This window comes from Hemiscyllium ocellatum, chromosome 10, assembly GCF_020745735.1.
Source record: "Hemiscyllium ocellatum isolate sHemOce1 chromosome 10, sHemOce1.pat.X.cur, whole genome shotgun sequence".
In the NCBI taxonomy this organism is placed as follows: domain Eukaryota; kingdom Metazoa; phylum Chordata; class Chondrichthyes; order Orectolobiformes; family Hemiscylliidae; genus Hemiscyllium; species Hemiscyllium ocellatum.
Window position 1 is genome coordinate 63,579,836 of NC_083410.1, and position 288,358 is coordinate 63,868,193.

A 288,358-nucleotide genomic window follows, 5' to 3' on the forward strand; every position below is an offset into this window, starting at 1 on the left:
ATTTAGATCCAGAGCTGTTCAAGACATCTTGCAAGGCCATCTGCAATCTCCTCCAATTAAAGTCAGCAGCCTTTCCACCAACCAATGCTGCAGCCACTGGGATCACACAGTGTAGGGGCACTCAGACACCAATGCCAGACAGAACACAAGCACTACGAGAATGGACAATGGCGTTGATTATCATTTGAATGCAGTATGGAAGAATTTTGATTTATTTTGTGTTATTGGTCTTTGCTTTTGTATCGCAGTTATGCAGACACTAACCTCACAATGAAAAGATAAATATGATATGAGACCATTAGCAAATGGAGAATCAGGGTTGCTGAGTTACTGATAACTCAGTCAGGAGAGTTGTTCATGAACAGGAAGTCTAAATTGTTATTGATGTTCCTGTTCCTGAGATGCTGACTGCATAGCTGGTAGTAACGGTGGTACCCTGAGGATGGTGACATTGTGGAATATTCAACAACCTACCGTGAATTTAGAACTTTATTTGCTGAGCACAGCTGGCTCTTTGAGAACTATCCATGCAGCAAGATCATTGTTTTAGGGTATCAGTTGTGTGCATAATCATATTTTGTGTGACAACAAGGCTTTCATTAAATTCATGCTGCCCTGATGTGCTTAGGTTCCCCAACAAAATTAACTACCATGTAGTTGGCAGACAGTCCTTGTCACCAAGTGGTTTGCTGTGGTGGCTCAAATGCACCTGGCACAGCCAGCTGCTAAAGAATGACGGCATCATGCCTGCTGCCTGGAGACTGGGTACTGACCTGCATGAGACACAGTCCATATATACCACAACACAATGTGCACACAGGCAATGTCACCCTGTACCATGAGAAAGCCTGCAATTCCTGAAAAACTGTTCACTATGCGTGCTTCTCTCTGGCCAAACAGAGTGAAACGTAGTTAACCTTCAGTGATTAGAAGGCCTCAGCAACCTCTTTAAACAATGGTGTCTGTAAAACTACAAGGTGTTGCTGTATCTGCAGCTTGAATGGAAACTGCCATATCAAAGTTTATTGGTTGGTCACCTTCATAGCTAGTGATAATGCTGACCAGCTTCATAGTGAGGCTGCACTCGTGTGTGGTAGTTTGCAGATTTCGGTGAAGCACAGACTCTTCACATAACCAACCCTTGGGAAGAAAGGATAAGAGAACTGCTCTTGAACATCTTGAGCATAAATGGCCTTCTGTTGAATGTCCTTCTCTCCCTCCTTTTTCTAGCAATTCTCCCTGTTTTAATTGCCCTTTTCTAATTCACTTATAAATGCAATATGCAAAAGAGAATGAATGTGCAATTAACGAAGACCTGAAGTCAGGACCAAGCTCTTCATTAAATGCAACTCTCTGTACAATTAACTTTGAAAATGTCTTAAAAAGCACCACAGACATATACAATCAGAGCCAGTAGAAATAATTCAAACCAATAACTAACTTGATAATAGTTGACTACATATCACATATTACAGCAAAGTGATGGAGGCATTGTGCTATCAATGTGACTCTAACCTACTAACTGATGCTCAGTTTGAGTACTGTCAGGATTGCTCAACCCCTGACCTTATTGCAGCCTCGGTCCCAGCATGGACAAATGAAATGTACTCAGGTGAAAAGGTGAGGGTGAGTGCCCCTTACATCACAACGGTATTTCACTCAGTGGGGCATCACGCAGACCCTGTAAAATTAGAGTCAATGAAAATGAAGGGGGATATCTTGCTGCTGTTTGAAGTCATACCAGGCACAGAGGAATATAGTTGTGGTTGTTGGAATTCAATTATCTTTGCAGGAGTTCCTCAGGGGAGGGTCCTAAGCCCAACCATCTTCATCTCCATCTAGTTTCACTCCATCAGAAGATCAGGCTTGATAATGTTTGCTGATGATTGCTCAATGTTCATCACCATTTATGACTCTTCAGATATTGAAACAGTCTGTGTCCAAATACAGACAGACCTGGACAACATTCAGACTTAGGCTGATAAGTAGCAAGTAACATTCACACCACAGATGTGCCAAACAATGACGACCTTCAATAAAAAGAATCTAACCATCACCCATGACAGTCAATGGCATTACTATCATTGAAACCCTATTATCGACATCCTGGAAGTAACAATTGATCAGAAACTGAACTAGATCAGCCATACAAATACTGGAGCAGGTCTGAAGCAAGGAAATCTGCAGCAAGTAACAACTTCAGATGTTCAAAAATGTGCAGATTCAGTGGATTGGCCCTGGTAAATTGTCCATAGACTCCAGAGATATGCAGGCTAGGTGAATTAGCCATGATATTTGCAGAGTTAAGGGTATAGGGTAGGAGGCTGTGTTTGGGTGGGATACTCTTCAGATAGCTGGTTCAGACTCGATTGGTCAAATGGCCTCTTTCTATGCAGGAGGGGTTCTATGATTCAGACTCCCCAAAGCCTGCCATCCATAATGTACAATTCAGGAATATGACAGAATATTCCCCACATGCCTGAATGAATGTAGCTCCAACAACACACAAGAAACTGGCCACCATCCAGAACAAAGCAGTTAATTGACAGGTACTCCATCCAACACTTTTCTTCTACAATGACTCATAATTTGAGTCTACAAGATACACTGCAACAAATTACCAAGGTTCTTTCATCTGCCCCTTCCCATCTAGAAGAACAAGGGTAGCAACCCACACACCATCCTGACTTGGAACTACATCACCATTCCTTTACTGCCACTGAATCAAAGCCCTAGAATTTCCTCTATAATAGCATTGTGGGTGTACCTACAGCAAATGAACTGCAATCATTCAAGAAGGCAGCTCACCATCACCTTCTCAAGAGCAATTAGAGATGGGCAATAAATGTTTTTCTATGCTGTGACATCCACATGCCATGAAGGAATTAATAAATGTTTTATTTAAATAAAGTTGATGGGTTGACAGGGGCTGTTCCTGCTGCTAAACAAGTGTTCAATAGATTGTGGTTAAAAGGTGGCTGGGGTGTTGAGCTCATAAAATGGTAGGACTGGCTTTGAATCAGTATTAAAGATTCATTGATATCATTATCTGGCTTCTGTATACATCCATGGGCCCTGACTTTGCACGTCTTAATGTGTTTATCAATGTGGCAAATGGCGCAACTCACACCAGAGGTTCGTGCACATACCACAGACAACATTTCAGATTGCTCAGGCCACTCATAGCTCAAAAGGTCGATTTTTTTTATCAGTCATTTCAACATTTGGAGAATTGAAAATGCTAAATATAAGTGCAGAATCAAATTACTGAGTTTCAAAGGAGCACATTGTAGTTCTGAATCTCTTGACAATATATTTACTTGATATGGTTAAATATATTTGCAATTTTCAACACCTTCATTACATATTTTAAAAGTTGCACTTGGTCACAGGCTTTCTTCTCACATCAGAAAGCTGCATGTGATTGTGCACAGCCCTAGACACTTTACATACATTACATAAAGACTTCACAATTCAGACGTCAGGCTTCCAGACTACAAAATCCAGACAGCAATACTACACAGAAATGTTTGACAAAGGTGTCATGTGATGTTAAGCATGAAACCTAACACATGAACACTAACCTTTAACCCTCTTTCAGTATTTGAAATTTAGATTTGGTTTAGTTACAGAATCCCTTCTGCAGGACTGAACTGAAAAGCTATGCACTAATACTTGTGCTGACAGTACTGTAAAAGGTCCCCATCCAACACAAGAGATTTAGGCCACTAGACATAACACAGATTTGAATTTCCAAATGCCACCACAGGCGCTGGGCTCTGATGAATCACAAATGCCTGCAATCACTACACACCTAATCTGGTTGTTTTAACTGAAGCAAAAACTCTCAAATCTAGCAAGCAGATTTGCCATACACATTATCTCATGAATATCAAAGTATTTCTGCAAGAATCAAGGCATAGCATTTAGTGTTATATTTGCTGCTGGCTTATATTTCTATCCCTATCTTAACTAATTTCTCAGGTATTTAATCCAAACGTTAATCAAGTCATTGAATGCCCATGTAACTGCTTGGCAATTTGAGGCTAGTTTTACTGCCACAAATTGGAAACACCCCCATCTCGGATCAGCAAGACGGCACCATTATTCCAATCTAGAAAATAATAAAAACTGAGCAGGTTTGGAAATCTGCTGTCCATTTGGCATTTTGAAATTACAAGCTCAATTGCTTGTTAATTAGTAAAGATCTAATCTTCCAAAATTTCTTGTTACCTGCTACATTTTTAGGCATCAAATATGAAATTGTGTGGGAGTACTTTACAGCAGCTATGATGAAGTGACAAGAGGTCAGAAGCAGGAGAGCATGCCACAAGAACCATGACTGAATGCAACAGTAGATTCTGCTGTTGAAGATGGCATCATCTGTATTCCTTTAACTTTTATTTCAGGCTTCTTTGAGTCGGCAAAAGGTAAAGACACATTATGAATTCAGAGAACAAGGGGCCTTTATATTTGTTGTGTCATGAACAACCTCTTGTTTGGTGCATCACCCCTTTACTGCATGAGGTCCTGGTCTAGACTCCTAACTGGACTTTAATTGGCTGCCTTCATACAAGATGGCCACTAAATGGCCATCTAACATTTGGTTCAGTGAGCTGAGATGGAGGGGCAAGAGCATGTGGGTCATTTCACCTTCTGTTTTGCCTCTCTCAACCTGTCTATGTCAGTTCAGTCAATGGTTTTATTGCTTGCTTAAGTAAGACAAACCTTGTCATCTTAACATGATATGCATAAATATCTCTTGTTCAAAAAGGAGTACCTAAAATTGGATATTGTGTGGACTTTATGTTTTGTAACTCTGAAAGACTGAAAGGGCCTGATATGCATCTCTTAACCTCTGGAAGGGGTATTCCTTTGCCTGATGGAATTACACAAAAAAAAACAAAATAGCACGACCTACACAAATTTCAATTAGCATCTTAGTTAGGACTGCTGTCACAGAACATAAGTTAGGGTATGCCCTGCTGCGCTCAGTCTCTGTTAAACATCCTAGCTCTTGCTGAATAAACCTTAATGCGGTTAATGGTGAAATGATTCTTCAGTGTAATAAAAATAAGAAATGTAGCAACAGACAAATTCCTATGAAAATTTTCTTCTCTGTCAATACAGGAATCGAAAAGCAAGTCTGTCAATGTTTAGTAAAAAAGTGATTAAATTGGTTCACTACTTGCAGAAGATAGGCATTAGTTTTTGTAGCTATGGCACAGATTGGCAGTACAGAACAGTTCAAGGTCTATGTACATGTCATTGGCATGCAGTTGGATGGTCTTACGGGACTATGAGTTTTAGCTTAAACAAAATGTACCATGCGGCAAAAAGAGACGGTTTTCCTTCACACCCCTTCAATAAGGGAGATCGATTCAAGTTAGGTAGGATAGGGTGATATGGAATGCGCATTGACCAATAGAAATGAGAGTTTTTCTGCTCTCCCAGTGGTTGGCAGTGAACAATACTGAACATAGTGTACTTTGCAAGATCTTTAGTTGGGGAAATCATATAAGACAGAGCTGGAGATGCAACAATGGAACCCAATTACTAAACAAGAGAGAAAATAACCCCATAACACAGTATAGCAATAAAAAATACATGAGTATTGCAACAAAAATTAAGGTGCAATTTGAGTACAATTGGAACTATGTCTGTGCGGGCACACAGGGAGACTGTGCTTGGCCAGGCTAATTTATCTCTCAAGTATGGTTTTTAAACATTTGATACTTCTGCATGCATGATATTCCCAATGTTATTGTAACCTTGTCAGAACATTCTGGTATTTTGTACAATCTACAAATCTCCTATGCACAGAAGTACACATTCATAACACTCTGCAGCACTTAAACCTAATTTTTACAATAGTTTGGGCAGTGTTAATGTAATTATGTTCCTATCACATATGTTATTTTGACTGTAAACAACTTCGTGCATGCTTTTGCGGATTGCTTTTCAGCATTTGTTAACTAAAGTTTATTTGGTGTTCGATTAGACTTGATTCCCAAGGAGACTTAAAAATTTAATTGACCAACGTTAAATATTGTTCTCTTGGTAGTCCGTAAATGCATAACTAAACAATGTCTCTAATTCAATCATTTTAAGCTTTGCCTACAGTCTGTAAAGTTTAAACGAGCTATGTTCAGGCTTCCATGGTAAGATAGTTTGCTGGTTCTCACTGTTTTAGCTTACAGGAAAATAATAGTTATTTGATTAGAGGTGACCTTATTGAGGAGTTCAAAATTATGAACAATTTTTACAGGGTAAAGAAGATATTCTATTTCCACTAGTTGGAAAGTCAGTAACCAGGAGTCACAATTTCAAGGCTGTTGGCAAGAGAGCGAGGAGTGAGATGAGGAGAAACCTCTTCATTCAGAAAGTTGTTAGGATTTGGAATGCACTGTCTGGGAGACATGTAGAGGCAGATTCCATTTGAAGTTTCAAAAGAGAGCTAGATATACATTTGAAAGTGATAAATCTAAAGGGCGATGGAGATAGGGCTGGAGAATAGGTAGCTCTATCATGAATCGCTAAAGATATGATATCAGTCGAATATTCTGTTTTTATATTGTAAATTCTATGATTCTATGATTGAGATCTTGGGGTAAGAGTAAGAATGGAGCTTAAGATAATATAGGTTTCTTGGCACCAACGATACTTTAATTCAGCCTGAAAGAACACCATAAGGACAGAAGAGTGAAAAAGAACAGAAACTTGGAAGAAAAGAAGTTGAGGTTGGTGTAACATATATTCTGAAGACATTTTATTTTACTATTCCAGTTAGGTAGCATATAGAGCCAGTTGAAAGTTCCTCCATTCAGAAAAAAATCTTTAAAATCCATGTAAGGTTAATATCACAAGTTGCAGGGCATGCTATAGCTATTATTCATAATCGAGTAACAGCTTATCGGCATGGCTAGGGTTAAGTCACATAACACTAAACTCACTCTAGTTTACTCGATTTCCTTGTACTGTCTGTGCCAGCTAACCTTCAGTCTGCAGTCCAGAAAAGTCAGATGAACTTCACCTTCTTTCCCTCCCCTTCTAAAATAAAACTGACAAAACCAAAACACGCAATAAAATATTATGAGATAGACATAGTTCTTAGGAAAAGCAGTCTCCTAATCTTTAAATTATTTGCAAAGCCTTGAGGGCACTTGACAACTGAATACTGTATTTATGAAGACCAGACTACAGACTACTTCCCCTCCCCATGAGTCCTTTTCAGACTAACAATTGACCTTTCATCTTTTAAAATGGACAAAAAGCAGACAAAACACATCAGCGTTCAGGCACTTGTTTACCTCAGCTGTCCACACCTTGGATTCCAGGACTAGCTATCTATAGACTTTAACCTTGTATGTTTTACAAACACTTAGGTCTTGAGCAATGGCACCAACATATAGTTTCATGTCATCCATATTTATGTGAAAAACCTGCTGAAAAGAAAGGGTGCCCAGTAAAAGACAGTTCATTTAGACTTTACTTTGACCCTGCAATCCTGTGGCAAGAGCAGTTTTAGTTGCAAATGAGTTTTATGTTTCAGTGAACTGACATCAAAGTGTGTGATAACATTAAAATGTACTTAAAATCTGGTCAAATAAGCACTATAAATGATCAATTGAAAATTAATTTCACTATAATAAACTTTATGTTATCTGTCATTCTAAAACCAGAACTGTCTGGTAACCAGAATTTTTGCCAGTTCATTTTTTTAAAAAGCTGATCACTTCAGATAATGTTCAGAAAATGCATTTTTCAATAAAGTTAATAATAGACTGGAAATCTGCAGATTGCAATCAGTTCTCAGCTGTATATTAAAATTATGAAAGTGTTATATCTGTTTAGTTATTGCAGACATACTGATCAGAGAATATTACTAGTTAGGGTTTTTTTTTCCTTTTGGGTGGGCATATATTTAATCTGAAAATCAAGTCAATAATGTTAGCAACAAATATGAAAACATTCTGAACATTTTCAACGTTTAATCTGTTTTTCTGTGAGCAAAAAGTTGAATTCCAGAATTTTCCTCTAGTATTTTAGATGTCAGTTTACAAAATATTAAGTTCTTGAAGCAAACTTGAATGTGGGTCAGCTGGGAAGGTAAGAGTATTAGTGTATCATTATTGTTTTCTTGATTTTGAAAGAGAAACTGAGAGCTTCATTTTTTTTTCAAAAGCCAGTCTGAAGGTCATAGAGTTAGTTCTGCTGTGAGTCTGTTCTTCAGCTGTGGGGATTTTACTGTGATGCTTTTTTTCTGTCAGGACTCTTGACTCCCCAGCTGCTACCCCTCTCCTCTCAACCGGTCAGAGACAACCCAGTCCCTTGTCTTGTGTCCAAGTAATGCAATCCCTATGACCAGAGTGTTTGATTAACCAGTGCTACCCATTCCCTAAGTAAGCAGAATAACAAAGATTTTACTGTACCTTAGAAGTTCACTGAGTTTAAAGACCCAAATTCTATTTTAATTTTATTGGTTCTATAGTGATTACTGTAAATCTATAAAATCATAATGCTGTACTAATGTTCTTAACCCTTCTTTAGTATCCCACATTCAAGATCCTGCTACTTCAATTTAAAATACTGGAGGAGATTTTTGGTAGTCATATTTCAACTTGATGAGATCATTGAAATTGTTCAAGATTATTTAATGTTTCTTCTTAAAATGATCAAAATCTGCATTTGTTTGAATGTAGGGCACCAGATAACACAAAAAACTGGCCCTAACTGGCATATTTTTTGAATAATATCATCCCTTTAAGTAAATTGCATTCTTTCAAGTTAAATCATTTTCATAACTAACAACAAATCACACCACAGCTTCCACTACCCATGTTTGTACTATTTCAGATACACCAATCTGTATTCCATATGTTGTGACTCACAGAAAAATAACAAGCCAAACTTTGCTCCCATGGCAGGTAGCTGAAGTCAAAAATAATTCCTGGTTCAGCCTCAGAATAGAGGTAAGCCCACTGCCCCAGACATTGGAGATTGGAGATGGCTACAGGTGCTGCCAAGTGTCAATATATGCTATTTAAGATGGCTGGTATTGGTTCTCTGGGACTTGTCTCAGGTATATTTTTCAAATTAAGCCCTCTGCCCTTTCACCCTTGCATTCCCTCCATCCCTCCAAATGCCTATCAATGCCAACCCATACTCCTTCATCCATCCCCATGTTGCCCCGTTACAAATTTATGCCAACTCATGACACCCCTCTCATTCTCATTTTTCCTCACAGACCATATACCAACTTGTCAACACATGCCAACTAATGACCCCACCCATCTCCATGGCCCGATATAGCCCCTTTACCAACTTAGTGCCAACATTTGCCAACGCATTCCCATTCATTATCATCTTTTGCTCTTACATCTTCCCTGTTAACTCAACCACTATCTACCATAGATAGATATCTGATACACTCTGTGATGAAAGAAAATAAAACTTTAAATATCTGTTACAGAATTCAGTGTATAAAAACAGTCCCTCTCATGAAAGCATAATAGATTTTGATCTTTCAAGTACTTAATCCCTTATATAAACAAATTGTTGAAAACATAATTCCACACAAAGACAGGCAATTCTTTAATACTCATTATGAACTGTGATATTGCATGAGGTGAATTGAATTGGTGGAAGACTGGCATTAGTGATACTGGGAATGTCAGAAGGAGATTAAAATGGATCATTCATTTGGCACTTCTGGCTGAAGTTAATTACCTTGGTTTTTTGCACTGATATGATGAGCGTCCCCATAATTGATAATGGGGATATTTATGGAGTCTCTCTTTCTCCTGTTGGTTGTTTAAGCATACTGGTTATGACAGAACTGTGTTCAACATGGAAGTGATACCCCATTGTAGCTTCACCAGGTTGCCAATTTACTTAAAGTTTAAAAAAAACCATAAGAACCAATAATTGGAGAGGAAAGGATTGGAAGGATATGGGCCAGGTGCAGAGAAATGGGAATAAGCGTGTATGGACATTTTGACCAGTTTGGGCCAAAGGGCCTGTCTCCATGCGATAGAACTCTATGGCTCTATGACTCTGACTGTGGATGCTGTAAATCAGAAATAAAAACAGAAATTGCTGGAAAAGCTCAGCAGGTCTCAGGAAGGATCACTGGACCTGAAATTTAATTGATTTCTCTACACAGATGCTGCAAGATTTGCTGAGAAATCAATTAACGTTTCAGGTTCGGTGACAAAAACAGAAATTGCTGGAAAAGCTCAGCAGGTCTGACGAAGGGTCACCGAACCTGAAACGTTAATTGATTTCTCAGCAGATCTTGCAGCATCTGTGTAGAGAAATCAATTAAATTTCAGGTCCAGTGATCCTTCCTGAGACCTGCTGAGCTTTTCCAGCAATTTCTGTTTTTGTCACTTATAGTTATGTCTGGTGCTGCTCCTGGCATGCAGTCCTCATTGAAGTAGGGCTAATTCTTGGCTCAGCTATAATACTAAAGTGAGGTATATGACAGTTACTTGAGCGTATAATTTGTGATTGAACAAAATGTTGCTTTTGCTAGTGTACAGCTATTTACTGTAGCTGCCACTTTCAGGCAAAAGTTGCTGAATATAATTCAAGAGTAAGAACATTGCTTTTTTGATTTCCCTTTTTTTAGGCTAAAGGTATAATCCTGCTGCTTGTTGTGTGAGGGTGTAAAGTTTTGAAAAGATTAATGCTGAGGAGTGCCTTGAGTACTGCCAATATGATGTCATTTGAACTTGGTGGGAGAACAGCTTAAGGAATATGACTTACCATCTGAATTTTCCTCAATCTCTGCTAGAATGTCCATCATAGTAATGGAATCTGTTCATAGCTGCTATCGTGCAATTAACTACATCTTTTTGAAAGCAAGAGCATCTTCTTATTAGACTACTAAAGGGTTTTTCTTAATCACATCCAGACTATGAAAACCTACTCTACTCTGAAAATGATGGTGACATACATCTATCTTATAGTGAGCAATAATACTGAGAGCTCATACAATATGACAGCTTGGTGGTACAAATTATTCATGCAACTCTGCTGTGTAGACCTAGAATAGCTCAATCAGTAAAAAGTTCAAACTGAGATTTCTTATTTTACATGTCACAATCTTGGTGCTCCATTTATTCACTGAATTGGAGAAACTGTAGAGAAAAGTGTGGATTGGATTCAGATACTTTTGGTAATGCTGAAAATTGCAAATGATTACATGAGATATGCCATGTATTCTCAGATCAGCTCTTGATGCAAACTAGAAGTTCAAAATCATTCCAGTATATGTTGTTCATGTGTATTAAATTACAGTGGTCAATTAGTATATCATATTGATTCTATGAAGTAAGATATTACACTAAAACAGGTGAGTTTCATTCATACCTGGTTTACCCAGCAATGAACATGTACAATCGATCACTTTAACAGTGCATCATATTTGTGCATTATTCTCAATGTACGTACTGTATATCAATACTAGTCCATTTTTGCCACTGCAACTGAAGTGAAGACACCATCAAAATAAACTATAATGCTATGATTCTAATGTGTGTTTGACCATTGTAAATACCACTGCAGTTCCAGCCAGGAAGGTTCACAGACAACTTATAAAAATGTTACCTTGATGTACAAGAACTTGAATTAAAAAGTATAAAGTAATCACAAATATTAATGCTGAAGTGGTAAGTATTACATATTTCAACACTTACAAAAATATTGTAGACTAAGTAAGTATCCCAATTCAAAATACTAGTACAAATATAAATATGTATCCGAGGAGCAATCTTTCCAACATTCACAGAGAATAATAATAAATATAAAATATTGTAATAAATTGTAAATGTCTCCCTAAAATCTTCCTAGTTTCAGAATTATTCTGATCAACAATAACTGGATGACTGAATATGACTATGTTAGTTCTTTAATATATAATTTCTTAGTATGACTTAATTCAACAGCTTTACAAAGTCTTTTGTTGGTTAGCAAGCATTGAAGGAATTCTCCATAACAAAATCAGGGACAACTTTAACCACAATGAAATTGTATGATGTTTCTAGAATCCCGACAGAATGACTTTCAGGGAACTTGAGAGCCCTGAATAGCAATATTGTAGAGGAATATGGAGGAGAATTGGTACTTTTGTGTGAATATGAAAAGTATAAGCTTTTTCAATCAAAATCTTTGCACAGCCTCATTGCAGACAATTAAGCAATAATGAGTATGCATTTGGGTTTTACCAAATATTCATTAGTATGGGCATCATTCTGAAATAGTAATGGCTGTTTTAAAGGACTGTGATCTATTTTGTGTGGTTGCTGTGCCTCAGCTCTATGACTGCATTCGCTTGTACACTGAGCCCAGAAAAGGGCCTGCTGAGGAAATAGTGATGGCAAGAGTGTTCTTGCATTTTTGGTTCATGGTCATATTTCTTTGATTGCTCATGTTAATTTCCTTTTGTCTTAGATTCTGGCAATCGTTGTCAACTTTTGGTATACTCATTGGAAATGGATAAAGGCTCAGTAATAGACTTAAAGAAATCAGGTTGAAGAAAGCCCTTCTGCAAATACCTAAAGTGTATTTCTGCTATTAACTTCAGACTAAATTTCAACTGAGATTTCAGGAAGGTTCTCATGAATATTACAAAGTCATAATATAGGCACATAGCACTAAATTCAAATTATTTAATCTTTATAAGTTCATATATTAACAGGCTGAGAGGACTAGACATTATGAAGAGTGATTTCAAAGTACTTGTACTTTAGAGGCAGATTGTTATTAAAGAGTGTATTATATCATACTTACCAGACTATTTAGACTCTAAAGATGCACGTTATCTCTCATGAAGCAGATGATGACATTCAACGATCATAAACCAAGGTTCTTTTGTTTTGTTTTTGATAGTTCCTTTTAATATGGTATTCTATTTTCTTCTTTGCCATAATTTGGCAAACTATGCAATTTTTCACTGTTTTACTAATTTTATGAGAAATCATGGTCTATTTCTTTCTTTGACCTTCTGTGGTTGTTGATATTGATTTGTTTCCAAAGAAAATACATTTGCTTTTTGGAAATTGCATTATAAAACAAAACCATTAACCCCTGTACGAAGTGATCCTTTTGCAGTTCAGATTTTGTTTTCACCGTTTATTCAACTTTTATCATAATTTTGTTTTCTCAGTCCATTGTCCAATATTCATGGAATTGAAATTGCTGTGGTCAAGTATCTTCAAATAAAATAATTGAGAAACTCACACAGCTAGACCTTCAGTTTGCCTAGCACGAAACGCACATGACTCCCTGAGGGACACATTCATAAAAACACACAAAAACATATCCCATTGACCTGAATCCAACTGGTGGCTGAGCCTTCAGCATTCCAGGCACTAAATTCTGGAATTCCACCCTTCCAAACCTCTTCAAATCTCCACTTCTCTCTTCTGTTTTACTATGAAAAACTACCTCTTTGACCAAGGTGCCAAAGTTTGTTACATAGTGCTTCTGTGAAGTATCTTGGGATGTTTTACCAAGCTAAAGGACCAAGGAGGGCGTTATATAAATTCATGTTGCTGCTAACCTGTTTATAACTTTACAACTATCATGGCTCAGAACCTCCTAAATATGTGCAGGGATTTGCTGCTAGAGTTTCACCAGCAAGGTGCACACTAACCAAAGAAGATAAATGTGAGGTGCTGCATTTTGGGAAAGCAAATCAGAGCAGGACTTAGACACTTAATGGTAAGTTCCTGGGGAGTGTTGCTGAAGAAAAAGACCTTGGAGTGCAGGTTCACAATTCCTTGAATTTAGAGTTGCAGGTAGATAGGATAATGAAGAAGGCGTTTGGTGTGGTTTCCTTTATTGGTCAGAGCATTCAGTATAGGAGATGGGAGGTCATGTTGCGGCTGTACAGGACATTGGTTAGGCAACTTTTGGAATATTGCATGCATTTCTGGTCTCCTTCCTAGCAGAAGGATGTTGTGAAACTTGAAAGGGTACAGAAAAGATTTACAAGGATGTTGCCAGGGTTGGAGGATTTGAGCTATAGGGAGAGGCTGAACAGGCTGAGGTTGTTTTCCCTGGAGCATCAGAGGCTAAGGGGTGACCTTATTGTGGTTTATAAAATCATGAGGGGCATGGACAGGATAAATAAACGAGGACTTTTCCCTGGAGTCGGGGAGTCCAGAACTAGAAGGCATAGGTTTAGGGTGAGAGGGCAAAGATATAAAAGGGACCTAAGGGGCAACTTTTTCACACAGAGGGTGGTACGTGTATGGAATGAGCTGCCAGAGCAAGTGGTGGAGGCTGGTATAATTACAGCATTTTAAAAAGGCAGCTGGATGGTTATATGCATAGGAAGTGTTGAGAGGGATACGGGCCAAGTACTGGCAAATGGGGGCAGATTAGGTTAGGATATCTGATGTGCATGGATGAGTTTCTGTGCTGTACATCTCTATGACTCAGTGACAGATTTGGCTGGAACTGAATGGAAGGAGGCCAGGCCCTAGACTTGCCAATATACAATTTTAGGTTCATATTAACTAGCAATGAACTAGAGTAGTCCCATCGGAGCCTGAGGCTACATCTTGCTAACAGAGAGCTGCCGGGGTGAAACACCCCCCAAAGTCCCAAGGAGGAAGCTTGAGGAGTTCTGGTTTTGATCCAAGAAATCTGTCTGCTTTGGTATTTCTGAGACTTTATTTCAAATCTGGCCTCACAATTTACTCTCTGTCTCAACAGCATACAACTCTTCTGATGGGGCTGTTTGGACTCTAGAGCTGCCAGCACAACCAGAGGGCACAGGCTATATTTAATTAGTTAGTAAGCTTGCAAATGATCAAGTAAGCTCCAAGGTTATACCAGCCTCACTAGTCTCCAATGTGGGCTCAGTTATCCCATTTGACTCTGACAATAGCATCCCAAAGCACATGAATGTCTGTCCCGCTGAATTTTGGATGTCGCCCCCATTAGCTTTCCACCCTCCCCTGTCCTTCTCTCCTGCCCCCCAAACTAAATGAAAATCCATGCAATCTTTTTCCCCATAACTTGCCTTATACATCCTGATACAATGCAGGAGAACCAAGATTTGGGAACAACAAAATTGAGACTGAATTAAACTAAATGTAGTGAATTCCAGCAAAAAAAAGAGTTAAGGAATATGGACTTATATTTTGATTTTATTGTACAACAAAACTTAAATTATTCTATACTCAAATCAATATAGTCCCCACACAGGATGAAAATTGAGTGGCAAAGGATTTCTTTTGACTCATGTGTTATAATAACCAATGTATCTTATTTAAAAGATCCAAATTGCTGTCAGTGGTGGCCTTCACCACAGACCACTTCAGAATAATCACTGCTTGTTGAATGTGTACTAAGAACAAATTTCATTAAATTTCTCAGCACAATAATCCAAGTTTACAACAGTACTTCAGAACACCCAGAGAAAATTCAAAATACAAAACCTCCAGATTTGTGATCTGCAAAGTGCTGTCCTGTTCCATAAATTCAAGATCTTTGAGAATTACTAACCACTAGCTAAAGCCAGCAGACCGTTCCTAAACAAAAATAGGTCAGAGTTTAATTTAGTACATTGGAAAAATAGGATAGTTGAGGAAAATCACCACTAAAAGGGATCATTCTGCAAACCAGTTGTCTTCAGTTTGGGGAAAAAACAACTAGTAAACTGCCCCAACACTATCATCAGTCGAAAGTGTGGTGCTGGAAAAGCACAGCAGGTCAGGCAGCATCCGAGGAGCAGGTGAATCAATATTTCAGGAAGCCCTCATTCCTGATGAAGGGCTTATGCCTGAAATGGTGACTCTCCTATTTCTCAGATGCTGCCTGGCCTGCTGTGCTTTTCCTGCACCACACTCTTGTCTCTGATCTCCAGCATCTGCAGTCCTCATTTCTTCACATCACCATCAGCATCAGCATAGATTCCACCATTTCCCAATGCCTTTAGTTCTGACCTCAAGTCACTGCACTTGAAACATTAATTCTGTTTTTTTTTTCTCTCCACAGATACTGCCAGATCTGCTGAGTTACTCCAATACTTTCTGTTTCTGTTTTAGATCTCCAACATCCACCATGCTTTGTTTTATGAGGATAAAGGGGTTGACTTATCAGGAATGGCTCAATAGGTTAGCTATTTATTCATTAATAAAAAAAGGGAGCTTGGCAGGATAGGTGTTGATAAGATGTTTCCACAAGTAGGGGAGTCTCAAATAGGGGACACCATTTACAGAATAAAGGGAGACTCATTTAAACATAGATGTGAAGACATTTGTTCTCTCAGAGAGTAATGAATTTCCAAAATTCTCAACAGCAGAGAGTTTTGTTCTCCAGCACAGAGAGTTGTGGAGTCTAGATTATGGTAGGAGTTTAAAAAGATAGATTTTTTAAATTTCAAGGAGTTAAGAGCTTGTAGCACAGCAGGACAGGGTTACAGGGCTGAATGGCCTGTTCCTGATACAATTTCATATGTTTTTATGCAGTTTTAACTACCGTACTGTATACTTTACAGAGTTTAATAGGTGAAGTTGTGAACAACTTGCCCCTGCTTTTGCCCAGTCAAATTCCTATACTCAATCACTGTAAATAAAAATCCACTCCTAGGGTTTTACAAATGTACAAACTAATGGTAAGGTTTAACTGGCTTGATTTTAACCACAGCCAGATTTCTTCAAGGACTGAGTTCTTTTCTCACCAGACATCCCTGTTGCAATAGCTTTGGTAAGACGAGGAGGAAAATAACATTAAAAATTGCTTTATTTGAATAAATTATTCAGGTTTTGTATTTGAATATTTACAAAATAAAATTATAATTAACCTCTTACCATGACTGGTATTTGCTGAGAACAGCAGGTTAAAATCAAACACAGTGCACCTAAGCAGATAAATAGTCAGGACACTTTGCCAATTATCTGCCTGATTTCTGCTGAGTGGCTTCAGTTACCATTATCCAAAAAGTCCTATTGGTCTGTCAATTAAGGAAAATAATCCCATTCCTATTCCTTTTTTGAGGGGGCAAGTCCTAATTATAATTGGATTTTGTAAATATTCAAATACAAAACCTGAATAATTTATTTGAATAAAGCAATTTTTATGTTATTTTCCTTCTTGTCTTACCAAAGCTATTGCAACAGAAACAGGACATAAATCAACTTATAAGTTTTTAAACACATTGGAGGCCTACTTGTGTCAATTTCACCTGTAAATTGATCCCCTGAATCATAATGAATTGTAAAAAGGTTCAGGAATCTGTCCACATAAATCTCTTTTCATTATCTGCGCTGCTAAAGTTTCCAATGTTGCTTGGAGCAGTGGATGTGGGAGTAGGGTGAAATGCCATTGAAAAAAGTAGAAAGACTCATATGATTATTTAAGCTGTGCATAGACAACGTCGCATTGCTTCCCATACTATTATCTAACCTTTGCACAGTAAGCGCCAGAAAACAGGCAATATATTGTACAACTCAAACGCGTCAGTATGAAGATCTATTCAATAAACGCAAAGCCATTCTGTACCACTTTGCTCCATTCTCAAATTATTTTTGGCTCACAAAATTTTAGAATCTCTTGCAGCTTTCTTTTGCCTTTCAGCTTCTGTAATGGTCCCACATTCGGAATCCCCTCATATCATTTTTTTTTAAGAATGAAGAAAACCAAACAGATGCCTTTGTAGTCACTTTTGTGTCCACACACCAGTACTCACACATCTATATCTATGGCAGAGGAGGATATACATTCCTTTGTACTCCATCCTAATTGCCAAGAGCAACCGAGAAAATAAGACACTGGTGCAACTTGTGAATGTCTGACTAATTGCAATTTTGGATTTTTTGAGAGCACCCTAATCACAGAATGTGTTCAGCATGAGCACAGTACATGCAAGACCTGGACAAGCAACACTTCCTGGACAACATTCAGGTTTAGCCTGATAAGTAGCAAGTAACAAGGACACCTGGGCGGCACGGTGGCATTGGGTGGCACAGTGGCACAGTGGTTAGCACTGCTGCCTCACAGCGCCAGAGACCCGGGTTCAACTGCCTCAGGCGACTGACTGTGTGGAGTTTGCACGTTCTCCCCATGTCTGCGTGGGTTTCCTCCAGGTGCTCCGGTTTCCTCCCACAGTCCAAAGATGTACAGGTCAGGTGAATTGGCCATGCTAAATTGCCCGTAGTGTTAGGTAAGGGGTAAATGTAGGGGTATGGGTGGGTTGCGCTTCGGCGGGTCGATGTGGACTTGTTGGGCCGAAGGGCCTGTTTCCACACTGTAAGTAATCTAATCTAATCTAATCTAATCTAATCAAATCATACAAGTGCCGGATAATAATCACCTCTCACAAAAAAAATCTACCCTTTCCCCTCGACATTCAATGACAATCACCATTGCTCTATTCCCCCACTATCAACATCTTGGGGGCTTACCATTGACTTGAAACCGAACTGGAGTAGACATATAAATATTGTGGCTACAAGAGCGGAACAGAGCTTGGGATGTCAGCATCTCCCTGACTCCCCAAATCCTTGCATCATCTGAAAAGCACGAATCAGGGAATACTCTCCACTTGTCTGGATAAGTGCAGTTCCTTCAAGCATGACACCATCCAGGACTAAGCAGCCTGCTTGTCAGACATCCCAATCATTACCATGAACCATTCACTCCTTCCACCACTGAAGCACAGTGGCAACATTACACTATTTACAAAATACACTGCAGAACACATCAAAACTGCCTTGACAGCATCTTCCAAACTCAAAAACCCTGTGCTGCAAAGGCAAGGGCAGCAAATGCAGAGGAACAACACCACCTACAATTTCCCCTCCAAGTCACACACTGTTGGAGCTATATTGCTGTTCCTTCACTGTTGCTGGGACAAAATCTTGGAGCTCTTTCCCTTACAGTACTGTAGGTGTTAATACAGATCTTTTGGCTGTTCCTCAGAGCAAGGAGCATGCTTGAATCCTCAAATAAGAGAGAAAACACAGGAAGAGAAAAAGAGGCTGTAAGAGACAGGAGGAGAGCCAATCAGAGATAAAGGAGGTAAGAATGGGAAATAAAAGTTTAAAAGAAAAACAGCATTTTAAAAAGTCCAAAATCCACAATCAGTATTAGCAGTCAGTCATCTGCGTGTGGATGACAACGGTTTGTTGTTGTCAAGTCTTTGGCCTGTTTAGTACTTCTTGTGTCAAAGATAGTCAGATCTTCCTGAAGCAGAGCCCACCTTTGTGGACAGTGCAATGTACTCTCATCTCAGCTGTTGACGTCAAGCCTAATCTTCTCCAAGTTAGCTTTCAGCATATCTTGAGAATGGTTTTGCAGGTTACCCTGTGGTCTTTGATCAATCATGAGCTGGGAATAGATATTCCAGAAGACAAATCTTTGGCATTCTGAAACTTTAGCCTGTCCACTGTAGTTGTTACTCAAGAATGGTCAGTTTATGCTCACGGCATCTGCTTCTTTGAGGATGCTTGTGTTTGCGAGGCAATCAATCCAGGCAGTGCATTGCATCTTCAATAGGTAACGCAGAGGGTTTGTCTCAAACTTTCTCAGGCATTTGCAATGCATCCCTCATGTTGAGGAATGTCAGCAGGATATCTGGTTTGCAGACTGCTACCTTTCAGTTCATAGGTGATAGGTTAATGAAGACTTGCCTGAAGTTTCCCAAAAGAGAAACTTATGCACTGGATCCTTTGTAGAATTCCTAAGTCTATGGTCACTAACTAGGAACTGGACATGTGGCTGCCAAGATAACAGAAGTGATCAACTGGTTCCAGGGGCATGACCAACCAACATGATGCTAGGGGGATTTGGTGCAACTTGGAATTGGAGGGTTATTGGTCAGAGCACTGAGTATAGGAGTTGGGAGGTCATGTTGCAGCTGAACAGGACATTGGTGAGGCCATTTCTGGAATATTGCATGCAATTCTTATCTCCTCCTTATTGGAAGGATGTTGTGAAACTTGAAAGGGTTCAGAAAAGATTTACAAGGATGTTGCCAGGTTTGGAGGATTTGAGCTAAAGGGAGAGGCTGAATAGGCTGGGTGCTTTCCCTGGAGCATCGAAGAGAGGTTTATAAAATAGAGAGGGTAAATAGACAAAGTCTTTTCCCTGGGTTAGGCAAGTCCAGAACTAGAGGACATTGGTTTAGGGTGAGAGGGCAAGGATATAAAAGACCTAAGGGGCAACTTTTTCATGCAGAGGGTGATACATGTATGGAATGAGCTATCAGAGGAAGTGGTGGAGGCTGGTACAATTGCAGCATTTAAAAGGCATATTGATGGGTATTTGAATTGGAAGGGTTTAGAGGGATATGGGCCAAATGCTGGCAAATGGGACTAGATTAGATTGGGATATCTGCTCGGCATGGATGAGTTGAACTGAAGGGTCTGTTTCATGCTGTACATCTCTATGACTCTATGACTTCTGTCTCATCAACATTTACATATAGCCTAGGGCTGAATGCATTTCTTCAAAGAAGTCAAGGGTACCTACACTATATGGACTACAGCAGATTAAAGAGGCAGGCCCCCCTACCTGCCAATTAGGGATTGGCAACAGATGGTGGCCTAGCCAGTGATGCCCACAACCTGTGAAAAGAATAAAATAAAAAAAGCATGCCAAGATGATCACAATTCAATATATCCTGATTGATCAGCAATCATGTATGCATGTAATGTCGCACTTACCTGGTAATAATATTGGTAATTGACTGACTTGACAGGGTCTGGTTTTCAGAGTTGTGCCATGTATTGTATGAATGCCTATATCAAACACATCAGATTGACACAAACAGTGACAGTACCGTTCAGCTCCAACATCATGCACAGACATGATACATTAATCACCTGCAGGTGAGATCATAGGGTGGTGAATAGGGACTACATTTCTTGCAATTACTTCCATTTAATAGCCACAGAAACAGTGTCTGGGAGCTGAGCTACTCCATCACTATGGACTAAATTTCCATTTCCTTCAATTTTGACAGTTATTTCTTCATCCCCTCTTCCTCTTGGGCTGGGAAAGGATTGGCAATTGGTGCAGATGCTTTTTGAACATTGCCAAGGCTGCAAGAATTTCCATCTTCCTTTTCTGCTGTCACCATTCCTGTGCTTTCTAAATGCATCCAAATCTGAACATGTAGTTGTCAATAAATATTGCAAGCATTTCTCCCACAAAGAATTGGTTGCTATCACCACATTTCCATCCTGGTGAGATTTAAAAGAAGATTTGCACTTATTTGGACTGCATCATTACCTCAGAATATTCCAAAGTGCTTTAATATCAACAAAGTACCTTGAATTTTAATCATTGTTGTAATGGAGGAAACAAAACAGCTAGCTTGTACAGTATGTTCCTATAAGCAGCAAGTCACAATTATAATGATCACAATCTGTTGCTATTATGTTGACTAAAGGATAAAAAATAGTCAGGATGTCATGGACAACTCCTCCATCCTTTTTCAAAATAATATCTTTTGCACCCTGACTGGACAGTCAGGGCCTCAGTTTAATCTTGCAGTGAAAAGACAGCATCAACAACAATGTAGCATCCTTTATTACTGCACTTGAGTCTCAGCATTTTTGTCCTCAATCTGTGGACTAGAAGTTGAACCTAAAACCTTCTAACTGAGAGGCACGAATGCGACCATCTAAGACTAATATTCACATATTAGTTTTTAAACAATTAGAACTGACTTCCACTTGTACGTAAGAAACAGATATCTTTTTCGTAAAATAATAACAATCGAAATAAACACTGGATGCGTTCTGGATGTCTTGAACACATCATTCATACTTCCAATGCAAGTACATATAGAACATAGAACATACAGCACAGAACAGGCCCTTCGGCCCACGATGTTGTGCCGAACATTTGTCCTAGCTTAAGCACCTATCCATGTACCTATCCAATTGCCGCTTAAAGGTCACCAATGATTCTGACTCTGCCACTCCCACAGGCAGCGCATTCCATGCCCCCACCACTCTCTGGGTAAAGAACCTACTCCTGACATCCCCCCCCATACCTTCCACCCTTCACCTTAAATTTATGTCCCCTTGTAACACTCTGTTGTACCCGGGGAAAAAGTCTCTGACTGTCTACTCTATCTATTCCCCTGATCATCTTATAAACCTCTACCAAGTCACCCTCATCCTTCGCCATTCCAATGAGAAAAGGCTTAGCACTCTCAACCTATCCTCGTACGACCTATTCTCCATTCCAGGCAACATCCTGGTAAATCTTCTCTGCACCCTCTCCAAAGCTTCCACATCTTTCCTAAAGTGAGGCGACCAGAACTGCACACAGTACTCCAAATGTGGCCTAACCAAGATCCTGTACAGCTGCAACATCACCTCATGACTCTTGAATTCAATCCCTCTGCTAATGAACGCTAATACACCATAGGCCTTCTTACAAGCTCTATCCACCTGAGTGGCAACTTTCAAAGAGCTATGAACATAGACCCCAAGATCCCTCTGCTCCTCCACCTTACTAAGAACCCTACCGTTAACCCTGTATTCCGCATTCTTATTTGTTCTTCCAAAATGGACAACCTCACACTTGAACTCCATCTGCCATTCCTCAACCCAGCTCTGCATCATATCCAAGTCCCTTTGCAGCCGACAACAGCCCTCCTCACTGTCCACAACTCCACCAATCTTCGTATCGTCTGCAAATTTACTGACCCACCCTTCGGCTCCCTTTCCAAGTCATTAATAAAAATTACAAACAGCAGAGGACCGAGAACTGATCCCTGTGGAACTCCACTTTAACTGGGCTCCAGGCTAAATATTTACCATCTACCACCACTCTCTGACTTCGACCGGCTAGCCAGTTCTCTATCCAACTGGCCAAATTTCCCACTATACCATGCCTCCTGACTTTCCGCATAAGCCTACCATGGGGAACCTTATCAAATGCCTTACTAAAATCCATCGAGTAAAAAATGAGGTCTGCAGATGCTGGAGATCACAGCTGAAAATGTGTTGCTGGTCAAAGCACAGCAGGCCAGGCAGCATCTCAGGAATAGAGAATTCGACGTTTCGAGCATAAGCCCTTCATCAGGAATGAGAGAGAGTAGCCAAGCAGGCTAAGATAAAAGGTAGGGAGGAGGGACTTGGGGGAGGGGCGATGGAGGTGGGATAGGTGGAAGGAGGTCAAGGTGAGGGTGATAGGCCGGAGCCGCCCCCACCCCACTCCGGCCTATCACCCTCACCTTGACCTCCTTCCACCTATCCCACCTCCATCGCCCCTCCCCCAAGTCCCTCCTCCCTACCTTTTATCTTAGCCTGCTTGGCTAATCTCTCTCATTCCTGATGAAGGGCTTATGCTCGAAATGTCGAATTCTCTATTCCTGAGATGCTGCCTGGCCTGCTGTGCTTTGACCAGCAACACATTTTCAGCTTACTAAAATCCATGTACACTACATCCACTGCTCTACCCTCATCCACATGCTTGGTCACCTCCTCAAAGAATTCAATAAGATTTGTAAAGCAAGACGTACCTCTCACAAATCCATGCTGGCTGTCCCTAATCAAGCAGTGTCTTTCCAGATACTCATAAATCCTATTCCTCAGTACCCTTTCCATTACTTTGCCTACCACCGAAGTAAGACTAACTGTCCTGTAATTCCTGGGGTTATCCCTATTCTCTTTTTTGAACAGGGGCACAACATTTGCCACTCTCCAGTCCTCTGCCACCACCCCCGTTGACAGTGAAGACGAAAAGGTCATTGCCAACGGCTCTGCAATTTCCTCTCTTGCTTCCCACATAATCCTAGGATATATCCCGTCAGGCCTGGGGGACTTGTCTATCCTCAAGTTTTTCAAAATGCCCAACACATCTTTCTTCCTAACAAGTATCTCCTCTAGGTTACCAGTCCGTTTCATACTCTCCTCTTCAACAATTCCCCTCTCATTTGTAAATACTGAAAAAAAGTACTCATTCAAGACCTCTCCTATCTCTTCCAACTCAATACAGTCTCCCACTACCCTCGATCTCGTCATTCTCATGTTTCTCACATACGCATAAAAGGCCTTGGGATTATCCTTGATCTTACCCACCAAAGATTTTTCATGCCCTCTCTTAGCTCTCCTAATCCCTTTCTTCAGCTCTCTCCTGGCTATCCTGTATCCCTCCAATGCTCTGTCTGAACCTTGTTTCCTCAACCTTATGTAAGCTTCCTTCTTCCTCTTTACTAGACATTCAACCTCCCTCGTCAAGTAGCAGAATAGATTAATGCAAAATTGAGTAAGTTGATGCATTGACAGAAATGCAGAGAGAGATTGTTTAAAAGGGTGCACAGGAAGAAAGAAAGAGGCATGTTTGTAAATATATGCAGGGTAAAGGAGTTTCCTGCCCATGTCCATGGCAAGATGAGCAGTGGTAATAATTATTCACTACAATTAAAATAATGTTGAAATTTTAAATATGGCAACTTTAAAGTTATTCTCTGAAATAATTGTGATGAACTGTTTCATTACATCTAAACTTGGGACAGGTCTTTTGACATTCAACCAACCCTCATTTCACCAAATTAAGTTCTGATGGGTAGGAGGATTGAAAGGATTAGATCCTAATTATCATGCTTCTAAAACTATACTGGTAGTAATGATGGAAGCAGTCCTAAAACGTGTTACCCAGATTTTATGTTTGTGCTGGAAAATATAGATTTAATTTCAGACCAATGATGGTTGAGTATTGTTCAGCCACTGAATTAGTAGTGTAGATAGGAAATCATTTTCCATCTTTTTTTTCAGATGCAGAGTGATTGCAAGGAAGGTTAATGTTCCTACAGTTCCTTTAACAAATATATCTAAAGGTAAGTCCTAGATATATGGAATTTGAAATTCTGAAATAAGTGCAGCTGTTAGCCAAAAGAAACAGGGTGAAGTCAAAGATCACCTTCAGTTCTGAAATCCTTAAGGTTAAGACTTGATACTAAGTTACCTTGGGTCCAACAGGATGAAAGCAAGGCCAGCCAACAAACTCCCTAATGATGTACCCACATGATCTATTAATGACTCTTACAAATGTCCTGTTTGGAAAGTAAACCCTTTCAATTAAGACAAACAGTCAAAGGTCACCCACAATCAGAGAAGGAAGGAAGGTATGGCACAGAATATGGCCAAACCAGAATATGATCCCCAGGGAGTCCATTTGCAACAATATACTTTTTAATGATTAATGAATCCAGTGAAAATTACAAATGCTTGGGACAGACCTTAAGATCATTACAGCCCCCGCAATGGAAACATACTTGTCTAATAGGTTATTTATTTCACATGTTTGGCTGTGTATTTTTCATCAAATCCATTCTGAACAATAAGGGTTGAATTGGAACATCTCTAAAGAAAGAGAAACATGTCATTACATTTAAGCATAAACCAGCTGGACTTCATTCTGGCCTGATACTCAGATAATAAAGGGGCATATTAAAATCCTCACTATACAGAATCTCAATTGCTGATATCCCAGATAGAAAAAACACTGGAAGCAGGAGTCAACAATTTAACAGGAAGAGCTTTCAAAATATCACACTGATATTGAAAATCGCCCAACTGATAATGTCTAATGTTTATTCGAGTAGAAGACTTACCCATCTTGTCCTTGATATTAATGCAAAGATCAATGGACTCTTCCTGTAAGTCACTTCTCAACATTATTTTGTCAAAGTCTTCAGTTACCTCTATACTGAGAAACCTGGAAACTTGATCAAGAAGTGGAAGATAAGAAGTAAACAATTTGATGACCTCTTCTTGATTGTACAGAGGCTTCATACGCTTATCACACAGTAAATCGATGGCATTTTCACATGAAAAATCTCCAGCATTCAGGGCAACCTCTTTACAAGTTGTATTCCTTTAACAAGTCAGTGAATTTTCAGCTGCTTCAGCAGGAAGCTACACATTTTGACCTGTAAGAAATAGAACTCTGCAGCAAGCTGGAACCAGAATCTCAGTGATTGTACAATGACAAGGTCAAAAGTCTACTTGGATGTTGGTCAACTGACTTGTTTTAACATACATTAATTTGTACTGACCTATGTATATTATGAAGACAAATTCATGAATTTTAGAATCATCTAAGATAAAAGTAGTTGCAAATGTCCATTCATCTTTAGGGTAGCAATTCACCTACTTAACCTGGTATTTTGCATATTAAATGCACAAAACTGTATCAAAATACATGAAGAAATGTATGAGCATAAAATGGTAAAATGTGCACACCAAATTAAAAGTTGGAAATTAAATTTATATTTTCTTCTCTGACACTTGAAGCGTTGTGCTGCCAGCCCTTAAAAACATTTTACATAGCACAGTGTGTACAAAGTCAAAAGTTTGATGCTGGAAAAGCACAGCAGGTCAGGCAACATCCAAGGAGTAGGAGAATCAACGTTTCAGGCATAAGCCCTTCACCAGCCCTGATGCTGGGCTTATGCCCGAAACATCGATTCATCTGCTCCTGGGATGCTGCCTGACCTGCAGTGCTTTTCCAGCACCACACTCTCAACTCTGACCTCCAGCATCTGCATCCTCACTTTCTCACAGTATGTACAAAGCCATTTATCTGAGAGATAAGATCTGATTATTTCTGAAAATTAATTTCAAGTCAGTTTATAGTACTCTTTGTTTCTTATTTCGATGAAAGCGTATTCTAGAAAAATGGGTTATCGGAAATGATTGAAGCAATAAAATGCTGAAGGACTGACTAAGCATGGCAATAAAAATTAATTACAATGCATACTTTTTCTATCTAGAATAGGTATTGTACATCATACAGATATCTGAAGGTTATACTGTATCTCGATTAAAATGCTAGAATAGTATGAACCATGGTTATTAATAAAGTTGAGTAGCAAATGTATCATAATTTCTGAAACTCTAGTACTCTTTATTTTTATATTTTTAAATAAATGTTTTATCAAGAATAAAGTGAGTGAATCTTTAATTCAAATCAATGGGTTAGATTTTCAGATCCAGAGGCCAATTTCTGTCATTGCTCCCACCATCTACACATCTCTAAAAGGCAGTGAAAGGCCAATTCCAGAAACCAAGGAAATTAGTTAATCAGATTGTTGAATGTCCACCAAAGCCTCACCTACACTCAGACCCACCACCAGAGGTATATTTCCCTCCCCATCCCTACCAGTATTCTGCAGAGACCGCTCCCTCTGTGACTCCCTCATTAAGTCCACCCCCAGCCCTCAACCCATCCAACGCCCCAAAAGGATCCTTCCACATCCAGAGAGATTTTTCTGCACATCGAAACACCTCATCTACTTGTCCATGGCTCTCAATGTGGTCTCCTCTACTGTGGGGAGACAGGATGCCAACTGGCAGAATGTTTCAGAGAACATCTCTGGGACACATGCACCAAACAACCCCACCACCCTGTGGCTGACTACTTCAACTCCCCCTCCCACTCTGCCAAGGACATGGAAGTCCTGTGCCTCCTCCGTCACCAAATCCTAGCCACCTGACATCTGGGAGAAGAACACCTCCTCCTCTGCCTTGGGACCCTCCAACCACACAGCATCAATGTCAATTTCACACATTTCCTCATCTCTCTTTCCCCCACCTCATCCCAGATCCAACCCTCCAACTCGGCACCACCCTCTTGAACTGTCCTACCTGTCCATCTTCCTTCCCACCTATCTGCTCCACCCTCCCCTTGAACCTAACACCAATCTCCCCACACTTCCATCTACCTATTGCTTTTCCAGCTACCTACCCACCCCCCCCCCCAGCCCCAACCCCACCCTCCTATTTATCTCTCAGCCCTCTTCCCTCCCACTCCCCACATTTCTGATGAAGGGATTATGCCTGAAATGTCGATTCACTTGCTCTTAAGATATTGCCTGACCTGCTGTGCTTTTCCAGTGCCACACTTTTTGACACAAGGTTGTTGAGAGTAGCGACTTGAGATTCTGATGGGGAAACACATTGTACAATGGGTTAGGGGCAGACTGGATGCAAAAAATGAGCCAGAATAGCAGGAAATCAGTCATCTCAAGGATTTGATCAGCTCCTAAAAGGAATGCCAGAAAGAGGGGCATTCCGCCATTAACACACAAGTGCCATCAAGTACACACAAGTTTAAGGGAGAGTTTCAGATTTGTACTTGGGCAGTATAGGGAGCCTTCAGTTTCTGGGAGTGTAACAGAGGGCAAGGGTTCCAGGCACAATTGGGACCCCAGCTAAACACAAGATAAGTTGGTAACGCAGCTCAGATTTCAGTTTAATGGCAATGAGCAATAACACTATGCATTGGTAAGGGCAAAGCCTCAGATATAAGGAGGACATAAATCAGGGATGAGATGTAGGAAGGTGATAGTGCAGGATAGGATCTACTACTAGAGATAAAGCTTCCTTGAGACTACAGAGACCCAGTTCCAGAGGAGATTGTAGCTTTCAAACAGATGGTCACAGAGATTTATACTCTCTTTATGGAAGACCTCATACCTTGCAGCCATGCTGTGCCATCGGCCGTCAGAATATCTTTGCGTTTGGCAACTCCGAACGATCAGCTGTGGACTTTGGCAGTGTCTCAGAAATGATTGCAGGCCAGTGCCCCCCCATCTCACAAATCATCCATATGGTTTCTTAAAGCATGGATATTCAGTTCCAGAAAGATGTGGCCTCACAAGCACAGACGGCAGTAGCACCTCCATTGCCATCATCTTCCTGGTGAACTGCATCATCATTTATATCGTGAGGCTATCAAGACATCCAGTGACCAGCCAGTGAGATTCATCACAGGAAAGTTTTGTACTCCCTAAAAGTTTAGCTGTTCTCTGAACACAATAAGCGTTTGCTCCAAGTATGTGTTCACTTTCCTGGTAGCTTCTATGACACTTTCATCCTTCATCAGTCCCAGCTTCATTTCACTCCCCAAATGATGCAGTGGGCTTCCAGAGGGCAAAAAGTTGTCCTGTGATGAGGTGCCTGCTCACCACTTGATGAGATCCTGAGACAGAGTCACAGGGGTGCTGCCAAGTGAAGCCAACTGCGCTGAAGGACCACCATCAAGCTGTCCATCGGGCTTTTGAATTTGTGGTTGTGCTTTCTGAACCAGGCAGGTGGTGCTCTGCACACACCCTGCACAAAGTGGTGGCTTGCTGCACTTGGCATAGAGAGAGACCCTCTAGAGATGTGTGGGCCTTAGAGAGGGTGGAGTGGTGGATGTACACACCTCATCAGAGGAAGAGGAGCAATAAGACATGGAAAAAGGAGAGAAGGAAGAAGATGCAGAACACAGAGCTGCTGCTGCAGAAGGGAGTGGCCTCAGGACTCAAAGGTCTCAACAAGATGCCATTAATGTCAGAAATTAGCTTACCCAGGCACTATTCCACTCTGGGAAAATAATGTGGCCAAAAACTCAATTTGCGCTATGTATGAGCGCACTTCCATTGAATTTGCAACCTGAAATAGGCTCATTCCTGCTTTCAATGAAGGATACACTTCTGTCCAGAGGTTTCACTGTCCCAAAAATAGACTCTTGTTCCTCTTCAACACTTCATTATTCTTCTTGATGCATCATTAAAAATAGAAGTTTATACAACTGCCATTGTGATCAATAATTACATGGTGTTCAAAATGAGAACATGAGTCCAGGTATAGGTGAAACACATGTTAGTGATGCAGTCAGTGCTCAGACAGATGCAGTTCCACTCTCAGCCATTTCTATGTGGCACTCCTCTTACAGCTTACTCATTTGTCTCTGCCTGTGGCTGAGATGCATGTGGTTCCCTCAACATTTCCAGTGACTATCTTTGCCCTAAGATCTTGTTCTGGACGGTGGGAAGGGGCCACCAACTGCAGTGCAACTGACATCACTTCCAAACATCTGCACAACCAACTACAGTGATCGGTCCATGCTAAAAAGTATAGCATGCATCCCATAAACATTAAGAGCACAGTTTCTGCATCCAGAGCCAGTGCTGTGATATAAATCTCTCCAGAAACATATCACTCCCTCATGGAAGAACTCATGTGCTCAAAGCTTTAGTCTAATGGGCTACATGAGCAGAACAGACTGCTCAATTTACAGCATGAGCCTGCATACTTTTGACATCAAGGAAATCATCTGTCACTGCCAGAACCTCTTTTCATGTGCCTAGTTAAGCACGCTGTGTGTACCCTCCATCCTCCAAGGAGAACAGTTCACAGGAGCTTCTGATTCTGTCACTCTTCTTATTCACTCATGATATGCATTGAGTGCCATCCTATTAATCTGTTGATGGGAATCCATTATAGTGACTAAATTTGAGCTGAGGGGATGCCTTTGTAAGATGTGGTGGTGCTTACTCTGATACCAGGATCTGCTCTGGTACAGTCACAGGAATCTCTCTTTCCTCTGTAACATCAGGGTGACACACAAGAAGTAATCATGACAACTAGCCTTGGAGAGCAGTAACCTCTGCAATGCTGAAACTTTCCAATGCAGCTGTCAGATGTACAGTACAATCCTTTTCCAGTTATGCCTTGCAGTTTCTATTCACCCTGTCTAACAAGGATGCTCATTGTATTCTATTACTTGCTCCTGATCAGCCAGACTGGCATCTCCATTGTTGCCTTTCATTGTCCAATATAAGGACCTTTGTTCCCCTTCAAGACTTCATTACTTTCTTGGCACATCATTAATAAATGGAAGCTTACGCATTCCCTGGGGATTCAGACACTGAGGGTTGACCTTATAGAGGTTTATAATATCATGAGGGGCATTGATAGAGTGAATAGACAAGGTTTCTTTCCCAGGGCAAGGGAGTCCAAACCTAGAGGACATAGGTTTAACGTGAGAGGAGAAAGATTTAAAAAGGACCTGAGGGGCAACGTCTTCATGCAAAAGGTAGTGTATGTCTGGAATGAGCTGCCAGAGGAAGTGGTGAAGGTGAGTACAATTCCAACATTTAAAAGGTCATAAATAGGAAGGGGTTAGAGGGATATGGACTACTTGCTGGCAAATGGGGACTAGGTCAGATTGGAATGTCTGGTCATTATGGATGTGTTGGACCGAAGGGAGTGTTTCCGTGCTTTATGACTCTATGACTCTATAATTATATTGCTTCCAAAAAGAGAACATGAGCCCAAGAACATGTGAAACACATCTGATTCACTCAGTGCTCAATCATCAGATGGCCGTGACTATGTAAAAGAACTTGACCTTCCTCTATGACATTCCTGACGAAGGGCTCTGGCCCGAAATGTCGAATTTCCTGTTCCTTGGATGCTGCCTAACCTGCTGTGCTTTAACCAGCAACACATTTTCAGCTCTACATCCTTACACTGCTCACCTGGATGCCTGCTGGAGGTTGACTATCCAGACACCTGAGTCAACTTGCCAAAACAAATCAGGTAATTGAACCTTTGCCTGCATTGCACACATTTGACCTGACCACAGCATCTGCTTAGGTGGTCAGCCACCTCTACGCAGGTATATCTAATTGGGAGGGTGGCCTTCTTTTACTCTACTCTGGAAAAAGGACCACCCTCTTTTTCCTCACTGTCTCAAAGAGACCCCTGCAGGTCTATGGCTGTGAAGTGAGAGGAAGCCCTAGCCCTTAGTTCCAGCCTCTGTCTTCCCTGCCCCACATTTTCCACCCACTGAAAATAACAAAGTAAAACAACAGCCACAATAATAGTCGCTGTAGACCATTTAAATCAGGTTGGTACTTGCTCTGTGTTGTCAAATTGGCTGCTGAACCACTGTCCAGCCAATTATCAGGCTATCCCTGTGAAAATCAGGATCTGTGAATACTATCCTGCCCCACTCTCCATGTAGATCTTTGGAATCAAGAATCAGCCCCAAACCTTGTTCCCAACCCTGATACAAACAACAGGCCCAATGTCTGAATTTTGAAATTGGACTCCATAGAGTGACAAGGGAAGCTAGGATTTAATCTGTAGCTCTGATACAAGCCAGCTTACAGAAATAGATTCCTAACATTTGAAGAAATGCTTCAGCTATCCTGGGTAACATCATGGCTTAAAACCTGATCTAATCTGATTTGTGAATTGGCGCACACATTATTTCCTACCTATGATATGAAGATTTTGAGTTCTGACATTTAAAAAAAAGTGAAGCAGACATAGAATTGAAATATTTATCTCTATAAAATCCTCATAAATAATTCACTTTCTTCCTCTGCTATAATAAATACAACACCTCTATATATAGAACAATAAAAACATTTTCTATCAACCACAGTCCTTCCATAGAGCATGTACAATTTGCACTTCCTTCTCCCAATTTACTTGAATAATCAACGTACATCATAAATAGATCACACTCACTATGTTCTGACCCTACAATATTTCTTTATAACATTATTTTCTATGTGATACTGCATACTTATTTCATCATTATAAATCGAATGCAGCTACTAAGTCTATTAGAAAAGGTTACCAGACTGCCTCAACAGAACCCTGAACCCAGCAAACAGTTCTGGGAATGAATACAGAATGTGGTGTCATACAAAGGCACAGATGGCTTGGAAGAGCACAGATTCAATCAGTTTTTTGTACTGAATCAGTTGGTCTCAACTGGGATAGAAATGGGATGCAATGATTGGTCTTCATTCACCAGGAGGTGAATAGATGAGAAATTCACACAGGATTTCCTCACTGGGTAACTATCCAGTGACCCTGCCTATAAAGTGGTGTAAGTGGTGGCTGGATGAGGCCAAGAACTAGCTGAGTTGTGATGCTCCCACAGCACTCAATGTCTAGGCTCACATATGAGGGACGGCCACATAGACGATGCACTGTCAGACTGTGAGCACCCGTAGATCAGTATCCCAATGAGTCATTACCTTCAGGAAATGAAGGGGAAGGAGAGAAAAACTGAAAAGAAAGAAGTTAAAAAGAGCTTTATACTACTTTCAGGTAAATATGAATAACATTTTTTTCAAAAGAATCAACAGCTAGTAACAACAGCAAAGAAAGAAGCGACAGAGCTGTAAAAAAAAACAAAAATATCAATTGCATTGGACAAAGATTTTGGACTAAAATGGTAGTTACAAAAATCAGTAACAGAAATAGCAATCAGAAACATTTTTTTAAACTATCAACCTTCTACCCATCCCTACCTTTAACAGTTTTACACTTTTAACGTATAAAGTACCCAGGATAGGCCAGCAGCATTTATTACCAAACCCAATCTGCTTCAGAATGAATTAGACTGTATTGGGCCATTAAGCCATAGCCTTATATGTCATTTAAGCATGCTATAAAATGCAACATTGTTGAGTCACACACCATAACAGAAAAACACCACTATATTCAAGCTTAAATCAACATTAAATAAAGATGCAAATTACAAATTGTATACAAGTATCATGCCACAATTTCTTTATGGTTAAAAATCCACTCTAAGACCAAATGCATAGTGAAAGTTGTATTATGATTCACATCCATGCTCCTCCAGTGCAGTATTAATGTATTTATGTAAAAAAAAGTACTGTATTGCATATCAAACAACATTCTAAACAGCTACTTGGAAAATTTTGAGTAAAAATTTGTTGTCCAAAATTCTCCAATATTTTCAAATTCTAATGAGCAGAAAATCAGAGGCTTTATAAGGCTGAAAATGTTTTGCCCATATCTTGATAATAATAAATTTTAGAAAATTTTGTTCAATTTGTTTAACAAAATGCTCGCAATGCAGGGAGAGTTTCTCAGTGCACTGTTTATTGAACTTAACCCAGTTATAAAGAGGTACAATTTTACAACATAGTACAAACAGAATCTTACTCAATTTTTGTACTGGTCACAAATCAAGAAAGTAAACGAGTTTAAAAATACTAGAAAAAGGTGGTGTGATTTTATGTGGATTTAAAATTAAATGTTTTTAAAATATGTTGATTTCAAATTACCAATGTTTTGTTAATAGATGAATTCCACATCATTTTACCTGGTTACAACACCTTCATAAAGATTACTCCTTTTCTTGCGCTTAATAGATTATTCAATATATTGGTGAGGTAGGTTGAAGTGATCCAATTGATAGGTGCTCAATTATCTAATAATACAGGAGATAGAACATGGATTCCCAATCTTGACCCTATAATTAGCAGTGACACCAGAGGAGTCTTGGTAATTGTCCAATTGGAGAAAAAGTGTAGACAACAACTCATGACAGGCCACCAGCTCAAGCTCTCATAAGTCAGTTAAAGAATGGCTCTAGCATATGCCTTAGAGGCAGCTAACTGTCTACTTTGAAATGAATGATGCATGGCCTTAAAATACTTAAAAGGGAACCAATTCAAAGAAAAATTCACTGAAACAAATTAGTGAACTAAAATACTAAAATGGACGATTTAATCTGCTCTGATATATAGGCGACATTTATCTTGATTTGGCTCCTTTAACAGGGCAGAATTTACTCAGCCCCTAAAAGAATAAAGATTCATAATCAGCGCATATACTAATGAATATGTTTACTGCAGCAATGTTACATGTTTGGTGGCAAAATATGTTTATGTGCCACATTCTTTGCAGCACTAAGTTTACTGTTTGTTGTCAAGATGCAGTGAAATACAATTAAGTGAAGGTCAAATAATTAAAACAATATATATTTCTAGTTGAAGTTAAAAACAGATCATTTTCATTTGATTATTTATGACATTTCCAAATAAAGGCTTCATTAATCACTAATGAAAAGTGGATTCGAATAAAAATGTTAATAAAGCAAAAGGTTTCAAACAGCATTTAGTTATCTCACAGATCACCCTCCAGTACCTCCTTCCCAGCAGTCTGTTCATTTTCATCATCTTATTTACATCGAAGTAGGATCCTCAATTTATTGCACAGCAGTCATTAACTGCTTGGTAGAGATTAACAAATGTGGTCACCAGGGAGTTGAAATATTTGGCTTTATTAATTTTAGCAAGGGAGGAGACAGGTGAGGTGTTAATATGTTTTTTTCTGATAAAACTAGGGAACATAGTAAGTTCTAGTCCTCGGTATTGAGGCTAGAATGTTCATAATAGCTATCAGAGAAATAGGATTCAATGACACTGATTTTTCCAATCAAAGACAAGAACAGGAGCAGTCCATCATCTCCTCAAGCCTCTTCTGTCTTTTAGTTAAATCATAGCTGACTTGTGTGTTAACATCCATATATCTTGGGTCTATATCCTTTAATATTTTAGACTGACAGAAATGATTAAATCTTAATTTTGATGTTTTTCATTGACGTATAGCATATTTTTTGTGAGTTAGTGAGGAATGTTTCACGGACTGAAATCCATATATTAAATGAAGCAGCAAAAGACATTCAGAAGTTTACAAGGGCTTTGTTGTAAATCCATGATTTAGCACAAACATCAGTTTCTAATTTTCCCTCCTCGATCATCTCTCTCTGTCCAGAAGCCAACAACAATCCTCAAAGACGATATAAGTATCTTCTATACATAAATATCAACCCGTTCAGATATGTTATGACAGATCTGCAGAGCAAGTAAGATTGAAATGAGGTTTTCTGGCCCAGAGGTAGAGATACTACCAATACACCAAAGTAGCACTCAAGAAACAGCCTCTCAAACACAAGGTTCAATATGCTCTCTCTGTTCACAATCAAAGCTGGAATTGTCCTGGTTTACCCTTGAAGGGACCTGCACTTCCAGAACTTGCAGGGAATAAATATTCTAGGTTTTCAATACTCCTTGTGTGAAGAAATGCTTTCTGACACCTTCTCTGAATGGTCTAGTTTTAATTTTAAGATTGCGCAACATTATTTCCCATCAAAGGAAATAGTTTCTTTCTATCTACCCTATCAATTTTAATCACCTTAAACACCTCAAGTGGATCATCCTTTAATCCTTCTTGTTCAAAGAACTACAAACCTAGCTTATGCAACCTGTCCTCAAAATGAACTCTTTTAGCACAGTATCATTCTAATGAACATGTACTGCAGAACAGTAGCCTAACAAATGTCAGCACAAAATATCCTGAGAGACCCATGGCAGCACCAATAGTGATGGTGAAATTAATTATAAAATATAACTATTTTAAAAATTATTCTAAAAATAACCTGAGCTGTTACATTTAGGATACTTTTAAAACTGTGAAATAAAGATTTGCTTCATCACATCCCTCCAAAATACTCCACTACTTGTAAAAGTGTCCAGGAGACTATGCAGTTGTTGTAAAATCCCAAGTGGCTGCTAATGTGCTTTAGCAACAACTTGCACTCATTTAAGTGTCTTTAACAGGGCGATAATTGACAAAAAAAAAGCAGAAGTCAAATTCATTATTTGAAAAGCAAATCCTCTCTAAAGAATCAGTATTGTGTCTACAGATCTTCATTCTCTCTCAGAAATACTTTTTACCCTTCTTCCTTCTCTATCTCTGGCTCACACATTGGCTATACGCCCCCTCTATCAAACTGATAAGATTCTTAACTGCATATGGAAACTTTAAAAACATATGGTACTTTTTTAAAAATTCAATATAATAAAATGCCAAAAATATTTACTCAAAGTAACTCCCCTAACATAGACCATACAATTTGTCCCAAATGTGTCCACAAAACTGGTCAAAGATGCTAAATACAAAATGATAAAACAATCTAGCACCAATATTTTACATATGTTTTCAGAGGCATATAGTTACACAAAGGTGGAATTGGATTTATTAAACTGCTTCAACTGAAAAGTTCCTCAATAGCAGCATAGATAGAGTAAGTTTAGCCTTACCCTTTAAAGTAAGGAACTGCAACATACAGCTTCTAGATCTTGGAGTATGGGTTGTTATGTCCCTTGTTTGTCAATAATGTAGAACATTGCAGGTATAGCTCCCTGACTTCCTCCTGTCTCCAGTTATAAAACAAAAAAATGTCTGTTGCTTTATAAATGTATGGATGAAATTAAATGTGACATTGTAGTTTTAATCATTCAAATAACATGTAACTAAGAAAATATATATGTGTACCAAATTTATGAGAAAATGGGGTCACACTTGTATATAGTTTTACAACAGCGCCTTACATGTTTTGCTTGTCACATAAATCTGCTCATGAAATTCTCATAAATGTACAAAGGCCTCACAGGTTCACGATTTTATAATGCAATTAATGCGTAGCAGTTTGAGAAAGCCACTGTTTCCTTGTGCCACTTCACTTGCAGTTTTAGACTCGAAGATGCATGCACCAATGATTTGTTTGAAATATGGTTGTAGTGTATGAAGAGATGCCAACAGAAACACACCTGCAGGCACCGGACTTTTAGAGGTGTAATGTTCTCCATTTGGCAGAACTAAATCTGCAGCAATTGCAATAACAATGTTACGTTAAAAACTTAAATTTATTTAACAAATTCAATCTTTTAATATTTTTAAAGAAAAAGACCATTCTAGACATTTCACTTAGAAAACTATGGAAATGCACAGCAGATCAGTCAGTGTTTGAAAAATAAACAGTACAAGCATAATATCTGGATGCTGCAATCTGCTTTCCAAATTTTCTCTTTGCATTACATGTTATTTCTTAATAAAACTTTAAATTTGTCAGTAGTTATATTGCAAAGTTTTGGCTGCTGATCAAGTGCTGCACCCGTGAGAAATTTCCACCTTTCTATAAGAGCAGGGAGTGACTATCTATCCATGCCCCTTCTCAAAGTGTCAAATTGGTGCAATAAAGTGCAAAGAGCCCATTCATCCCTCTGTTTTGCGCCCATTTGAAAAGGACAAAAATGGATGGTACCCTAGTTACTGTAGGACATGAAAAACATATTATATTACCCACTTTGTATCCAAGTTTTGCACCAGACGCTCAAAAATTTAGTTAATATGGGAAAAACATTATCAACTCTAAAGAAAATTATATGATAAGCTAAGAGCTACTGCTACCGTATTGTAAGGTAAGTTTGCATTTATTATTTTAATGCAGCTGACATAATAATGGAAAGAGGAAAATCATATAAACATCTTAGAGGTTTGCTAACATTCCCAGAAGTAATTTCTATTATGGATTTGTTTGGTCCATGGACCAAATCTGGAGGGACAAATTCTTTCATTTTGAGTTTCAATTCAACGTAATATTATCACAAATATAAAAATAGTGAAATTTGCACACTCCTATTGTGAGTCAGTGGGAAAGACATTGGTAATAAAACTGGTCTTTTTCAGTAACAAAACTCAGGCTTGTAGAAAACTAGCAGTCTGCTGTACACTGAGTCTGATCTTCTGTTTCATCAAAGTCAATGGACAAACCGGTTTTGTGCATTAATAGTCAATTTTACACTACCGGTGAAATCTAATTTCACTGCCATTACAAAGCTGAGCCCTATAAACTTAAAAAATTCCACATTTGATGTCCAGCCCATGCCTGATTAGCAGATCTCAAACCAAGTAACGGCAGGATGTTACAACTGACCTCAGTGCTCACAGGATAGAAAGGGGAAAACAAACCAGGATCCCAATTCCTGATTCTCATCCAATGTTGGAAATGTTATTCAGTGGGCACTGAATGAGGACAGGATCTGGTTTGTTGTAATGCCTTCACTGATCAAATAACTCATGGACAGAAATATAAAGAATGGCTAATTAAGCAATGTGCATAGGGGAATCCTGCGAAACTATACTCTAGCAGTAGTCAATGTTTTCAGAAGAAGGGAAACAAAAATCAAAACATACTAAACTAAATAACTTAATTTATAAAGCTTACTAGAAAAAGCAAAAGTGGACACTCCTTTCTTATTACACCCATCCATGAGAACTCTGTACCTATAATTCTTAGTTTTAGTTTCTTATGGTGATAGCAACTAATCCTAGTCATTGATGGCATTCTTGGTACTTTTCCAATTTGTGGATTTGGCCATAATTCTCTATGTTGGATTTGCTATTAATTACAGATTTAAGTTAAGCATTAAGTTTTGAAATCTAACTCAATGAAAAGCCACCAGTTCAACATCAGCATCAAACATAGTTAAGATTTTCCCATTTGACCTGAAAAATATGACATACAGATTACAGAATGAGGCTATTTCTCACAGTAATACAGTCATCCCCCTCCTGTCTCCAATCTCAAAGCCCTTCCCTCCCTATTCTGATCCACACGGTACTGCAGCTTCTCTTCCTTCTACCTTTCTAACTTCTGATATTGATAGCCATGGCATCATTGATAGCCATGTAAGAACAATTCAAATCAAATTCAGTCATTAAATTCCCAAGCCACATAAACAGAGTACAATCCACATTCTATTCTAAGTCAGTTGCTGCGGGCCATGGAGACAACAAATGAATCAAACTCGGTTTGAAAAAAGTCTAAGGCTTTTAACTGTTTGTTATCCTGTAATCCTTGCTGGGAAGACATCTCTGGAGTTGAAGCTTAACATGAAGTTCAAGGAATAATTTGAAGGCGGAACACGCACTTGTAATATAAACAGAACCTATTAATGATTATTAAGGAGTTAAAAAATATTATTTGAAGACGAGGCAACACCATTGCATCTCATCTTAAGTTATTACATTTCCCCACACCTGCATAAAAAAAGCAAATACCACCAAACCTTTGAGTACTTATTTATCTATATCATACCATCTGAGCTCATCAAGGTCTCAAATGTTCAAAACAAGAGCTTGGATTTTGCGGTCAGCAGCGAAGTAATAGTCCTCGCAGCTGACCTTGAAGAAAGCTGCCCACATAAGACCTAGTGATCTCCATGGTGTGGACTTGTGCATCAAATCAAGGGAATCTCCAGGTGTCCAACAATGGAGATGCCAGCATGACATTCTTACAGAAAACAAACTAGGAAGTAAAGTGCATTAACATGCATTTTCTTCAATTTTACAGCGTGAAACCAATGATTGGATTAGAATGTGAAATATCAAACAAAATTTAAGGATAATTAACTACATTAATGACTACAACATTTTATCACAGTGGAAAAGTTTTGCATTGTAATGTGAGTTTTCCAGGCTCAGAGGCTTTCTTCAGCAGAACACATAACCTACTACAGTGTTTAAAAACTCAGTTAAAAATCTACTACAAGCCAACTCATTTACTGAAATATTTAATAGTAATATTACATTATAAAAAAGGAAGCTTTTGTCAGTTGAGTGATTTTGAGACATGTCGTCTGTGGGGATTCAGTGTAACCTGCGAAGATGAAGGGAATCACTGACAGTAACGTGTGGATTTCTGTGTTTAACTGTGCATGTGCAGGCACCAGAACTTGCTGTTAATTTCACAGCTGTAATGACAGCAAACACTGACAGTTTCGCTGTCATTATAACTGCAAAATCCGGGCCCATGTCTTATAAGCAGAAGGTGCAACATTGGCTGAGCAAGTAGAGCAGCTATACTCAATAGTTTATTGTTTTACATAAAAGGTCCAAATAGATGGTGTTTAGTAATCAATTGACGTGGTGAAATGCAATTAAACTGGTAGTGCCTGCATATCCAACTGCTACCTGACAATTAACTCTAAATGTATACACAGAGTGCACAGATATGAAGATTGGTCATGTTCTCTTTGGGGGTGGAGGTAAGGGAAATAGACATCAATTAAATGTTCTGAATGCTCTGTTAGTAACAAAGAATTTATTGTCTGCTTCATTCTACAATCAAAACATCATATTAAAAAATTTGGATAGCCAATGGTCTAAACAATCTAGCCAAATGGCCAGTAATCCCCAACCATGCAGGACACAACTCTGCACATGACACTCTGTGAATTTGCGAATTTGATGGTTATCCGAAATGTTAAACCTTTACAGAAGACAGGCAATTTTCTCCAGCATGCTGACAAAACTTACAGGTCAGAGAAAGGGGACACGGCAGAGATAAACCTTAGCTGGAGCAGAAGCTACTTATTTGGAGTATGCCATATAAAAACAAATAACTAAATAAACTTAAAAATTAAAAAAATGAGAAAAGCAATAAATAAGCACACACAAGGTTCACCAATTAGCTTTAAAATTTTTATTAATTTTTTTCATAAAGGGACAAAATGGGCATGTGAACAGGATAATGCAGACAACTGCCAAAACACAGACAGTGGTTTCCAATAGACTCCTGAACTTAACATAGACCAGAAACAAATACAATAAAAGCCAGGTTGTAATGACCTTTGGTCATCTAAACAAAGAAAAAAAATTAAAAAATAAAATGGAAAAAAGATCAATTTAGTGCATCCGTTTTGAACAGCGCACATAAGCAATAATAAATAGTGAATCCCATAGTAAAAGATAATTTTCAAGTTACAACAACAGCTTTTATTACAGGAATAGAAAAGGCCGATAACAAAATATTCTGCATTGCCATTTACAAAAATGTATTGACTCAAGCGGCTTTAATATGCTTTGCATATGAAATTTTCCCAATCTAAATATAAAGCACCATTTAGTTTTTGGCAATGAAAAAACTGCAAACATTTAATTTACTGCATATGAAGTTAGATGCTGGAATGTAGTAGGTGAGAGGTTAGGAGACAGAAGCACACTACAGAACAAACATTAGCTTGCAGTACTGTATACAGTATGGCAGCAGGAAGGGAAAGATATGTACAACCATCCGCTTTGACCATTGGTGTGACTTTCTAAAGTTACCCCCAAGTGGCCGTTATACGACCTCTTAACTATACAATGTCACGGGTGTGTACTTTTTTTTGTTTGTTTGTTTTTTTTTGTTGAAACGTACAAATAATTCGCACTATATTATCCTGCCAAATTAAAAAAATATACTGTGGCAGCCTGTGTTTTTTTTCCACTACCAAAAAAAGGTACGTTGATACCTTTAAAGAACAAGCAACAGTTAAAAATACAAGCTTCAATATAAATACTATTGTGCCTACACTAGGTGAACATTTATTTCAAATAACCATTCTAGAAATACAGAAAAGTAGAGACCATAAATGTGTTTAGCATAGGAATCAACATGTGTGCATTTTCCTATAGTTAAGTACTATATATATATATACACTATATATATATATATATAATCTTAAACCTTTCCCCAATGTGAGTTTTGTACAACCTGAAGAGCTGTATATCCAAGGCAGAGTATCCACTAACTGTATAACATGTAGGAGTCTTGACAACCACCAAGACACTGGAACTCTAAAATATAGTTTTCCCGAACAAAATGAAGTGTCTCTTTTAAAAAAAAATCTTACCATTTATACTTAAAAAATCTGTACAAAACGTCTTGCACTGTAGGAGCGAGATTATTTATTCTAAATCAACTGCAGTCCCGTTATCGTCCACTGAGGAGACGTGTCAAATGTGTTGCTTTATACTTAATATTCTTTTTAAGTTTAGCCAGGTGCACTATTCTAGTCAATGACTGGCAAATTGACATTAAACAATCAGTTCATTTTCCTTTCCTTAGTATTTTAGTAAGTTTTTTTTCCCTTAATTATATGTTTGTAAACTGGGAAAATTGTACAGTGCACTTAATTGTCCTATCTGAGCTGTCTTTTATCCTTTTGTCTTTTTGCTCAGCCTCTGTACCCCTGATTAAAGAAAGGGCATAGAAGTCACAAGCAGAGTCAAGTGCGATTTAAGTAAAAGCTGGGGGTGGGTGGGTAGCTGGATGAGCACTAATGTATCATCTTTATGTTTATACAACTGCTGTGTGGTGTACAAATCAAGCATGACTTTCAGGATCACAGATAGATGCTGTGACATTAATGGATTTGTCAAGACTTTTTTTCTTCGTGTTTTGTTATTTTCATTTTGTTTCAATATTGAGAATTGGTTAACTCACTGGTAGCCAAAACAATCAGGTGCATGATGTGGAACTATCACTTGGGTCAACGTAAACCCAAGGCTACTCCTCCAGTACTAAACTGAAGAATAGAAAGAAAACCAATACAGTTTAAATAGATGCAAGGCACTCAGATTATTCAATAGTATTCACCCAATCACCTTCATCAAATTTATTTTCTTCTCCAAAAGTCAAGGCCAGCAATTGTTATGTTCTAATTTAATATATTAACCCTTTGAGGACAGATTTTTCTTTTGGAAAAAAAATGGTTTTAACAGTGCGAATTCCAGTCTGTCCATAGAGGGTTAAACAAAGGAATAAATGGGGAGTGTTGTTTTCCCTCATTTTGTTTTCCCTCTCTATGTTACAACCTAAACTTTACATGATATGTGTTACAGGACACTATGCAGCATGGTAGTCTTCTTTCAAAAACCAAAATAAAACAGAGAAGGGTAGTTACTCAACACCAACTGAAGACAGAATTAAACTGCCAAACATACCATACATGCGGTCTAATAAGAGAAAAAAACAATAACATACACAACACGTAAATTATTGCACAAGAGAAAGGCTCGAGTTTGCGTAAATGCAATAGTATTGCCCCGATACAAATCATGCATTCATCAGTGACGTTAAACCAGCCGTGCTGGCATTAAGCACATGTTCCTTACGTCCTCAGCTTCCACTTCGTTTGATCACAAGAGAATAGAAAAGCTATAGGGAACTTGAGCATCAATACACCTAATCAGTTTTTATATCATTATTTAACAAGCGCTCACTGTGCCATTTTTTCATGTGTTTTTCGAGGGTACTATACACGCTAAAAGGCATCTGACAAATTTCACATTTGTAAACGTCTTTCCCCACCTGACCGTGCGTTTTCATATGTCGCGTGAGCTTGCTACTCTGGGCACAGGCGTAGTTGCACAGGTCACATTTGTATGGTCTCTCGCCCGTGTGGCTTCTCCGGTGGACTGTGAGATTGCTGCAGTTCTTGAAGATTTTGCCGCAAAATTCACATGTGTCACTTCGCTTGCCCTCTTTGGAGCTGGGCCGTCCAGGACCAGGTCCAGTGATATGGGGCGTGCTTCCACCACTTCCTGTGCCACTCCGACCTGAGATCCCACCATCCATTTCTCCTGGAGGAGTGGAAAAGCGTAAACTTCCATTTTCTGAAGAGTGCTCAGATGAAGTTGCAAAAGGCGATTGTCTGGAGTCTCCAAAGCTGAGGAATGGGTCTTTCATCTGTCGTGAGGCAGCATAACCAGCGAGCCACTGGGAGTAAACATTGTCCGTAGGAGCCAAAGGTGCTGATGGCAAGTCAAAGTCTTTCTCAAGTTTTATGCGTTTGGAAAAAGGACTAAGGGAAGTTGGGCTTCCTAAAATAGGCTTCTTGGATAAACCTCCAGAGGCTGATTCACCTGGAGAGGAACCTCTACCATTGACTGTACCATCATCTGTGCGATCAGATTCACCAGCAACCGAATCTTCATCATAAGTATCTCTTTGAACTTCAGTTTCAGATGAGTGATGAGTCCGCTTGTGTTTTTCAACAAGAACTTGGTGAAAGCCCTCACCGTAATGTTGTATTGTATTCATGGTAATGCTGTGCATCACTTCAGGCAAAGATCTCTTCTCCTCTATAGGTCTAGAACTATTCTCATGGTGACGCCCACTCTCTAGATTGACACCAAACGCAAAATCAGACCTATTTTCAGTTTCAGGTTCCTCCTCCTCTTCTTCCTCTTCCTCCTCCTCTTCTTCCTCTTCCTCTTCTTCCTCCTCTTCATCCCCATTTTCTGGAATCATATTGGCGTCTGTTTCACTCTTGTATTTGGCTACTGCAGATTTGAGGGCACTGCTGGCACTGCCAACAAGGTCACTAGTACCCGGTTCAGGAGAGCTTGCGGTGGAAAGGCCATCATCTGACTTGACTGTCATAGGTGAGGACTTGTGCAAGTGTGTTTTCATGTGTCTCTTTAATTTGCTGGCCTGAGTGCAGGCATGATCACAAAGGTGGCACTTGTATGGTTTCTCACCGGTGTGGCTTCGACGATGCACTATCAAATTGCTCTGAAACTTAAATGTTTTCCCACAGAATTCACAAGACTTAGATTTGAGCACAGTTTGGGCAGGAGGTGCTGTGGGCTGGAGGGGTGGGAGGGGTGGCGTGCTAAGAAATGGGGATTTGTTGCTCGACTGGAATGGTTGCAATAGCCTTTGCATAGGACTCGGACGGTTTGGTGACAATGGCGGAGTGGAAGTGTTGCCAGCCAACTCTCTAAGTCTCCTAGAGAAATCCATGGATGGTGGCTCGATAGGCATGGAGTTAAGACGAAGTACCCTGTCAAAGGCACTGGTGTGATGTACAGCCACCATAGCCATCTCCTCAGCACTCAGCCGATCCATTCGATGTGGGTCCAGGTGATGCCGGGGTGGTGGGCTAAACAACGGAGGTGTAGGGGGAAAGCGGCCTTCTCCAAGCCCTGGGGTTTCCCGTGAGACAGGCCCAGACATTCTCAGTAGGTTGAAAGGACTACTGTCAGCTATGTGAAGTCCGTGAAGAGGAGGCTGAGGAGCACAGTCTGCCCCAAGTCCTGAAGGAATGCCAACCCGGGGGGTTAATGGACTTCCGTGCTCAGTCTCTAAATAAATTCTGAATCCGTGGGTGTTCTGGGCATGTTGGAGGAGAAACCATGCACTACTGAATGGCTGTTTGCAAGTTGTGCAAGTGTAACTGCTGGGCTCATCCTTTCCTGCAAGAGAAAACAAACAATGTCAGTGAGAGGGCAACTGGACGCCAATCTCAACTGCTACGTTCATGCACCTATTTAAAGGAAGAAAACTCACTATTCAGAAAAATAAAGAGCACTGTGGGACAACTTGATCGAAAAATCAATTATTTTCACACCATTTAAACGGCTGTGAACATTTCATTTTTTTTATCTGATCAAAACTGCTTAGGTTACTCCTCCCCTACTTGAATAATCCAGGTGGCAATGGTAATTTTGTTCCCCGCAACAACTGACCAACCTATAAATTTGCTATTCCAATTCTCTTAGAGGGAACCTTTCTAAAATGTAAATCAGACACTAAAATAGAAAGCCATTTTTCTACTCAGATTCCAGATATCTAGATAACAGTTATTAAAATATTTACCAGTTTAAACACCTCAATGTAAACAATGATCTAATCTCCTGACTCTGCCTATACAAAATTGTACTGCTTCGGTGAGTAGAAAAAATGAGAATCTGAGCTATTTTAGTTGGTCTTCTTTCTCTCCTGAAGACAGTGGCCCATGTTGAGGTATGGCAGAACAGATCCTGGTCATCCTCTAGAACCTCCACATATAAAAGAGTCAAGTGCTGAGCAAAACTCTGATCAACGCTCACCTCCACTAAACCGGGGCTGCTGAAACCTAAGGCAAAAACCTCACCTGAGATCAAAGAACTCAGTTCAGAACAGGTAATGAACCTGGAAATCTGCATCTATATGAGTCAGCTGCAGAGTACCATCACCAACAGGATCTTAGAGAGCAATGTATCTAATTCTGACTGAAACAATTGATTGGAACTATTACACAAAATAAGCAATGGTTTAGTCACAACTCTGAAGTGGAAAAAACAACATGACCTAACTTATAGGCAGAGTGCTCTAATCAAATGAACAATAAATAGCTGAATAGTATTTCATTTAAAATAAAAATAGAAGAGTGGGTAACAGAAAATGACTTCTATGATAAATATTAATTCCAAAATTTAATATGTGGCACCAGTTTTTTTTAAGATTAGATTAGATTCCTTTCAGTGTGGAAGCAAGCCCTTCGGCCCAACAAGTCGACACCGACCCTCCGAAGAGCAACCCACCCCCGCCCCTCTGACTAATGCACCTAACACTATGGGCAATTTAGCATGGCCAATTCACCTGGCATGCACATCTTTGGACTGTGGGAGGAAACCGGAGCACCCGGAGGAAACCCATGCAGACACGGGGAGAATGTGCAAACTCCACACAGACAGTCGCCCAAGGTTGGAATTGAACCCAGGACCCCGGAGCAGTGAGCCACCATGTTGATGAAAGCTTATTTTTTAATTAATCCATGGGACTGTGAAATTGTTGTTTAGGTCAACATTTATTGCCTTTCCCAGTTGCCCTTGAGAAGGTTCGGGTGAGCTGCTTTCTTGAAGTATTGCAGTCCATATGGTGGTGTTAGTAAGAGAGTCCTTGGAATTTGAGCCAACAACAATAAAGCAAACTAATGTAGTCCTTTGGAAATAAAGAATTTGTTCTGAAATAGATGCATTTTGTCGCAAATTTTCAACTTGCCGTCATCACAACATTTGGCAAGAATATTCCTTCAAGGAAAAAACTTCCACTTATTCTGCAGGAGAGGAGAGTGCTGATTAGTTAGCAATTGGACTGTGGTTGTTACAGACATTGCTATGGAGAATGTACCTAACAATACAGTTTACTGCCAAGTTTTGTTGAAATTTTAAACCAGCCAAGTTGACTCTGATTAGTCAGAGCATGGCCATGAAAAATATACTTTCAAATGCCTTTCACCTATTTTGTTCAGTTGAAACAGGTGCAATCCGGGTACATTTCTTTCAGTCTGTAAAGAATGGAGCCCTGTATATTAATATATGGAACTTCCAGCCCACATAAGTGTGCCACACTGAGATGTCAATTGGCAACATTAAATTGATGGCAGCAAAGTTTCTTGCATCTTCAGGACGAACCAGTAACTGTTATCCAATTACAGAATCACAACTAATATTAGAAACTAACTTGCAACTTTTGCAAGCCTGAGCTGATTGGGCACGGTTGGTATCCTGCTTGTCGAGCTCAACAGAAGGGACATGCTGACCGATATGATTCGCTGTTCTCTGGGAAGTATGGTTACATATCTGGTATCACATCGACACTGAAATTCACATACCACATTATTCATTTGTGCGGCAGAACAATTTTTTTTGTCTTGATGGCAGTATCCTGTGAGTGGTAAACAATACATGTGTTGCCTCGCATTGTAGTGGTGTGAAACAGCCAGCTTCATCTGTTGCTCAAACAGTAAGTAAGTACTTGATCCCACAGATAGGTAAATCATATCAAACAAAATGTTCCTTCAAACAGAAACAAAATACCACAGCTGCTGGAAATCTGAATTCAAAACAAAAAATGCAAGAGAAACTTGGCAGGTCTAGCAACATCTCTGGAAAGGGAAACAGAGCTAAGGCTTGATTCAAATGGTTCCAACGAAGAGTCTTTGAACTTGAAACACTAACTCGGATCCTCTATCCACAAATGCTGCCAAACCTATTGAGTTTCTCCAGCATTTTCTGCTTTTACTTCAGCATATCCCTGTAGCTGGTTGAAACAAGGAAGGTTCTGGCAGTCCCTAAATGGCCTACACTTGCAAAATTCATAACACATATCTAGCAATAGATGTGAATCCTCAATCAGACAACATTTGCTGGATAATTCTGAATGTGTGAGGAATTATACAGGTCACCAATTTAGGATTGTTAGTTGGGCTTGCAGTGTGATACACTTATATGTACTGGAAGCTACATATATTAATGTACAGAGCTCTGTTCTTTGCAAACAGAAAGAACACGTACATGCATTGTACTTGGTTCAATTCAAAAAATGGGTGTCAGCCATTCACTGGTTCATTTCCCACTGCAATCCCCTGACCAATCAACTGGCACTCTCTTCTCACATGGTATAAATGTTGATTTTCCCCTTGAATTGGTATTCTTGTCAAATGTCCTGATGAGTACAAGCTAAAAGACTTTAGATAAAATGTATCTGTTTTCAGCAATACCAAAGCTTAGTGTATTTGAAATTTGTGTCTCTTACATTAACGGAGGCACTAATTCATTTACTGGAGCTTTGTTTGAGGTCTTCAAAATAAGGAAAGGATTAAACTCAGCCTCTCTAGATTAGTTATTCAAGCTACAAAAATTGTGAAGGACCAGGGACAAGTAGAAGTTACATTACCCAGGTGAAAATTCAGAAGGTCTTTTCTTTAATAATCCTTTAAATAAGTTGAGCACAGAGTGGACAGCAAGTATTAAAAGTTTCTTGTGTACCTAACATAACCTTACAAAGAAAACAGGTGGCATATAGGAAGCTGTCTCTGAGTTATGATGTTCTCCTGGGACTTTGTTACAATTTTGAGGTTTATAAATGGATTGTATTTTGGGATTGTACTTTAAATTTAGAGTATAGGAAGGGTGAGTTATGTAACCTATTCTGCAGTCTGTCTGACAGCATAGCTAGCAGTTTGATTCTGGAGTTTAGATTAGATTAGGTTCCCTCGTATGGAAACAGGCCCTCCAGCCCAACAAGTCCACACCGACTCTCCGAAGAGTAACCCACTCAGACCCATCACTGTACATTTACCCCTAACACTATGGGGGCAATTTAGCAAGGCCAATTCACCTAGCCTGCACATCTTTGGATTATGGGAGAAAACCGGAGCACCCAGAGGAAGCCCACACAGACATGGGGAGAACGTGCAAACTCCACACAGTCACCTGAGGCAGGAATCAAACCCAGGTCCTTTGCACTGTGAGGCAACTGTGCTAATTATTGAGCCACCACGCTGCCCCACTGAGCCACCGTGTCACCATGCAGTTGAAACTGCAGCGATCCTAGATTTAAAACAATATTTAAATGAATAGTAATTGAATTCACATCTGAACACATGGATTCCAGCAAAATTAGAATTGAAAACTAAAAATACTACTGACAACAGTTTTATTGAAGTAAAGTCAAGTTCTCATGATTTCTCAGATAAATGTTTATCTGAGTAAATATTGCAGGTTAAAGAGGAGTCTATGATCTCATTTTTCTCAGATGTAGCCCTGGGTGTTTCAGTGGAAGAAGTGAGCAGGGTAAAAGACATCTTCTTCCCACCAAGTAACCAAAGACAAAGCTACTTAGGAGTCAGTCGAATGCATGGTAGAGTGGGGCATGAGCAAAGACTGCCAACCCATTGCTCAGACAATAATTCAGGCAATATTTTCATGGTCAAGGTGGTTAACAGAAGGCTTTTTTATTCCTCACTCTCTGCATAACCCTGCCCAACTGAAGACCAGAATTCACAACCATTTCCCTCACTGCTCACCAGGACCTTCTTCCAAAAACTGTAGCATACCTCACTCCATCACTTCAGCTCCTAATTTACACTGTGCTCCCTCTTACTCTGCCAGTTACTGCTTAAGCTCCTTCCAATTCTGTTACCTTCCACATACTAGCATTACTATTCCATCTTGGTGTGCACATTCTCAAAGTATCTCATTGAGCCACCACTAACACTTCCCTCCCTTTTTACGTAAAGTCAAACTTAAAGCAATAGTGGGAAGGTGGTGAGGTCAGGAGGCGAGTAGAAGAGCAATGGCTGTTCAAGATCTCAGTTGAAAGTAGTCTCAGAGATTGTGAGGACAGACTGGGTCAGGGTATGGCCAGTGGGGAAGCTAATGGATGAATCCTGTAGGGTTTCTGAAAATCTTACACACTGTCCCTTCCCATGGAAATCTCACCCTTGCATACTATGCCTGACAGAATGCAGCTGTTCCAGCAGTCAGTCATCTGTCAGTTTTATCCTTGACACTAAAAGTTAATTCTTGTCACTCTCTTTCCTTTTAGGTGAAGATCATGTAGACTGCCAAGAATGTGAATAGTTGAAAGAGGGCATCACTCATATTGACAGAATATCATTCAACCATATCTCAGAGAGCACTAGCTTAGAAACTGGTACTACATAAACCTTGCAGGTTAAGCAAATTAGGTCAGCACCAAGAACGTCACCAAGCATTAGTCCATAGGCAGGGTTTCTATCTTGGCTCTGCTGTAGAGCACAGATGAGAAAAATTAATATTAATGGTTAATTATAACAGATTTTTAAGTGCATTGTGCAGCATACCAGTGTACAAGTACACAGAGAGAGCACAAGGAGTCCAATTTTAACTTCTGAGAGTTTGAAACTCCATACAGTCTACCGTGGACACTTGTAAAATCCACAACAATTGGGCTTCTGGTAACAACTCTGAAAGTTTTACTGAAGTAAAACAGCAACAACATTCTGACCTCCTGTCTGTCCCACATTTTCCATTCACCTTCTGCAGTTGTTATTTAACTCTGTGGACAAGCACCCACTTGAGTTTTCAATCTACAAATGACTGTATGAATAGAAATGTGGGACATATGAATATGGGCATTCACAGCAAAACTATACTTCTTTATGTGGAATAAAGACTGTATAGAGGCAAAGCCCCAAAACTATGGCATTGGCTCCACGGGAAAGATATTCTGTCCTCACAAGTTGAGAGCATATCTGCACACCTACAGACTCTGACATGATTTCCATGTTGAGTCCATGCTGTCAGTTGAAACAAACATTCCCAACTGAGGTTAGCCAGATCCTCAAAACCCAGAGCTACTTGAAGTCACCCACAAAAACATTTCCAGTGTTCTTAGTGGACAATCAGCCATGTTCCTCTTCCCAGACTCCATCAGGGGCCAAACCAACTTGGAACAACAATAATACAAATAAATAATATAGAAAGATATTTAACTTCTGCGTGAGTGTGATTTCTGTCATAATTAGGGAAGTAAAATCTAGCAAAACCATAATGTAGAGTTTCTTAAGTTAAAATAAATAGTTTTATGTATTGATATTGTTATTTATATCTAAAGTTATGTGAAGATGATCCAGGGATAGTGTTGGAAAGTCTTCAGAAGGTGGATAAAAGAAATGGGTCATATAGAAGGTTGGCGTATTAAAGGAGAGAGTTTGCTTCAGAGAATTTCTCTTCTCTGGCAACTGCCTGATTGACCTCAGTCTCTGCATCATCCTTTTCTTCCTTACCCTCTTTTTCATCATTCCTCATCACTACCACCCCTTGTTAGATCTGCAAGTTTTATCCCCTCAGAATAGAAAAGTACAGTTGTGTAATACTCTTAGGTTTATACATAAGAAATAGGAGCAGAAGTAGACAGTCATCCCTACAAATCTGTCCTACTATTCTATAATGATCAGATAATGACTGATTTGTCCAGACTTCAAATCCACTTTTGTGCCAGCTCCTCATTGCCCTCAACTCCTCAGTACATCAAAAATATATCTATCCCTCTTTAAATGCTTTCAGTAACTCCCATTCCTAGACGTGATAGTACAGAGAACACCGAACGGAGAATTCACCACAAGGGTACACAGGAAAACAGACCAAGTCCTAAACTATGAAAGTAACCACCCCAACACACACAAACGAAGCTGCATCAGGACACTATTCAAAAGAGCCACAACACACTGCAGTACTCACTCAGACAACAAGCAACATGAATTTGACTGGGAAAACACTACTATCATAGGGCAAGCCAGACAGAGAACAGCCAGGGAATTCCTAGAGGCATGGCATTCATCCACAAACTCCATCAACAAACACATCGACCTGGACCCAATATACCAACCACTACAGCAGACAGCTGAAACTGACACCCGGAAGCGGCAAGGACAGACCACTATAAATACCGGAAGAAACATCAAAGAAGCGCTTCGCAGGAGGCTCCAGAGCACTGATGATGTTCCCTAGCCAGGGGACGAAACGTTTGCAACAAAAACTTCCAGCTCGGCAAACAGAACCACAACAACGAGCACCCGAGCTACAAATCTTCGCACAAACCTTTCAGTAATCTAGCCAATGCAGGGATAAAGACCTCCTAACATTCACAGCCTGCAAAGAATAAATTCCTTTACATCTCAGTTTTAAATGATTGCCTCATTAGTCTGTAATTGTCTTTAGTTTGAGATTCCCCCATTAGTGGATACATCTTCTCAACCATATCAAGCCTCCTTTAAAATCTGGTATGTTACAATAAGATTATTGTTCTAAACTGAAATAAAGAAAGGCCTAACCTGTTTACCCATTCTTGATGACTCAACAATCAAGCTAGCCTTTTGAACATTCTCAAATGGCAAAATGTCCTTTCTTAAATGCACGGACCAAAACTGTCGATATTGTGCAAGGTGGAACCTCAGCCACACCCTGTAGAGTTGTAAAAGGACTCCTCTATATTTTAAACCCGCTAGCAACAAAAGGTAAAAATTCTATCTGCCTACTTATTTGCTGCACCAGCATGCTAATGTTTCATGTTTCATGCACAGATGAACACTCAGATCCCTCCGTGCTGCATTTTTTTGTAGTTTCTTTCCATTTAATTTATAGCCTGCCTTCAGATTCTTCCTAGCAAAGACCATGAGCTCACATTTTTCTACATCAAACTCCACCTGTCAAGTTTTTACCCATTCACTCAATCTACCTATTTCCCCTTGCAGATTCTTTAAGCCTTCATCACCATCTGCCCTCCCACCTATTTCTGCATCATCAGCAAATTTGGACACATTACACTTGCCCCCTCCTCCAAATCAGTTATGTAGCTGTTAAGCAATTGAGACCGTAGGAACGATCATTACGGCACTTCACTAGTTGTGCATTTCCAAATTTAAAAAGGCTCATTAATACCCAAGTGACTCTCCATCAGGATTCTGCTAGATCAGACTAGAGCTTTGCTAAAGATGCTGAAGGCCTAGCAACTGCCAGAGAACTGACAGGATATGGCTTCAGCCAAAGTCAACCCTCATTTTTGACAACATCTAGGGTGCCTAGTATTACATTGCCAGTAGGGTAGCCATTGCATTTCATGCACTCTTACAGCATGTGACCTTTCTCAACAATATTCAAAACCAGAAATGGCCAATTTCACGTCAGAAATCTATACAGATTCTAACCATAGTCTGTATGATTTTATTGTCATTTGTTTCTTAAACATTTTGAAAATTGCCAGATAAATCTTGTTCAATAAATGTTCTCATATGGCAGCTCTGGTACCTGTAGGAAGTATTTGTAATCAGATAAGTAGAGGCCAAATACTGCTCTTGTCAGATGACACAAGGTATTTTAATGGTCATTTTCTAGATTTGAAACTGTGTACTTTAGTATTCAATCATTCATAACACTTCTCAGCATACTGCAACATCTTAAACCAATGCCTTTCTCACAATACTTAATCACACAACTCTTCTCTTAAAAACACAGCTTGATGTGCAGTAAATAATAGCAGCATTTCAAAAATCAAAAGAATTGTCCTAAGAAAAAAAATCATCTTTAAATAGCACTTCATTGTATTTAAAACTACGATCCAATGAAGACAATCTTTTTATATTTATCCAGCTTCTTTAAAGACTCTCTATTACAGGATTACAGACTATGTATAACTAGGAATTTATCTTTTAAACGAGTGAAACAAATGGTAAACAAAGACCTATATCTACAAAAAGGTCCAATCTATTTACATTTGCTTTATTGTAATATCTTCAAGAAGTCTTTGTCGAATTTTCTGTAAGTTTAGCCAATCTGTTGAGTCTGAAACTGCAGATAAGGCCAGTTCTCAATAGTCTATCAAAACGCATCTCGCTTTCATTAAACATTCCTTGTACAAAGTAAATGGAAAATGTCCAGAGGAAACATCAATAAAGGGATGGATCAGTAATCCTGCCACAGAAAAGAAGTACGCCTCCTTCTTTTGCTCAATGGCAACATGCCTCCTATTTTTGTTGTTTCCAGAGGCTGATGAGGGCCAATAAATAACTGTGTATAAATATTTAATTCCATGGACATATTGTGCAGACTCACTCCAAATTTTGTCATGTTCAAGGCTTTCCACTAGATACTGCTAATGAGCTCTATAAATACTCTGGTGACCTCCAGTGGCTAAAATGAATACATTGCAACTATGTTGGGTTGATACCTTTTGATCTGAAAGCTCACCTGACCATCCAGCAGATTAGAAAGAGGGGGGAAAGATGTGCTGGCATTGCAACCTCTGATATTACATCTTTCCAGGCTGTTTCAACTTCCCAAAAGTGAAAGCAATCGCATTGTGGTCTTGATTTTGATCTGATTGGTACTCTGCATTTTGCTGGCAAGAAGTGCTCGAGAATTCATCTCCCAATAGCTCTGTGGTCTCAGATTGAAACCGCACAAAAGAAAGGAATGACTACTACTCTTCTCAGATGGATAACTACAGTCCTACAGGAATATAGGGCAGACCTTGGGTACTATGTAGTCCCAATCCAGATCCCCAAGGACATCACAAATCTGGCCTTCTAATGCATACTTAAAAATAAAAAGAGAAGCAAACAATTTTATGCTTGGTGATGGCTGGTTATCCCACAGCACAATGTGTGTATGCATTATAGAGTACTGAGACAGTTTCCAATCCTCTCCTCTTGGCCATTCTCCATATGATAATGTCTTTAATCAGAGGTGATGAGCCTCCCCCAAAAGGAAAGACATTGTGAAAAATAAAATATTTCAGTGGGAAAGGTTCCTCCTATGCTTTGCTTAGAACCTATTGTAAGTCTAGCAACAGAACCAAGGCTCATGAATACCCTCTCAGCTTCAAGATATGGTAAGGGAAGGCAGAACATATCAGCCAAAAAAGAAAAAAATGTATCTGTACATTTTTATAAAATGGTCTTGTAGGTAGAGGTAGTCTTGGGCAGTTTATTATTACCTTTACCCATGATGTTCAATTACTTTGGCTCTTTTGTTCAGGAACATGACGGAAATTATTTTTGCTGCATCTTTATCAAGTGTGGATTTCAGGATTCCAGCTAGACTTCAAGGCCCTTTTAACAGGCAGTGATGCAAACACCATTACAGGCAATATCACTGCAAACCAGGATATACATCCCTTGGATAAACAAACAAGTCAATTTCCAAACTATGATCTGCTTAATAGCTGCTCACTGGCTAGGTATTCAAAAAGAAATGAGCCTTAAAACCAAACTACTGCATATTCAAAAACTACCACAGGTTTCCCTCTGAATGTCTTCATTTATTCCATGCTGCTACCATGAGATTATTTGCTACAGCTTGAGTGTTTTCTATTTAGATACGATATTGATGCCATTTGGCATCTTTATTGGATCAGAGTCTATCGTAAGAAGCAGCTGAATGGTGTCTTTAGCAGTGAGAAAGCTGAAATCGTTCAGATTTGGATATTTTCTGTCTTATTACTAGAAAAACATTGGAAAATAAATGGTATTGAGCTGGCTGCATGCGCAAATATAAATATGCACTAAAGAGAATATGTTGCAATTAAGTGGCATATTTTACAAGTCAAAGGAAAGGTTCAGAGTAACATGAGCAGCTTCAGATAAATATTAATGATACGTATTGATGAACAATCTGATTAAATATGACTGTATTTAAATGGCAAAAAAGGTTTAATATGTAATCATCCAATTGACAAATTCACGTGGGCAGTATGAATTCCATCTGCATGAATTTGACTGAATTGAGAAGCTAGTGGGCTAACACTAAATGTGACCTCCTTTCTCTTACTTTTCTCATGGGTTAAATCAAGAAAATGAAAAGGCTTTTTATACCTTGCTTTTACATGTAAATAATGTGCAATCAGTGCAATCATAATTTTTATAAAAAACCAGCAGTGATTGAATGCTATACCCAGTGAAGAACTGCTAAGCAACTAATAGCCTGTATTAACAAGCTAGAAGCCTTTGCTTTCTAATCACTGAAGTTCATTATTTTCATGTCAAATATATTTACAGCATTGCCCTTGAAATCCAGTGCTTCGGTGGTTCCAAGTCCCATGTTTGCATTTTTGCTCAGTGGAAACTTTTAATCATACACTCATTGGGATTTACCATTTTAAAAAGGTATAAACATCACTCCGCAGCCAATTGAAGGAGCTAAAAGTCTAAACACTGAAATTTCTTTCAGTGTTAATACTATTACCGAACAACCTTGATTATCCAAACTAAACAAGCAGGGAGTACTTTGTTCAGATAATTGATTGTTCAGATAATGGATAATGTTTTTATGGGACCTTAAGATCTTGTTCAGATAATCCAAAATTTGGATAATTGATGTTTGGATAAACGAGATTGTTCTGTATTTGTATTGGCTATATCTCCCTTCTATCAGGAGGGTGGAACAACCTTGGTGTAGGCCCCTCTATTACTACAGTCAATATTATTGCTGTGCTTGACTCATAGAAAGGACAGATGTATTACTTCAAATGATTTTGATGCTCTTTCCCGAACTCTGAATTAAACTTATTTAGAACTGTCATAAAGTAACGACAGATGTATATTTTGAGCTTTGGCTCATATACAGAATGACAATACTCTAGACACTCAGTTAAATTCAAAACCATTTAATGAAGCAATCATTTCAACTTTCAGTATCACTGGGAATTTGTGGGATTGAATGGTCCCAGAAATTGGCTAAGGTGTCATTATCCATCATGCCATGGAGGATTTCTCTTGGTTTCTCCGAACTTTCTTGCACAATCATGCCCAAACTTATCTTATCAACTAGACACCATGCCCTATTGCACTCCTCCCATCTGATGCTGGTTGAATTCAGCCAACAATGGGATATCCCAGGATCTTTAGCACGATCACCATATTCAAAAGGACACAGTGCACCTGATCAAATGCTCTACATAGTGGGAGGGAAAGAAAGAAGACAATCTCCTGAGGCCATAAAGGTGACGTGTCCAATGTAAATAATTTTTCACATTCCTCCATATATACGCTGTATTCATTTTTCACCATCAGCTGTATTTGGCAGTCTCTGTCTACCACAGCCACTGCATCGAAGGAACAGAACCTGCCCATCCTTAGCAACGCATGATGTTCCAGGGTTCAAAGTGTGAAGTGAGCAAATCCTGCATCATGTACAGGCAATGGGTAAATCACAGGTTGCTGCCACTTTGACATCTGGGCTCAATCGTTCCAGGTACCTAGACATTGCGAGGAGAAAGTAAGGACTACAGACGCTGGAGATCAGAGTCTAAAAGTGTGGTGCTGAAAAAGCACAGACGGTCAGACAGCAGGAGAATCAATGTTTCGGGCATAAGCTGATTCCTGATTAATGGCTTCTGACCAGAAAATCGGCTCTCCTGCTTCTCTGATTCTGCCTGGCTGGCTGTGCTTTTCCAGCGCCACACGTTTCAACTCTAAACATTGCTGTTGTATCACAAATGTTAATGGGATTCATTCATTATTTTGCATGATTTGGTCAGGTCAGGCATGCATGGGGCAAGGTTTTGTCTAAGGTTCACAAAGAATGTATTACTTAGTGTGTTTCAGCTCCAGTGTTTGGGGGATAGTGTAGGGATGTTGCTCTCTCTCCCAGGATGAACCACACCTACTCCTGGTGTGATTGTAGCATTTTCACCTCCATTGTGCACTTGATATTTATGATGAAGGCAACAGCAGCTAATTCCTTGAAGAATGTATCTCTGGTTCAGCTCTCCATCTCGATGAACCTCCAAAAGTAAACATTCCCTTCACAGTAGCACCCCTTCTCACCCCCAAAAGAATCACCCCATAGAGTCCTGATGGCTGCAGGACCCCCAAGTAGGAAATGAGATGCTGTTAATCCAACTTGTGCTGAGCCTCGTTGGAGCACTGAAGCAGGTCCAAAAGGGAAATGCTGGCCAGGGAACATGGTAGTGTGAGGAAGTAGCAGATATTGGCTGTGTTTCTTCAGCAATTTCTGTTCAGATTTCCAGCACTCACAGTTCTTTATTTTGTTTACTTGCTTGCAATGATGTCACAGGCAGGATTGTGTGTGGATCTGACACTCTTCCCGTTGGACACCATAAAAACCAAACTAGAGAGTCAACAGGGATTCCACAATGCTGGAGGGTTCTGTGGAATTTATGGTGGTGTTCCTTCTGCTGCCTTATGTCTTTACCTAATGGCTGGAGCAGTGAGAATCGGAACTCCTGGTGGCAGCAATGCCGGATTCTCCGGAGGTATTACTGTCATCATTTCTTTCCCAGAGTGGGACTCTTTCAGGAATGAAACAGATCACCATCCACACATCTTGAAGAAGCCCTGAAGCCATGTTTCGACCCCAATTTGAACAAACTCTTATTTAAGTAATTTCTTTTCATCCTTATTTTAACTCAAATGGCACTGAATTGTGGCGACAAAACACTTTCCACTGTATCGTTAAGATATTCTTGACAATAAATCATTCACTCACTCATTCAATAAACATTCATTCATTCACTAGCATTTGTAGTCCCCCAACAGGCCATCTACACCATCTTTCTAAGTTTTCATCCGCTCATTTCACTTGCCCAGCCACAGACATTTCGAGTAACAGGTCAGGCATAGTACTTCATTATCTCCCCTATCATAGCCAGGGTGATTCTTATATTGGATTCTTATATCTCATCCAATATATCACCCATATCATCCATATTCTATCACCTTCCCACATATATATTGAGATTCCTCCTTCCATAACTATTGTAATCCCTTTTGCATCTCTGCATTCTGACTCCAATTCCCCCAGCCTCCTCCCAGCAGCAATGGCCCCTGATAATCCATCATTTCGCCCACTTTGAATTTTAGTGGATGGACTAACTGTGGATTACCCCTGGATTGACTCATACTGACAGCTCCAAACAATGAGTGACCCGAACCCAACTGACATCTCGACAACATCCCCACTCTGTTCCTTCAACTTCTCGGATAGGCGTAATGGAACTGAAGGGTGCTGATGCAGTGCAGAACTCCGATGTTGACCATCCTGACAGCTGACTGACCATGATCAAGCCCCTGGACTGATATCTGATACTGTTCTTGACATACTATGCCAAGACACCCTACCTAACAGGTGACATCCTGCACGTGACTGAGGTCTACTCCCCTTGTCTTTGAATCATTACTGTTTACTGATAGTACATGCAGTATGCTTGTCACAGACTTGACTAGCACATGATGCATATGTCAGATTTAACATAGCATGATGCCGTACAGTAACATCCCTCTAATATGCTGACAGCCATAACAAGCTGCCTGGCATTTTTGTCTGTGATAAAGAGCAAGACATAAATTCTATGATCCTTTTAAGATGTAACCAAGTGGCCAACACACAAAAGGCCATGAACATACAGGTAGATACAAAATATGTGAATACTAAGACAGCAAATAAGCAGCTTGGACCAAAATGTTCTTCACACAAAGTTCTCTTGTAGCAGCTTTCCAAAGACAGGTGCCGGTGTGCTCCAAAGTGCAGCATCAAAGAGCAGGAATGTACTGTAAGTGGTTTGAAGTTATGCCATGATGATGCAGTGGGGCTGGTGGATGTCAGATGTCACTGTCTGTGTATATGGGGAGTGTGGGGAGTATGGGGAGCACACAGAGTTTGCCTTGAGATGCTTGTATTGGGTGTCCAAGATGGAGATCCAGGGGGGCAAGCAGCGAGCCGGAATCAACAATTACCTGCTCAGACTTCCATTTCGGAAATTCTCAGTTTCTGTTTCTTTCTGCCAATTGGGAGAATGGGAGACTGCATATTAATAAAGTGAGATTAGGTAGTACTGAAGGTGAGAGTGAGTAATAATCCCTGTTCATCAGGAAGATGCTACTCACTAGCAAGAAATGCATCCTGACATCGGAGACTTGGTTGGAAAATACAACATTTTGGGTTTGACATTAAGAACCGCTTTGTTTAATATCTCACCTAAGTTTTCATTATTTCTTGCCATAGTCCACATCATTTAGGGTCTGGAAAGATTCTGCCAATAGTTATCACCCAACAAGTTAAATCTCTAATGGCCATGTAGTTAATAGCTACTCAGGACCTACTTCACAACCAAAATTAAACAAGGCTTAACACCAAATTTTAGATATTTATTTCTTAACATAAGACTTTCCATCATGCTGTGGTAGTGATGCAACATGTATCTATGCCTGACACTGAAATAAGTCCAATGCAGCTTTTTGCCTTTTTAATGCCTTTGTGTGTTTTCTGATCCTGTGGAAGAGTCAAAAGGAAGCAGCACTTCTTTTCGAAATCTGCTTTCTGTCCAATGAATGTTGGCCTCTGGCACAACTGAGGCATCAAATCAGATTGCTTCATAATACATCTTGCCAAGGACTACCACATTATGGCTACTACCAGCATCAATATACCAAAAAATAATTATCCTGCATAGGTCACCCTCAGTGCACTAGGTAACTTACAAAATTATATTAATATTATGTATGCCTTCTTTTCTGGTCAATATGTTATTATGGCTTCATTACTTCTAACTTCAATCAAACTATAACTGTGGTTATGAAAGGATGCCATTGTGTTTCATCTGCCCATTCTAGTTAACCTCAGGTTGGCATTCCTTCCGTAATCTCCTCTGGGTATCCCAAGGAAGTTATTAGGAATAATCTTCCTAATGGGGGCACAACCCAGTCAATAGGCCAGCTTGAGAAAAGTGCATGGCGTTAAGGGTTCTCAACTTTAAATTTTTACTCTCCCATTAAACATCTCTCTGACATTTTGTTTCGTCATATCCGTTCACTATTAACCTGTATCAATCTTTTATATTTTATTCATTTAAAGTTACTGTGATCAGCTTCTGGAACAAGAACTTTGAAAATTCACTTGTTGGGCTGGCCTCTGTTCCTAAAACAGAGAAAAAAATACATAGTGCCCATGAAGCAAATGAATCTGATCATAATTCTTCATGGAGAATTACGTAGATCACAGAAACATTTGGCTAACTATTTTGCACTCTGGAGGTGATCTATAATTGCTCCACAAGGTGAGTGTGGATGAATTCCAGTTAAATTACAATAACTTGTTGTTGTTAATTTGCATATAATAGGTATTTGAGAAAAGCACCTTCTCTCATAATTCTCTTAGATCTATTCGAGTACTACAGCACAGAGCCGGGCCCTTTGGCCCAATCTGGTCCATGCCAACTAAAATATCCATCCAGGTAACTCAATTTCTCTGCACTTGGCCCATGTCCTTCTAAACCTTTCCTATCCATGTATTTGCCCAAATGTGTTTTAAATGTTGTTAATGTACCCACTTTAACCACTTCCACTGGCAGCTCATTTCATATGTGTACTACCCTCTGTGTAAAAATGTTGCCTATCAGGTTCCCTTTAAGTCTTTCCCCTCTAACCTTAAACTGATGTCCTCTAGTCCTCGATTCTCCAACCCTGAGAAAAAGACTGAGTGCATTCGCCCTATCTATGCCTCTTATGATCTTATACACCTCTATATGATATCCCCTTAGTTTCCTACACTCTAAAGAAAAACATCCTAACTTGCCCAAACTCTCCCTACAACTCCGACCCTTGAGTCCTGGCAACATCCTCGTAAATTTCTTCTGAACTCTTTTCAGTTTAATAATATCGCTCCTATAGCAAGGTGACCAAAACTGAACACAATATTCCAAGTGCGGCCTCACCAATATCCTGTACAATTGCAACAGAACTTCTCAACTTCTATACTCATTGTCCTGACTGATGAAGGCCGTTGTGCCAAAACCCTTCTTCACTGCCCTGTCTACCTGTGATTTCACTTCCAGAGAACCCTGCACCTGAACTCCAAGATTCTTCTGTCCCACTACACTCCTTAAGGCCTTACCATTCACCATGAACCCCCTATCTTGATTTGACTTTCCAAAATGCAAGACCCCACACTTTAAGCTTCATTTGTCATTTCTCAGCTCACTTCCCCAGCTGATCAAGATCCTGCCGCAATTTCTGAGAACCTTCCTCACTCTCCACGATACCCTCCATTTTAAGTCATCTGCAAACTTACTAATCATTCCTTGTACATTCCCATCTAAATCATTGATATAGATAACAAACAGGAATGGGCCTAGCACCGACCCCTGAGAGACACACCACTAATCATAGGCTTCCAGTCCGACAAGCATCCTTCCACTATTACCCTCTGCTTTCTACCATCAAGCCAATTGTGTGTCCAATTTGCCAGCTCCCCCTGGATTCCATGCGAGCGTTCCAGATCAGCCTACCATGTGGAACCTTATCGAAGGCCTGAGTGAAATCCACATAAACTACCGCCCTGCCCTCATCAAGCTTTCTGGTCACTTCATCAAAGAACTTTTACAAAATTGTGAGGCATGATCTCCCACAGATAAAGTCATGCTGACCACTTCTACTCCTGTCGTTCCAAATGCATTATATCTTATCTCAAAATCTTCTCAAGTAAATTTCACTGTTGTAAAAGTATTGGAATCAATTATTGAGGAAGTAATAGCAGAACATTTGGAAAATTATCATCTAATCAAGCAGAGTCAGCATGGCTTCATGAAAGGGAAGTTGTGTTGGAGTAATTTATTAGAGTTTTTTTCAGTAAGTCTCAACCAAAGACGATAATGGGGAACCAGCAAATGTATTGTATTTGGACTTTCAGAATGCATTTGACAAGGTACCTCACAAAAGGTTAAGTCATAAGATAAGCGCCCATGGAGTTGGAGGTAGTATATTGCATAGATGGAGAATTGACTTATGTGTAGGAAACAGTGAGTGAGGAAAAGGGATTCTTTTTGGTTTGGCAATCTGTGAGTAGTGGAGTTTTAGAGGGATCAGTGCTGGGACCATAACTATTTACAAAGTGTATTCATGACTTAGAGGAAGGAAGTGAATGTACTGTAGCCAAATTTGCAGACAACACGAACATGGGTGAAAAGGCAAGTTGCAAGAGGGACACCAAACATTTTACAGACAGATACTGGTAGGTGAAATAAGTGGGCAAAAAATTGACAAGTGGATCATTGTTATGAAGATGTGGGTGTACTGTACCTTTAAGAGAGTTAAAAGCTAGCAGAACTACCTGACAGTATCAAGTGTTCTGAATAAGATGCAATGTAACATGTGGTCTAGCAGCTAGAGTAACTGGTTTCCTGGAGACAAAAGAAAACTCCAATCAAGTTAGTAAAAGCCAATGACACAATCTGATGCTTTGGGGGTATTAGACAGGGGAAAATTGAACAGTTGGGAGAGAACTGCCAAAAGACCAACAGATGTAGACTGCTAGTCAGAGCTGTCTGAGAGGTACCCGTCTAGAGAAGGAGTTTGCACAGAGAAAAACCATCAACACTGACCTGGAGAGCAACTCGGCAGCGGAAGTTAAAGAGAAGATTTGACCGCTGGCTGGTTTTGAAACTTGAATTTTTCAGTAAATCTTAATTGAGGGTTATATCAGATTATTATTATAGAAAGGAAAATAAAAGACAAGTTAGAGGAAAGAGTTGTAAATACTTGTCAGTTAATTATTCGCTGCCATACTTTATCTCTTAAAGTAGTTAATTTTTACTTTAAATAGTTCTTCACCTCTCAAATTTTCAGATTACTGCACGGGATAAAGCTTTTCTGTGTTGCTGGTTAAAATTAAGCAGGAGGGTTTACCTCGTGTCATAACAATCAATGTGTTAAAATGTGAAGTTGTTCATTTTGGATGGAAGAACCAAAGAACAACATTACTTAAGTAGAGAAAAACAGCAGAAATCTGTGATGCAAAGGGAAATGGGGATACTTGTTCATGAAACACAAAGCTGGCACACATGTGCAGTCGGTAATCAGGAATATTGGCCCTTATTTCAAGGATATTGCAGTACAGGGTAGGTGCTGGTGAGGACCATGTCTGGAGTACTGGAATACAGTTTTAGCGTCCTTATTTAAAGAAAAACATTAATTCATTGAAAGCAGTTGAGAGAAAGTTCACAAGGACAATCCCTTGAATGGAGGGGCTGTCCTGTAAGTAAAGAATGAAAAGGTTGGGATTCTATTCACTGGTGTTTAGAAGAATAAGAGGTGATCTTATTGAGACATATAGGATTCTTAAGGGATTTGACAGGGTCAATGCTGAGAGGATATTTCCCATCATGGGACAGTCTAGGACCAGAGGGCATAGTCTCAGAATAAAGGGGCACCAATTTAAGACTGAGGTGAGATGGAATTTCGTCTCTCAGAGTGCTGAAAATCTTTGGAGCTCCTTACCACAGAGAGCCTGTGGGGGCATATGTATATATTTGTGTAGACTTAAAGCTGAGATAGATTCTTGATCAGTATGGGAAAGGGCAGGAAAGTGAATGTGAAGAATATTAGATCAGCCATGATCAGAGAAATATCAGATCAGCCAGTGAACTATTCCTGTTCTTATTTCTTATGGCTTTATGTCTATTGTTTTATTCTCTCTATTTTACTTCAGATAGATTTTTTTCCTTTCCTCCCTTTTCCATTATTTTGTAATATATATTACTAAATTGATTCCAAGGTTGCCATCAGCCCTTTCTTCCTCATGGCCAAGAGACTCCTCTGTATGTCACCATCAAGAGTAACTGTTGGCAAGGCATTCAACTGTGGGATGCATCACTATGGACAGAGGTGATTCTCATCTAAAATCTACATAGAAACATTTTCAGCAGAAGCACTGGGAGTGGGGGTTTGCAGACAGCATGACCATTTTTACTTTAATATCATTTTCACTTACTTAAAACCAGATGATCAGTGATGAACTAGACAATCGCACTCTATTTATCTTTTGTGATAAATCCATCACATTACATTTATCAAATTAAATTAGGTATCACCCTTAATTACATAATGGATTGCAGTTAAATACAAGGGAAATATAAAACAATTATGCAGTAAAACACTACCCAATGGATAGGATAGGATATTGAAGGTGGTGTTTGGTATGCATTCCTTTATTGGTCAGAGCATTGAATATGGAAGTGGGGAAGTCATGTTGCAGCTGTACAGTTAGGCCACTTTTGGAATATTGTATGCAATGCTGGTCTCCCTCCTATAGGGAGGATGTTGTGAAACTTGAAAGGATTCAGAAAAGATTTATAAGGATGTTACCAGGGTTGGAGGGTTTGAACTATAGGGAGAGGCTGGATAGGCTATGGCTGTTCTCCCTGGAGCATCAGAGGCTGAGGGATGTAATGGTTTACAAAATCATAAGGGGCATGGATAGAGTAAATGCACAGGCTCTTTTCCCTTATTTGGAGGAGTCCAGAACTAGAAAGCATAGGTTTAAGGTGAGGGGGAAAGATATAAAAGGTACCTAAAGGCCAGTTTTTTTCACGAGAGGATGGTGTGTTTATGGAATGAGCTGCCAGAGGCTGGTACAACAGCTTTTAGATTACAACATTTAAAAGGCATCTGGGGGGGTATATGAATAGGGATGGTATAGCACGCCATGGGCCAAATGGGACCAGATTAAACTAGGATATCTGGTCGGCATGGACGAGTTGGACTTGAGGGTCTGTTCCATGCTGTACATCTCCATGACTCTACGACTCTACTTGTGCTTGTTCATTGAAGATTTCATATTTGTGATTATGCAAATGCGTTTGAATGGAAACTTAAACAATAACTTCAGTTTGGAAATTTGTGCCCAGATTTCTGGAACAGATGTCTAATTTCCTTTCTTGGAGCTGGAAATGAAAGTTCAGCAGCAAAGGGCAGCCCGAGTCAGAGCTCACCTCACCATGTGTCAATGCTGCACCCAGACTACAAATTTTATTGCCCAAGTCAGGCAATGTCAGGATGGTCATTTGACTGAGAATTAAAAGGCCTAATGCCTTTGAGTTCCCAATCCTGCATACTTTGAAAACAGCATATCTATCTTGGAAGGCACTTCTAATGCTCTGTCCCTGCAATGTCATCAAGGTACAATAATATTGCCAAATGCACACATAGATGGCTCAGGCATTGACTTTATGAGGTTTACTTACCTCCATATCATATTAATACCATTTGCATGAAAGTCTTGTCTAATTTTATGCCAGCCATTTAAGACCATTCAGTAAAATAGTGCCTAAACATGTAAGGTATTTTTTAAAATCACAATACAAATGTAAAAATAGTTGGAGAACTATTAAAAGGTGCAACAAGTCAGATTATGATTTTTTTTAATACAGTGATTACTCTTCCATTTATTCTAGTTCAAACAGTTCAATGAATTGCATTATCCACAAAACAGACAGGGAGACTCCAAATGTTGCCATTTTTTAAGACAGTTGCTGCAGAAAATTTGGGCTTATCAGAAAAAGTCAGCATCTCTGGTAATGTATAATGTATAAAAGACTTTAAAGAGCTATCAGATATTGACTATTTTATTTATCGAGCTCAAAATGGATTTTAGAACATGCAGAATTTCATATTTACAAATTAAGTTTGAAATCTTTAAGAGTTCCACCTACTGCTCAGGTTAATTTACATGTTATTTTTAAGATGCTGCATACTATAGAGTCATAGAGATGTACAGCATGGAAACAGACCCTTCAGTCTAACCTGTCCATGCCAACCAGATATCCCAACCCAATCTAGACCCACCTGCCATCACCTGGCCCATATCCCTCCAAACCCTTCCTATTCATATACATATCCAGATGCCTTTTAAATGTTGCAATTGGACTAGCCTTCACCACTTCCTCTGGCAGCTCATTCCATACACGTACCACCCTCTTTGTGAAAAAGTTGCCTCTTAGGTCTCTTTTATATCTTTCCCCTCTCACCCTAAACATATCCCCTCTAGTTCTGGAGTCCCTACCCCAGGGAAGAGACTTTGTCTATTTATCCTATTCATGCCCCTCAGGATTTTATAAACTCTATAAGGTCACCCCTCAGCCTCTGATGCTCCAGAGAAAACAGCCCCAACCTATTCAACCTCTCCCTATAGCTCAAATCCTCCAACCCTGCCAACATGCTTGTAAATCTTTTCTGAGCCCTTTCTAGTTTCACAACATCTTTCTGATAGGAAGGAGACCAGAATTGCACGCATTATTCCAAAAGTGGCCTAACCAATGTCCTGTACAGCCGCAACATGACCTCCCAACTCCTGTACTCAATACTCTGACCAATTAAGGAAAGCATGCCACACGCCTTCTTTGCTATCCTATCTACCTGCAATTCCACTTTCAAGGAGCTATGAGCCTGCACTCCAAGCTGTCTTTGTTCAGCAACACTCCCTAGGACCTGACCATTACGTGTATAAGTCCTACTAAGATTTGCTTTCCCAAAATGCAATACCTCGTATTTATCTGAATTGAACTCCATCTGCCACTTCTCAGCCCATTGACCCATCTGATCAACATTCCGTTGTAATCTGAGTTAACCTTCTTTGCTGTCCACTACACCTTCAATTTTGATGTCTTCTGCAAACTTACTAATTATAACTCTTATGCTCACATCCAAATCATTTATATAAATGACAAAAGGTAGTGCACCCAGCATCGATTCTTATGGCACTCCACCAGTCACAAGGCTCCAGACTGAAAAACAACCCTCCACCACCACCTTCTGTTTTCTACCTTTGAGCCAGTTCTGTATCCAAATGGCTAGTTCTCCCAGTATTCCATGAGATCTAACCTTGCTAACCGGCCTCCTATGGGGAGTTTTGTCGAACACCTTACTGAAGTCCACAAGATCACATCTACCACTCTGCCCTCATGAATCCTCTTTGTTACTTCTTCAAAAAACTCAGTCAAGTTTGAGAGACATGATTTCCCACACACAAAGCTATATTGACTACCCTGAATCAGTCCTTGCCTTTCCAAATACATGTACATCCTGTCCCTCATGATTTCCTCCAACAACTTGACCACCACCGATGTCAGGCTCACTGGTCTAGAGTTCCTTGGCTTGTTCTTACCACCCTTCTTAAACAATGGCACCTCGTTAGCCAACCTCCAGTCTTCTGGCACTTCACGTGTGACTATTGTTGATACAAATATCTCAGCAATCGCTTCCTTAGCTTTCTAGAGTTCTAGGGTACACCTCATTAGGTCCTGAAGATTTATCCATTTTTATGGATATTCAGCACTTCTTCCTCTGAAGTATGAACATTTTTCATGATGTCACCATCTATTTCCCTACATTCTTCAATATCCTTTTCCACAGTAAACACTGATGCAAAATACTTATTTAGTATCTCCCCCATCTCCTGTGGCTCCACACAAAGGCCCCCTTGCTGATCTTTGAGGGACCCTATTCTCTCTATAGTTACCCTTTTGTCCTTAAATGTATTTGTAAAAACCCTTTAGATTCTCCTTAATTCTATTTGCCAAAGCTATGTCGTCCCCTTTTTGCCCTCCTCATTTCCATCTTAAGTATACTCCTACTGCCTTTATACTCTTCTAAGGATTCATTCAATCTATCTTGTAAATACCGGATACACACTTCCTTCTTTTTCTTAACCAACCCTCAATTTCTTTAGTCATTCAGCATTCCCTATATCTACCAGCCTTTCCTTTCTCCCTAACAGGAATATACTGTTTATGGACTCTTGTTATCTTATTTCTGAAGGCTTCCCATTTTTCACCAATCCCTTTACCTGCAAACATCTGCCCCAATCAGCTTTTGAAACTTCTTGCCTAATACCGTCAAAATTAGCCTTCCTCCAATTTTAAACTTCAACTTTTAGATCTGGTCTATCCTTTTCCATCCCCTTCCAATTCAGGTGCAATAGGTCCTTCTTGTACAGGTCACTTCTACTCCAGAAGAGTTTTCAACAATCCAAAAATGTGAGTTCTTCTCCCATACACCAGCTCCTCAGCCATGCATTCATCTGCTCTAACCTCCTATTCCTACCCTCACTAGCTCGTAGTTTGGGTTTGTAGTACATTTCCCTGAGAATCCATCACCCCTAATTTTCCAAAACAGCATACCTGATTGAAGTGGGAATCACCACAGAACACCCCTGCACTACCTCTCTTACCTTTCCTGGAGTTAACCCATCCAAGTGACTGTATCTGCAACTTTTCTCCCTTCCCATAACTGCCATCCATCACATCCCTTTGCTTTTGTAAATCCCTCATTGCCTCTGTCTCTCCAACAGATCCATTTGATCTGATAGGATTCGCAACCAACGGCATTTATTGCTCAGTAACAAAATCTCCCTAAAGTCCCACATCTGATAAGAAGAGCATATCGCTCTATTAAAGGCCATTTTTTGCATCCTTCAATTTACAAACAGAAAATAGCACTGTCTTATTCATCTATAAAATACTGGTCCAGGCTAACTTAATATTTATGGCTTATATTTTTAATCAAGAGACATATCTCAATAAAACATATAATCACGAAAGAACCCGCTCTACTCACTACTGCAAACTTACTGTAAAGCTACACTTAAAAATATTCACTTATCTGTTTCTGTGCTATGACCTCTCCCAAACAGGTTCCTCCAAGATTAGTTGTGAATTTCACTGTTTGTTAGTTATCCCAGATGCACTCCGATATCCAGTGAGACGTGAATTCAAACAGCAAAAGCAGTAACTGCGCAGGTTCACAGCTGTGTCAGTTAGCAGTGTGGGTTTCTTTCTCTCTCTCTCTCTCCTGCACTGACCTCACTATGAGCTGCCTTTGTCTGCACCTCTCCCTTTTAAAAGTGCTGTTGTTTTGACTTTTGTTTCCTCCAAAGTTCCAAAACAATGCAACAGCATATAAATCAGTATTTGTTGCTCCTAGAATTTGAGGAAATCACTTCCAACACCTAAATTATCTCAAAAAAAGGAGCAGCCTATTACAGCCAGAAATTTTTCCTGTCCTCCATCTTAGATTGCCAAATTAATCTTACAAAAGAAAATTATGTTTTGGTTTGCTCCAAAGCTAGTTAATGTGGGTGTAAATCACTCCTGAGAAGTATGAAACCAAAATAAAAAATAAAATAAGGATACGGGAAATCTGAAATAAAAACTGAGAAGTGTTGAAGAACTCAGCAGGTGTGGCAGCTTCTGTGGAGAGAGAGACAGATTTCAGGTTTCAAGTCTGATATGACTTTTATTCAAAACTGAAAGTGGTTGGCAAATTGTGTTTTTTTTTAAATGCTCTACATAGAGGAGGGGTGAATGAATTAGATTAAATTAGATTACTTATAGTGTGGAAACAGGCCCTTGGGCCCAACCAGTCCACACCGACCCTCCAAAGAGCAACCCATCCAGACCCATTCCCCTACATTTACCCCTTCACCAAACACTACAGGCAATTTAGCATGGCCAATTCACCTAACCTGCACATTTTTGGAGCACCCGGAGGAAACCCACGCAGAGGTGGGGAGAATGTGCAAACTCCACACAGACAGTTGCCTGAGGCGGGATTTGAACCTGGGTCTCTGGCACTGTGAGGCAGTAGTGCTAACCACTGTGCCACCGTGTGTTTTATTTTAGGCACGCACACAAAGGGAGCATTAAAAGGTGATATGGGGAGATGTAAAATAAGTGCAAAATAATAGGTGTCACGAGGAGAAAATGGATCTGCTCTGGTCAAAGCAAGGTTCACAAAACATAGCTGAGGTGTGTAGGATGATGTGATCACAGATTGTATGACAATTTCCCATTCACATCCTCCTTCCTCACTATCCAAGGCCAAATACACCTTCCAGGTGAAGCAGCATTTTACTTGTACTTCTTTCAATCCAGGAGAAAGTGAGGACTGCAGATCCTGGAGATCAGAGCTGAAAATGTGTTGCTGGAAAAGCGCAGCAGGTCAGGCAGCATCCAATATGACCTGGGGTGTGCAGTGAGAGAGGGACTCACTGGAATCTTTGTAGAGGGAGGAAGAGAGCTTCTTCAGCTCATGCCTGAAACGTCGATTCCCCTGCTCCTTGGATGCTGCCTGACCTGATGCACTTTTCCAGCAACACATTTTCAGCTTCTTTCAATCTAGTCAATTGTATTCACTGCTTTTAATGAGATGTCCTTTATGTTGGTTAGACCAAATGCAGACTGGATATCATCTCTGTTTGTACATAGCAGCAACCCTGACCTTCCAGCTGTTTTCCATTTCAATAAGTTACTTGCTCAGGTCTGTTCAAGTGATCCAATAAAGGTTAACACAAAATTGGAAAAATAACACCTCATTTTCCACTTAAGTACAGCCTGTAGGACTCACTATTGAGTTCCCCAACTTCAGAGCATGACCTCTGTTTACCATTTTTCTTGCATCCCCCATCACATTGCTCAGCTCCAGCCATGTCTTGTTAGTATCGTGGTCACTATGTTCTCAGCAGAACAGACCCATTTTCTCCTTTTCATAAAAATCAAAAGAACTGCAGATGTTAGAAATCAAAAACAAAATCATAGATTGCTGTAAAAAAACTCAGCAGTCAGGTAGTATTCTGTGGAGAAAGCAGAGTTTACATTTTGGGTCCAGTGTTCGGGTCAGAATTTCTCCCTTTCACACCTTCATTCACACATACTTTACATCTCTATCCCTCCTTTATCAATATTAGCAATCTCGTTGTCTTTGCATCGTCCCAATCTGTTTCCATTCACGCCTCCCCTTCTGTCCAAATAAAAACATTTTCAAACTGCTTCAGTTCCAAAGGAGAGTCAAATCAGACTCGAAACATTAACTCTGTTTTAGAGGTTGCTAAATCTGCTGAGTTTCTCCGATACTTTCTTGTTATTTAAGAAGGACTCCATTTAACTGCTCTTAACATGTACTGACATAATGCTTAGGCTTTGAATTTGTGATACTACCTGTTTTGATGTATAATTTTTAAAGTATCAATTCTACTGAGGTTTTGCTTGAAACTTAATGAGGCTACTTTAGCTCCAAAACATCCAATTGCAGCAAGATGAAAAGACTTTAAGCTAGATTTACAATTAAACCTAAAAGCTACCATCCAAAATGTTGAAATCAGAATGCAATATGGCCTAACTGGTTGATAAAATTATTTTCAGGAATAGCATATCCGAACTATTTTCCTCATTAATATTTCACAAAAAGCACAAGTTCTAGTTGGAAGGCAATGATAAGCAGTGAAGAACCATTGAAATGCATGATTAAATGATTTTGAAATGTTTTCACAGTTTATATTCCCTTTTGCATATTTTTCAACTATTTTAACATTAAAGCATTAATAAAAAGTCTACAAAGAAATTACATCTTTTCCTTTTGAAACGAAAATTTAGAACAGTGAAGATTGCGGCTAGTGATCATTAAAATACTTAATTTTGCCACCAAAACTGAAACCATATAATTTTTTGTTAATCAGGGATAACAATGGAATTGGCAAAAGTAAAATATCACATATAAAATATATTGTCCACGTTCATAGTTTTCCAGTCCAAAATGACAAATATGTCAAGAAAGTGGGATCAGAGGACACAAACAAAAATGAATGAAATCGATGAAACAATCTATCAATGAATATGAGATGGAAAACCATTAGAACCCACTTTAAGTAAAATTAATGTGGAAACTCAAGAGCCTGTCTTTTGTTTTTGTCCTTGACTTTTCTGGCTTTTTTTCCCCAAAAAAATGATCAATGGCTAACAACAAGATACATAGCAAAGATTCAATCAAACTGTTCTGAAGTTCAGTCCAACCAAGTGTCAACCACGTATCAATCACTTATTTATATTTAAAATTCTAACTCACGTTGATGTATGTCAGTCTCGTAAACAAACAATTCCATACATCTAAATGGGCTTTCAAGTCATGTCTCTCTTCCTGTTCATAAATGCCACTCCTAACATTCACTCAGTGTTGACAGCTCAAACAGATTTCTGAGCATCAGCAGAATTGAGACTGAATTATTACCTTATATTTTACTGTCAAATATTTGTCATTCTCTCAAGTTTACTTAACACATAGGTGGAAGGCAATAAAGAGGAGGATGAAAGAATAGCTTCAGTTTCCACTGCACATTATAGTTACATGGGGAACAATACCAGTTGGATGACAATTAGTTTGCATGATGCCCCTTATTCCTGATGAAGGGCTTATGCTCGAAACGTCGAATTCTCTATTCCTGAGATGCTGCCTGGCCTGCTGTGCTTTGACCAGCAACACATTTGCAGCTGTGATCTCCAGCATCTGCAGACCTCATTTTTTACCCATGGATGAATTGCCTCTTCTCACCGTGCCATTATGGAGAATCAGAGAAAACAAAGACCAGATGCTTAATAATGTCATGGGATGAATTGCCTAGAATTGGACTCAATGTGACCAGATGAATGTGGAAGAAAGGTATATATAAAAAGATCATTTATTAAAACGTTAATACAAAATCCATTCTAAAAACTAATAGAAAAACTAACAGTGGGTTATCAGTCTGTCTCTCACACTATGCAGCTTATGTTGCAATTCTGTGATTGATCACATATTTGATTTTATTACAATCAGCCGCACAAAATAAATTTGACTTTCTCTCAAATATTAGGGAAAGATCAAGCAAATAGAGCAACTTTCGACATTCTGGAGCACTGTCATGGATCACCTGTTTGATTGAGATGGACAGCCCATCAACCAATAGAATAATCAGTTCCCCCTCAGTAGATGTAGTCCTTCCTATATACATAAAACTCATTGAGATTAGTCAGTTTTCTTAAGATTTCCCAAGTTCCTCATTCCAGACTCATCTGGGCAACTTGACTCTGACAATGAGAGCCCTTGTCTTTCTCTAGTACATAAACATCCCTTCTTGATGGCATTTAAAATGTTCATCTGGGAATAATATTCATCTAGCAATAATTAATTGGCTTGTCAATCCAGAAAAATAAGGTTATTGATCAATATTGTTCCTAGTTTAGGCATGTAAGTACTAAACAGTTTATTTTATTTAGAAAGAATTGAACTTTGGCAGGCTGATTCTAACAGCTTACTAACAGAAGTATTTTAACAAAATTGTGGGCCAAATTGGAAAACAACTTCACTGGAACTACCAAATTAAATGGTATGCTTTGAATATTGTTGAGCAACGGTATGGATAGCTAAGGAACTATAATTTATTCACTTTGGAGATAAATAAAATGCACAAATGAGAATGGTAGTCTTGGCTCCTTAGCACCTTTTTGAACTATCTTTTCCTCTCATTTTTGTCTCCTACTGTAATCCATTCACAGCCTCAATAGAAAGTGCAGGCAAGTTCCAGCCAAGTCTTATTCTGTCCTCAACTTGAGTCAGCTCATAGATATGTTCAGTAAGGATCATTGTGATCTAGAGTAGGAACCTTATCTAATATGCCTTCATCTAGCCTATTGGTGCTACAGCCTTTTCTCATGCCATCGCATTGAAAGTGGTGCAGCAAAGATCCACTTGACTGGTTCCTATGATGAGGAACTGAGTAACCTGGACCAATAGTCTCTCATGTTCAGGAAAATGAGAGGTAATCTCATTAATGCATAAAAGACTCTAAAGGGGCTTGGCTGAATAGACACAGAAGAATTTCCCTGGCTGGGAAATCTAATAAATGGAGTAGAGTCTCGCGTTAATGGGACAATCATTTAAGTTAAAGATGAGGAAAAATATCTTCATGTAAAGTATTATGAACCTTTGGCACTCTTTACCCCAGAGGATTGTGATTATCCCATTGTTAAATATGTTTTAAGTCTGGAAGAGATTTTTGGTCTCTCAGAACATCAAAGATTCAGGGAGCAGGCAGTAAAGTGGGGTGAGGCAGATCAGCGATGAGAATGTGATCACTCATGTTGCTGTCCAAAATCAGTCAACTTGGCAATTACTGGAGATAAGTGCTGGAGCCATCCTAATCATTTAGTTCTAAGACTGTAATATTATCTCTTCATTCAAACCAAGCAACAATTTTAAAATATAGAATCAACTATTTTATCACAACTGGTCTCCATGCATTGCAAAGAAACCTGGGGTAAGCTTAGGTTGTAGCAATTGTAATGAGATCAGCCAGGTGGACCTTATAGAATTTGAGTTTCCTGATTGGCCTAGGTTAATAGTCCCAGACAGCCCTTGCTGACAGCTTTAGTGCTGACATGTGATGCTTCCCCATATAGTAGCGGAGTAGCGTTAGCTCACAGATGGCCCAATGGAGAGGAACGCTCAATACTGTATGCTTCCCTGACTTTAGTTGATGTAGAGTGCAAATATGCCTAGGTAGAGATGGAAGGTTTGGCAGTCATCTTTGGTATGAGGAAGTTCCACCAATACCTTTATGCACATAAATTTGTAATAGTAATGGACCACAAACCCCTCTTAGGGCTACTCAAAGAGGAAACGTCATGCCACTTATACCTTTGGATCGAATTCAGCGTGTCTTGTGATCGAGGTGGGCTCTCATTTGAAGCACATGCAATTACAAGTTGGAACACCATCCGGGAGGCCAAGTAACAAATATAGATGCCTTGTGGCACCTCCCACTGGCAGATACATCAGCGGTGATGCTGCCATTGGAAGAATTCATTCTGTTTTTAAACTTTCTGGACACCCTTCCAGTCACCACTGACAATATCAGACTGTGGATGCAAAAAGATCTGTTCCTGGCAAAACTAAAACAGCCAGTGGTGATGGGGGCAACAAAAGGGACATCACAATCAGAACTGAAACCTTTCTGGACCTGGCTAGACCAGATCACCGTACAGGACAGCATTTTATTAGGGAGAGCAAGAGTGATTCCACCAGTGTCATCTAGGGGTGTCCAAACTGAAGATGCTGGCGAAAAGGTTATGTATGGTTGCCAGGATTGGATGTAGACATAGCCAATTTGGTGGAGCAGTGCCCAGAGTGCCAACAAAGACAAATTGCCACCAGCAATTCCCCCATATTTGTAGAAATGGCTGGGTAAACACTGGACTGAGATACACGTCAACTCTTTCATGGGCTGAATATTTTTAGTCATTTGATGCCCAATCAAAGGTGCTTGGACATGCACAGAGTTCATTTGTCAAACAGTGGGATGATGACAGAAAAGCTCTGAGCAACAGACAACTGGCCATCATTTACCAGCAAGGAATTTGAGTGCTTCTTAAAGTCAAACAGCATTTGGCATATAAGGACACCTCCATATCATCCATCGTCCAATGGTCTGGTGGAAAGAGCAGTCCAAACTTTAGAAACAAGCTTAAAGGAACAGCCTACAACTTCACTTGATATCAAACTGACCTGGTTCCTGTTTGACACAAGATTCCTCAAGCAAGAAAAGCAGTTTCCTTCAAGGGATGAAGTTTGGTGCTTAAACCATGAAAATGACCTTACATGGGTCAAAAGCATGGTCAACGTGAGGTCAGGTCCCATGATGTACAAAGTTTAGGTAAAAATCTTACATCAGGTTACAGTTCAACAGGTTTATTTGGAAGTACTAACTGTCAGAGTGCTGCTCCTTCATCAGATAGCTGTGGATCACAAGACACAGAATTTTCAGCAAAAGATTACAAAGTCATGCAACTGAAACGATATATTGAACAAACCTAAATTGCTTTTAAGTCTGGCCCACAGCTACCTGATGAAGGAGCAGCACTCCGAAGACTAATATGGGAATACAATCCTTTAAGCGAAACACTCAGGACCAGCTGGTTTTCAGAATTTTTCGAATTTCAGAATAAGTGACAGTTCAACGGTGAAATTTTAAAACTATCTTACTGAGCAGCAGACTCGCTGTGAGTAATGGGCCCTGAAACAGAATTGAGGCCTGCCACTGCTAGGCCATGGCCATACCCTCACCTCTCCATGTCGCATCTGAGTGACATGCATTGAGTGGGTGCAGACTTGGGTTAACTGTTTGCACGCCAAACAACCTTGTTAATGAGATAAAAAGTTCACAAAAAAACCTTCAGATTTTGCAGCTTTTCAGATTTCGGGATTTCGGATAAAGGATTGTACTAGTACTTCCAAATAAGCCTTTTTTTTTAGATTACTTACAGTGTGGAAACAGGCCCTTCGGCCCAACAAGTCCACACCGACCCGCCGAAGCGCAACCCACCCATACCCCTACATATACCCCTTACCTAACACTACGGGCAATTTAGCATGGCCAATTCACCTGACCCGCACATCTTTGGACTGTGGGAGGAAACCGGAGCACCCGGAGGAAACCCACGCAGACACGAGGAGAACATGCAAACTCCACACAGTCAGTCGCCTGAGCCGGGAATTGAACCCAGGTCCCTGGTGCTGTGAGGCAGCAGTGCTAACCACTGTGCCACCATGCCGCCCTTGTTGTGTGATTTTTAACTTTGTCCACCCCAGTCCAAAACTGGCACTTCCACATCAAAGTTCAGGTAGGTGAGGCAATCCCGAACATGCAAATAAATCACAAAAGTTGCAATCTCAAGCAAGGCAGGAGCAAACCATAATTCAGCCCCTTAGAACATCTGACAAGACTGTCGAAATCCATGGAATCCATAATCTTTCCATCTAGCATTGAAGAAACCTCAGATTCTGAGATGGACACAGCAGATGTTGCAGCCTTGATGCCTTTACTGCCAAAGAGGAGCTTGAATTTCGTCCAAGACACTCCAAGATGGGCTATGGTCCGGAACACACTGCCTGAGTCAGTGAAACCAGACCCAGTGCAAAAACACCCCAGGACAGGCTACAGGAAAATGAACAGGCTTATGACCCCCAGACTTAGAGGCAGAGAAATGTAGTGATTGGAATGAGGTCAGCATTTCCCTGATTGCAACTGTTAATCTAGTCTAATAAATAGGAGTGTCAGAGGTTCTGTTTACTCTAAGAGTTGTCTCTGAGGAAGCCAGACTAGTATCAAATACTATGCACATGTATGGGATACCAATTTCTGTGGAGATTTTTCATAGATGACCATTTGGAAGTAGATCACCCTAACAGAAGAACAGCATTAAATGCAATTAAGGACAGGTCTGAAGACTGGACTATCTCACCCAAAGAGTCAGGGTGCCAAAATATAAACAGAATTTCTGTCTCATGTTAGATCAACTCTAAAGAAATAGAAATCTAAAACCAATTTATTCTATATCAAGCAGTCATAAATTCAACAATTTCTTCCATGTCTAGAAAAAATTTTGATTTTATGTCAGAAAGTAGTTTCAAAAGATTTTGTTTCAAATTTGAATCAGCAGTTACAGCAAAATAATGAAAATGAATGCAACTCCAAAGCAAATTGGATCTCTAATGTATAGGGGCATTAGTTAGTACAATCTGGATTAATCCTGATTAATACTACACTGCACCTTTGCTATTGTGATCCTACCATCCTGTTTCATCTTAAATAAAGATTATAGCTTTTAAACAGGGGCACACTAGACCGTAGATTAACAGGCTCACATTTCTTACAAGTAATGAGAATGCCTAGTGATTAAACCTGGTCTAATATGCTTAAACTGCTGGGTAGTAGCATCTGTTTCACCCACAGGACTACATTTTTATTGTTGGATTATACAGCGTCACATGAGCCAGCTCATGAGATCCAATTAGTTGCTAAGGAAAGCGTTCAATATCATTCGTTTCACATTTTGCTCCCTTAAAGTGGATCTGGTCTCTAAGAGGCTGCTAAAGTCGGAGTTTGTTAGATGTAATGATTAGCTGCAGCTCGACACTTGAAGCATTGGAGGCGAATGGCAGTAGAGCTTTGCTCTAATTTGCAGATCCTCAGTTAATTAGAAAGTCCTCAGATTCACACAGATGTGGGTCACTATTGACAGTTCTATCTTTGATGCTTCCTGTGTGACAGTTGTTGAGCTGACCTTCCCTAAAATGGCAGAACTACCCAGAATTTTACAGTGTGGGGAATTCAATCATTTCTACCTACTCTAACAGGAAGCTACTGGCAAGGTTACTACACTGAGCAATGCTCAACTTCCTTATATTAAACAAACACTAATGACATCTGTGCTGCCCTTAAAACTAAAACTGGTCACAGAAAAGTTCCCGGAAATTTTGAAAAAAAACTTTGTTTTTGCATGTGTGGTAAAATAATTTCCTTCAAGGACGTAACTTTTTTTTGTCTCCAATCTTGTAGTTTGCTTATTGTTGTTGTGAAGTTTTCAATACAGGACAAGAAATTTAAAATACCCCATTGGTACTGTATACCAGATACTATAGTATACTATATCAGATCACCTCTACAATCTTATTCAGGGTCATCGATTTATGATGACTGAATAAGTTAGATTTCAAAACTTTAACTGATGTTTTATGGATTACATTTTGCGCTTCCACATGCTAATAATTACAGCTAGTAGCTCAAGGTGTCTGAATTAAGTCCAATTCTATTTTTCTTTCATGTGATTGTAGAATCTTTATTGATGCTTTGGAAATTACATTCTGACAGTCTGTTCTTTATTTCTACTTGTAATATATAAAAACCATTATAATCAAGAAAGAACACACATCTGAAAGTTAAATATTTTGCATAAAAGTTGTTAAGTGAAAGAATGTCACATAACCCAATGTCCATTCAGATCACACATTCTTAATCACTATCAAAAATTGTGCCACATGATTTTCACATTAAGTAAAAAAAGACAGATCAATTTTCTGGCAAGAATTTACTTATTTTTTAAAACATGTTTCACCATCTGGTGCACAGTACAAACAGCAGCACCCCACAGAAATCTGAAAATGAATCTTAAATCAATAATATAATTAAGGAGGGCCCTGGTGACAAGTATACATTAACTGATCATTGGAGGGAAAAGAGTATCTCTGATGACAAATATAAACTGCCACAGCTTCTGGGCATAATGAGTTATGGTGGCAGCCATATACCACTGGAACCTTTAAGGGTTCAAATATCAAAATAGGCTGACTGACCAATTGTCAGTGTTAGAAATGCAGGTCCCTTAAGGGTAAAACAGAACAGCTCCCATGTTGACTGAGAGCAGGTGACGAGAGTGGTGCTGGAGAAGCACAGCAGATCAGGCAGCATCGGAGGAGCAGGAAAAATCGACGTTTCAGGCAAAAGCCCTTCATCAGGAATGATTCCTGACGAACAGCTTTTCCCAAAACATTGATTTTTCCTGCTCCTCGGATGCTGTCTGACCTGCTGTGCTTCTCCAGCACCACTCTAAACTTGACCCTGATCTCCAGCATCTGCAATACCTACTTCCATCTGAGAGCAGGTGATGCTCACTGGACTCCCTGAACAGGTTGATTAAAACAAAGAGTGAGTTCTTAAAAGGGCTTGTTTTAGAGGTAGTGCTTGTTACAGTGGTAATGTCCCTGCTTCTAGGTCAGTAGGTCTGGATTCAAGTCCCCCCTCTCCAGAGGGGTGTACAACACATCTGAACAAGCTGCTTTTCTGTTTAAATAATCTTCTTAATTGGATTAATTGTAAATTTGGTTATGGATTTATTTATTTAAAAAAAAAGAGAAGTTCTTTTTGCCAAACTGTGTATTTATAATAGCACTATTGCAAATTCCAAAGTATTTTGTTGCCCTAATTCAACATTTGGCTACCAGTCAATTAAACACCATGAAAGGACAGGTGGCAAATGCGCAAGGTTTGAAGGTTTTAGTGACACATGAATTAACAGATCTTTAAGGGAGCTGGGAAAAGAACAAGATCAACTAACAGAACTGTACAAACTCACCAGGGCAGTTTTTTTAAAAAACAGTATCAGAATCTCTTGGATTGGACTAGCCCTTCAAGCTATTCCTGTTTCCCTGTGACCTCCCTACCCTGGTGAAAGGGCTAGAGACTGATGTTTGATTGGCTGGGTCAAACAGTTCTTTATCGCCCCTGGGATCTATGATCAGTGCAAATTGAAGGGATGCAAGTCTCCTCACTCTACTGGCTACAAGACTTGGTATAAGCAGAGTTTCTTATGGGTGTTGTACTAACACATGATGTTTACTTCAATGCAAAATCGTCAATAATGTGGCTGCATCCTAAGTGCTGGATGCTGACCAACATCTCACATTTAGTGAGAATTTAAAAACAGTGTCTACAAACTGATGGACTCATTGTGTTTTAAAAGAAACATGCACATACAAAAATGGACTTATTCCATTTCCAACAAAATATAGTTACTTAGAGCTCATTAACTACTAAACTGTTAAGATATACAATTGCATCTTGATTAAACAGTATTGGCCCATTTTTACAGATCAAGCTTTTTTTATTTGCAGATGTATTTTTGAAAATATTTTCTGTGTGATTAATCAAAAACAGAAAACAATGTCAAAGTAAAAGAAGTACTGAAAGTCAGTCAAAGCTCCATGAGCACAGTTTTTTTTTGTTAAAGCAACTCATTCCTCGAACTTTGTAAAGTGGCAGAATCATCACAATCTAATTCTCCAAATTAGATTTTAAAGCCTTCATTATTAGAATCCATTTATTTTGAATTGGACAGCACCAATATTGTAGTGGGGCGCAGTGGGCAATGTCTCTGCCTCTGAACAGGAATGTCCACCACTCTTGGACTTGGTGAACATGAAAGGTTGATTATAAACTTATAAGTCCTTCAGATATTCCTATGGCAGACAATAAGAGTGGGAGCATCTCCTCTGTGTGATGTGGAATGGGGTCTCTTGAGCTACTGTCTCCGGCAACAAATGAACAACTTATTTCAGGAAAATCTAGCCTTGGAAACAAACATGAGCATGTCTTTAAGTCTACCTTATAAGCCACTAGGTATGAAAAGATGACCACCACTAATATTAAAATAAGACCAATAATAAATATAAGCTTCAACACTAAACACTTCTGGACTGTGGAGAGCTTCACTAGCTTGGAGAATTACTGGTGTGCAAAACATTTCAGTTCACAATTTATCAATTGTTTGGAATTAGATTTCCAATTCAATGAGATACACTGTTCTCATGTTTAAAATGATTTTAATTCTAAATGAGTTTGGTTAAAAAACACAATTCCCACAAATAATGAAGATGCACCTAACCAAATAATGAAAATAAAAAAAATTCTAGAGTGGGGATATTAAACTTCACTAGCTGTTAAATTCAAGCCTTCAGCACTTACATCTACCTTCAGTAAATTCTCGATTGATCACTGTTGTAAACTGTGCCTTCTTCACTGCAATAAAAGTGATCGAAGGTTGGGTCTATTTGCAGGTTAAGTAATGACAAGCCCATGCCATAATGCACTTTCAGTCTAACTCTTTGTCTTCACAGATCATAAAATCTTTATATCTAGGGCAGTTGTTTGAGTTTTAAGCTTTTTGGAGGTCCTAGTCAATCATTTTGAAAGCATTGGTGAGCTTTTATGATGTTTCCTGGTGTGTAATTCTCATTTCAACAAGAGGGAAGGTTCTGTAAGCTGTAGAGTAGTTTCTTTACAACATATATCACAGTCAAATTATGTGAAATGCAGTAGAATGGGTCAACTATTCAAAAGCACACAATTTCAAGATGTAAGAATAAGAATCCAAAACTAGAATCTTCCAGGACCACCAGGGCTCTTGGGAGGTATTTTAAATTAATTGGCAGGGAATTTAATTGGTTGTGAGGAAAAATTCAGTTTCCCAATAGTGAGTTACAATTTTGGTATTAAGTTCTGAAAACCTTTCAGGCAGGTCAAGAACATCCTTTGTATTCATCAGCATGTTATAAATGCTCATTAATCTCAAGCTAACTGGAATTACATTCGTGAGCACAGTGTCATTGAGCAAAAACATAAAATATGTGTGTTCACACATCTAACTATACGTTTAAAAATGAGAAGAGTACCTGAATGGGGAGACTTCTTCCAAGTTCCATAGTTCAAGCCACATCCATTACTTGGTTATTTCATAATCAAGCCATTTATGGTGTAAATGGTGGAATCTCACAGAATCCACCAGCTCATGAAGAGTCTTGGTTATACGTGATTTTGCTTATTATAGTTAAACATTTACAATGCAAGGGATAAAGGCTGACCAGATCCACCAGTCTGATCCAAGAGAGACAACTGCATTGGCCAACGCCAGCAAATCTGACTGGGCAGACAAATGGGCCTCAACTGAAAAGATATCTGAAATGAGGAGGGGGCTGAACAGAAAAGGTTCAGAGAAAGGTAGACTAGGTATCAAGAACCTGTAGGGAATGGAACGTAAGGGTGTGGGTATGAGGAACACTGACATGATCCAAGGGGCTGGAGCAGAAAACTGAAATGCAAAAAGGACAAGAACTACACATAAAGGGTGGAGAACATGAGGGGGTAATTAAATATGGTGAACATGAACAAATCAATGAACTGAATAAGGATCAGTGTAAAGATGAGGCTGGCAATGGAGATCTGAATGGAAGTGTAATCGGGAAGGGCAGCTAGATCAAGGGAAAAGGTGAAAGGACTGATTGTGATTGGGGAGCAGTGAATAGAGGGGACTCCAGAGAACTCCTTCTCCAAAGTGAAAGGTCATCTAGAATAATAGGGGAAATGTGTATTCTAAAGGAAAAAGGATAAAGGGTGACCGTCAAAGGGAAAGTGTAGAACCACCATCTTTCTCAAAACCATTTTTCAGAAGAAGGCTTCTCAGAAAATGAGCAGTACAAATTGAAAGAGCTCCAGATCTGTTTGCACTTGTTCCTGCACAGCGCTGAGACAGTTGAAAATAATATTGCATGAGTACTCAGCCAAGCACCTCACACCAAAGGGAGGCACTCACTGTAGAATAAAGACAATTCGACCCTTCCAATTCAAATAGAAAAATTACAACCATGTCCTATCACTTATTAATTTTTGACAAAAAAGGCGTGGTGGGGGGGGGGGGGAGGAGGAGGAGGAGGAGGAGGAGGAGGAGGTATTTGACATTCAGTCACGCAGTAGCATTCTAAGCTGTGAAAACCAAGGACACAGAGAAACCATTATGCACACTCAGGTCATTATGTCATGATTGTAGGGCTGTATCACAGGAGATACTGGCAGTCAATAAGAGTCGGATTGAACTAATTGCCACATACGTGAAAAACAAAGTAAAAATCTTGAATACTGGAAAGGGGAAAACCCATTACTGGCCATGGAGGATGGACCCCACCATGCAGAGAGGTTGTAGGGCTGGCTTTCACCCACGACATGAGCAGTCTAACCAAGCTTCAAAGGTTAGACTGGCTATGTTATGATCTCAAATGGAAAACATTAATCTCATTCCTGATATTTCTTCACAGATCAGTACTTCCATATTAGATGTTTGACCAAGTTGACCCAGAGGTTATGTTAGCTTTACAAAGGTTATGCCACATAAGCAGTGAACAGACATGAGGCTCTGTTGACTATAGCTGTGGACAAAGAAGCAGTGCATAAAGAGCAGGTCCAAGATTTTCAGCACTATCAAACAACATACCAACATAGGATGGACAGAGGTAATGCAGCTACTTGCAAACATGTTAAAGGCAGTGCTGGAAATGTCTATGACTAACTGAGGAAGCCATTACCCACAGCTGGCAGCTCCTGCAGTGGATCTGCATCCATGGGGCTTGTGAGGCAATGGTAGTTTGTGGCACTGGAAATCAGTGATACTGAACTCTCCAGCCAATTCTCAACTGGGGACATATGCAACATTTCCCATTGGCAGCCAATAATTGCATTTGTGAGTATACCATTACCCTGTACAAGATAACAATAGTTTATCTGGTTCATCATGGACCCAGACAGCCAAACCGCTCAAGCTGCGGGATTTCAGCCATCCCTCAAGTAGAACAGGGCCACAGAGTGTACATGTGACAGTTTGAACTCCACATCAATATCCAGCTAGATTCTTGAATAAGAAGAGATTTCACTTCCACAATGTCAAGCTCACTTGTGACCACAGGCAATATTTCCCACAGATGTACACCTACAATCCAGGGATATTATACAACACTTAGATTCCTCAAATGTTCACTGCTGTGAATTGTCTGCAATCTGGCTTGTGAGAAACATGGAGCATCCCAGAAGGCATGGTTAATGACACCAGTAAGAACGTCTCAGGCAGATGCTGCACATGTATCCACCAGGGTCATTACTGAACAGATAATTGGTCTCTGCAGGTGCACTTCTATCGCCTGGGCCACTTAGAGGGAGTACTCCAGAAATTGCCAAACTCCAGATTAGTGACTATTTCCTGCACCTTTCACAACCTAACTGTATGGTAGAACTTTAGAAAATGGAGGAAGATGGACTCTTCCTGAGACCAGGAAGAAGGGAGTCTGATAGAGATTCTGAGGGAGCCAGTGATGATACTGAGGAAGTCAGGACATTAATGAGACTAGGCAGATGCACATTTGAAATATGTCCCACCTCCAACATTTTGACTCCTAAAACAAGTTTCCACCATTGTCACATTTGCTTTGGTCAACTACTTACTTGTGGACAATCAGAATGATGAGCCAAATCTGGTGCAGAGGAATTCCTTGGATTATAACTTTAAAACAATAAGCTATTTTGTTTAACTTTGTAAGTGGATCGTAAGTGACTTTGTTATCTTTGGACCATTAGCCTCCAGTTTTCATTTTCAAGCCAAGGTCAGTTTGGAGAAATGCAGACTTACGGGCTACGCTTATCTGACACAAACCTTTGTTCACAAGGGTTATTCATCTATCATTGCATCATAAAGGGACTGCAGTATGCTGACTGAATCCCTAACCCAATCATTTGCTAAATTTCTGCTTTCTAGAGATTATGTTCTTTCCTGAGGGCAGCAGAGAATGTTAGCCTCAGTACTCTTTACACCGCTGCATATGATGTGCATGTAAACATCTGGGGTGATCACTGTCCTTCAATACAGTAAATAGTCAGAAGTCATAACAGATTGAAAGAGACCACAAGGCTGCTCTGCAACATAATTAAATTTGTTTCAAGTGCATTGTACAGAATTTGACACCCGCGCATCAAAGTTACTTAGATGTTCTTCAACCCTTCTTTTTCTGCTACGTGTTTTAGTTTCAATACAGTCGTTGCAGCTGGCTTCTTGCAGCAGGCTGCTGATTTCTTTGCCATCTTGTCACCAGTGACTTAAGTGAGTATTCTCTATTGAGCCTGGGCCTAAAGAAGTGCAGAAGCAACCCCCCCTTGGTCTGACTCAGTAAAGGCATTTAGGGCCCTGGCAGAGAGAAGTTGGTGGAACAAGGCACCTCAGGACCTTCCAGAGATGCCAATTCCTGGGCATCTGCCTCTCATTCCATTGCCCTGTTGCCGCATAAAGCGCCTCCCTCACACCTTGAGGGGATGGAAAACCTGGAGGGTGAGTAAGGGCCCTCAACCCACTCTTACCTAGCTAGTGAGTGATGCATTCTTGGCTTTAACGATACAGTGAAGGTCAATGTACATTTCCAAGAGATATGCACAACTGATTGTTGTGCTGGACCTGGCTCTCCTTTTCAGCTGACACCTTGTCCATGGGGACAGCCATGCACTTTCATGCCAGTGCCTCAATGTCAGATTCCATTGCCCTTTGCCGCTGGTTGCATATGATCTCTAGCACTTCTGCCATAGATTTTCCAGTTTGCCTTTGTATCCCCAAGTATGCATTAATGGCCCAGACCAGAGGTTCACAAATACTGGACTCAGCTAAGTGGCGTTACCTACTTGTTCATTAAAATTTGGAGCTTATCCACACATGAGTATGCAATAAGTTGAGAAGAAATTAATCTTTTCAGAAAACTGGTCTACTACCAATGGTCATACCTTCCACCTTCAGGTCCACTTCTACACCATCTCAGGAACCCATGATTCCAACGATGGGTCTCATTTTATTTGGTCTTCTACTCTCCATTAATCCTCCAAGTGTCAGCCATCTCTTCCTCATGTAGTTGCAGGCCTGTGTTACCAGAATGTGACTCCAAGCTTATTCTAGATAGATTACCCACAGAGCTGAATGTCTCTGCACAGAGAGAGAATGAGGGAGAAGGTTTTGAATATGCTTCCTCTGAGGTTCATGACAGTTCCTCCTCAGAGATGTGCTATAAGGTGCTGGCAGAGTCGTATTCGTGGGATGGGACTTTCCTTATTTTGGTCCTGGCTTTGGACTGGGATCCATTGGATGCATAGAAAAACAATTTTTTTTTAAATGTCCCAAGCTGCCATCCTGACCAAAGTTTTTATTAAGATGTAGGTGCTTGACATACAACTGTGGGCAACAATTCAGAAGCTCTCTCACTAGCAGGCTTGCAGCAAAAGCATGTTCTCTTTGCCCTCCCCAGCTCCACTGCCTGCTCAAAGGGGTTGACATTGTGTGCATTCTTCTCCTACAGGAGGAGGAAAGAATGATGTGGCATTAGATCCATGAGCATTACAGATATTTTGTGTCCATTGATTGATACAGATAGAGATGTCACTCTCCAGTGTTGATTGTCCATCTGCATTGCTATTAAGAAGATCATATGGATGCATTTAAATATTAAAGGGTTCTGACAGAAAGGTGGTTCACTAGCACCAAAGAGCTGAAGTTGATAGAAATCAATGAAATGATGTAGGATGTGTCTGCCTGTGAAGGCATTTTTTGTGGTGATGCCCTTGTCCAATGCAAGTCTTTAGTGAAAAGCTGCCAGATGTATATATTCTCCTAATTATACTGAAAGGTCAGTGAGCTGCTGGGTCTTGTAGCTCCTGTCACGTTTTAGGTGTGAACAGTGTGAGATTTGCAAGAGTCAGCAGCACAATAGTGCAACCGATGCTAGATTAATAACTGCAACGAAGACATTAATTGCACGAGGATTCTGATCAAGAATCCCGACACCCAATCTGGTGTGGCAATCTTATAATTCTAATTAGATTAGAGCGGTGCTGGAAAAGCACAGCAGGTCAGGCAGCATCCAAGGAGCAGGAAAATCGATCAGGCAAAAGCCCTTCATCAGGCCAATCTACTAAACCTATACGTCCCTGGACACAATGAGCAATTTGCCTTGGACAAGCCACCTGACCTGCACATCTTTGGATTGTGGTAGGAAACCAGAGCACCCCGATAAAACTCACAAAGACACGGTAAGAATGTACAAACACCATGCAGACAACTGCCCGAGGCTGGAATTGAACCCAAGTCCCTGGTACTGTGGAGCAGTAGTGCTAATCACTGAACCACAGTGCCGCTTTGCAAGGTTTGAGTTGATAATGAAATGAAAACGTGGATTATGGATTATCCAGTGAAAGTGCCTATTGTCATCTCCATAAAAGAAGCTATAATCTCGCAATTCTGGTAAAACTCCAATTTTGATAGAAATATTTCTGAGTTTCCCAGAATCAAAGAATTAAAATAGGAGCTAAGCGAAGATGTGTTATTTAACTTTTTCAAAGGTCTTCTGTTTATTAATGGAGACAAGTATTCAGTTTGGGAACAGACATAGATAGCGCTGAGAGAGAACAGGAGGTGATAGTAATTCAGACCTGCATTTCAAGCAGAGAAAGTACTAACTTCATGATTCACTTCATGAAATGCAGCTGTGTCATTTCCTCAGTTTAGGTTTTGTGAGGAAAAGGCAGCTGGAAGAATTCCTTTAGTTTGTAGATAATGGAACAGTGATTCTCATAGACCATTGAGGTGCAAAGCAGTGAGCAGAGTTAGCTTGAAAAGCTGTGGGAAACCAGTTGAATATTTGCTGGTAACCCATGCAAGAAGTGGAGACATCGCCATGCATAAGGTCTATAAAGAAAAAGAACAGTCACATTGCTAAAATAGTAATGGGAGGATCCCCATCTAATTTCCACCTCAAGGGATAGCTGGAATACTCAGAAGTAAGTAAATTCCACAAGGCTATGACACAATTTTGGGTTGATCACAAAAAATGTGAATGAAACTTCTAAGATTTCATAAAGGAAACTTTATAGTTGGGCATGTGGGTAAAAAAAATAAAGTCAACTGCACAGCATAAGTAATTATAAACTATGTCGTTAGTTGTGTTTATCGAATTATTTTATACAACATAGTTTGTTTTCTGTTTCAAAATGTGAAATCATAGCCTTGTTAGTGATCACTGGATGTTGAACCATTGAAGTCCATAATAGGATCATAAACCTTATTTACTCAATGTGGGAAGGAAACCTTGAAAAAGTGCCTATCTCTCAGTATTCACTGACAGATTTTGCTGGATTATGTTTGCAGCTTTAGGACTGGAGCACAATGTTTCGACTTGTGGAGGCATGGCAGGCAACTCATGAGAGGCTCATTTGGATTGGCCCCAAGCTTCTGAGTTTGGCTGCACTTTCTGCACTGCATCAATTCTGAGCCTGAAAAGTCCAGTCTAGAAAAAATTCTACCCTTCAGAATCAAGGCAAACCTAATTAAATACATTTCTTCGTATAAAGCTAGATATCTTTCTTACCTAAATAAAACAGAACTCTTTCAATGCAAGCTCTAGATTGTTGTCATTCTAAGATCTGAATAGATTCATGATGGTTCTCTGTGAGGAATCTATTTATCTCTCTTTTGTTTCCAATATATTGGCCATAATTTCATTGAAGTTGGGGCATTTGTTTGAGATCCTATCATATCACTGATATGTTGCTAACTGGGAAAGATTTTTTGGGAAAGATTTTCAAAGACAAGTATGATTATTGTGATTGAGAAGGTAATCTCAACTACATATTAACATTAACTTGTTGTTTGGTAACTCAACATGACAGCTGAAAATGTGTTGCTGGAAAAGCGCAGGAGGTCAGGCAGCATCCAAGGAGCAGGAGAATCGACGTTTCCGGCATGAGCCCTTCTTCAGGAATGAGGAGAGTGTGCCAAGCAGGCTAAGATAAAAGGTAGGGAGGAGGGACTTGGGGAAGAGGTGTTGGAAATGCAATAGGTGGAAAGAAGTTAAGGTGAGGGTGATAGGCCCGAGTGGGGGTGGGGGCGGAGAGGTCAGGAAGAAGATTGCAGTTTAGGAAGGTGGTGCTGAGTTCAAGGGTTGGGACTGAGACAAGGTGGGGGGAGGGGAAATGAGGAAACTGGAGAAATCGGAGTTCATCCCTTGTGGTTGGAGGGTTCCTAGATGGAAGATGAGGCGCTCTTCCTCCAGTGATAGGCATGATAGGCAGAGTAACTCACGGGAACACAATAATCCAGGAGCTAAAATCAAAAACGGCTTTTATGTTGCAGTCTGGCTCAATTTCTGCACTAACTGATGATCTAGATCACTGTGCTCTGCGAAGCCATCTGCACACAACTTAGACTGACATTTCACACAGTACTGAGAGTGATGACCCGTTTTCCAAATAATTTTAAATCAAAGTCCACCTGCCAATTCATAAAAACCTGAACATCCACGAGGAGACAGGGTTGATATGGGAATACATGTTTCCAGATTAAAATTACAGAAAATTGTGGAATGCGACTGTCCTAGTAAATTTAGTTGCAGGACTTAGAAATTTGTTTTTTTTTAAGAAACGATTGTCTCTTAGCAGCCAGCCAGATTGGGAGGCTGGCAGGTTGCCAATAGGGATATTCAGCAATGGAAAGCCTCTGCTAGAGTATCAATACAAAGGGAAAGATCTAGGAGAGAACAGCAGATCAAAGTAAAAGATTTTACAAGAGACTGGAAGAAGCGATGCTGGTCCTCTTGGCCCATAGCCATTTAAGCTCTTTAGCTGATGCATTAAACTTAAACTTACCAAAATTAGAGAAATGAAGCCTCATCTCAATATTAGAAACAAAGAGGAGTTTCACCAAAGCAGCTCATTCAGGAACCCAAATCCTGCCACAGTCAAACTGGAAGCAGAATTGAGGTCACAAATTTACTGATTTGAGATGCCTCGCACATACTTCCTCCTGTCAGTCAGGGGAGATTGAATTTGTTCCCTAAGAGACCCTAAGGTATTGTGGAGGAGCAGTGAGCTATGGCAGTGTCCTGAGCTTATTTATCTCCCAAACACATCGAAAGCAAAGTTAATGATCATTCATCTCAATTTGCTATGGGACCTTGCCATTTCCAGGTTGGCTACTGTAGTAAACTGCAATTACAGTCACTCTCACGTTTTAAAATATGTTTTATAGGTATTGTGAAATAAACACATGCCTGGCTTCCTTTACTGTATTTTTGACTGAACCCAAAACAATCTCTCTATGTCACAATCTTCTTTCCATCTTTGAAGTCTGCTGCTAATTTTTGCAGGCCAATCAAGACAGGTAGTTATAGTGGGTCATTTACAGATCTAAGAACAAATGGGTGTTCGCTGCCAGTTGAGCATGATTAGTCACTCTACAATGGTAGAGACACAAACTAAGTTTGACCCAGCCATTGGAAGTCCCAACATCAACGCTGCATAAAAATGAATTATGTGCACATGACTCATGAAGCAGCTTTAATAGAAGCAAGATGACAAACCCAATTGAATCATGAGGAATCAGAACAATTGAAATATGCCAACAGTTTAACAAAAACAGCTTTGGAGCAATGAGATCTCTGGATATTCTAATTCATCACATACTCCATACATTCCAAATTGTGGTGAGACCAGCTAGCCCTTCTGCCTTTTGAAACATGTGGGTGGAAAAGCAGTTCTTTTTTTTGGGGGGGGGGCGTGGTGGTTCTGGGAGACAGGGATATGGAAAAGGTGATATTACATGAAATTTATTGCATTAAAGTAATGACCATGAATTGAATGATGTTACTCACAAAAAAAAGAGTTGGTTTAAATCCAATAATTATATATCTTTTTGAAAAGAGAAGCCAACAATTATACAGCAGTCTCAAATTAACATCCCTCACTGGGTGACATAGCAATGGCCACAAACATCTCCCGTCAATCCACATAACTACTCCTCAATGCATTCACCTGTTCTGACGAGCCTTCAATTTTTCTGTGACAGATGACTGTGATTGAGATCTTGAGCACAGCATCCACGTTGGTACCAGCACTGATGGAAAGCTTAGATAGGCATCAAACTGATGTCTCATTTGCCTACTCAGATGGATTTAAAGGTTTCCATGTTCTATTTGAAGAAAATCAAGGGAACTGTCCAATATTCTGACCAACATCTTCAGTCAACAACCATAGAACCCTTAAACATTACTGTGCGCAGAGACTGGCTGAAAATTAGAACAATGGCCATACTTTGAAAGTAAATCATGGTGAAAACACTTTGGGATGCACTGAAGTAAATACTGCAAATTCTTTGTTTATTTTTCAGCAATAATAGCTTTTTCAAACCATTATATGGACCTAGATTTAAATCATAATACATTTTGAAAAATATCCCCATAGTAGTCCTAGCCCACCCTCCAATTGGCCAGGTATCCACTGTTTAATGTGAAAGGAGGGATAAAACATTGTGGCAATTCAAAATCTGTGGAGGCTGAGATTAACCTGTCGAAATACTCTGAACAGGGTCAAAGCTGCATTACCACCTTTACAATTTAACTAAAATCCTCACTCAATCTTTGATTCAGTCTTGGGAAGCTCCTTTGGCATCATAAAGCTATACACTACTTCATTTAACACCTCATAGCAAAATTATAAACAGCACTCCATCATAGAAATAACAAATTGAGGAGCTTAGACCACATAATCAAATGAAATATTTAGGCTGGAATATAAACATATAGTAATGCAAAACAACTAATAAAAGTTACAGTTTGGGTAGAGAGTCATTAAGTTAAAATTCAACAAGCTTTTATTTCTTCACAAAATGCAGTATTTTGATATTGCAGTGAAAATGGTCACAAGGTCAAACTGTAAATAAACAGCAAATGTCTTAACAGTCCTTTATCCAATTAACTCAAACTTTCCTCAAGATTTTAAGCAATCCTAAAGGTTCTTAAACAAGAGCAGAAAGTGCAGAAATATACAGCATGCCCTCTGGCAAATGTAAAAATAACTTAAAATTTCTGGTGCAAGCCCTGAACTCTTCTAGAAAGCACTGATACCCTCCAATTGTGTTGTAGTTTATTGGCAATCACAATGAACTGATATTTCAACTAGATCCTCTCTTTGGAGTAGGTCTCCTGGCCTCATGTTTTCTTCAAAGGGAAAAACACAGAACGCGTCAGCCATTTGGAACCAAGACAAGAAACTTACAAAACGTATCATCACCTTCACCTTACAAGCAAGCAGATTTTGACCTTAAATAGAAAATACAATTGAATCTAATAACTAAGTGATTTGGTTTATTTAAAATGTAACTTTATTCTCTGCTTAGCACAAGAGTACCAACAATAGTGATAATAAAAAGTAGTGGTTACCAATACTTTTTGCAAAAGTAAGTTCTTCCCATTCACTTTGAGGAAGACAGCTCCTTTATAACAGGTATTTTTATATTACATCAAAATACTTTCAAAACAAGCAGTGAATTCTATTATGATTCAACCCTGGGCAAGGTTCTCCAGATTGATTTGATTCCAGCTCCTAGGTGTGGAGGCATGAATTGGCTCCCCTTCTTTATTCAACCACCTCATCATCGAAATAAAACAAGGTTAATTTGAAAGGGATTACTTCCCTCACTCCAATACCACATTATCTTATGTTTGAAAGGAGCCACATTTATCCAAGTTTTCTTGAGTTAACCAAGAATGAGTTTATTAATATTAAAAATATGAAAAAAATCAGTAATGCCACACACATATGCACCAATTAAAAATAAAGAGACAAGTCCCAAAATGATGAGAATTTAGAAAAAAAACACACATCAATTTCTGAATTGTTCACAAACAGCATTTAGTTTTACATGACAGATATTGCAATGAAGGTTACCGTTAGCGTTGACACTAGAAGTTGAATAGTTGTTTTCATGATCCTTAGTTTTGTAGATTGGTTGAGATTCTGTAGTTCTGATTCCTTGAGTGTGACTGAATTCTTGCATTCAGTGTGAAATTTTTGTCCTGTTTTTCTTTGAGCTGGCTTCTAGCTAGCTGACTTCTACCACTCAGTGAGAACAGGTAACACAGGGGGAGCTAGGTAATAGTTTTTCAACTGTGACCAAAACAGCATGTTAATGCTCAAACCCAGACTGGTTCACGCAAGAATGTTCAATCCCACTGGCACACTCCAGTACAGTTGAAATAGGTCTGTTTTCTTCAAAGAGAAAAACACAGAACATGTCAGCCATTTGGAACATAATTTGTAGTGGACTGTCAGCCATGGTTAACTTTGTTGTGACAAGTGATTGCAGTCCAGTCTTGCCAGTTATGACTTTCCTCTTCATTCCTTTGGAGGACTGTTCTTTGAAGGTCCCTTCTCATCCATAGTTAAAAACTTTCTGTAGATCTCTCCCTCCAGACAGCCTGTTAATTCAAATCTGCTGTAAATTTTAGCAATATTGGCCCTCTTTTCAAGTACACATTTTGGAATGACAAGTTAAAAATGCCAGTGTACTTTGGATTCTGACCATTGTTACATGGTCAGAATTCTGAATGGGTTTTGATTTCAGTAAATCGTTTGAATATCCAATGATTTGTTGAAATTTATGAATTTAAAAGATCCATTTGTTACAAGAATTTATGTTACTTCTCTAAAAAAAATGTACAATTCTATAATGAGAAGGGTCACAGTTTAAATTCATACAGAAACCATTTCAAAAGGAAAATCGCTGTTTTTAAAGAGAAAGCACTGCTCTCTTGGCAACAAATACCGGCAGGAAAGTTTGTTCATTTATCTAAAACAAATCATGGCAGGTTCCTGACACCCAATCACAACTCTTAACAAATCCTACTGACAATGGAATTTAATTAGAGAAATGTCAAAGCAACAAATGCATGCAGCGATAGGCACCAAAATGGAGACAGCGTGTAGAACATGCACGGAGCCAAAAGCAGTGCAAATTTATTGTACATTAATTGAATATTTAATTAAATGCAAATGGTGGGCATTAATTGGAAGGCTCATACTCATATATAGAACAAGTTGAAGATTTGTAATATTCACCTCTGTAAATAAAAGTTTCAAGACAGTGTGTAAAGTTTAGATTCAAACCAGATCTTTCACCAGCTAGCTTCCTGGAATAAAATAATGTGGCATAGCACAGATTGAGCCATCACAGGGGCATGCAGCATGAGAAGCAACTAGCTTAGATAAAACTTAGATTGCATGCTGAAAATATACAGTGAACAAACCTGGAAATCACAAAGGAAATGTTAGTCATAGACAAACTTCGAGACAACATGGGCAAAATACAGTGTGAAGAAAGAATTGGAATCATTCAATTCTCATTAATTAATGTGCTGGCAAAGACAAAGGTGATGTGTCCTATATTACAATTATACTGCAATGAGATCTGTGTTAATGCTGATAGCATTTGACTCATGGAGCTAACACGGTAGTTTGAAACCAGCAAATAATGCTATGGAGATTAGTAAGTGAGCAAATCCAGGACAATCCACCAGCCTTAGCCAAACTTTCTAAATTTACCTTGGAATGCAGCACACTGCGTCAGACCTGCTCACTGGAGATATACCATTTGCATGGGGCTGACATAAAATGAATGAAACATCTATGGGAAACCAAACATTTCAGAATGAGAGGAGGATCTACAGGGCAATATAAAAGGTAGCATCTACAGAATTGAGAAGCCATATTAGGCTTAGCATTGAGTGGTGAACAACAGTAGATTTTTATCAATATCCTCTGAAAATAATTTAGTAATTTGAGGCACTCATGAAGAACAAAAAAATGTTAAATGCATGTATAGTGGCATGTTAGGTACATGTTAAGGAAATACCATCTACCAAACTTTGGACTCTTTTGGCTCATGTAAGAAATAGGGACAGGACTAAGCCATTCAGCCCCTCAAGCCTGTCTTACAGTCTACAAGACTTTTATATTTGCAAAGCTCTAGGAGTGCACTTTTCTTTTCAGTAATTGGGCACAAGAATTTGACTGGGCCAAACTCAGGGGCCAGTTGTACATAATTTTATCTGTTGAACTGTGTAAAGTATTCAGTGTAGTAGTTAATGTTACATAAGAAAACAAGAAATAGGAGTAGGCCATTCAGCCCTTCTATAACACAATAGCTAATTTGTCCCAGGCCTCACTCCTCTTTCATACCAGTTCCTCAGAGACCTTAATTTCTTGATATTTCAAAATCTATCCATCTTCTCTTTAAATACTTTGCAATCTAGCCTCCATATCTCTTGGGGTAGAGCAATCCAGACATACACTGCCCTCAGAGAATAAATTCCTTTGCACTCAGTTTTAAATGAATCGCCCCTTATTACACATTACTAGATCCAAAATACCTTATTCCTGGATACATTCTGCAAGCATATTTCTCAAGAAACAATCCCTGATGCATTCTACAAATCGGTCTTTCACATTAGCTTTGCCTATTTGATTTGTCCAGTCAATATTGAAGATCAAGGTCACCTGTGACAACTGTAAAGACCTTCTTTCACATCTCCTGATCTACACTTTGCCCTATAGTCATGCAACTTTTCAACAGCCTGGAAATGACTCCCCCTTGCGAGGGTTTTCTTTTCTATTTCTTATTTCCATCCAAACAGATTCCACATCACAATTTCCTAACTAAACTCTTCTCACACTCTGCTGCCTTTTTAAAAAAAATCATCCACTGCCACTACCCTTCTCATGCACGCCCAGTCTCCCAGTCTGTTTCCCAGAGATGCTGATGTGCTGCATGTTCTCCCAGTCTCTAATAATAACAATCTTCGGAGAGAAAGAACTCCATAAATGGAATCTGATATCAAAACCTCTACGCAATCACTCTCTATATCCCACTTTCCACCTATTCTTGTTGTGAACATTCGCAAGGCAGCCATGGAATATACAATGTTCTCAAGCAACAGAGATTATTTACTGTTGTTGTTCAGCATTATTTATTCAGTTTCACTTATGAATAAATTCACCAAATTTGTTCCAATTCTATTCTAGAGATCCATATCTCTGTGGGGAGCAAGTTCTGCAAATCCCTGCTCATGATCAAGCCTTACTCATTGTGAGCCTATCTTCTTTCGATTCTTTGTCCAGGATATACATTAACTTCATGCAAAAGTCAAAGATACTTCCACTGGTGTTGCTTAATGAAACAATAATGTTTTAGGCTGTCAGGTCCTCTAAATATTAACCCTCTTCTTAAAAATTCTTCTACCATTTATCACACTATATGCTTCAGGCCAGCAAAAGACTTGAAGAGAATACAGTTGATCTATCCACGTGAATATGATTATCAGTCTTCCTTCATTGCTACAATGCATTACTGTTTCCTTAATCTGCAAAGTTTCCATTTCCAAAAAAAAATTTTTTTACTTAAAAGTATTTTCAGGCTCTGATCAAAAATTGCCAAAGCCCAAGCAACCCCTTAATAGACTCAAATGTACAGCATGGAAACAGTCCCTTCGCTCCAACCCGTCCATGTCGACCAGATATCCCAACCCAATCTAGTCCTACCGGTCAGCACCTGGCCCATATCCCTCCAAACCCTTCCTATTCAAATACCCATCCAAATGCCTCTTAAATGTTGCAGTTGTACCAGCCTCCAGCACGTCCTCTGGCAGTTCATTCCATACACATACCTCCCTCTGTGGGAGAAAGTTGCTCCCTTAAATCTCTTTTATATCTTTCCCCTCTCACCCTAAACCTATTCCCTGTAGTCCTGGACTCCCCGACCCCACGGAAAAGAGTTTGTCTATTTACACTATTCATGCCCCTCATAATTTTGTAAACCTCTATAAGGTCGCCGCTCAGCCTCTGATGCTCCAGAGAAAACCCCAGCCCTTTCAGCCTCTCCCTATAGCTCAAATCCACCAATCCTGGCAACATCCTTGTAAATCTTTTCTGAACCCTTTCAACTTTCACAACATCTTTCCGATAGGAAGGAGACTAGAATTACACACAATATTCCAACAGTGGCCTAACCAATGTCCTGTACAGTTGTAACATGACCTCCCAACTCCTGTACTCAATACTCTGATCAATAAAGGAAAGCATACCAAGTGCCTTCTTCACTATTCTATCTATCTGCGACACCACTTTCAAGGTGCTATGAACCTGCACTCCAAGGTCTCTTTGTTCAGCAACACTCCCTAGGACCTTACCATTAAGTGTATAAGTCCTGCTAAGATTTGCTTTCCCAAAATGCAGCACCTCGCATTTATCTAAATTAAACTCCATCTGCCACTTCTCAGCCCATTGGCCCATCTGGTCCAGATCCCATTGTAATCGGAGGTAACCTTCTTTGCTGTCCACTACACCTACAATTTTGGTGGCTTCTGCAAACTAACTAACTGTACCTCTTCTGCTTGCATCCAAATCATTTATGTAGATGACAAAAAGTAGAAGACCCAGCACTGATCCTTGTAGCACGCCACTGGTCACAGGCCTCCAGTCTGAAAAACAACCCTCCACCACCACCCTCTGTCTTCTACCTTTGAGCCAATTCTGAATCCAAACGGTTAGTTCTCCCTGTATTCCATGAGATCTAACCTTGCTAATCAGTCTCCCAGGGGAACCTTGTCAAACACCTTACTACAGTCCATATAGATCATACCTACCACTCTGCCCTCATCAATCCTCTTTGTTACTTCTTTAAAAAATTCAATGAAGTTTGTGAGACATGATTTCCCACGCACAAAGCCATGTTGACTATCCCGAATCAGTCCTTGCCTTTCCAAATACATGTACATCCTCTCCCTCAGGATTCCCTCCAACAACTTGCTCATCACCGACGTCAGGCTCACCGGTCTATAGTTCCCTGGCCGGTCCTTACTATCCTTCTTAAACAGTGGCACTACGTTAGCCAACCTCCAGTCTTCAGGCACCGCATCTTTGACTATCGATGATACAAATATCTCAGCAAGAGGCCCAGCAATCACTTCTCTAGCTTCCCACAGAGTTCTCGGGTACACCTGATCAGGTTGTGGGGATTTATCCACCTCTATGCATTCCAAGACATCCAGCACTTTCTCCTCTGTAATATAGACATTTTGCAAGATGTCACCATCTATTTCCCTACAGTCTATATCTTCCATATCCTTTTCCACAGTAAATACTGATGCAAAATACTCGTTTAGTGTCTCCCCCATTTTCTGTGGCTCTATACAAAGGCTGCCTTGCTGATCTTTGATGGACCCTTTCTCTCCCTAGTTACCCTTTTGTCCTTAATGTATTTGTAAAAACCCTTTGAATTCACCTTAACTCTATTTGCCAAAGCTATCTCATGTCCCTTTTTGCCATTCTGATTTCTCTCTTAAGTATACTCCTACTTCCTTTCTACTCTTCTAAGGATTCACTCGATCTATCCTGTCTATACCTGACATATGCTTCCTTCTTTTTCTTAGACAAACCCCCTTTTAGTCACCAAGCATTCCCTATATCTACCAGCCTTTCCTTTCACCCTGACAGGAATATACTTTCTCTGGATTCTTGTTATCTCATTTCTGAAGGCTTTCTATTTTCTAGCCGTCCCTTTACCTGTGAACATCTGCCTCCAATCAGCTTTCAAAATTTCTTGCCTAATACCATCAAAATTAGCCTTTCTCCAATTTAGAACTTCAACTTTTAGATCTGGTCTATCCTTTTCCATCACTATTTTAGATCTAATAGAATTATGGTCGCTGGCCCCAAAGTGATCCCCACTGATACCTCAGTCACCTGCCCTGCCTTATTTCCCAAGAGTAGGTCAAGTTTTGCACCTTCTCTAGTAGGTACATCCAGATACTGAAGCAGAAAATTGTCTTTTGTACACACATAACAAATTCCTCTCCATCCAAACCCTTAACACCTCGGCAGTCCGAGTCTATGTTTGGAAAGTTAAAATCCCCGACCATAACCACCCTATTATTCTTACAGATAGCTGAGATCTCCTTACAAGTTTGTTTCTCAATTTCCCTTTGACTATTAGGAGGTCTTTAGTACAATCCCAATAAGGTGATCATCCCTGTCTTATTTCTCAGTTCCACCTATATAACTTCCCTCGATGTATTTCCAGGAATATCCTCCCTCAGTATAGCTGTAATGTTATCCCTTATCAAGACCACCACTTCCCCTCCTCTCTTGCCTCCCTTTCTGTCCTTCCTGTAGCATTTGTATCCTGGAACATTAAGCTAACAGTCCTGTCCATCCCTGAGCCATGTTTCTGTAATTGCTATGATATCCCAGTCCCACGTTCCTAACCATGCCCTGAGTTCATCTGCCTTCCCAGTTAGGCCCCTTACATTGAAATAAATGCAGTTTAATTTGTTAGTCCTACCTCGTACCTGCCTGCCCTGACTGTTTGACTTGCTTCTTTTCTGAACTGTACCAGTCTCAGATTGATGTCTTTCCTCACTATCTCCCTAGGCCCCACCCACCACTTTACTAGTTTAAATTCTCCCGAGCAGCTCCAGCAAATTTCCCTTCCAGTATATTAGTCCCCTTCCAATTTAGGTGCAATCTGTCCTTCTTGTACAGGTCACTGATAATTAAGCATATTTCAAAAGAAAGATGCTTTGAAAGAAAGGTACTATTTGGATGGCATTTTCCCCACTCTCTTTCACTCTTGTAGTCATTGTAACCTCAATCCCGAAGCTTGCGAAGTGACCAGCTAATGCCCACTTAGTCATTGTAATATCACAGCTGCCCCAGTATCCCAGCAGAACAGCTTTCTCATTGTCCAATGCTTGATGCTTTGTTTGTGGTCAGTTACTCAGCACAAAACAAAAGCTTGTTTGACCAACAGTGGTTCCAAAACAAAACTGTGTTAGAGGAAGTGTTGTTGTGGGCCATGAATTGATGTTCAGACAACTTCACATCCTAACAACGTTCTCCTCAAACATATATATTAACAAGTGCACAATAGCATTTGTTATCCCTGTTAAATGAAAGTGGGCAACTTAAAGGGCTACAACAACAACAAATGCTTGAGGACATTCCCTTGGCTTCTGCTGTGTTTTAAAGCTCAGAATTCCAAACACTTAAGTCAAAGGAGTTGTATCCACAGGTATAAGCCATCAATAACTGCCAGAAAACAATACTGTTCCACACATGGCCTTAAACCATCCTATCAGTTCATCTCAATTTAATTATCTTTCCGTCCCTCCTGATGGTAGGGATGTTATTGGTATAGTTCCACTAACATTGGCAGTCCTTCAATAAGTCAACCCGGGTGCTCCGGTTTCCTCCCACAGTCCAAAGATGTGCGGGTCAGGTGAATTGGCCATGCTAAATTGCCCGTAGTGTTAGGTAAGGGGTAAATGTAGGGGTATGGGTGGGTTGCGCTTCGGCGGGTCAGTGTGGACTTGTTGGGCTGAAGGGCTTGTTTCCACACTGTAAGTAATCTAATCTAATCAAAGTCCCTAGTAAGTGAGTACAGACAGTGATGCTAGCAGACTAACAATAGTTGAACTCAATTTACCCTCACCCAGAATCTGCACTTACAAACCTTTGGACAACAGAACCATAGCTGCTCCAGTCTCCTGCACTCCACATCCAAAACATCGCACCACAGCTGAAATTAGTAATTAACAATCAGTCTATGTGGTTCATTCAATAGAATTACTCCCTTTGACAGGGAAGCAGTTCTATAAAATAATCATTTTGGTTTTGCTGATGGAATCGTTCCAGTCAGTAACAGTTGCTACCAGAAACTACTAAATTACTGTAATAGCTTCTAATTAGATGATGATTTGGAGTATGGTGAACATTCAGTTACAGAATATAGGATCATTCTGCACAGGAGGTCATTCAGTCCATCTTGCCTCTGCCACATCTTTGGAACAGCATTCCAATTAAGCCCATCTCCCTGCTCTTTCCCCACAGTCTTACAATCTTTTTTGATTTTCAATTACATATCCAACTCCCTTTTGAAAATTACTGTTGAATCTACTTTCCCTGCTATTTTAAGCAATAGATTCCAGATCATAACACACAAAGTAACTTCCGTCTTCCCTCTAGCTTTTACCAATTATATTACATTGTATCAAGATAACATTCCAGATGTTAACATGCTTCTATTGAAACCCACTTGATTTGTCAGCAGACATTTCACTGTTCCCATTACAGAGGGGAGCTTTCATGCCTGTTCCAAGCTTGTTTCACATGAATACTACGGCACGAGTGCGAGGTGTATAGATTCCAGACTCAGTTTACCTTGCACTGCAACAAAGCTGTCTGCTCAATTCCAACATTAAAACACTGCCTTTAAAGCTTCACTTCGTTTACTGACAAGCTTAGAAAGGCTGCATTAGCTGGGAGCAGAAACAACGTCCAGGGCAGTTGGAAGTTCATACTACACACTCAAAGCTTCACTTAAATCCTGGTTAAAGGTCCTCTAGAAAAGATGATTGTGTCAGGTTTATTAATTTAAACACATGCTCTTATATTTGAAAATGAATGCAATTTCCAGGTGGAAAGACTGACATACACAATAAATTAAATCTAACTAATCAACTGGACACCTGTCTGCACAGTGAGATACAAACTTTGAGGCCTAGACTTGAATTTTTCCCAGTCCTAACAGGTAGGTCTCTGATGGCTGTTAGTCAACAACCAACTGCAAGGATGGCTGGTATGAAAATTAAGATGACATTTTAGAAATTTTATTTAGTTTGGACAACTTGTGAAAAGTCTTTATTCCACAAGTGGCCCACATTAGGGATTGAGATACTTGAGTAACAAAAAGCCAGTTATGGTACTGAATTAGCAAAATAAAAGTTAAGGTCAAATCCAACCATGGTATCAGACAAATCTTCACATAAAAGCTGCCAATACATTGGGGTAAAAAGGAAACAACTTGAAGTGATGACTTTAACATGCAATTGGGTGGCAAGCATGCATTGGGAATGCTGAAAGCAGCAGTGGGAAAAAGTCATTGACATGTTCACCTGAAATTGAGAATCAATAGCCCAGCCAACAGCAAAAGCAGGTAAACCCAGTGTCAAAACTACGTCATGACTTTTCCTTGAGTCTTGTCACATGCACTGTGCCAATCCTTCAGGCATACTTTATAGTGACGTCTCAATAGAAGGTAACTAATGGGATTTTACCTTGACAGGCAGAAAGGATCTGTGCCAGCTCCTTTCCAGATTCATCCCACTGGTTGTCTTCTAAGACATCTACTTGAAACTCCTTCCTTACTTTCTACTTTTGGAACTCAGGTTTTATATGAATCATTTCTCCCAATCACATTCCAGTTGAATAAATCTGACCAATAACTCTTTGTTATCCACCACACTATAACCCTGCAACAAATATCCTGAGTCATAATACACATAACAGAAATCACATCATTGGAAAAAGTACCTCAATTGCTCAGTAACTGTCGTCAATCCAGATGGCCTCCTGTACATTTTCAAACCCTTCATTTAGTATCTTATGTTCCAAACTGATCAACAGAGACCCAATAATCTGAACTAAGCAAGACCACAAGCCTCTATTACAAAGTAACCATGAAAACTACAGAACTTTTCATGACCCAGATACAAGATCTTTCCATCTTTTGTCACCACCTCCTGATCTTAATCATTACATGGTTGCCTGCTACTTCCCAAGTCTAGTTTCCTGATTTATAGGCTCAACTTAAGTCACTCACATTCACTGTATAAGCTTAGCTCCTGCCACTCAAGTTAAGCCCACCCCTCCAGATTTCTTCTGACTTCAGCTCCAGGCCTTAATCTAGACCCAAACTTCACTGGTTTGTTTCTTCATTCCCTCCAGGTGCAACATGGAAAACAAAACTGATGAGTGACCAAAGGTTAACCTAATAAACTGATTTGAATATTCTGATTACGATCTTAAAATTGTGTATAATATTTTTCTGGGAACAATGTTACATGAGATTGAGTACAAATAATGAACTGCAGGTGTAGGTATTACTCATTTATTTCAACAGCCACCAAGACAAACAGAATGCCGACAGCAGTAATTTAGGCCAAATCAGTAAATTTTATGATTAATTATAAAAAAAACTCTATACATTTTTAAACTGTTTCAATCACAAAGATGTCAAGCCAGATACTTAGCCACCATCAACTAACCATAACAAACCTATACCAACCAGAAGGAACAACAGCCTTTTTGCTTTTAAATTACTGTAGTTCACAGGACATTAGTGTTACAGGCTGGACCAACACGTATTGTCAATCCCAAATGTCCTTGGAAATGTGGTGTTAAATTGTATTCTTGAACTGCTTCAGTCGTTAGGGTGTAGGAACACCCACAGTGCTGTCAGGAAGGCTATTCTCATTCTTTGACCCACTGAACAGAAGGAAGAGCAATAGTTTCAAGTCAGGATGGGTGCAGGTCTCAGAGGGAAACTTGCAGGTGCTTGTAGTCTCATGTGTCTGTGATCCTGTCCTTCTAGGTTGTAAAGGTCATGAGTTTGGAAGCTGCCACCTAACCAGCCTGGGTGAGTTGCTCCAGACCATCTTAAGAAACAGTACACACTGCTGCCACTGTATACCAGTGTTGGAGGGAGTGAATGACGGGGCCAAACAAAGGGCTACTTTATCCTGGATGATGCTGAGCTTCTTCTGTGCTGTTGGAGCTGCACTATCCAGGCAAGTGAAGAATACTTCAGTGAAAAATTCCAAAACATCCTGACTTGTGCCTTGTAGATGGAGAAAGGACTTTGAAGAAGTCAGGATGCAGTTACTTGCCTCAGAGTAGCTAGTGTCTACCTTGCTCTTGCAGAATTAAGGTTATTGATATTTACATGGCAGATCCTGTTTAGTTTCTAGTCAATTGTGAACCCCAAGATGTTGATAGCAGATATTTAGTGACAGTAATGACACTGAATGTCAATAGGAGATGATCAGATTCTGTCCTGTTGCAGATAATAAAAACCTATTACCTGTGTGGCGCAAATTTTACTTGCCTCTTATCTACCTAAGCCAAATTGTTGTCCAGGCCTTGCTGTGAATGGACATGGATTACTTCCACAGTTGGGTTGAGAATGGTCCCAACCTTTGTGCAATCATCAGTGAACATCTCCACATCAGACATTAAGATAGGAAGATCACTGACGGTGCAGGTGAAGACAACTTGACCATGGAAGTCAGAAAAAGTCCCTGAAATTACATCCTGAGACTGATATGGTTTACCTCAAACAACTGCAACCACCTCCCTTGGTGGCTTAGGTCTAGAATTCAGTGCCAGAAGCGTGGTGGAATCAGAGTCAATTGAGGAGGCCAAGGAGGCATCAAATGATTACTTTGAGTCATAAAGATGTACAGCAAGGAACCAAACCCTAAGTCCACCTGATCCATGCCAACCAGATATCCAATCCTAATCTAGTCCCATTTAGCAGCTCTTGGCCCATATCCCTCTAAACCCTTCCTATTCATATAACTATCCAGATATCTTTTAAAATGTTGTAACTGTACCAGCCTCCACCATTTCATCTGGCAGCTCATTCCATATACGCACCACCCTCTGCATGAAAACGTTGCCCCTTTGTCAATTTAAAATTTTTCCTCTCTCACCCTAAACCTATGCCCTCTAGTTCTGGACTCACCACACCCTAGGGAGAAAGACCTTGTTCATTTACCCTATCCATGCCCCTCATGATTTTATAAACCTCTACAAGGTCCCCACTCAGCCTCCGACACTCCAGGGAAAACAGCGCCAGCCTAATCAGCCTCAAATCCTCCAACCCTGGCAACATCCTTGTAAAGCTTTTCTGAACCCTTTCAAGTTTCATAACATCATTCCAATAGAAGGGAGACTAGAATTGCACACAATATTCCAAAAAAATGGCCTAACCAAGGTCCTGTACAGCCGCAACATGACATCCCAACTCCTATATCGATGCTCTTACCGATACAGGAAAGCATACCAAACACTGCCTTCATTGACCTACCTATCTGCGACTCCACTTTCAAGGAACTATGAACCTGCACTCCAAGGTATTTTTGTTCAGCAACACTCCCCAGGACCTTACCATCAAGTTTATAAGTCCTGCCCTGATTTGCCTTTCCAAAATGCAGCACCTCACATTTATCTAAATTAAAGCCCATCTGCCACTCCTTGGCCCATTGGCCCAAGTGATCAAAATCGCGTTCTATTCTGAGGTAATCTTCTTCACTGTCCAGTATACCTCTAATTTTGATATGTCATCTGCAAACTTACTAACTATACCTCAAATATTCCATCCAAATCATTTATATAATTAATGAAAAGCAGTGGACCCAGCACCGATCCTTGTGGCATACCACAGTACTCAGGCTTCCTGCCTGAAAGGCAACTCTCCACCACCACCCTCTGCCTTTTACCTTTGATTCAGTTCTGTATCCAAAAAGCTAGTTCTTTGTACAAAGGCTGAATAAATGCATTGAAACATAATGCTTGTGAAAGCGCCAGTGCAGACACCGTGGGCTGAATGGCTTCCTTCTGTGCCAGGACAATTCAGTGAATCTGTGATTGTGCTATATATGATTCCAACCAGTGAAGAATCTTCTTCCTATTCTATTGACATTATTTTCACCTAGGCTCCTTGATACTATACTGCTTTCATCATTGTTACCTTCCCCCTGGAGTTCAAATCTTTTCTCAACATTTCTGAAGAAGGGCTTATGCCCGAAACGTCGATTCTCCTGCTCTTTGGATGCTGCCTGACCTGCTGCGCTTTACCAGCAACATATTTTCAGCTCTGATCTCCAGCATCTGCAGACCTCACTTTCTCCTCAACATTAGGACCACAGTTGTAATGAGATCAGGAGCTGAGTGGCTGTTGGAGAAGCCAAAATGAGTATCAATCAGCCTGTTACTAATAAGTAAATCATACAGTTATAAACAGTGTTTCATGAAGCATTGCTGACAACCCCTTCCACCGATCCTCAAGAGTAGACTGATGACCCATTTAATGTCTGTATTGGATATGTCCTGCTTTTTGTGGACAGGACATACCTGGGCAATACTTGGCAGGTTAGATACCACTGTTGCAGGTGTATTAGAATAGCTGAGCTACAGCATGGCTAGCTCTGGAGCTCAGGTATTCAATACTACTGCTGGACTATTGTCACACCCCATTGTCTTTACAATATTGTATACAGTCAGTCATTTCTAATATCATGGAGAGTGAACTGTATTGGCAACAGTGATGCTGGAGAATTCTGGAGGAGGAAAAACTGACTCATCGACTTGGGCACTTGTAGCTGTAGGTAGCTCTAAATACTTCAGCAGATTCTTCTACATAGATGTACTGGGCTTCACCATCATTGAGAATGTGAATATTGGTGGAGCTTCCTCTTCGAGTCAAGTGTTTTATTGTTCACCAGTCCCACTTAGATATAGGCTAATCCCTTGGTTGTGGAATCTCTTAGCTCTCTCCATTGCAAGCTTCCATGTCTATCATGCAAATAGAATGGTGTTGTAAGTTCACAATTATTTTGTAAATATGCCTAGTGACTTTCCGACATGCCCTCTTGCACTCTTCATTGAACCAAAGTTGAGAGACAGCTTGATGATAATGGTTGAGTGCAGGATCGACCAGGCCATGAAGTTAGAGATTGTAGTCGAATACAACATTCAGCTAACTTCCTACAGCACTCTTGGATGCTCACTTTTGAATTGTCACATCTGTTTTTAGTCTGTCCTATTTAGCATCACAATAATGCCATGCAACATGATGGACAGAATCCTCAATGTAAAAACATCTGTCTCCACAACTATGCAGAGGTCACCTACCAATCTTGGCATGGATAGGTGCATTTGAGGGAGTCAGACTGGTGAAGACAAGGTCAAAGAGGCTTTTCCCTCTTGTTGATTCTCTCATCAGCTGATGCAGACCTCATTGATTAGCTCTCTCCTTTCAGACATGGTCAGCTCTATAGATGTATCAGTGAGCCATTCTTGGTAATTGACAATGAAGCCCAGAGAACAGAGTACAATCTGTGAACTGCCATTGACAAACGGAGAATAATGAGATGAGGTGTTGACTACAGGTGGTGATCAGCAGGAATTATCATCACGTGATAATACAAAGCTTCATAGGGTCCACAGTCAATGCTGAGAACTGCCACGGAAACCTCCACCTGACTGTACACCACTGTATTGCCAATTCTTGTGGGCCTGTCCTGCCAGTGGGACAGGGCATACTCAGGGATATGATGGTGATATCTGGCACTTTGTAAGGTGTGACTTGGTAGGTAAGAATGTATCAGGCTATTAACTGTTAACTTCGTGGGGCAGCTCACAATTTGGTCTGGTGCCTCAGATAGAGTCATAGAGATGTACAGCATGGAAACAGACCCTTCGGTCCAACTCATCCATGCCGACCAGATATCCCAACCCAATCTACTCCCACCTGCCAGCAGTTGGCCCATAACCCTCCAAACCTTCCCTACTCATATAGCCATCCAGATGCCTTTTAAATGCTGCAATTGTACTAGCCTCCACCACATCCTATTGCAGCTTGTTGCATACACGTACTACCCTCTGCGTGAAACAGTTGCCCCTTAGGTCTCTTTTATATCTTTCCCCTCTCACCCTAAACCTTTGCCATCTAGTTCTGGACTCTCCCACCCCAGGGAAAAGACTTTGTCTATTTATCCATTTCATGCCACTCATGATTTTATAAAGGTCACCCCTCAGCCTCCAACACTCCAGGGAAAACTACCTATTCAACCTCTCCCAATAGCTCAAATCCTCCAACCCTGGCAACATCCTTGTAAATCTTTTTTGAACCTTTCCAAGTTTCACAACATCCTTCCGATAGAAAGGAGACCGGAACTGCACGCGAGATTCCAACAGTGGTCTAACCAATGTCTTGTACAGCTGCAACATGACCTCCCAACTCTTGTACACAATGCTCTGACCAATCAAGGAAAGCATACCAAACGCCTTCTCCACTATCTTATCTACCTGCGACTCCACTTTCAAGGAGCTATGAATGTGCATTCCAAGGTCTCTTTGTTCAGCAACACTTCTTAGGACATCACCATTAAGTGTATAAATCCTGCTAGGATTTGCTTTCCCAAACTGCAGCACCCGCATTTATCTAAATTAAACTCTCAGGCCATTGGCCTATCTGATCAAGATCACATTGTAATCAGAGGTAACCTCCTTTGCTGCCCACTACACCTCCAATTTTGGCAGCTTCTGCAAACTTACTAACTATACCTCTTATGGTCACATCCAAATCATTTATATAAATGATGAAAAGTAGATGACCCAGCACCGGTCCTTGTGGCACACTGTTGGTCATGGGCCTCCAGTCTGAAAAACAACCCTCCACCACCAGATTCTATCTTCTACCTTTGAGCCAGTTCTGTATCCAAATGGCTAGCTCTCCCCGTATTCCATGAAATCTAACCTTGCTAACCAGTCTCCCATGGGGAACCTTGTTGAATACCTTACTGAAGTCAATATACATCATGTCCAACGCTCTGCCCTCATCAATCCTCTTTGTTACTTCTTCAAAAAAAACTCAGTCAAGTTTGTGAGACATGAGTTCCCACACACAAAGCCATGTTCACTATCCTTCATCAGTCCTTGCCTTGCCAAATACATGTACATCCTGTCTCTCATGATTCCCTCCAACAACTCGCCCACCACCTACGTCAGGCTCACTGGTCTACAGTTCCCTGGCTTGTCCTTACTACCTTTCTTAAACATTGGCACCATGTTAGCCAACTTCCAGTCTTCTGGCACCTCACCTGTGACTATTGATGATATAAATATCTCAGTAAGAGGTCCAGCATTCACTTCCCTAGCTACCCACAGAGCTCCAGGGTACACCTGATCAGGTCCTGGGGATTTGTCCACTTTTATGCATTTCAAGACATCCAGCACTTCCTCCTCTATAACATGGACATTTTTCAAGATGTCACCATCAATTTCCTGACTTTCTATATCTTCCATGTCCTTTTCCACAGTAAATACTGATGCAAAATATTCATTTACTATCTCCCCATTCCTGCAGCTCCACACAAAGGTTGCCTTGTCGGTCTTTGAGGGGCCCTATTCTCTCCCGAGTTACCCTTTGTCCTTAATGTATTTGTAAAAACCCTTTGGATTCTCCTTAATTCTATTTGCCAAAGCTATTTCATGTCCCCTTTTTTGACGTCCTGATTTCTGTCTTAAGTATACTTCTAGTGCCTTTATACTCTTCTAAGAATTCATTCGATCTATCCTGTCTATACCTGACATATGCTTCCTTGTTTTTCTTAATCAAACCCTCAATTTCTTCAGTCATCCTTCATTCCCTATACCTACCCAGCCTTTCCTTTCACCCTAACAGGAATATACTGTCTTCGGACTCTCGTTATCTCATTTCTGAAGGCTTCCCATTTTCCAGCCATCCCCTTACCTGTGAACATCTGCCCCCAAGCAGCTTTTGAAAGTTCTTGCCTAATACTGTCAAAATTAGCCTTCCTCTAATTTAGAACTTCAACTTTTAGATCTGGTCTATCATTTTCCATCACTATTTTAAAACTAATAGAATTATGGTCGCTGACCCCAAAGTGCTCCCCACTGACACCTCAATCACCTTATTTCCCAAGAGCAGGTCAAGTTTTGCACCTGCTCTAGTAGGTACATTCACACACTGAATCAGAAAACTTTCTTGTACACACTTAACAAATTCCTTTCCATCTAAACCCTTAACACTATGACAGTCCGAGTCTATGTTTGGAAAGTTAAAATCCCCGACCATAACCACCCTATTATTCTTACAGACAATAGAGATCTCCTTACAAATTTGTTTCTCAATTTCCCACTGACTATTAGGGGGTCTATAATAAATCCCAATAAGGTTATCATCCCTTTCTTATTTCTCAGTTCCACCCAAATAACTTCCCTGGATGTATTTTCAGGAATATCCTCCCTCAGTTCTGCTGTAATGCTATCCCTTATCAAAAACACCACTCCCCCTCCTCTCTTGCCTCCCTTTCTGTCCTTCCTGTAGCATTTGTATCCTGGAACATTAAGCTGTCAGTCCTGTCCATCCCAGAGCCACTTCTCTGTAATTGCTATGATATCCCAGTCCCACGTTCCTAACCATGCCCTGAGTTCATCTGCCTTCCCAGTTAGGCCCCTTACATTGAAATAAATGCAGTTTAATTTGTTTGACCTAACTTGTCCCTGCCTGGCCTGACTGTTTGACTTGCTTCTTTTCTGAACTGTACCAGTCTCAGATTGATCTCTTTCCTCACTATCTCCCTAGGCCTCACCCACCACCTTACTAGGTTAAATTCTTCCAAGCAGCTCCGGCAAATCTCCCTGCCAGTATTTTGTCCCCTTCCAATTTTAGTTTTGGGGAAGGAATATTTTGCAGGCTTGACAGGTATGAGTTGACCATTATTATTTCAGGTACCAACGTGAATGCCAGGCCTGAGACTTTGTAGCTGTCTGATACAACTTTGTGGCTTGCTCAGCCATTTTAGAAGACATGTAAGAATCAACTACATTACGATAGAGGCACTGTTTGCCAGACCACCTAAGAGATTTCCTTTTCTAATGGGACAATCAAAATGGTCACCGTTACGGAGATTAGATCTTAATTCCATATCTATTACACTTTTTTAAATTCCACCAGCTCCAATGGTGGGACATGAACCGCTGTCCTCAGAGCAGTTGCTAGGGTTCCTGGATTACTTGTCCAGTTAAATTACTATTGCACCTATTGCAGTCTAAATTAAACTAGTTCAGAAAGGTTCTGCACAAAACATTAGACATACAGAAATAATTGCTACACTAACTGCTTACCAGCTGCAGACTTTACTTAACGATACATTCTCCAGTGGAATTGTGGAAAGATTCTTTCATCTTAAGAAAATAAAAGCTGTAGGCCTTACACATCTGTACCAATGGATAGAAGCAGAGTGGAGCAGTGGAAGGAAAGGAGCCTTTCAAAGCTTAATTATTTTTTATTTCACAGACAAAATAAGTGAATTAATTACTTTGGCAAACAAGATGGAGGTGGGAGAGAAGGAGAAAGTGAGGATTGCAGATGCTGTAGATCAGAGTCGAAGAGTGTGGTGCTGGAAAAGGACAGCCTCTCAGGCAGGATCCAAGGAGCAGGATAATTGGCCTTTCAGGCATAAGACCTTCATCAGGAATGAGATTTGTGTGGGGCTGGGTGGGGGGGTGACACCTCCTCCAGGCGTCAGGTGGTTAGGGTTTGGCGATGGAGGAGGCCATGGAGGAGTGGGTGGGGAATTGAAGTGTTCAGCCACAGGATGGGTGCAGTCAGTATGGGTGTCCCAGAGATGTTCTCTAAAACGATCCACAAATTGGTGTCCTGTCTCCCCAATGTAGAGAAGGCTACATCAGGTGCAACTGATGCAGTAGATGATGCATGTGGAAATACAGGTACATCTCTGTCGGATGTGGAAGGATCCTTTGGGGCCTTGGATGGAGGTATGGGTGCAGGTTTTCCCTGCGGTGGGAGGAAGTTTTCCTCCTCTCTCTGCAAGAATCTCGGAGTCCCTCTCCCACTGCAACTCCCAGGTCATTTCCTCTGCCCTGAAGCTCTTCAACCATGTCCTGAACCTACCTGCCTATCTTCTTTTCTACCTATCCACTTCACCCTTCTTTCTGGCCTATCACCTTCACCCCCTCCCCCACTCACCTATTGTACTCTATGTTACTTTCTCCCCACCCCCACCCTGCTCTAATTTATCTCTCCACTCTTCAGGCACTCTGCCTGTATTCCTGATGAAGGGTTTTTACCTGAAACGTCGATTTTACTGCTCCTCGGATGCTGCCTGATCTGTGTGCTTTTCCAGCACCAACCTACTCCAGATCCTGCAGTGTGAGGGAAAAGTGCCAGGAAGGGAGTGGGGGATCCTGTCGCGGGAATCATGGAGGGAATGGTCTCTCTGAAATGCAGTTAGGGATGGGGAGGGAAATATATGTCTGGTGGTGGGGTCTGTTTGTAGGTGGAGGAAATGGCAGAGGATGTTGTGATATATCCAGAGGTTGGTGGGGTGGAAGGTGAGGACCTGAGGTTCTGTCCTTGTTGCGATTGGAGGTGTGGGAAATGCAGGAAGTGGAGGAGATGGGCTGGAGGGCATCATCAACCAGGTGGGAGGGGAAATTGCAATCTTTGAAGGAGGAGGCCCCCTGGGATGTTCTATGGTGGAACTGGTCCTCCAGGGAGCAGATGTAGTGCAGGTGGAGGAATTGGAAATAAGGCATAATGTTTTTACAGGAGGCAGGATGGGAAGAGGTGTAATAGGACATTTTTTTCTTAATAATCATATTAATTCTGGAAATCAGTGATATGTTGCTGTTGCTAGTGTGCTCCTTGCTAAAGGAATAATGGAGGAAAAGGTATTATATGGTTCTAACAGGGGGTGAACATTTTCAGGACCTGCTAACATTCCAGGTGAAAGTCCTTCAAATAGTTATGATCAAGGAACAGTTGATTAAAAACTCACAAACCAACATCCCAACCAAAGATATCTGAAATCAGGCAAAAGAGAAAGATCCATACTGTTGAGCACCAAAGCCACAATGAGTGATAAAGAAGCAAATCTCCAGCTGCACCCAGCAGAAATACATCTACATACTGAGAGCTTTAATATTTTCTTTTGCCTGCAGGAAGGGAATGTGGTAGGAAACACAAGGCCTACTACAGAATTTTTGTTAAATAACATTTGCAATTATGAAGGGACAAATCACATGTACAGAGGAAGAAAAAGCACATTCATGGAGATCAATACAAGATGGAAAAAGAGAATCTCTTCAGCAACTATAAATGTTCTGTAGCAAATTACACCAAGCAATAGCACTCTCAAAGCACACAAGAGCTCAGCTATAAAATTAACGAACATAAATGTCCTACATGGAGCTGTTTGTATTTCTGCTCTTTGAGTGTCTGAGCATTTTTAATCAATTACCTGTTATGATACATTAATCATCCACTTGCTTTTACTCTACTTAGACCAATTTAGTGATTAATATGCATTAGCCACAGTAGCAAATATAAGTGGAATTTAATTAACTAAACAGATTGTGAACACTGATCAACAACTTAAAAATGTATAAAACACATAGAATGGAATTGGTTACAATTACTGCTTCAGTTCAGAACATTGTCTGTCAGCCACCGATTTACCAAAGAAAGTCTATGCAACAGGGTGAGTCCAGAAAAGAGCATTCTAATTGAGTGAGATTTGGACTTAAAGTTAGAATGGACCCAGCTGCATCCAGCCATTTAACCATTTTAGTATTTTACCAAATGATATTCACTTTCATGGTCTAATGGATAAAATATATCTACCAGTTTTTACAGGCAGAAGAAGGCCATTCAGTCCAACCACGCCTTCGTCAGTTTCTAAGTCACGAATGTTTTTATTTTTAAAAAATGTTTGCTGAAAAGGCCATCAGTTATAATTATCATGAGTTACACAAATGTGAATAGAAATGAAAAACAAATGTGGAGTAGGTTTTGGCTCACCCAGGGTAGTGGCAGTGGCAGTGGCAGAAGCAGCTGGAGGGGATGAAAGTTAGCCACACAAGCTAGTGTCAGATCCCAGCTCCATTCCATCTCTGGGCCAGTTTTCACCAGAGGTGGGATTGTGGGCCAGCAGGGCTATCACCTGCAAGTGGTGGGTAGATATTTCTAATCATCCTGGTCAGATATGTTGAAGCAGCTGGCACTTGACCCTGAGCCCGCGTTCCTAGAGGGAGTGACACTATCAGTGCACCACAACAGCCCCCATATGTGGAGCAATAAAGCTCTCAATGAGTCTGATTAAGTCCAGTTAAAGGCAGTGAACTCAGTTACCAGTGTGGACCTAGAGACCTTAGGTGGGAGGTAGGGTGAGGAATGCTCTAGGAGGCCTTCCTTTTTGGCCTTGATGCACAAGTCACCCACGAGAGGGATACTCTCCACCCACTATACCTCTTCACTTTTATTGAAAGATGGAAAAATGCTGGAAGGAAGATGCCTCCACTGAAAATTCTCTGTTACGAAATTTAAATTCCAGTCTGCTGCTACAGCTCCTAACATGGAAGGCCTCTGATTGGCCAGGATAGAAGGGTCTCTCTCTTCACAAGATGTCAGAGCCCTGATTCGAGACGATCTGCCCCTGAACCCAACACTCCCATCTTTGTCAGGGGTAGGGTTGGGGGAAGAACCAGGTGAGTTGCTGTTTACATGGTTCACAGAGGCAGCTGACTGCGAACAGATGTGATTTTCATGCGTAAGGTGTGCTTTAGACATCTGAATAAAACATATAAAGCTCTGGAGTCATTTGGAGATGTGGAGTATACTTTTAAGGAGGTTCTAAAGTTTCATTTGGATTGGTACAGGGAGCCCATGGAGACAGTCATAGAGATGTACAGCTTACAAACAGACCCTTCAGTCCAACTTGTCTGTGCCAACCAGATATCCAACCCAATCAAATCCCACCTGCCAACACCCGGCCCATATCCCTCTAAACCCTTCCTATTCATATGCTCATCCAGATGTCTTTTAAATGTTGCAATCCAACTAGAATCCTCTACTTCCTCTGGCAGCTCATTCCACACAAGCATCACCCTGTGGGTGAAAAAGTTGTCCCATAGGTCTCTTTTATATCTTTCCCCTATCACCCTAAACTTATGCCCTCTAGTTCTGGACTCCCCTACCCCAGAGGAAAGACCTTATCTATTTACCTTATCCGTGCCCCTCATGATTTTATAAACCTCTATAAGGTCACCCCTCAGTCTCCGATGCTCCAGGGAAAACAGCCCCAGCCAATTCAACCTCTCCCTATAGCTCAAATCCTCCAACCCTGGCAACATCCTTGTAAATCTTTTCTGAACCCTTTCAAGTTTCACAATCTCCTTCTGATAGGAAAGAGATTAGAATTGCATGCAATATTCCAAAAGTGGCCTAACCAATGCCCTATACAACTGCAACATGACCTCCCAACTCCTGTACTCAATACTCTGACCAATAAAGGAAAGCATACCAAGTGCCTTCTTCACTATCCTATCTACCTGCGACTCCACTTTCAAGGAGCTATGAACCTGCACTCCAAGGTCTCTTTGTTCAGCAACACGAGGACCTTACCATTAAGTGGATAAGACCTGCTAAGATTTGCTTTCCCAAAATGCAGCACCTCGCATTTACCTAAATTAAACTCCATCTGCCGCTTCTCAGCCCACTGGCCCATCTGGACAAGATCCAGTTGTAATCTGAGGTATCCCTCTTCGCTGTCCACTACACCTCCAATTTTGGTGTCTTCTACAAACTTACTAACTGTACCTCTTATACCCATTGGCTCATCTGATCATGATCTGACCTCACCCTTTCCTCATAAGATCTTCCCTCCCCAACAGGTAACATCCTAGTAAATTTCCTTTGAACCCTTTCCAAAGTTTCCACACCCTTCCTATAATGTGAGGACTAGAACTGTACACAATATTCTAAGTGCATCCGCACTAGAGTTTGTACACCTGCAGCATAACCTCATGGTTCCGAAACTCAACCCCTCTACCAATAAAAGCTAACACAAGCCTTCTTAACAAACTTATCAACCTGGGTGGCAACTTTCAGAGATCTACATACATGGACACATATCTCTCTGCTCATTTGCGCTACCAAGAATCTTGACATTATTCCTGTTACTCCTTCCAAAGTGAATTACCTTACAGATTAAACTCCATTTGCCACATCCCAGCCCAGCTCTGCAGCTTATCCATGACCTTCTGTTAACTGCAACATCCTCCAGCACTATCCACAACTCCACTCATCTTAGTGTCATCTGCAAATTTATTAACCCATCCTTCTACGCCCTCATCCAGGTCATTTATAAAAGGTCAAGTTTTCTTTGGAAAATGTCACATGCTCTTAAAAGGAATTAGTAAATGTGGACATGGGAGTGTGTAAAAGGTGGGTAAACTCATTCTAACTAACTGTCAAACTGTAAAGCATTTACATCCACAAATACTTTAAAAATGTTTGCTGTGACTACTTGCAGTTTCAATTATTGACATAACCCTGAGGCTATCATCTGAGGATTAGTGCTGCACTACAGATTCTAATTTATCCTTTACAGTTTGATTGGCAGTTTCATGGTACAAGGCCAGATGGAGTGGGTATGGCATAAATAAAGAAACAAAAGATATTTCTAAAGGAAGTGTCAATAGAAGCTGTGGGAATCTGCTGCTTGGTTATAAACCTGTCCCCAGAATCCTCAGAGACAGAGAAGGAAACAGTCAGCTATGGACCAAATGAGGGCAAGCAGAAGCCTGAAAATCGGAAAGAAAGTTCATGAAATTTTGCTGTTCAATGAAAGAGCAGGGATTGGCACTAATGTAGACATTAATATACCAGAAAAAAGGTAATCAGGACCCTGAACAGGACTGGAACAAATAATGTTTCACATGTCACATAAAAATGTAGACAAAGCTAGATCCTTGCAACAACTTTTATGCTTTTTTTTCAAAAATAATGTCTATTTTTGATATGCGATAATTAAGTGGTATTAACGTGGTCTCATTTGGTACAGAACACAAGCAAAATTACTCAACATAAAGCATTTAAAAAAGTATCACTCCATATTAACTCTTCAACATTGAGTCATCAGAGAGGCTTTTGAAAGAGAGATAATTCAAAAACTGTAAACATAAGCTCCTTTAAATTTTAAAAGCACAATTTTAACAGGTGAATTCAAGAGACTGATTGTTTTGCTTCAATAATTGAATTCCTAACTAAAAATGAAACTTTGCCACTTCTTAAAAAAGATACTAAAGTGGGGAATGCCCTGGCACTCAATGAGTTAACTATTAAATACCAATGATGGTTTCCACAAACACATCAAATTAATTAAAAAGATATGCACTGATGCGCAAAGTCCCAGGGGTTCACTCCCTGAACAATTTTCTTCTACAAAAATAGATCCTGCAAAGTACGAGGTAACAGCAGTCTTTTAAGAGAACGTACAAGTCATTTTAAAGCTGCATTTGAAGCCTCTTACTGGTAGCAGGAAGAACCCTGTGGCAACGTCGATGTTCCCTTTGCAGTTAAACAGTGTTGGGAATGAATAAATAAATAAGTGACAATCATCTTCAAACACACATTCTCATTTATTGATCATGTTTTTTTTCTCTCTCCCAGTTTATCTCAGATTATTTAGAAAGCCAATATTAACTTTAAACTTTTACTTTCTGAATGGCTCAGCAAATAAATACATTGCAATCTGTGGAGTTTAATCACACAGACTTCACATTCCTAGTTTAGTCACTGATTTTTGATAGGTTTACTGGAAGCTCTCAACTTTTAATCCTCTGTATTAGGAGAGAAGGGATGAGGAAAGTCTAGATTTCCATAGTTAATTGCAAACCATTGATTCATGTTGTAATGGATGTTTCAAGGCCAGGATCAAGGTTGCTTGCCCTCCATAGTCAAATAGCTTGCTGGTTCTCACTATTTAGGATGTGATATGAGGAACAGTAACATGGCCAGGATGCCAGCAAGCTGTCACAGCCTGTGGAAACAAACAGGTACCACCGACAGAGCAGAAAATTGGAGGGAAAAAAAAATTAAACCCTCTTCATACATCATCTTTCTAACAAATCAGTTTTATTTTTAAAATTAAACCTCAAAGTTTCCAACTGATTGGTCAGCATTCAGAGACTTGGATAAAAGTTATGCTTATAAAAAAAATCAACTGCTTAAAGCAGTGTCAGAGACCTGTTCCTGATGAAGGGCTTATGCCCGAAACGTCGAATTTCCTATTCCTTGGATGCTGCCTAACCTGCTGTGCTTTAACCAGCAACACATTTTCATCCTTGGAGAAATGCCCAGTTACACCGTGCCTTAACATAACTGCTTACCACAATAAATAAAACATATCAGCTTTGTTAAGTCGGCAGTACTAGAGAAATGTAAAATGTATTCGACATAATGCAACAGGATTTTGTCTTGAATCCTGGATTTGTAATGTGCAACATTCTCATAAAATCTATTTGGTAGTGCTAACCAAAATTACAACTTGCTTGGCATTCCTGAAAGTTCTAGGGTGAGAAATACATTTGGCTATTGATATTAAACCTTAAATCATTGTTACTGTGACAAAAAAAGGAAAGGGGATTTAAAAACAGATCTTTTTAGTTCAATGCTTGCAAATGCCCACAAAACACGTAATAATCCACAATCACACAATACACATAGTCAGCATACCTTGTGAAAACACACAGCTTTACTGCGTGGTGCCTGAATGTCAGATTATTGCTATTTATTTTCAGTATACAGGTGGTTCTTCTAGAACGCGGGTTGTGTTCTTGTGTAACCCCACATTATAGAAAAATCACACCTTAGAAACAGCACTTAAAGTGCTGATGATGTAATCGTGCTACAGCCAACACACGTTTGAAAAGTTTGCACTTTAGAAACTGTTTCCCCAATTCATCAATTGCATTACAGCGAATTCGCATTAATGAAACGCATGTTATAGCAGAATGACCTGTACCACAAAATAAGTATGGAATTGCAAATTGCAATGGGATGGTGAAAAAAGGAAAAGTAATGTAATTTCAATCATCCAAACTACTTAAACTATTTACTTCAAAAAGCAACAGCACAGGAGTACACTACCATTACTGTAATAACAGAGACAAAATAAAAGTCCAAGTATACTCAGTGATAAGCTAGGAGCTAGTTTGACGTGGATATGTCACAATCTCCAATATGCCATTTATAACTCTCTCAAATACAGAAACCATAGGAAAAGATGCTTTTTGTAAGATGACTCTTCAAAAATGACATTTTTAACAAATCCTTCAAAGTCAGTGTTAAGCTTTCCTATGGTTGGAAAATCCAAATTCAGGGGGATTGATTAATAAATATGTACAACAGTACTTAATTTATTTTAATACCAGCAGTGAAAATTGTTTGTGTAAATACACTCCCCCCATAATTACTTAAATGTAGTTTCTATCTATTAAGCAATCGAGGCTTCTCAAAAAAAAGAGTTTATGTTAATCAGCATACAAAGGATACAAAACTGCTATTATTTTCAGTTATTTTCTATCTTTCTCCTCTCAGGGGCCAAAGTTAACCAGCTTAAAGAAAATACAACGGCAGCCCCCAATATAAACAACCAGTTGTACTTTGACTAAAAAATGAGGTCTGCAGATGCTGGAGATCACAGTTGAACAGGTGTTGCTGGTTAAAGCACAGCAGGTCAGGCAGCATCCAAGGGATAGGAAATTCGACGTTTCGGGCATAAGCCCTTCATCATTATGCCCGAAACGTCGAATTTCCTATCCCTTGGATGCTGCCTGACCTGCTGTGCTTTAACCAGCAACACATGTTCAGTTGTACTTTGACGCAGAGCAGCATTTTGTTACAACTATACAGGAATTCGGCCCAAAATAACTCAACAATCATTTTGAACTTTATTTTGCATATTTGGGGGGGGGGGAGGGGGTGGCGATAAATATTTATAAGTCTCAGATTTATATCAATTTCATTAATGAAGTGATAGGAGATGGCTACTGTCACTCTATGGGAAGAGGGCAAATAGTTGCACATTGTTATGTGCAATTAAAAGTTTTTGTTTGCCATTGCAAAGTGAATTACATCATCCTGTCACACATTTACCAACCACAAACTTGTTTGACAACTGCTTTTCAGCAATTTCCTTTCAAATCTCAGTTTTGAGAAATTCAAGGACACTCAAATGAAGCTGGCTGCTATTATCATTAGTGCAGGAGCATTGTCTAAAGTCAGGCTATCCAGAAGCTACAGATGTCTGAAAATGAAATATTTATATAAGCTGCAGGAATATTAAATTGTATTAAATGGTTAAATAGCTTTATGGCTTATTCAACTAAGTGTTTGTTACTTTAACATCCCATTAATACTAAAGAATACAATGGAGGAATTAACTTGCATCACCTGTGACATTTAATTTATAGAGATTTTCTAATCAACCTATTCAGAGATGACCATTCAAGAAACAGGCTACAGCATTAATTGAACCATCTCCAAAACAGGAAACACCTTAGTATTTCAACTAGATTAAGCAGAAAATTATCAATTCTGCCCTTGAGGCAACTTCGTTTCAGAAGATATCTCAAGAATTTCTCAGTATTTCAAAAGAAGTAGACAGACTATTTGATTAAATACCCTAAATGCGTTATTATATGTCACAAAGTACACACACCCTTCCATCTTAGGAAGTTTGCCAAAACCACATTTCAGTGATAGAGATTCATGGCAACCAGTGTCCAATTACATTTAACCACCATATTGAGCTTCCTGGCTCAATATAAAAGGTATAAGAGTTTTTTTTAAATCACAAGATATTTAGAGTAACTGAGTTTTTAAACTTATTTCTACTATTTACGAATATATCAAATGTCAACGTGCAACTGTAATAAGTTTAAACTAAAGCAGGTGTCGCACAAGTTACATGACTATATTTTGTAATTAAACATGCTGACTGAATTATTCTATTCTTACATCATGTTACAAGGTAAACAGTGAAACACATACACTTGAAAAGTGTATACTTCTGGAAGAGACTATCTATACCCTAAAAATTAGACTTAATTCAGACTGAAATTAAATGATCATGAGGTGTGTAACAAGACAGACAGCTCATTAAAAAAAATGTAAAGCACCTAATTATTAGCCCATTCCAAGGGGGAGGGGAAATTCACATGGGTCATGCATATTACCAGAAAAAGATTCACGTCCAATTAAAAAGAAACAGTTTGAAAATGCTTAGCTCATCCAGCACACTATCACCATTACCCGAAGGGGAGGTATACAATAGAAGGACAGCAAATTAGGCTAGGACCCAGATATGCTGGGTCACAACTTGTGTCTTTTTAAATCCAGAATGGGTGGGAGACAAGTCTATTCTACAAAGGACCCTCATGGAGCTATATTAAACATCCAGGGAGTGTGAATGGATTCACCATCCTCTATATTTCAAATAGGCACTTTGATGCACCCATATTGATAAGAATATTAGGTAACCTCATATTGAATTCCACAATCAGCAATGGAGTGAAGATTAATGGCAGGGCTGCTTCAATGTATTGGAACTTGAGAATTGGAATTCTGTTCAGGCAAATAAGGAACTAGGTTCTTCAGCTTACCTCATACAGCCCAAGCATCTGCTGCTTACACCCCAAAATGCAGTAGGTCTCATTTACCCATCTCTCCTATTTTTAATGACTAACATTGGCTTCAAATCATCTAAACCTTGATGTTAACAATCTCATCCTGATTTTTAAATCCCTCTGTGGTCTACTCCTCCCTATCTCTGCTCCTCCACCAGACTTACCATCATCCAAGATAACTGAACCCCTCAAATTCTGCCCTCTTAGACAGTTCCAATATCAATTGTTTCACCATGGCATTGTACTGACATGACTTATAGCTTTCAACTCTTATTCAGAGCTAATTTATATTAGGAGTATTCCTCTGATAACTTTTTTCCACAGAATTCAAGACAGTCAGTCGCACAAACACTTAGTCTTAGATCTGTAGGATTTACACAACCATCCAACAGGGAAATAAGCTGCCTGAGAATATTGCCTTCCTCCAGATAACCTGCTTAATTTCAATAAGCCTGAGCTTATCGATAAATTCCCAGATATTTTAAGGGTGCAGGATTTCTCTCCCCATAATATATACTTGCCCATTCAAGGAGTATATCGTTTTTTATACTTGCAACAGAAAATCTTAAGTGAAACAATTTATTAATTTTACAATATCAAATAACAGTAACTTACAAGTGATGCACTTCATGTGGTCAAGTTGACAACTATGTGAAAAACTTTCAAAAGGTGTAATCAAAATCTTTAAAAACTATTTTGCCATTATGTAAAACTATTCTAGAATATCTAATAGTACCTCAGAATATCCAGGAACATCAAGGTCCAGCAAAACCAAGGAACAGAATAGCTCCCATAATCTAAGTGTAGAATATCCATTAATGTTTAATATTTTGTCTTAAAGCACAGAGCAAAAAGAAACCACAATAAAGACAAGGTCAGGGTTCAAGCTCAGTGTAAACACTGTAGATAACCACTTTATGGTTTCTTCAATGTGTAAGAGCGAACTGATCACCCAATTAACTATTTTGTTTTGTCTGTGGTTTATGTTTTGGGGATCACTTTTGAAGGGTTTATAGCACATCATAGAAATCAATCGAGAATAACTTGCATGTTTTGAACTTACAGGCAGATTTTTTTTTCCTCTCCCTGGCGCAGTGCAAATAATATCAAGAAAAGTGGGAAAATATTAAGAGAATGAAAACTGATTCTCAACTTCGTGAAAATTCTACCTAATTTTGCCCTTCAGCCATGGATGGTGACTTCAAAATTTCATCACTGTGTGGCAATCTCATTAAACCCCAATTTGCCTTATTTATATGCCACTTTCAATTCTCCTCTCTGTCACAAAGAAACTAAACAATAGAAATTATGAAATAACTTAGAGCCAGGATCACCAAATGCTTACCCCAGCCATCACAGAACTGCTTCTGCAGAACAACTTCCCTGTTTGCTGCATGGTACTATCCTCCTCATCCCATTATTTATGCAAGTTGGCATCAACAAACCACCAGCTTCACCATATCATCGTGCTTGTTCTCAGGCTAACTCACACCCCAATTCAGCCCTTCAACACTCTGGAGTTCAAGGATACCAATAACTTGCATTCTTCTGCCAGGTCACCTTTTGTGTGTGAGGACACACATGTTCTTCCTGCACCTGCACAGGCTACACCGCAGGACTCTTAGCTTGCTTTCTTAGTGCTTGCTCATCTTATCGCTTTCTTGCAGATGGCCAACCTCAATGTCAGTCACATTTGTTTCTCAGCACACCAGATTATCCCTGCTCACTTGGAGGTTGCCACCCTCTGCAGCTCAATGTTTTGTGGTGCAGGTGGAGAAGTGGGCAGCTTATGATAGCGAGGAGCAGCATTCCCCTTAAGTAACCACTGGGCAGCCCCAGGTACATAAATTGTCATTCCACTGTATGACTTCCACTTCTGGGCACAAACTATGAAGGGATTTGCAGAGGCAGGAGAAATTAGTGGAAATGTTTGTAAGGATCACTGAACGGTCAATCGAGCAATCAACTATGTGGCATACATGTCGCTGTGTGGCACTATACAATGTCAATGTCAAAGCTACAGCATTTGCCAGGAGCTTTACACTGCAAACATGTTACAGGTGCTTCAAGTAAATAGCCATATATAAAAGTCAAAGGAGATACTTTATCTCCCTTTCCAATATTATTTTGATTTAATCCCCTTCCAGTCTCCATACCCTTCCCTTGCCTTTGATGTCATTGCACTGTTGAGCTTAGCAGGTGAATTAGTTATCAATTGAAAACATAGGTAATCATAGTGGTGGATAACAAGTGAAAAGTAGCAGGTGACTTAGTAGAGGGAAATGTTAAGTTGTACATGAAAGCACTTCTGGATATAAAAGAAAGACAAAGGGGGGCAAAAAAACAGTCAAGGTGTGTCAGCACAGTTAGTCAAAGGGCTTGTCTGATGACACTACAGTGAATTGGCCACAGTCAATCAAGTACTTCATACGTTGGGAGCCTGGGATCCATGTCTTTGCAGTCCAGGGATTGGTCAGTCCTGTAAGTCAAGTGCCAAGCAGTTCAGGAAATATAGGTTGGTTACTTGGGGTGCTGCTAAGAGATCAAGCCTCCTGTGGCGGTCTGCTGAAAAAAGCATGGCCGTCCTCTCCACCACCCATCCATTAACATCCCTAGGTCATTGTTTGTGAAGAAAGAAGCAAACTGTCCTTTCCTTTCAGCATGTCATCAGTAATTATGATTGAGCATGTATGTGCAAGTGCCAGCTCCGGGATTGCAACCTCTGAAGCAGTATGCAGCTGAGCTTTAAGCATGGTGCCAGTAGTAAGCACTTGCACATTTACAGCTATGTGAGTTACCAAGACACATGTCCAGGAGCCCCAACTGCCTTGTGAATAACAGAAGATTGCTTGAGAAAAATCACTGTGAGCCAAGACAGACTAGGCAAAAATGAATTTCACTCACCAAAACACTTTAACTGCAAATGGGAAAATTCCACTCAATTTGTTTTTTTTTTATTTACGAAGCGCATTCCTGGAATTAATTCAAAAAAAAACTTATTTTTAAAAATTTAAAGAAAGAAATGCTTGAATGAAAGATGGCTCTCAAAACACTTTGCTGTGCCCTTCTACACCACAGGGATAGAGGGAGAGCATTTGTGTGAAGCAGGACTTAAAATGTTTATGCAGTATTAGGAGTACAATTATTAAGAGCAAGTTTCTTTGTTCAGTTTTGCACATTCAGCTTTGGATCGAGTCTGGACATTTTGATCATTCATTGTCAAGCATAAGACGAAGATCAGTTTCACCAGTTAGATGTTCAACATAAGGTAGAGAGAATTAGTAAGAAGCACTTAGCATGGAACCAGACTGGGAGAGATAAACAGCCTGACAAACTCTCCTTGCCAACTTTTGAGTGATAAGCCAAGAGGTCCATGGTAAACCTTTCAATCTCAACAGACCTACTGCACTTGGATTTCCAAAGGTAGTTGATAAAGATCCACATGAAAAGCTAGTTATTAAACTTAAAGTGGTAGGAAAGGTTATGCAAATTTTAGAAACAGGTATAAGTTGACCGTTGGGTAGAAAATAACAGGTACAGGTGACAGGAGTTTTGTTTTCAGGGTTGAGAGAAAGGTGATGAGCCTCAGAGCTTGAATGATGAGACCACAACTGTTCTAATTGACATAACGGACTACAAATCTCAATGGCTAATAAAATATTCAAATGACGCCATATTAGGTCAGCGATATAGTTCAAAGGTTAGTCTTTTAGACAAACTATGTACATGAACAGAAATAGCAAAGGAATTTGCAGGCAAATGCAAAATACTTTATAAGAAAAAGTAACATGCATACTTTCAAAGCAGCTTGGGTTGAGGGGTCTTGATGGATTCAATATTGTGTACAGCAGTTATTAATAAAGCTAACAGAAGGTTGAACAAAAAGCCAAAACAGTGAAATACGTATCAGAAGAAGGACTGGTCCAACTTTATTCTGGTTAGACTGCACTTAAATTCTGTTCCAGTTGCCAAGCAGCAAACTCTTAAACACTGGGGACAGACTGAAGAAGAGCCACAAGATTGATCATTCGTGTCAAAACATCTACACTACATTTTGCAAAAAAAAAGCCAGTGCAGATTAAACTTTCCAGCTTGGCAAGGAGGATTGAGGAGTTATATAACTTGATATCAGCACCTCTGCAATAAACCAAAAAAACCAAATTTTGTTTAACTATGGCCTATATCATTTGAAGGTCTTCTTAATTTCTCAGCAACTAAAATTCATCACTGCCGTACAGCTTGAACACCATTTCTTCTGCTTTCTTTACCACCGTTTTGGCTATGTAGCTGAAGATTCTACAACAGCTAAATACTATGGAAGCTAAATCAGGAGTTTTATGGAATATTCTCTGCTTGCCTGTATAGGTGCAGCTCCAACAACATTCAAGAAGTTTGACACGATCCAAGGTGAAACAGCCCACATTCACAAACATCAACTCGCAGACACTCAGTAGCATCTACTATCTACAAGATACACTGCAGAAATTTGCCAAAGATTCTTTTGTCAGCACCTTCCAAATCCAGAATCATTTTCATCTAGAAAGGACAAGGGCAGCAGATACATGGGAATACCACCACCTGCAAGTTCCCCTCCAAACCACTCAACATCCAGACTTGGAAATATCCCACCTTTCCTTCAGTGTCACTGGATTAAAATCCTGGAATTATTATGGGTAATATGGGTCTAACCTACAGCACATGGACAGCTGTGGTCCAAGAAGGCAGCTCACCTCCACCTTCTCACAGGTAACTAGGGACTAGCAATAAATGCTGGCCCAGCCAGTGACACCCATGTCGATTGAAAATAAGGATCCAGGAAATCTTAGTGAACCAGAAAATGCTGGAAATGCTGAACAGTGCTGGCAGAATCTACAAGCAGAGATACAAAATTTACATTTCACATCAGTGACAAAAAGATGGAAGAAGTAACAGTGGGGGAAGCAGCACAGACTTGATAGAAGTCACCAATAGTGTTGCTAGAAGGCAAAGAAGGTGAGAGAGCAGTAAAACATAGCAGTGCTGCTAGGAGGGAGCAAGCAGCAGGGGGATAAAGCAGTGTACTTCAGAAAAAAAATAAGGAATAACGATGCACGTATGTAATTGGTTAGTGACTGTTAAGGTTTTGTTTCTAAGCTAAAGCAGTGATTTAAACTAAGTAGAGGAAACTACAAACTAGATACCTTAATTAATTTAACTACAAATAATCATCAACTAATTTTCTTTTCATTCACAGGATGAGGGCATCACTGGCATTTATTGCCCATCCCTAATTGCCCAGAGAACAGCTAAGAGTCAACCACATTGTTGTGGGTCTGGAGTCACATGTAGGCCAGACCAGGTAAGCGTGACAGTTTCCTTCCCTAAAGGACATTAATGATCCAGGTGGGTTTTTCCAACAACCAACAATGGTCACCATTTAACTTTTAATTATGGATTTGAAATGAATCCAAATTCTACTATCTGCTGTGGCAGGATTTGAATCCTAATCTCCAGGACATTGTCTGGGTCGCTGGATTAACAGTTCAGCAATAATATCATTAGGCCATTGCCCCCTCCTAATTGGAGGAAAAGGTGGTTGAGGCACAGCAGCACGGACAGACTGAACCAAGCAGGAGGAAAAGCACAATAATATAATAAAATGACATTATAAATCATGGAGTCACGCATGTGAGATACTGGCAAGTATTGATTTTTAATTTAAATGAATTGACTATTAGTTAGGAATAGATAAAAGAAATAGTAGAAATGTTAAAGCTAAATTGTCCATTTACATTATTGTGTTCAATTAATTAATCAAGTCCAGGAGAAAAAGAACTTAAATTAAATAACAAGAAACACAAACACTAAAAATGTTCTAAACTTTATCAGTCAATTAAAATTTGAGATATTTGTAGATAATAGAAAGGAGGTGAAATATCAAAATTAATTCCACATAAAGTAAGAGAAATCTGAACAAGGGAAGCAACAAATTAACCAGTGATTCTTTTGTTAATTGTTATGACTATTTCTGTTAAATCAACTAATAATCCAAGAGAGAGAGGTATGGCAGGATATCTCAGTCCCATAGAAGGCATACAACCTGGTTTACATGGGAGCTCCAGATCACTTCACATAACTCCAAAGTCCACATGAGCAGGTATTGTCATCAGCTCCAGCTTTGGGAGCTTCAGCAAGAGCTGGCATCGCTACTGTGCATCTGTGACGTTGAGAGTATTATAGCTAACACATGGTCACTCTGCAGCTCCGAGGAGTGCAGGCAGCAAGGAAATGGGTGACCATCTGATAAAACAAAAGGAGTTGGTATGGAGTACAGAATTTCTGGAATGCATCTCACTCTCCAGCCTACTCTGAACACTGGGGAATAATAACTTCTCTGAGTAGTGCCAGAAATAAGTCCGTAGCACCACAATTGTCTAAGGGTGCAGAAGGAAGATTGGGAAATAAGTAGCTGAAGGGAATCCTACTGATGGGGCAATCAGCTGGTATTTCTGCTCCCATAGCTATGAACCCAGGGAAATATGTTATCTCTCTGGTGACAGGTCAAGTATATCACTGAATGGCTGCAGTGGTGATGGTGGGTGGGAGGTGGCAGGTTGTGGGGGTGGGATATTTGGCGAAAGATTGGGTTTGAGTTAGGGGGTGGGGGTGGGGGAGAGGAATGAACAGCTAATGGTCAGGTCAAAAAATAGTACTAGCAACACAGATAGACAAAGGGAAAAGATCAATCCAAACAGATTTTAGGGAGCTGCAGTTGTAATCAGGGCCTCAAAGGTAGCAATTCAATACCATCTGCTAGTGAATACAGAAACAGAAGGCCAGAGAAGGTGTAAGTGTGGCTGCAGAATTAGTGCAGGAGGAATGGCTTCATATTCTTGAGACATTGGTACTCATTCAAAGAGATGGAACCTGAACAGCAGAAGGAATAATGTCCTGGTAGGGTATTTGCTTGTGCTGTTGGAATATGTTTAACCTAAGTTGGCTGGGAATGGAAATCAAGAAGTAACATTAGTGATGGAAAACAAGGTGCACAAAGAATTTGGAATGACAGATAGCACTATAGAAATAGTGAGGTCATTGCAAGAGGAAATACAAATAGATCTAAATTACATTGACCGGGCATGTTTGTGAATCACAAAGTGGGTAAATAACATGGGTGACCTAGAGATGCAGTTAGCCATGTGGGAGGATGGTGTTCTGATGATGAAGATTAGATTAGATTACTTACAGTGTGGAAACAGGTCCTTCGGCCCAACAAGTCCACACCAACCTGCCGAAGCGCAACCCACCCATACCCCTACATTTACCCCTTACGTAACACTACGGGCAATTTAGCATGGCCAATTCACCTGGCCTGCACATCTTTGGACTGTGGGAGAAAACCGGAGCACCCGGAGGAAACCTACGCAGACACAGGGAGAACGTGCAAACTCCACACAGTCAGTCGCCTGAGGTGGGAATTGAACCCTGAAGAAGGGCTTATGCCCGAAACGTTAATTCTCCTGCTCCTTGGATGCTGCCTGACCTGCTGCACTTTTCCAGCAACACATTTTTCAGCTTTGTAACTAAGAATCCATTTGCCATGTTCAAGCTAAAAATTGATCAAGAGGACCTGGATGTAGGTTTGTTCACTGAGCTGGAAGGTTTTTTTTCAGATGTTTCATCACCATACTAGGTAACATCATCAGTGAGTCTCCAGTGAAGCACTGATAGTATGACCCGCTTTTTATTTACATGCCTGGGGTTCCTTGGGTTGGTGATACCATTTCCTGTGGTGATGACACTTCCTGTTCTTTTTCCTCAGGGGGTGGTAAATGGGATCCAAGTCAATGTGTTTGTTGATAGAGTTCCGGTTAGAGTGCCATACTTCTAGGAATTCTCACGTGTGTCTCTGTTTGGCTTGTCCTAGGGTGGATGCGTTGTCCCAGTCAAAGTGGTGTCCTTCCTCTTCCATATGTAAAGATACTAGTGAGAGTGGGTCATGTCTTTTTGTGGATAGTTGATGTTCATGTACCCTGGTGGCAAGTTTTCTGCCTGATTGTCCAATGTAGTGTCTGTTACAGTTCTTGTATGGCATTTTGTAAATGACATTAGTTTTGTTGTTTGTAAAGGGTCTTTCAAGTTCATTAGCTGCTGTTTTAGTGTGTTGGTGGGTTTGTGGGCAACTATAATGCCAAGAAGTCAGAGGAGGAGTCTGGCCGTCATTTCTGAGATGCCTTTGATGTAGGGGAGAGTGGCTCGGGTTTCTGGACGTGTTTTGTCTGCTTATTTGAGTTTGTTGCTGAGAAATTGGCGGACTGTATTCATTGGGTACCCATTCTTTTTGAGGGCATTTGATAAAGAGGGAATTTTGGAAATGCTGACCGTACTTAAAGTTGGTCTCTCACCAGTATGAAATCAAATTCAACCAGAGATACTGAGGAAAATAATAATAGAGATCACCGAAGCCATCCAATCTCCCTCGCATACAACAGTAGGGCCAGAGGACTGGTGAGCTGCAAATGTTATACACTTGCTCGTAAATGTGTATAAGGAAAAATAAGGCAATAGCAGGTCTCTCAGTTGAACCTTGATGGTTGTAAAACCTTTGGAAAGATAGTATGTGGTTAACAGTCACTTGGATATCTATGAATTAATTTAGAAAAGCCAGCACAGATTTGTTAAGAGCAAATAATGTTCAACTAACATGAACAATATTTGTTTTCACTGGAGCATCGGAGGCTGACGGGTGACCTTATGGTGGTTTACAAAATCATGAAGGGCATGGATAGGATAAATAGACAAAGTCTTTTCCCTGGGGTCGGGGAGGCTGGAATCAGAGGACATACGTTTATGGTGAGAGGGGAAAGATATAAAAGAGATCTAAGGGGCAATTTTTTTCACACAGAGGGTGGTAAGCATATGGAATGAACTGCCAGAGGAAGTGGTGGAGGCTAGTACAATTGCAACATTTAAAAGGCATTTGGATGGGTATATGAATAGAAAGGGTTTGGAGGGATATGGGCCGGGTTCTGGCAGGTAGGACTGATTGGATTGGGATATTGGTCAGCATAGGTGAGTTGGACCGAAGTGTTTGTTTCCATGCTGTACATCTCTATGACTCTACAAAAGAGAAGGTTGGTTAGAGTAATGCAGTTAGATATGGTGTACATGGACTTTCAAAAGATGTCAAATGCACCACATAACAAACTTATCCACAAAGTTGAAGCCCACAGAATAAAAGGGACAGAGGCAGCATGCATACAAAGTTGGCTGAGTGACAAGAAAATATGGTGAATGGTTTTCATGGACTGTAAGAAGGCAAATAGTGATTCTACAGGGTCAGTGTAGAACTACCATTTCTTTTGAGCTATATGAATGACCTAGACTTGGGTACACAGGACACAATTTAAAATATTAACATGACACAAAAGTTGGAAGTATCATTGCCCGTAAAGACTGGAGATAAATTTCAAGAGGGCATGCATAGGTGAGTGGGATGTTGGAAGGTGACAGGTTGAAGTTAATGCTGGGAAATTTGAATCAATATACTTCAAAATGATGTGTAGGAGCAGAAAGGTTTGGGAGAATATTCTGGGAGCATTATTCATTGAAAATGGTAGGGCAAATTAGGAAACTGGTTGATCAGGCACACAGAATTAATAACCCACTTGCTGCAGAACCATAATAACGGCTATAATTAATATAAAAAATACAACAGGATTTCATAACTACTACTTGGGATAATTTGGATCAAGGATGTTCCATAAATTGCACATGGATGTTTCAAAGGCATCAGCCACATATTGACTTAAACACCAAGCACAGAGATTAAAGACTTTAACCAACTTGAAAGTGGACCAACTTTACAGCAGCACAAAATCTAATCTATATTTATTTAATTTATATTCACATTGACTTCAAAAGTAGTGCAGCAAAAAGGTGATTTTCTCTTACCCACAGCAAATAGATAGCACTAAAAGGAATAAGACAACAGTACAAAGGGTACTGTTGATGAAGGGCTTATGTCTGAAACATCGCCTCTCTTGCTCCTCGAATGCTGCCTGACCGGCTATGCTTTTTCAGCACCACACTCTTCAAATAGTACAAAAGGTAGTAAATGTATGGAACAAGCCGCCACAGGAATTGGTGGAAGCAGGTACGATTGCAACATTTAAAAGGCATCTGGATGGATACATGAAAAGGAAATGTTTGGAGGGATATGGACCAAATGCTGGCAAATGGGACTAGATCAGTTTAGGATGTCTGGTCAGCGCGGATGAGTTGGACCAAAGGGTCTGTTTCTACTCTGTATAACTCTATGTCTCAATAGCACTACAGAAACAGATTAAAGCAACCATAGGTTTCAGAGGACAACAAGCCTGATTTTTGCGACACTGACAGTGATGTACCATGGCATGGTATGCTCGCCATGTTGGTTCTGACCTCAATAGTTCTTGTTTCATGATGTAACCCAATTGCAGTGACGGATACGAATTGAGCTGACTGTGGTAAAACTGTACCCACCAACCAGTTTTAATGTTTAACACAGTCTGCTACTCAAAGAGATATATTTTGACTACTGAAGTAAAAGAACTCACCACACTTTGATGGTAGCCACATTGCCATCCCAAAGGGAACAGTCATTAAAGAAAGAATATACAATCAGTTGGGAGCAGCTAGCTGACTGCAACACTGGCCGTTTATCCCTATTTCACGCTACTACAAACTGCTAATATTAATAAAATAGACAAAGATGTTGTCCTATCAATCAGCCAACAGAACAAGGCATTATGTCTTCTTATCCCCATCAGACAAATTATCACATTTAGGGTGTAGGTTTGCTCGCTGAGCTGTAGGTTTGATATCCAGACGTTTCATTACCTGGTTAGGTAACATCATCAGTGGCGACCTCCAAGTGAAGCAAAGCTGTTGTCTCCTGCTTTCTATCTTTCTCCTGGATGGGGTTCCTGAGGTTTGTGGTGATGTCATTTCCTGTTCGTTTTCTGAGGGGTTGATAGATGGCATCTAGATCTATGTGCTTGTTTATGGCGTTGTGGTTGGAGTGCCAGGCCTCTAGGAATTCTCTGGCATGTCTTTGCTTAGCCTGTCCCAGGATAGGTGTGTTGTCCCAGTCGAAATGGTGTTTTTTTCATCCATGTGTAGGGATGAACCTTGTGAAAATTATCACATTTTAAAACTACAAATTGTCAAATGTGTATTTGCAAGACACGATGATAAGGAAAATCAACATACTGAGATATGCTGGGCATCTTTCAGCAATTGTAAAGAGAAAGGCTGGCCACTGCTTTAAGCACTGACCTATAGAATTTCTACTGTTGGTACACATTGCTGCTATGCTGCACTATCTACAAGATGGACTGTATGAACTATCAAGTCTCCTTCATTAGGACCTTTCAAACTCAGGACCTCATATCACAGTGAAGATCAAGGACAGTAGACATAAGAAAATACCACCATCTACAAAGTTCCCACCAAATCACAAACAATTCCATCTTGGAAATAAATTGCCACTTCGTCTGTGTTAAATCCTAGAACTCCCTCCCTCTACACATGGATTCCAATGGTTCATATAAGCAATGCCTTACTACTCTCTCAAGGAGAGATAGCAATTGACCATAAATACTGGTCTTGCTGACTCACATGTCATGATAAAAATGACTGGACCAAAACATTAATCAGTACATTCTCTTTATTCCAAAAGAACGCAACTTAGCAATGTGGTACATTTTGCTGTTAAATTATAAATAGTAACACAAGTTTAAATTATTACAAAATAACTGAATTACATCTTCGTATCCAAAACTGAATTGCTGTGCATTTGGGTTAAATTTTACTTTTTCTTTGAATCTTATGTTGCCTGAAAACTATTCTTCATCTTGTCTCCCATCACAACTCCATAGGAGGTCATCTCATATGATTATTGTGCATGCATCTTTTTGATCCCTTCTTGTAAGAACGTGCCCAGAAGAAAGTTAAAATTGCTAAAATAAACCATGAATTCAAATAACATTTATCAACTGCTTAAGCTTTCCTCTTGGATTTATTAATGTCATTGGAACCTTTTATCAAATTAGTGTGCTCCAACTGCCTCACTGGTCGATATTATTGTGCGCGAGATTGGCATTCGCAAGTGGATGGGATGTGAAGTGTTTGCTTTTAAACATACTGCAGAATCAAACAAAATTTTAAAAATAAGTCACTGTGTCAATGTCATCACAATTATCATTGCATAGTTTATTTAACCAGCTTTTCATTTTTGCATTCTGAAGCAGCCAATGAAAACATTAAGAACAAGGGCTTTTAATCAGGATACCAATGGACCATTCATTAAAGCACTGATTAAACAAATATTGCTTTTAGGTCAATGATATGCAACCTAGTCTTGCTAAGCTGTAGAGTAGGTATTACTTTCAAATCTCATTGTTCAGGTAGTTTAGGAATAGAAGTTGTGCACCTTTTCTAAACCTAAATACCAGCCCCACACATGTTAAGTGCAGGGTAAGCCTCACAGCCATCATCCCCTTTCCCCTTTAAGGCTGTTCAAATGCTGAAATATTCAAAGGACAAAAAGTGAGAAACAATATGGATCTTTAACAGTAAAGGAGGGGAACATTCATTTCTTTGGATACAGATTTAATTAGGAAATATAATTTTTTAAAACCAAAAAAAAGTGTTCTAAACTTTCAAAAGGAATAGTTTCATAACTTGCACTCTTGACACTTCCGCGTTTGTACATGGCAAGTTTTAAGTAACTGTTTGCATATTATTTATAAAGTGTACTGTACAGCTTAACAAGGAATAAGACTTATGAAATCCAAAAGGAACAGATTACATGAACAAGCTTTTACCATTGAACAAGAAAAATATTCAAATAGGTAGGTTTATTTCAACTTCCTTCTTGTGGTTAGTTTTGTCTGCTCCTTCCAAGCAGAGCAAAGCGAGGACGATGGTTGTATTGATATTAGCACATCTGGATGATAATGCTAATACAACCATTTAAATGAAGCAGTAGGTATGCTTGCTGATTTTGAACAGTGACTATACAACCATCCAGCAGAGATTATAAGCATGTGGACCCTTGAGTAAACTCTGGTGAAGAAAAAAAACACTAACCACCACAAGTTACACAATCTTCAGAAAGGCCAGACCTGGAGTTGTGTGGCTCGGCAGCATTTCTAACCTCAGCAACAATACCACAACTGTGCGCTGCAATTCCTCAGTCAGTCTCAACAAACCACCAGTATGCTACAGTTGTGGTTGTTTTGACATCACACAGACCTTTCTAAAAAATGTCATATTATGGGGTTAAATGTCATAAACAGTAGCTCAGTTAGCACATAATACTATTCTGAAACATTGGCTTTGTAAAACAAATTCTTAAAGAATGTTTCATTTCAAAAGTAATTTTGGTTTTGATTTTCCACTTCAAAAAAAGTGAAATCAAACCATCCATGGACTAAATCCAAGAGTTGCACAGGGGCCCTCTCTCCTACATAAGCACATGGGTAAAATAATGGTTCATTTGAAAATAACTGAATGAAATGCGTTTTGTACAAGAAGAAAAATCTCAGGTATGAATTATAGGTAAAGGCACATTAGAATAGGAGCACACCATTCAACTCATGTCTATTCTACCTTTCAATTAGATGATGGCTGGTCTATACCTCAAATTCACCTCCTTTGGTTCCATATTGGTTTATTATCCTTACTTAACAAAGACCTTTTGATCTCAGCTCTCCCTCCCTCACAGACTGCTGGAGATGCCAGGCTGAGGTAAATAAAGTTGATGTGAGTGATAAAAATACTATTCTTATTCAAATGAGGTGGGTTCCCCGTTTACTTTTGCAGCTACTCTGAACCTGACAATTACCCACAATAACGATGGTTGTCTACCATTAACCAGCTGGAATGTCCATGATATCTTCTAAATACTGACACAGCCTTCTTACTGTAAGTTTCAACCACATCAGTAAATTTCTAAAGCTCAGTACAAACAAAGAACATAGAACAAAGAAAATTTCAGCAAAGCAACAGGCCCTTCGGCCCTCCAAGCCTGCACCAATCCAGATCCTCTACCTAAACCTGTTACCTATTTTCCAAGGATCTGTATCCCACTGCTCCCTGCCCATTCTTGTATTGGTGTAGATATATCTTAAAAGACACTATTGTGCCAGCATCTACCACCTCCACTGGCAACATTCTAGGCACACAACACCCTCTGCATAAAGAAAATTCCACTTATATCTCCCTTAAACTTCTCCCCTTGAACTCATGACCCCTAGTAATTGAGTTCCGCACTCTTGCTATCCACCCTGTCTATACCTCTCATTATTAGATTAGATTACTTACAGTGTGGAAACAGGCCCTTTGGCCCAACAAGTCCACACCGTCCCTCCGAAGAGCAACCCACCCAGACCCAATCCCCTACATCTAACACTAGGGGCAATTTAGCACGGCCAATTCACCTAACCTGCACATTTTTTAGACTGTGGGAGGAAACTGGAGTACCCAGAGGAAACCCACGCAGACATGGGGAGAATGTGCAAACTCCACACAGACAGTTGCCTGAATTGAACCCGGGTCTCTGGCGCTGTGAGGCAGCAGTGCAAACCACTGTGCCACCGTGCCACCCATTTGTAGACCTCAGTCAGATCCTCCCCCCCAACCCCCCCGCCTCAACCTCCATCTTTCTAATGAAAATAATCCTAATCTACTCAACCTCTCTTCATAGCTAGTGCCCTCCATACCAGGCAACATGCTGGTAAATCGCCTATGCAACTTCTCCAAAACATTCACATCCTTTTGGTAATGTGGCGACCAGAACTGTATGCAGTATTCCAAATGTGGCCAAACCATACAACTGTAACATGACCTGCCAACTCTTGTACTCAATACACCGTCTGATGAAGCAAAGCATGCCAGATGCCTTCTTGAGCACTCTATCAACCTGCATTATCACCTTCAGGGTACAATGGACCTGAACACCCAGATCTCCCTGTACCTCAATTTTCCCCAGCACTTTTCCATTTACCATATAGTTCGCTCTTGAATTGGACCTTCCAAAATGGAACACCTCACATTTTCCCAGATTGAATTTCATCTGCCATTTCTCAGCCGAAATCTCCAACCCATCTATATTCTGCTGTATTATCTGACATCCCCTTCACTATCTGCTACTCCACCAATCTTGGTGTCATCTGCAAACTTCCTAATCAGACCACCTATACCTTCCTTCAGATCATTTATGTATATCACAAAATGACAGTGGTTGTGACACGGATCCCTTTGTAACATCACTGGTCACAGTTCTCCATTTTGAGAAACTCGCTTCCTGTACTATACTCAATCTTCTGCTGCCCAGCCAGTTCTCGATCCATGTAGCTAGTCCACCCTCGACTCCATGTGACTTCACCTTCTCTATCAGCCTACCATGGGGAACCTTATCAAACACTTTACTGAAGTCTATGCACCTACAGCCCTTCTGTCAATCAACTTTGTCACTTCCTCAAAAACTTCTATTAAGTTGGTCAGACGTGACCTTCCCTGCACCAAACCTTGCTACCTATCACTGATAAGCCCATTTTCTTCCAAATGGGAATAGATTTTATCCCTCAGTATCTTCTCCAGCAGCTTCCCTACCACTGACATCAGGTTCACCGGTCTATAATTACCTGGATAATCCCTGCTACTCTTCTTAAACAAGGGGACGACATTAGCAATTCTCCAGTCCTCTAGCACCTCACCCATGTTCAAGGATGCTGCAAAGATCTCTGTTAAGGCGTCAGCTATTTCCTCTCTCACTTCCCTCAGCAACCTGGGATAGATCTCATCCTGACCTGGGGACTTGTCCACTTTAATGCCTTTTCAAATACCCAACACTTCCTCCCTCCTGATTCGGACTTGACCTAGAGTAATCAAACATCTATCCCTAACCTCAACATCCGCAATGTCCCTCTCCTCAGTGAATACCAATGTAAAGTACTTGTTCAGAATCTCACCCATATTTTCTGACTGCATATAACTTTCCTCCTTTGTCCCTGAGTGGGCCTTTCTCTCGTTACTCTCTTGCTCCTTATACATGAAAAGGCTTTAGATTTTCCTTCACTCTGTTTGCTAAACATATTTCATGACCTCTTTTAGCCCTCTTAATTCCTCATTTCAGATTGGTCCTACTTTCCTGATACACCTTCAAAGCTTCATCTGTTTACAGTCGTCTAGACCTTATGTATACTTCCTTTTTCCTCTTAGCTAGTCTCACAATGTCACCTGCCATCCATGGTTCCTTAATCTTGCCATTTCTATCCCTCTTTTTCACAGGGTCATGTCTGCATGTTAATCAATCTCTCTTTAAAAGCCTCCCACATAATATGAATTTACCCTTAAACAGCTGCTTCCAATCCACATTTCCAGCTCCTGCCAAATTTTCATATAGTTGACCTTCCCCAGTTTAGCACTCTTCCTTTTGGACCACTGTCATCTTTGTCCATAAGTATTCTAAAACTTACGGAATTGTTATCGCTATTCCCAAAGTAATCCCCTGCTGTAACTTCAGCCACCTGGTCGTGCTCATTCCCCAACGCCAGGTCCAGTATAGCCCCTTTCCTATTTGAATTATTTATATACTGATCTAGAAACCCCTCCTGGATGTCCCTTACAAATTCTGCTCCATCTTGAACTCTAACACGAAGTGAATCTCAGTCAATATTGGGAAAATTAAAATCTCCTACCACCACCACCCTGTTGCTCCTACACCTTTCCCCAATCTGTTTACATATTTGTACCTTTATCTCACACTCACCTGTAGTACTGCCCCAACATTGTTACCACACCCTTTCTATTTCTGAGCTCGGCCCATATTGCCTCACTGCTCGAGTCCTCCATAGGGTCCTCCTTCAGCACAGCTGTGCTATCCTCTCTGGCCAGTGATAGAACTCATCCACCTCTTTTACCTCCCTCTCTATCCCACCTGAAGCATCGATATCTTGGGATATTTAGTTGCCAACCTTGCCTTTCCCTCAACCAAGTCTCAGTAATAGCAATAACATCATACTCCCATCATACTAATCCAAGCCTGAAGTTCACCTGCCTTACCTCCTACACTTCTTGCATTAAAACAAATGAACCTCAGACCACCAGTCCCTCTGCGTTCATTATTTGCTCCCACCTACTCTTCCCCTTGGTTACGCTGGCTTCATGACCTAGTTCCTTATAGGCTTTAGTTACTACTTCCTTACTGTCCACTAACCTCTTCATTTGGTTCCCATCCCATTGCCGCATTAGTTTAAACTCTTCCCAACAGTGATAGCAAAAGCATCCCCAAGGACAGGTTATTGAAGTAACTGTAGTGAAGATTTTAGTGCAGCTTTTCATTCAGTATAATCCCCAAAGTCATCCCAACATACCTGACATTGAAGTGACAAAACATATCCATTTGCAGGAGATCTGTTAACATGCCCCCAAGTATGAAGATCACTCTGGTGTTTAATGAGTTAAAACATATTTATTTTTCAATGATTTTTAGGAAGAGAAAATAATCACATACAATAATGGAATCAAAAGCATATGGGAACAAAAAAAATCATTTCAGTAAACATTATTGTGCATCCAGTATATTCCTTTCACAAGTCCAACAGAAAGCGACAAGCAATTAGTTTTAATGAGAGAGGTGTGGAAGACAGTAGCATGAATTGAATATTCCCATTTGTCGCATTAAGCACACGTTAGCAATTCTACCAACAAGACGAGAGGCCAGCCATAGCCAAAGCTTTGTTGGATCTTGCAGGTACTGTTGAGGCAGCCTAAAAGCAGCTGTCTGACCAACAATCACTCAACAACTACAGCAACAGGGTGAGCTGAGCTCAGCTCAGGCTGGACAAATATTTCACCTAAATTAATTCATGCAGTACTTCCTACCCTTCTAATACTGTAGGCTCCACCTTTCTCTTTAATCTTTCAATCAGCACTGCATACAGGTGCTTTTTATTCTGCACTGCAGCGATGAGCATTCATAATGCAAACACACATGATAGAGGTAGTGGGTATAGATGGCCTTAGCACAACCAGAGAGACAGGATGTTTTCAGCAATAAAACTTTCTTTCCTAGAACATTCCACTCTCACATATGAGCTTTATTTTGTAAGCTTTTCTAATCTTCACAGGTTACCTTCCATTTCCTTGTTTAAACAGAACTTGCATTACAAATTTAGCTGCTGCATTTCAATACAAACTTTGACTGCATATTAGAGGCTGAAATATAGATTAATTTATTCAGGAAGCAATTTTAGACCTATATATAGACTATTCAGCTGCACTACTTTAAGCCTTCAGAAATCAAGACCACACATTTTCAGCAGGTCTCTTAAATAACAGGGCAAATAGTAACAAAAATTAAAGTACCTGAAATGATCTCTTTCACTATCTTATTTACCAGAGGGTGTAATCATTCAAAAATAAATGCTAAATTTCCACTGCAGTTGGAGAAGGAAGAATTTTTGTGCAAAGCATCAAGCACAGCATTAATCTCATTTTTTTCATCATGAAGGTGCAATTTGGCATGTATGGAATGGCACTGCAAAACTCTGAAGAGGAATTCAGTATTTTTTGATAACCTACAATCATTCTTGGAGAAAAACCTCCACAACATGCTTAGCAGGTAGTTAGAACACTTTTTTCAAAAATGTTATATCCATATAACTGCTCCATGCATGAAAATAAAGAGAATGGAGTATGAAAGGCAGACACATGGGGGCATTATGAATTAATGCAAGCCAGAGTTACGAGAATAATATTCCATTTTATGAAAAGAATTGTATTCTCAATAAAAAAATAATTGTGTCCAGGGACTGAACATTTGTGACTGAGAGTTGTCATGGAATCCAGATACATTCTGACTTAGAATATATGTTCTACCAAAATCTTAATCTGTGGAAAGCATCATTTAACATAATCATGACTTCTGATTGATCAGATATTGCAGTTGCAAAGCAATTTGTGTATGATTGGATGATTCTGACTTTGAATATCTGCAAGTCAGTGTAGGAAACGGAATGGAGAAGATATTGACTAAGTTTGATTTCAACATTAGTAACTTCAACAGAACAAAATAATTATACTAATAACCATGAGTAGCCAAATACTTATCTTCTATCTTTAAAAGGATTTGGTTCAAATAGTTGGGTGTTGAACAAAAGCCAAAAAAGCATTGAATTGCAGCCTGAATGACTTTTGGGCTTCAGTTCTTGCCTGAGCTGTCGAATCAAGAAGACTGCATTGTCAACGAGGGAAGATGTTGCTGCACGAACGGAGAAGGTGGGTGGGGAGAACAGAAGAAATAAGAGCAAAGTAGCATGGTTTGTCTGATATTACAGGACCATACTAAACATACAGCATGAGAAAGCCGTTACATCACTCATTGTTGCAATGGGAAAAGCAACAAAAAAAATCACCATAGGAAAGCAGGGAACAGTGCTGTAACCATATTATAAAGAATATAACAGGACATTTCTTTCCTTATTGTGATTATAGCGAAATTGATGAGGGTTTCACTGTATTCATAAATTCTGAGTGCTATGGTCATTTATAAGTTTGAATGTTTCATGAGTGAACTTGTGGAAAATGATGATGTAGAGTGGAGTCAGAAAGAGAAGGAACATAAAGGGAGAAATAGGAGGGCACAGCAGGAGTAGAGAGGGAGGTACAGGGATGGGGGAAAATGGTGAGTGACAAAAGGTGGAACAGAGTTAGGGGTCAGAGATGGGGAAACAAGGTGAACAGAGGGGATGGCAGACACAATAGGGATAGAGACATGGAGTAGTGGTGGTTTGGGGATAGATGAGTAAGGCACAGGGGTTGATGAGAAGGCAGACAGAGGTGAGTAGAAGAAGATCAGAGAGAAAATGTCAGAGAGAAGGGCAATGGGATTTTGAGATCGAGAAAAAGAGAGACACTTCCAACTTGTCTTTCAAATGGACAATGATCATTTAGCTGGGTAATGTTGTAGCCTTTGACTCAGATAGATCTTCCCTGCTGAAGTCTGGAAGACTGGAAATGGTTCATCTGTCTCAGGCGGAAAATTGGTTTGAACATAACCTTGATAAAGTCAGATAAACCTGACATATTAGTGGCCTTATACTAGATAAGGCAAGAACAGAGTGGAGGGAGGAAACTGATTTGATCATGTGCCCAAATCATTCAAAACAGCATTGTTCTGTTAAACTGATTGCCCTTTTTCTGCATAAATACCACTTCAAACAGTTCTGCTTCCACATTTCAAACACCTGCATAAATCCCTGTAGACAAAGCTCCACAAGCTAGATTGCTCACACACACACACAAATATATTGAAAGCAGAGTCACGTGTGTTTTGTCCCACAAAACAAAGAAAATTTCAAACAAGCAAAAGAAATGCTTTAAAACTGGAATTCTATTTATTTCTAAAAATGAATTCAAAGATTTCCTGTTAATTTCAACTTTTCCAACTTATTTACAATCACTATTCCTCCCCAAAGAATCATTCTTGTGACCCATGCTTTAAATCTAGTCTTAAAGAAATAAAAAAACTGCTTCCTCACCCTTTAAACCATCAAAAAGAAGTCTCAATTTGGAATGAGTTTGGCAGAAATTCTTAGTAAGTACTTCATTAACTCTTGAAAGCCCTTCCCCTATAGAAATATAGCTTTATGACCAAGCTGCTAAACTTCCCATTGAAACAGGAAGTGGAACCACATAGGTTTCAGCCTGTTGGCAGGCCGTGATGTCATTTGCACATTTAAGTTACCATACAGGTTGTCAATCACCACCTCCAATTAAGTAAACAAACAATACCTACAAATCTGAAACTAGAGCACAAACAAGTCCACACTGGTATCTGAGGCAGGAAGACTTTGTTTTAAAACATCAAATGAATTGAAACAGCAGGGGATGGGAATAATTTGTACTCACTTTTCCAGCTTGTGTATAGGCTTTCTAAAGCACCCTCCCGTCTGAAAGGATTTGACACTCTATGTATAGCAAAAAACGTCAACATAAGAAACACAAAAATCTTGGTCAGAAGAACAAAAAGCACTATAACAACAGAAAACATAAAAAAAAGACTGTAGCACATATTACGTAGGTTAATGTTTTACCTTGAAAAGGTCAAGCAATTTAAATTATCAAATTAGTGAGCATAAACATGTTTTGACCTACTCTCCTTGCAATGTGATCCCATAACACATATTATTTAAAGAGAAAACAAAGAATCTCACAATGACTTGTTTGGAATTTTGGTAGAACAGTTATAACATAAATGTACTAAAAAATCCTGTCAGTCCTTATGTAACAAATACCATCAGCTAAGGTTTTATCGAAACTGTGAATGGAAATTTTCACATTAGTCAGCTTGAATCAACTAATTTGTTGCAGTCAATGAGAATGAAAGGAGGTCACTAATTTGCCTCAGCTGTTATGGTGGAAAGCTCCATTACTCATTCATCACATTCACAAACTATTCTATTGCTGTATTATATACAAGATTGGTATTGGTGAAATCCCACACTAACCCAACTAAACCCACACCATTAATGCTCAAAGCAGGTGATTTGTTATCACTCAAATCAGCTTATCAATAATGGGCAGCATGGTTTTGTGCGGACAAGGTCATGTCTTACAAACCAAATAGAATTCTTTGAGGAGGTGACAAAGTTGATGGGTGGGGGAAGGGCTGTAGAATGCATATACATGGACTTTAGCAAGGTGCTTGGTAAGGTTTCTCATGGTAGGCTGATGAAGAAGGTGAAGTCGCAAGGCATCCAGGGTGTTCTAGCTAGATGGATCGAGAACTGGCTGGGCAACAGGAAACAGAGAGTAATGGTAGAAGGGAGTTTCTCAAAATGGAGAACTGTGACCAGTGGTGTTCCACAAGGATCCGTGCTGGAACCATTGTTGTTTGTGATATATATAAACCATTTGGAGGAAGGTATCGGCTGGCTGATTAGCAAGTTTGCAGATGACACCAAGATTGGTGGAGTAGCAGATAGTGAAGGGGACTGTCAGAGAATATAGCAGAACATAGATAGATTGGAGAGATAGGCAGAGAAATGGCAGATGGAGTTCAATCCAGGCAAATGCAATTGATGCATTTTTGGAAGACCTAATTCAAGAGCAAACTATACAGTAAATGGAAAAGACCTGGGGAAAATTGACATATAGAGATCTGGGTGTTCAGGTCCATTGTACCCTGAAGGTGGCAATGCAGATCAATAGGCAGGTCAAGGCGGCAAATGGCATACTTTCCTTCATCGGACAGAGTTGGCAGGTCATGTTACAGTTGTGTAAGACTTTGGTTCGGCCACGTTTGGAATACTGTGTACAGTTCTGGTTGCCACATTACCAAAAGGATATGGATGCTTTGGAGAGGGTGCAGAGGCGGTTCACCAGCATGTTGCCTGGTATGGAGGGCGCTAGCTACAAAAACAGATTGAATAAATCAGGATTATTTTCATTAGAAAGACAGAGGTTGAGGGGAGACCTGATCGAGGTCTACAAAATCATGAGAGATATAGACAGGGTGGATAGCAAGAAGTTTTTTCCCAGAGCGCGGAACTCAATTACTAGGGCTCACGAGTTCAAAGTGAGGGGGAAAGGTTTAGGGGAGATGTGGGTGGAACGTTCTTTATGCAGAGGGTGGTAGGGGCCTGGAACACATTGCCAGCAGTGGTGGTAGAGGCGGGAGCGATAGTGTCATTTAAGATGTATCTAGACAGATACATGAATAGGCAGGGAGCAAAGGGATACAGATCTTTAGAAAATAGGCAGCAGGTTTAGATAGAGGATCTGCCTTGGAGGGCCAAAGGACCTTTTCCTGTGCTGTAACTTTTTGTTCCTTGTTCTAGAAGGCACCATTTTTATTGTCTGTGATTTTTTAATGCAAATCAGAATACAATGGTAACAATCCATAGCAAATATAAAAATTTGCAGGATTTGTCAGATTACATTACAAACACTAGATTCAAATATGAAACATACTTTTCACTGCAGGGAACAGAAAATACAAATCTAATAGGCATAATCAGTGGAGATCAGACACATTAATTTGATACACTGATCCATATGCATTTTTCAAAGCCCTGGTGAGGATCATGAGACTTAGTTTCAGCCTCCTCTTCTGAAACTTACATTTCAGTCCACAACATTCAAGGAGTCGTAATTTTGAATCCTAGCTACATAAGTCTAAACCTGTGTCACTACCTCCATTTTCCCTCACTTTTAACTCTTCCAGCCCTTGTTGCACCATGATGATCATCTCATTCAGGAATTGCTGGCAACAGAATGTACAACTGCACTGAAAAGACTTTTCAGTAATTTGGAATAATAGGTCACTTTGCCACAGCTTCAAATGGAAAGTCAGGCAAAGTCCATTACAGGCAAGTTATTTTCTATGCATACTTTTCCCTTCAGCCAGGTCATCCTTTACTACTCAACCATTACCCCTAAAAGAGAGGAATCTGCCCTTGTGAACTCTTGCCAAGAAAAGGTCAGAGCAATTTGGCGCATCGAGTAAAGAGACTGAAATAGCATACGGTGCCACTAGGAAAGTTCCTAATATGTCTTGAGTTGAGTTATCTCCTCCATCAGAGAGGGAGCTAATGGAATAGCCACATTACCCAGTGATCTACAGAGAGGAGCATAATGAGGCAAAATTCCCAAACCTGGTCGCTAAACAGTGACCTCTGCTCAAAAACGAATGTTTGCATGGGCAACAGAATTGGGTTTCGCTGTGGTATTCCATGAAGATCATATAGCCAGCAAACACTCACCATCTAGGCTTCTACAGGAGGAACGGCCACTTGGGCAAGGCACCTAAGGGCTTCATGAATCACTCCCAGTATGAGTGTCTGCCGCCAGGGGAGAAAACTGGGAAAAAGAAAAGAAGTTTTGAATCAAGCCTAAATAGCCATAAGTCCTCACCTTCCCCTTCAGATTGGATTGGTCACATTTATGCACTGAACAAAACAACAAAGTTAGAATAATGTTTAGACCTGAACTTTACTCAGCTTGAGTAAAGTAGGTGCCTCTGGCAATATTGTTCTTCGTAACAGAGACAGACATTTCAAGAGGTTTGGATTAAAGCTATCCCATGGTGCTGAGCACACTGATGACATTGTAGCAATAGCCAGACAAACGGGTTTTCGGCTTTATCTGCTGCCAGAAAATATTTTTCAGGAGCAGCTGTCTGCTCTATACCATGTCATAACAGAACATGCACCATTTGTGGCTCTTCACGAATACGAATACAAAAACCGGAAAATATTCTCAGCCACTACACAACAGTCACTATAGTACAGGTGAGGTAGAATTTCCATCACAGCCTTATCTAGCCACTTTGTACCATACACATAAACTTTGTACAACAATATAATAATAAAATGGAGGTCAACAGTACAACAGTCCATTCAGATGTCGTCAGTAGAATACAACAGGTCAAACGAGCATAGCTCTATCTTGTGACCAAGTTCAGCCCCCTTAACCCCTGTTCAATTAATAGTTTTAATTCAGTATCTTAGGACATAAATCATCATGCATGAAGTTTCCCATATTTATGGCTTCTGGTTTTAAATTTGTTTACTGGTTCTTTCTTCCAATTTATGAAAACATGTTTCTTTTCATATCTATACCTCAGCTACTTTCTTCATTTAAAAGAACGATATATTTTCCCAAAATCATCATCTAGCCAACATGAACCAAAAGTTTTCAACTGTCAGTCCGCACAAATTTTCAACTAAAGACTCCACAGCCATTTTACAAATCCTTCCCAATGTTACCACGTCACACATAATAATGAATAACTTGACTTGCAGATTTAATTCCGGTGTTAGCATGTTGAATATCCTATCTGCTGCAAGTGATAATAAGAAATTTTTACTGCACAATGCAAGGTGCTAGCCAACTATGACAGTAAAGGCTTCAATAAATTACAAATCAGAGAGATAGGAGTGAATACTTGGAGTATTTCCTGCCTGTAATTTAACAAAAGAAAACAGGACAAAAAATTTTCACACAATAGTGTTACAATCTCTTGCTATATAGATAACCAAACCACATTCATGGAAGTGACAATTTCACATTTACCACTAAAACACAGCCAAAATTGCTTTCCAATCATCAATTAACATTTATAGAAAATAGGATGCAGAAATATGAAAATACTATTAAAATACAAAGAGATTGAAGATTAAGATTATAATGTGAGCAACATGAAACTACACACATTTGTCCACTACAGTGGCAAGACATCCAATACAGTGGATTAGTCCAACATTGCAACCAGTACGCATTTTGAATGTGAAATTTAACACAAATTCTTGTTGCTGGGAAAAAAATGTGAAACGCAGTAAAATTGCATTCACTCTCAGACAGAAAAGTAATGTACAATTATTTCAAGCAAAAGCAAAGTTTTCTAATATCTATTAGATTAGATTGCTTACAGTGTGGAAACAGGCCCTTCGGCACAACAAGTCCACACCAACCCGCCGAAGCGCACCCACCCAGACCCATTCCCCTATATTGACCCCTGCACCTAACACTACGGGCAATTTAGCATGGCCAATTCGCCTAATTCCTCCCATTTTTGGACTGTGGGAGGAAACCGGAGCACCCAGAGGAAACCCACGCAGACACGGGGAGAATGTGCAAACTCCACAAAGTCTGTCACCTGAGTCGAGAATTGAACCCGGGTCTCTGGTGCTGTGAGGCAGCAGTCCTAACCACTGTGCCACCATGCCACCCGCAATTAGATTAGATTAGATTACTTACAGTGTGGAAACAGGCCCTTCGGCCCACCAGTCCACATCGACCTTCCGAAGAGCAACCCATCCAGACCCATTCCCCTACATTTACCCCTTCACCTAACACTACAGGCAATTTAGCATGGCCAATTCACCTAACCTGCATATTTTTGGACTGCGAGAGGAAACCAGGGCACCTGGAGGAAACCCACGCAGACGTGGGGAGAATGTGCATACTCCACACAGACAGTTGCCTGATGCGGGAATTGAACCCGGGTCTCTGACACTGTGAGGCAGTAGTGCTAACCACTGTGCCACCGTGTGTTTTATTTTAATGAGATGTGCAAAAATGGAACATTACTGAAATATCATATATTAACTTCTATATATTCATCAACTGATTAATAAAATCATGAAGGTTTACACCACTGCTTAAATTGAGATTTGAAAACTAGGATTAAGTGTATTTGGTTCAGAGTTAGCATCAGGTTAGCAGCATTTCAAAACATTATAAACTGAGATTTTTCTCTCCTATGTTCACAGGAATATCACCAGATACACAGTCAAAAAAGTGCTTCAATACCACCATCTATCCCCACAACAGGTTTACCGATCGTGGGCAAAGAAATGGGGAAAGTGGTCTACTCCAAGCTGTGGTGATTATTAACAATGATCATTCATGCCAATTTCATATGTACAAATTTCACAAGTGATTTTGTTTAATTGCTGCCACCAAAAAATTTCCAAATTATAAAATAAATAAAATCAACATTGAAACCCACTCCTCTTGCTTATTGGGCTGACAGGAGCTATGTCTCTCAATTTTATGAATTTTAGATCCACATTGTCACCTTGACCATCCCTGTACCAATATTAAGAGTGCTGATTGTTTAGTGTCTCAGATTGACTGGAAAGTGTGCCTATGTGTATCAAATAGTAGGTCCCAGACAATAGAAACTATGCCCCAGATTTTCCAATAGCCAGACAGTCACTATTCCAATGTAGATAGAATGTGTGCAAAAGGACCCTGCAGAATCCCCATCCCAGCAGACTCCGAAGGGAATGGCCAGGAAATCATAGATTCTGTTGGCAAATTCCTCTTCTGTGAGGTACTGAAGGAGGATTGCACTTGTCATAGGTGCCAAATTTCCAATGACTTGTCTGGGCAAAGTCCAATCTGGCCTCCCAGATGATGCTAATACTCTGATGCCATTATTTAAAGACAAGTATTTTTGTGAGCACAATTTCTTCTTTTACAGAGCGGTGAGAAGAGAAGGCAGAGAGAAGAGAGGGCTGTCGGGAGGGGTAAGTTTTTTTAAGTAGGTGAGCACCAATGACATAGCCAGGAAAAGGATTGAGGATCTAAAAAGTGACTACAAAGAGCTAAGTTGGAGGCTGAAAAGCAGGATGAATAGAGTACTGTTTTCAGGTTTGTTACCAATGCCACAAAAGTGAGGTGATGAGTGCAGCTTAACATGTGGCTGCGCAGCTAGTGCAGGAAGGGAGAGCTTCAGATACTTAGACCATTGGGATGCCTTCTGAGGAAGGTGGGACCTGTACATGAAGGACAGATTGCACCTGAACTGGGGGGACATAAATGTCCTGGGTAGGAGATTTGCTTGTGTGGCTCGGGAGGGTTTAAACTAGTTTGGCAGGGGGTTGAAAATCAGATCCACATGTTTGAGAGGGGAGGCAGTTGTAGATTCACTACATCCTGCTACTGTCCCATCTATCAGGGAGGTTTTCATGTGATGAAAAAAAAGGGATTGGTTAAAGCATGTCTGCTTTAATGGAAGGAGTGTCAGAAATAAGAGAGTGATGAACCTAGAGGATGGATCAGTACTTGGGACTATGACATTGTGGCCATAACGGAGACATGGGTCTCACAGGGGCAGCAATGGTTGCTAGATGTTCCAGGGTTTAGAACATTTGAAAAGAACAGGGAGTGGAGAAAAAAAAAGAGGAAGGGTGGAGCATTGCTAATCAGAGAGTGCATCACAGCTACAGAAATGAAGGTTATCGAGGAAGGTTTGCCTACTGAGTCAGTATGGATGGAAGTTAGGAACAGCAAGGGAGCAGCCACTTCATTGGGGGTTTTCTACAGACTCCCTAATAGCTGTAGGGAGATCGAATAACTCATAGGCCAGCAGATTTTGGAAAAATACAGATGTAGCAGGGTTGTTGTTATGGATGACTTCAACTTTCCCAATATTGACTGGAACCTCCATAGTGCAGATGGTTTGGATGGTGCCGTTTTTGTTAGGTGTGTCCAGGAGGGTTTCCTTACTCAGTATGTGGACAGGCCGACGAGGGGAGAGGCCATTTTGGATTTGGTTCTCAGCATTGAGCCAGTACAGGTGTCAGATCTCATGGTGGGAGAACACTTTGGTAAGAGTGACCACAACTGCCTCACATTTACCATAGCCATGGAGAGGGAAAGGACCAGTTACCGTGGCAACATTTTTAATTGGAGAAAAGGAAATTATGATGCTATTAGACGGGAGTTGTGAAATACAGAATGGGAGCAATTGTTCCACAGAAAGGGCACAATTTGGAAACTGTTTAAGGAGCAGTTGTTGAGAGTGATTCATAAGTTTGTTCCTCTGAGATAGGTAAGAAGGGGTAAGACTAAGGAGCCTTGGATAACGAGAATAGAGGAGCTTCTCATCAAAGGGAAGAAGGCAGCTTACATAAGGTGGAGGAAGCAAGGGTCTAGCACAGCTTTAGAGGATTATAGACTTACTAGAAAGGAGCTCAAAAATGGACTGAGGAGAGCCAGGAGGGAGCACAAGAAAGGCTTGGTGGGAAGGATTACGGAGAAACTGAAGGCATTTTACTCATACATGAGGAATAAGAGAATGATCGGGGAGAAGGTAGGGCTTGTCAGAGATAGCAGAGGGAACTTGTGCGTGAAGTCTGAGCAGAGAAGGGAAGCTGTAAATTAGTGTTTTTTTGCTTTGGTTTTCACTAAGGATCCTTGTTGTGAATGAGAACTTTGAGGAACTGGGAAACAGGCATGAACAGATCGAGGAAGTTGATGTGCTGGAAAGTTTGGCAAACCTTAAGATTGACAAGGTCCCATGGCCAGACCAGATTTATCCTAGGTTGCTCCGGAAAGTGAGAAAGGAGGTTGCTAAGCTGCTGGCAAAGATCTTTACTTTCTCACTCTCCACTGGAGTCATACCGGAGGATTGGGAGGTGGTGAATGTTGTTCCTCTTTTCAAGAATGGTAATAGGGAAATCCCTGGCAATTACAGACCAGTCATTCTTACAGCTGTGATCAGCAAGATTTTGGAAAGAATTCTGGGGGATAGCAATTATATTTGGAAAAGTATAGCATGATTAAAAGCAGTCAGCATGGCTTTGAGAGGGGCAGGTCATGCCTCACCCATCTTATTGAGTTCTTTGAGGAGGTGATGAGCCAGGTCGATGAAGGTAGAACAGTGGATGTGGTGTATATGGACTTCAGCAAGGCATTTGATAAGGTTCACCATTGTAGGCTCATTCATAAAGTCAAGAGGTATGAGATATAGGGAGATATGGCTCTCTGGATTCAGAATTGGTTGGCTGACAGAAGGCAGAGAGTGGTATAGATGGAGGTGTACAAGGTAATGAGAGGTATGGATACAGTCAATAGCCAGAGGCTTTTCCCCAGGGCAGAACTGAACTGCCACAAGGGATCATAGTCTTAAGGTGTTATGAGGAAGGTATAGAGGAGACGTCAGAGGTAGGTTCTTTATTCAGAGAGTTGAGAGTGCATGGAATGTGTTGCCACAGGTGGTGGTGGAAGCAGAGTCATTAGGGTATTTCAGCAACTGCTGGACATGCATATGGACAGCAGTGAATTGAGGGGTGCGTAGGTTAGGTTATTTTATTTTAGATTAGGATTAATGCTCAGCACAACATCATGGGCCGAAGGGCCTGTTCAGTGCTGTACTTTTCTTTGTTCTAATTTGGAGGGTTCTAACGAAATTAAGTAAACTTACCATACAAATGCCCAAGTACACTTCTATCTCTACGAAACCCTTACATCAACTTGACCCCAATGAGACAAACCCTAGGGCCCAACACCCCTACTCTGGATCCAACATTACTTACCAAGATCCAAATCCAACCACTCCTCAACAATTTGTGAGGAGAGATCCTTTCACCAGCTTCTGACCTGGTACCCATTTGCCTGCTCTGGACCCAACAGTAATCTCCTTATCTCATAAGGGACGATCAAAAATTGAAATTGTCATGATTCTTCACTGTTTCAGTATATTTTGTTATTAAAATAACCTGAAAAAAAAATCAAGTATACAGAGTACTATCAAAAATCTTCGAAACATTAACCTAGTGTTTCTTCAAAAATCTTCAAAACCAAAACAACTCCCTTCCCCACCCTCCGGGAGGCAGCCCCATCCCAGGATTCAGCTTCAGACATAGCATCTCTTCCCCTTTCGTGGCCCAACGCCCCCACTACTCCTTCCCAGGATCTTATATTCCTTCCTCTGTGCTGGATACTCAGCACCACAGCCTCTCTCTGAGATTAAAACACCCCTCCCCCTCCCACTGTGCTCTACCACTGACACACACCTTTCCCCCAACCCAACACCCACCCTCCCCTGCCCTTATTGCATCCGATTACTAGACATTCCAACCACTGTAAACAGTGACATCACTTACCTGATCAACCTCTCCTTGCCACCTTACATCCAACCCACTACACATCCTACCCATCTGGTACCCTAACCCCATATTACCTTATATACTTATAGTTTGACAGCAGTTCTCAAAGTGACTGTCAGTGATTCAGGACCTTCAAAGATCACAATAGGACACCTGCAAAAAGGGGTATGGTTTACATTCTGCATTAAATACATCTGCACGAGATTGCTATTCCCTAGAAATCTAACCAAACATCTGCTTTTCTAAACAGTGATTCGAGATCAAGGCTTAGCATTTTCTCGATGTTGACTTTGAGATCACAAAGGAAATCACAAGTCTGAGATGAAAATGAGGCTCGTTTCAATTCCTCACAAACAAGTGGACAATTTACAACTACCTACAAGTTCCAGGGCAAAGTACACAATAAATAGGCAGATCAAGACTTTGTATTATTGGTATTTGACACTGTCCACATTATTCTCAACCTATGTAACTCAAGTGGGAAAAAAAAGTTTAGGGTATGTAATGGTTTACAAAATATCGCTTTACATTTTCTACTCGTGTGCCCAATAAATTCAACACATTGTGAATCCTACAACTTAAATAGTCATTGAAGCTACTCCCAAAACATATGTATGCATGATACATTTGGTGCCTCAGTGGATGCATGCATCATTCAATTTTGCACTCAACCATTAGGAAAGTTTAAGCACTAATTCTTAGTCTACAGTACTTTAACCAAAGACTTTTGAGTCAATAGTGTAAACCATTATAATAGTCTTCAATTTATTTTTGATTTGCAATTCTCCCTACTGTGGAACAGGCTGCTGACATGAAATGTTTCAGCTAACATCTTGACAACTACCACTTGGACAAAGGAAGGACTGACAGCTCCTTAGCATTAGCCAGTATTTCAAGTGAGGGGATCACAGTGGGATCATGAATGCCACAAACTCTAGTAAAAATTGTTGTTATCTCTGCCACGATCACCACCTCCATTCTTTCACTCACTTCACCCCACTGATCTGTCATGCCATATGTCAAAGTTCCTACACACTGCAGTATTTTGAGTAAATCTGCACTACTTAATAAAGACTATAGCTGATTTAAAACTGTCTGGATTTAAAAGGAAATTCTAAAATCAATTTGTTAAATAGTTTAATCAATGACAAATTAAATAAAGGATCTGTCATGATGCCAGCAGGTATTGGCACAGCACAAAGCTGTGCACACACTGGACCTAGTCATTCAGATCCTGTTCTACAGGAAACAGCTGATGTTAAGCTAACAAAATGATCACTGAAGTTGATTTCAGATCTTCAACTGGGCAATTAATATAAATGCTGGCCAAAATGTACCATCCATGCAACCTGGGATATCTTCCCAGCTATCGTTTGGAATCTACAACTAACAAAGTAAGAACATTTTTAATGTTTTGATGTAGATTAAATGTTTTATTTATTTCATGGTGTATGGTTTCATCCATTGAAATTCTATCACTATAGTCTGGAATGACCAATTTCATTTCAGATTTCATCCTCCTACTCCATACATCATTCCCTAGTTCAAAAGATGCTCATTGGCACAAATAAACTGCAGCATAATCTCATTCTCAATAGCAGCATTGCCAGCAAATTCAGTAACAGCTGAGCACTTGATACCCAAAGTATTCAATTATAGAAGATAACAATATTAAATCCTGAGTCACAGATTTCCTGCGCAGGATGAGCATTATGATAGTAAGTGGTTGAAAGCAGCAAAACTTCACAACTAGTTCATTCTACTATTTACCCCATCTTCCCCTCCACCCACTCCCACTGCCCCACCACTGAGTTTACACTGTGTATCCCAGAACAAAGTTGTACCTCACAACTCAGCAAAACATCAAGACAGCCGGCCAAATTCACTAACCAATGGCCTGAATAGACAGGAATGCCAACTGTAGTGTTACATAAAAAGAACTTTTGGTGTATTCAGGCCCCTTCTTCCCTCCCTGCAATCTCGGTGTTTATGATTTTAAACATATTGTGATAATGTCCACAAAACTGACATATTTATAACTTATATAATAAAACTTCCAGAAAGCAACATTTTTAACCATGAAAGGCATGAAGAAACACATCCTCAGTGAAAACTAATCTCGCTATCAATGCCAAGAGATGGTTACCACAAGATTGCAAAAGCCATAGATCTCTGTCAATCAATCCGACACAAATAAAAAGAAAAAATAAAAGCATCAGACTGAACACTTCTTTAAAGAGACATATCTTATACTTTTTCAAATCTTATAACCCTCCATTATCCCTGGCCTTTGAGTATCCTAGTTTAATCGTTCCATTACTGTGTCTCCACCAATATAATTCATTTATATTTCATTTAATTTCAACTGACTCAGATGAAACATAAATTTAACAAAATATAGTCACAGTTAACACTATAAATAACAAATGAAAGTAGAATTTACTTTGCTGAAATGTGTCTGTTTCACTTTTGTATTTTGGTACACATTGTCCACCAGCATAAACTTTTCAAGGACAGGGTTTTACAATTTTGGTTTCTCATCACTTCACTGTTTTTCCATGCTGTTTGATGTATGATTATATGACCAGAGAATGAAACAAATAACCTAAAGACAATAAACATTACAAATTTTTGTCCATCTGGCAACTTAATACAGGGAGTGCAGAATACAGGCTTTTGTTGCTTTTAATTTGAAAAAAGTATATAGGCGGGAGACTGAAAGAACACAGCAACCCAGGTCGCATCAGGTAGAGAAGTCGACGTTTCAGATGTAACCCCTCTTCAGGACTGGGGGTAGTGTAGAGGGAGCTGCAGATAAAGAGGGTGGCGGGGCAGGGTAAAGTAGAGATCCCCACTTCACCATCCTGTCCTCGCCACCCCCTTCAAACATCTGCAGTTCTTTTGTCTCTAACTAAAATTTGAAAGAAAGCTTAGTATTTTGTTAAGTATCCAGAAATAGAGAAAAAAAATCTGAACCTAGTAGCTGTAAAATTAACAATCAGTTAAAAACACAGAAATTGATAGATAAACTCAGCAGGTCTCCAGCAACTGTGGAAAGAAATAGAGTTAATGTTTCAAATCTGGTATGAGTCATATGAGACTTGAAATGTTAACTCCGTTTCTCTCCAAAGATGCTGCCAGACCTGCTGAGTTTCTGAAGCATTCTCTGTGTTTGTTTCAAATTTCCAGTATCCACTGTATTTTGCTTTTATTCAAAATTTGTTTCTTGTCACTCTGAGAAATAAAATCTTCAATTATCAAGCTGTACACCAAGAATAAAATTCAAAGCTTCACTCTTCTTTAATTCAATGTTTTCGTTCAAAAATCTAAATAGGTTGAGCAAACACTAACTTGTTTGGGTGGCACGGTGGCACAGTGGTTAGCACTGCTGCCTCACAGCGCCAGAAACCGGGTTCAATTCCCACCTCAGGCAACAGTCTGTGTGGAGTTAGCATATTCTCCCAGTGTCTGCGTGGATTTCCTCCGGTTTCCTCCCACAGTCCAAAAATGTGCAGGTTAAGTGAATTGGCCATACTAAACTGCGTGGAGTGTTAGATGAAGGGGTAATGTAGGGGAATGGGTCTGGTGGGTTGCTCTCTAGAGGGTCGGTGTTGGCTTGTTGGGCAGAAGGGCCTGTTTCACACTGTAAGTAATCTAATCTAATCTTGTACAATTATATAAAATAAATTACTTCACTACTCTAACTTTCTCCTTGAAAGTTTCAAATCAGCTTATTTTGTTGCACCTTAAATAATTTGTCTCTCCATTCATTTTACAGATTTAGTATTATCATGTCATTGTGCATGGTAATCTTGAAATCTTCTCAACAGAAGACAATTTTCTCATTTTCTTGTTGGGAGAATTTTCTATACTCAGTCTTACAAATACTGCAAGTATATCAAAGAACCAGAATTAGTTCCCCCTTCAAAGGGCTGAAATTTCCACTAATAAATCGGTCCCATTTTCTCACTCCCCATTTGACTTTGACATTTTTAGAAAAGGATATACTTGCCAATTCAATGAGTGTTTAACTGTTGATATGCTATGATCATTTGAAGAAAGGTAGATTTTCTTAAGTTTTCAAAAAGAACAAAGAGTCATTTTTATTGTACTTAATCCAGACTAAATAAAATACTTTTAAGACATCCAACTTTCTCACATGTAGAAACCATTTAAGTTCACATTCAGACAAACAAGTTGGAGTGCAGGGTAAATTAGTCAATTTAATGGCCAGTAAAATTAAAATAATCATGAAGGTTGGATTTGGTTGCTCCAACTGACCAATGACCTAACATTTGGTCATGATTAGTACATTCCACTTGTTTGACTTACTTTTGCAATTATGTCTGAACACACTTGTTTCAGAGTCAGTGTTCCATTCCCTAAGTTATTATGTCCAGTAATTTGTCATCACCCAGTTGAGTATCCAAAATTCTACCTAATAGTTAGTTAGCAGTTTAGGAAATGATGCCAGTTCATACTCCTCCAAGACAATGATTCTTGATGAAACTTTGGAGACAGGTTGGCTCCATTTCAAGCGGGTTTTAGAACGTAGAAGGTACAGTTGTGCAAATGTGCGGCTGTCTTTGACTGTGATTCCAAAATAATAGAATGTGGTTTTAGTCTTTTTAAACATCAGTTAGGGTGTCTAGTCAACATATTCAAAATCATTTATTATAAATCATGACTTCATAACACCACCAAAATTTCTGCAATAGTGACTAATGATAGCCAACAGAAATAAAAATAAAAATTGGTTCTGAAGAAAATGTGATTCGGCTTAAAATATTAAGTCTTTTATAAAAATGAGAAACAACTTAACTTGCTGTTGGGTGGTTAAATCACTCCAATGTCTGAGAGGTGAAAGCTTTCAATAATTCATGTAAGCTTTTTTATTGTGAAGAACTGTGTGATATCATCACCACAGTAATGTGATGCACAAATGACATACTGGAACAAATTATGACAATGCATTCATAAACAAAACTAGAAAATGGTTTGCACTTTTTGGTTGATAATGCTCCTTCAAATAATTTACAGGAACAAAAGAAAAATGCCTCCTAAAACATGGAATAAGAAAAGATGAATGTCGGAAAATTGTCAGACAAAGACAAGTCATAAGTACTGGTGTCAAGCAAATAAAATCATAAGTGTACAAGTGAATGTAAACTAGATGTGGGAAGGAGGGGTTAACAATAAGAAAGGAGGAGGAACAAAATAAAGATGCCTAGCAATGAGACAGAGAAAAGCAACTACACAGAGACACAGAGTTAAACTGTCCTGGTTGGGTCAGAATGTTAGTGTGAGTTCCAATTAAGATGCTGAATACAGAAACCCAATCTGATTAGGGATAGCAGGCTGACTAGGGAACCAGGAGATGCAAAAAAATGGTCTGGAGGAATAGCCAGCTGGTAGGCCCAGCAGGAGAGGACAGTGGGCGGCACGGTGGCTCAGTGGTTAGCAGTGCTGCCTCACAGCACCAGGGTCTCAGGTTCAATTCCAGCCTCGGGCGACTGTATGTGTGGAGTTTGCATGTTCCCCCCGTGTCTGTGTGGGTTTCCTCCGGGTGCTCCAGTTTCCTCCCACAGTCCAAAAAATGTGCAAGTCAGGTGAATTGGCCTTGCTAAATTCCCCATAGTGTTAGGTGCATTAGTCAGAGGGAATGGATCTGGGTGGGTTACTCTTTGGAGGATCAGTGTGGACTTGTTGGGCTGAAGGGCCTGTTTCCACACTGTAGGAAATATAATCTAATGCAAAAAAAATATAATAGCTGCTGATAAAAACAAGAGACCACAAGTGGACATACACATGTTGGCACTGGCAGGTTTAGATTAGATTAGATTCCCTACAGTGTGGAAGCAGGCCCTTTGGCCCAACCAGTCCACACCGACCCTCCGAAGAGTAACCCACCCACGCTCATTTCCCACTGACTAATGCACCTAACACAATTGGCAATTTAGCATGGCCAATTCACCTAACCAGCACATCTTTGGATTGTGGGAGGAAACCCACGCAGACACGGGGAGAACATGCAAACTTCACACAGACAGTCGCCCAAGGCTGGAATCGAACCTGGGACCCTGGTGCTGTGGGGCAACAGTGCGAACCACTGGGCCACCATGCTGCCCAAAATGTAACAACTGCATTGCAGCAGCTCAGTGATGGGTGATCGACCCAAACCTGATGGTGCTCCTGACCCAGCTACTTCCAGTGGGAAGAGTGAACTAATGCCAGGAAAATCCCAGTAGTGTGTTCACACTTTCCTCAAATGGAGTCTTAATTAGGCTAACTACCTCTCCGTCACCTCCAGTGGGTGGCCAGCGCTAGACAGGGCCAGCTACAACAAATCACTCTGCGGCGAACCCAACATGATATTTTGAGGACTTGTTTTCAGTCCCATTTCCAAACACACCTCCATGGGCATAAAACTATTCAGTTTAGACAAACATGCAAAGAGAGATACAAATCTATCAAGTTTATATGCTCATACTGCTTTTCCATGCACAATATTTTTATGCAGACATTCCTCAACAAAACAAATTAACACCAATGTAAAAATACCACAAGCAGGAATATGATGTTTTGTGTAAACTATGCTGGTTGGAGTTATTGCTACAGTCAGAAAATAAATCCTATTTTGGTCTCACTACCAATTCAACAAACATATGTGCTGAGCATTTTAGTAAGTGCATATAGACTGCTTGTTTTCCCTAAGAGTTTGTTTGTATCTTTGATGTTTCTAAATTTTCTCAAATTCAATGGTTTATTTTGTTAAGTGTTAAAACACTTCTGCTACCTTAATTATTAAAAAAACTCCTATATACTGAATATAAAATCCTGTGCTATTCATACATTAAATATAAAAGGTGTATTTCTTTCTGATTACTTGCTTCAAATTTCCTTACACTTCTTTTAACTCAGTTCCCAAGGAGACGTCTGATAATCTTTGGTAAAATAATAGAAATTGGAAGTAACATAATCCCATCACATTTCATTAACATAATGCTACCATGATCATAACTATGTACTCAAGCGTTGTTGAAATTCTTTACTTAGTTTTTGATATGTATTATTTACAGATCAACAAACAGTTGGAAAAACATTACCTTCACCACCTTCAGCTGCGAATAAATCAATGAATTGGCAGCTAGTTATTAGTCAAAAGTCCCATCTGATTTTTAAGCTTCAGTCTTCCATCAACATGCTCAAGCATTACAAGCAAACTATATTAAATTTCTTACTGCACACAGTGAGCCATATTCATCAGAGAATGGTTCATTCAAAATATTTTCTTTCTTCTTCATTGTAAGACTGTTATTAGACTGTCAGGAGCCATTCTGTCCATCTAGCTCATTGTTCTATAGTGACTTTCACATTACCCAAGTAATTCTCCAATAATTCCAGAATTTTAATATCTACCATCCTCTTCAGAATAACATTCCAAGGTGCTATTTGTCCTTTTGTCAGGAAGTACATCTTCAGACATTAGCCCTGAACTTGCCTGTCCCAGTTTGTACCCATGTTCCCAATTTGTGGTTTAATTTGAAGGATTACCTCATTGGTCGACTGATCATTCTACTTATCTCTTTACACAGCTTTCCCCTCAGTCATCTTTTTCCTCCGTTACAAGCTGCGAAGTCCCATAGTTTTCTAATCTTGCTAACTCTGATCCTCTGACACAAGTCAGTCTTTGGACCTTCTCTGCACCACCTGAAGCACCTGAATACTTTACTTCTATCTCAGTGATCAAGACAGAACATTGGATATTATCAAGGTGTAGCCCGACAACTAAACAGTGGTCACAGATATCCACCCTACTGACTTGACAGTATATGTATGTATTCTGCTTGCTTTGTTAATTGTTACTCTGTGATGATTGGATACAGTCAATGATCAACCCAATTCTGTTCTTGAGTTCATTCAGAAGTTGATTGTATGCAAGTCAGAACACAATACAGGACAGTAAAAAATAGTCAGTCATAAGTGCAGGAAAAATTCATATATCAGATTTTTAAAAATTACACCCCTGTATGGGATTGCATTCGCAAGTACAAACATTCATATGTTAAATGTTTTTAACTAACTCTGTACTATTCTCAGTTGTGATAAAAGGTTTTTAGGTTGCATATTTTAATACCATTTTGGGAACTTAGATTTCAAAATAGGGTGGCTAGGTGCTCGTTTTTTATAAAAAAAACTTCATAGAAGTAGCTAATTCCAGAGAATCTTTCCAGGATAGTGATCTAAATGAAGCATTTGTCAGAAAGCAGGTGACCACAGATGTTTATACTGTGTGTTTAAGACAGATGGGTTAAATTTCTAAGGAAATTAGTTTTGTTTTCAATTCAGAAGAATCTAAGGTTGAGTAAGTTTTGTTTTAAATTCAGTGCAGAAAACACCAAAGTTGAGTTCAAAATCAAGGTTAGTTACTTTCTTCGGAGGAGATCAGGGAGCCAGTCACTTCAGTAGCAGGATTTAGCCCGTGTGAAACTGCCAAACTAGAAGAGTTTGGCTAGAAATCTGCAAGTTAGTAGAATTGTGAAAGTTTAGGCCCTCAGGTTTGATAGTGGCAGACTTGTAAAGGTCTCATTAAATTGTCTCCACAGTCTATAAAAAGTCCATTAAGTCAAAACTTAAGGACTTAAGATAGATATGTAATTTTTTTTCGGCTCCTAAATCTCTGTAAATGGATGGCATCAGGAATCAGGTTAAAACTTTTATTTTGTTGTGTAGTTTATGCTTAGATATGTCTAAATTATGAATTTATATTGTTTGAGTATTTCATGCAATTAACCACTGATTCTGTTGATAATGAAAATCTGAAGCAATATATGAATATGTCTCAGTGACAAACCACCACTTTAATGTGTGAAACAAAACAAACATATGATCTATCAAGTCAGGTTTCATTCTAGGGCTGACTTCTTCAATCATATCATGAGATCACAGCGCAGGTCTCTTTCAGCTTCATTCCCACCCGTTCAACATGATTCGTTTCTTCTTCTCAAGGTCTCTGCCCTGAAGGCTATGTAGTCATGATGGACTGCCCCTTCCAGGGACTTGCTATAGCAATATCCATTTTCATATGATCGTTGTAGCCTGGAACTATGGATAGCGGGGGTATAGGATTCATTTTACTTTCCTTTACATATGACCAAGGGAATCTCTTGCTCTTACTGTCAATCACTAACATATTGGAAGGATTTGCAGGGTGGTGCTCAGCCTGTTTGGCTACGTCATGAATGCATCTTCCTTTGTCATCAAGTACTGGAGCGGAATTTGAACGAAGAGCAACTGGGTCAGGGGTAGGGACATAAATTACTGCAACACAAGATCTCCAATTTACTTAGTATGTGCAAATGATTTGTTCCAATGTGAAATATTTTGCATTGATTTGCATTCAACTCCATTGACCACTTCTCACTTACAAATAATGTCTAGGACTTTTCTGTAACTTCTTGATTGCTTTAAAATAACGAGCAACCATGCCCGTCCCAACCAAATTTAGCATGATGTGGAAATCTAACTAATTTATAATGCATATCATTAACATAAAGTCAAAAATGGGGGAACCCAACTCTCCTTGAAACATTCCATTAATAGACCGATTCTCCCCACCCCCTTCATTCTTTAGGATATCAGTCTAAATCTCTGTCCAACACTGAGCCACAGTTTGTTATGAATTCTAAGCCTAGTCAAGGGTTAAGACCTTCATATATCCACTGCCTGAGTTATCAGTTATAAATTTTATGACTCCACATTACAAGTGGGGCAATTCAAAAATTGTAGGAAGACTCTACCCATGGTTTTCTAACAATCAGACAGGATAGTTGGACAATTCTAGGCCACATGGTTTCAAGTTTTAAACTGTGGTGCACTTAGAGGCAGTATTAATTTCTAAAATATAGACCTACTGGCGTTTTAGTGGAATTTAAAATATTAAAGTAACTTCTTTTAATGGGATAAAAGAATCATAATTCACCTGCTCAAATAGGAAGCTTTAGTTATTTTTCAGAGATGTAGATCAGTTACGGTCTCATTGAATGACAGAACAAGTTGTAAAGGGGTTGAATGGTCTACTTTCTTAATACAATAAGCACTCATTCAAAGCTGTCTGACAGCACTGTTGCAAACATTGCCTCATTTTGATTGGAAATAAAAATGGAAAGTGTATTCTATGTAATGGATTGCACTAATTAAAAAATAATTAGCAAGAAGGACTTTGAAGGGTGTAGTGGAGTTGAGTTAGAAGGTTTAATAAATGGTGGAACAGGCTGGGAGGGCTGAATGGCCTTTGCTGGGTCCTCTTGTATTCTTTTCCTCTGGATATCATTTATTTCAAGCAGCAAGCTGAAAGGTGTGTATCCCAGAGGGCCCTAGCTGTTTACAGTTCAATATCCTGCCCACATTTTATGTATTTAAAATAAGTACAGTGATGCAGCTCTGTAACATACAACAGTTGTGTCTGTACAGACCTACAGTGCAGGAATCATTACTATTAACTGTCCTTTCATTAGGCTTTTAAAAATACTCATTATATTTTTTTTGCAGCAAGTGCCTTGTTAGTCAATTCGTGGGCCAAAACAGTAGCAAGATGAATCTGGATACAAGTTCTCCCTGTTCTCTCCAAACTTGAACAATTGGGAAAAAAAATCAAATTACCTGTCCCCAACAACAAAAAGGTTTCAACTGACAAATTTCTAAAAGATTCATATTAAGTGTCTAATTTTCTTTTCTTTTAAATTAAAGCGTCAGTCATGTCACCCTATATTTGCTGGTGCTAGATTACATTTCCATGGCAGCTGTTCTTTTGTCTACCTTCAGCGAAGCCAAACCAGCCTAAAATTTCATTTAATCTGCTATAAACCAAGTGTCAGACACTTAAATGGCAGCTAAAAATGCCACTTTCGGATTAACTGACTGACACTTGCTAATAATAGCTATATGTGCCGAGAGCAGGAGCAGACATTTTGTGAAACCGAAGAGGAACCTGAATATGGGAATGCATCAAACCGGTCAGTTTGAACTTCTTATCAAGCAAAAAAATCAGAATCCCCAAATCACACCCTAAGAACTGCTATTATCAACAGTGACCTTTCTCACTTTTTGTCAGTGCTTTTGATTTTGTGGTTGGGGGAAGGAGTAATAGAATAAGTGAAGTAACAGTCTAATTTACAATTTCGCAAATTAAACTTTTCAACCATTGTTACAATAAAAAAGCAAATTATGCGGGATGAGAGTACTAAATGTGCCCTCAAACTAAATATATATTTGAATGGAATCTGCATAAATTTTTTACTTTACAGCATTGTACCAAACTAAAGTCACATTTTACAGTATACAAATAAAATTCATCAATTAATAATGCAAAATGCACACTGTGGAAAATCCGTAATAAATCTTATCCACATCCTTCAACAGACATCTTCCTGGAGAAGTGGTAACAGCGTTGTATGGAGATATCATAGAGAAAGGCTCTGTAGCAGACTGCAGCTTAAAATGAAGCAGTGGACCCACCAACAGTGACTTTGATCACCAAACAGGTTATTTACCTGAAAGTTGATAATGCTGCTGTATTTGTTAAAAACTGGCAAACATTTAATTAGGACGTTTGCTTATAAACTTCTAGTCAGTACTTCTGAGAAGGATGAAATCAATCTAATGCCATTCACTCCTGGTTCCATGATTCAGAAATCTAGGCATTAGGAGTAATATTCCTTTGACTAGTGTATTTGATAAAGTTAAAACTTCTTTAATTTTTCAAAAATTAAACAAATTTTTACTTTATCAAATATACAATTAGAGGAGTCTTGTGTTTGTGGAAGTAGAATCACTCACAAATACAAAAGTTATGCAAACAAATCTGATTATTAGGACAGTTACTATCCTGTAGGATAGACGAACATTTATACACCTTAATACATTCCATGCTGTACCAAACAACTGCAGAAACAATGAATAAATTTTGCTTGCATAATGCCTTTGAATTGCAAATGTGTTAATCAATCCACACAAAGTATATGCTACAGACAACAATGAGATAAATGACAAGCTAACTTTTAGTGTCACTGGGCAAATGTTAATCTAATACCTGAAGAGCTCCACCTTTTTCATTGTGCCATTCAATCTTTAATAGCCAACTCGAACAGGCAAACAGAGTCTTGGTTTAATGTCTAATCTAAAAGACAATAAATCTGATAGTAAGGGTCAACTTAGATTATCATGGTCATGTTCTGAAATGAAGTTTGAACCACAAACTTCTCACTCAGAGACTACAGTACAAACCATAAACCCAGGTTGACATGGATTACCATGAATCTATATGGAGGGAGGCAAAAAAAACTCTAGTAATACCTCCCACGTCAGAGTTATATACAGAATTCCATTTGTTCAACAAAAGTTAGCTCACAGAACTCAACATGCTTAAAAGCAAATCCTCACTTGCCATCTGTGCTGCAGATTGTACATTTTCTTCAAGGATCTGGAATGGATATTATACTCGAGGTTTATAAAATGGTAACAAGATGGATTTCTAGCATTTCAAAAACCACCAGAGTAGAGAGCATGCATTCTGTTTCTCAAATTCCCCCTCTCCAAGTGCTAGCAATCTCTAACATACACTGATGGAGGTGGTAGAGTGGGGGTGAGGGCGGTCTCTTAGTGTTGTGATCAATTTGCACAGCATTCTGTACGGGTGGTTCACCACAGTCCCCAGACATCAAGCACCTGAGAAATTGTAAACAGGCTTGATCATAGCCCTGGATAAAAAAAGCAAAACAAAGTGGAATCTTGTTCTGTGCAATAGATCAAGATCAAACAAAAGGCTTGTGTCTAACTACACTCACAGTTACAAGAAATGGTTACATATGCTTGGCACTTGGTAACAATTTTCACTTTCTCCAAATTACTTTGTACTGGGGTGGCACAACCCTCCAAAAAACGGATTTCACATAGAGCAGAGTTCAAAACTCTGAGGCTGGACTGACTTTCGGGAAAGCCTTCGACTGGTCAGGCACAATGAAACTCTGGTTAAACAGATTAAACTGGGACCCTTGGGCAAGGATAGAAGATACGAATGCCTTCCTTACTGCTCAAGAACACCTCCTGGTGGATGAACCAAAGTGCAGAGCTGCCTGAATTCACAGTCACAACCAATTAGCCAAACGTCACTCTAGATGCGGGTTGATTGTACAAAAGAAAGTGTAATTTTAAGAATAGTATGCTTAACACAGCTCTCTGCATCTTTAGTGAAATGTGCTCAGACATAAAGTTAACATAATAAACTGAACAGTAATACTGACAATGAGACAAAAACAGAAAAAGTGAAACAGAAAGTATAAATTCATTAAAATATTGGCAGATTTCCCATGGCAAACTCATACTATGTAGGATGATATGTTGTTTTTTTAAACACAAGTGTTGCATAATCTAGCACAGAACAACCAGGAAATTCCTAGAAATAAAATGTAATAACTCTGCAGCTAAGCTCCCCATCAACTCTAAAAAAGTTGTATAAACCTGCTTTATGTCAGTTTTATGCTAACCATCATTCAGTTTCTCAAACATTTACAAATTTCCAAATTAGACCCATTGGAATTCAACCCAGACTACAGGTATTAGCATAACACCATTGTGCAAAAAGACTAGAGATTGCACATTACTTGTACTAACAGCAGTTCTGAAAGTGTGTAAATTTATGCCCATAATTTACAGCATAAAGTCCAAGTCAATATATCTAGTGTTTCGTAGCAATTTATTTCAACAATTTTGTTTTTATTTCTTGTCACACTATTTTCTATGGCATCATGATCTGTTGCATCAAAAAGAGGAACACCTTCTCAAATGTATTTGCATAAAAATTGTTGAGCCCTGTCTGAATAAATGATGGTTTAATATTTTCAAACTTCAAGGGTTAAACTTTCCTCTCCATTAAGATACTAACGGAAGGTGCTTTAGTAGGGGGTGGGGGTGGCAGAGCAGCAGGGAGGAGCAATGTTATAATTGAGCAAAACGTTGGCCTGGAAAGGTATTCAATTACGTTTAGATGAGAAGGTCCATGGGTTACATTATTGACCTGTCCTTCTATTAGGGACCTTAGGTGGTCAATTAATGACTATTTAAGAGCATAAACTTGCCAGCCTCCTGTTTTAAAACCACCGTCAGGTGAGAAAGAGGCTTTTCTCCCCAAATGGAAAATCAAGGCAACGGGCTTGCTGTGTAGGGGAACTGCCAATTACTCCCATCTGAAAGCAACCATGGGCATCAAGGAAGTGCCACTGAAAGCTACTCCCTACCTTACCTCCCATTCCCTAATAGAGTCATAGAGTCATAGAGATGCACAGCATGGAAACAGACCCTTCGGTCCAACCCGTCCATGCCGACCAGATATACCAACCCAATCTAGTTCCACCTGCCAGCACCCAGCCAATATCCCTCCAAACCTTTCCTATTCACATACCCATCCAAATGCCTCTTAAATGTTGCAATTGTACCAGCCTCCACCACATCGCTGGCAGCTCATTCCATACACGTACCACCCTCTGCGTGAAAAAGTTGCCCCTTAGGTCTCTTTTATATCTTACCTTCCTCTTCCCACAAACTTCACTCCCTGACAAGAAAATTTTAAAAAAGACAACTTCTCACACTGAGTGGGCCTCTAGCAGCAGTCTTCAGACTCCAAAGTCATCAGCCCTTGAGTTCCTAGTGAACTGACCAGCATGCAATCCGATGACTTCCCTTGGCAGCAGGGAGGGTGTTGACTCCCTGCCTAATCCAATATCACCCACACGTAGTCCCTAAAAGGGTCAATTCCAGTCTAAGTTTTGTTCCATCATCAAAATAAGAGGAACTTAAAAGAACGTCATATATTTCATTCCTTTCTCAGAGATCAATTATTAACCCAAATTTTCACTTTCTGTGATTTGCCAAGTCAGCTGCACAGAAAATTCCTATCAGCAGGATTGGCTGCATACCTAAGCTTAATAGTTGCTAAAGCTGAATTGAGGAAACTCTAGGCCATTTTATCACTTTGCTTGCAAGGTGCAAATGTCCTTTAAAAGCCATAAATTCAAAATTATTCACAAAACAGACTCTCAAGGCAATGATAGTTCAATTGTTGTTTGTTCAGGAAATTCTGTAAATTGGAAAATGGCGATGTAGAATGAGATTTGAGAATAAGAACAGTGCCTGATCACACATGCATGCAACCAGTGTCTATCTTTGGCTCAAAAAAAATTCTTCCAGAACATATTAAAGAACTAAGCAATGATGAAAAGTGAAAAATAACCATAATCAAACTGCCAAACAGAAAATAAGGGTATTCACCCTTGCATAATCATACAGTTAACAGCTATACAGTACATGAAAGCAAAAATCATGAATAGATGCAGTGTACAAAATGGAAAACAATTAAAATACTGCAAAATGCTGTTTCAAAATATAATAAAAATGGCCCCACAGTAAAAATACAAAGCAATTATATTTATGCAGACAGATGACAGCACTTATACCATAAATAACATCAAAGAACAAATCAGTGGGCTAAAAATCTGAGGGCAAAGGTATGTAACAGGCATATGACCACAAATATAAAATTCCATTTTCAGCTGCAAAAAAGATTCCAAACATGAATGTGTATGAAGACATACAATTGTTGCCTTGATATTTGTATAAGTTTAAAGATATGCTCATGAAATATATAATTATTAAAATTAATTTTGCTGTGCTGGGAATTTATTTCTAAGCATGTTTTCTCAATCATGGATGTATGCAAAGATGGTAGTAACAACTATTTGACTGATTTTGAATCGTTCTTGCATTTACTGACAGTTTCCTTTATTGATAATGAGTCAGCCCGGTTTCTCTGCATTTCAGTTTTTATGTTCCTTTCCTCTTTCATAATAGTTTATGTTCATTTATGAATGCAAAATATAAGCCAATTAACTTAGAATTTTGATTAAGCATTTCTGATATCCAAAATATAGTTAGGACCACTTAAACATGATGGACAAAATTCTACATGAAATATTTTAATGTAAAAACTTGCCAAGTGTGGTTCTTTGCTAGAGTAAATAAACACCAAAGGGCATAGAGAGACCAGCATTCTTTTAATCAGTAAAGTGTCCATCACAGTAAAGCATATTGATCATGCAGAGTTGGTGCACAGAATTTTGATTTAAATGGTAGCACTTAAGAGTGTATGAATTTGTGTTTTGAGAATTATGACTCTGAACTTAAAAAATTAGCTCATTTGATTTTGTTTTGCTGGAAAATCAGCTACCCAAAACAATAATTCACAACCCGGATGAAAGACTTTCCACTTATTCAAAAAATAAAAACACAAATTCTCTGAAGAACTGAGAATTAAAATGTAAAGGTTATGTCTCCAAAAGCAACAAATTCTGTTAGATTCAAATGAGAATGTTCCTCCCGAGTTTGTAAAAATTGATGCTAGTGAACTATCTAAACAATCAAATGCCTCAAAGTACTTAAGGCAACACACAATTTAAACTCTAGGGTCTGCTAAGAAAGCAACGATACAATGTTAGTTGTGCAGAGAGGGAACTGAAGAAAGAATAAATAAATCAGTAAAACTTGTTCATGCTGTATTCCTACTGAGTAGTTCAGGGAGCATCAATGGGTCAATCTTGAGGTGGGTTTCTCTCTCCACAGCTGGCTTTCTGTAAAATGTACGGAAACATGATGCAGTGGAACCTGACAGACTAGTGATTGTCAGGGACAATACACAAGAATCAAGTTGAGAATTAAAAATAACCCAGAAGCATAAATCAGAAAACAGTGAAGTAAAACGTCATGCTCTTCATGTCCAATCTCGGATCACAATAGCAAAGATTTAACTTCTATGATGAAAGATCCCCCACCACCTTCCCCAACCCATATTTATTTTGGACATCATGGTGTGTAAGTAAATTGAGTTTCTTTTTTTAAAAATGGCCTCAATTTTTGCCAATTGCAATGTCATCCTCAGAGTTTGCCATGTTCTAATCCCTTATTCCCACTCTTTTCTTTGCTGGTTCCATGCCATTTTCGACTTTGAAAATTCTAACAAGTCTATATTTAATTCTGTTCAGTAAACTGTAAACTTTTCTCTTTCTTGTTCCCAAACCATCTAGACATCTAAAGCATGAATGAACTCTGCACCATCAGCATAACTCATGCAGTGACAGCCATTTAAATAATAGTGGGACTGTCAGGGGTGCTTGTGTGAACTCTGGCTCTCCACCAAGGAGGCTAGACAGACAGAATGGCTAAGAAACAGGACCAGCAATGTTTTGATTCAAACATTGATATTGAAGATAGAGTCAGTACAGAAGCTGATAGGAGAACTGAAGATATCCAAGCACCATTGGTTTCGGTAGATTCAGTTAGAGATAGAAGTCTAGAACTTAGTAAAACATATTGTTTGGAAGTCCAGGGCAATGTTGTCTTTTTAACTTAAATGTATTAATGAAATGCTATAATTGTTAAGATTTGTGATGGTGGTTTTATCAAGTGTTGATAGATGAAGTGGAGGCAACAAATTTGGCTTGGGGTTCCTCAACTCTCTTTTAGGCAGTCAATAGGATTCAGGACATACACTCTATACTTTCAGTTGAAAATGTATATTCTTTAAGCTTCACCAAAGCTCTTGAATTTAATTTTGAATTGCCACTAAGCTTGGTGGTCAGAGATGCATTAATTACCCTCCACTCTGTCTCATATCAGTAGATTCTTCAGTATTCATGATAGGAGTTCCACAATTCTAAGCAAGTAATATAGACTTAAACATCCTCCCTGGCTTTTAATGAGTTTTACTAGTTTAGAGATTGGCAGCCGCAGAAACTACTATGGATCAGGAGGCCACCTTCATTTATCATCACCACGAATCACACTGTCCAGTTGCAAACAAAATATGCCATAGTAAACATAATCCATACATCACTTTCTGACATCAGTGACCCCATTAGAGAGCAATGGCTGGAATAGTGGAAGCATCCTACTGTACATTAACAATAAAACACCTGAAACATTTTGAAATCTTTATAATGTTTTTCAAAAGACAGCATGCTTTGCTTCAAATAATTTCATTCAGAGCTTTCAGACCCTATAGGTGTGTTGTTTTTAGTTGAAAGCTTTTCAGACTGGCTGCACTGGAGGAATGTGCCTGTTTACTGTGAAATAGAAACCAAGCCAACATAAAGCCTGCAGCATGGGCGGCAATTTAATGAAAGCTCATGAGTCCTGTCCAGGTGCTCTTCACATCAAAGTCGTTTTTTTTTCTTTCAATGGTTGGAAATAAGGAGTTCATCTTTTTCAACTGGGATTTTCTGGAAAGTTGTTAGCAATCATTCTAATACTTTCACAATGCAAGGGATATTAATGAGCAAATAAATAGCTCAGTGAGCGCAGTTACAGCAATTAAGACCACTGTGGTAAAAAAAAGTACAGATTTCTACATAGGTGTAAAAGACAACCCAACACCAATAAATTGACAGAAGAATTTTGATGATCAAGAAAACATTTAAATAATGTAATTTGTAATATTAACATCACTATAGCGCCACCATTATGTCTGTTTCTGATGTGATAGCATTGATTGTTCAGCAAATAAGCTGCTGGGCAGAATAAGATTTGACTGCACGTGTTTTCCAAGCCACAGTAGAAACAAATTTTATGCCTACACTTAGCCTCTTCAACAACTACTTAATGCACTTAAATTTCAAATTGATCTTTTAAAAAATAAATGAACAATTTAATCTTGTGAAAAGTTTCTCTCTTGGATTAAGGAATTTTTAGCTATGCATTCCTAGCTGGGTTTAAGAAAGGATTGAGGAATTTTATTGGTGATCACATTTCAACCTCCAAAAGGCTATTTGGGGACCTGCAAATTCCCTTCACACTCAATAGTAATGTATGTTCAAACTTCTCAAAAGAAACAAAACTACATAAATATATTTATGCTTTTAAAATTACTTAACGCCTACAAATCAAAAATAGGTATATCCTCAATTGGGCCCCAGGCCATGTATTACAAAACTGTGCCAGTCTGACATAAAATATAGTATGCATGCATTCATACCGCCTTGAAGATGTTTAAAAAAAAGCTGACACCTTCTGTCATCTGGAAATAGAGCACAAAATGACAAGTGGCAAGTTGGTAATACAGGAGCCCTTTAAATAGCAGCAAGACCTTCAGTTTAAAGTTTGAGCAGTGAGGCATCAAGTTAGCGTTCCTTCTTTCTTCCCTCCAACAAAGAGCAAAAAAGTTAAGTACTTTGATATCTTGTAAAGTTTTTCTTTAAACTCACCATTTGGCAGATTTTTTTCTCCCCCCAGAAACAAATGTATTTCATTAAGGGGAAAGTTTAATTGAACATAACATCAAAAATCCACCTTTACTTACAAACCCTAAAGGGTCAATCACAAGCAGATGCTCACAATTCAAGGTCTGAACATCATGTGTGGTAATTTGAGATAATGCAAGTCTGAATTTGGTCCAATGCTTTATTGTTTTCAATATAAGCTTTGTGTCATCACTCAATGAAACATTTTGTAATGTTTCATTGCAGTTGCGTCACAAAAAAAAATTAAAGGTGTAGACACAAACATTTCCAGCGAGTTCCTTCTTTCAATTGGCAGGGGAGAGAAGAGTTAGTGGCAAGGCTAAAATGTTACTTTATTGCAGTTCTCCATATCCACCTGAACAATCTCCTGAAGTGAGACTTTTGATAAGTCTTGTTCATCTTGATGCCACTGAAAATTTGAGATATATGGTTATACTTAGAGTTTCTGACAGGAGATTCAACTCCAGAACAAATATGGCCTCACTACAAACAACATCGGAGGTATTCCAACAATGGGCCACGTCCTTATGATGAGTTACCCCAATGACTTTTAAAACTGTTTTTTAAATTAAAAACCAATAAGACAGAAGAAACCAGTTCCTACCTCCCATTAAACACTGATCCAAGTCAAATTCATTTATTATTTTTGGGAGAGTCAATGTGAATAGTTTAAATTAAGGGTTATAAATGGGAATACATGCTGTCCATGTGGGGCAGTGTACCCTCGACACTATTAACCACTCTCAAATGATATTATAAAGTATTATTCATAAAAGAAGCCTCATACTAATTCAAATGCTTTTTTAAAGGAAAGTAACAAGTGAGTAATAGGTATAAATAAACCCCAAGATCAATTCAGAAATACAGAATTATCCACATCGCAAAAGCTGTGGCTCAATAATGATGACATCGATCATGTGGAATACTGCATCATGGTTTTTGGGGCAAAAGAAAGAAGCGGTCTTTAGTATAAATATTTTAAAACCACAGCTTCAGAAGAACTGACAGTTGCATGTTGGTGTATTGATTAGACTTTTGGTTGTGATCCTGAGGCATTTCCTTCAATTCTTAGCAGCATGTTCAGGTTGATCAGAGAACTCAAATGTATAAAACCAAAAACAAAATTTCCATGAAGCAAGGATTGATATCATGGAAATGTGGCTCCCACCTACACACTAAAAGTAAACTGCAATAAAAACCCTCAATGTCTGAAGGTACTCATAAATTATAGAAGAACAGTGTTAAGATTTTGTGAGTTTTTTTTAAAGGGATGACCTACAGCAGGCATGATGCATAGTGACAGAAATAAAATGCTGAAGAGCTGCTCTTTGTGCTGGGAGCTCACCATCGAGTACCAGAGTAGTTAGCACTCAAAGTACTGTAAATTATCACTAGTCATGGCCATTGATTTTCTGTGCATTATTTCCTTGGGATTAAAGGAACAGTGCAGCAGTGCTAACACCTTATCAGCAGATCCATATCCTGCTCATGAAACTGTGCTCTAGAAGTCAGCGCTGGCTGCTTTAAGTTATTTTTTCACCCCATTCCTTTCAGTCTTGTGTCCACATTTACAAAGCATCGTTTTGTCCTGATAATCCCTCTCCCTTTGCTATCACATTATGTTTCTATACGTGTGGTTTAGGTTTGTAGATTATTTCTATAGAGGCAAGTTCAACCTCACCCATTTGCAAAGACTCTCAATTTAATTTGCTTCCACAAATACCTTTCTCTCTCTCTCTCTCTCTCTCTCTCTCATTCCACCCACCCCCACCCTTCTCCTACCCCCATTCAGAGCCCTCGGGTTACTGGCATTATCACAAGTTTTTACAATGTAAGCCAGGAAAGGCGATAAGAGCACGCCCGCCCGCAAGGCCAGGCAGACCAGTCTCAACTGGTTCTAAGATAAAAATTGAGCTGTGTCGTTTTTCGCTCCCCCCTCAGCCAAAAGACCCAGAAGCATTAATGTACTGTCAGCAGGTAAAGAAAAAAAACTGTTCAGAGTATGACACTTGCATCAAAAGTCTGGATCTAAGCCAAGTTCATCTGTTAATGGACAGCCATCAACAGCTCCCCCTCACCCACCCCATTCCTCTCTACTCTCCTACCCCATCCCCCTACCTCAACCCCCCACACCCACCCTGCCAGTCTACTATACTCTTCTACCTCTCAGCTCCTAAAAGCTAGACATAGATTATGTCTGCCTTTCCCTTTCTATTCGGGATAAACAAAGTGCTTCAAGTTCAGGGCACACCCTGGGACCTATGACAAAGCAATCTATCATTCTGTCTGCTAAACCAGTCTGGCTGCACCAAGGCTAAAGAGACTAATGGTTCAAATGTACAATTTCCCTTTGTGCTACTGCCCCTGTGCTGCTAACCCCTTTTCTTTACTGTCTTCAGACGAGCAGATGTGCTTGACCGCTCTGCATAAGCCCCTCCCGGCCAAGTTAGGTTTAATAAAAAGCTGAAGGAGGAGGAAAAACACAAAGCTATATTAAATGAAAAGAAATTGAACAGTTCCTCTTTCCTTCTTTGAAATGTAAAATAAAAGCCCATCGCTAATGAAGAAAAGTAAATTGTATGTAACAAATTTGGAAAGCTGCTACTAGCAATCCGAAGAAGAACATGATAGAGGAAAATCTAAATTGTTGAATTTAGGATGAGTTCACCTACTTCTTGTTTTAATTTATGAAAAACAGCGCAAGTTTGGAAAGCATTTCACCCACTGATGCTTACCTTGCCAGACTAAACTTTTGGCATTCTATCTCTTCTGTGTCCTTAAAACCCTTCACTCCTTTTCTAGTATCACACGCCCCTAATTCTGCTTGTCTCTGTCTACATTAGAGAGTTTAAACTATTTCATTCTCCTCTTGATCACTTATATCTGTGCACGTTTAGGACCGCATCAGGTTCAGATTGATCTTTAATAAATCTACTCTGGGGTGGTTATTTTAGATAAACCATATTCTGTGCTCATGTGCACAGATTGGTTCATTAACAGCTCATGCAGTGAGCTGAATCTATTCACGTCTGCACAGGGAAACCAATTCATATTGATCTGAACTAGGGAAATTACCATAGGGAGCATATAGCCGAACAGGTCGGACTCAAGCTGTCAATAAGCTGATTTATTAAAGACCGATTCAAACCGATGTCGTTATACAAGCAGTCCTTGAGCAGCGACACCCATCGACTCTCCCAGCCTTATGCTGTTTGTACTACCAGCATGTAAAGTGGACTCATCAAGACTAAAAATTAACCAGCAGATATCAAATCCAATCCTTAAGGAGTAGCCTGCAACTCACAACTACTATATTGTTTATAAACATACAAGTTCATTTGCTGGATCTTATTCAGTTCAAATTTCTTGTAAGAGAAGTCACATTACAGCAATACACAGGAATGAACAACACTCAGTTTACTCAGCACAAGCCCAGTTTCCCTTAAAATAAGAAATAGCAACCACAAGAGTAGAAATAACAATTAAAAACAGTTTAATAACAACCAGAACAATATATTAGCTTTAACAAAAGCAGATAACCAATTCTGACAAGAGATAGTATTTCCAAATTAATGCATTATGCTGCACGGAAAGCTGGTCAGAAAGAACTTATGTTCAATGCTTGCACTCTGAACAATTACTGTTCAACCCAGACAAGAGCCACAGATTTGACACTGGTATTAATTTGAACAGAATTTCCACTATTTGGAATGAAGCCTTTTGACATCCGGAATCCTTAGTACAGAACTACATTATCCTTTACAGAACCTACAGTCCCTTAACTACAACTCCTTTACTTCCTTTGATGCAAAGCTTATTTATAAACATACATTCTTTAAATCTCAAACTGCAGTAACAGAACAACCCCAAAAGATAATTTTTTTGAACTACATCTGATGAAATCTTACAACTTTTCAGAGCTGGATTGTCTCCAACAAACTCAGGCAATATGATACACTTAGCTCCTTTTTTACTGCTATGCAGTGCAGCAATATTCAATAGCTTAAACAATTATATATGAATCCCCTACACATTAAAACATGTCACTACATTATTCGTGATCACTGAGGGGATGGGGAGCTTGTGATTTTCCTCCCTTCAAACTGCTTTTTCTTCAAGTTGTAAGAATGATGAAATTTAATTTTGTGGCATTTTAACTATTTTGAAGCACAAAGAGGGAAAAATGTCAAAGCCACACTATTCTATTTGCTTTGCAGACACACAAAGGTGGAACAAGTAATATGACATGGAGCACCATGTTAATATTTTAACATCACTGGACCTTTCATATCATCCACATATCCCCTCCAGTTTTCATTCTTTTTGTTAAAAAAAGGAAAATGTAAATCATCTAATATATTTCATCATATCTTACTAAAGCAATTACATCAAGAAAATGATAGCACGTTTGGAATCAATTATGCATGCACTTGGATTGGGACCATAGGCTATGAAGTCAGATAGGGCTGCACACACAGAAAAAAAACCTGGAACTCACAGATGGACTCCATCAGTTCATCTTACTGTCTAAAAAGTTCATGCACTTAATAATTTATTTGTGTTCTGGATACTGTTTCTCCACTGAATATTAACAACTTTGAAGCGTGCTTTCAGTATAGCTGAAGTGGAAGAAAGCGGGCGGCTTGCAGCTTTTTGACTACAGCATCTTTGGGAAAAGAGCCACAGAGGCAGCTTCTGTGCTAATGCAGAAAACATGATCAAAAGTGATTAACAACAGCTTCATATGCAAATTACATTAATAAAGGAGTGCAAAGTCATCATGTAAATTAAATATGTCGAATCTCTTGGTGAACTTTCAATCTTAAGGAAAGAGGGAAAAAAAACAGCACTGCTATAGTACATCAATTTTCCTAAATAGTCAAATCTTGGCGATACAAACAATTTTCACCTTTTTTTCTGCAGCATCCTGACAAGCTAGCCTGATGCGTGCCGAATGCACATGTTAATAGGCCAATCAAAAATGCAAAACAATTGGCAATTACAGCGAGGACCTAATGGTCATTAGAATTTACAACTAGGTAATGAACTAAAGTCTGCCCACACCATGCATATTCATAAAGCAATTTAGCCTTTGAAGATTAAAGAAGTGCTTAAAATTCAAATGAGCTTTGCTAAATTATCAGCAAGATTCATCCAGAAAGCACAGGTTATTCTAAGCCATTTCTTTTAGTTTTTTTCATGTAAAAATATTAGGACTGGTAGTCTGAGCTTTCTGCAAACAAGGATCATCAAACCAAAGCACAGGAACAATAAAAAAAACCCAAAACAATTACACTGACTTCCACAGATTCTAACTTTCATTCAGAATCCTGACAAAATGTCTACAATGTGTCCGACACATACAGTATGTGTGGCAATTAGCTTATTGGAAAGCTGCAGTAACAACCACATCAGATTGCAGTACAGATAGGAGAACAATCAGACTCCAACCATTGGGCATTAGATCAGGGTAGCTCTCCAACAAAATGAACGAATCACAAATACATTATTCTAAATTTTCCATTTGCATTAGGTGTGTGAAGCATGATGTCAATCTTCACCTCACTCTTCAGTGCCTGGCACTTCTCAATACACATCCTTTAATTTTCTAAGAATAGTAAGAAAGATCACATGCTGTGCTAAAGAGGAGGCATGCAATAAGGTGAAGAGGTACTACAATTTCAAAGGAAATAAAACTGCAAACTTTTCACAATTGTTCAACACGCAATTTGTGAACATACAAATATCTACACCCGATGACTGTGTTGCCCACTGGTGCTTTTTTCTCTCACAGGGAATCCATGTTGGAACTCCACAATCACCACACCCATAAACACAGTTAAAAATCACACAACACCAGGTTATAGTCCAACAGGTTTAATTGGAAGCACACTAGCTTTCGGAGCGACGTCCATAAACACGGGGCTATGGAAATGATAAGGAATGATAATCACTACTCTGGCAAAATAACAACAATCGTTTGAGCATTTCAAAACAAAACCAAGGAGTTACAACAACAGGACATTTGTGAGCATGCATTGTTCCAAACTATCTACCATTCTTATACATTAATAGTAAAAACAAGGCAATTTCATAAGGATAAGGCCTTCTCATAGAATAACCTTTCATTGAAGAGAGTTGATTTCTTTATCTTTCCCACTGCTAATTCTAAACAATTAAGTTCTCAGGTTACCCAATAATTATGGCTTTCCATGCTGGACCACATAATGATCAAATATACACAAAAAGAATCAGCTATTTCAATTAGCTTTTAGCATCAGGATTTAAGTAATTTTGAGAGCTGTTTTATAATACAGAATGAGAAAATCAGCTTCTCTCGTATTGTCTCCCCTCCTCCACATACAGAGTAAGCCTGCAGGAGCTGTTTACTTGGATGATCAAATAATATTCTCCTCATTATTGAAACGATTCATCGACTTATTTGGATACTACATTAAACTGTCATAAAAATGGCACAACTTCCCAGTTAAATGTGCGTTAAGAGTCTTACAGAATGTGTTAACGTCACGCTGAATGAGCCCCAGCTAATTGGCATCATGTTTTCCAGCCAGTACACATGACAGTTGCTTAGCTTAAGAAAATATATATACAAGATATATAGAATAATGATCAGAATGATTATTTTCAAATGTACTTTCAATTCAGGTATCTTCTGCCGAAAAAGATCTTACTGCTCAAATACACATGGACAGCATGATAAACACTGCTACCAACTTGCAATTTGGAAGGACAAAAAACTGTCAATATGCTAAAAATGATAATTTATTTACTGTTAGTCAATATTCATCATGTGATTATGAAACATTTCAAAAGAATTTTTTTTCCTTTTTTTTTAAAAAAAAGAGGGCTGTGCCCATTTCCCAAAAGATACCGTACACGGAGCTGCCAGTTCCAGCACAGAACAATATTACAGTGCACTCATGAATAACATTAATATTACAGCATCACATCTCACAGGACATTTACATGATCCCATCTGAGCTCACACCTGAGGGCCACACTCATGCTTGATAATTGAGCTCTGATTGTAAAGGCAAATGAAGAACACTAAAACCCTGCTGGGATCTGGGTTGACCTCATCCACCCTGCACCTTGCTCTTTCCAGTGCCAAGGTGTCTCTGAGACACTGAATAAGAAACATGTCAAAACACCCGTGCCAAATCAATAACAGGAGAGAAAAAAAATGATGAAATGAAAGGAAGCCATTGGGCCTGGTCAGCACTGCTGAACCAGTGTTCAATATGAAACCAATAAAGAGCATAAAGCAGAATACTTAAGATGCCCAGTGCTTTGAGCTTTTGGGAAGGAGATGGCGTGGTGCCAGGAAATGGCCGACTAGGCACTAAATGCCTTTATTTCACAAAGCCCTGCCAGTTGGAATTCAAAAATTCAGAATGTAAATCATTCTCTGCTACATAATGCAATTTTGATAACTTTTTAAAACTGAATAATACATAAAATAAACTGACATTTTTATATTGCATCATTTAGCTAATTACAACAAAGGAATGGAGTGCGTACGCCCCTGGCTAGGATGGTATTCTAAAACAGAGGCTGATTACCCTGGTTAACAAATAATGTACCACATTAGAAAATCAGCTTACTTCTAATATTTAGAAAGCTGAAAATACACTAAAACTCTCATCTAACTTGATTTATCAAAGTAAACCACAATCTATCGTCAAGTAGGTTCAATAAATGAAGCACAATGTTTATTTGTTATGTCATTGCAGAATATTGATGTGTACACATTTAAAAGCACAACACTATCAAAATGGGCAGTAAATAAAATGTGTAATGGTCAATCTGTTTAATGTCATGAAAAGCTCATGTTTGTACTGCAATGTACACCTTTCTTTTACAGTTTCACAACAGGACAAACTTGAAACTGACATCTAGGCCAGAATCCTAACAATCTTTCTACATTTTACAAATGAAAACCTTGCAAGTGTGGATTTTGAAATTATAATAAATTAATCAAGAGAAACAATTCGGACTTTTCAATAAATGTAGCTGAAGGAATATCAGGAAAAGGAACTCTAGCATATACATGTTAACACATTGTCACATTTTTAAATATAGCTTATTAAAAGGGCACTTTTTAAATGGAATTTTCTAGTATTTACATTTCGAGAACATAAATGATTTATACCAATTGAATGAAAATCTCCCACCATTTAACTCCTGAAAATGCATATCTCAGGGCAACACTGTTTGTCTTCTGCTTTTCATACAGATAAAGTATCTTATGTGTATCAAAACACCCCATTACTAAGTTTGAATGCCTGTTGTACGAGCACATCTGTGCCTGTTCAGTACATGTAAATCTACTATGCACTCTCTAGACTTTCGGAGTCCATGCTAAGCAATCTAAATCACATTTGTTTTAGGGTGGTTGTGTAGTATGTCTTTTGAGCTGCTCTCCTCGATATGTAAATAGGAGGTTGTATCACTCAAGCAATATTCCATATTTGGCGATTTAACATGGCTTTTTTAGTCTCTAAAGGCTAGAAGCTCCTTCCGCCAGGCTCCTGATTCATTAATCATGCCTTTTATATGTATTCATTTTCCTTCATGTCTTAGACAACACATAAATGGTCACTGTGTTATTTGTCCCCTAAATGGATCTTCTAACCTGCTTCTCAGTGTTACAGCAGCTTCGCATTTATTGGAATGATAATGCAACCCACTAAACTTTCATGGTAAAAAGGTAGAAACATAACTTATCTAAACAATTAAAGAAAAATGTCAACTGAAAGAGTTGAAAGTATGAATAAATTTTCAATCTAAATATAACATTTTTTTCATTTAGGTATATGAACCCTTCCTGCATAATTCGATGTAATTAACTAAATATTGAAATTTTATCTTGAAACTTTATTTGGTAATATTGCATCTTTGATAAGCCATTTAAACTATCATAATAAAACTGGGCTGTATGCAGCTTAGTTAACCAAGAAACTAATGCGCATACAGACTTACGTTTTTTAAAAGCCAGGGGTTTTCCAAGAAATCAAGATGCACATTTTGTATAAATTGATAATAAAATAAAATAATTTCATTGAAAGAATGGAATAGTTCATTTTTTTTTATTTTCAATCCCATCACAAGCAGAATTCAGGGAATTGAACATTATAACTAAAATTATCAACATATGTACTCCGTACAAACTAACAAACAAAAAAAGTTTTATTCTCCTCACTGGCATTTTTGCCACCGATATTCTATCATAAAAGGAGCTAAGCAAAATTAATAGAAACAAAATGTTATTACACAAAAGAAACAAAAATCTTTAATGACTCAAATAAAGTTTGGAATTTGACATCAGGAGAATGAGCAAGAAAGATGGAGAAGGGGAGGAGAGAGAGATGCACAAACAGTATTACAGACAGAAATAAAAAAGAAAAGGAGGAATAGAAGGGTGACAGTCATGCAGTGACAAAAAGACACAGAGAGAACCCACAAGCAATAGTCCAAGAGGGTGAAATGTAGCAAGGGAACCAATCCGGAAAGAAAAAAAGATACATCTGTCAGAACCACATCACAAAACAGAGAGAATACGAGAGGCATTTATCATTCCACTGAGGAGACTCTGTGCATCGAGTGGCCTTTCCTGTCAAACCAACCTTTGAAATTTCCAACATGCCCTTAAACTTTCGAATAAGCATGTCTGTGCGCTTCAGCAACTGCCCTCTTAACTCTGGCCTGGCTAGTATAAATGGCAACTTAAAGTCAAGGTCACTCATGTCACTTTGCCATGGGGCTGTGTTTAATTACACTGTAAACTCTGACAGCTGATAGAGACTCTGGAATAGCAGCCGCACTCTGATTAAAGCAAAAACATGGAAGAGAAAAAAAGGTACAACAAAACATGTTCTTTTTTCCTCATCTTATTTCTGTTTGTATAAGGGTGACTATTTTATTTTGATATTTGGTTTGTGTTTCTTTACCTGCTGCTGTGCTTTCCTGTTTAGGGCAAATTCCTTTGGAAGATGTAGATAGGCAATCATCGTCATCTGGTGTGACTTGTATGCCAACTTCGACAGGTGTGGATGCCTTTTTCAGCTCACTGGGAGAAGGTGACGGTGGCTTATCCATAGCTTTGTCCAAGCAGAGGCCGCCATTGCATTGCTTCCTTTTGTGCTCAATAAAGATTAGAATGTCCCCCAGTGGGAAATTCATCTGACACTGGCCGCAGGTAAGGAGATCGTGGTCACCCTCAGGAGCTCCCAAGGTGCCATGCTCCTCTTCTTCATCTGTGAGAATGGCTTCCAGGGAATCAGCTACAGCACAGAAACACAAAAAAACAGGCAAAAGAAAACGTACATCAGGTGATTCTACTCATCAAATATCTTCAACCTTTCTTTTCCCAACTTTCCCCATAGACCTGAAGCACTAAGAGAGCTGAGAAGTTGTATTTATGGAAGGGTCTGTATTCACCCATTGAACCGTACAGATCTTCAAAGAAATTTATCAAGGCATAGCAATTAATGTGCAAAAGCACAGTTTAAGAACAGCGTTATTTGATTTAAAATTCATGCTCTTTACTCACGAAGAGAAAACCAACGGGGTGAAAATGAAAGTGTTCCTAGAAGGCCAAATAAATGTTGCACCACACTCCCTTATCAATGACCTGATTGCTTTGGGAAATGTAAAGTGCAGTGGAATTACAGCAAGGACAGTATTCAGCCTTTTTTCTCCCCCTCAATTATTTTTGATGTTTTTCTTAAAATATTGTCGAAATAATGGGGTTTGTTTGGCACTGACAAACTGGCTTGATTATTTTCAGTTTTAGTTCCAAACAGCTGGCGGCTTTACATTCCATTGCCTTACACATCAAGGAAGGGCTTTGTGATGGAAGCTATTGCATTTCTCGTTGCTTTTGTTAAATGCTCTTATTGAGTACCCAAATACCTATTTTATCTGCACTAAACTGGACTGAACAAAAAAAGTATTAATTCATTAATATTTTGCCATAAACATTAATATGATTAGAAAAGCTGCCATGCCTTTACACCATACATAACCTTTTCCACAGAAAGCAAACAAATAACTTTTAATTACCTGAATTACCAGAGAATGATAAATAGATTTTAATTCAACAATAACAGGCTATCAAAGTTTTCAATTTCAGTAACTGAAATTTCGATCAGTTTCAGTCAAATTTGTTCCTTGTATTGAGAATGCTAACCACCTTACAGTATCCCTTCCATGATTGCTAATTAGACCATGTGTGAATACAACAAAGATTCACCCCCACCCCCCCAACCCCCTCCCCTCCTCTCCCAAACCAATCCTCTTACACCTGGCAACCAATTTTGACACAGTAATCTAGTATTCAAAGGAAAACTAAAAAGGGTTACAAATTATTCAGACACAAACTTTACAATTTAAGACATTAAGTACATGCCATCAAAATATTATCAAGGAAAATGTGTAAATTTACATTTGCTTGCAATGGAACATACTTAAAGAATTCAGACAACTGAATGGATTTTCACTGGCACTTTTAAAAAAGTATTAGATGTAGCTGTGAATGAATGATCTTGGCAACTTAATTTTTAAATTTAGTGAATAAAGGGACATGTGAGAAAGGTGAGGAAAAGGGGATGAGTTTATTTTCTTTTTAAAAACTTGTGGTATTTTGAGATTCCAAGATTAATTAGCCATTGTCTTCTGCTGTATTTTCCAATGATTTGAATTTACATTAAATAGATACATCCCCAAAGCAGCACACAGATAACAAGGCTCAAATACAGCAAATGTTTTAATTTTAAAATCACAAATCAGTAAAGTAAGCCATATAATCCAAGTGATTAGTTAAGTATATACTTTTGTAATGAATGTGAAATACCGACATATGGAACTTTAAGAAGACATGGACATATTTAAAAACAGAATTACATTGAATGTGTGGGCTATCCTTTCAATAAGTTAACAGTTTTATTGCCGCAAAGTATAATGCTTCAACAGTTATGAATACTGCTTTAAGCATTTGAAGACGTAATTTTATTGCTACTTCTACTGAGCTGATATGGTACAGTACCACTCCGATCTGATACTTTAACCTAAGTTTCAGAAACGGTTAAGAAATCGTTTGTTGTTGTTTACAATCTAAAATTGGAAACTATGCCGTTTCAGCTCGTGAACAAATGTATTCTTTATGATAACAAAGTTTAGAACCGCTTTCGGTTATTTGAAATCGATATTATTCAAAAGGAATGAGGGAGAAATTCCCAGATACAGTAGAGGCAAGCGGCTGTATCGTGGCTCCGTTCAGTTCTAAGTCCGCGAAGGAAAAGTGTGTACGATAATACAGTAAAATCTCGAATTTCAGCTGTCAAATTCTATCCAAAGGCGACGTATTTCCCTATCTGAATACTATTGCCGTAACTACCTATGGACGAGCTTGCAGCAAATTGTTGGAAGCCTTATTTGAATTCCATACAACTGTCACTTCGCAAAACTATCAGGAAATGTCGGTTCGAGAAGAGTTTAGCAAATGGCAATAAAGTTACGAACGATACAAAGCGCGGAGTGAGATATTGGAAAGTGTTGGGGATCGGGAGCAGTGAATTTGGACAAACCAACACACTCGATCACCGAAGCTCCCACTCACCCACATTGCTTCGGCTGGTTATATTTCGAAGTATTTCCCAATATTAAAAAAAATGCTATCACCACAGACACGTGGGTCCAAGCAAACAACGAGCTGCTGTTATTGTACAAACTTTGCTTTTGTATCAGTAGTTGAATTGATTTAAGAAAATTAATTCCTTTTTCTATACACGTTTTTAACCGGGAAGGGGAAAGCTGATACTATTGTTTTTAAAGTGATTGTTTTTATTTAGAATATTGCCTGAACTCAACAAACTTCAACAATACATCTCGATGCGTCGAGCCCTCGTGCAGGTGAAACTTAGCATCAAAAAGAGTCCTTTTTACCTGGAAGAATATCGGAAGCAAAAGGGCCAGTGAAGCAGAGAATATTTGGGGCGGGGGTCAATCTTCGTTTAGTTTTTTTTGGTCGGCGTGGGGGACAAGGGGGAAGACCTGAGAGGAGTCGCTGGGAAATGGTGTTCAAGTCTGTGCAGGTTGCAGCTTGTTTTTTGATGCTACTCTGCCTCCTAGCGACACAAGCCCGCAGCATCGACCCCACTCCCCTCAGCTCCTCACGCATACATTAAACAACCTTGACACATCTTCCCTATAAAACACCGAGCTAACGCTCTACAATTACATGATTCAACTGGGACTTTGCAAAATAGGTACATTCAGAAAACCAAAAGTCCGCGCTATCTATTGACAGGTGAAATCGCCTTATTTTCCACCCGCTGCTTGTCTTACGGCAAAAAAAATGCATTTTCCACAACCATTGAAAGAAAAAAAAATCGGTTTAAAACGCGAAAGAAACTCCCACAATTTTAACTATACTTTATTCGCCAGGTTTTTTTTCTCTCGCCAGTTTGCTCGCTCTGTTGGATTTCAATGTGAAGCCCCATGAAGTGGCCGGTCGCAATTTCAGAGATGACGGCAACACTGGAGAATCTGACAAGAAACCTGCGGCTTTCCCCCCAACACGAACAAAGTCTCATTTTCACACACAAACCAAAGCAGAAAACTCCCTCTCCCCGGGCAATATGCTTAATGTGGGGGGGGGCGGGGGAGGGGAATAAATGCAATGAACTTCCTTTTGAACGTGTGTGGATACCCAGTCCGGGGGATCCAGACTCCCCTCTTGCCCCCCCCCCCCCCCCCCCCGAGGATCTCAGTGCCCGGGTCCAGGATCTCGGGAACTGGACTCTTTCCCCCAGTTCCGTCCCTGAGCTCGCTCTCTCTCTCCCTCTGGGCTATCGCTCCCGCCCGCTCCCCTGCAGATCTCCCGCTCTCCCCCTTCTCCTCTTGTGCTCCCGGATCTGTCTCTCCATCTGTTTCTCTCCCCCCGCCCCTCCCACCAAGGCTCCAGGATCTCTGTCTATCCCGATCTCTTGGATCTTTCCCCCACCCGCCCTTCCCCGGGCTCCTGGATCTCTCCATCCGGCTCCGGGATCTCTTATTCCCTCCTCAAGCAGCACACCACCCCCGGCCTCCCACCACCACCATACCGGACTCCAGGATCTCTCAAGCACACCCCCCCCCCCCCCCCAAGCTCCGGGGTCTCCCTCCCCGGATTCCCTCTTGCCCTGTCCACTCCCGCCCTCCCTCTCCCCGGGCTCCCTCTCCCCAGGATCTCCCCGGGCTCCGAGACTCTCTGCCCGCTCTGGCGGATTGCACGTGTGCGCGCCCGGAATGACTGACTGACTGACACCCGCAGCTCCTCCAGACCCGAGAGTGCCCCATCCCTGCCCGCTCACACACAGGGTTTAGAGCGGATCCCCCCCCAAGTATTAATGAGACTCAGTAGTTCTGAGGGAGGACTCGCTGTGAAATGTTGAGAGCGGCGGCGCTGGGATTTTTTTTGCCATGAGTTTTTCCGCACACGCGGAGCCGCTTGTTGTAAACATTCGAGCACGAGATTTTTCCCAATCACAATCTACTTCCAGATTTTTTTTTTGAAAATCTTCCAAAAAAATAGTAAGAGGAGGGAAAGCGGGAGAAGTTAAGCGGTGAATAAAAGTTGCGAGCGAGGATAAAGTGAGGCGATTTCCCGGATTCCGAGAGAGAGAGAGAGGGGGGAAGGAGAGGGGGGGGGGGTAGAAGTTTAATTTTAGGGGGTGGGGAGAGAGAGAGAGAGAGATGGGGCTCGGGGACTGATGCCCTTTGAGAGGCGGCATGATCAAAGCTGCAAATCCAGCGCTGAGTGTCCGGGGCTGAGGATGAAGTGTCCAGGGGGCGGGAGGGAATCGGCACTTTTTTTTTGGACTCTTGTTGAGTTTCTTGTCACGGTTTAGTTGCCCCTCTGCTCCTGAGGAGTTTATTCCGATTTCTTATTTTTTTTTGAGATTCCCCCCTCTCCCCTCTCCTTCCCCTCCCCGTGCGTCTGAGGTGACGGCGGGGCGATGGGGAAACGGCAAGGTGGACACACACACACACACACACACAGAGAGTTGGGCGATCTGATCCCAGCAGCTGCTGCTGCTGCTGTCCCGCTCTGTCCCTCTCAGTCCGGCCACTTGCTGTCAGGAGTCCGGCCAAAGCGCTGACCGATCGAGTCCCAGCGCCGCTGCTGCTGCTGCTGGCACCTCACCGGAGAGGGAGAAGGGGCGCTGGGGAAGATCTTGCTGCTTCTTCCCTGCACTTTCACCCGGGGCTTTTTAAAATATATGTGTTTTCTTTTTAAACCAAAAAAAAAGTGGCACAAAAAAATTTCCAAAGCTACTCACGTGAAAATTCCCGTTTACTCAAGTGCTGAGGGTTGCCTTGCTTGCGGCGAGACATGCTCGGTCACATCGGGAGCGGGAAGAAGGAGACTCCAGAGAAAATATCTTCATCAATGGCTTGACATAAAATAAATTAGAAATAATACAAAGATGGCGGATGGAGATGGATTGTGGGATAGCCGTCATGGCTTTAAAACGACCAAGTTCAAGTGCGTACGTGACGTGCCCGCGAACTTGAACGTCAGGAGGTGGCTGGGCAGGGCGAGAGGAGAGAGCAAGCCAATGATACATACCCAGGGACACGGGGCTGGACAAACCCCACTGCTCACAGAGACTCTCACTCACTCACACACACACACTCACACTCACTCACAGCCCCAGCCATCCAATAGGCGCAGCTTCCAGCAGCCTCCAATCAATCCATCATCTGCTTACCAACCTCCCCCCACCCCATCTCACCACCACCACCCCCTCCCCTTCACACACCACCACCTCCCCTCTCTTTCTCAAAGCTACTCCAACTCTCCCGCCCCCCCCCCCCACCCCAACACACACATACCACTCCCAACTCTCTCTCTCTCTCTCTTTCTGTGCCAGCCCAAACTGCTTGTAACTCATGGGCACAGGGTTTACTGGCCAGATCCAGGCAAATGAACTGACATTTGTTCTGTACAAGTCGTGCAGGACATCAGGAAGGGCAGCGCACATGCACTCCACGTTTGTTTGTGTGTGTCCGTTATGATTGTCAACCACGTCCAAAAACGAAAGGTTGACATTATTCATAGAGTTAATTATTTGTGGTCGTGGTGGTACGGGGAATAAACGAGGTTTGCGAAGTATATTTTACGGTGTAAATAGCCCAATAAGTATTAGAATTTGCAGCCTACTAAAATTTCGATGGTGTACACGTGAGTCCAGACTGTTAGATAGAAAGTAGATATTTACATTTGTATATTATTTTAAATTAAAATCATAAATCAAGTCAACCGCCTTCTTTCACTTTCTATCACAAAAGCAACTGCTCCTGAAGGTTGCTGACTCTTTCTGTGCGTATGTGCTTAAAAATATATATATAACGTTATATTACGTTTATTTTGTAAAATAAAAAGGTGTCCTCGACTATCTATTTCCTTGGCGTTACCTGTTAGACACATCTTTGATGCGTTCGGTTACTTATTGGTGGATAATTCACAAGACTGTGAAACTGCTTGAAGTAACGTGAATATATAATATGAAGTGAAAATGTTAATCCTATTATTTTTCTACCCTTTGTGTCGCTCTTCTATACAGTATGTTAAAGCGAGAACGGCTTGATAATTGATCTTCACACAGTTCATTCTCGTTTTTCAATGGATTTGAAGGTATTTTAGTTGCAGGTATTGGAGTTGAATGCAAATTATGTTTAAAATAGCAATGCTGCTTCTCATTTCAAGACACATACACGGTCCTGTTCATTTATACGAGGTGAGAAAAATGAGTTTTCGAGTAACCTTTGAAGATTTTGCACCTGCATCGACCGTTTTATTTTAAAATATAATAAAATTTCAAAGCACATGATTTTTTAAAGAAAAATGATTTTATGTTAATTCTGTTGCTCTTGGTGATACTTGGATGGTTTGATTAAATGTGATGGCTGAAAGTCTAGTCAATCAATATAAAATAAAGTATTTTTTCTAAATCTGCCCTTCCATGTTGATTTAAAAACAAAATCTGCACAATAAACTAGAAAAAAATGTGTAGCATAATGCTTTGCAATTAGACAATCGTAAATAAGGAAGAATTTCTATTCACTAGTGCATGACTGAAGACTTCAGCGAGATAACTATCGGAACAGATAGTTTAAAGTACCTTGTTTTTAAAACTTGTGCTATACTATAAATCTGTACTGATGCAACAGGAATTGTAGAATATGAAAGATTTCACAGGCGTTTTAAGTCATTGTTTCCATGAAGTATGAGTGTTATGCTCCCCAGACGTAACCTTGTGTATATGATGGTGTTTTTTTATGGAGAATAAATGCTTTTAGCTGGAGGGCCCTAGCCGTGAATATGGCCAGCAAAATAGTTCAGGCAGCAGAAGTGAAATTGAACTCATTGTGATCAATGGTACGATATGTTAACACAAACTGCGCCATTTTTTTCTTTTCACCAGCTGTAGCAAGTGGTTGAAGGGTTAACTATTTTTACTCTAACACTCAACGATCAGATAAGATCTGCGGTTGCAGCTGTACCGTCCCTCTCACACGAGGAAGTTAGGTTACTTAAAGTCATGGAAGTAAAACAAAATGGTTTTATAACTCTTAACCCGAGGTGGATGGTACTTCTGTTAAAACGGTGAAAGTACATTTCCCATCTGCAAGGATCCCAAATGACTGTAGGTTGTTTTGTTTTCGAACGTGCGGTTTTCTACAGGAAAAGGGTTCTGTTAATTTATAGGGAGCCAGGGCAAAGCGCTGCCGAGCTGCCAGAGCCAAGTTCCTTCCAGCAGACCTCCCCCACTTCTAATGCAAAATTATTTCTGATCTAATCTGCATCTGGGAGCTGGCTGCTAACCTGGTCCCCCTTTATCTACCATCTTGTCCAGTAGTTAGTGAACTGAGATCGCTGATCCAATTATTGCCAAGTCTCAGGCAAATGAAAATGTACAGACACCACCACTCCCACCCCCCCCCTCCACGCCGTCTCACCACACCGCGCGCCTCTTCTTCACTCTTTCCTGATTAAAACTACCGGCGCGGATATATATGAGTAACTTTTGTGTGTAATGTCCGCCCTGTGAAACTCGGACCCAGCACAGAGATCCCGATCGAGTGGCTCGAAGAGACGGGAGAGGGGGTTGGGGGGAGGTGGTGGGGGGAGTTTCGACGCATTCGGTTGCGAATTTCACGATCACTTTGTGGACACATCCGTAATGAAGGAATTAATTCCATCTTTTGATTAGCTTAGTGACAGTAACTTTATGTCATATACCCAATGCCTCGAGTTGGGTGTTCGAAGTCAGACTGATGTGCTTATTAAAATGTTTCAGCACCTATCTGTGCGTGTTTTCTCATGGAAGAATTTGGCTACTCGTTTTTAATGCATCCGAATAATTATTTTAGCATTCAGAGCAGCGTCGAACCGTTTCACTTGTGACTCCTTTTATTCTCAGAAACCCCTATGGGTGCCTCCGAGCAAAGCGAGTCAACGATCTATCACGCAGCCGATTCAATAGCAGGCTGAGCTAACCTTGACCTTTACCTAGACCTCGCTCCATCTGGTGCCAGGGTGTTTTTCATAATGTTGATGCCTTGCAGTCAAAATTGATCAACGCGGAATCGACCGCCTGACCTCCTCAAGGGGCGTTGCGAGGTAACCTGGCTGCTTGAAAATCGAGAGAGCCATGTGCAAAACATGGGCAGGAAAATTGAGTGTCCGCTTGGTCGCATTTCAATATGTAAATGATCAGACATTAGCAGTCTCGACCCATTCGCAAAATAAATCAAATCCTTCTGCTGCTTTGTCATTCCACACCCCCCTCCCAACCCCCACACACCCCCGTCTCTTACATCATTCAGCAAATGTACTCTTTTTTTATATTAAACCTTTGTTTTGTGACCGGGTCTTGCAGCAGTACCCCTAGCGTCACCGTCAACCTTTACTCGGTGATTGCTGATTGTAATCAAATGTTTCGCATAATCTACATAGCTTCTGCGGTCAGTGGTCAACAGCTTGCATAATTCGGAAGTTTAATTCAGTTGTCAGGAAGATAAAGTCAGAGTTTTTGGTTTGCAATCTAACATCTAACGCTTGAATAACTAATTGATCACTCTGTGACGTTTAACTTCGAAGCGCGTTTTGATACAAGAGAGGGGACAATACATTTGAATAAACTGTAGCATTTGGAGGTAGTGGACAGTTGTGGCATGTGACCTCCAGTATATTAAAGTGGCTGCACTGTTTAATGTGTGTCCGCTGACAAGATGGATCTATTTGCAAGACTAAACCACTTTCCTTCACATACTTTCTCATTACCACAGTTCCAGTGACCTTTATTGCACAGGTTCGTCGCAGTATCTATTGATAAAGGCGAACTTAGCGATGTTTTCAGTATTGTCTGCACAGTCTTGAAGACGTGCCAGCGCTTGCCAGTAAAAATGAGTGTCAATTACAAGCTTCCATATTCCATCCCACATATTAGGAGGCACTTGAGCAGAAAGCGTTCAGATGACGTTTGCACTATATTCAGAAGTGCAAATCGTGTAGGCTTTGTACCAAAACTAATCGCGAACAAAAGATCTGTGTCTTGGCATACAAAATTGAGTGAGAAAGTGTAGCGTTTGAAATGCCCCTGCTGTACAATCCAAACGTAATTGGTGGCATGCATGCTGTGTGTTATGTTATACATATGGATCTGGTGCTATAATATTCATTGCCTTTGTTCAAGATGAGACAGGCAACCGAGAGGTAGTAGCACAACAAAGATTGTTTTGTCTGTGGCTGGATCTATGTTGCGTTCCCCCTCCCCTCCCCCGCCTTGCCGTCCAGGTGTGAAAAAAAACTAGTAAAACTGGATTTTGGCTTCCACCAAATGACATGAAAAAGTGCCTTTTATGAGCTTAGGTATTCTTGTCCCCACTCCCAAAACCTAGAAATCATCTATTGCAAACTGCAGTTACCTTAAAGAAACCTTTCAACCAGTTGTACCATGCAGATGTATTCTAATTTATTTTGTTTCCCTTAACTTTAAAGGGTTAGAGCCATACGCCAATTCTGCCCTACATGTGCCATTTAGATATTTCTCGCTGCTATTTATTTTGTAGAGATGCAGAGACTTGTACATAACCTCTTTCTATTGCTCATCAGCTGATCTTGTACAGTCTCCAGCACGAATGTCTTTACAAACAACCTAAAGTCTTTCTACTTAATTGCTCCCTTTTTAAAAAAGTTAATGCTTATACTTTCCTCCTTGGAGTAATTTATTTTGCCTCAAATTGAAGTTGTGCAACTTTACTCATTTTTTTTGAAAAAAAAGTCAAATCTAACTGACCTTAATCCTCTTCATTTGGGAGAATTTGAAAACAATTTTACTTTTAATAAGTAGGAACATCCTATCTTTTCATTTGGTGTTTCCTCCGTGACAATTTATTTTACAGATGTTTTGTTGGCCCACAACTTTTTCTAGGTGTGTGTTGAATTCTTCTTTTAAGAAGAAATTCTCAACTATTTTGTTTTTAGGTAATTTTGAAATCCCCATACATCACGCGAGAATCCTCTCTTGCACATCATTTGAGTTTTTTAATCCAACGGTCACTACTATGGTAAACACTTGAACGTTGAGTTAGTCTTAATGCAGACCATTTCACCTTTTTGCGGCCAGACAGAAGCATACAAGGACCTATTGAATCTGTCTGGACTCAAGTACAGACAGATGGACGGCGCATAGAGCCAAGAGGTTACGTTTGCCAAGCCCTGCATCGACCCTTTCAGGGGGGCTGTACTCAGCTAGTCTGTTGTTGGAGTTGAATTATAGTCGTGCACTGCCACACACACAAAAAAAACATTGTTAATAACACTGACTGCATATTCTTGAACGGCCAGCTACCACTTTACACAGGAGGTTAACTTCGAATTGCCTTATTGTTTGAAAACATATTCCTCCTATTTGGAATGCTGGGTCAAAACGTGGAACAAAGTGTTTCCAGCCTTTTGTATCTACGCAGTAAGTGAATTATAGACCCTGCCATTCTACGACAAAATAAAATGACATTTGTTAGAGCATCTTTCCATTGTTATATCAAGATGTAATGCCTGAAACACTATCTAGCAAACAATATTTTGGGGGATAGGGTGAGAAGAGTAAGGGCGCTGTTTCATTTACAGTTAGAATCTAAATTAATTATATATACCCGCTAACCGCTACAGGAAGCATTGGAATCGTTCCAAATCACCAAAGCTCTCGAAGTCATTTAATTTAAACAAAAACTTGAATTCGTCAGGAGTGTTGGATGTTGCCCACCTGTCCGCACCTGGTAGTCAATCACCTTTCGCAAGCTGCGTCCTGATGGTATATAATGCGCTGTTGTTTTTCTAATATATATGTAACCAGATCATTGGTGATGCTCACACAAAGCTAAATTATAAAACAATAACTGCATAAAAGGCATTAACTGTGTTAATTGCTTTTTAAAGAAATTCCATGGCTTAAAAATCAAAGAAATACTAACTTAAAATCCCATCTACGGCAGGATATATCTTTTTAAACATAATCGTCAAATCTGGCAATTCAATCATCAGCACAGGTTTAAATCGGCGGCTGACAATGAATATTAATGTGAGGATTTCGCACTGGGTATTATCATACTGTGGAACGGGTGGGTCTATGATCCGCGTGTTGGCAAGCATTAGCAGTAATCAAAACGGATTACTTGACCAAAAAAAAGTCTTTGAATAAATCTTATATGTTTTGTCCATTTCCTTTAATTCGTTTTTAAAGTGCTTGTTGACAGGATTTGTTAGGAAGACGGAGGAAAACATTACACGTTCTCTCCCACCCTCCCTAACGATAAACCATGTTACATTTTAAACATTTTAAGTGGAAAATGCTTTGGTGTAATTAGTGAAAAATAAATTTCAGACATTTCTTCCACATTACTTAAATGTATTACATTGCAACAGATTATTAATATGTAGATTGCTATTATCTGCAAAAGCTAAAAGTGAGTAAATAGTAAGTTGTGTTATAAATAGCTGTAAGTAAAGAGTTAAATATATGTATATACATATACATATGAGTTATACATAACTACACAACTCTCTAGCATTGTGCAAAATGCAGAAACCAGTTTTGTGAATGTTGCTCAAGTTTAAAACAATGAATTTAAGATTAACATATAAAATATATTTAGAAATTAACAGACGTACATATTGTTTAGTGCTCAGGCATTTACATGTCTCATATTTAGCTGATATTTCAGAACCGGGCATGTGAAAAGTCAATTAAACTGGATATATTTTACTTTTGTTTTTTGTTTAAATCGTTTGTTTCACACCATACTTGGCTGATTATTGCTGCCCACTGTCCATCAATCTATCGTAATGCATGATCTTGTTTATAACTGGTGTAGTTAAGTTGTTGTTAATTTTACACTAAACGGTTGTTATGATGACAAATGAGGAGGCTGTGATCACACACATGGGACCACAAATTTATCTCACGCGTGAAAAGTGGGATTTTGGTTCGGCAGCTTGGCGGTTCTTCCACATGTCTCGGATGGGAATTGGCTGAAGATCCCGCAACTGAAACCCAAATCCTTCACCTTTGGAATGTCGAGAAACGGACAAATAAAAGTCAATCGAAGCAACTTCTCGAAAAGGGAATTATTTGAAGCGTGGTTGTGCAGCGCTGCGATTCCACTGGAAGCTCGTAAATTGATATTTGAATCGGCTACATTGTATTTTAAATGATTTACACGATTATGTATATTAGCAGAGATACAATGATAACATTTCTGTTACAACTAAGATTTATGTACAAATCCTTTCGCATATGTTCGATCAATACGATTTAAACTTAGTTCTATTCCCCAGTAGTATCTGAACGTATTTAATATTGAACGTACTTTAATATAAAAGTTTACTGATTATTAAAATAGTTTGTTTATTTTCTTTGTGAGTGCCTGTTTTTAAGAAGGATTATACCCAATATAGGATTAGTTTTGAAAGGGTTCCGTGCTCAATTGCTAATCAGGAATATTGCAGATCAAAGAGAGAAAGAGACAGCGAACGATAAAGATCAATTTCAATTTTGTGCAGATAGGTTGAATAAGTTATGTTTTAGATCAACTCAGATAAAGCATAAGCACGCTTTTCACCGGTGAGCAGATTGGCAGAGGAAAAGGGGAAGTTTGTATTTCTTTGTCAGAGGTGCTGCACTGTCCAGCAGTTTGTAATGAACGCGCGCCATCAACAGGGCAAAGGCAGCACTATACATCCATAATACAGTACTGTACACCCATAATCACACAACCAGGTCACACAGGCACATATCAACTACAATGAGTTAGACACCTGGTCAAACGCCATTCTACCGGAGGCCTGTTGCTAAGACAATCACATCACAACAAAATATTGAAGATCTCTACAATAATAGAGATCATGAAGGTTCACATGCATCAAATGTTCGAAGGAATTGGGCAAATTTTAACTCACGATTACAATTTCGATTAGCTCATGCCTAATCAAATTCTATCCGCTTAAGCTATAGGACCAAGTTGTTATTAATCATCAATTACCGATACAATAATAAACGGATTCGGAAACTATAATAAGAAACGCTTTAAGTTCGCCTGAAGAAACAAGTGATTTAAACTAAATTGGGTTTTACTGTAAATGTATGAAATTACAAACACTATTTCTCTTCAAGGTACAAAGGAATTTAGTCCGTTGATACTAGTTACGTATATATTATTACATATATATAATTCCAAAAGTTATTTTTTCCCCAACAAGATGCAAAAATCAGGTTGCAATGATTTACTACGTGGTAAAAGTAGTAAATGTGAAGACCTCCCCGTATTTAAGATGAACCCATCGCTTTTAGCATACCACACATTGACCAGGAACAAATCAAGATATATGAATCTCTAAAAGAATGACACCAGGAAAATATTGGACAGAAACACCTTAAACAAATTGCCAAAGAATCCAACCACAAAGTTCAAAATCTGTGTTCCTACAACATAGTTCTAATACAAATTCAGGAGGTAACCTGGCAGTGGATGCTTTCTGAATTAAAGTGAGTGTACAACTTCAGTGTTTATAAGGACTCGTGTGTAGGAGATGTACAGTAGCCAATATTAGTTGCATTTACAAGTGTCCTTAACCTCAGAGAAGGCTGAGCTAAAATGGAGACTATTATTTTTACAAGTGGAAATAAAGCAGAGGGCACACACTGTGGAATGAGAACTAGTACTGAATAAAATTGGGTTCCCAGGAATTGTAGCACAATGGTTGTTACTGAAGTACTATTCCAGAACAGAAAATGCTGGAAGTGCTCAGCAGTTTGGAAGCATTTGGTGGTTTGTGGTTGCAGTTATCAGTAATCCAGAGATCTGGACTAATGCTCCAGAGTTCTGAGTTTAAAATCCCATCGTAGCAGGTAGGGGATTTAATTCAGGAAATTAAATAAATCTGGATTACAATATTAGATGAGTCATGGTAACCATGGAACTATCAGATTGTTCATCTTGTTCATTGACATCATTGGACCTATTCTGACCAATATCTGGCCAGACAGACAGGAATGAAATGATCTAACAAACCACTGCCATCAAAAAGGTCAAAAACAAAGTAGACAGATGTCATTGTCCTAGATACTGGATATGGCAAAGGCATGAGCTGAAAATGTGTTGCTGGAAAAGCGCAGCAGCTCAGGCAGCATCCAAGGAGCAGGAGAATTGAAGTTTTGGGCATGAGCCCTTCTTCAGAAAGGGCTCCTGAAGAAGGCTCATGCCCGAAACGTCGATTCTCCTGCTCCTTGGATGCTGCCTGAGCTGCTGCGCTTTTCCAGAGACACATTTTCAGCTCTGATCTCCAGCATCTGCAGTCCTCACTTTCTCCATGGCAAAGGCATGGTCAGCCACATTGACCCTGCAAAATCTTTCTTATTGTTGTGGGAAATGTGCCAATATTGAGAGAGTTAGAAAACTGTCTGAAAGACTGATCAACTAATGAAGGGTTATGCCCGAAACATCAATTCTTCTGCTCCTCGGATGCTGCCTGACCTGCTGTGTTTTTTCAGCAACACACTCTTGACTCTAATCTCCAGTCTCTGCAGTCTCACTTTCTCCCTCCTGATCAACTGACAGCCCACTATAGACATACACATAGAATCATACATTTCAGCTAACATCCCAGACCCATTCCTCATCATCCTGGTTACATTACAGCAGGACAAACCCACGTGTGGAGACAATACAATAGTGTTATATCATTGGTAGGTAATGTTTCTGGATATCTTTAACATTGATTCCACATACCATGAAGTCTCATAGCATCAGACCAAACAATGGGCAAGGAAACCTCCTGATTATAAAACATCCTCATTGCCTCTGTGTATTCAAACCTCTCAGCTGAAGAAGCAGTGGTTGAACACCACTTGGAAACAAGAGTAACACGGATACAGATTGCACCCAACAAGAGTGGCTCAGAATGCTACTATTGGTTGACCTTGGGCAGACCCTGAAAGATTTATCTGCAGAACTAGACCTGCAGCAGTTTGTGAGAAAATGAAAAAGAGAGATAAAATTCTATGACCTCATTCTCTCTAATCTATCACTGAAGGTCCATCCACCTATAACAAATCTGGCAGGAGTTACCATTTCTGGTGGACATGAAGTCCCATCTTCACAAGACACCCTCTATCTTTATTGCATGGCACTGCTATTATGCTAAATAGAATAGACTCAGAACAACCTAACAGCTCAAAACTAGGCCCTCGTGAAGTGCTGTGGACCATCAGTAACACTGGAATTGCATTCCACCACAAACTTTTAACCTTAGAGTCCAGTACATACTTCACTCTGTCATTACCATCAAATGCTAGTTCAACCATAATTGAATGAAGAAGGTAAGAAAGCTTGTCAAGAATACATTCATGAATACATAAAAATGAGCCATCCTGGTGAAGCTACAACAAAAGGACATCAAGCATTTATACAGGAGGAACAGCATACACTAGGCAGTGCTGAGCAATCCCACAACCAATAAATTAGATTAGATTACTTACAGTGTGGAAACAGACCCTTCGGCCCAACAAGCCCACACCGACCCGCCGAAGCGACAACCCACCCATACCCCTACATATACCCCTTACCTAACACTACGGGCAATTTAGCATGGCCAACTCACCTGACCCGCACATCTTTGGACTGTGGGAGGAAACCGGAGCACCCGGAGGAAACCCACGCAGACACAGGGAGAATGTGCAAACTCCACACAGTCAGTCGCCTGAGGCGGGAATTGAACCCAGGTCTCTGGCGCTGTGCGGCAGCAGTGCTAACCACTGTGCCACCGTGCCGCCCTAAATCAAATAAAATCCTGCAGTCCTACTGTAGCCAATGGCAAATGGTGGATATTTAAATAACTAACTTGAGGAAGAGCCTCCAGAAATATCCTCAACCCCACTGATGTCAGAGTCTGGAGTGTAAAAAGGCCAGGTTGAAACATTTACAACCACCTTAAACCAGAAATGCTGAGAGGATAATCCATTTCAATCAGCTCCTAAGGTCCTCCACACCGGTGATAACAGGCTCCAAGCAATTTGGTTCACTCCACAGGATATTAAGAAGTAGTGAAGCACACTAAATTCAGTAGAGGTTACAGGTCTGACAACAAATCAGTTGAAATATTGATGATGTATGCTCCAGAACTAGCTATGACTGTAGCAGAGCTCTTTCAGTATGGTTACAACACAGGCATCCATTTAATATGGTAGAAGATTGTCCAGCTACATCCAATTCATAAAAAGCTAAAGAAATTAAACCTGGACAAAGTAATAAAAGATGGCATCCACAGTTCCATAAGTGAGCCATTAACTCAGCAATAAACTACTGATTGATAAACAGTTTACATTCTGCCAGTACTTCATGAAAGTGTTCGTTGAAAGATGGACTTATTCCAGAGGTGAGGTGAGGGTAACTGCCTTGATATCAAGATTGCATTTGACTGAGCATAGCATCAGGAAGTCATAGGCAAAACTGCATTCAGTGGAAAACCAGTTAACATTCTCCACTCGTTGGATTCATAGTAAGCACAAAGGTTGTGATTTTTTGAGGTCAGGTATCTCAGCCTTGGAATATTATTGAAAGAGTTCCTTAGGTTAATGTCCTAGGCCTAACAATCTTCAGCTGACCTTCCATGATAGGATCAGATATGGAGATGTTCACTGATGACTGCCCAATGTTCAGCACTCGTGTAACTCATCCAAGAGTGTTCACATGCAAAATTCAGGTTCAGGCTGATAAATGACAAGTAACATTTGCACCAAACAAATGTTCATCAACGATCATTGTCAACAAGAGGTAATCCAACCATTAGTTCTTCAGCATTCGGCAAGTTTGACATTAATCAGGGCAAAGTAAACCATTTGATAAGTATTACATCTACTATGTGAAGCATTTGTCCCTTCCATATTGATGTATAAAGGCAACATTACGTGCTGTTTATATGATGATTTGCTCTACTTCAGCAAAAGTTCTTCTACAGCAATTTCTAACTCTTTTGCTCACCACTGTCTACAAATTCCCCTCAAAATTACATGTTATCCTGATTTGAAACTATATCACTATTCCTTCACTGTTGTATCAAAATCCTGGATGTTCCTCCCTAAAAAGCCTTTAAGATGTACCTATATCACATGACCACTGTGGTTCGAGAAGATGCTTCACCATCACCTTCTAAAGGGCAAGTGATCTTAAGAGAGAATCTAAATATCACCCCTTGATATTCAATGGCAACACTATCACTGAATCCCTCATTATCAATATCCTGGGGGTTACTGTTGACTAGGAACTGAACTGGACCCGCCATTTAATTACTGTGACTACAAGGGTAGTCAGATGCTAGGAGATACTGGACACCACCTGGACACAAAGCAGCCCACTTAATTAGCTGTCTTTGATCACAAAAAGTATCCAAGATGTTCTTCCATTTCAGTTAAATGCAAAGAGAAGACTTGACAACAACAATTTGCTTTAGTATGAATATTTATTAAGTAATGATAAAAAAAATGAAAAGAAAACAAAGCAACAAATCTTGCACCCTTCTGCCCATTGGGGACCCCCCAGTCGACTGCTGGTCTGAAGGCTTAGGTTCATTCCTGGCACTGTTCACAATCCCAATCCAAGGTGAGGTCCAATGACTTGGAATGAAACTCGCTGTCTTATGCAGAGTAACAAACAGCAAGCACAGAAAATCAAGTACACAAAACAAGCTCATTATGCTGACTTTGCCATGTACTGGAATGTTCACGCGACTCATTCAAGGCCGTGCAGCTATCGAATATCATCATCAATTTTAGCCCATCCAGTACATTGGCACCCATCCACCCTAGCCAAAATTAATTCCTTTCACCACTGAAGCCACTATCCATGTTCATGAATAGCATATAGCATTTAGATTGAGATAATAAGCAGGGATACAAAAACAGCTAAAAATATTTAAAAACAAATTCAAAACTAATTAAATAAAATAAGGAGGGAGGCTCAGGTGATGTGTTGCTCCTGCATGATGTGGGAGCTGGTGGACACCATTGTGATTCCCAGTGACCACGTCTGCAGTAAATGTGCATTGCTTGAGGGACTCCTGCTCAGAGTCGATGAGCTGGAGTCTGACCTTCAAACATCGTGACACATCAAAGAAGGGGAAGAGTTACCTGGATGCTGTGTTTCAAGAGATAGTCACACCCCTTAGACTAACTAACTCAAATTCAGCCATGATCAGGGACAGGAAGGTATGGCTGTGAATGAGGTAGGTAGAGGGATCCAGGTTGTAGAGCTGCAGGAGCCTCAGCCCTTGTTCAGGAGTCTTCCTCCCTTTGTGGACAGGAATGGGGACTGCAGGGACAATCAGCCAGCTGACCGCAGCACAACGGTCATTCCAGTGGGGTGGGGGCGTGGGGAGCAGAGTTGAGAAGAAAAATGGTGTTGTAATTGGGGATAGTATAGTTAGGGATGTGAATACTGTTCTCTGTGACTAGGATTGAGAGTCCCAAAGATTGTGTTGCCTACTTAGTGTTAGGATTCGGTATATCTCATCTGGGCTGCAGAGAAACTTGGAGTGGGAGGTAAATCTCCAGTGGTTGTGGTCCACAAAGGTACCAATGACATAGATAAAACTCGGGCAGAGGTTCTTCTAAGGGAGCATGAACAGTCAGGAGCTAAATTAAAATGCTGAACCAAAAAGGTAATAATCTTTGGATTACTACCTGAACCACGAGCTAATTAGCATAGGGTCAATATGATTAAGCAGGTAAATGCATGGCTTAAAGATTGGTGTGGGAGAAATGGTTTTGAATTAATGGGACATTAGCACCAATACAAGAAGGGACCTGTACTTGTTCCGATGGAAAGCTCTTCAACTGAATCATGCTGGTACCAGAGTCCTTGCAAATCTCATAACCAGGGTTGTAGACAGGTCTTTAAACTAAATGAGGCAGGGTGGGGGGTGTAGGGTTTAGTTATAGGGGAAATTAGAAAACCCACATTAAAGGAGGAGGTAAGAGTGCAGGTTAGTGATATGGCAGATGGTTATTAGATCATAAAGGTGAGAGACAGAACAGGGTGAATATCTTTATGCACCAAGGAATTGTAAAAAAGTAGGGAAATTTACCAGGGAAGCAAATTTGGCATGGGAGATCAAGATGTGGAATCAGTCTGGATAGAAATAAGAAATAGCAAAGGGAAGAAGAACTTGGCAGGAGAAATCTATAGGTCCCTAAACAGTTTGGCAGTAGTAGCAAAGTATACATCAGGAAATATTTGCAAGAAAGTTATGGTAATAATCATGGGTGATTTTAACATGCACATAGATTGGAAGAATCAAATTGGCAAGGGTAGCCTGGATGTACAGGTCATTGAATGCATTAGAGATTGTTTCTTGAAGCAGTCTGTTGTGGAATCAACCAGGGAGCAGGCCACTCTGATTTGGTATTGCGTAATGAGGAGAGATTAATTGATTACATCATAGTTAAAGATCCTCTAGGAAGTAGTGACCATAGTGTAATAGAATTCAAAATTCAATTTACGAGTGAGAAAGTGGAGTCCCACAGTAATATTCTGGAATTAAACAAAAGAAACTTTATAGGCATGAGGACAGATTTGGCCTGAGTAGATTGGGCAGAAAAGCTAAAGAGTTAGACAGCAAATGAGCAGTTGCAAATGGTTAAGGAGCTACTCAATTCCTCACAACTGAAATATATGCCAGTGAGAAAGAAAGATGGTGAGGGAGGATAAAAACATCCATAGCTAAACAAGAAGGTCAAAGACAATATAAAGTCAAAAGCTCAGGTATAGCATATTGCAAAGACCAGTGGCAAACTGGAATATTGGGAAATTTTCATATATAAACTAAAAAATTAATTCAAAAAAAGCTAAGGTAAATTACGAAAGAAAACCAGCACAAAATATCAATGAGGATAGCAAAAATTTCTATAGGTATATAAAAGAGAAGAGTGTTCCTAAGGTGAATGTTGGTCCATTGGACAGTTAATAGTGGGGAACACTGAGATGGCAGAGATTCTAAATCAATACTTTGCCTCAGCTTTCACATTAGAGGATAATAGTACCATTGCTATTGGAACGGGCAAGTCAGAGGCAACAAAAAAAAGGTAGAACTTAGAACAATCAACATTGATAGGGAAAAGGTGCAAAGCAAACTATTGGGATTGAGTCAAAAAGTGCGGTGTTGGAAAAGCACAGCAGGTCAGGAAGCATCCAAGGAGCAGAAGAGTTGACGTTTGAGACATAAGCCTTTCATCAGGAATGGGGGGAGTTCGGGGGTCGCAAGGGAGCTGAGAGATAAATGGGAGGGGCTGGGCTGGGGGAAGGTAGCTTTGAAGGTGATAGGTAGAGCTACCTATCACCATCCAAGCTTCCCTGCCCCCTGCCCCACTCCCCTCCCATTTATCTCTCAGCCTCCTTGGGCATGCCGCTGCCTTCCCCCCACCCATGCCCCCCCCCCCACCCCCCCCAACCACAGTCCTGATGAAGGGCTTATGCCTAAAATCTCGACTTTTTTGCTCCTCAGATACTGCCTGACCTGCTGTGCCTTTCCAGCACCACACATTTTGACTCTAAGCTCCAGTATCCTCAGTCCTCACTTTCTCCTGTTAACATTGAGGGCAGAGGAGTCCCCCTGGCCTAATGGCCTACATCCTAGGGTATTAGAGGAAGGGAAGATAGTAGACTGATTAATTAGAATATTCAAAAATTCCCTGGCCAAACAAAAGGTTCCAGTGGATTGGAAAATGGCTAATGCAACACCCTTATTCAAAAAGGGAGGGAGGCAAAACATGAGTAATTACAGACCAGTTGGTTTAACATCTGTTGTTGGGGAAGTGTTAGAAACAATTATCAAGGAAGCAATATCAGAAGATTTGGAAAGTCAAAATGCTATCCATCCGAGTCAGCATAGTTGTATGAAGTGCAAATCATGTTTGACTAATTTGCTAGAGTTCTTCGAAGATGTAACAAGCAAAGTGGATAATGGGGATCCTGTAGATATACTATATCTGGCCTTCTGGGAGGATTTTGAAAAGGTGCCCTATGGGATTAGGGGTAATTTAATAGCTTGGGCAAATGACTGGCAAGACAGAAGACAGGAATACCATAAATGGTATTTTTTCTAGATGACAAGATGTAACTAGTGGGGTGTCACAGGGTTCAGTCCTTGGACCCCAGCTATTTACAATCTACATTAGCAGCTTGGATACAGGGATAGAAGGCACTATAGCCACATTTGCCGATGGCACAAAAATAGGCAGGATAGTAAATTACAATGAGGAAATAAGAACCTTACAAATAGATATAAGCAGGTTAAGAGAGTGGGCCACAATATGGCAGATGGAATTTAATGTGGATAAGTGAAAAGTCATGGATTTGGGTTGAAAAATGGGAAGGCAATCTATTATCTTAATGGGGACAGACTTCAGGATGCTCCAGTGCAGAGGGATCTAGGTGTACTCATTCATGAGTGACAGAAAACTATTATGAAGGTACAGCAGATAATAAAGAAAGTGAATGGTATGTTGGCTTTTATAACTAAAGGAATAGAATATAAAGGTAAGGAAGTATTGTTGTAAATATATAGGGCACTGTGCACAGTTCTGGTCCCCTTATGTGAGGAAAGATGTAGTGGCATTGACTGCAGTTCAAAGGAGGTTCACTAGATAGATCTCCGAGATGAGGTTGTTGTTGTGTCATAGAAGATAGAACATGGAACATTACAGTGCACCACAGGCCCTTCGGCCCTCATGGTTGCACTGACCTGTGAAACCAATCCAAAGCTCATATAACCAACACTATTCCATTATCATCCATATGTTTATCCAATGACCATTTAAATGCCCTTAACATTGGTGAGCCAACTACTGTTGCAGGCAAGCATTCCACGCCCTTACTATTCTCTGATTAAAGAACCTACCTCTGACATCTGTCCCATATCTATCACCCCGCAATATAAAGCTATGTCCCCTCGTGGTAGCCATCACCATCCACAGAAAAACGCTCTCACTGTCTACCTTATCTAATCCACTGATCATCTCGTATGTCTCTATTATATCACCTCTCAACCTTCTTCTCTCTAACATAAACAGCCTCAAGTCCCTCAGCCTTTCCTCATAAGATCTTCCCTCCATACCAGGCAACATCCTGATAAATCTCCTCTGCAACTTTTCTAATGCTTCTACATCGTTTCTAGAATGCGATGACCAAAACTGTATGAAATACCTCAAGTGCGATGACACCAGAGGTTTGTACAGCTGCAACATGACCTCATGTCTCAAAAATTCAATCCGTCTACCACTGTATGCCTTCTTAACAACCCTATTGACCTGGGTAGCAACTTTTATGGATCTATGCACATGGACACTGAGATCTTTCTGCTCATCCACACTACCAAGAATCTTACCATTAGCGCAGTAATGAGTATCAAGAGCATCAAGCCCAGTGACAAAAGATATTGAACAGTTTAGGCCTATAATCTCTTGAATTTAGAAATTTAGAAGAATGAGTGGAGACCAAATTGAGGTATTCAAAATGATAAAACATGTGGATAAAATAGAGGTGGAGCAGATGCTTCCTCTTGTATGACATTCTAGGACAAGAGGCCATAGTCTTAGGATAAAGAGTAGCAAACTAAAAACAGAGTTGAGAAGAAACTACTTCTCCCAAGGTTGTGAATCTGTGGAATTTGTTATCCCAAAGTGTGATGGATGCTGGGGCATTGAGTAAATTTAAGGAGGTCTAAGATAGATTTTAAATTGGCAAATGGTTTGAAGGGATATAGAGAGAAGGCAGGAAAATGGAGATGAAGAGCATATGAGCCATGATTGAATGGTGCTGCAAACCCGATGGGCCAAATGGCCTAATTTGGCTCCTATATCTTATGAACTTATCAATCTACAAGATGTACTACAATAACTGACTAATCTCCTTTGATAGATTTTAGAAATACATGATATAATCAGACAAAATTAGTATAGCTTCATGAAGGAAAAATGATATCTGACAAATTTATCAGAATACTTTGAGGAGATAACAAGCAATATAGATAAAGGGAAAGCAATAGTTACAATATACTTAGATTTCCAGAAGGCACCACACATGAGGCTATTTAATGTGATAATAGCCCATGTTATTTGGGACAGCATATTAACATGAGAGTTGGTTAATGGGGATTCTTGCAGGATGACAAACAGTATCAGTGCCACAGGGGTCACTGCTGGAGTCACAAGTATTTATAGTAGATATTAATAACTTGGATGAGGAAACATACTATCACCACATGATAGTACATCCAAATCCACAAAACATGAGGTTTGTGGATGACAAAAATATATTTGGGAAAGTTAGTGAAGAAGAATCTGCAGGGGAATACAGGCAGGTTGTGCAAGTGGGCAAAAACATTACAGATGGAACGCAGATGGGAAAATGGGAGGCTATGAACTTTGGCAAGGAAAAGAGGAGCTTAATATTACTGAGACGGAGAAACACTGCAGCAAGCTGCAGTACACAGGGATTTGGGAGTCTTCATAAATAAATTACACAAAGCAGTGGTTCGTACATACCTGGAATAGAATGAACAGTTTTTTTCCCCTTATCTGAAGAAAGGTAGACTGGCATTGGACGTAATCCAAAGACGTTTCACAAGGTTGATCCTGGATATGGAAGGATTGTCATCTGAGGAGAAATTGAGTAGGAGTGTGGAGAAAGGGAGACAACATTATTGAAACATCCTGGATTCTTTGGGGGCTTGGCAGAACAGATGAAAAGAAGTTGTCTCTCCTTGAGGGATAGTCGAAGACCAGAGCGCATAATCTCAAAGTAAGGGGTCACCCAGCTGAGTCAGAGGTGATGGGGAATTTCTTCTTTCAGTGGATAATGAATGTGTGGAATTCTTTACCATACAGGGTTTAGAGGTTGGGTTGATAGCATATTAAAGGATGATGCGTTATGAAATAAGCTTTTCAATTCACCAGTATGTTATGCACAAAATCTATATGCTTTCAAAATATGAGTTCATCCTAGAATATTACAATACACAATGAGAAATGACTAACTGAAATTTTTAGATTAGATTAGATACCCTACAATGTGGAAACAGGCCCTTCAGCCCAACCAGTCCACACAAACCCATTTCCCTCTGACTAATGCACCTAACACTATGGGCAATTTATCATGGCCAATTCACCTTACCTGCACATCTTTGTGACTGTGGGAGGAAACCGGAGTACGTGGAGTAAACCCACACAGACACAGGGAGAATGTGCAAACTCAACACAGGCAGTCACCTGAGGCTGGAATCGAACCTGGAATCCTAGTACTATGAGTCAGCAGTGCTAACCATCAAGCCACTGTGCCACCCTGTAGTCATTGGTCACACTCCACAGTTAAATCAGCAACTTGATTCTTGGGCTTTAATTTCTTTTATATAGAACTGCCTACAGTGTGGAAACAGGCCATTCAGTCCAAAAATCCACACTGACACTTGGAAGAGCATGCCACTCAGATTTACCTCTCCCCCACTCCACCACCCCATCCCTGTAACTCTGCATTTCCCATAGCTAATCCTCCTAAACTACACATCCTTGGACACTATGGGCAACCTAGCATTGCCAAAACATCTAACCTGAATACCTTTGGATTGTGGGAGGAAACTCACACAGACACAGTGAGAATGTGCGAACTTCACACAGACAGTTGTCCAGGGTTGCGTGCCACTGAGCCACTGTGCCACCCCATGTTAATGTACATCTGAAATCTTCACACAGCAATTCGTAAGCTGCAGCATAACCGCAGCAAAAAAAAATCATTAGGCTTCTAAAATACATGAAATTATCAACACAAGAGGATGCTACAGAAACTTGCACTGAATAGCTAAGGCAGTAGAACACATGTCATGTGTGTTCTGTCCAAAGGTTGCTTTGGCTCCTTGTCTGTTGATGCTACACCCTAAGTTGTTTTCTCAATGGTTCTTGTTAATGGTTTTTTGCCAATGTTTTCCACTCTCAGGAGTAGGGTGAGAAAGCAGGGCTCATGTCAGTCTCAATCAGAACAGGAATTAAATGCATGTCATTTGCATTATTGTAAACCACATGATAACCATCTAGTCAATTGAGTTAAATAGCCTTTATCAGCAATTTGATGGGGTATAAATGTTAATTACCAAAATAATCAACTACTATTAAAAAGCAAATAATAAATTTTAACAAAACAAACAAAACATCAATACTAGGAAGGGGGGGAATAACTTTCTGTTCTAAGGCAGAGTAAAGTGGACAGAAGTGAAATTCTTGAGGACAGTGAAGTGTAGCACATCTAAGAAAAATATTAAAAATAAATGGCCAGTGGCACAATGGTACAACGCACTATGAGAATTCCTATCTGGTGAATGCTAAAATTTGGTACTGCCTTAACACCTTTCAGTGTTCAGACTTCCTATGAGTTTGAAATAATAGGGATGGTTGGGAAGTACTTGCTGCATTGAACAATAATTCATTTCACTATTAGTAGGCTGGAAAAAATAGTAGTAAAATCTCTAACTGATGGACAAATAAACTTTGACTGACAATATATTTCAGTCTTCAACTTGGTATTCTTTACTAAGCAATTAAAGATGCAAAGAGAAGAACAAACAACATATTTCACATTGAAGGTAAAACTTTATTCAATTCACAGTCCCATTTCTGTGGTATTTGATTGAAGGATGATGCAACTGTTCCTCTTTCCTTAATTTGGTCAAAGGGGAAATTCACAGTGTAGAAAAATAGCTACAAACGAATCTTAACAAGAAGAAGCTCTTAGAGTCATTGTCATAGAGTCATAGATCTAATATATTTTATGACAGCAATTAATTTGCATTAGCTAGTGAGATATTGTTACTAAGTCAGTTGGAAAACATTGGTTGTGCATCTGTTCCCTTTCAAGATCACAAGCTATTGTACCGGTTTCTCTGCCCAAGACTATATGACATCATCAGATTAAGTGGAGTTTAATGTACATCTTAGCTTAACCCTTCCAGAACAATTACCTTGTACAAAATCACCCCTCAGCCTTTTTCCCTTGTTGTTAATATTTATACATTCATGTATATAATTACATTTACTACTATCTTATCTTCCCTCAAGTGTCTGATTTCACATATTTAACTAGTGTGGTGGTTTCAAAATATTTCCAAACTACATTCTCTTCAGAGCTGGAAGATTGTTAGGTCTTTCCCTTGAGGACTGTTGACCTTGAGTCTGATCATGTCCTTAATTCTGACCTTGACTTTGCATCGTCTGCAGAATGTTATCGTTATGATGATACTCATTGGATTTATCTCAATCAATCATTGATGAGCAGTTTCTCTGTGAGAATAGAATACTGAATGGACTCACAAACTCTTAACATTCGCCTGCATTTTTGTTTTTGCCGATGTTTACCTATTATTTACTTATCTATGCTACTTAACTCTGTGATCTGTCTGTATTACTTGCAAGACAAAACTTTTCACTATGCCTCGGTACATGTGACAATAATTTCAATTCAATTCAATTCAGTTCAATTCAAATGGGTTCCTGTCTTTCCTCCCTAAACCTTCCTCAGCTATATGAACAAAATAAAGATACAGCTTGTCCACTGCCTTATGAATGACCACCTTATCCCTTTTATACCATGATGAATAGCAATAGTTCTTTACAGTGAGTAACGTTCTGCTCCTAGTGAAATTGCTCCTTCTTACAAAAGTCGTCATCGTTGTTCGACTCAACTGAGAAGTAGAGCAGTTGGATTTCTGAACAACATTATTTCTGATGGGTGAACCAATAGTTTAACAAGGCTATATAAAAGTCAACATTTTTCTCCATAATAGGAATTCGACTATCTGAACCCCATGCTCAACGTTTCCAATCAGCTGTGAGTGTCAGAGTGAGTTTGCTCCATATTCAAATTCAGGACTGGTTCCAAGTGGGATGTAAGATTCATTAGTAAATCTTCTAATATCTGACACAAACACACCAGGGGTCCCATGTATAGTGAATATTTCATGCAAAGCCTAATAACTGCTTCTGATGAGGTATGTAACTTTTCTACTTCAATCCACCAAGAATATGTTTGTTCATGTAAACACGTCTGTTCCCATTTGTCCCCTCAGGCTATTGGAGTGAATATCGAGGATCAGTGGTTCTCTGTTTAGCCCCATGAAGAGTAAATTTCAGTCAGCTATGAGGTCCTCCATCTCCTTTGTGATCCTCATGCAGACAATCAAACCATGGCACCGCTTTGGGTAATCTCCAAATACCAAGGATATCTTGCCATGTTGAAGCTGGAATTACAAGTGTTTCATCAAACACCAGCAAGTTATCTGTAATTGTGAAACACTGTTGATGGTCAAAACCAGGCTGAATAACCAATCCACTGGGCCTTTGGTCTGTCAAACCTCAATAAAATACTAATGAATGCTAACACATGATCAGTCCTTCTTTTGTTTCTGTTGTGTCTGATTGAGTACATTTTGTGTTATTGACCACAGTGTTACTATGACCTGAATATATTATTCAATCTCATTAACAATTCCCTCCTCCCATGTGGTAAGACTGTTAACTAGGAATGCATCTACCACCATTGCAGCTTCACTTGGAAATTTTCCATTCCTGGAAAATCACGCAATGCTAGGATCAGAATCTCAGTATTCAGGGAGCCAAATTTGCAAACACTTTCTCATCAAATAGAGAGGCCAATGGTTTATTGTTCATCTCTAACAGCACTTTCAGGCTAATGATATACTTTGGAAATCTTTCACATGCCTTTAACTGGAGCATTTTCAGCTGAGATATTTGTTTGGATTGTATGGGCCAGTACATCTGTGGATGTCAACACGTCCTTGATTTTCAGAAAGCATCTTCATGATATGCGTCGTAGCACCATCCTTGAATCTTCTTGAAGAGTTGACTCAGTGGTAATTACCTAGTGAGGCAAAATTTCACCAGCCAGTCTATGATGCCTAGAAAGCTAGACAAGTTCTGAACTGGTTTCAGGTTGGATAATTGCTTAACAGCCTTTATATTCTGTGGGTCTGAGATAAATCCATTTTTATTAATAACGTTTCCCAACACAGAGCATGGTACGTGTATGGAATGAGTTGCCAGAAGAAGTGGTGGAGACTGGTACAATGGCAACATTTCAGAGGCATTTGGATGAGTATATAAATTAGAAGGGTTTGGAGGGATAGGGCCCGGGTGCTGGCAGGTGGGACTAGATTGGGTTGGGATATCTGGTCAGCATGGACGGGTTGGACCAAAGAGTCTGCTTCCATGCTGTACATTTCTATGACTCTATGACTATGACAAGGGAATGGATCCCAAATGGCAGTCTATTGATGTAAAACTTTCTAAATGGAATGGTGAAGATAGTATATAATCTTGACTGTTATCTAAAGGTATCTGGATAGTGAAATTGGATGGATTCCCTTGCTATAGCCTTATTGAGCTCTGTTGGGTCAATACATAATCTGATGGACAGTAGGATTTGGGTGCCGTGACCATGTCTGAACACCATTTAGCTGTGTCATGAGGGAACTAATGCCCTTTCTGACCATTTCTTCAATAGAGACAAAGTTTGTGGGCTTACAGAGACAAAGTTTAACATCCTTCTTTAATGTGATGCCATATTCAGCACTGCATTTCCCTCATTCTGTAAATAATTTAGGGCTGCATTTCTGAAAGGAGTTTTTATTCCTGCACTATTAAACATTTTCACCTTTGAAGAAAGTTGAAGGCAAAATCTTGCTCAAGAGTGAGGTTTCTTCATTTTGAGTTATGTACACATTATCCACCAATCGGTACCCTTTGCTTTCCCATGATAAGATTGTCCTTCTTCTGTTGGGATTTGATGGTTCTTCTTCTTGATTTCTGCTTCGAGCACAATTTGAATAATTTCCTCCAAAATCAAATATTTGTTAGACAGTAATAAATCTGAAAAATGCTCATCAATAAATCCAATAACAATTCTGTCTATTATCAATGCTGTTTTCAAAGCTCCATCACCAAATGTCCACCTATCTGTAGAGATCACAAATTAAATTTTTCATGGATTCCCTTGAATGCTGAACTCTTCTGTTAAATCTTGCTTTCTCAAGACTTTTAATTATTTTCAGGTTAAAACAAAAGTTAAAACTTTGAAGTTCTTCAAAAAGTGTATGTGATTTCAGTTATATTTTGGTAACTTATAATAATATGTTGTAGTTGCAGTTGAATGCAATAGTGTATTTACTTCCTCTGCCTGTAATTTAGTATTCAAGTCTCAAACAGTTCTGTGTCTGAAACAATGTTTTCTACAAGGTGTTCAATTCTGTATTCTATTTCGCTCATCTCTAATATTTACTTTTGCAGGTAATATTATTTCTCCTGTAATGCCCTCCTAATATAATTATTCATTTTCTTACTTTAATATTTTTAATTTTTGCAGTATCTCAATCTGTTGCTGTAATTGCTTTCCCCTGAAGAGTTTCACTTCTGTAAATAGCAATGTTAGTTTATTTTCTTTCTCTAAGGATTTTAATTCTGTTAAATAGTAATTTAGTATAACTGCATTGCTTACTGGGTTTTTTTTCTGTGTTTTTGCATCAAAATGGAGTTTTCACATCTTCACATAGACAAAAAGGATAATTACCTACCTTTCTTGGCCTTTTAAAAAACGTACATCTTTTTCCATGACATCTCCAAATAAAGCCTTGTGCTTAGGGTGTTAATAAATTTTTCATGGCAGAACCACAGTTTAAATTATGGATAACCTGCTCTAATCACACTCAAAGTTCTTGTAACCATCTTCCTCTGTTAGACTGTTAGCTTTAGCTTTTAAATTGTCGCTTTTGTCTTCTTAATTCCACTTTGCAACACTCCTGATACTATCACCTTCGTATAAAGCACTTTGATTACCCTTGATTTCCCTACCCTGGATGCTCCTCATGATATCTATTTACTATGGCAGTAATGTTAATACTGAACTTTAAGAACCCCTATTTGTATTTCTATCCTTCTCAGCCTGCCTTCTGTGCTAATAATTTAAAGATTTCCCTCTGAGGGATCTTTAGTTTTATTCATGAAATTCTGATACCTTCACTTTCCGTCTGAATGTCTGACTGGAAATGTTCCAACAGATCCTCACTTCCTGATGAAATCTATAACTGTCAGGTATAACTAGCCGCTAAGTTTTCTCTAGCACATGTTGCTTCTTGCCATATCAGGTCTGAATTAATGCTTTCAGCCTGGAGTGCAGTTTCTCTCTTGTTGGTTTTTTAATGAGTTCCTGCTGCCTGCTTGTTAGTTAAAGAGCTTGCAGCTGCTGATTGTCTGTGTGAATATTTCCTAAAGCTAAAAAATCCATCAAGTCTAAAAAGTTGTAAACTCAGTTAATCTTCCATAATTACTTCACTTGGGCCTGATGGATTTTTTTTTCATTGCTGCACCTTCTGGTATTATGCAATAATTCTCTCTTTTGATGAATGTGTGATATTTGTGGTCGAAGGTTTCTGCCACCATTCCTCTTGTCTTGATGTGGTCTAATATTTGGTTCACAGCAGGTGAGAATCATCATTGGTGAGGAGATGTTCATGTCTTCACAAGATCAAGCATTTTTATGATAGCAATTGGGTACAAGTTACATCAGCCAATCAGGTATTGTTAGTAAGATCACTGGGTGACATAGACCACATATCTGTCCACTTTAAGATTTAGAATTATTCTTCAACTTCTCCATTTCAGACCTTATGATATCATTAGATTGGCTGGCATTTAATTCAGTCTTCAACATTAACCTTTTCAAGTCATTAACTTATACAACAGTTTAGAGTCAAAGAGATGTACAGCATGCAAAAAAAATCTTCTGTCCAACTCATCCACGCCGACCAGATATCCCAACCTGATCTGCTCCCACCTGCCAGCACCCCGCCCATATCCCACTAAACCCTTCCTATTCATATACCCATCCAGGTGCCTTTTAAATGTTGCAATTGTACCAGCCTCCACCACTTCCTCTGGTAGCTCATTCCATACATGCACCATCCTCTGTGTGAAAAAGTTGCCCCTTAGGTTTCTTTTATATCTTTCCCCTCTCACCCGAAATCTATGCCCTCTAGTTCTGGACATCCCTACCTCAGGGAAAAGACTTTGTCTATTTATCCTATCCATGCCCTTCATGATTTTATAAACCTCTATAAAGTCACTCCTCAGCCTCCAATGCTCCAGAGAAAATAGCTCCAGCCTTTTATGCCTCCCATTATTGCTCAAATACTCCAACCATGGCAACATCCTTGTAAATCTTTTCTGAACCTTTTCAAGTATCACCATCACCCCCGCAACCCCCCCCACCCACACCAACTGCATCTACTTTCCATGATACCTACCCCCAGCCCCAACCCCCTCCTAATTATCTCTCAGTCCTCTCCCTTCCCCCAATCCCACACAATCCTGATGAAGGACTAATGCCCAAAACATTGATTCTCTTGCTCCTCAGATGCTGCCTGACTTGCTGTGCTTTTCCAGCACCACATTTTTTTGACTCTGGTCTCCAGCATCTGCTGTCTTCACTTTCTCCTAGTTGCTTCCCAATCATTTATTCTAATCATTAATATGTATCACAATCAGCGAAGAACCGAAAACTGAATCCTGTGGAACATCACTGGAAACTTTTCCATTCCTAAAATTGTCAAACATATGTCCTGTATTTCCTGTCACTGAGCCAATTTTAATTCCAATTCACCATATTCCATTTCAAAATAATATCTTAAACTCCTGTCTGTTTTCAAGGGCTTAACCTTTTACTTTGGACCAAAGCATGCAGTGCAAAGTCAACACATGAAATTGGATATTCATAGTGTTCTACATGCCCCAGCATATGAGTTTTCTGGGAAAATTAGATTACTTACAGTGTGGAAACAGGCCCTTCGGCCCTGCACAAGTCCACACTGACCCACCAAAGCGCAACCCACCCATACATTTACCCCTTCACCTAACACTATGGGCAATTTAGCATGGCCAATTCACCTGACCCGCACATCTTTGTGACTGTGGGAGGAAACCGGAGCACCTGGAGGAAACCCACGCAGACACAGGGAGAATATGCAAACTCCACACAGACAGTCGCCTGAGGCGGGAATTGAACCCAGGTCTCTGGCGCTGTGAGGCAGCAGTGCTAACCACTGTGCCACCGTGCCACCCTTTTATAATGGCTTTTATAAAGAAAACTTCCATATTTGCTTTAAACTGCTTACCAACATAAAGGGAGATCTGAAGAGTACTTTTTGGCAATTAAGTAAAGCTATCAATCAAAAAAAAGCTTTCAAATATTCATAGGTTCCCTAACAAGTCAGCAACAAAGCAATTCACAATTTAGGATTCACTCAGGCTGAGTGAATCTTATTTGCAGAACCTTCAATTAAACGAAGCAAGGCCATTTGTTGATCTAAGTAATTGATGACCTGATAAAGATCAAGTGCTTTCATCACTTGGCTGGAATTGGCAAGTATTTCTATATTTTCCTTCAGGCTTTTGACAATATCAGCAACAACACCAACTTGCATTTTACAGTGTTCACGATGTAGTAGGATATTCTAAGGAGCTTTACAGTAGCACAATTCAACAATATTTGATGCCTAGCGACATGAAGAGATATTAGAAGATCAAAGGTCAGATCATGGAGGTAAGTTTTAACACCTATCTTAAAGAGCATAGAGAGGTTGAGAGCTCCATATAGGCAGGGCTAGAACTCTCTGGAAGAAAACTGAGACAGTCTAATCTGGAAGTCAACAACCAGCCAAACCAGACTACAACATGGATATGAACACAAGAAGAATGTAGATTAGCAGTCACTTAATGTAACTGTAAGTCAGAGACTTGTAAATTTATCATAAGACCATAAGACCATAAGACATAGGAGTGGAAGTAAGGCCATTCGGCCCATCGAGTCCACTCCGCCATTCAATCATGGCTGATGGGCATTTCAACTCCACTTACCCGCGTTCTCCCCGTAGCCCTTAATTCCTCGAGACATCAAGAATCTATCAATCTCTGCCTTGAAGACATTTAGCATCCTGGCCTCCACTGCACTCTGCGGCAATGAATTCCACAGGCCCACCGCTCTCTGGCTGAAGAAATGTCTCCAGATTTCTGTTGCCTTGCATAGCAGTGTTTCGTATTAATGTTCAATGAATAATGTTACTTTAAAGTCTAAGCGCAAAGGCAGCTCTTTACCTTTTCTTTGTTTTCAGTTTTTGGTGCAGCTTTAAAGGCATCTAAAAGCTCAAAACAAAAAAGGCTCAGAGCTCAGCAACTGCTTTGAAGGAAATATCTCTGAACAGAAATTTCCTTCAGAAAAACCATCAGAATATGGTAGGCCTCAAACATAAAATCGAAAGTAGTGGTAAAACTCGGCAGGTCTGTCATCCCTGTGGAGAGGGAAACAAAGTTAATGTTTCAAATACAATGATTCTACCTCAGAATGTCTTCATACATTTCAAAAAGCCTTTTATAGCCAGCAATAGGGGGAACAAGCTTTTAAGAAGACAGTGAGATCAGTAAAAAAACATTAACAGTTAATGGACCAAATCCAAATTGAGTACTCATGTAAAAAGGCAAATTCTCAGACATCCAAAGCAGATTTGATCCCTTCATGGAAGGGATTTTCATGTGAATAACAAGTCTGCAAAGCAGAATTACGACTTCTGACAGGGAGTTAATAAATTTCTGAACTACTTACTCAATGACAAATTTAACAATATCAATTTAAGGTCACTTTTCAGGCTAAAGAATACAATTGCAAAAGGAAAGTAAAATCAATAGTAAAGGTTATTGTGTGGTTTGATGCCATACTATAAGTTTGGTAATATGACAGACTGAACAAAGAAAAGGTAAAGAATTGCCTTTGGGCTTAGACTTCAAAGTAACATTGTTTTTCAAACATCAGGGTTAGTGAAGATAATGACACTTCTATCATTTCAATTATTTGAATAAAAAATTCAACAGTTTATTCAACAACTAAGTAATTTTATTGATTTTTGAGTAAAATATGAAAAGATTAAGAAATACTTTGCAAATCTGATCATTTGGTTATGAATTCACTCCAAAATACTTCAGATGCAGAAACAAACGGAGCCAACAGAAGTTATTTTTGATATAAGCAAAACACATTCAAATCATATTGAAGCCAATTTGCTAAGTTTCTACCCATAGATCTTTAGGAAATCCTGCAGACATTTTTAAAAAGGAATATTTTCAGTTCACCTCTATGACAAACCTATATTGTTAAAGAAAAACTGAAATTTCTTGAAATCAACACTTAAAACAGCATAAACTTTAACAACTTTTAACAACAAAATTCATTACAAAACAAAGTTAAAACAGTCTCAACCAACAAAGAATACACCAAGGTAACAAAATGAGTGTAGGAGGAAGAGATTATAATCATAGTAATTATCTTCCAAATGAAGAAAATAATTAACAACTTCAAGGGCCCATCAATAGTCAACCAATAGGACAAAAAAGCATTGATAAAGATCCTTCCACTAGAAAAATCAAGTTTTCAATCCATTTGATAGATCAACAAATTGGCATATGTCGAAAGCCCAATTCCTAAGTTTTCAAAATGTTCCAGCATTGGAAACCAAACTAAATGCAGAATTGGTTAGTACACTTCTCTATATACAGGAAAAAAAATCAAATCATATGTTGGAAATACAACAAATCAATATGAAACAATTTGCAATTTGACAACTTATAGTAGGTTTTGATCAATATTTTACTTTAAAAACAAATAAGGCACTGCTGAGATTATGCTTCAATAGTGGGTGTCAACTTCCAGGAAAGTCTGTGGATAATACATTCAGGTCATTAATGAAATAATCTGAAGCATGCAAATATGGAAACATTCAACAACAGCGCATTTGCAACAGCGATGTTGTTAGCTTCTTAAACAAGTCAAAAGAAGAAATCAAAATACTTTGGAACCTGGAAATCTGAAATGGAAATTGAAAATGGTGCAGAGACTCAAGAGTATCTGTGAAGAGAGAAACATGATCCAGTATGACATTTCTTCAGACATAATTATTTGGGACTCCAAAGAAGAGTCATATTGAACTCAAAGTGTTAGTTCTATTTTTGTCCATAGATGCTGCCAGTCCTACAGTTCCTTCCATTTTCTGTTTTTAACTTATATATTCATGTCTTGGAACAAAACCTTGAAGAATAGGTTAACACAGCAAGAGAACAAGCTTAACATGAAAAACAACAACACGTTGATGGACTACTTCATTTTTCAAAATGAATCAAAAGAGGATCTTACTCTAGAATAAGCAGTACAAATTGCAGTGGATGCAGAATGTATAAAGCTGTTTAAGAAGCATTAGTACGGCAAAAGTGCAATTAATTGCAAAACATTTCACAAAGTATGCTGCCTACTTAAAGCACAATAACTATCAGGCACAGGAAACAGACCTCTCAACTGAATAATATACAACATGTGACATCATCAGCACAAAGTCCAAAGCAATCCAATGCTACAACAAGAATCTAGGCAGAAGACCCAGGAGAAGATCCACCCTGACCTGCAAGACCCACTTTTGTGGAAGAGAGCCAGCCCAACACTGGAGAGGAAGGAGATTCCAATGGCCCAGCTCAAATACATGGGTTGTTACTGGTAATGCCATTTCTCAGACAAATAGAGCTCAATAGAGAGTAAATATTGTGGGAGCTTGGGAAATGCTCACAAGGCATTTTTAATAAAGAATCTTTTGCGAATAAGATTGAATTGAACTGCACAGCAAATTCTTTGTCCCTTCATTCGCCTCACCAATAACAGCATTTGCGTAAGTATTTTAATACACAAACTGGTCAAAGTGTCCAAAGTACAGATAACAGTTGCTTTGAAGTCTAGCCTGAAGAAAGTTCTTGACTTTGCCTTCACCTCGACCAGTCTGTCATAACAACAAACTTATAGCAGCTAATTAAACTATATGATAAAAGGGAAACAATGTGAGCAGGTTAAAGAGACAATTAGAGAAATCAATTGATTATATATCTCATTTGCCATTTTTAATGGACTCTGTGAGGAATTGCTGTTAAGTTTACATCTGTAATGGTAACTGCACTTAAATGATTTTTAATTAGTTCTGAAGTACATGGAGATATTCTGAGGATGTGATAATTGTACCCAGAGAGATAGAATTGAAAAGGTAAGGGCTGGTAAGCAGCCGAACTGTGCACACAAATATGTTAAAATAGTATCTGTTTTCTTTCCCCTTTCAGAAGGTAAATATTCATTGTTGTCTACTGTATCACAGCAGAGAGTTGTCCTTCAGACATTCTCATATCTCTTAAAACTTGGTTTAGATCAATATTGGTAAAAATCTGCAAACATGTTAAATGTTTGTGTTGGTTAGCCAACCTTAGAGAACCAAGGAGAATTTAGAGGGAATGTGTACACTCAAATGGAACAAAAAATAAAATACTTCAAATTTTAACTCTGGCTGCAGTACATAAAAACATTATTGAAGGATTAAATACAATTTCTATTTCCCTTGACTTCTTGTAGATCTGAATAAATGAAACAAACTGGTTGGTCGTCCACTGATTTTGTTTCACCAACGTTCAGCTGCAGTAAAAAAAAATGACAAAAACTGCACAATTATTACCAAAAAACGTTCTTCAAAACTTAGGCAAGATGTTACAGACGCTGGAAATCTAAAATAAAAATAAATGAGTGCAGAGAACAAACAAGTTGATATTTTACCCTTAAATAAAAGCACAAAGAAAACCATGGAAATCCTCAGCAGGTCCGGCAGTCTCTATGGAGAGAGAAACAGAATTGTCATTCCATTTTGATACTTTTCAATTAGAAATGGGAAAAAATAGGGATATAATATGTTTTGAGCAAATGATGGTTGGGATAAGTACTAAAGGAAGGTCCACGATGGAGTGAAAAACAGACAAGATGGAAGAGTTAGTCTCTCAAGGCCAAAGAAAATGATGATGGGATAAGGAAAAAAAAAGACTCAAACATGTGCCAAGAGCAGGTCTACTGTTGTCTGGAAATAAAAATAAGTGAAGGAACCAAAAGAACGCAAAGAAAAGGAAATAAAAAGGAGGGGTGGGGTGGGGACACAGTTTACAATCTAAAATGAAAAATCTCAACTGAGTGTAGAGGTTGTAACTGAAAGATGAGATGCTCTTCCTCAAGCTCAGATTGATCTTCACTGGAGCAGTGCAGCAGGCCAGCAACAAAGATGTTAACCTGAATGCAGAGAGGAGAATGAAATGACAAACTATTGGAAACTCAGGATAATGCTTGTGGACTGACCAAAGATATTGTTCTGAACAAGGGCATACAGGAGAACCTCACATTTATCTGAAGCAAAAATGGAAATTGCTGGAAAAGTTCAGCAGGTCTGGCAGCATCTATGAAGAGAAATCAGAGTTAATGTTTCAGTGATCCTTCCTCAGAACTGATGGCAGCAAGGAAAATGTTGGATTTTATGCAGAAAAAAGGGTGGGAGGAGGGGATAATGAGTAAATGATAGGTGGAGGTAGAGGCCAAAGAGAGAGAAGAAGAATTGGACAGACAAAGGAGTAAATAGTGATTGGCCTGGAAGAATGAAAGCTACTCATAGGGCCAATTAGTGGCTAACAACAGGTTGTGTGTAATCGCAGATGTGTAAACCATGTGATAACAAGATCTGGTGTGTGGGAGTTGGGTAAGGGCATGAGCCAAAATTGTTGAACTTGATATTGAGTCCAGAAGGCTGTAGAGTTCCCAAATGGTGTTGCATTTATCTCACAAGAATTGGAATATAAAAGCAGCAATATGCTTCTGAGACTTTATAAAGCTCCATTTAGGCCCCATTTAGAATATTGTGTCCAATTTTGGGCTCCACACCTCAGGAAAAACATACTGGAACTGGAGCGTGTTCAGTGGAGATTCACACACACATGATCCCTGGAGTGGTAAGCCTAACATACGATGAACAACAGAGGATCCTGGGTTTGTTTTATTAGAGTTGAGAAGGTTGAGGGGAGATCTAATAGAAACATACCAGATAATGCATGACTTAGAAGGGTGGGTGCTGGGAATTTGGTTCCGTTAGGCGGGGAGACTAGGACCCGTGGGCACAGCCTTAGGATTAGAGGGAGTCAATTTAGAATGGAAATGAGGAGACATTTCTTCAGCGAGAGAGTGGTGGGTCAGTGGAATTCATTACCACAGAGCACAGTGGAGGTTGGGACATTAAATGTCTTCAAGGCAGAGATTGATAAATTCTTGATCTCACAAGGAATTAAGGGCTGTGAGGAAAGTGCGGATATGTGGAGTTGAAATGCCGATCAGCCATGATTAAATGGTAGGGTGGACTTGTGGGCCAAATGGCTTTACTTCCACTCCCATGTCTTATGGTTCTTTCAGCTTGAGCAGAGCTTTGCTGGAGCCCTGCAGCAAGCCTTACACAGAGATGTTGTCCAGGAACAGGGTGGTGTATTGAAGTGTCTAGCTACCATTTGTTCTGAGGAAGCGGCACTGGACTTGAAATGTTAACTCTGGTTTCTATCCACAGATGCTGCCAGATCTGATGAGCTATTCCAGCAATTTCTGCTATTGTTTCTAATTTCCAGCATCCTCAGTTCTTTCAGTTTTTATTCAAATCTATCTGATCTTTCCACAAATGCTAGCAGACATTTAAGTTTCCAATAATTACTGTTTTGATTCATAGTAATAAGTTAAAACAAACTAGAATCAAATAACAAGGCATACCCTGGAATGGAGCCATGTAGACATTTGATAAAACTTTCATTACAATCAGAAGGCTAGTTAACGCGAAGCCAGAAACAAACCAACAGTTAAGGGAAAAACAGGAGAAACAATTAATCCTTTTTTCTGGTGGTTGGTAGAAATGTCATGGTGCCCAAGACATGCAGACAAAGAGGAATGCCTTGAGCTGAATACAGATCAGAGAGAGGGAATTAAGACGAAGATCATATTGGTGGGTCTGAGCCTTTGGGGCCTTGGACACAAGGATGGGATATTAGATATTGAGGACAGAAAGACAGGTATAAAGTCATTTTCATTAACTGAACTAGAGCTGAAAATAGCACATCGAAATGGTAGCTGGGACCACAGGAGATGCATGCCTTCAGGCAAAGGAAAATAAGGCAAGTCTTCCTCAATCTGCAGAGGTAGCTGAATAAGAATACAGATAGCGACAGACACATCAGAATTTATTGCAGCAACATAAGCCAGATTGTCTGGAGAGGTTGAAGATGCACTAGCCTCTCAAATGTAGTCAGGTCAAAATAAATCTATTTTAAATAGACATAAATAAATGGAATGATGTTGTAGTAATTAGTAGTGCCGCGAAAGCAACTTTTTAAGAACTTAATCAAGGCTAACTTCACAACAAGAAGATATTGGGCTGAATCTTATGATATTTTGGCTGTGTCAATTTTTGATTCATGGCGAGCTTCTATCGGTGAGGCTTAATGAGTTTTCTCACACTGTCATCCCAAACTTGCCTCATTAAATACAAACCACATCAACACAGTGACATCATCAATTAATGTTAGTCCCATTCTCCAGCTCACCACAGCCTAAAGCCACCAACATTCCCTCGCGTTATGTTGCTGAGTGTGCTCAAAGCTACTCAGATGTTCCATGCATAGCAATCAGCATCGCCATGCCAACTGTGGCAATAGCTTGCAGTTCGGGAAGTCGTTGCAGTAGAAGGGCCTTGAAAGTCAACAGTAGGCAAATTAGAGGGAACACTGCTCCCCACTGCCTGGATGGCTCTGCATTCCTCACAGTGACACCACCTTTAAATGGCTGTCGTGCACCCAGATAATTGCTGGCAATACAGAACTTCTCTGCATGGTTGCATATGATCTCATAGGTCCTGTCTGTAAGGGGAAATCAGTGCCATAATTTGCCAATCCGAACCTGGGACCGGTTGGCCATGGGTGTCCATCCTCTACTAGGAGAAAGTGAGGACTGCAGATGCTGGAGATCAGAGCTGAAAATGTGCTCAGGAATGAAGAAGGGCTCATGCCCGAAACATCGATTCTCCTGCTCCTTGGATGCTGCCTGACCTGCTGCGCTTTTCCAGCAACACATTTTCAGCTTGTGTCCATCCTCTACTCCCAGGATCAGCAAAGTAGGCTGTAGCCTCAAATCCTACCAGTCAGGGCTGGGGGCACTACCCATGTCTGTGCCATCTCCACTATCCGGCAGTGCAGAAAGAATGTCAGTGGCCCTCCTCTGTCTTCCAGGGTAAGCGCCACCATCTTCTCTCCTCTACCTTATGTTCACTTTCTCACCATTACTGCACCCACGTCTCACAGAGGCTCATGTTGCACCAATCTTGCTATTCTCTGTATCATCTTTCCTCAATTGCTGTCACCCACCTCAACACATGCCCTCTGTGCTACCTACTGACTCACTTGGGAGAGCTCGCACTCCCTTCCCCACCCTCACCCCGCTCTTCCTGACCCAACTGCACCAGCATTGACAGTGGTTCAGTGGTTAGCACAGCAGCCTCACAGTGTTAGGGACCCAGGTTTGATTCCACCCTCAGGCAATTGCCTGTGTTAAATCTACAGTTTCCAGGTGCCTGTGTGGGTTTCCTCCCACAGTCCAAAGATGAGCAAATTAGGTATATTGGCTATGGGAAATGCAGGGTTATAAGGTAGGGGGCTGGGTTTGGGTCTGCTGCTCTTCAGAAGGTCAGTGTGAACTCGATGGACTGAAAGGCCTGCTTCCACACTGTAGAGATTCTGTGGAAGTTGTGTCACTTGTTTTTATCTTACTCAATTCCCCCTTTCCTCTCAATACAGGAGAAAATAGCCCACAGCAAGTGCTAAACCAGGCAGAGGGGGTGCCTGCCATCAGTCCCTTCACTTACTATGGGGATACATTCCAGGTTCTGGCCAGAGAGGACCTAGGCAGGGCCCACAGAGATGCCGAGGTATTCTTACCAAGTAAGAAACCATACTCTTCACTGTGCAATTCCCACATGAAGCCACTCTCAACGATGTTCTCACCTGATACAACTTCTAACCCTTGGAGATACCAGTTTTTTTCATGTCTTGCAGGACCCTGTTGGGCAAGGACGTGGTGAGCCAGCATATTCCCGCTGTACTCAGAGCTGGGTACAGAGGCCTCAGAGGAAGCATAGGCAAGGCTGCGTCCTGCACCCTGCACCCTGCACCAGCTCAGGTATCCATATCTCAGTGCTTGTTTTATTTAAGTTGGAATTGGGAGCATCTGCTGGTGAGCACATCACTTTCACATTGCTGTGGCTCATCTCATAAGAAATGGCTGAGGCACCTTAGAGGACCAGGGAGGAGAGGACCACGGGATGTCAGGACTCCACGAATATGCACAAGCAGATATCGGCAGGTGTGTGGGCAGCAACAGTCATCATAGCACAGAAGCTGCAGGACAGCCGAGATGTGGTGTGGATCCCATTGCCTCAGTCATGCGTGCATCTGGATGCCTCTATGGACAGGCAGTTGCCATGGAGATCCAGACCCAGCACTCTCAGAATTAGCTGGATGTGCAAATGGACCCATACTCCATCGTCCTCAATATTGACATCCTCTCCTCATGAGGAAGCGGAGCAGTGCCAGTATGCACTCAGCCATGGGGAAAGCCACATACAGTTATTCACCACACTGCTCCCACCCCACATCCCACACTCCCAACCAAAAAATCTCCTCTCAGGATACCCAGAAGGAGCTGGGCCTTACACCTCCACCCAGACTGCCACTCTTAAACCTATGGCTAAGGAGGGTGCACCTGCATCTAGGCACGAGGTACTCAGTATATCTGGGCCCTCTAGAAACACTCCCCTGGGGTCACACAATTAAGATTCCAGGGCCAACAGGCTCCAGCTTGGGGCAGGGTCTCTCCAGCCTACCTCAGTAGCTGTGACTGCACTAAGACGTAGTGGGAGGGAAAGAAAGAAGAAAACATTTAGAGGGCACACTGATGGCACAAGTGACATTTCATTGATCATAATTGCTCACATTTGTAAATCTATGTGCACTGTTCAATATAATCTGTTTCTTTGAGGCTCTATATAGCCACAATTGCAGCCAACAGACAATGAAGCCATCTATTCCTATACAGTGTTCTAGGGACCAAGGTGTGAAGTGACCATGTACAGGCAATGGCTGACTCATAGCAGATTGTGATTCCAGCAACCTGGCTCTATCTTGCCAGTGGCATAGCCATTGCCATTGTATCACAGATAGAGTCAGTCTTAATCTACAAAAACCTGCACCTCCACACACATCATCTATTGCATCCGCTGCACCCGATGTGGCCTCCTCTATATTGGGGAGACAGGCCGCCTACTTGCGGAATGTTTCAGAGAACACCTCTGGGACACCCGGACCAACCAACCCAACCACCCAGTGGCTGAACACTTTAACTCCCCCTCCCACTCCACCAAGGACATGCAGGTCCTTGGACTCCTCCATCGCCAGACCATAACAACACGACGGTTGGAGGAAGAGCGCCTCATCTTCCGCCTAGGAACCCTCCAACCATAAGGGATGAATTCAGATTTCTCCAGTTTCCTCATTTCCCCTCCCCCCACCTTGTCTCAGTCAAATCCCTCGAACTCAGCACCACCTTCTTAACCTGCAATCTTCTTCCTGACCTCTCTGTCCCCACCCCACTCCGGCCTATCACCCTCACCTTGACCTCCTTCCACCTAGCACATCTCCATCGGCCCTCCCCCAAGTCCCTCCTCCCTACCTTTTACCTTAGCCTGCTGGACACACTTTCCTCATTCCTGAAGAAGGGCTTATGCCCGAAACGTCGAATCTCCTGTTCCTTGGATGCTGCCTGACCTGCTGCACTTTTCCAGCAACACATTTTCAGCTCTACAAGAAATGGTCTGATATCATTGTGACAGGGAGGTGCGTTTCAAACAATTGGCCGATGCATAAGGGTTATCAGGGATTTTGTGCCCACAGGACATGAATCTGTGTCTAATGCTGTTGCCCTTTGTCAGGACTCACATTGCTGGAACTTGCACCTTCCTCACTCACAAAATGTACTTACCCACTCTATTCCAAGTACGGTTGCAGCCATTTTCATTTCTATTGTGCATTTGCAATTTATACGAGAAATGAAGACAACTGCAGCTGCTGCTTATTTCCAGAGTCTTTCGCTGTGTGTAGATGAACCCCAAATATTAATATTCCACTTCCAAGTAGCCCTCCTTGTCAACCCCAGAGGCATCGGACCTCCCAAACCCACTATCCTCACCCCACCTCTATATGATTCCATATCTGCCACCTGCCCCCTTCCTAGCCCCAAGCATATGAACTGGCATATGATGCCTAAAGAAGTAATACATTCTTTCCCAACCTCAGCAACCCCCTAGAAGTCAGGTTTCTGATCACTGGTGATGACCCATTCCCCATACTGCCTGCGTGACCCTTTTCCTACCCATCTACCTTTACATACTGAGCTGCAAACTACCCTGCCACAAACCACAATCTTCATCCCTTCTGTATCACAGCCTTCAGACCCCATTATCCGAGATCCAAGAACAGCAGATGGTAGTTCAGTGGTTAGCACTGCTGCCTCACAGTGCCAAGGACCCAGGTTCGATTCCAGCCCTGGGTGACTATGAGGAGTTTGCCTACTCTCCCACTGTCTGCGTGGGTTTCCTCCGGGTGCTCTGCTTTCCTTCCAGAGTCCAAAGATATGAGTTTAATTGGTTTGGCCATGGTAAATTGCCCATAGTGTGCAGGCTAGGTAGATTAGCTGTGAGAAATGTCGGGTTACAGGGATAGGATGGATCTGGTGGGATGTTCTTCGAAGGGTCAGTATGGACTCGATGGACAAAATGCCTGCTTCCACACTGTAGGGATTCTATGATTAAGCCCACCAGACCTCTCCCACACACACTGGCCCTTGATAAGTCCCCTCCCTCATGACTTTCTTGACCCACTTCCTGGACTATACAGAAACAGACTACGTGTGCCCAGACTGGATGCCTAATCATGATCAACCCCATGGCATAGTCAATCCATCTAACCTGCACATCTTTGAGCTGTGGGAGGAAAGCAGAGCACCTGGAGGAAAACCACGCAGACACCGGGAGAATGTGCAAACTCTACACCATCACCTGAGGCTGGAATCGACCCTGGGTCCCTGGCGTTGTGAGGCAGCAGTGTGAAGTACTTGGAGGCTGGCCTTGAAATCCTGTGCCAGGAGCCAGGAGCCAGGAGCCCCCGAATGACAGGGACTTTTCTGCCCTTCAGTGAGGACTGTTCCCCTTGAGGCATGGTGTTTGCTTGCAGCACTTGCAGTGTGTCAGCTACACAGCTGGAACACGAGATTGTGTCATATGACAAGTTGCCCACCCCCTTTACTGAGGATTGTTACCCAACAAGCTATGTGCCTTTGTGTGCAAACAATGGTAATGCAGACAAAACAGAGGAAGTACTGTGGAATTTTAAGCTCTGCCTGAGTGGTCAATACACTAAAAGGTATGGTAAAGCAAAGGTAAAAAATGAGGTCTGCAGATGCTGGAGATCACAGCTGAAAATGTGCTGCTGGTTAAAGCACAGCAGGTCAGGCAGCATCCAAGGAATAGGAAATTCGACGTTTCGGGCATAAGCCCTTCATCAGGAATTCCTTGGATGCTGCCTAACCTGCTGTGCTTTAACCAGCAGCACATTTTCAGCATGGTAAAGCAAGGCAAGGCAGGGCAGGGGCATAATGAAAATGAAGGTAGATGCGAAATGAAGGAACATTCAGAGAGCAAGTGAGGAGCCCTGAGATGCAGTGTGGTCCATTCCATAAGCTCAGTGCCTGATTCTGTGTGCAGTGTTGTCCTTATAGCCGCATTCCAATGATAGTTGCCAGTGCCCTCCAAAGTGCCCCCTGAAGTACAGCAATGTTGTTTGTATAAGTGGATCAGAGATTTGCCATGAGGATGGAGAGAATTGGTACTTGGTGCCAAAGATGGAGGTCTGAGTAGCCATCAGCAAGCTGGAGTCACCAGGTACCCATTTTGACTTTCAATTCTCAGTGTCAACTTTCTATCCACCCCGCTATACAATACAAAGCTGTGCATAAATGAAGCAAGAGTTGTAGTTAATGAGGGTGATGATAAGTAATAATCCCCATCAATAAGCCTTTTGCCACTCTCTAGCACAAAGCTCATCTCAACTTCTGGAGCTCCATTCAAAAAAACTAATAATTGGTCTTACCATCACAAAAGGCCTTGCTGGACTTCTAACATGATTCTCCATGATTCCAACCATAACTCACATCCTTAAGACCCACGTAAGATTCTGCTCAATACTTGAATGAAGTTCACAGCCAGCTCTAAACTGGACTCTGTTCTATGGCATTAAAACAACTCAGACACTAGCGCTTGTGGTATATATCCCCTTAGGACTTAAATAAAATATGTTGCAACTCTCATTACCCTGCAACCTGTCTTAATTGTACTGCAGGATGAGTTTCACAGATCCAGTAATAACATAAAGAGCAGTACACGGCAGTCATTTAAAGTCATGACCACAGTTTGTGCTTTCTGGCAGTGAATCTATCATAATGGTCAAAAATGGCCTGTTCAAAGAGCAACACTTCTGGCCTTTCTGTGCAAGCTGATTACTCACGCTGCCCACGAATAGAAACCACAATGAGTGGTTTGTCAGAATGCAATTACATCTCCAAGTTACAAACGGCTGAATAAACAATCAGTTTAAGATGGTTCTCTATGTCTCCAAAGGCTGCAGTTCAGTTAGATCTCCCTAAATTACAGATAATAGATGAACTTTTGCTGCAGCAGTAGCAAGTGTTCCAATGGCAGAGCTATGGATGAGCAGGATTTCCACTGGGAGGTGCTATGATACAGTGGCCAGCCAATTGGACATTCAGCGTCATGGGGCCTGGTCTATCAAATGACAGTGGTGAGCAGGGAATCACCAAATCTGACGTCACCACATGGGTCAAAGGTCAGGGTGCCTTATTTAAACAGCCCCTAATCCTTGCAAGCTAACAGTACCCAGCTGGCTGTCTAAGTGAAGGTTCTCGAATTCTACTTGCTGGCACCCCCTATCCACCATGGATCCCTATAGCTTACCCCCATCCCACCTCTTGATCCCCATCACCTGTTGTCACCCCATACAAATGAACAAATGTCTCCATGCAGGGAACAAGTTTGCCAATGATTCCATCCAGAAACAGTTGAAGGTTCTGTTTCCCAGTGTGCATGGTACGAGCCCCTCCAACCAGATCAGCCAGCAGAGACAGCAGGCATAACGTCCTCAAGCAAAACTAGGAGTGATTCCAAACAAGGTCAAGGACCACCTGCACCCAGCAAGGGCATGTAGCATGGTGGAGTTGGCTCTCGTAAAGGAATGGAGAAAGATCTATGGGCCCACTGAGAGGTATTGTGGGTGAGGAGTTTGTGTTTAAGACTTCAGTACCAGACATAACATGAGGATGCAATGTGTGGAAATACCAATCCATGCTGAGAAGGTTACAGGGCCGTGCATCAGTGGGGTATTTATCAAGGAGGTATCATTAGCTATCACAGGAATGTTTGCTCACTGAGATTAGATTCAATCATCTTAGCTATCAACTAATATTTACTATAAGCCCACTAACTACCACAGCTACTTTATCTGCACATCGTCACACCCTATATCCTATCAAGACTCTATTCCATTCACTCAGTGCCTCTACTTTCTGCTCCGATGATATGACCTTCTACAACAGTATTTCTGAGAGATCTGTTTTTCCCCTCAACAAAAGATACTCTCCCGCCTTCCCCCACCATGATCAATCAGGACCTTAGACTATGTCCTCCATATTTTTACTTCTCCCTCACACCTTCACTTCCCTCCCAGAATCCATATATGTACTTTGCACTCATTCAGCCTCAGTATTCTATTCAATGAAACATTTTCCACCATTTCCAACACCTCCAATGCACTGTTATCCACCAAACACATCTTCACTTCCCCATCACTTTCAGCATTCCAAAGGACTGTTCCCTCAATGATATCCAAATCAACTCACTAACACTCACATTCCTGCCTTCCCATAGCACCTTTCCATGCAAACAGAGAGGGTACAACACATGCCTTTCTACTTGCTCTGTCCTTCATTTGCAGGACAGCAAACCCTCTGGAGCAGGGGGGGTGGGCGGGGAACAGCACTGTGCTGCAGCCTCCCAGACTCAACGTTGGGTTCCACAATTTCAGGCTGTAAATTCTGTCTGCCCATTTTCTTTGCCTTATCTTTGGACATTTTGTTTCTTTCCTTATATTTTGCTTTCAAGTAATGACACATGAAGCACTTCTTCTGTTTCTTTATTTTCTTGAGCTAGTTATATTCTCTTTGGCTCTGGAAGACTAACTTTTCTGTCAATTGATCTCTTCTGTCTTCCAGTTCATCAACCTAACATGACAACCTTGCTTCTTGCTCCACAGATGCTGCCTAACCTGCTGAATATTTTGAGCATTTTCTGTTTTCAGTTCTGGTTTCACAGTGTGCTTCTTTATGGCACTCAATCCTTCTGTCAGCCCACATTTCAAAAGACGGCCATACCCTGACCTCCTGGACAGTCAACGCTCTCCTTTCCATGTTCAGCCAAGTCTTAACCTTTGTGGATAGAGAGTGCATGAGCTCAACATCTTCTTCCCTAATCCAAAACAGTGCCCCTTATGAGTAAATCTATTCCTGTCAGTTCAAATCCACCAGGAAGGCTAGCTCACTTGCTGCAACCAATTAGGAATCTGAAAGCATGTGTTTCTCATTTGTTGCCAACTTAATCACAAAGGTACCATTTAATCCGGTGAATATGTGTTTTAATGAGTTTGCATGATAAGTAGGTTCCTGCTGCTTGCCGCTGGGAGCCCTGACCTGCCTCCAATCCACAACTTCAATCCCAATGTCAGGAAGCAGACTTTCCACCTCTATCCAATTAAGTTCCCCCTGCCAACCTCATTTCCTGCTCCCAGGAGTAGCATTCGGTATAGTAATTAGCCATAGTCAACAAAGGACCATAGGCATCTCCCTCTATTAGTGACAGACTATTGCTTCTATATAGCTTGAGGGCCATCATTCCACCAGCATGGGTCAAGGCAAGAAGGAAGACCTCTATGAATGACCATAGTTGGAATGGCATTTGAACCCCTACCATCCTGCATCACACTCACACCAAGCAGGCAATTGAGTGAGACAAACTTGAGTGGGAAGCAGCATTAGTTTCTGCCCAATGTTACTAAAAAAAAACCTCAGACCATTGTGTTGGAATGTACTACATTGTGAAAGAAAATCTGAAATATTAAACAAAGATAATGGACATTACATAATTCTGTCTTGAAGAGGGAGTTTTGGTCACAATTCTAATAAGTAAGCTCAGGTATTTTAATGACAATGTGTAAGAAACTGACAGTCACTTAAATTTTAATTACTGCTTCCATCAGCATTCAGATTGAGATACACAATTTTCAATGAACAGGATCCATAGCTTTCAAATTCAATTAAAGCAACAGGAAAGTATTCCAGCTTAACTACATTGCACTTGTCAAACCCATTAAACATAGATGTATTTCAATTGAGAACTTTTTGACACAGTGACTTGCTTTGTTCTGCAATTAGTTCATTTGGTAAAATTAGTTTTCATCAGGCCAGCAGGACTGTTTACACCAGTCGTAGGAAATTGTAGCATAGTATTAATGTCACTGGGCTTGTATTCCAGAAATCCACATTAAAGCACAACAGCTTGTAGCATTTAAACTCAATTGATAAAAATATGAAATTGAAAGCTAGTTGTGGCTTTAGTGACATAAAGCTATAACTGATTTTTGTAAAAACCCTATCTGGTTCATGAGTATTGCTTTAGAAATTAAAGTCTGACATCCTTACCCAGTCTGGCCTGCATGTGGCTCGAGCCCCACATTAATATGATTGATTCTCAACTGCTCTGTGAAAAAGCTCCAAGCTTTCATGCATCCCTTAGCCTACAGTTCTGGATTTGGAATGTGCCAATCTTCAACAATCTGTTGAGGTCAACTCCTTGCACTGGAAGACCAACAAGCTTTGGGCAGACCATAGGGCATCTTTGACTAAGTTGATGGTCCTCCAGGCACAGCTGATGTTTGTCTCGGTGTGCATCCTGGGGACCTGCTCTGGACGAACCTTGACAAAAATCACTGCATCTCTAACCAGACTTGCTTTACAAAGGCACATTCCAGCAAGAGATGTGTGACATTCTCTACCCTCCCCCTGCAGCCACTTCGACAGCGGTTTCTGGTGACAGAGTGAGTCCAGGCGTACATGAAGGATCTCACAGGTAATGTCCTTCTCACCACCAGCTAAGTGATGTCTTGGTGTGTGTTAGAAAGTCCTGGTGATGAGGCGTTCTCCCAAATGGCTTTGATAGTCTGCTAAGGGAATCGCATGACAGGACCCCCCCACCTCTCCTTTTCCTGTAAGGTCTCGTGGATGCTACGTGCTGACCACTTCATGATGGACTTGTGGTCAATGATGTATTTTTTGACAAATTACTCCATGAAGGATAGGTGATACAGAACAGTTCAACTGCTTGAGGTGTTCCATCTCGCCGAGTTCAGTTTCTGCCTGACCTTGGTGATATCCTCCTTCCAGGTTTCTGTGCATGGCCAGGCTCATCTGCACCATATTCCCAGCATCTTCAGATAGTTTGTTCTGACTGTCTGAATGGTAGGATAATGATTGAATGGTCGGGATAAATGATTGGTCAGCCCAGTTCCCAAAGAACATGGCCTCACTCTTGCCTCGATTTACCAAGGCCAGTTCGAACTGGTTGCAGATGCTCATGCTTCTGCACACTGACAGCAGATCTGAGCAGAAAACAGTGAGGTCATCCATGTACAGAGAGATTTTGACCTGTAGGCCTTTGTTGCCTTTAATATTCACCCCTCGCAGGCTCACATCCTGCCAGATGCACTCAGCAAAAGGCTCTAAACAACAGACAAACAAGGTAGGAGAGTGTGGGCAGCCCTGCCGAGCTCTGGATGTGAGCAGGAAGCTTTCTGATTCCCACCCATTGATTCAGACTGCACTACTAAGGCTGAGTTGATTCCTCCTTCCCCCCACCCCCCACCACCAGCCCATTTTGAAGAGCATGTCCCACATTAAATTTTCTCCAGCACCGCATCCATGCTTTTGACATTAAATTTCTGTGCTGCCTGCATCTAAAGTGACTGGAATGGGTTAACCACATGTCTCCATTACTGTTGGGAAATCTTATTGAGTTTCTCAGTCAGAGTGATAATATAAATCTTTTTTTGTGTTTAGTTATAGTCAAAGTCATAGTTTGATAAAGTATTCTTCTGCCATTTTCCAAAGTTTGTAAGGTCATATGAGAGCTTGTTATGTATTCAGTCAGCCAAAAATGGTAAAAGTGTTTCCACTGGAACTCTGACCTCACTGCACTATCAGATATTGGGTGTGTAAAGGACCTTTAGGGAACAAGGTTCATTTCATTACAGGAGTGGCTTTTGGCACTAAATGAAAGAAATATCTCATTAAAAGTATCGAAACATCAAAATTTGGCATCAGAACCAAGGTTTAGTCAACGCGCTACAATCTGAAGTAGGGAAAGAGAGGTAATAAGCATCTCACTTCTGTCTCAATATTGAGAGCTTTTTTTATTATCAGCAATTGTTTTAAAATTAAATATGAAGTAACGAGGCATTCCAATTGTTATAAATTGTCTTTGGTTTGTGATGTTGACAAATCACTATCTCAATTCATAGCTGTTATAACATTTCGTATCTAACACAATCAGCCAATATTTCAGGAAAATAAACTCTTGGCAAAGTAGAAATCTCCGCTTGAAAGATCTCTGCAATATGAAAACACTCTTTCACCAAGAAGCATGTCCACTTCACCCTTTTGTTTCAAAACCAGCTTCTCTCTGCACTTCAGCCACCCAGATAAGACACACAGATAAGACACACGCACTGAGCAAAAGACCTTTATCACTCAGGACTCTGTTTCTCATGCTGCTGAATTCTCCATGTGCTCCAAAACAGACTATATTTCAGTTCAAGAAATATGTGCATCTGCACAGATTCTGGCATTGTATTCCTTCACAGTCACTGCCAGGTCATGCATACTTATTTAACAATATGATTTGCGCCATACTGTTTTATGCACTATCCTGTGCTACTGGTATATCAAGATTTACAGCCTCAGGGAATATCCTGACTTTTAGCCTGCCCTTCTCCCTGATGTTCCACTAGCTCCAATACCATCCAGGATTGTCCTTCAAATTATAGGGGCCTCTCATCTGGCCACCTCTTCCAGCTGTTATAGAGTCTTGGCTTCCAAGCATAGAGGTTACTTTGAGATTTTGAAACTTTGAAATGCATGCTAAATGACACATAATATAACATCTGGTATCCTTGTGCTTTGATGTCAGAAATGGACGTGCTCCATGCACACCTGAAGAAAACCCAATTCTGCCATCCAGCACCACACAACACCATGCAAGAAATATCCTATACATGAAAAAGGAGCAGACGTATATCCACCATAAAATATTAAGTAATGTAACTAACTTGAATGGTGCCATACCACGTTAATTTCTACATTTTCTCCTATTCTTCTGGTACGCAAAACTTTACTGTTTTCTTCCCCAACAATCTACACAATCATATTCTAGAAATGCCAATTCCAAAATAAGCTTTGGTGACAGATTCTCAGTTAATCTATTACTAAAAATAAAAATAAAATTATCCTCCATATCTTCGCCTCTCACTCGCCACAATCAAATCAACACATCCCTCTGGATGTCAAAGCATCCTAGACTTGGTGACGTCCTCAACAGCACTTCTCTCCATGTTTCACAAACTTCAGTTAGCCAACTGATACCTTAATGTGGATTCAGATCTATTGGCAGTATTCAGAGGATTGTGTTAAAATTTAAGTGCATAATCTGGGAAAACATTTACATCCAGTACCAATGAAATGTTGCATTGTTAGAAGTACAACCCTTCAGATGAACGGTTAAACTGAAGCCCCATTAGAATGTTTCAATGGTCCAAGTGGATATTAAAGATGGTGTCAAATTTTGTGATCGTTAGAGCTGCACTAATTCAAGCAAAGGGAAAGTATTCCATCCGCCCACTGTGCTTCTAGGTGGTGGACAAGCTTTGGGGAATCAGGAGGGTTACAGCCACAGTATTTAATCAGCTCGCCCAGTCAGGTCTTTGTTCAAGGTTAAAGGCTGGATCTAAGTGCCCCTGCTGGATCTGAGAATCAGAGATTAAGTAATAGTTGTGTAAGTGCCTCTTCATAGCACTGTCAATGATACGTTCTATCACTTTGCTGATATGCAACAGTAGGGACAATTGGCTGGATCTAATTTGTTTTGCTTTTACAGAACATGAACAGAAGGTTTCATATTGTCGGGTATATACCAGTGTTGTAGCCATACTAGAATAACTTGATTAAGGTCATAGCTAGATCTGGAGCACAAGTTTTCAGCACTTCTAACCAACAGTTTTCTCTCAACCAACATCACCAAGAAGCAATTGATTTGCTGATTCATTATGATTGGTAGATATTTCTCCATGCAAAATGGTTGCTGTACTTGCCAAGTAACTATCGGCACTGCGCCTAGTGAAATTATTTTCCTCTCAAGCACTTTTCACTGCTGAAATAAAAACAAATCAGTTTCTCTTTCCACGTTCGGAAGTTTCCTGACTTCTAAATCTGACCCAGCTCATGGCCAAAATACAAAATTCCAGCAGTACTCTAATTCCTGGGGACAACTCTTCTCTGATGGGATTCAGGCTAGGAGAAGTTGATTCCTGCTTTGGGTGTTAGCACCACTTCAGCAGCCAAGATAACCAATACCATCCCTGTGCTGATATAGTTTGGCTAGATAATTACCTATCTGGTTTCTCTTTTACCTTCCAGACTCAACACTTCAATTTCTTCTTCCTTTCTCACAAAGCCATCTGTTGCTGAATGACAGTGGGTCTCATGCCATGGATCACCAACAGCTTTAACTAAAGCAATGGTGAGCAGTCCTTTTAGCTCCAACTGGGATCCAAAATTATCCTGTCATTGTGTGTTATGTTCAACAATTATTCAAAATGTAGCCTTTGGCTAGAGATAGTCCTGAATTTTGATCATGAGACATTTGCACTACATAACGTCTGACCATGTAGTTGGTAATTATGTGGCATCTAATCACTTCCACAAATCTTTTTGCATCTTATCTTAGTAAGGGTAAGTCCCATACAGTTCAATATTCGTCCTTGTAGTTTACTGCCACAATTGTTGTGTAGCAGGCTCCAAGAACCAGGGCCCACTCCTGAGCAGGCAAGGTCAAGAATGCAAGGGCCAGGATTTGGGAAACCAAGGGAAAGCAAAGGGAGTGACGAGGGCAGGGAAAGCAGGGAAACAAAGCAAAGGAAGAAGGGAAACTGTCCGTGGGAAATGGAGAAACTGAGAATGCAGAAAAAGGGAATTAGATGCCAAAAGTAGAAGAGGTTAACATGCAGGTTCAGTAGGCAGTTAGGAAGACAAATGCAAGGTTAGCATTCATTTCAAGAGAACTAGAATACAAGAGCTGGGATTACTGCTGAGGCTGTACAAGGCTATGGTCAGACTGCACTTGGGCCATTGTGAACAATTTTAGACCTCATATCTAAGGAAAGATGATGAGCTGTCATATGAGGAACAGTTGAGGACTCTGCGTCTGAATTTGATGGAGTTTAGAAGGATGAGGTGGGGATCTGATTGAAATTTACACAATATTGAGATGCCTGGATAGAGTGGAAATGTAGAAGATGTTTCCACTAGTAGAAGAGACCAATACCCAAGGACACAGCCTTAGAGCGAAGGGACAACCCTTTAGAACTGAGATGAGGAAGAATTTCTTCAGCCAGAGGATGATGAATTTGTTGAACTAATTGTCCAGAGAGCTGTAGAGACCAACTTATTGAGTGTATTTATCACAAAGATAGGAAGGTGTTTGATTAAGAAGAGAATCAAAGCTTGTGAAAAAGGCAGGTGAATGCATTTGAGAAACATATCAGCTGGGATTGAATACCAGAGCAGGCTTGATAGACCATTTCTTATGTCTTATTGTCTAAACTGAATTTGAAGAGGAGGTGGCACCAAAGCAGGCGAATTGGTGAAACTCAGTGTACACAAGAGAGGGAACCGAGAGTATGGAATAAGGAAACAGAGGAAGAGGAGATTCAGATGCTGGGCAGAGGAGGAACCAAAGGAAGAGGGTAAATAGAGGAGGGGGAAGAGAGGAGAATGAAGCTAGGTAAGGGGAATCAGGGTGAGAAGAGAGGAAACTAGGCATAAGGAAAACAAGACAGTGGGCAAAGAGGAAATAAAAGGTGGGAAACGAAGAAGTCACAGGTGGTGAACTGGGGAAACAAAAGATGAGGAAAAGGGGAGGGAAGAGGATAAATGCAAGAGGAGAAACTGAGGATAAGGAAGCGAGGAAACAGAGGATAGAGATTAAGGGAACCGGGTGTGCAGACGAACAGAAAATAAAGTTGAGATAGAGATTCATCGAATAGATTAGATTACTTACAGTGTGGAAACAGGCCCTTCGGCCCAACAAGTCCACACCGACCCGCCGAAGCGCAACCCCTACAGTTACCCCTTACCTAACACTATGGGCAATTTAGCATGGCCAATTCACCTGACCCGCACATCTTTGGACTGTGGGAGGAAACTGGAGCACCCGGAGGAAACCCACGCAGACACGGGGAGAACGTGCAAACTCCACACAGTCAGTCGCCTGAGTCGGGAATTGAACCCGGGTCTCAGGCGCTGTGAGGCAGCAGTGCTAGCCACTGTGCCACCATGCCACCCAGTAATGCTAGGGGTAGATGCTAGGGATAAAAAAAATGTAATTCCACCAGTAACTAATGGCAATTCACTGAAATTTCATTGATAAGTTACAGCAGTAACATCATAGAATACTTTCACAACCATGTTACAGGATCACTGTTACAAACAGGTGAGATTTCGGGCAATTACAACTATTGCTATTGATTCCACATAGACTGTTCATGAGTTAGTCTATGTAGAATTTGAGGTAATAGATGTATTTCCCCAATATCCTATCTGTTACAAATAGTAATCCGATGATCATTAATGTTTCCCCTGAATCAATTGCCTCTGCGCTCCACAAGATGCAGTCAGGCTCCACAACTGATGGGATTTTCATAAGGCATAATCTCTATTACTATCACCTTGGATTCTGCAGTGGAGTCCAGTTCATCTGAACATGACAAGTTTGCACCAGTTATGTCAGTCAGAGCTGATCTCTCCCTTTGCCAGTAGTAGCTAAACTTCACATACGAAGACCAAGAGACACTAGGTGATGATGTGAACCAAATCAAATGTGTGCACATAGGACAGTAGGGAAAATGTTGGGCGATTCTCAAGGGCAGATCATTCTGAATTAAGTTCAGCAGAAATGTTTTGAAACACATCCCTTAGGTTAGACTCAATTAATAATCATTGAATTATAGAAATTTGAGGATAGGAGAAGGCCATCAACCCTGATACTGCCTCTCACATTATAAACTCATCCATTCACACATCCTTCTTCAGGAAAATTTATCCATTCCCTTTTAAATTCCCTCTAGCCTCAATCTCATTACCCACGAGGTGGAGAGTCCCATGAAAAAATAATCTTCAGATCACAAACCTTCCTTTGCCCTTTCTCCAATGAGAATGTTTGGTTTCCATTCCCTAGTTGGAGAAAGTGAGGACTGCAGATGCTGGAGATCAGACTCAAAATGTGTGGTGCTGGAAAAGCACAGCAGGTCAGGCAGCATCCGAGGAGCAGCAGAGTCAATGTTTTGAGCATAAGCTCTTCATCAGGAATGGAGGTGTCCAAGAGGGCTGAGGGATAATGGGAGGGTGGCGGGGCTGGGGACAAGGTAGCTGGGAATGCGATAGGTAGATGAAGGTGGTGGGGGTGCTGGTGATAGGTTGGAGAGGAGGGTGGAGCAGATAGGTGGGAATGGAGATGGACAGGTAGGACAGTTCAAGAGAGTGGGGCCAGGTTAGAGTATTGGATCTGGGATAAGGTGGAGGTAGGGTAAATAAGGAAACTGGTAAAATCAACATTGATCCCGTGTGGTTGTAGGGTCCCAAGGCAGAAGATGAGATGCTCTTCCTCCAGGCGTCGGGTGGCTAGAGCTTGGAGGTGGAGGAGGCCATGGAGTTGCATGTCCTTGGTGGAGTGGAAGGGGAGTTGAAATGTTCAGCCAAAGGGCAGTGGGGTTGTTTAGTGCGTGTGTCCCAGAGATGTTCTCTGAAATGTCCTGCAAGTTGGTGTCCCATCTCCCCAATATAGAGGAGACCACATTGAGAGGAAAGGACACAATAAATAACGTGGAAATACAGGTCCATCTGTGATGGATGTGGAAGGATCTTTTGGGGCTTTGAATAGAGATCGGGGGAAGGGGGAGGGTGGGAAGTGTGGGCACAGGTTTTGCAATTTTTGCGATGGCAAGGGTAGGTGCTGGGAGTGGAGGGTGGGGTGGTGAGGGGCGTGGACCTAACAAGGGAGTCGCAGAGAGAATGAGGAGGGAAATATATCGCTGGTGGTGGGGTCTGTTTGTAGATGGCAGAAATGGCGGAGGATAGTGTATTGTATCCGGAGATTGGTGGGGTGGAAGGTGAGGACTGATGGGGTTCTGTCCTTGTTGCGATTGAAGGGGTGGGATTCAAGGGCGAAGGTGTAGAAAGTGGAGGAGATGTACTGGAGGGCATCGTTGATCACATGGGAGGGGAAGTTGAGGTCCCTGAAGAAGGAGGCGATCTGGGATGTTCCATGGTGGAATTGGTCCTCCTGGGAGTAGATGCAGTGAAGGCAAAGGAATGGGGAGTAAGGGATAACATTTTTGTAGGAGGCAGAGTGGGAGGAGGTGTTGTTTAGGTAGCTGTCAGAGTTGGTGGGTTTGAAGTTGATGTCCATGTTGTGTCAGTAACCAGAAATGGAGATGGAGAGGTCCAGGAAAGGGATGGAGGTGTCCAATATGGTCCAGGTGAACTTGAGGTCAGGGTGGAAGGTATTTGTGAAGTTGATTAACTGTTCAACCTCCTCATGGGAGCACGAGGTGGCACCGATACAGTCATTGATGTAGCGGAGGAAAGGTTGGGGAGTGGTGCCGGTGTAATTGTGGACGATGGACTGCTCCATGTACCTGACAAACAGACAGGCATAGCTGTGGCCCATGAGGGTGCCCATGCAATTTGGAGCAAGTGGGACAAATTGTTGAGGGTGAGGATTGGTTCAGCCAATCGAATGAGTGTGTCAGTGGAAGGGTATTGGTTAGGTCAGTGGGACAGGCAGAAATGGATGGCTTAATCATGGCAGATGGATCTGTACAGGGACTGGATGTCCATGTTGAAGATGAAGCATTGCGAGCCGGAGAAACAAAAGGCACGGAGAAGGTGGGGTGTGGTTATGGGATTGTGGGAGACATCACCAATGGAAGTGAAGTTCATCACGGGTGTCGGGGGTGTGGAAGCAGTGCCTTCAGTGGCATCTTTTGGGGCGGAGGTGACATAGCAGGTGATGTTCCCGATGTCATTGGCCATGTTCCAGTGAGTGATGTCGGTGGGGGTGGAAGTGGTTGAGGCGGCAGCAACTATCCGGGTGGAAGTGACGTACCAGTTCATCTTCGCAGTAGTTTCGGTGGCAGCAGATCTTGCAGTGGTCACAGAGGTGGTTGTCTTGGTGGTGATCACGGAGGTGATATAATCGGCAGTGGCTGCAGTCTGTGGGGGGTGTGCGGGAGCATGATTGACATCATCATTTGCCGTGGCGATGGTGGCTGGAGCGGTGGCATGACTAATGGTGACTGCAAAAGCCAACGCTGCATTGATGCCAAGACAACAGACTCCGCAATCGCCACCAAGTCACCCGCCTCCACGACCTCTGCAAGATCCACCGCTGCCCTCAACAATTTCTCCTTCAAATCTTCCCACTTCCTCCAGACCAAAGGGGTAGCCATGGGCAACTACATGGGCCCCAGCTATGCCTGCCTCCTTATCAGGTACATGGCACAGTCCATCTTCCGCAGCTACAGGCAGCACCACTCTCCAACTTTTCCTCCGCTACATCAATGACTGTATCGGCGCCACCTTGTGCTCCCACGAGGAGGTTGAACAGTTAATCAACTTCATGAACACCTTTCACCTAGTCTCAAGTTCACCTGGACCATCTCGGACACCTCCCTCCCCTTCCTAGACCTCTCCATCACCGACTGATTAAACACAGACATATACTTCAAACCCACCAACGCCCACAGCTACCTGGACTACACCTCCTCCCACCCTGCATCCTGCAAAAATGCTATCCCTTACTCACAATTCTTCCACCTCCACTGCATCTGCTCCCAGGAGGACAAGTTACACCATAGAACATTCCAGGTGGCCTCCTTCTTCAGGGGCCTCCATTTTCCCTCCCACATGGTGAACAATGACTTCCAGTGCATTTCTTCCACTTCCCACACCTCCGCCTTGAACCCCACCCCCAATCACAAGGATAGAGCCATCACCCCCACCCCTGGTCCTCACCTTCCACTCTACCAATCTCCAAATACAACACATCATCCTCTGCCATTTCCAACATTTACAAACAGACCCCACTACCCAGGATATATTTCCCTCCCCATCCAAATCTGCATTCCGCAGAGACTATTCCCTTTGCTACTCCCTTGTTAGGTCCACGCCCTTCACCAACCCACTCTCCACTCCCAGCACCTCCGCCTGCCACACAAGAAGTGCAAAACCTGTGCCAACACCTCCCCCTCACCTCCGTCCAAGGCCTCACAGGATCCTTCCACATCCATCAGAGATACACATGTACTTCCACACAGATCATCTACTGTGTCCATTGCTTTCGATGTGGTCTCCTCTACATTGTGAAGACAGAACACCAACTTGCAGATTGTTTCAGAGAACATCTCTGGGACACACGCACTAAACAACCCCATCGCCCTGTCGCCGAACACTTCAACTCCCCCGCCGCTCCACCAAGGATATGTAACTCCTTGGCCTCCTCCACCGCCAAACTTTAGCCACCCGATGCCTGGAGGAAGAACGACTCATCTTCCATCTTGGGACCCTACAACCACACAGGATCAATGTTGATTTCACCTTCACCTTATCTCAGATCCAACCCTCAAACTCAGCATCACCATCTTGAACTGTCCTACCTGTCCATCTCCCTTCCCGCCTCTCCAACCTATCACCATCACCCCCCCATTTTCATCTACCTATCAAATTCCCAGCTACCTTGCCACCCAGTCCCACCCCCCTCCTATTTATCTCTCAACCCCCTTGCCTCCCTCACCCCCATTCCTGATGAAGAGTTCATGCTCAAAACATCGACTCTCCTGGTCTTGCTCCTTAGATGCTACATGACCGGCGGTGCTTTTCCAGCACCACGCTTTTCGATTCTATTCCCTAGTTCCCCGTTTAGCCACCAGCGGAAAGAATCTTGCCCACTGTAAAGTCCCTCAGCCTCATTCACCCCCTTTCTTACCCATTCTCCTGGAACCTACACTCCACGTGGTCATAGCTCTGGTCAAGTAACAGATCAAGTTGGAGTTAGGGGGATACTGCAGAGGAACATTTAAATTGCTGATCACTGAGCTACTGGGAACAGTACTTAGAGAAGAAATTCCTGATGCTGTGAAATCTGCAGTCATTCCATGAAGGTTCGGAACATACTGGGTTAGTTTGCTCCTATTCTACTCCTGTTTTAATTGTGCTAAATGATGTGTGATTTATCTTATATAATTATATGTATCTATCTATAAATATCATTCTTAGAGTTTTAATTCAAGTTTTGGTTACTTTTGTGAGGAGTTTAAAAATAGGTCAGAGAACAGATGAATGCAAATTCTGGATGTTCATGGAAGATTGTTTATACTGTGGGTTTATGAAAAGGATTGTAAACATCAACAACATTAGCTTACTTCTGATTTAGAATAATCAAGGGTTGACTTTAGCTTAGAAAACCCAGAGATTCCAAGTTTTAAGATAGTTTTGGAGGAGACTTGACTGGAGTCAAAAGCAAATGTAATTTCTATCCCGGAAAGGAATATGGGACAGTTCAGGGAAAGAACTTTTCTGTAAACATTTAGCTTGTGAAAACTTCCAGATCAGAAGTGTTTGGTTAGAAGATTGTTAAAAGACTGAGAAAGTATAAACTTTCAGTTTCATGAGTACTCAGGTCTGAAGACTCACAGTTCACGGGGCTAAACTGAGGTGAAACAGATAAGTCAAATCTAAAGATTTGATAAAGAAGATTTTGATCACTGTAAAGTGATGAAATTGAGGAATAGATGAGACTTTGTTTTGCTGTGCATTTTAAGATCTGTAAAATTGTGTTCTATATTTAGAAAATTTGGTTTGCTTAATTTTATTTGTGTAATAAACATCTGTTTTTCAATTAAAGAAAAATTTCAGTCTTGCGTGCCTATGTTTCAGGGAATGCCCTTCATGTTAAAATAAAAAAATATATAAGTGCTCTATCAAGTCAGATTTCATGGTGGGAATGGGCACATCTAGTAATAACATCAGTCTGGATCATGACAAAATATTAAAGATGCTGGACAGAGATCTAACCAAAAGTTAACCATGACTGCTATACTGTATATGGTATTTAAAGGCATTATAGGCATTATGGAAAAATAATACCTTGACTGGCACCCCATCAACAAGGAAGGCTACATTGGTGGCATATCTTTGTTGTTGTCTTTAGAACAAGATCTGAACAGACTATGACAACAGAGAGCAAGCCATTCATTGGACTTCAAAAGAGACATATTGATCACATGTGCCAATGAGCAGATGGAGTTTATTCAGATAAATGAGAGACGCTGCATTTTGGGAAAGCAAATCAGGGCAGGACTTATACATTTAATAGTAAGGTTCTAGGGAGTGTTGTTTAACAAAGAGACCTTGGAGTGCAGGCTCATAGCTCCTTGAAAGTAGAGTCATAGGTAGATAGAAGGCATTTGGTATGCTTTCTTTTATTGGTCAGAGCACTGAGTACAGGAGTTGGGAGGACATGTTGTAGCTGTACAGGACATTGGTTAGGCCGTTTTTGGAATATTGTGGACAATTCTGGTCTCCTTCCTATCGGAAAGATGTTTTGAAACTTGAAAGGATTCAGAAAAGATTTACCAGGAAATTGCCAGGTTGGAGGATTTGAGTTATAGGGACAGGTTGAACAGGCTGGGCCTGTTTTCCCTGGAGCTCCAAAGCTGAGGGGTGACCATCTAGAGGTTTATAAAATCATGAGGAGCGTGGATAGGATAAATAGACAAAGTCTCTTCCTTGGAGTAGGGAGTCCAGAACTAGAGGGCATAGGTTTAGGGTGAGTGGGGAAAGATATAAAAGAAATCTAAGGGCCAACGTTTTCACACAGAGGCTGATACCTATATGAAATGAGCTGCCAGAACAAATGGTGGAGGCTAGTACAATTGCAACATTTAAAAGGCATCTGGGTGGGCATATGAATAGGAAGGGTTTGGAGGGATTTGGGCCGGGTGGTGGCAGATGAGACTAAATTGGGTTGGGATATCTGATCGGCATGGAGGGGTTGGACCAAAGGGTCTGTTTCCTATGCTGTGCATCTCTATGACTCTAAGTTTCATAGAATCCTGACAGTGTGGAAGTAGGCCACTTGGCCCATCGCATCCACATCGATCCTCCGACAGGCATCCCACCCATAACCAGTATGCCCCCACCCCACCACCACTCCCACCCCCGCACCCTATCCCCATAACCCTGCATTTCCCACGGCTAATCCCACCTAACCTACACATTCCTGGAGATTCTGACAATTTAGCTTGGCCTAACCTGTACATCTTTGAACTGTGGGAGGAAACCTGAGCACCTGGAGAAAACTCACACAGACACAGAGCGAACGTGCAAACTCTCCGCAGACAATACCCAAGGCTGGAATCGGGCCTAGGTCCCTGGCCCTGTGGGGTAACAGTGCTAACCACTGAGTCACCATGCTACCCATGGTGATGAATCGTTTTGGCAATTTTGAAAAAATTGTCACCATATCCAATGAACAAATGCACAGAAAAATACAACAACATTAAGAGGAGTTCCTTCACCAAGTGGAAAAGAGGAGAAGGGGCAGTTTCTACACAGGGCTCAGGGATTCATGCAATACACACCCTGCAGTACATGAATGTAAATTCAAATCTTTGAAGAAATAGATATTTCAAAAAATTATTATTTACAAGAAATCACTATAATAATTAATCCTCATTATTAGTCAATTGTGAAAAAGAAGCAACAATTATATTCAATCTGAATGTAGTCAAATGGATTGAAAAATTCATTAATATTAAGCAATTGAAATAAAACTGATAACTTCAAATCAACTACTGGTTATTAGAGACAGTACCAAAATGAATCAGACAGGTGACTTGGGATTTGAACTGCCTGTAGAGATGGCAGGCAATTGTGCTCCAGTATTTTCCTAAATACATACTTGCGTATATGCTCTTCATTTTATAGATGTTTAATTATCTTATAATATTATTTCAAATTATTATATCACAACAATCAGAAGTACTGAGATCATAAAATTAATTTCTGAAATTTCCAACTGATTTATTTATCTGTGTGGCTGTAGTACCTGAGGGGAATACATTTTCATTTACAATTTATAATTAAGTTAAAATGTAAACACTCCATCTGAGCTACATGCATCCCACAGCATGAGGAGAACACAATTTATTCCATTTCTTTCACTCTTCAATATCACCACAGAATTCCACTGGTAACTTAAAATCATGACTGTAAATTTTTGACATTGCACTTATGATCTATTTCACACAGAAATTATTGTTGCTTTTATGAACTGTTTTGCTTTAAAATTATTAACACAAATCAATTCATAACTTCAAATAAATATTTTATGTAAATTAATTTTCTTGACTTTTTTCTCTTCATTGTTCATTTTTGTTTAGTAACCTCTTTTCCTGGCCATGACAGTTTTCCAATCACTGTTCCAACTTGGCAAGGTAAGCTGAGTTCTGTTTTTACACTTTTTTGACATTTTGAAATTCAAATCCTTGTTTATAATCCCTCCATGGCCTTGCTCTTCTTTATTTGTGTAATCTTCTCTCGCCTCATAGCACCGAAAGTATCTGTACTCTTATTGAAAACTGGCACCTTCAGCATTCCCAGTTTTAATCACTTTAACACTGACTTTGGCTGTGAAGGCTCAAAGTTCTGGAATTTCCTCCCTAAATCTCTCCAGCTCTCAATCTTTCCTTTCTCCTTTAAGACGCTCCTTGAAATGCTCCCCTTTCACTATGCATATGGCCACCCAATCTAATATCGCTTTTGGCTGTGATTTATGGCCCCTGATGGCATAATTGAGAGCAGAGGTTGTTCACAAAATAAACTGGATGATCTTTCCAATGTCTTCTTACACACTCCTGAGCTGCCTTGAAAAATGTGTTGCAGGTCAGGCAGCATCCAAGAGCAGGAGAATTGACGTTTTGGGCGTAAGCCCTTCTTCAGGAATGAGGAGGGTGTGCCAAGCAGGCTAAGATAAAAGGTAAGGAGGAGGGACTTGGGGGAGGGGCGTTGGGGATGCGATAGGTGGAAGGAGGTTAAGATGAGGGTGATAGGCTAGAGAGGGGGTGGGGGCGGAGAGGTCGGGAAGAAGATTGCAGGTCAAGAAGGCGGTGTTGAGTCTGAGGGTTGGGACTGAGATATGGTGGGGGGAGGGGAAATGAGGAAGCTGGAGAAATCTGCATTCATCCCTTGTGGTTGGAGGGTTTCTAGGCGAAAGATGAGGCGCTCTTCCTCCAGGCGTTGTGTTGCCATGGTCTGGCGATGGAGGAGGCCAAGGACCTGCATGTCCTTGGCTGAGTGGGAGGGGGAGTTAAAGTGTTCAGCCACAGGGCGGTTGGGTTGGTTGGTCCGGGTGTCCCAGAGGTGTTCTCTGAAATATTCCTCAAGTAGGCGTCCTGTCTCCCCAATGTAGAGGAGGCCACATCGGGTGCAGCAGATGCGGTAAATGATGTGTGTGGAGGTGCAGGTGAATATGTGACAGATATGGAAGGATCCCTTGGGGCCTTGGAGGGAAGTAAGGGGGGAGGTGTGGGCACAAGTTTTGCATTTCTTTCAGTTGCAGGGGAAGGTGCTGGGAGTGGAGGTTGGGTTGGTGGGGGGTATGGATCTGCTGAGGGAGTCACGGAGGGAGTGGTTTTTCCGGAATGCTGATAGGGGAGGGGAGGGAAATATATCCTTGGTGGTGGGGTCCGTTTGGAGGTGGCGGAAATGACGAAGGATGATACGATGTATCTGGAAGTTGGTGGGGTGGTAGGTGAGGACCAGCGGGGTTCTGTCCTGGTGACGATGGGAGGGACGGGATTCAAGGGCAGAGGTACAGGAAGTGGAGGCGATGTGCATTTAATGCATCCGATGTGGCCTCCTCTACATTGGGGAGACAGGACGCTTACTTGCGGAACGTTTCAGAGAACACCTCTGGGACACCCACACCAACCAACCCAACCGCCTGTGGCTGAACACTTTAACTCCCCCTCCCACTCCACCAAGGACATGCAGGTCCTTGGCCTCCTCCATCACCAGGCCATGGCAACACGACGCCTGGAGGAAGCGTGTCTCATCTTCAATCTAGAAACCCTCCAACCACAAGGGATGAATGCAGATTTCTCCAGCTTCATCATTTCCCCTTCCTCCACCTTATCTCAGTCCCAACCCTCAGACTCAGGACCACCTTCTTGAACTGCAATCTTCTTCCTGACCTCTCCGCATCCACCCCCTCTCTGGCCTATCACCCTCACCTTAACCTCCTTGGGCGGCACAGTGACATAGTGGTTAGCACTGCTGCCTCACAGCGCCAGAGACCCGGGTTCAATTCACGCCTTAGGCGACTGACTGTGTGGAGTTTGCACGTTCTCCCTGTGTCTGCGTGGGTTTCCTCCAGGTGCTCCAGTTTCCTCCCACAGTCCAAAGATGTGCGGGTCAGGTGAATTGCCCGTAGTGTTAGGTAAGGGGTAAATGTAGGGGTATGGGTGGGTTGCACTTCGGCGGGTCGATGTGGACTTGTTGGGCCGAAGGGCCTGTTTCCACACTGTAAGTAATCTAATCTAATCTATCACATTCCCAATGCCCCTCCCCCAATCCCTCTTCCCTACCTTTTATCTTAGCTTGCTTGGCACACCCTCCTCATTCCAGAAGAAGGGCTTACGCCCGAAATGTCGATTCTCCCGCTCCTTGGATGCTGCCTGACCTGCTGCGCTTTTCCAGCAACACATTTTTCAGCTCTGACCTCCAGCATCTGCAGTCCTCACTTCCTCCTGACCTGTCTCCCACATTAGTGTCGGCAGGGAAGCCAGCAGCCAGCCTGCCCATCTTTAGGTCTGTTAAAGTTCTTTGTGGAAAATTATTGGATTCTGAAGGACCTAATTCAATCTCTACTATTATTTTACATGTGGTAAGGGAAAGTGGATGTAAGGCATGGTAGTCTGGCAGTATTCACTGCATGGGTTACTGTCAATTCTTGGAGGGCCAATTCTTGTAGGGCCCTATGTTCCCATTGAAAGCAGCTCCCCAAAATAAGAATCACTTTAACCCTCAGTTCTTCTCATTCAGTCCCACCCCACTCACCCAGCCTAGGCTACCTAAAGTACTGAACTCACCTCACATCCTGAGGAATGCACCTCCACATAAAATCCAGACGTTTATACTTTGTTTGGTAGCATTCCTTATTCTGTTAAAAGCGCTATATGAATGCAAGCTGTTATTGAGCAGCTTTTGGAACCTCCCATTAAATCAGACTGCTTTATATTCTGAGGGTCCTACTTTCACTTATCTATCCGTATATAGATATCATAGATGGTATAAATGATGGTTCTTCATCATGCTGCTGAGGGGTCTGTGCTGTAAGGTGAAACGGTGAAAGTTGAGCAGAGTTGATAATTTTAAGCATTACCTGCAATATTTTTCTGCTAGTCTAATTTAGATTGGTTGATGCTTTTTGTGAGATATTAGCATTCTTGCCATATGCAAAAAAATTCTTATTACCTTACTTTATTTGTTTTTCACTATCTTATTTTAAAAGAAATATCAAGTTAACATAATTTAAATGTGAAGTCCCAGCAGTTGGACAATCTAAAAACTAATATCCTAAAGATTTTGCTTCCAAATACCACTGACATTCCTATGTGCACCGCCAACTGCAATTTGCTTCACACAGGATCAGTTCCTCAAACTGACTGAACCAGGTCAGTACTTTCTTGGTAAGTACAAGAACTACAAACTTGGCTATTGGTTGCACATTACCAAGAAAACACGTTTTAAAATCTTTTAAATTTAATTGTAAAAGTATTTACCCATGAAACAGTATTACTTAGTTATCAAAATAACACATCAATTGTAATTATTTTCAGGCAGTGTTTTGTAGGAAAATATGAAAAGGTTCTTAAAGCTGTATAAAAATGCATAATAAAAGTTGGTCAAACACCAGGCAAAATTTAGGATTTCTACACTGGTAACTTTTACAGAAGTGTTTTGACATTACGTTTATTCATATTAATTTCTACCTCTGAATTTGATACATTATGTGGTTTAAAATGATAGTCAACATGCAACGTTCAGAACTTTAACATTTCTTTAAAGGTGAGGTTTACTACCTCTTCTGTCTTTCCACCAATCAATTTCAATAGAATTTCAACTAAGCCACACTGAGAGTGCTTTTATCAGTAACCCACTGCAGCAACTGAAACCCCTGACACACACTTGGACTTCAATGCTGCACTTCACTGAGGAAGTGCTACATTTTTCAGGAGTGCTCCCTTTAAAGAAGAGAAGCGAAACTGAGGTTTTGGCAACTGATAATTTGGGGATGTCCTGTGGATACAAAAGATACTACACACCTGACAAGTTTTGTTTTGCTGGAGAATAAAATCTGTTAAAGTGGCAGTTCTAAAGGGAATGCTTTTTCCAGCTAATTTTTGATGAAGTTGTATATTCTGTAAAATAATCTGGAATATGATGCATCTGTAACATCTGGATTTTTATCATGTCCCTTATTGATATGACTAGACATAACCAACATTCAAACATGGACATCCCAGACAAAAAGTGTATTAGGTGCTGGAAGAGCACAGCAGTTCAGGCAGCATCCGAGGAGCAACAAAATCAACATTTCGGGCAAAAGCCCTTCATCAGGAATAAAGGCAGAGAGCCTGAAGCGTGGAGAGATAAGCTAGAAGAGGGTAGGGGTGGGCAGAAAGTAGCATGGAGTACAATAGGTGATTGGGGGAGGGGATGAAGGTGATATGTCAGGGAGGAGGGTGGAGTAGATAGGTGAAGAAGAAGATAGACAGGTAGGACAAGTCATGGGACAGTGCTGAGCTGGAAGTTTGGAACTAGGGTGAGGTGGGCGAAGGGGAAATGAGGAAACTGTTGAAGTCCACATTGATGCCCTGGGGTTGAAGTGTTCTGAGATGGAAGATGAGGCGTTACTCCCGATGCGGTCTCCTGTACATTGGGGAGACTGGACGCCTCCTAGCAGAGTGCTTTAGGGAACATCTCCGGGACACCCGCACCAATCAACCACACCGCCCTGTGGCCCAACATTTCAACTCCCCCTCCCATTCTGCCGAGGACATGGAGGTCCTGGGCCTCCTTCACCGCCGCTCCCTCACCACCAGACGCCTGGAGGAAGAACGCCTCATCACCCTAGGAATCACCCTAGTTCCAAACCTCCAGCTCAGCACTGTCCCCATGACTTGTCCTACCTGCCTATCTTCTTTTCCACCTATCCACTCCACCCTCCTTCCTGACCTATCACCTTCATCCCCTCCCCCACTCACCTATTGTACTCCATGCTACTTTCTCCCCACCCCCACCCTCCTCTAGCTTATCTCTCCACGCTTCAGGCTCTCTGCCTGTATTCCTGATGAAGGGCTTTTGCCCGAAACATCGATTTTGCTGCTCCTCAGATGCTGCCTGAACTGCTGTGCTCTTCCAGCACCACTGATCCAGAATCTGGTTTCCAGCATCTGCAGTCATTGTTTTTACCTAAAAAGTGTATTAGATTCTACAATGCCAGTAGTAAAAATCTCTTCAGTTAACAAAGTTAATTATAAGCTCAGAATGAAGAAAAAACAGTAATAATATGCCTTTATACTTTCTTTTAAACATACACCTATTGTTAAATTTCATAAAGTTCTAGAAATACCTTATCAGACATTAACAGAAATGTCTGTAGTATCAGTTACTTTTAGTTACCTTCGTCATTGTTACTGTTGCACCACTAGAGGGTGCATGGTGACATTGAAACAGGTTAAAGTGCTTTCATCCACACCGGTGAATAACAGTTCTGTTGTTGCAGTTATCGGAACAAATCGTGTCAGGGATTAGCAATTTCACATAAGACCTAGGAGCAGGAGTAGGCCATCTGGCCCTTCGAGCCTGCTCCATCATTCAATAAGATCGTGGCTCATTTTTTCCTGGACTCAGTTCGATTTACCCACATTCTCACCCTATTCCTTAATTTCTTTATTGTTAAAGAAAATCTACCTTAGCTTTAAAAACATTTACTGAAGTAGCATCAACCACTTCACTGGACAAGGAATTCCATAGATTTACAACCCTCTGGGTGAATAAGTTCCCTCTCAATTCAGTCCTAAATCTGCTCTCCCTCATTTTGAGGCTATGCCCTCCTGTCCTAGTTTCACCTCCAGTAAAAACATCTTCTGTACTTCTACCTTATCTAGTCCCTTCATAATTTTATATGTTTCTATAAGATATCCCCTCATTCTTCTAAATTCCAAAGAATATAATCCCAGTCTATTCAGTCCCTCCTCATAAGCCAACCCTCTCAACTCCAGAATCAACCTAGTGAACCTCCTCTGCATCCTTTTAGTGTAGTACATCTTTTCTCAAGTAAAGGGGCCAAAATTGCTCACAGTACTCCAGGTGTGGCCTCACCAGCACCCTATTCAGCTGCAACATAACATCCCTGCTTTTAAACTTAATCCCTTTAGCAATGAACAACAAAATTCCATTTACCTACCTAATTACTTATTGTACCTGCAGACCAACACACTGATTCATGCACGAGAACACCCAGTTCGCTCTGCAACTTTTTAACCATTCAAGTAATAACCATTTTTACCGTTACTCCCAACCAAAATGGATGACTTCACATTTATTAACATTGTATCCCATCTGCCAGACTTTTGACCACTCACTTAAAGCATCTATGTTCATCTGCAAAGTTTCACAGTCCTCTGCACACTTTGCTCTGCCAGTCCTCTTTGTGTCATCTGCAAACATTGACATACTACACGTGGTCCCCAACTGCAAATCATCCATATAAATTGTAAATAATTGCAGTCCCAATACCGATCCCTGAAGCACACTACTAGTTACTGATTGCCAACCAGAATAGCACTCATTTATCCCAACTTTTTGCTTCCTGTTAGTCAATCAATCCTCTATCCATGCTAATATTTTACCCGTAATGCCATGTATCATTATTGTTATGAAGGTGTCAGAGGTACTGTACCTTTAAGGGAGTTGAAGGATTTAACAAGCACACAGAGTGCTGGAGAATTTACAATGTAATATTTGGTCAAGCAGCTAGCAGTACCTGGATTGCTGAGAGACCAAAAAACAAATTCAAATTCGGCCAATCAGTTTACATTATGCCCCAAGATATGAAACCCCAATCAAGTTTAAATTTGGTATTTTGACAATATTAAAACAAATGGAATGATCCAATGCTTTGAGGTATAAATATTAAACAAATTGAACAGTTTGAGGAGAACTGCCAAGCCACCAACATATGCAGACTACCCGGAGAATACCTCTCTTAAAAGTACCTTTATCTATCTGTGAAACAGAAATCCCTAAGAAGAAGAAAATAAGACAGAGGAAGATATAAAGAAAAGATTCAACAACTGGCTAGTTCTGAAATTTGAATTTTTTGGTAAATCTTAATTGGGGGTTTTATTCGACCAGTACTGTATAAGGGAAAGTAAAAGATAGATTAGGGAAATTAGTTGTAAATACTTGTTAGTTAATATTCTCTGTTAGATTTAATGAATGAAGTTCTTAATTTTTTGTACTTTAAATAGTGACTTTTGGGATAGTTCCTGGCCTCTCAAATTTTAACAGATTATAGCATGGGTTAAATCATTTACGTATTTCTGGTTTAAAATAGCCCATAGAGAGGTTTAACTCATGTCATAACATTATCTTATGCAGTAACCTCTTGTGCGGCAACATATGCTATAATTTAATTGGAACTTCAGTTTAGTTGAATTTCAAATGACAAGTTGATGTAATTGTATTAAATCATGTGAAAGATATGTCACACAAATCTATTACAATTCCATAACATACTGCAAATCTGGTAAACCATTATTAAAATCTACAATTACCAAGGATCCCTATTTAAACCAGAATTCAGAGTTTTTTTTTATCACAGAATGTCCTGAATTTAACTATATAGCTTTATGTTAAATATAAATTCTAACACACAAATTGCAGAGTGCTATTCACAATTTATTCCAGTTAATGCCATCTATTACATACACAACACTTTAAAAACAGAACATAGCAGGTGAAATACAAATTAGGTTGACTTAAGATGACTTAATATAAAGCAGAAGTGAGAACATTTAGGATAAATCACAAAAGTCAGTGGGCGGCTATAGATTGGTATTGTTCTCTTGCAATGGTTTAGACTATAGGTAACCCAGGCCAATCAGACAAGAACATGACCCTGTTTAAAGCAAATTTAATTTCTATTTATCTCTTTAAAGTGTTCTACTGCCCATAATCTGCCTGCATACATTATAAGCTAATTATTGTGCAATAAGATAACATTTTTTTCTGCTGTAGTAATGTATTTTATTTCATTTTGTTAAATGTAATTTGTTATAGCGTACCAAAGTAGGTTGTAGTGATGATCGAGGATATGATTTAATAACTATGTCTATTGTGTACAGTGAGAAATGCCTGAATAACAAAATCAGTGATTTTCTGATTCCTCCAGGGCAGGATTACAAAATTCAAAAATCCAGGTGTGGGAAGTTGATAACTGAAATCCCCATCTTTGGTTAGTCAGATGTCAAGTTTCAATTATATGTCCAAGAAGCTTGTTAAGAGGAAATCCTTCTCCATATTCATTGTATTCATGATTAGGCAAATGATCCAATTGACTGATAATGCACAAAATTGGTGCAGTAAGTTCAAAAAGGTATGTGACAAGATGTAGTTAGCATTTGAAATTTTAATAATATTTTTCAGTTCAGTAAATTGAAGATCATTTGCTCTATTTGGCAAGGAGCTATTTAAAGAAATTCATTACGTCTCCTTTGAGGTAAGACAATATAGCCATGCCACATATAGGTGAAACAAATGCACAGGACTAGTGACTTTTGGGATGTGAGATCACCTGCCTCCACTATACTGAATTCCTGGTCTGCAGTATGCTGCTTTGGTAGGTGTTGAAAAGAGCCATCACATGATGTTTTCAATGATACCATCCACTCAGCAGGGCTCTGTCCTCAAAGGAAGCAGAGGTCAGAGAATCTGCCCTATGACATTATAACTACATGTCTAACTCACACTCTCCTTAAATCTGGCTCCATGCTGCGAGCATGGGATTGTTGAAGTAAGCTTCAAATGCCTTTGTAGAGTAAAGAGCAGAAGGTCAAAGATCGAGTTGGCAATGTTTATTTTTATCTCCTAGTAAACAGACTGGACTATGAAAATAGTTTAAATCAAATAAAGGATAAACTTTAGCCTGTGTCAAAAAGCCTTAAGTTTTTAGTGATAGGGGAAAGCTAGGACTTGCTATTTACTTCAGTATTTACTTCAGTATAAGTTCTTCAATGTCCCAAAATAGCAAGACTGCATGTCAAGCTTAGGATTTTGCTCAATGTAGTATTGACCACAGAATTAGACTAGAGGTCAGCAGTGTGGGCACACTCAACTTTATTGACTTTAATGGTCAGATAACTGGTGAATCAGGCACACTGATAGTTCAGCATCATTTCCATACATGTACAAATTTACGAGTCAAATCTTTGTGCACTCATAGCCGTGTACAATGTCACATTTATGGCAAATTATAATAGTCTCCAAGTGCTCTAATATTCACAAAAAGGAAACGTACAAGAGCAAGGCAAAAATATTTCTACAGTTCATTATTGGTAGCAAAATCATTAAAATATTCTTTACAACTAAGTTTACATATTCACGAAGAAAACGTACGGCAAAAACTGGTTAACAGGGTTAATAAGTTGCAAAGCAGAACTGTAAGGGAGAATGACAGTAAGCTTGCAATGAAAGAACAATAAAAATCGGTGTGTTTCAGAACTGAACACCCAAGGTACATAAAATACTGAGCTGCATTTGAAGAAAGATGAATGTACTTTATTTGGGTGGCCGAGATCAAGAAGGGAGGAACATTTGTCTGTAATGCAAGACTCACGTGTTTATGATGGATGGGAAGTTGGAATCATTCTAAGAAAGTTATTGGTCATGAGCCGAAAGTGAAAGAAAGAAATATATCACATTGGCTGTTCAAAAACAGCCTTGAAGATTTGTTTTGTGATAGGTGAAACTGGGGTTATACTGAAAGTGCAATGGAATATAAGTTTATCATAGTTTAAGCTTCATTGAAGTCCTAAAGTGTGGAAGCAGGCCATTCAGCCCATTGAATCCATACTGGCCCTCCAAAAAGCACCTCACTCAATCCCTGTAACCCTGCATTTCCCATGGCTAATCCAGCTGACCCACACATCCTGGACAATTTAGCATGTACCTAACCTGATGCTTGGACTGTGGGAGGAAACTAGAGCATCACAGAAAATGCTCACAGACTCAGGGAGAATGTGTAAACTCCACACAGACAGTTGTCTGAGGCTGGAATTGAATCCAGGTCCCTGTGTTGTGAGGCAGCAGTGCTAACCATTGAGCCACCATGCTACCCTTTCAGATGGGTCCAACATTCCATCCCTTTCTTACAAAGAAAATAAAAAGCCTGAGGTATATAAAAGTCTTGTTCATAAAGATAGTAAATCGTTGTGGTTCTCTTCGCCGAGCTGGGAAGTTGTGTTGCAGACGTTTCGTCCCCTGTCAAGGTGACATCCTCAGTGCTTGGGAGCTTCCTGTGAAGCGCTTATGTGATCTTTCCTCCGGCATTTATAGTGGTTAGAATCTGCCGCTTCCGGTTGTCAGTTCTAGGATAGTGAATCCTCAAGGCTGGCAACATATTTGCCAGTGAAATCTAGGGATGGTTATAGTTTTTCTCCAAACTTCCCTCACTCACTGGACCTGAACGGTAACTTTGACTTCTTTCCACAGATGCTGCCAGATCTGCTGAGCGTTTCTAGCACCTTTTGTTTTTGCTCACTACCCTTGACATTTATTTGATTCATTGTTCAGCATTTAAGAACCTTTGGTAAATATACTTTGGAAGCCAGGAATAAATTCTTCCAGCAAGGTTACAGATACATTAAATCTGAAAAATAAAAGCAACTGTAGAAACAAAACTACAATGTTAAAGGCCAGACCACAGGTAATCTGTAACATTTCCAGATGGGATCTTCAGAATTGTAAGCTCTCGAGTGTGGACAGATGAACTGGCTCCACTTCTTTAGTCAACCCACCATTTTAGTTGATCACATCAACCTTCATTTAAAATGGTCCCCTACCCTCATGGATACCTTTCTCCCAAATCAAAATGGACTCATGTTTTAAAAGGACCCAATTAAACCAGGTTCTGGCGTAACAAAAATAGTGAGAGTATTAATTACTTAACACAAGGAGAATTAACAACACCAAATACATGCAGATTGGAAATAAAAAGGGAGGTCCTGATTCCTTCTGTAACCAGCACCCCAGAGAGAAAGAGGGTCTTTCTTTATCTGCAACACAAGGATAACTAGAGTATAATCCTTTGACAGTGCTGCATAGGTAACGTTTGAATCCATAACAATACACGTAAGAGCACTCAGTACGACCACTAGTTCACTCCAATAGAGTCAAAACTGTTTTAACAGTGATTTAACCGTTGTCCTTTTTACCTTGCAAGGTAAAACAAACATGACTACAAGAGACGGCTTTTGGCTCAGAGCAGAGGGATAGTCAGAAGAATGTCATACAGATGTTGCAAATATTTATCTGGTATTGTTATTTAATATTCTACTACAAAAATAAAACTGGATGGACCATCAATCTAGGTGCTGGAACCAACAAAGAGAACACGATATCCAGTCAATGCTACAAAGTCACCATCATTAACATCTGGGACATTGTGCCAAAATTGGAATAACTGTCCTACACGTTAATTGAGCATTAGCCAAATACTCACTGAATCATACCATACAGACAATGCCCCACACACCACCATCACTACCCCTGGCATTCAGGATACATTAGCAGGATAGACCCAAAAGAGATGGTGATACAGTGGTATACAGCAAAGAGGGGGTTACCCTCAGACTCTTCAACATTGACTCCAAAAACCATCAAATCTCATCAAAACTGTTCAAACAAGGGCCACAAATCCTCTTCTTTCAGACCACATACTACCTCCACAGCTGTTAAAGAAAAAGGGTTGCAAGGATACCCAAAGAGTATATTCTGGGTGGAAGACTTCAACATCCATCATTGAGAGTACCCTAGTCACACCAATACTGAATAAGCTGATAAATTCCCGAGGAATGTATCTCACAGATTAGGCAAGTTTCCTGTTGTGTGAGAACAATCAAAAAAGAATAACCTACTGAGCAAACTATCATCATTCTATGTTTTACAGATGCATATGTCCAAGACTGTACTGCTAGTAGTGAACACCACATAGTTCTTGTGGAAACGAAGTCTTGTCTTTACAATGAGAATACTTTCCATTGTGTTGAAGCACAGTATTTACACATTAAAGTTCAGAAGCAGCATGCAATATACAGAGCAAAACAACCTAATGATAAATTAATCATGCATCTCTGCAGTTCTGACATATCTAGTCATGAATGGTCATGAAGAATTAACCAACTAACAGAAGAAAATGACTCATCAAACAGCTCCATCCTCAATGATAAGGGAGCCAAGCATATATGTAGAAAAGACAAAACTGAAATGTTTACAACACCCTTCAGCCAGAATTGCCAAGTGGATGATCCTTGTCGCCTCTTCCAGAGGTCCCCAATTCAAAAATGCAAGTCAACATCTAATTTGCTTCACTCCACATGATATTAAGAAGCATCTGAAGACACCGGTTACTGAAAGGACCTTAGGCCCTGAAACATTCCTGCAAAAGTACTAAAGACATGGGTTCCAGAAATTGCTGCTCCCCTAGACAAAATGTCCTTGTACACCTACAGAACTGACATCTACCTAACAATGTGCAAAATTCTCCAGGTATGTCCTTTCACAAATTTGCAATATTTCTTTGGGTCATGTTCACTTTTAAGTCTATTTTCAGAACTCAAAGTACATTTTCTGGCCTTCCACATCTTATCAGCATTTCACAAATCAATAGATTTTCAATTCTACCCCTCATTTTACACATTTAACCAATGTTTGTACTTGCCATTGTTTGCTCTGCTTCCCTACAATGGTGGTATTGTTCTATCCATTGGCCTGTCCATTAGCCTGCTTTCCTATAATGGTGGTATTGCTCTATCCATTGGCCTGTCCATTGGCCTGCTTCCCTATAATGGTGGTATTGCTCTATCCATTGGCCTGTTCTGGCAAAAATAATAACTAGTGTCAACTTTCAGTATTCATCTACAGGACAAATAACCTTGTCTTGCATCTCTATATCATTGTAAAATCAGTCATCTTCATCTGCAATAATCTAGTCCTCATAACTTTCCAACATATGTATGCAAAGTATATAATACCTCGACACTACCTATGACTTCTTTAGATTCAATGAATGTGTAATCAGTGCCAATTAAACTAAAGGAATGCACCCTAACTGTTTAATAGCTGTGCTGTAAAATTACTTTTGCTCGTCACCACCTATAACCTTACCTGAATCTTTATACCATTTTTAGAAAATAGGATCAGGAATAAGTCATTTAGCCCTCTGAGCTTATTCCACCATTCAATATGATCATGGTTGATTGTCCAAATCAGAACTCTGCCTTTCTCTTTTGTAAAAGACAATATGCTCTGGATTTAAATGTATTTCTGATGGCTGTATATGGTGCCATTAGATTGCCAAGTTTTCTGCAAAAACCTCAGTTTTAATTATGCCTTTCTCTCTTCATATCTATATGCCCAGGGCATTCAAGTTCTCAGAAAAAGTAAAGCTAATTGTAGTCCCTTCCCAAGTGTGGGATGCTCACTCATTACTGCAGGAATTTTTGGACTGCTTCCAAAGACAATCAATATGGACCGTAGCCCCCAGCCATTTACATTTGCTCCTCTCATGGAGTGCCCAAGCCAGGACAAATGTAAATGTACAACCTGGTTGGTCCATTAAGATTTTATAAAGTATCTTATCTATTTTCGGATGATTTCTTTTACACATTCCATCGCTGAAGGGACTTCCTGCTACTGTGTTCATTACTACATTGTTCAAATTTTTACACACATCCTTAAATTCATCACTGGCAAAGTTGTCCCATTATCAATTATCAATTTAATCAGTGCTCCTAGTTTAGTCCCTAACAATATGTTGTCCACTATCTTTTCTGTTTACCATATGTTATTGAAAGTTGACTAGATTTAATTCCCATGGTCTAAAAGTGCTAGTTTTTTTTCCTTATCCCAAACTTTGAAGTCTATCAATGCACTTTCTTTAGTTTCTTGCTAATAAGAGACTCGCTATCGACCATCCTAGTGTTCCTCTCCTATACATTTTATGTACATTGCTTTATTTCTGATATCTTTATAATTTTAAGGTTCTCATTGTCCTTTATTCCTGCATTCTTTGATACTTTTAATCTATGAGAAGGTGGTTCAGGAAAATGCTAATACAGAGGAACCTTGATTATCCTACTGAGATGGGCGGGCATTACTTTGTTCAGATAATTGGTTATTCGGATAATGATTTTTAACTTAAACAGGGGAAACCATACTGATCTAACGCTGTGTTGAAAGTGGGGTGCTAGAAATGCACAGCAGGTCAGGCAGCATCCAAGGAACAGGAGAATCAACATTTCAGGCAAGAGATTTTCATCAGGAATGAAGTTTTTGAGCCAAGGGGGTGGAGAGATAAAGGGGAGGGAGAGGGGCTGGGGGGGAAGATAGCTGAGAGTGTGATAGGTACTTGGAGGTGGGGGTAAAGGTGATAGGTCGGAGGGGAGGGTGGAGCAAATAGGTGGGAAGGAGGATGGACAGGTCATGAGGGCGATGCTGAGCTGGAAGGTTGGAACTGGGATAAGGTGGGGGGAGGTGAAATGAGGAAACTGGTGAAATTCACATTGATACCATGTGGTTGGAGGGTCCTGAGGCAGAGGATGAGGCATTCTTCCTCCCAGCGGGTGGTTAGGGAATGGCGATGAAGGAAGCCCAGGACCTGTATGTCCTTGTTGGAGTGGGAGGTGGAGTTGAAGTTTTCGACCATGGGGTGGTGGGATCTGTTGGTGTGGGTGTCTTGAAGATGTTCTCTGAAGTGCTCTGCAGGTAGGTGTCCTATCTCGCCAATATGTGGGGAGATCGCATCAGGAGCAACGGATACAGTAAATGAAGTGTGGAAGTGCAGGTAAACCGAATACAGTGCTCTACTGGAGAATTTGTTTAAATCTATGATTTTAATGAGTCTGCCATTTAAACAAACTAATCTTTGCAGTCTGCATATTATAGGTTAAAATGAGAAGAACTAAACTCTTACCATGAAATCCCAACATTAAACAAAGTTCCAAATACATTCTATGATTGCAAGACCATTTAGAACATCTGTTTCCAGAAACTCAGTCTCGAGATAGAATGCCAGAAGCCCCGCCTCATGCATGCATTTACGTTCTCGGCCTTTTTTTTAAATGAACGGCCCGGTAAAGTGCTGGCAATACTGTAAAAGACTTAGTTTTGCAAAGGGCTGTGTACCAACCCTTACCTAAAAAATATCCAGTCACTGATACTTGAGCTGCTTGTGTTTCTTGGTTTTTGCCAGCGTTTTCACATGTTCCTCAGACTCCCATCCCCGATCCCAACAATACTTCCTTAATATTTTGATTTCAGAAGTCATCTTGTTAAAAGGATATGATAATGGCTGGATTGGGCAAAACTGTAAATCCACAGACTTTCCAAAAACAATTGCTTTGCTCTGTTCCAAACAAGTTTAATTTGAGACTTTTGCATAGATACAGAGTGCTAATGCACAGATATTTCACTTGAGTGTTCATGAAATTGTTTATCTAGCTATGTTACAGAAAATCACTATTCAATTTAGAATTTTTAAAAATTCATTCATGGGATCAGGGCATTCTTTGCCAGGCTTGCATTTATTGCCCATCCCTAAGTTTGGAGTCAACCACATTGCTGTGAGTCTGGAGTCAGATGTAGGCTAGACCAGGTAAGGATGGCAATTTCCTTCCCTAAAAGACATTAGTTTCAGTATGTTGTCATCCCCAAGCCTGAAGCAGGTAGAACTGTCAAACTCCTTAACTTTAGTTCTTAATACCCAAACAATGTGAGCAACTTTATAACCACACCACCCTGTGCTCCATGAAAGTACACTCACTGTTCAACACAGCGGAGATGAAGAAGTCTGTGACTGCAATATATATTACAGGGCTAAAGCTTTTTATAATGAGTACAATTCATTTTACCTGAGTAGTATCAAAATTTTATCCTTCCAAACTATCTGTGTCTTGCAACATCTCAAAAACTTGCTATTCTATTGCGTACAACTTACTGCAAAATGGTATTACAAGTCACATCTAAAATACCTGTTGAATATACCCTGGACATTCCTGAGATTCATTCTTCTGTTATAGTTACCCAATTCCAGTCATTTGTTATACTTACAAGAGATTATTCCGTCCTCACTTCATGTAGTCATGGTTCTCCTTTTATATTGATATTTTCAGACAATATCTGAATGTTCCCACATTGCCACAACCGTAGAATCTACCATTCTTTGTGTTACTGTTGAACCACAGAATTCTATAGAATCATGGGACCCCTACAGTGTGGAAGCAGGCCACTTGGCTCATCAAGTCCACACTGATCCTCTGAAGAGTATCCCACCCAGATTCATCCCCCATACTATAATCCTGCATTTCCCATCCCTGCACATCCATATACACTATGGGGCAAACATGACCAATCCACCTAACTTGCACATCGTTGGATTGTGGGAGGAAATCTACACGGACCTGAGGCTGGAATCACACCCAAGTCCCTTGTGCTGTGAGGTAGCAGTGCTAACTACTGTGCCAGCATTCAGCCATGAAAGTCACTGGGTACGAATGCTTTCCCTGGACATTTTTTTTTAAGCATCTGATAGCTGTTCAAAAACATGTTTCATTCTAAAAATCTAATTCCAGTAACATTGGTATTCTTTCCATTTTTGATACCCTAGCACAGTTCAATAATTTAAAATGCAAGCACTAAGTTAGGAACCCTTAAATTGAACTTTTTCAATTGTAGATATAGTCGATAAAATTATGTGATATATTCTTTTATGACAGAACTATCCAGTTTGCTAAATTTATCAAAGTCTGTTCATGCCTCACATGCATTTAACAAGTCTTTTCGATTTTGTCTCTTAATGTTATTGGGTTATCTAAACCTTCCTTTCTATTCAGTTCTTGAGCCTTTAGTTCTGAGGGTGCCTTACACGTTTCTCGTAGGATGTGACTGTGCCAAAGCCATACCCTGTTTTTCTTTGGTATGGAACTAACCTGAGATCATTTTCCCATTGATCACAAAGTCACAGGACATTAGTGAGAAATTGTATCCCACCACTTAACACTTGGTTTCCGACTGAATCTCAAATTCAGGGAATCCCAAATCTGACTCAAATAGATTGCCAGTTTTTATTTTAAAGGCAGACCATCTTTTATTTGGTCAACGAAACGACAACACTCAGCTTAACTAATTGTGTAATCTTGAATTACTTCTCACTGAACTGAGACTGAACAGCATCAGTCACACATCAAACAAGAAGGACAATTGCTTCTTTCCGCTGGTTCTTCTTGAGTTTTCACTAACCAAACTAAATTCCAGCCAGAGATTATGAATTAATTCGTTACTAAAGGAGCCTAGAGCTTTTATCTAAAGGGTTGGCAATAATTATCCTGGGGAATATTTAACAATCAATTTTGAAAAAGAGAGAAAAAAGAGAGCACACTTCGTTATGTTGGATAAAGGAATAAAGTCCCCCAATTATTTTTCCAATCCCAACGTGTAAAATAACAATGCAATTAGATCCACTAATTATACTAAGAAATAAATGAGCTGCGCAAATTGATTGGAGGTTTTGCCCCATTTAAGCATATGAGATTAATAAGATCATAGCAAAGTACACTTGGAATAACAATCAGCTCAGAAATGTAAAAGAACAGGCACTTTAGAAACTTAAGTGAATCAGTGGTGCAGTCAACAAGGCTTTATGAAATTATGCCGATTTAGGTATAGATGGAGATAAATGGAATTCATAGAGCAGCTTCTTAAATGTCCAATTATTTTCAATAGACAGTCTGGGCAAATGACAGAAAATCAAACGTGATATAAATAAACTGAGAAAACACAGGAACTTTCCAAAGGAATTGAAATTACTGTTTTAAATCAAAAACATTAGCCCAACTGTTCTGGTCTGCTTCATCCGATATGGCAAAAAACTGCAGATGCTGGAATCCAAAGAAGACAGGCAGGAGGCTGGAAGAACACAGCAAGCCAGGCAGCATTAGGAGATGGAGAAGTCAATGTTTTGGGTATAGCCCTTCTTCAGGACTGGGGATGAGGGTAGAGGGAGCTCCTCACCACTCCACCCTTCTTCCCACCCATAACCCTTTCCCCCACTTATCTTTACCTGCAGTTCCCCCAACCCCTGTAGGGGGAGCTACAGGTAAAGAGAGGTGGGGGCAAGGGTGATGGGTGGGGAGAAGGATGGAATGGTGAGGAGCTCTCGCTACCCCCTATAAGCCTCCTGCTTGTCTACTTTGTCCAATAATGAGCAAATAAAGAACAAAACTGACCAGAAATGAGATAGAGTTGGAGGCCACAGCATTTTAGCCCACCCTGAAATTAATTTTGAAGAGTGACTTTTTTTACCATTGATTTCATGATCAAATGATTTCCTCGTATTAAAACCAACAGAGTTTTTCTGTGTAGCCACCGATATGGGGGTAGTGCAATGGCTCACAATTGAGCATCGCTGCCTCACAATGCAAGGAAACTGGATTTGATTCCATCGTGTGAGTTTGCACATTCTCCCTGTGCCTGTGTTAGTTCCTCTGAGTATTCCAGTTTCCTCGTACAGTCCAAGAATGTGCAGGTTAGGTGGATTAGCCATGGAAATGCAGGGTTCCAGAGATAGGCAGGGGAGTGGGTCTAGGTTGGATGCTCTTTGAAGGGTCGATGTTGACTCAATGGGCCAATTGGCTGCTTTCACATTGTAGAGATTCAATAAATATAAAGTGGTCTGCTGAGATGCTAGAGGTTATGCTATTTCTGGAAGCAGACTTAAAGAATCCTTTAGGATGATTGAATTAGACATTTGGTTTTATTTCTATCACTTTGCTAGCCTTTTTCTGTTTTGCAATGTTGCCACCTAAATTATCAGAAATATTTGGACCAATTGTTTAGGTAAGGTCATTTTTCAGCTAACAGCTGCACCAAAATACAGTTGTGTTCCCTGAATGCTTTTTGAAAAATAAAGAGGAGGACCAATTGAGGGATAGTGGGCAAGTCAAACTGCACTCGAGGTGGTCCATTTTGAATTTATTCCAGATTACTATTGTCATACCCAGAAGAGATATATCAAATGTCTAACTTTCAAATAAGAGACTTCATTGCAAATCAACTCTTAAAGATTCATTTTTCCTTTGAAAACTGCATGATGTGCAGTAAAAGTAGTCATTGAAGAGCAAGTGGCATTTTTGTGACTTTTAAATTATGTCTGAATTTACTTCTGAAAAGTCATTAAAATGGGTTGACCCTTGGAAAAGGCATTCAAAATGTGGGACAAATTACAACCCCATTTCCAGAGTGAGAACAGGACTCCAGCAGTAGTAGCAACCACCTGACTCTCCCCAACCCCATTTCTATTCCTTTGGACTCAGTATCTGTGATCTCAAAACAAAACAAAGAGAGGTGCAGTGAAACTAGCTTATGACAAGCAGGTGGGAACCGACACCATTCATACTTAATTGTGGAGCAATGGCTTCTATCTTTGAATAATTTGTATGGACAAAAGAAGTATTGATTGTATGATTTTGTGATCAAAACTAACTCCAGGTAACAAATCTTAATACTCCAAGAACTGGCCAATAGCAGTGAAAGGACAGTCTGGTGATCATTAAGGAACCAGAGTGACCATCCTAAAAGATGAAAGGAAGAATACATAATATGTCTAGTTGACTCAAGCAAGGAGAGAGAAGATTAAAACAAACACAGACAATGAAGGAGAAACAGAACAGATCTGGCAGCTTTTGGGAAGAGAGTTAATGTTTCAGTGCTGATATGACACTTCTTCAGAACAGAAAGGGGTTGGAAAGTGATGGTTTGTATCCTTTTGATAGAGGCAGAGGATGAGCAAAGGGTTACAGATGATGTGGAAGCTCAGTGAAAAAAGACATAGGGTTTGCGAATTGAGCTTAAAGAAAAACAGAGATACAAAATAGGTGTGAATGAAAGTGTGGAAGGGTAAAGATCGGTCCACTCAGCTGACCACAAAGTAAACAAAACACGCCCATGGGGGTGGGGTGAGTTGGGAGAAGTGAAGAATATAAGAAAAGTGTGCACAGACATCATGAGGTCTGGCTCTGAAGTTGTAGAATTCAATGTTAAGTCCTAAAGGTTGTAAAGTGCCTATGCAGAAAATGAAGTGTTGTTCCTCCAGTCTACGTTGTACCTGCCAGGTTTATCCAGCATTTTCTGTTATTGTTTCAGATTTCCAGCATCCACAGTACTTTGCTTCTGCAAAGATTCATCTCTACAGAAACTTATCCATAACCTTGTCTGGAAGTTCAGAGACTTCTAACTTTGATTCGTTTCCAAATTCCCATGAGACAGAACCCATGCATATTTACAATATTGCATTTTTAATATGGGCTGATATACCCATGGGATTGTTGCTCCTTACTATTCCATTCTTCCCCTAAGTGCATAACTTTTCTCTGAAATAATTTATTTTCATGTGTGTGAGAGGGAAAGAGAATGTGCACATATTGTGTGAGTGTAACTGTAGGTGCATATGTAAGTGTATGTGTGGCCGTAAATGCATGTGTATGCATCTGAGTGTGTGTGCATGTATGTGTTGTATGTCAGTACATATGTGCATTTGTGTGCCTTTGAATTTGTAAATGGGAAATTATAATCTAGCTTCTGGAACTGAAAAGAGAAACAAAACCAATCAACAGTCTTGCAGTTTTACAATATTATTTCATAACATATTTGATGCTAAAGCTTTCGTAGATTAAGATGGCATAATTTGGACTGCATGAAAAGCAATATATATCGAAGAATCAAGAACGATAGTCATTATCATTGTAAGCATTAAACCTAAAGTGAAAAAAACTGATATCGTCCAACTTCTGGCAATATCACTTTGTTATTGAAACAACATCAGAGGAAGCAAGCCTAGTACCAGAAACTAACAAAGCAGTGATAGCTAGAATCCACATTGAGACAGAAATTGTTATAAAATGCAATTAAACTTCCAAAAAGAGCAGAGAAGGAAATAGAGAGACAGACAGACAGATGTTTAGTGAAAGAAGAACATCAGGCATTTCAGGAAAAGGAAACAGAAATTGGGTAGTACAGGTGCCTCCAGAAATTCTGATTCTGGTTCGGATTCAGACCAGAGCTTTGACTTTTCTCAGACAAGAAGAAACTGAAAATTGCAAGAAGACTAAAATGACCAAAAGAATCTCGGACCCTACTCCTAAAGGGTGAATTAGTTGGAAGACATTACACAGCTTTACAAACTTATTCTGTGTTATCAGAAATAAATTCCCTGGATTATGAGAGTTGATTAATAGGCCTAGTTTTAAAAGTACCAGTGAGAGAAAAAAGAGAAAAGATGGAGAGTGGGGAAAAGGAAGTGAGGGAAGGCTAAAATGAGGCTGGAGGAGTAGTAATTGGAAACAAATAAATGGCAGAGGAACTGATATGTACTTCACATCTGCTTTCAAAATGGAAGACACCAGCAAACCAGAACTTTAAGAGAGCCAGGTGGCAGAGGTGAGTGTAATAGTATTTAATAAGGAGAAGGTGCTGGGGAAGCTGAAAGACCTGAAGGTGAATAAATCACCCAGACCACATGGATTACACCTGAGAGTTCTGAAGAAGATAACTGAGGAAGTTGTATAGGTATTTGTGGTAATCTTTCAAGAAGCATTGGAGTTAAGGAGAGTCTCAGAGAACTGGAAAATGGCTAATATAACACTCCTGTTTAAGAAGGGAGATAGGCAGAAGACAGAAACTATAGGCCAGTTAGCCTGACCTTGGTCATTGATAAGATTCTGAAGTCTACTTTTAAGGATGAGTTTGCAGAGTACTTCAAAGTGTATGGTAGAATAGGGCTGAGCCAGAACAACTTCATCATGGGGCGGTCATCTCCAACAAACCTGTTAGAATTCTTTGAGGAGGTAATAACCAAGTTAGACAAAGGAGAGCCAGTGGACATGATGTATTTGGATTTCCAGAAGGTATTTCACAAGGTGCCACATAGGAGGCTACTGAATAAGATAAGAGCCCATGATGTTAGGGGCACGGTACAGGCATGGATAGAGGCTTGGCATCTTGGCAAAAGGTAGGGAGTAGGCATGAAAAGGATTTTTTCAGGACAGCAGCCGGTGACTAGTGAAGTTCTGCAGGGGTCCATGTTGGGACTAAAACTATTCAAGTTATATTTTGACAATCTGGACAAAAGAACTGAGGGCACTGTTGCTACGATTGCAGATGAAACAAAGACAGGTGGAGGGACAGGTGGTTTTGAGGAAGTGGGGAGACTGCAGAAGGACTTGGACATGCGAGGCAAGTGGGCAAAGAACTGGCAGATGGAAGTTATGCAACTTTAGTAGGAAATACAGAGGCATAGGTTTTTTTCCAAAATACAAAAGTCTTTGGAATCTGAAACACAAAAGCATTTGGGAGACATAGTTCATGACTCTCTTAAGGTTAACGTGCAGGTTCAGTTGATGGCTAGGAAGGCAAATGCAATGTTAGCATTCATTTCAAGAGGGTTAGAATACAAGAGCAGAAATGTACTGCTGAGGATGTATAAGGCTCTGGTCAGACCACATTTAGAATATAGTGAGCAGTTTAGGGCCCCATATCTGAGGAAAGATGTGCTGGCATTAGAGGGTGTCCAGAGGAGGTTTACAAGAATGCTCCGAAAGCATTGTCATATGTGGAGCGGTTGAGGACTCTGGTTCGGTACTGGTTGGAGGTTAGAAGGAAGGGGGGGGAGTCACATTGAAACTTACAGAATACTGAGAGGCCTGGATAGAGTGGATGTGGAGAAGATGTTTCCACAGAGGAGATACTAGGGCCCAAGAGCACAGCCTCAGCGTGAAGAGATGACCCTTTAGAACTGAGATGAGGATGAATCTCTTCAGCCAGAGGATGGTTACTTTATGAAACTCATGCTGCAGAAGGCTGTGCAGGCCAAGTCATTGAGTATATTTAAGACAGAGATGGATAGGTCCTTGATTAGTAAGGGGATCAAGGCTTACAGGAGGTAGGAGAATGCAGTTGAAAAGCATATCAGCCATGATCAAATAGCAGAGCAAATTTGATGGGCTGAATGGCCTCATTTGCTCCAATAGCTTGAGTGTTGACAGTGAACAATTAAATGGTTGCCTTCCAATGGGCAAGAAAGAGGGTGGGGTTAAGTTGTACGTATATAAATGCACGAAGTATTGTGAGCAAAATTTGGGACCTGGAAGCAGAATTGCTCTGCACAAGTTGAGATATGAGCATTGACAGAAATATGGCTCAAACCAGGACAGGACTGAATACTTAAAATCCTGGGTTAAAAGATTTTTATTCGAAACAGGGTGGGTAAAAAGGGAGGAGGTGCAGCAAACTTGGTCAAAGATAGTATCATGCCCCTTGAATATGATGCAGTTCCTGAACTAGAGTCTATATGGTTGGAAATGAGAAATAGGGAAGGAGTGGTGAGCTTGCTGGGCATTTATTGTAGGCCTCCAAATATTGGGAGGAATGTAGAAAAGAGCATTTGTACGCAGGTTATGGAAATCAGCAACACCAGTAGGATTGTGGTAGTTGGTCATTCCAATTACTCTAGGGTAGACTGGGAAAAAGGTAAGAGTGTGAGGCATGGAAGAAAAGAAATTCCTACAATGTGTGCAGGAGAACTTTCTGGAACAATACAGAAAGTCCTATCAGTGAAGGAGCTGCGTTGCATCTGCTCCATGGAAATGAGGCAGGCCAATTGGAGAATTTCAGAATTTCTGAGGGAGAATTTTGGATCCCAATAAGGTTCAATACTAAGTTGGTCAAGGATAATGAGCATTTATTAGGCTGGAAACATGTTGAAAGTGGTATCCTCCAGGGATCAGCATTGGGACCCTTGCATTTTCAGGTTTGTAAAAGTCATTTGAAGATGTGTGTTGAGGACAAAATCTTCAAATTTGCAAATGCTATTAAGCTCGGAAGAATAGTGAATTGGGAGGATTACACTGAACAACTTAATGAGGGATATTGATAGGTTGGTCAAATGGACACACCTGGGAGATGAATTTCAATGCAGAGAAATGTGAGGGAATGCAATTTGGGAGCAGAAATATGGAGAGACAATACAGGCTCAATAGTACAATATTGAGGGAAGAACAGGAACATTGGGACCTTGGGGTTCATGTGATAATCCTCTGAAGGTGGCAAGGCAAGTTGTACCAGTTGTTAATATAGCTCATAGGTACTTGTGTTTATTAATTGAGGCAGAGAGGAGAAAGAAAGGAAGTGATGCTACAACTCTACAAATTTTTGATCCAATCACATTTGGAGTATTGTGTTCAACTCTGGGCACCTTATTTAAGGAAGGATGTTAAAATCTCAAGAGAATGTAAAGGAGATTTCCTCAAATGATACCAGGAATAAGGATTTTTAGATAAAAGGAAAGATTAGAGAAATTGGATTTATTCTGCTTGGAGCATCAAGAGATGTCCTTATTGAGGTATTCAAAATTATGAATAAGTCTGACAGACTAAAGAAGTCGATAATGTTTCCATTAGTTGGTATGGCAGTAACCATGGTCACAATTTCAAGATTGTCAGCAAGAAAACTTGGTGTGAAATGAAGAGAATCAGCTTTACTCAGAGAGTTGTGAGGATTTGGAATCTGGGAGTGCGGTGCAGGTGGATCCCATAGGATGTTTCAAAAGAGACCTGAATATATATTTGAAAGTGATGAATTTAGAGAGCTATGGAGATTGGGTTGGAGAATGGGACTAGCTAGGTAGCTCTTTTGGGAGCTGGTACAGATGAGATGGCTCAAATGGCCTCCTTCTGTACTGTACAATTCTAAGATTCCACAAACAAACAAAAACACCTGCCATTTTAAATGTTGTTGAGCTAGTGGGAGAAGCCTACTGACAGAAATTCTAAAACACCAGAAAACAATTTCCCCAGAATTGCATTGCATTTGAAAAAGTAAAACAAATGGCTTTTGATCAAAATCTTTCAAATTAGATTCCTCTTATAAAAAAAATGAAATAATTTTTTGGGTTGAACTTAAAAAGTGTCCTATTTAGTTGAATGTCCCATACTGAAGAACAAAATGTAACAAGTTGAGAGATGCTTCTATCATGGTGGGCAATTATGAGAGGACCCTCATACTCCTGAATTCAGGAAAACGTTTCCTAAATAATCTTCAGAGTTTCAGGAAGGACTATAGCAAATGGGATAGTAATGAAACGGTAGAAGGAGAAGGAGAAGATGGGAATGTAAAGGAGAAATAGAATGGGATAGGAAAGACAGACTATTCTCCAGCTTTTAAAATAAGAAGTCAAGAAGGGACTTGCTTAACATACTTCCCTATACAAGCCTCTAGATGAGAAGATCAACCAGGGTCAACCAACAGAGGGGTCCATAGTGAAACCCATGGCTGTAGCCATGAAAGTGCTAAAACCGGGTTCAAGTGTTACGACAACTCAACCAAACATTTGCCAGGACTTTTATTTCAAGGGAAAAGTGACACTCAGGCTTTCCCAAAAGCAAGACAAAGACATAACCAATTTCAGGGATACTACCTGCCTGCAGAATTTTGTTGTGGCATGAGTTGGAGATTTTCTGGCAGAAAACAGAGTGGATGCCAAAATCCTGTGTGTGAGAATATGTACAGGTTCCTTCAGTAACAATATTCTTGCAGAGAAAGCTAGTACAGGGGCTTGTAACAATGAGGTGATCCCAATCAAACCCATGTAAGGTTGCCAGACAACAAATTGATTCAAGGCGCAGCACTGTTTCCTGAAAGACCAGAGCAGTCCAAGGAAACTGGAGAAATTAAGGAGAACAAGTAAAGTTCTGTTCACCAGCCAAGGGCTGAGAAAGTCCCAAGAGTCACAGAAGGTGATAGATTAATAAGGCTAAATGAAAACTAATAGATTTAAAGTGTACAAGGTAGAGAAAGTGGCATATAAAGGAGCTGAAATAAATGCAACAAAAGTTGAAGGGACTGCACTAGAGATAGGATTAATTGATAGGATTAGCTGAGGGAAGGCAATGGCCTAGTGGTGTTGTGATGATACTGTGGCTTTAAGAAGTGTACTTTGTCCTAGTGTTTTTTTAGAAGAAAGGTATCAAGTAGTCTACCAGAGCCTTTAGAGTAAACAGTTTTTGAAGCTTTGGGGATTTTTAAAAAAATTGGATTAACAGAAGCAGCCTGAATGAATGTGGTCATGCTCCCACAGAACCAGGATTTTCAGTTTTAGCTTTCAGCAGTTACTGTTGGAGTCTTGAAAAATTGGGAACTAGAAGTTTTCTTTCTCTCAGTTACAGCCAAACGCTGCAGTGCCGGAAGTGTGTGAGACAATCTATTTTCTGGATTTGCATTTTGCCAAGGGTGTGGTTATGAAATGTTACTATATTGGAACAGTTAATTAGTAATAATTGTATCTATTATCCTGTTGTTTTCCAACGCAGTTACATTATTCCAATTTGTTCTTTCTTTTGTTGTATTTTAACTATAGTGGATGAATGAAGTGTGTTTTGCTTTAAATCCAGTAAGTTGACCAATCGAATTACATCTGGAACCTTACATTTACATTAAAAATAAGAAAACATTAGGGTCTAGACTACCTTATGAATTTTGAGGGGGTTAGGTCTGGTCCATAACAGTATTATTGCTGTTAATCCAGAGACCCAGGTAATGTTCTGGGGACTAGGGTTCAAATCCCCCCACAGTAGATGGTGGAATTTGATTTCAATAAAAATCTGGAATTAAGAGTCTAATAATTACCATGAATCCATTGATAATTGTTGAAAAGTCCTGTGTGGAAAGGATACTGCTACCTTTACCTGGTCTGGCCTACATGTGACTCCTGACCCACAGCAATATGGTTGACTCTTAACAGCCCTCTGGGAAATTACAATTGAGCAATAAATGCAGGCCTGGCCAGTGACACCTTCATCCCGCAACTGAATAATTTAAAAAAACCTTGTTTAAAGATTAAAGAGAGACAAGAAAAAATCAAAAGGAAATGTTACGCCTAGTGGAAGTACCTCAGGAGAGTACAGTTGAAAGCTGGACCACATCTGTAAGTAGCAGTATCCAAGAGGACATAAGACAAGTTGAGGAACAATACATTCCCAAAGTAAAGAGAAAAGAGACAGTAATCAGACAAATAGCACTTGTGAGAGCCATAAGAAAAATAAAAATCAAATCCTTGTCGATTTGCCAGTGAAGAATCAAAGAGTCTGATTCTAAAACAAATGTCATCAAAACCAACAATTTAGATGCAGAGCTCACTAAAAAGTGGGTGCAAAAGGAGAACTCAAATGCTTTCCAGGGACTTAAAAGCAGTTTATCATCCACTGTCACCCTAGGGATTAGAATAATAAATCTGTTAGAACCTGAACAATTAAACCCGTGCTCATGGAACTAGCAGTTAGGGGTTCAAAGAATTTACAGCACAGACAATGCAACACCTCAATGACAGATGTGCTACAAACCTTGGAACAGAAAAGATATTTCTTCAACAAACATAAAGAGTACTGAAGGAATTCAGCAGATCTGGCAGCATCTGTGGAGTGAGAAACTGAGTTAATGTTTCTAGTGAACTGTAAGGTAATGTAACTTCTTCACATTTATTTGTCTATTTTGTATCTAAGATTTGTACCAAGGTATATTGTAAATAAGATGGTGCCATATGGGGCGATACTGTAAACTTTTCACTGTACTTCTGTAACAAACCTAATTCTAATTCTTCAAAGATATTTCTTCTGTGAAATTTGATTCCTTCAAGGACTCGAGTCAAACTCGAGTTTCCACTTAGCCCAAAACTCACCAAAAGTTACATGGCTGTGCTAAAACATCTGAACTCCTTCAAACAGATGCTGCAGAAAATTCCATTTAACAAAACATAACCGATATTTAAAGATGAGAAAAGGGTGCAAGGCACCAGGTTCCTGAGCAAAAGCTTTCTTAGAGCTAAACTCCAACACCGAAGAAATTCAGCATCAAAAATCATGAAGAGAAACTGCAACGTGAACAGAAAGCTCTGTTGAAGACAATGTCAATTACAGCAGTTGTAAGGTAAATGAGTGGGTGGCTAAATGAGTGCAGATTGTGCATTAGTGTTTATACTTCTCTTATTTTACCCTGAAAACAATGTGAAAAAATAAATGTAATTAGATTCCTTTTCTTCCATGTGGTGGGGGTGAATCATGCTCAGTGATGTATATAATATTCCTAACTTTCAGGATATGAAATTTTCACTGTGGACTCTTTGAAACTGAATTTTCTTTTTAAAAACGTGTTGCAAAAGTGGCTGACAAGGGTCCAGTGAACTTTGTGTGATTTCAGGACAGATAAAGATTAACTTAAGTCTGAGCATGCTCCTGGAAAATCATTAAGATGTAAAAATTTGCAAGTAGGAGACCTTCCATGCAAAAAAGCCATCACAATAGGAGACCCCCATTGTGGAAATTGCAGTCTTGTCTGGCCGTGATCAGAAATTCAAAAATCAGAAGTCCCCAGACTCAGTGACTGAAAACCTGAACTTAATAAAGAGAGGCGCAGAAAAATAAATTTATCACAAGAAGATATCTTTCATCTGCTCTCATGTGTTAATGGCTACTACTTGAATTATTTGTGTGAACAATAGAAGCATTGGTCATGTGGTAACACGATAATCGATTTTATTACTCCAAGAACCAACCAAAGACAACAGTCAGGAGACCAACAGTATACAAGAGTGACCATCTTCTACAAGGAGAAAGCAACCGTGACTAATACGACCAGTCATGCCAGGCATCAGGAATGGAGCAATTTGGTCTTCTTGAAAGACTCGTCTCTACATAAACTCAACCATAACTTTTTTTGGATCCACAGAGACTACCAATTTCTATTCATCTCCAAAGAACCACAAGAAAGGACCTATTCAGGCTTCTAACACAGTATCTCACAAAAGGACACATTCAAACACGGAAACTTTGCTTCTTCTTATTCCTTTAGTGACCTAAGTGCATCATATGTCTGTAATTTATCTTTCCCCCCAATATGTGTATGCCCATGTATTTCAGGCAGCAGTGTTTCTATCGCATTGAAATTTTGGGGTGATGTGTGTATAGTTTTTTGTCTTTTTTCCGGGTTTAATCTTACCAGAGCCTGTCTCTTGTTAATTATTAAAAGTCAAAACGTTCAAAGGATTTTAAACACTCCCTTGAAAGTGCACCTCTTCATATGGACAGATGAGCAGTAAGGAGATTGGGGAAGAGTTATCCAACAATCTCTCTCTCTCTCTCTCTCTTCCATCCATAATACACCAATGAGGGCATTGGCAAAGTAGCAGTGCTCTAAACAAGGGCAGAGCATGAAGGCAGCTCTGTTGGACCTTCCTGGTTTTGTCCTCACCCCAATGACACCCGTTTGGGACAGTACCCCCAGGAACAGGACAGCTACACCACAGGAATGCAGGGACTCCCTCAGTAACAAAACCGTGGATGAATAGATACTTAGTTTATTTGCCATTCTATAAATCATAAATGGCTTTTAAGATTGCCAGTATTAATGTGTGTTTGTATTAAATCTGCAACGCGATGAGTTGCTATGTTGACTTACCTGGCCAAAGTCAAAGCAGACCTCCTGTTTCTGCAAGAATGCGGGATACTGCACCTCAGCAGCCACAGGAAATGGTCTAACTTGTGGGCCTATGGGCCTTGAAATTAATTGGGGGACAACGATTGCTGTTCCTTCAGCCTGGGTATTCTGCTGTGAGGAGGCAACTTTGCCATCTCTAAGGTTAGATTAGATTAGATTAGATTAGACTTACAGTGTGGAAACAGGCCCTTCGGCCCAACAAGTCCACACCGACCCGCCGAAGCGCAACCCACCCATACCCCTACATTTACCCCTTACCTAACACTACGGGCAATTTAGCTTGGCCAATTCACCTGACCCGCACATCTTTGTGACTGTGGGAGGAAACCGGAGCACCCGGAGGAAACCCACGCAGACACGGGGAGAATGTGCAAACTCCACACAGTCAGTCGCCTGAGTCGGGAATTGAACCCAGGTCTGACAGGCGCTGTGAGGCAGCAGTGCTAACCACTGTGCCACCGTGCCGCCCGATGGCAGCAGTTAAGGAGGTGGTGGGTAGGCACCTCCTTGTAAAAATGTTTTGTACAGAACTGTTCCCCTGAGACTAATGTGTACATGCCAGTGGTAAAGAGTGAGTGGCTGGCCATCCTCCAGCAGCTCCCACTGCTGCTGACAATGCCTGGGCAGTCGTTCAGGCCGGACATTTCAAATGGATGATCTGAAGGGGCTGACAGCCATCCACAGGCCATGTCCACATTCCTGATGGCAGCAGTTAAAGTTGACAAGCTGCATGACATCTTCAGCATCTATGCAGATGGAGCACAAAGTAGGTACACGTAGTCACGACCAGGCGGGTCTATCCACTCAAGGACAGGTTTCTTGTTGTGCCCCGAGTGCTCTCAATCAGATCCACCAGTGTCAAGCTGGTTTTCTTCGCTGACCACTGCCTCCTGCTGGCCGAGTGTCACCTTTAGATGACAAGTGGCCAACAAGGGAACATCGAAGTTGACCCCAGAAGGCATTGAGGAGCTCAATAGGGATTATGTAGGTTGGAGAACCGTGAAGGCCCTCTTTGAGTCTCAAACAGACTGTTGGGAAACAGTCAAGGGGAACATCAAAAGGTTCCATATCCTCAAAAGTGTTCAGAAGGTGAGAGAGAGAGATTGGGAAAACTGACCAAACTCCAGAAAAGCACGCAGAACCTACATCTGCTACAGATGATGGGGGTCGATGTCACGGAGGATCTCCAGGAAGTGAGGAGCCAGCAAGCCTCACCCTCTGCCTCGGAGGTCTCCAAGATGGAGCAGGATGAGACGTGCTCATGTTTCTTCTTCCAGAAGGTGCACAGGGAGAGCTCTGTGTTCAGCAGCCTGAAGAAAAACAAGGCTCGGTAACATCATCGCAGACTGATATCCTGAGGATCAGCAAACCATTTTATACCAGACTGTATGTCACAAAGTCCTCAGACAGGGTAGCCTTCCAATCATTCCTCTCTTCTATCACAGAGGGCCAGACGACAGCACGCAGGAGAGGCTAGACCAGTCTTTATCTCTGGCTGATCTGACCATGGCCCTACTGGAAGCAACGGCTGACTGGCCAAGTATTATTTAGGTCTTTGGGACTTGAGTGGTCAGGACCTACTGGAGGTAAATGATGTACACTTCTGGCAGGTAGCATGTGCGAATCCATGAAGAAAAATATCGTCACCCTCATCTACAAGCAGAAGGAGGAGAAGAAGGAAATTAGAAATAGGCAAACAATTTTATTGCTGAATGCAGATTACAAAATCCTGATTAAGGTCATTGCCAATGCGTCAGGTCTGCACTGGGATCAGTGAGTCACCCTGACCAAACCTGTGTTGTACTAGGCAGGAAGATCTCTGAAAGCCTCGTGCTCCTCAGGGATATGGTCCCCTCTGTGCAGGACAGTGGGTTGGACCGGGAGAAGACCTTTGACAGGATATCACACACCTACATGAGGGTTGTGTTCTCCAAGTCAGGCTTTGGGAAGGGATTCTGCAATTGGATCCAACTGCTCTATAGCAACATCATGAGTACAGTCTCAATCAACAGGTAGGAGTTAGAAAGCTTCCCAAATAGGCCTGGAGTCAGGCAGGGCTGCACACTCTCTCCTGCCTTGTCTGTGTGTTGTATACAGCCTTTTGCTGAGGCCATCAGGAAGGATGAAAGCCTGAGAGGGGTAACTATTCCAGGCAGTGGAGACATGCAGGTCAAAGTCTCCTTGTACATAGACGACATTGTTTTTTGCTTGTATCCTCTTTCAGTGCACAGACTCATGAGAACCTGTGACCAGTTCGAATTGGTAAGGTACATCAAGGCAAGAGTGAGGCCATGTTACTTGTGAACTGGGCGACTGCTCCTTTATACCCATCACTATCAGGACAGACTCTCTGACAGTGCTGGGAATATGGTTTGGAGACACCAGGGCTTGTGTAAAAGCTTGGAATGAGCATATCACGAAGGTGAAGCAGAAACTGGGCTTTTTGGAGCATTGCTCCCTCACCGTTATGGTAAAAACCTGGCCATCAGGTATGACACCCTTTTGGTGTTGTTGTATGTAGCACAGGTCTGGCCTATTCCCTGAACCTGCACCACTGCAGTCACCCAGGCCATTTTCTATTTCAACTGGAGGTCTAAGATGGACCAGGTCTGAAGGAACATCATGCATAAAGCGCTAAACAAGGGTGTGAAAAATGGCCACCTGTGTGGGTAGCTGCATCAAGCTGCGCGGAGATCCTCAGTACGCAAATACCAAATGTCACTATGAACTGAGGTTCTATCTGTCCTCTGTACTGAGAAGGATGGGACTGGCCTCACTTCTACAGAATGCTACAAGAAATTGGACCATTCCGTATCACCTGTCCTTTGTGGAAAAATTTGTGAAAGAAAACACATTTGACCACAAGGGAGAAATTGAGGACTGCAGATGCTGGAGATCAGAGTCAAGAGTGTGGTGTTGGAAAAGCACAGCAGGTCAGACAGCTCTTCAGCATATACTTGAAACGATGATTCTCCTGCTCCTTGGATGCTGCCTGATTTGCTGTGCTTTTCCAGCACCACACTCTTCGACCTTTGACCACAAGTCCATCAGGCAGCGGTCAGCTCCTAGCATCCTCAAGACCCTACAGGAAAAGGTTCCCAGAGCAGACTGTCAAAGTTATTTGACAGAACACCTCATCACCTGAACTTTCCAACCAGCACTAGGATATCGCTTGGTTGGTGGTGAGAAGGGCACTATCTGTGAGATCCTTCTTATACACCTCCTTGTATGTCTGAGCCTCTGCACGCTGCCCACGAAGCATTTGCACTGACTGTCACACATCTCTTGCTGTGTGTCTGTGCAAAGGCAGTCTGGAGAAAGATGCAGTGGTTTTTGTCGAGGTTCATCCCGAGCAGCTCTGGGGATTTTGTGATGTACGGTCTGTTTCCCAGGAAGGAAACAGAGACAAACGGGCGGCACGGTGGCACAGTGGTTAGCACTGCTGTCTCACAGCGCCTGAGACCCGGGTTCAATTCCCGACTCAGGCGACTGACTGTGTGGAGTTTGCACGTTCTCCCCATGTCTGCGTGGGTTTCCTCTGGGTGCTCCGGTTTCCTCCCACAGTCCAAAGATGTGCGGGTCAGGTGAACTGGCCATGCTAAATTGCCCGTAGTGTTAAGTAAGGGGTAAATGTAGGGGTATGGGTGGGTTGCGCTTCGGCGGGTCGGTGTGGACTTGTTGGGCCATGTTGTAAGTAATACTGTAAGTAATCTAATCTAATCTAAAACATTGACTGCAGCTGGAGGACCATCACCTCGGTGAGAGATGCTGTTCAGTTTGCATGAAACTTGTCGGTCTTCCAGAGCAAGTGCTGCAGACTGCCTCATTCCAAGGTCCAGGACTATGTGCTGAGGGACACACTAACGCTGAGGCCAAGGCGTGGTGGGAAAAGACCACATTCTTGGGTCTTTCGGCCAAAGTGCAATGGGGGTCCATTCAGTTCTCAGACTCTCCTGGTGCCTCAAATACATGTAAATAGTATCTCCCATAATTAAGAAATGGCTTTGGGTCTGTAACAACTATACAGAGAGTCAAACCCCAATGTCTGTTGGTTGTGCATATTCAAAGACTGTACAGAACCAAACTGGTTTAGTTAGTGTGTATGTACATAAAGATATTTTAATGAATAAAGTATATTTTTGCAATAAAAAAAATCAAACAGCTGTGTATATACTATGATGAAGACATATGAAGAAAGTAATGTAATATTATTGGTATAGTAAGCTATTTGATCTCCTCCATCATGGATAGCTAATATTATCATGTAGTGACTATTTGACATGAAGGCAGATTTTCTGAGGAATCCTTGGTGGTGCAGACTCAATGGGCTGAAGGGTCTCTTTATTACTATATGATTCTGTGAAGGTCCAGACCATTAAACATTGCTAACTTGGAGCATTTCCTTCTACAACTCCACGATATACAAAAATAGTTCAAGGATCCATTTGTATTTAGCTTGTTTCCAACCATCATCCCCTGACAAAACAAATTAATACTCACTCTCAAAGTAGCTATCATGATGCTTTAATATTAAGACCATGCACCAACCTCTAATATTTATTCAATAAACCTGGACACTCAAGACTGCCTACTGAAGCTGGGATTCATGATAGCCCTGTGATACTTAGCATACCCAATGCAATGCGATACACATGTCCACCAGACGAATTGTAAGACAGATCATTGCTATGCTGAAGTGGCACGCCAAATCTCTAGCCAACTTTGAGGACTTCTGCAACATAACTGGGCTGAGGTGTCGAAAGTGTTGACAAACATTTGCATGCTACACATTTTTTGTTTTACAGAGAAAATCATGATGGCAGGAAAATAAGGCCCAAATGCAACGAGAAGTCAACAGGAGGAAAGGAAGACACTGAAGAGTTACGGAAGAGAACTTGATGCTCGTTCTCAGTTTTTCATCACATTCTAATAAACGCGATGTTGTGTGAGATGCTGCAATGGCTAGATGCAGTAACGCCTTACTCACCTTCCTATAACATACCTGGAGAAAGTGAGAAGCAAGGTGTTGTAATGATGCCCTGACAAGCAATCTTCATAAATAACTCTCAAGAGAACTCAGAAGCTAAATATTCAGTTTATACTTTATTGCCACTAAATAATTCATAGAATAGGATAAAACAAGACTGATCTGCCAACCATGAACTGATAGTAGCTCTATTTTCCCCTTCTTTAGAATCCTCTGCAAACTCCCATCTAAGGACGTTTAGGACTTGCCACTTTTTTGAAATTAGAATCAAGTCTTACAAAATGTTGAATAGGTTGCACCCTTGGGAGAGTGGCTGGCCTACTAAGGTCACATAGCCTTTACCTCTGCTCTAAGTGCCTGGGTGCGCAGTCAGTGGCAGCCATTAAAAACATTTCATTTGTAACCTAGGGCAAAATCTTCACAGACCGGAACAACATGGGCATTGTTGAGGAAACTCAGACGACAATCATGTAAGATGGCCAGTAAAGAGCTTACCAATATTGAGAGCACAGCAGTCCCATTTTCCAAGGGTTGAATGGCAGGCCACAATTCTCACCGGTTGGTGGCAATAGCCTTATTTGCATGCATTTTCATGCACTAGCATCTCATTATTAACCTTGCCTCATTCATATGCAGTTCCCTATTCTTCCACTTCATTGGATGAAGCTAGACAGCACCAATTCCTGAAAAGCAGAGTGGTATCCTAGTGACTGCAGCTTGCTGCTCGCTCATCTGGTCCTCCATCTTGGAAACCACATGCCAACATCCCAGGACACACTCCATGGCATGCAAACCCCTTCCATGGTCATTGGCATCTGACATATATCAGCCTCTCCACACCTTCAAAACTAATATGTGATCCACTTACAGGTTGGTTCTGAATGCAATGACACCTTTCATTGCAATGCTACCACCTGGACTAGATTCTTGCGTGTAGGGATAGGCACCTAAAATATGGATTGGACTGGGTACACCTCAGGGATCCTCTCATGCTCTCAGAATACTCATTCATTTTTGCCAGTTACAGCATCCCTTCCTAGCCTTAGCCTTTTCATGCCTTGCTCCCTCAGCCAGAGCTTACATGCTCACAGTATTTATCTCATGCTGTGTTTTTTGGTGCAGACACAAAGCCAGATAACTTGACATGCTTGCAAGCAATGATCAGTCAAAAGGTGGACACATTCCGACACAGTTGCAGCCTAAATGACAAACATATTGCAGTGTATTGATCAAATGGTCATATCACAAAGTGTAAGAGGTTTGGTCCTCAGTGGAATCATGAGAGATACCCTTCAGTCCAAGGATCCAAGCAGCTGGCCCTATCAGTCAGAATCAGGGGTTTGGTCACAATCAATCAGCCACTTGGAGTAGTCATGCTCAGGATCATACTTTTACAGTCAGGGAAAGGGGCCACGGTCAGCCCTCAGTATTCAGTTCAAGAGTGACGGCAAGTTAGCCAAAAACCAAGCTGAGATCTATCAGGCATCTGGTCACTCATCAGTTCGTTGTCTATCCAAGTCAGTAAATGGGTTGGGCCGCGATTAGTCCTGGGGTCCATCCACAAAAAACCCAGAGGGTGTTATCAGGGTCTCTTCTGCAGAAGAGAAGCAGGGGAACTCAATTGTGGAGACTGGAGGCAGCGTGCTGGAATATAGAGAAATATCAATCGTAAAAGAGGGGAAAGACATATGAATGGGCCAGGAAATATGGGCAGGTAGATGGGGTTATTCCTCTATTCCTGATGAAGGGCTTTTGCCCGAAATGTCGATTTTCCTGTTCCTCGGATGCTGCCTGATCTGCTGTACTTTTCTAGCACCACTCTAATCTAGACTCTGGTTTCCAGCATCTGCAGTCCTTCTTTTTACCAGGTAGATGGGATTAGTTTGGAATGGCATCACCTTTAGCATTGACATGGTGGGCCTGTTCCTGTGCTATACTATTCTATGAAAGCTATGTAAACTTAACATATAATGGGGGGAAGACAGAGGGGGAAAGGGTAATGTTGAGGGGATGGGGGGGTCTCCATTGACAATTAGCAACACCCTGACTTGGATGAGGAAACAACAGACTATGTCTGTCATGTTGGCCTGGGACTGATGGGGGAAAAGTGAGGAGATGAAGAGTCAGCTAGATAGGCTGAATGTAAAGGTGGGGATGTACAAAGCTAATAGGATTGATGAGGAGGGCTGCTGCCAAGAAAGGAATGTGTACATCTTGGGGGGGTTCACCAAGTGTAAGAGGCTGAACCTGAGAGTCACTGTACAAAATGTGACCACATGGTGTTGCAAATGGCAAGTGCACAATTGCATTGAAAATGGCTGCACCACAGCAGAAGTGGGCAAGGTAGGTGCTTCATTCTATGAGAGGGGAATTTGAGCACCTTTGAAGGGCAATAGCATCACACAAATACCTATACAGCACAGCTGAAGGATGTCTGCAAGCAGCATATGCTTTATGTGAACTTAATGTATAAACCTAGTGTGAGGAATGCAGATCCTGGTCCTTACAACTGTTGACCACATCATAAAGCATCAGGAGTCAAGCCAGTAATGTCAGTGATGCAAAGCTAATGCACTGTAGCCTCGAAAAAATTCTCCCTCACTGACAAAATCGCAAGCACTTCCCAAGTCGCCACCGTTTACATGTGGTGCTAGAGCTGCTCACTTCATACCTTACACCATCAAATCTCAATCTAAGGATCCATCTCTTTGTAGTTACAAATTGGATGATATTTACTCATACAGTCGACGGTGAAAAGTGAACAAGTATTTCCAAGTGTGATAATGTATTTATAATAAAGTGTGACTGTACCACCTCTATATCCTCAAAAGGCTTTCTTCTTTCTTTCCCTCCCACCCTTTCTTGGTGCAGTCCTTGGATCTGTAGCTGGTTTGGAGGGAGCTGGCCCTGTGATGAACTCTGTTGGTGTTTTAGTTGGGCAAAGCGAGGGTGTATGAGTCTAAGAGTGTAAACATGTTGAATATATGCTGCCCAGAGGCAGGAGCACCCTCCTCAGCTTGAACTCAGATGTAGACTTGGTGAAAATGGAAGGTCCAGCCACTTCTCGAGTGTCTTAAGAGAGAGACTTCTGCAGCGTTACAGTGTGTTTCCTCCCCTGGTTAGGTGGCTATTAATACAGCCCTGTCTCCATGAGAGGAGTGAGATCAAGGTCCCTCAACCCTCTACCATCTGGTTGTTGGTGCTGACTGCCATTGGCTGGAAGTGTGCAAGTGGATCCAAGAGTCTCTGAGGGTGCTAGACCTGGCTTTCCATGGTAACTGCCAAACAATCCATGGAGGCGCCCAGACCCTCTCATGCTAGAGGCAGTATGATGCCAACAGTGTTGATGTAGCTCTGCAAACATTATGTCTGTTTTCCCAGATGTGGAGGTGCCTGTATTGGACTGGACTGGACAAGGTCAGAAGTCACATGACACCAGGTTATAGTCCAACTGGTTTATTTGAAATCCCAACATTTTGGAGTGCTGCCCCTTTGTGAGGTGAAGTGAAGAGAAGCACTCAGGTCCAGAATTCAAAATCAGAGGGATCAAAATATCATACAAATGGTGTGTGTGGAGTACCTTCAGGTGGAATAATAGGTCCCTGCAGGTGACCAAGTGTATAATGGTGAGACCATGCAGACACTATGACAACGAATGAAAGGACATCACGCAACAATCACCAGATAGAAATGTTCCCTCCCAGTTGAGGAACACTTCAGTGGTCAAGGACATTCAGTCTCCAATTTTTCAGGAAAGCATCCTCCAAGGCGGACTTCCAGATATGCAACAATGCAGAATCACTGAGCAGAAACTGATAGCCAAGTTCCATACCCATGAAGACAGCCTCAACTGTGATCTTGGGTTCATGTCCACGCTACCATAACTTGGTTTAATATCCTTGCCTTCATTAGTTTGTACAGCTTTGGATTACTTGTTACTTTACTTAGACCCCCAGCATGCAACTCATCATTTGATTTGTCTCTGGCATCACTTTATTTTTAATGCTTTGTAATTATCTCTCTGCCTCAATTAATCGGATCATAGGTCATCCCTTCACGTGTTATTCAGCTGTTGACACTTTATTCACACCGTTTGACGCTCTTGATCACTTGCAGAGACCTATTATTTGCCTTGAAGATACTCCACTCGCCATTTGTACAGTCTTTTGATCTCTCTGATTATAAATTTTATGTCTGAGTGCTTCTCTTCACTTCAGCTGATGAAGAGGCAGCACTCAGGAAGGTTGTGACTTTAAGAAAACCTGTTGGGACTATAACCTGGCATCATGTGATTTCTGATTCTGTATGCCCAGTGCTTCAGACAAACCTGCCTGCTTGTGCACCTTGATGGAGTTATTAACCATCGATATGACTGGGTGAGCAGGTGCCTGATCTCCAGAATTCCACAGATTTCCAGCAACCTGGGATGTTTCTTTTTCCTTAGTTGTGAAGATGTGCTAGCGATGTATTCACCGGCCCCCGGACCTAGTCTCGTACTTTCACTGTCAATTGTCCGCTTTTGGCATGCAGAAAGTGTAATGCAGTTCATTGTATACTGTTACTCTAGGGAAAATACCTTTACCTTTACTATTAATAAATAAAATAGAAGTCATGGCCAGCATTGACAACAGCAGTTTAATGTTTTTTGTGGGCGGCACGGTGGCACAGTGGTTAGCACTGCTGCCTCACAGCACCTCAGACCCGGGTTCAATTCCCGACTCAGGTGATTGACTGTGTGGAGTTTGCACGTTCTCCCCGTGTCTGCGTGGGTTTCCTCCGGGTGCTCCGGTTTCCTCCCACAGTCCAAAGATGTGCAGGTCAGGTGAATTGGCCATGCTAAATTGCCCGTAGTGTTAGGTAAGGGGTAAATGTAGGGGTATGGGTGGGTTTCGCTTCGGCGGGTCGGTGTGGACTTGTTGGGCCGAAGGGCCTGTTTCCACACTGTAAGTCTAATCTAATCTAATCTAATAGAACAGCTTATCTATCTAACTGACATTATCTGAAACAATGCTCCTGTCAACATGGACATAAACAATTGATTTACCAAAGCCAAAAGTCTTTTTGGTCATGTCTCAATGTGTGTCTGACAAAACCTCTAGGTAAACTCAAACATTGAGAGTGATTGACATTACTAACTTCATGTAGGAGTCAGAAATATGGATGTTGCCTGAAAACAAATGTAATTGTTGGAGCCTTCCATCAGTATTTCCCTCAATTTCATCAGCATCAGGGCTACATCACAAGCACTGATGTCCTTAACAGAGCCAATCTGTCCAGCATTTACTGCGTTCTCTTACAGTGGCAGTTGCATACAGCAGGTGTTGGAGGATTCCAGAATCAGTGCTGCGTGGTGAACTCTATACCAGTAAGCACAATTGAGGTGCACCTCACAAAAGCTTCAAAGGCAAACTGAAAAGAAAATGCTGTCTATCTGAATGTTGGAGCAGGATACTGCTGATAGAGACAAATATCTTAAAACAAAGAGGTACAAGAAAGATGAAGTCAAAAAGTGTGGTGCTGGAAAAGTACAGCAGGTCAAGCAGCATCCGAACAGCAGCAGAATCGATGTTTCGGGCATAAGCCCTTAATAATCTTCTCATTCCTGATGAAGGGCTTATGCCTAAAACGTTGACTCTCCTGCTCCTCGGATGCTGCCTGACCTGCTGTGCTTTCCCAGCACCACCTTTTTTGACTTTGACTCTCCAGCACCTGCAGTCCTCACTTTCTCCGAGTTGCTAAAGAAAGATGCAGACAATAGAAAGTATCTGTTTAAATCAGAGCTCTCTGTAGTTTGCTGATACATGCATGGTGCATCTTGTCTGCTAATGCTAAGGGTATCATCAGGGAGAGTCTAGAATAAAAGAATCCATGCTTTAGCAGCTCCTGCAATTCAGATTCTAAATGCTTCTTACTGAAGCTTACTGTTTCTTCCTAAGACCTTCCAGAATAGGCGTTCCAGCGCCCAACTGCTCAGAAGCCTGTAGACCAAGAATTACCCCTGACAATCACATAAACTATCAGAGAAATATGCCTCTTCATGAATATTTTCTGTGAAAAATCTATTATCATCATCAAATTACAATATCTGTCCTGCATTTGAAAGGGCTGGAAATTTCCCTTCATGTTTCACTTGCTATTTCACTGATGGAGTGCTAAGTTCGCAGCTAGTTTTTTATGGCACAGTTTATGGTGAGAGTAATATTTTCCAAATGTTTGTGTGTTTTCTCTTGTCACTCTTCTTAATTCTGAAAAATACCATCTCTTTTCAAACAGTTGGCTCCTGTCCTGACAGGGCATTGCCCACTTACTCTGAATATCTGTAACTTCAATTGACATGACTACCTAACAATTTAGGGGAAGTGAAGAAATGCAAAAATATATGTACTGACTAATTCCTATTACAGAAACCGTGCTGAGAAAGCAGAATTCATTTTCTGGATGCAACTAAAGGTCTACAGTTGGACACCATGCTCCCATGCTCCCATCAAATCTTACACTGAAGACTTGATCATCTTCTTCAGGTTTCACCTGCAGGACTACTATTGTCCAAACTTAGCTGGCTCAGCTTCAAAATCCAGAGATATTATTCTTGCCTCTTCCAATAAGCCCTTCATCCATGCACAATCATGCCTTTGGCTTGTGTAAATTCCAATGTCAAACCTTCCTGTATCTTTACCTTCATGCATCTTCAAGATGCAGCTTAAGACCTAATGCTTTGACAAGGTTTTTGGCTCCCTGCCCTAATATCACTTCATGTTGCTTGGTGTCAAATTTTATTACAGATCTCACAAATACATAAATGCAAGTTGTTAATGGTGAATTGCATTTCTGTAAACAAAAGCATTACAGTTGAGGCAAAATAGCTGAATAAATGCTTAGAACGAGTAACCAAGAATCAATTGATTCTGATAATGAACAGCAGTCCGTCAACTGCTCATTCAAATCCAAATAACTTAACTTTAAAACAAGACCTGTATCTGTAATGTAATTTTTATACAATCTGTAGTTTTTCTTCATGTAAGCATTCCAGATAGTTCAAAAATATACCTTTTAAAGCATAACTGCCAGCTGCTTTGATGAATACTTTGAAGAATCCTTGTAAACTTTATCCTCTCAAGGACCATATCAAATTATTTTGCAATGGTGAAATCAAAACTGGGCAGCAATCAAAGGGATTCTGTCTCCTTTAAGGACCCAGTGTGAGTAGCTCCCATTTCATACACTACTTATTTCATACAATATTTGCCAAAATGAAGAAAAGTATAAGGATTGAAAGAATAATAATGATAAGCAGACCAACTTGACAATAATTTATCCACAACTCTGTCTCAGTAGCCAAATTTGTTTGAAATCATTTTAAAGTTTCCAGTTCAATTTGTTGTGTTTAGAGTGTATGCTGCATCAACACAACTACTCAACATCCTCTTGCACCTTTTGTTGTTACCTAGATTTGACAACATAGCAACCCATGTTTATATTGGCACATACAAATGGTGGAGAACATTGATTTTAGGATCTTTCATGGTAAATCTATTGTGGTGCAATTGTTTCCCAGCACCTGGAAGTGAACAGGTAAAAAAAATGTGTTTTTACAATGAATTGAGCAATATGCGAGGAGATAGACAAGGTGAAAGTTAATTGAAAAAATGATTACTTTTTCCTGTCTGTGTCTGTCTATCTGCATGTAGATATCAGTTTTATGCATATATCTGTTAGTCTGGGTCTGTATGTGTCTCTGTACTTGCCATATCTATTGCATATCTATTGTTTATACCAATTCATGTTTGTAACAACCTATGTGTTTATCTATGCCTGGATATGACTGTGTATATGTATTATATTTATCTGTTCATGTGTGTAAAATACTTTTCATTAGCACAATTGCACCTCCTGTAGGTTTTAAATCTATTTCCTGTAATGTCACATTTTACCGACATACTTTACAGATTAGTTTTTATATTAAACAGCAGAAAGTTGGAATGGTGGGGAACATAGAAAGGCCAAGTCTCCATTTTGGCTATTTTCATAATAGCTTGAGGAATAGTAACAGGGTAGGCTATACAACCTCTCAAGCCTGCTGTGCCATTTAATAGCATTTGATCTCAGTCAGACTTTCCCTCCCTTTCCCTAAATCCTTTGATTCTCTTACAGTCTTAAATATACTCAATGACTGAATATTCACAACTCTTTGGATACACAATTTCATGGACACTCTGTTCTCTGTGGGAAGATATTTCTCCTTATTTCTATCCTAAAAACTGATCAGCTTTCCTGAGATCACAGCCCCAGGTTTTAAACCGTTCACCTAGAGGAGCCAACCTCTCAACATTGACAGTGTCACTCCTC

General features: G+C 40.4%; 1 protein-coding gene across 2 annotated transcripts; it reads right to left on the reverse strand.

The window, feature by feature from the left end:
- Positions 1 to 41,176: 41,176 nt before the first annotated feature.
- Positions 41,177 to 190,527, reverse strand: bcl11aa (BCL11 transcription factor A a). Of its 2 annotated transcripts, XM_060831536.1 has the most exons (4): positions 190,460 to 190,527; positions 187,224 to 187,337; positions 181,851 to 182,183; positions 41,177 to 45,461 (listed from the first exon to the last, which is right to left on the reverse strand). In XM_060831536.1, the coding sequence occupies exons 2-4, from the start codon at positions 187,276 to 187,278 to the stop codon at positions 43,447 to 43,449; spliced, it is 2,403 nt and encodes an 800-aa protein (XP_060687519.1). In that variant the 5' UTR covers positions 187,279 to 187,337; positions 190,460 to 190,527; the 3' UTR covers positions 41,177 to 43,446. The 2 variants fall into 2 exon arrangements, with proteins under 2 accessions (XP_060687519.1, XP_060687518.1); XM_060831535.1 differs by lacking the exon at positions 190,460 to 190,527 and having other exon boundaries at positions 187,224 to 187,354.
- Positions 190,528 to 288,358: the final 97,831 nt, after the last annotated feature.

Coding starts and splice junctions, on each gene's coding strand:
- bcl11aa (XM_060831536.1), bottom strand. CDS start 187,278: ATGTCTCGCCGCAAGCAAGGCAACCCTCAGCACTTGAGTAAACGGGAA. Junction 182,184..187,223: donor GAGTAAACGGGAATTTTCAC/GTGAGTAGCTTT, acceptor TCTGTGCTGTAG/CTGATTCCCTGGAAGCCATT. Junction 45,462..181,850: donor ACAGGAAAGCACAGCAGCAG/GTAAAGAAACAC, acceptor TTTCTCTTGCAG/GAAAGGATGAGCCCAGCAGT.